The 288,358-nt window shown below is 38.3% G+C and overlaps 1 protein-coding gene across 1 annotated transcript; it reads right to left on the bottom strand.

Annotated features, from left to right (window-relative positions):
* Positions 1 to 47,356: 47,356 nt before the first annotated feature.
* Positions 47,357 to 254,749, bottom strand: syt6.L (synaptotagmin 6 L homeolog). The gene is made up of 7 exons (XM_041581894.1): positions 254,663 to 254,749; positions 122,479 to 122,830; positions 112,462 to 113,020; positions 60,478 to 60,598; positions 54,501 to 54,672; positions 53,040 to 53,190; positions 47,357 to 49,452 (listed from the first exon to the last, which is right to left on the bottom strand). Exons 1-7 carry the CDS (start codon positions 254,667 to 254,669, stop codon positions 49,381 to 49,383), a joined length of 1,434 nt encoding a protein of 477 aa, XP_041437828.1. The 5' UTR covers positions 254,670 to 254,749; the 3' UTR covers positions 47,357 to 49,380.
* Positions 254,750 to 288,358: the final 33,609 nt, after the last annotated feature.

Here is a 288,358-nt window from a genome sequence, read left to right as displayed (position 1 = left end):
CTAATTGCCCATTGCTATTTCAAATTTGTACAGTTTTACATTCTGAACCACATTCTAAGACCAGCTTAATCAAGCCCAGTTTAGGCCAGTCCTGTACAATTCTACTTCATGGGTTAGTCTGCTCTAAGGCTACAGCTGGTGCTCTAGGGTGCCAGACAGACGTAAGTTTTGCTGATAAATATTGTTTTTCCTACAGACGCTCATATGCTGTATTTGGCCCACCCATTTGCTCATATCTTGCTTGTTCACTGTCAGTAAAGAGTCCTATACCGTAGCTGTTTCTTTTTGGTGCACATTGCCAGAACATTTCTATTTAGTGTAAGTATGTTTTGCATTCTTTTGTATTTTAAATATGTTATCTGACCCTGTTAATATTATATATTATCACATATTTATACAAGTTAGTACAGGTATATCAGAAAACCAGTGATGGGCAAATTTGTCCCGTTTAGTTTTGCTGAAAAAAATTGTCCAGCGAAGTTTGCGAACCGGCAAAAAATGCCCACGTCAATTTGTGTCAATTTTGACACGTTAAAGTGGTTGGGCATCCGAATAACTGACTAGCAACAGTTTTGATTGACTATTCTGACACGCAACTAATTTTTTTTGACACTGACGAATTTTCGTCCCAGTTCCGGAAATGTACTTGCCGGCGGCAAAACGCGGAAATTCACAGCAAGTTCGCACCTGGCAAATTTATTCGCCCTCACTACAGAAAACCTGTTATCCAGAAGGCTCTGAATTACGGGAAGGCCATCTGCCATAGACTCCGTTTTCATCAAATAATTCAAATTTTAAAAAATGATTTCCTTTTTCTCTGTAATAAAACAGTAGCTTGTACTTGATCTGAACTAAGATATAATAAATCCATACTGGAGGCAAAACAATCCCATTGGGTTGAATTAATGTTTAAATAATTTTTTAGTTAACATAAAATCCAAATAATGGAAAGACCCCTGGGTCCCAACCAAGCATTATTGGTAACTGGTCCCATACCTGAATCAACTTTTATAAAGATCATAATTTTATACATTATACTAAAGCTTCTAAAGCAAATACACAATTTTTGTTTTGTGTGCAGCTCATCCTTTTCCAATGTATATTAAGCTCTTTTGTTATTTGTGTTACTGCCTATACTTTTCAGACAGACCTTTGTTATATTAAAATACAACAAAAATTTACTGGTACTTCAAACATGTGTACAGAGGGTTCAGAACTTGGATAGGAAATTTTAGATTTGAATAATTCAGGTAGATTCAATGAGTGACCCTTCAGGGACTTGGCTGGAATTACTTGACACAAAGTTCGTGGAAGGGACACACTGAACCTGTGTTAGTATCAAATACGGGAACAGGATGGATTTCAGTGTTGTGAAATAAATGAGACGTGCATAGACTAGTCATGGAAAATAGCCAGTTGATACCATGTAGAAAGGGGATAATTAACTAAAAAGTCACAGAGTCTAAAGTGCGATCAGTCATAGTGAAAATGACTCTATAAAAGCCAAAGTGCTATTAGTAGGGGCAGTAAGAGAAGGAGAGGAAAATTCCACATTCTGATCTCATCTTCATTTTTAATGCACTCACCTTGTGCCTCATTGCTTTTCTGCAGTCGTTATCTTTGGTTTTTATCTTTTATCTTTTCCTGTGCTTCAACTCTCACCCCTTCTTTTTCTCACATCATCACTACAGCATTTTTCCTTCCTGCTTTCTGTTTATCTTACCCTTCTTGAAAGGGTTTGTTCATCTTTGAGTTAACTTTTGTTATGATTTTTCCTGCTCTGTCTCAGGTAGAACACTGTCTAATGGGTCTGTAGACATATGGGTGGTAGACAGTGTTCACCATTCAGTTTAGGCATGTTCCCCTGTACTATAAAAAGAAGGGGAACCTATATTAGGCATCTTATACAGGGGCATTCCTGCCTGCGTTCCCCTGCAGTGGATCTTTTATTTATTACAAGATTATACTAGATTAAGTTGCTTTAGACCTGTGTTTGGCGCTTGCCTGCTTCTTAGGAACTTTAAGCTCTTTGGACTCCACTCAGTTGAGCAGCAAGGTTGGTTCTTGAGGCAAGAATGTCTCAACTATAGAAAAATAAACTTGCTTTAGGATTAGCTAGGATTGTGGGATACATGGAAATCGAATAGGATAGGGTTTGGTCAGAGAAACCAGAAGGGTTGGAGAAAAAGAAATAGGAGAAAGCATTCCCATTAAATTCAGTGTTTTACTAGAACTGTGGTTCTAGTTAATTCCCAACCAATGGCAACATGTTGCTCACCAACCCCTTGGATATTGCTCCCAGTGGCCTCAAGCAGGTGCTTATTTTTGAATTCCTGTCTTGGAGGCAGGTTTTGGTTGCATACAACCCAGGGTTACTTCCACATCGACCCGCCCTCTAGGCTGACAGCCAACAAAGGGGCTACCAAATAGCAAATCACAGCCCTTATTTGGCACCCCCAGGATGTTTGTGTTGCTCCTCAACTCTTTTTACTTTTAATGTGGCTCATGGGTAAAAAAGGGTTAGGGACCCCTGTACTAGAACATTGAGTCTACATGTCAATTATTTCCAAGTGGAAGCTATACAGGAAAATTCACTTAAAGCCTACCATTTACTGCTGGACTTTTTTGAATTAGTACCAATGCATAGATTTTAACAATGAAGGATTAAGGCAGGGGGCCCTGGCCAGGTTAGAAAGGAGAATTTTTTTTTTCAGGATAGGAGTGAGAGGAAAGATAATGGGAGGAGGAGGGGTTACAGGGAGTTGTAACTCATCTTCCATGGCAGACAGCAACATCCAACCCTTTAGCCCTTATTTTAGGGGGGGGGGGTCATCATAGCTGAAGTGTGAAGTCGGGAGGGGATATTTGCCAGGTGGGAAAGTACTTGTATTCTCCTGCTTAGTGGAGTGCATTTCAGTATCTCCTTGGGTAGTGGTTCCAAGAGGTAGCTGTGCAGAGTGAGACTTACTTGCTCTTACATGCCCACTGAATCACTGATGTGCCTAGTAGCTGGCATGCTGGGTGAACCATCCACTCCTGTGAAATATTTTGTTTGGCAAGCATTCCTGGAGGGCTGATTACCAATTCATATACCTTACTGTAGTTCAATATTATTGTGTAAATAAAAGCTATGACCTTTACACCAATCCTGGCCTCTGTGTATGTTTCTGGATTTGCAAGGTGTTGCAGGGAATGATGGAAGAAAGGAATTCCTTGATGCTGCCCTAGGTGATACATTTTACAATAGCCACAACATTTGCTACACAAAGAAGCTGCAATTCTGTGAATAAGTAATACAATGTGTGCACAAACTTAGCATATATAATACTGGAACCTTGCAAAGTATACATATAACATTAGCTAACATATTTTTTCCAAAATGCAAAACATAATAGCATTTCTGCACAAGGTAAATTACAGTCATACTGAGAAACAAGAGCTGCATTGCTTTCATTTTACGGATGTAGCACTCAATGCTGTATTGGTGAGTGGTCCTTGCCCTTCTGTTTGTTGCCACATCTCCTTCAGAGAAAATGGAGCACTATGAATTTAGTGGAATCACTGGTAGAAGTGTTTGTAGGGCAGTCAGAAACAGTATCGATAAAACTCTGCAGGTGGCACTGTTGTATATTGTTTGTGCTTTAGCACATCACTGTGCCCAAACTCTAGTTAATTGAAATCCCTGCTGTTTCGTTTATTTTGGAAGCAGTCTAAATAATGTCTGCCAGGGCTAGTGTTCCAGGAAAAAATACCCAAGCTAGCTCAGTAACATTACCACAATTTACTTCCAAATCTAAATTTGGTCATTTATTTCATCACTTCAGTCACTACCTATTCACTATTAAGCATGCAAACAAGCAAAAAATCTGTGAGTTTTCACCTTGGCTAGAAATGTTTTTACGCTTGCCTATTGCATCTCACTATACCACATATGCCATATATGCCATGTATGCAGGACACCAATTCAAGATTCTCAGCTTATTTATTATAGGGAAAACAAACTCACAGTGGAACAGGTCTACTCATTTTGTATATGCAACATAGCTTATCTGAGAACATGCCTATGCAGATTAGCTTATATCTACCTTACTCGTAATTAATATGCCCTATAAAATCACCATACCTTCACCTGACACAATCACTGCCAGTACCCAATGCCCTACTCCTACCTGTTGCTCTTACGAACCACAGCCCTACCAAACAATTCATCACTAGGCTCCAATTCAATTAAAGTATTCAAGTAAATGAGAGAAATGCTCCCCAAGTCATTCTGTTGTTTCATAAGGCTTTATTTAATTTTATGATGATCTATATTGTGTTTTATATCTGTGGTGTGGAGTACATTGTCTCTGTTGCACATATTTTGGTTACCCCATGGAAAGGTTAAATTACACATTTAACAGTGATTTTAAGATTCCTGTATCAATGTGGCTAGGGTTTTCCAATATAATTTGATACTATACAGCATTGTCACTACACAGCTAATTCAATAATCCCATAGGTATTAGAAATTGAGTTGCTCTTGACAACGCTTTGTGTACCTCAACACTCCTGTGAGCCTCCCCTTTCAATATCGGGAAGGATAATGCTACAAACCAAATGGTTCAATTAAAGGTAAGACTAAGGTCAATGTAATAGCCACACCAAATGAATAGCAATATTCAGTCCTTCATTGGCAACCCTGATTTCCCACTAGACCTTTTACATGAATTCCCACAATCGGGGTCCTTGCATAAGTTAAACATAGTATATTATGCCTAGGAAGATTGTATGGCTGGGTTATCTACTCGGAACATGATCTTTATTGTAGATTTACTGAAAGTAAAATATATCACCTCCTTATCTAAAGAGGGATTTGTCCCTTCTCTTAAATGGAAGAATATTATAAAGGATCCAATTTCTGAACTTCTTAGTTATTATTATTTAGCATCCAGTTAAACCCACCACCGAAGGCCAAGTGTTCTCGAAATAGAGGTAGGCAACCTGCTGGGTCATCTGCGCCAAAAGGAAACGGGGAAATAACCCACCCCCAGCCGACCCAAGTCTGCTTCTTTTCCTGGCTGGGAACTGTATGCGCTGATTACGGCGCAACCCCCACTTTTGATCGGGTCTGCCGGGAGTTGAGTACACAGTATGGTACGTGATATGTTTTGGCAGGGGGGGATGTTTGTGGCATTCACAGCTTTGGCCTCAGACAACCCAGTCCAACACTGACAACCTGTCACATCTTTAGACAGTTATAACCTTAATTTACCTTGAGTTTCTATAGACCTTCTAGAACCACTTACCATATATAACCCATGGGCCCATGCCAAGGACAGCAGCTTTAGGGGGTGGCGCACAGGTGCCTGTATGGTAAATATTAAACATCCCCAGCCTGTTGCCAGATACTAAATTCCACCTTCTTTCCAGCAATCGGCGCATGTGCAGAAGAGACGGGCACTGGGAGCACAGATGGACTTGATTGAATAATGGTTCAACATTTCAGCCAATGACAATGAATCCAACACAATTGTCATGTATAGCAAAGCATCTTGCAATAATTCTTAGACAGAGACATTCAGTCAGAGCAACACTGCAAAGAGACAGAGAGCTAAAGAGCACTTGCTTTCCTTGACGGGATTAGTATTTCCCTATTCCCAAACCATTCCTTCTATTTTTATACTTAGATCACAGCACAGACGTGCAAGGCTTGCTCTTTTATAGGCAGTTATGAGACTGTGCACATATAATCTCAGTTATTACAGTAACCATGGTTAATATCTGCTTTTTAGCCAAGCACAGGCATGAAAACCCAGTACTTAAGATCATCCCTATACTGTTATTTCTGTTATAGTGGGAAAACTTGTTACTGGCATAAGCCTTTCATTTTCCCATCACTCCGACAGTAGGATTGCCAGAGCTTTGCTATCGGTTCTTAACAACATGCTTCACTCATCCTAGAAGCGATTGCCGAGTCAAGTAAAGGGATTGGTTCCAGCTGGAATTAAGGAAGCAGCTCGTGCTTTTTGGGCTGACAGGAAATCTTGCTCAAATGATTTATCGCCATAACAGTATATACTGTATCTACCGACCTGAATACTGAATACTGCACGTACAAAATGGGGGTTATTTATCAAAAATCTAATTTGTGAGGTTTTTCTAACTCGAATAAACTCACAATTTAAACAAGCTCAAACGTTAGCTTATTTCTGAAAAAATCCAAATGTAAAAATTCAAGTTTTTAGAGAAGACAAAACTCTACCTTTAACAAATAACCCCCATTATGTATTTTGAAAAATGTAAGGGCTCATTTATTACTATAGCTCTAAGGGCTGTAAACGTGTGCCCCTTATAGCTGTTACAACAAACATTGTGTCTCTTTCCACTGCAAGAGCAGACTGAGAACACAGCACTCAGCTGGTTTTAAAGTGCCAGCAACCCCTTTATACAAGCATAAATTTATACCAGCAAAAAATAATTTTTTTTATTATTACTATTATTTTTTCTCACTAAAAATGCATTAAAGTCCATGGGCATTTTTTCTCAAGTTTGTTCTGGCACCAAATGCATTGAAAGTAACAGAAGTTTTTTTTTCTCACTCCAAATGCAATGGGCAATTTGTTCTCAAATTGTTCTCATTCCAAATGGGCAATGGGCTTTTTTTTATCTCTCCAAACGCATTGTAGTGAAGGGAGCTTTTCTTTACACTTTTGTAGGGAAAAGTTTTTCGCAGTCTCATGAAAAAATTAGTCAAATGCAAAGCACTGAATTTTTCTTAGAATTCATGCCTGGCGAAAATATCTGGTCATCTCTCTAACTGAAGTTGAAGCTAAACTGATAATGTTGTCTGAACACCCATTCACTACTATGCACAGCGGTAGGAACTTCAAATAGGAAGTCAATCCAGGGGAAAGGGCCCAGTTACATGCCCTGTACAGCTTAGGCACATCTTACACACCATTTAGTCCTAAACCAGTTGAAATAGTGGAATGGCAGTGCAATAAATCTATTATTATTTACAGAATAAACTGGTATTACTGTCTTGTTAAAGGGATACTGTCATGGGAAAACATGTTGTTTTCAAAACGCATCAGTTAATAGTGCTACTCCAGCAGAATTCTGCAGTGAAATCCATTTCTCAAAAGAGCAACAAGATTTTTTTATATTCAATTTTGAAATCTGACATGGGGCTAGACATTTTGTCAATTTCCCAGCTGCCCCAAGTCATGTGACTTGTGCATGCACTTTAGGAGAGAAATGCTTTCTGGCAAGCTGCTGTTTTTTCTTCTCATTGTAACTGAATGTGTCTCAGTGAGACATGGGTTTTTACTATTGAGTGTTGTTCTTAGATCTACCAGGCAGCTGTTATCTTGTGTTAGGGAGCTGCTATCTGGTTACCTTCCCATTGTTCTTTTGTTTGGCTGCTGGGGGGAAAGGGAGGGGGGTGATATCACTCCAACTTGCAGTACAGCAGTAAAGAGTGATTGAAGTTTATCAGAGCACAAGTCACATGACTTGGGGCAGCTGGGAAATTGACAATATGTCTAGCCCCATGTCAGCTTTCAAAATTGAATATAAAAAAATCTGTTTGCTCTTTTGAGAAATGGATTTCAGTGCAGAATTCTGCTGGAACAGCACTATTAACTAATAATTAATTTTTTTTTCCCATGACAGTATCCCTTTAAGTACCCGGCTCCAGAGCATGAGAGTAGAAGGTGCATTTTCAAGTTGAGAAAGTGCAGTATGGCAAAAAAAAAACAGAGTTTTGAGAATTGTTTTGTTTTTTGCATTCCTGTTGTACCTTGTAAATGAACCGTTAGATTCCTTTAGTTCACTGGGGACATGAGGTATGCAGTGCTCAATCACAATATCTGCTGAGAGTTTAGGGAGAGTTTACAGTGCAGGAAATTAGTTTCTTCCTAAATGGAAACTTATTCTTCGTCGCTTTGCACTTTATGGATTTACATGAATAAATCCGAAATGTTTTTGTCTTTAAAATCTCACAGGTTGAGTTTTAAGCCGGTATTAATGACTGCATAATCATTGGTTTTAAAATCAAAAATATCAATTATTATAACTGATTGCACTAAAACAGTCTTTAGGTGTTAGCTATTCTAATATTTAAAGATACAGAGGTCCGGGACATTGCATAGGACATGGGTCCCCAACCTTTTTTACTTGTGAGTAGGGATGCACCAAATCCAGGATTTGGTTCGGTATTCGGCCAGGATTTGGCCTTTTTCAGCAGGATTCGGATTCGGCTGAATGCTTCTGCCCGGCCGAACTGCATCCGAATCCTAATTTGCATATGCAAAATTAGGGGCAGGGAGGGAAATCACGTGACTTTTTGTTACAAAACAAGGAAGTGAAAATGTTTTCCCCTTTCCACCCCTAATTTGCATATGCAAATTAGGATTCTGATTCGGTTCGGTATTCGGCCTAATCTTTCGCAAATCTTTCGGGGTTTGGCCGAATCCAAAATAGTGGATTCGGTGCATCCATACTTGTGAGCCACATTTAAATGTTAAAAGACTTGGAGTGAAACACAAGCATGAAAAAGTCTATTGGGATGTCAAATATGAGCTGTGATTGACTATTCAGTAGCCTCTATATGGACTGACAGCCTACAGGAGACTCTGTTTGGGAGTACATCTGGTTTTTATGCAACTAAAATTTGCCTCCAAGCCGGGAATTCGAAAATAAGCCCCTGCTTTGAGGCCACTGGGAACAACATCCAAGGGGTTGGTGAGCAACATTTTGATCGCAAGCTACTGATTGGGGACCACTGGCATAGGAAGTGATCCAAGGAAGAATCCAGTGGCATACAAACACACATACATTAAAGAATACAGGTATGGGATCCATTATCCAGAAACCCATTATCCAGCAAGCTCTAAATTACAGAAATGCCACCTCCTATAAACTCCATTATAAGCAAATAATTCTTTTTTTTTTTTATTAACAATTTTTAAGATTTTACAACAACTCCCATCAAGCAGGAGATATTATTCAGTAAGAAAGAGGAGAGGAAAGGAAGGAAGGAGAAAGGGGGGGGGAAGGAGAATGTGGAGAACCGGCATGTTCCGCTGTAGTAGCAATCCACAATAAGCATTTGGATAACCCATAATACCAACAGGAAGCGCGTAAATGTATGCATGAGCAAGCACGTGGCCATATGCAATTACACATATGCATAGATTTACACTCATGTGTACATACAGTGATTTGTAGGAGGAATCAAATGATATAAAAGATTTGCCAATAGAATACGTATTAGGATATCCGTAACCCAAACCAAGCTCTATGACTGTCATTGCCCAAGAGAGAGGTAGAAATATGTACGTTCATATAGTTGAATCCGCTCAAATTCAGCTTTTATCTCCGCATATGTGGGTAAAGAGGGCTGTTTCCAGTTCCTTGCTATTAAGGTTCTGCCGGCTAGTAACAGCCGAGTAAGAGTTCTCCTGGTTTGTTTATCTCTTTGTTCAGGATCATATCCTAACAGTGCTAGTGCTGGGTTAATGTGAGGGTCAGCAAAGTCGTTTATTATTAGGTTCACTGCTTCCCAGTACTGTGTCGCAATTGAGCAGGACCACCATATATGTAACATAGAGCCCGACTCTTCCAGGCACCGCCAGCAAAGATCGGGTGTGCTTGGAAAAGCTTTATGAATTTTATCTGCGGTCATGTACCACCTGTACATTATTTTTACGGTCAGCTCATGATGGATTAGTGCTCGTGAGTATTTGGCCGTGTTTTGAAACAACCGGTTCCATAGATCTGCCGGTAGAGGTAATTGCAAGTCTTTTTCCCAGTGCACTAATGCCGGTGGAGTTTTCACCAACCCATGCTGTAGTAGTAGGTTGTAGATAGTTTTGGTTCCTTTCTTTTTCCCTATTGGGGTCCAGCATTTAACTTCAAATCGAGTTGGTTGGTGTAGTTCATTCCAATGCTTTGTAAGTAGGAAATGTCTTATCCTTATATATGTATATAGCTGTGCACTCGGGAGACTGTATTCAAGTCCTAGGTTGGAGAAGGTTTTCAGTCCATCTTGATCATAGAGGTCACTTATCTTAGTTATGTCCCGTGTCCGCCATTGGTTCAGACACAAGTCTGGAATAATCTCTTCCAAGATGTCAAGTGGCAGGAGCGGGGTCGGGGGATTGGTGAGATTGTGGTTTTGTTTCGTAGTGTACCATAACCATAAAGTTGCTTGTATCGGTAGAGGCAAACTGTCCCTAATGGTGCGGTGATGTTTGTCCATAGACCATATATGTGCTATGGTTGAGTGTCCCAGGTGGGATTTGTAAATCCAATTTTCCATGTCTACCCATTTCTTGGAACCTAAGGGTAGATGCCAATCAGATAATTGGTCTAGGATGGTGGCTTTGTAATAACGTTGTAAGTTAGGGCATGCAAGCCCTGCGTTTTGTTTAGTTGCGTACATAATGTCCTGCGATATTCTTGGTTTCTTTTTGTTCCAAATGAAGGTTGATAAGAGTCTCTGGAGCTGTTGAAAAAAGGAGTTGTGTAACGGAATGGGTAGAGCCCGAAATTTGTACAAAATTTTTGGTACAATTAGCATTTTCACAGCGTTGATTCGTCCTAGCCAGGATACATATAAGGTCTTCCACTTCTGTAGGGTGGTATTAGTATCCTTCAGAATTTGACCATAGTTGTATTGGTAAAGGTATGTTGGGTTCGCTGTCATTTTGGTGCCCAAGTAGCCAATCGCATTCACTTGCCAGTCTAGGTCATAGTCCCGCTTTAGCCTGAGAATGTCCGTATCTGGCATATGTATTGGTAGCGCTTGTGTCTTAGTGATGTTCAATTTATAATGCGAGAGTTGACCAAATTGCCCAATTAAATCAAACAGTTCCTGTAAAGCAATTGCAGGGTTAGTTATTGTTAATGCAATATCATCTGCGAACAGTAATATCTTATGTTCTTGGGAGCCTATCGTAATACCACGGATTCCCTGTCGCTGCCTTATGGCCTGGGCTAGTGGCTCTATGCTTAGAATATAAATAATAGTATAAGCAAATAATTCTTAATTTTTAAAAATCATTCCACTTTTCTCAGGTCTGGACTGGGAGTCAAAACAGGCCCTGGCATTTCAAGTACACAGATAAGCCACAATAGTGCAAGCTATAACACTATCTTTATTCTGCAGAATGCTTTAACATACCTTAGTAAGCAGCTCTGGAAGCTCTCTCTATTTGTTTAGGATAGCAGCTGCCATATTAGCTTGTGACATCACTTCCTGTCTGAGTCTCTCGCTGCTTGCTCATAGCCCTGGGCTCAGATTACAGCAGGAAGGAGGGGGCAGGACCGCCACCAGAAATCGCAGGGCCCCATACGACAAAATTTCCTGGGCCCCCTGGGCTGCACCCACCGCAAGCCCCACCTACAGGTCCGCCCCCACCCCACAGGTCTGCCCCCACCACACAGTAAATAAACAAAAAAAAAAATATTGGTGGCTAGGGTTCCCACATGTTAATAAAAAATAAAAATATATTAGTGGTCAGGGCCCCCCCCATAAAAAAATTTGTGGCTAGGGCCCCCCATTAAAAAATATTGGTGGCTAGGACCCCAAATGAGAAAAAAAAATTGGTGGCCAGGGCCCCCTCCCCCACATTATGAGAAAATTGGTGGCCAGGGCCCCTTAAACGTCCATGCCTTCCCGAAGTCAGCAGCTCTCAAAAAGATGGGGGGCCCGGCTAATCAAGTTAGTGTGGCGTGGCCAGCCCCCCCTTACCCTCGGGCCCCCTACAACTCTCCCCCTGTCCCTCCCTGATGGCTGCCCTGGTAGGGGGGAAAGGGAGGGGGAGAAGCAAACTGAGCATGCTCAAGCCCTAGCCCTGGAGGTTTAAGCTGAAAGCAGGAAGTCTGATACCAAAGCCCATGTGTACACAATAGAAAGAAAGAAATGCAGTGTTTCTTTTGACAGAGGACTCAGAGCAGCATTACTTTGAGGGTTTACTGGTGTATTTTTATAGTCCTTTCTGATAAAGATTATTTAATTTAAGCCTTTCCTTCTCCTTTAAAAGAAGAGTTCACCTTTAAATTCAAAGATGTACTGTACCTTGTAGCTACTGGAAATCTAGGTAAAGGTAAGGTAAAGCCTTACAGAAGGTTTACAGTTTTTATACATCATGACTTTTGGGGTTATTTGTATCTCTAGGATGCTTTTTTCAAAAATGCAGTCTTTTATTCTAGGGTCAGTGACCCCAGCAGTTATGAAAAAAATTATGTGAGGTTAGATGTTCTATTGAATTTTGTTATGTATTTGTTTAGCCCCTCTTCCATTCTGAAAATGCAGACATATAATTACCAAATGTAATAGCTGTAAAACATAGAAGTAATAATTTTCAGAAATTACAAAAAAGAATAATAATAATCAAGGCCAATTACAAATGATTAACTATATATCTAATATATATTTACCAAAACTTAAAATTTATTAAATATCACATTAAAATGGTACAGAATTACAAATCATATCAAGATGGGTTCATAAGGGCAAATCAGTTCACACAAATCATAGGCCAATTTGACTACACATTGGTATTCAAACTGGCCAATGTAGACCCTGATTTGACCTTTAAAAACCTGAACAGTCAGGTGAATGCTGATGACCATTTACACAACCAATATGATAAATGATGCAGTGGATTTCCCTGATCAGAATCGTTTGGACTTGTACAAAAGAGCAGATTTGGTCATACAGAGCATTTACAGTTGCAAGCTACAGAATAAGAATGCAAAGTCATATATATAGTAACTAATGATGACCAACTGAAACTCTGCTTAGAATAGTTCATAAATAACATACAAAAAGTTAATACAAAGGTGAATATCCCCTTTAAATGGGTTGTAAACTCAGAAATAACATTTTGCAGAAGGAAAGCCAATTTAATTCTAAGCAACAAAAAAAAGACATTAAATATACGTTGTCAATAATTTTAAAAGTTTTTGTAATTTCTATTAAAAGCTGTTTGTCTTTTGATGTACTGCAACTTGCACTGCTAGTTCTGACTACATGGACCATTAAAACAGCTTTGACAGCAAGCAGCTCCCCTGCAGCCAAGACTTCACATTGCAAAATGAAACAATTGTGATTTCTTCAGGTCTATTAATCCCACATCATGCTGTGTAACATTGGAATTTCAGTTTTTGGGCAACATTTTTTTCAGTGGCACATGAAGTCAGAGCTAGTAGGGGATAGATGTACTGCTTTCAGTAGCAATTACAGTTACTTTGCAATAATTGAAAATAAGTCTTAGTTGCCGAGAAGTACATTTATTTTAATTATTCTACATTTTAGATTGGGGTTATGCCCCATTACGTCAAAAGTTACAATATGGTGCATTACTTGCTGTCATAGCAGTGGACATGCTCAGTAAAGCTGCTGCTGTACAATGCAAGAGATTAATGAAGCCAATTGCCTGTAAGCAGCCTTACTAAGTTGCTTCTGGAAAAAAAAACTGACTGGAAAATGAAAGTAGTTCATTTTTAAACATTTTTTAAAAAATGTAAAAAAACAAGAAGCAAATTGAACGAGAAATTGTACTTCTTATACCAAAGCAGCCAGACACCAGGGAACAGCTTGGGTTAATTATACCAAGGAACTTTACTGAGCCTTCTAAATTTATTTTCATAATTTGATGGATGTGTTTTATGCAAAATCAGCAGAGTTTCCTGATCACAATCCCCCAGCACTTTTAAATTAAAAAAAAACAGGTTACGCTGTTATTATAGGTTTTGATCTGATATGAAATGCTTGATATACAACCATCTGATCTGACTCCCTAACATTTCTGTAATCCCAGAGTTCAGTTGCTTGCTAATAGAAAATTCCTTTCGGCGCCTTATATTACATACTATTTTCCTCTGTAATTGCTTTGAACCCTAAGGGTACTACAATTAAAAAAAAAAAATCCAGATTTATGCAGTAAAATTATACATGTACCATATTAGCCCAAAGTGGAAAGTTGAAGAATTAACGTGCACAAGTGCCTGTAAAGCCCAAGGGAAAATATTGCTTACCAGCATGAAAATATCCTTGCATAGAAATAAGATTAATGCTTTTAGGTTCTCCTTAACTATTTACAATTCAAATAATATCTGAAAATGTGCATTTGTGGTTTCTGTATACTGTGCAGTTCTCATATCCCATAGGGCAGGAGTTTAGAACCCAGGACTGGTTCACTCATGCAGTAAAGGATGTGTCCCCTTGATCCAATTTACTTTTTAACTGTAAAATAAATTTTTTGGATAAACAATTAAATCTAAACCCAATTTCAGAATATTGTATTTGTACAGGTAGTATAGGATCTGTTATACAGAATGTTTGGGACCTGTACTTGTACTTAGGATTACTATACCTTAACCTTAAGGATATGTAATAAAAGGCTTTAGGATAGCTTTAAGAAGGGGTTGGATGGCTTTTTAGCATCCGCCTGGATCAACTCGTCATTTTGGAGTCTGGCAGGAATTTTTCCCCCTTTGAGGCTTCAGATGCAGTTTTTTCCCCCTTCCTCTGGATCAACTAGCAGTTAGGCAGGTTATATATATATATATATATATATATATAGACTTAAAAGGTTGAACTTGATGGACGTGTGTCTTTTTTCAACCAAAGTTTGCCATGGGGCAGTAACTCATAGCAACCAATCAGCAGGTAGCATTTACTGGTCACCGGTTTACATTCAAACATCTTATTGGTTTCTATGGTCAAATGTTGTGTCTTATATTACATATGGAGCAGGGCCGGGCCGCACATGCGCCCAAGGCAAGCCGGCGGACGAATCGTCGGCTTAGCCCGAGTGCGCATGCGCAAGGTGGCTCTCAGGTATGCATGCGCAAATAAGGCGGTGGTTTTTACTTCTTTTGCGCTTCTGCTCATGCGCGAATTGGCGTGAACGTGCACATGCGAATTGCCGAGAAAATGCACAGGAGCGCAAGAGGACGTAAAAACCACAGAGAGTCGGGCACCGGACTGGGGGTAGGCGACAGAGGAGGTACGTGCCTGGCGCCCCCCCAGCTTTGCGCCCTAGGCACGTGCCTACTCTGCCTACCTCTTGGCCCTGTCCTGATATGGAGGTATGTCTGCTAAAAATCCATTAAACATTAAATAAACCCAATAGTATGGTTTTATCTGGCATCACAAATGTAAGCAATACAGGCCATAAAAACAAACATGGGTACGGTTATTATAAATTAAATGGTAAGAATACATACTTTTAGTAGTAGTGCTATTAGTTTCAGAACACAGTTGGAATAAAGTCCCTGTCCCAAAAAGCTTACACTCTAGGAACAGAAGACAGACAGAAACAGAGTGCAGTGGGAAACCAATGCATAAGTCAGGCACATGTTGCTGTAGAGGAAGACTAGCGAAAGGCTTCTTCTACAGAGTGATTATTATGGAGTTTTCAAAATAATATTGTGGAGCTTCCTGATGTAGGTTGCTAGCGCTTTCTAGAGGAGTAGTGCAATCAGTTAGAAAGGTTTTATGCATAATTGAGCTTTGCGGTGAATTGGATGGTCAACTGATTGTCCCAAACTGGGTGTAGGGGCAGGTAGGCACACAGCATGGGGAAATGAGGGCAGATTCATAGAGTGTGGCAGCAAAATGCTGGGCAAGTGCAAAAAGAGAATTTTATACCTGTTGCGCAACTTGACTGAGAGCCAGGAGAGAGTTGTAGGTAGATATGCAAGTGAGGTGATACATTACAGGTAGCAGCAGTATGGATGGATTGAAGTGGGTGGAGATAAGTTTCTGGGAGACCAGTTAGTAATTTGATGCAGTAGTCTATTCTTCAAAGATCAATGTTTTAGCTGTAGAGGAAGGAAGGGGCATTTTTTTGTGATGTTCCTGAGTAGCAGCATGTCCTGGTCAGAGATCCAATGCAGGCTGAAAAAGGGTGGCGTTTAAATTGACACCTAAACATCTTTGTTGTTGCCTGGGTTTCGGCAGAAATATGAGAAGTTCAGTTTTGGACATATTCAATTTTAAGTGTTGAACTACAATTTTGACAGTATTAAGAGCATGCCACTGGCTTTTGCATCTGCCCTGCCAAGCCAAGCTTGTAGCATTCCATAAGAAAAGATCCTGGAGACAGTAGATTAAGTGCTTATATTAGCGTGGAAATTAACTATTGTTTTGTTAAAACAATCACTGCCCGTCTGCTTCACCATAATTTTAAAACCAATGGACATCATGGGCTCTTTAGCCACTGCAACAACAAACCAGACCAGGAGCCGTAGAGGCACTGCAAAATAAGTGATTGGGCATGGGAAATCTAACTGACAAGCTTACAGTATTTTATCAGCATAAGAGTAAGCGTATGGAAACCAGGATGCGCAGCATAGTGCCACTGTGATTCACATGCATTATAATGGGTGTAATGTTGTATCCACGCTGTTGCAGCCTTGTTCTCTTTGCATGTGAGCCATGTTTTTTGCTACACATGCTTCATAGTTGCACAGCACAGAGTGTAGGTAATTTATCGCCATGTACAAGTGCCAGAGGCAAGTGGTCATTAAAAAATATGAAATGTGCCAATATCTATGCACTCACTGAGAACAGTTAGATCAGTGCAATTCCATTCCATCAGGGTACAACATGACATGCTCAATGCACTACATTAGGGAACCACCCAGGTAAAGAAATACAAACATCCAAATTATTACAGGCAAGTTAAAGAAACAGAAGGCGCTGTATTATAAATATATTAGTTAAAACCATGGCAAGTGTGATGATGCCACAAAGGCTTTTAGTAAGTCGGTTTGTGATCCTCATGTGATATCCATGGACTTTTGGGTTTGTATGTAATGCATCACACAAGGATTATGAGCAGCAGCTTGGCAAGTTTTATTTGTTTTATTGGTTTTCTGTTTGTTTTTTTACTGATAATTGTACTTCCATTCTGTTGTGTAATGGGATATTATAATTAGAGTGGTTTGTGTCTTTTCAGCTATTGCTGTCCTAGAAGGTCTTTAAAATACAAGGATTGTGCCTTTCTATACTAAACTGAAGGTCTGATCTCTTGTTAGAGCAGTAAGAGTTAATTAACGATTCATACATATGTCTTAAGTCTTCTTGATTTGTTTTCTCAGCTATTAATGAATAATGATTGACTCCTGCTGACTATATTTGCTATTCATTAACTCATGTATGCACTAGGTAATGAGTTTCAGTACTCTTGTGGGCAAGTCATTTCGATCACTAAAGAAATGTGCTCCCATTGTATTCTTGGTTCACCGATGACCCCTTTTCCCTTAGAGATGGGGGTAAACTGCCAAACAGGTGTCCTAAAGAATGTGTGACCTCAGTAGTCACCCGTGGGACCTATTATCCTATTATTATAGTAACAAGGCTAAACATATTTTTAGCTCTATTTGTAGCTCTATATTCACCATCGGCACCATTTTATGTTCAACTTGCACAGTGATTTTGAATATCTAATGTGTCTGTCATTTAATTATGTTGCTCCCTACTGTACAGCACAGTATCATATCTTTAAATGGTTGATTTACCTTTGAGTTAACTTTTAGTAATGGCCAATTCAGTTGGCCTTCATAATTAATTTTTTTATAGTTTTTGATTTTTTTTTGTCTTTTTCTTCTGCCTCTTTCCAGCTTTCAAATGGGGGTCACTGACCCTATCTAAAAACAAATGCTTTGTATGACTACAGTTTTATTGTTATTGCTTTTTATTACTCATCTTTCTATTCAGGCCTCTCCTATTCATATTCCTGTCTCCTGTATTCAAATCAATGCATATCTGCTAGGGAAATTTGGACCCTAGCTATCAGATTACTGAAACAGCAAATTGGAGAGCTGTTGAATAAAAGCGAAATAATGCAAAGACCACATATAATAAAAAATGAAGACCAATTGCAAATTTTCTCAGAATATGACTCTCTACATCATACTAAGGGGGTTATTTACTATACTCCAAATGCAAAATTTCCTAAATTTTTTTTTTTTTTTATAAAATCAGACTTTAAAACAATCACACATTTTTCTGAATTTATTAATCCCAGAGAATGGAAAAGTCAGAATCAGAAAAGCCAGCATGTCAGACCTGTCACAAGTCAATGGGAGAAGTCTCAATGATTTTTTGATGTGTGCTGGGTTTCGTGCAATACCCCAAAGTTTTTGGAGTTTTCGAGCAAAAAGCATAAGAAATTTGAGTTTTCGGTTAAGAAACCTGAAAAAATCTTGAAAATCAGATTTTCTCCTACAAAGAAAATTTTCGAGAATATTTAATAATAAATAAGCGTAAAAAACACAATCAGATTTGCTCGAAGTTTGTAGCAGAAAACATTGAGATAAATTCGGACTTAAATAACCCCCTAAAAGTTGATTTTAAGGTGAACAACCCCTTTAAGAAGGGAAAGGCATTAAGGCAACCCAGAGAAACATACTTTACTTCCTATGTATAAAATCTTTTACATGTCCACGTGAGTGGTTTAACATGAGATCCTCTATAAAGGCAATTTGCATTACAGTATTTATGTTCCTTTAAGCCTTTCCCTTCAGCACCGTTTATCATTCAGAGCATTACCAGAGCTGTGAAGTGTGCATTCGATTCTGATCGTCTTAATGTCCCGGGTGCTTAATTATATGGAATTAAGGCTCAGATCCATGGCAACCAGGACATAAAAATGCAATCTCTCCATAGACCTGCATCAAAATCATTAATTCATTGGTTTTTCGTGTTCCTGAAATATTTTAATTGTAATGTAAGCTCAATAAAACTGCAGAATGAAAACATATGAAATGTTTTTATAAGGTTACCCATAACCCCAGTGGCAAGGAATATGTTAGTAAGGCATTGAGTCTAAGAAAGACCATCAACAACTTGCCCTTATAAATTTCTAATAAAAATAGATGAGACCTTTTTCAAGCATTAAGAGTGGGAGTTTTGTTGCATATTTAGTGCACTCTAATGCTGCTTTACAGTGTTGCTTGAAAGGATTTGCATAAACTTGCATTTAGATTTTCAGGTCTTATTTTACTGCATGGCATTTTCTCACCAGGCCTTGTCTTTTATTTGCATTACTGGTTGTTCTTTGTTAAAAAATGTAAAATGCAAAGACTGCATAGATATTATGTGAGCACACCACTGTGGGACTTTTTTTTATTAATGATTGCTATATAACTGAGTCAGATTGGCTTAATACCAGAGCCCCTAACTGAGGTTCAAATAAAGCAACCAACCACCTGCAAGTTGAGCAATGAAAGCAAACCTTTGGTTGGCTGCCATGGGTTATTGCCTAGGTGCAAATTTGTCCAGTGTTTATAAAAATACTAAAAATGTTGAGGTGGACGTAACTGCAGATTGGCTATTTCATAGCAGCGGAGTAACTATAGAGAAAGTTGTAGACACACGGTCTTGGGGAGGCCTAGAGAACAGGGGGACCAGGACTGTTGGGTTGGCTTCATCTATAGCTTTAAATCCCCCCTACCCTCCTTGGGCGAGGGAGGTGGTTGCAATCAGGAGCAGCAATGCATGCTATGCCCCACTGAAGATTGTTTTTGGTGGGGGGTCCTTGCGTGTCATTGTTACGCCGCTGGTTGATAGGCTAGTTTTTTTGCTGAAATTGTGGGTATTTTTACTGCACTTCATAGAGTGTTAAACAGCCAGGGCTATGGCAGCTGAATGCTTTCCAAGGCGTTAAGCATATAGTGACAAAGAAAGTATGTAAAAATTGTCATAAAGCATGGCACTCTGAGGTCTTGTTTTCAGTGCAAGAAGTTTCACATTAATTCTGAATGACTTTGTGTTTATGAACCTCATTAAATTAAAAAAAAATCGACATGACTCCATCCTAACATTTTTGATCAGTTTTTCACAAAAATGCTTAAAGTAGATAATGAGAATTTAGTTATACTAATGATTAAAAAAAACACCCATAAAGTTTCTTCATTTATTTATAGATAAAAATGATCCAAAGCCACATATACATGGGTGTGACAAAAGTATGTGAAACTCCAGGATTCTCAGTTGATTTGAAGGGGAAATTAGAGTAATCTGTTTCAATTATAATAACCAGGAGGCGGTGTTTGAGGCCCTCCTTTATTTAAAGAATGTAAATCTATCTATAGGCCCCCATACACGGGCAGATAAAAGCTGCCAACACACCTAGTCGGCAGCTTATTGGCCCGTGTGTGGGGTTATCCGACAGGCGTCCCCAATCGATACACGGCCAAAAGTCAGCCAGATGCCGATCAGGCATGGTAAAAAAAACCCGTTGGAACATGGCCGCATCAACGAACAGATGCGGCAGCGATCCGACGGAATTTTTTACCGCCCGTATTTCCTCCATTCTGATCCGATCGATGGGCCCTAGGGGCATATCGGGGAGAGATCCACTCATTTGGCAACATCATCAAACGAGCATCTCCCTGTGTATGGCCACCTCATAACTATGAATATCTGATCAGGCTGAACACTGGTTTCTCGGTGTGTGTTATAGCTCGAGAAAAGTAGATTTCTGACCAGGCTGGAAAGGGTTACACAAGAGTTTGGACTCCACCAGTCCACTGCCATCAGATTGTGTACAAATGGAGGCAATTCAACACCACTGTTACCCTACCCAGGAATTCGTCAACCAACAAAGATCACATCAAGAGCAAGACATGTAATACTCCAGGTAGATCTCAAAGAACCCCAGGTTAACATCTAATGAACTAAAGGCCTCTTTTGCATTGGTGAAGATCAGTGTTTATGAGTCCACCATCAGGAGATCATTGAATAACAACAGTGTGCATGGCAGGGTTACAAAAAGAAAGCCAGGTATATGGCATCTCGATTTGCCATAGGTAGTGATGGGCGAAAAATAAAATATTTGGATTTGCAGCGAATTTTGTGGAAATTCCCTGCGAAAAATTCTCTGCGACAGAACAATATGTCCCACAATCAAAATTGCTGTGCGCATAAAAATTGTCACGTGTCAAAATTATTCAGGCGCCCATTGACTTTAATGTATTGACTTGTAATGTAAATAGACGCGCATATAAAAATTGTCGCTTGCGTCAATACCGCAAAATTGCCGCGTGTCCAAATTATTTTGATGTCCATTGACTTCAATGCGTTTCGCTGTTTCATGAATTTTCTGACGAAACGAAATTCAGTGATGGGCGACAGATTCGCCATCACTAGCCATAGGTGTTTCATGACCAGTACACACTTAATCATGAGCCCATGATTAAGTGCCTACTGGGCACGAAACATGTAGGGCCAGTGGAGATGCCTAGATGCCTCTTTGTGCCTGCTTGTGGACAGATGAGACCAAAAAAGAAATTTTTGAGCTTGAAAGAAGAGATGTGTAGAAAAGGTGTATGCTGCATTCCAGTGTAAGAACCATATTCAATCTGTAAAGCATAGTGGTGGCATTATCATAATTGTGGCAATTGTGTTCCCTCTGGACCAGGATGGCTTGCTCTCCTCACCCCCCCATCCCTCACACTCGCACAGAGTATCTAGAACCTCAGGACTACAGGCAGACTGATACCCTATGACCACCATTGCACCCTCTTCAGCTTACCCCTAGTTCTGATGCTGGTCCTGTGAACTGGGGTTTTGTCAATGACAAAAACAAAAAGAGCCCATGAGTAAGTGCCCCAACAGACATGAAACATGTTAGGCCACTATCTACTATGTCCTAATAAATATTTGTGTACTTTTAACTATCTTTGACTGATTTTTGGAAGGACTCACAACTATTGTTGTTTTTTTCATGGCTGTCACTATTCAGACTTACTATATCTGTCATTGTAGCAAGAAGGTTACATGTAGCACATTATGCAAGAAGTAAGCTAATTATCACAAACTACATCCAATTGTTCGAGTTATAAAAGAATAGAATGCAAGGCTCAATACACACACCACTAAATAAGGTTATTAAACACAATGAAAAATAATGTGAAGCTAGTTTGCCTGTAAGTCATAATATACATTATATGTCTGGAAGATAAATAACACTACATGGACGCATTAAGCTTGGCTGCTATTTGTCTTTATCTTTCTGTCTCTTATACAATAAACTAAACTGCTTAGATGTGATTTCGCCTGGGGACCTTCGTGCACATTTCAGCAGAAAAATGTATTTCATTTCCATTGCGCTGTGTGTCTGTGTTGGGGCACAGCTAAATCAAAGCAGATTAATATTTTTAGTAAGGCAAGTACCAAAACAGTTGAGCTGTGCCAAAATAATTGTTTTTATGCAAGATTAAGCATCTCGACCTTTGAAATACCATGCCCATAGATTGGGAGAGGAAATGCTGGGCCATTCCATTTACCTACCTCTTATATGGTGGTGAGGGCTACAGTGATTACAGCATCTAAGCTTAAAAGCCCAACAGATTGGAAAAACTATTTCACCCTATTCCAGTGTCTCAGCTTTCAGGGTGGTATATGCAGGGCCGCCATTAGAAATCGAAGGGCCCCATACAACATTTTCGGGGCCCCCCCGCCCACCCTAGCACCCAAGCCCCGCTCCAGACCCCACCCACTCCACATCACAGTTAAAAGACCACACAGACATCAGCGCTAAAAAAGTAACCCCCCCACACATAAGTTATAAAAAGCTATTGATGGTCAGGGCCCCCTTATAAGTTAAAAAAAAAAAACATTGGCGCTAGGGCCCCCAATAAAAGTTTTTTTTAAAAAAAGCATTGGTTTCAGGGCCCCCCTTACAAGTAAAAAAAATTGGGGCCCCAAAAAAATATTTTTTAACAAAATATTGGTGCCAGGGCCCCCCTTACAAGTTAAAAAAATTGAGGCCCGCCAAATTTTTTTTTTTAGAAAAAACAGTGGCGCCATGGCCCCCCTTTTCAAGTTAAAAAAAAAAATTGGGGCCCCAAAAAACATTTTTAAAAAGAACATTGGTGGCAGGGGCCTATAGAATTAACAAAGAGCAGACAGTAGCAACCCCACACTATCGGATTCTTTTATTATAAAATTAATTTAAAATTATGCAGTACCCTTAAGGTTCATCAATCAGTGAAAAGTGCTTTGTGCTTAGTGTAATCGATTCAATACTAGCTTCGCAACCAATTCATTTATCCATAAAACCATCAATTAATTTATGAATTAATTTAATCAATTTATAGTTCATTAATTAAAGTGCTTGTGCTTAAATATACAATCAATTAACTATGAATTCATTTTAGATCATCATCAATTAAGGTGCCAGTGCTACTAAATATAACATTTTAAAAAAAGATTTTTTTAAAAAAATAGCTTTTAACCGATTGCCAGCAATTCATGAAATAAAAGAGATTGAAAAGGAAAATAGAGTAGAGGTGGAGCTGTCCCAATTCTGCCTTGATAAAGCAAACGCGAAAGTCTGCAAAACTCCTGCTCTTTTCTATTTCAACTAATTATTTTTTTTGGTTGCTAAGCTAGTATTGAATCGATTGCACTAAGCACAAAGCACTTTTCACTGACTGATGAACCTTAAGGGTACTGTATAATTTTAAATTAATTTTAGAATAAAAGAATCCGATAGTGTGGGGTTACTACTGTCTGCTCTTTGTTAATTGTCACTTAGTAACACAAATCTGATCAAGTAATTGCAAGTTATAATAAACTGTGGGTATAAACCTTTTTATCTTGAGGGGCCTATTGAATATTAAAATAATATATTGGTGGCCAGGGGATTAAAAAAAACTTCAACTCCTTTTGTGACTTTGGTTCTTTTCGCAGCTTCAGTACTTCAGCTTCGGTTATTTTCATGACTTCCGGTCTTTTCGCCGCTTCAGGAGTTAGGCTTCGGGTCTTTTCGTGGTTTCGGGTCTTTTCACCGCTTCGAAAGTTGGCGGAAAATGGCCGCAAATCTTCAGCTCTCGGAAGGGGGGCCCTTTCAAAAGTGCAGCACTGCCGGGACACTTGTCCCCCCTTCGCTAGCGAAAGAGACGCTAGCGGTCATTTGCACTCTATCGCCAGGCGAATTTTTGCTCTGGCGAATGGACGTTACTCCGCAAATTCACTAAGATGCGGCTTTTACTGAACCTTACCTCTTTCGCCAGACTTGCCTTCGCTAGCTTAGACCAGGCGAAGTGCATTGGAGTGCCTAGATCTTTCTCAGTCTTCTGTTACTTACATCATATTTTTAGTGGAAAAAGTTTCTAAGTCCCAAAAAAACGCTGGGGTAACCAGGTTCCCCTATACATTTTCTAACATATGGAACATTAACTATACAGTGGGCTCATGTGTAGGGCATTATAACAACTCTATTTTCTTTATTAAGGTTCCCTGGACTTGTGTAATGTAATGTATTTGCTGCAACATATACGTCCATTCAACTTTATAATTCGCCGTATGCAAATTAGCCTGAGCCAAGACCTCTAACGAAGTCGCGCTAGGCATAATTGAATGCTAATGCATCTTCGTTTTGATTGCCAAAGTAACGCTAGTGAAAATTCGCCAGCGTTCCGCGCTTTGGACACAACTTCGCATTTTAGTAAATTAGCGTTGTCTGAGCGAATTTTCGCCTGGCGAAGCCGTCACTGGTGAATTTTCACAGCTTAGTAAATTGAACCCATAGGCTGTGCAAAATAAAAAATGTTTCTAATATAGTTAGTTAGCCAAAAATTTCATGTATAGAGGCTGGAGTGACTGGATATGTAACAGAACAGAACAATACTTCCTGCTTTTTAGCTCTCTAACTCTGAGTTAGTCAGCGACTTGAAGGGGGGCAACATGGGACATAACTGTTCAGTGCAATTGATCCTCAGCATTCAGCTCAGATAGTGTGTTTGGGGGGGTGTTTCCTGGCAGTTTTGTACTTTGCCAGGGGTGTCGGGTGTTCATAAAAAAGGGAGCCTATTGTTCAATTTCTTTGAATCCCATTCGCTGGAGGAAGTGGTTGGTGCTGGAGAGCCTGAGCCTGGTTTCTCGGGTCCAATTTACCATAGCAACTATGCACTTATTTAAATTCGAGATGGGAATATGAATAGGAGAGGGACTGAATGGAAAGATGAATAATACATGTAGCAATAACAATACCTGTGTAGCCTTAAAGGGCATTTGTTTTTTAGAAGGGGTCAGTGATCCCCTTTTCAAAGCTGGAAAGTGTAAGAGGGCAAACAATTTAACAACAATAAAAAAGACAAAATGAAGACCAATTGAAAAGTTGCATAGAATCGGACATTCTATAACACACTAAAAGTTAACTTAAAGGTGACAAAGGGATACTGTCATGGGAAAACATGTTTTTTTCAAAACACATTAGTTAATAGTGCTGTTCCAGCAGAATTCTGCACTCAAATCCATTTTTCAAAAGGGCAAACAGATTTTTTTATATTCAGTTTAGAATCTGACATGGGGCTTGTTATGTTTTGGGTAGCCGAGGATGAGTAGAGTATAACAGTGTTTTTTTAGCAAAGACTCATGCAGCCGTTACACAGCAGTAAGCTTTCACTTTCACTTTTAAGCTACCAGGAAGTATGCACAGTATAAGTATGAGCACAGTGACATCTACAGGCCATTTGCATGAACACCACAGGGCTAGACATATTGACAGTTTCCCAGCTGCCCCCAGTCATGTGACTTGTGCTCTGATAAACTTCAGTCACTCTTAACTGCTGTACTGCAAGTTGGAGTGATATCACCCCCTCCCTCCAGCCCCTCCCAGCAGCCTAACAACAGAACAATGGGAAGGTAACCGATAGCAGCTCCCTAACACAAGATAACTGCTCCCTGGTAGATCTAAGAACAGCACTTAATAGTAAAAGCCAAGTCCCACTGAGACTGATTCATTAAGAGGCAGATTTATTAAAGGTCGAAGTGAATTTTTGAATTAAAAACTTTGAATTTCAAAGTAATTTTTGGGTACTTCGACCATCGAATAGGCCAAATTCGACTTCGATTCAAATTAAAATACTTCAAATATTCGACCATTTGAAAATCTAAGTACTGTCTCTTTAAAAAAACTTCGACACTTCGCCACCTTAAACCTGCTGAATTGCTGGGGTAACAGAACTCTGCTGCAAATCTTCCTTTATTCGGAGTATATCACAACCACTACATGTTTCGGGCAGACATGCCCTTTGACAACAGTTTTTAACAGTTTTTAGAAGTCAACGTTTTTTTTTGAAAATCGTTTGATCGATCAATTAAATAGTTTGAATCGTTTGATTTGAATGATTTCTACTTTTCGATTGAACGATTGTAATTTGATCGCAAACAGCTAAATTTAAACAAAAAAAACTTTGACTATCGAATTTTTTCATTCGATGGTTGAATTTCAAAGTTTAAGCGCTTTGAAATTCAACCCTTGATAAATCTGGAAGAAATAGCCTGCCAGAAAGTAGTTCCATCCTAAAGTGCAGGCACAAGTCACATGACAGGGGGCAGCTGGGAAACTGACAATATGTCTAGCCCATGTCAGATTTCAAAATTGAATATAAAAAAATCTGTTTGCTCTTTTAATAAAATGGATTTCAGTGCAGAAGCACTATTAACTGATGTGTTTTGAAAAAAAAACATGTTTTCCCATGACAGTATTCCTTTAAGAATAAGATATACAAAGGTGCCTGGGGTCTCCCCTTTTCTCCGACTCCCAAATCTCACTCTCCCTTGAGTACAGCAAATAGCAAAATATTTTAATAGGTTGGAGTCAGCACTTAAAAGCTCAGGGAAACAAGTAATAGCAAAAAGAATGATATAATGTAGTAATTTAGAAAATTTAGAGAAAGGAGAGGAAAGACTGCAATGTAACTTGATTAGTTCAAATTATTTACTATACTAATTATTTATAGTGTAGTAATTTGGCCTAACAGACCCAAACTTTATATATCCACCAGGTGTATTTTTTCATTGTATCAGGCTGTCAACTGCATAGTCACACCAACCTAAACCACCATGTGTATCAGTTCTGATGGGTACTCACAGACAATTAGCATTAATCAGCGTACATCAATTAATCCCAGTATCTGTGGTTTAAAACAATGGAGCATGGAATAGTGTAAAACCTTTATTACAGTAAAAACGTAACTAACAGTTCACTTACGATTGTGATGTTTCTATAGGCATGTAAAGTCTTCCTTTTGGTAATCCGCCCAATTGTTCAGTAAATTCTGTGGTTGGGGATCTGACTATGGCCAGCGTTGTCCTACTCCAACACGTGTTACCTTCCAGGCACCTGCAGACTGTGAGCAGATTCTTCCTCTCCTGAACTACCCCTTTAAGTGAGTACTTCCTCTGGGTTGTAACTAATACTTTGCCTATACCAAATATCATAACTGTTGAAATACTGTGGTTGATTAAATGTGTTCTGCATCATTTCTGAACTAACATCAAAGACATTGTGTAAGTTCCAGCAAATGAATCCACAAACAACCACTGGCACCCAAGTTATTGAGAGATCAGTTCTGCGTCTGTGAAGTCCGGGTGATTAACCCTTCCTCCACCGAGAGAGAGTCCCATGTAACACATGCTCTACCAGCAGTTGCAGCAAGTTGTGTTCAGACCAAGTCCCAGGTTCATGTCTGAAGGTAAAGAATAGGGGTTATGTTATGAATTTACCCTTAAACTGGCCACAGATGCATAGATCCGATCGTACGAATCAACGTACGATCGGACTTCCCCATCTCCCGACCTGCCACTAACCATTCCGATCAAATAAAGTACAAAAGAACATATCAGCCGATGTTCTGCCCCTGACAGCAATCGTACGAAAGTTATGCAAAAGTGTAGGATAGGAAGGAGCTGATGATCCGCAGACTTTGCTGCAAAATTCCTTTATTACCACAACATGTTTCGGATCATCATGGATCCTTTTTCAAGTGACGAAAGCTATGTCCGACCAAAGCTGGTGACATACTCCCTCTGAAAATCCTCCGATCGGCAATAAATGCAGAAATATTACCCGCATCCGACAGAAATCTTTTAACCTGTCCGATCGACCAAGCGACCGATCTCCGCCAGACAAAAAATGTCGGGACTCTCCACACATGGTCTGAAAATCGTACGAATCCTCGATTCGTACAATCAGATCTTTGCGTCCATGGCCAGTTTAAGACCAAATCTAATGGTGCACTGGTTATTTCATCACTGGAACTTCCTTCCGCTCACACACAGTGCAAATGAAATGGCATACCTTAGCATTTCTGCACCACAATCCATGCTGTGTGTGCACTGACAAGCAAACCCCTTGAGCGCCATTAGCTTTAAAACTACATATACATATGCACATATTCAAAGGCAAATCTATATGTTTTTTCTGCAAAATTCCCATATGATTTCAGCAACTTGCTCACATTCTACCAATTTGGATGTTCTTGTGTTTTGGCTTCCGTTTTGCCAAATCGGTTTTTATCAACGTAATTTCCACAGTATTTGTATTAGAATGCCATCCATTCTGGTGCATGGCTTCATGCCTGCAGTAATTCCACGGTTCACTTGTGCCAAATCTTCTCATAACAGGTTCTCAGGCAACCACTGTTTTTTTAGGAACACATATGGGGAGCAAGTACTTTACCACAAAATGCACATTTACTTTTTCGTTAATTTTACTTGCACTTGCAATTGAAGGTCAACGAGGCTTCCAAAAAGAGACATGGCAGAATCCACACCCGTTGGCCTCATGCACACTGTAGACTTTTATCAGATTTTAGCCTCTGTAAAGGTGTCCATATGTAAGGAGGTGAAATAAGGATTTATTTTATGTGTAAATAGTTTGGGCACTTATCCAAGTGAAATGGACCCCTTGACTTGCTTAATAAGTCCAGATGTTTGAGCAATTTGGTCTAAATTGCCCAGACTGCCTGACCCTATTTTGGCATTTACAGTATGTCTGGCTCTATTCTTTGCATGTTGGACACTAGCAGTTTGGTGAAACATTTCAGTGGGAATCTGATAAGAATCTGATGGTTTCATGCAAACTTTATGTATATATCATGGCACTTATTTTATGTTTCCTTTTGCAGTTTTTTTCATAAAAATCATTGAGTTGGAGGAAATGTTACCTCTAGGCTGTGTACTGGTGCACCTACACACAAATGTTGATGCCCGTGCACACAACAAAATTTTTAATTTATTCTGACCTGCACACAAGTTTAAAATGTGGACAAAAAATATTTTTTTTTTTGCGCACACAACCGAGAAGGATTTAGAGAGAACATTGGTTAGAAGCCTTAAGATGTTTACAAAAACATTTTTGTAAGTGTTACAGATAGGAATCTATGAGACACAAACCATTGAATTTATTATCCTGTAAAGTTGGTCAACATCTCTATTGTACAGACAGATTAAGCTGCTGCTTTACCATATTTGTTATATAAAGTATACAGTATGTGTCCTTTTTATACAGTGCTGTGGCATATGCTTGAACTTTTTTCTTCTTCTTATAATTAATAATGCTCTTCCACAATGACATTTAATGATATCCTGAAATGGACACTGTCATTTTGAAACACCAAGTACAGAATTGCTCAGAGCCGAGATTGTTTTTTTACATTTTTTAAACTTTCTAAACATTTTATCCGATATTTTTTGCAACAGTAAATCATAGCCCTTCCTCCCATGTGTTTTTGTTTAAAGCAGACTTAGATAGAAACACAGTCCCGCTATTATCGAGAACATTGAGATTATATGGTTTGAACAACAAGGTATAATTTAATGTTCTGATGTTAAAACAAGAAAAATAAGAATCCTCTATTCAATTTCACGTCTTTGCAGAAGAAAAAATAGGAAATATTTTGAGAGCAGTGAAGCAAGTATGTGGATGAAAAACAATGGAAACCTACAGGATTCTGGTCATGACACAAGTGTTGTATTCTGATCTGGCAGAGAAGCCCCCAAACCTGACCATGCAGGCTGTCATTTGTTTCAATGGAAGTTGCTGATACATAATATGTTTAAAATGTGCCTCTCAGAAACATCTTACCATCATACTATACATCATATTACAGATTAAACCAATACAATTTCAGGTTTGGAAGTACTTTTTCAATTGTGATCTATGAATTTATGTATCTGCTTTTAATATGTTTATAATATACTTTTGATGTTGGTCAAGACATTATTGTCTGTGAAGGGTTATATAATCAGCTCTCGTTACATAATTCCGATCTAGTCCTACCCCTTCCCACCATTGCCACCAGATTCTTAAATACTCTCACTCCTTCCCCCATATACCTTATGAATTAATTAAGGGAGTTTATGATTTCATGTGGTCTTGTGAGGTCCTAGATTTCTTAATGATGCCTGCAGCATGTATTGCTATTTCATAGAGCAAATGCATTGTATAGAGAAGTGTCTGTTGAGTCAGGAGAGACTAGATGGAAGAGACCCTTGATCCATAATGGTAGGTAGGACCACTAACACAGTACAGCCTTGTACATTAATATCAGCTATCCAAAAGTACTGTGAAAGGTGGAAGGTACTTTTCAAACGTTACTTATTCTTATACTTGTTTTCTGTCGGCCTGATCCATTCCAATTGCATTGTTTTAGCTCCAATGTAAAACCATGATTAAACATGTAACCCATGAAATCCCATGTGTGTTATCTTTTCAACACATGATGAGAAGATACGGGATGCCTGAAAAATATATGATTTCCCTTGGATTGATATTAGGACTCACTGATTATGTTTCATTTATCTTCATCCCCTTCTTAATTTAAAAGATGAAGGATTTCAATTGCTGCATTAGCAAAAGAAATGAAAGCAGAATATAATTATTCAAAGGAAATACATGGTAATAGTTTAGAGGAATTTAGAAAGTAAAAGAAGCAATTCCTCTGGCAGATTTTGTTATATAAGAAGCTGTCAGGACAGTCTCTGCGAAGAAATGGTTTAGAGTAATCCAGAGTTGCCTGCTAGTCCAGACCTCCTAACCCTTATTAAAGTTGCTAGAAAAGTAAAGTGCATGACATTAAAGGGAACCTGTTACTCTAAGAAATAATTTCAAATTATTTTCAATTGTGTCAGTTTAGCAAAATTAACTTCACTTACACTATATCAAATTATTGAAATCTTGTTGTCTTCAGTCTTGAAATTCACAATCACAGCAAGCAGGCAGGCGCCATTTTGTAACAACTGTTATTAAAGCAAGCTCTTGTTTATGCATCAGAACCCGGGACCTGATGCGCATCCACTGGCTACACAATTATAGACAGTGAATAGGGAGGGGAAATGTGGGGAGGGCAGTGACATCTAGGAAGTCCAAGTGAACGTGAAAGTAATTGCCTGCTCTGCTTGCTATTCCTGTGGCATAGAGACAGGGCAACAGCTGCGATTTATACCTTTTTAACAGGTATGGATATTTTTATAAAAAAAAATTATATTGGTTTCATGTTTAATTTGAAAAGTACTTTTATTATACAGATTTTTATGTCTGGGTGTCGGGTCCCTTTTAAAGGAGATGACATTGAAATAATACTCCCTTGAAGGGGATCTAAATGTTATATGGTTTCTAAATTTCTCTTGTTCCTAAAGCAAATGCACATTTCACCATGCTGTTCAGTGGAGCTCTTCATATGAAGACAAATAAAACAAATACAATTAGTTATGATTGAAAAAGTCAGTTATGTTGCAAAAACTGAGCTCGCATAGAAGAATATTCCCAAGCACAATAGAATTCAGCTACCGGAAAATAGACAATTTAATGCTACCTCTTGGGAAAACCTTCAGAACATATTGGTATTTAAAAGAAAAAGATTATTAGGAATACATTCTGGTGAGATAATCCACATTAATCATCATATATTCTTCTTCTTCCTGGTAATTAACATGTGTATTTTTAGTTAACAGTTGCTTTTGTAGAACAGTATCTAATGACATTCCCAGCCTAATGATGAAACGTGCCTAATGTGGCAATGGAGTCCCAAGGAGAGTGTTTACATGATGCCATGACACCCCAGCATTTAGCACTGCATGTAACCAAGGTATCTGCTGACCCTAGGACCCAACATGACATTCACTTACATTCTATATAGCAGACTCCTTTCTCCAGATAATAAATTGACTTCATTAACATTCCAGGAAAAAAGCTGACATCTTGCATAGCCCATTGTTACATCCAAATGGCAGGCAATTCATTTGTTGCCACTTTCACGTTAATATGAATCATATTCAACAAAACAAAACTATTTCATTGTAATTGATTCTAGAAACCCCAGTTATAAGATTTATGTGTGAACATTGTTGGTTTCCTTTGTTTATGCATAACATTTTGTATAAGGAATTCATCTATAAAAGTGGTTATTTAGATATTCTAGATTCTAATGATAGGCAGATGATTACAAAATTCATGTATAATTCTGAAGAGCTTTCTTCTCATACCCCTTGATGTTCCTTAATTTCCTTATGTCTTTACTGTTTTCCTTCTTACTGTATGTTTAAGAGAGAGAGGAAAATATTTATTCTGAGAAATTGTTCATTGTTCATCTATATTTTCATCTCTTTAGTTTTATTTTTGTTATGTTCCATAAAACACTGCAATGCAAAATAAACATATTGACATAATATAAATAGACATATTGTCAATTTCCCAGCTGCCCCAAGTCATGTGACTTGTGCTCTGATAAACTTCAATCACTCTTTACTGCTGTACTGCAAGTTGGAGTGATATCACCCCCCTCCCTCCCCCCCCCAGCACCCAAACAACAGAACAATGGGAAGGTAACCATATAACAGCTCCCTAAAACAAGATAACAGCTGCCTGGTAGATCTAAGAACAACACTCAATAGTAAAAACCCATGTCCCACTGAGACACATTCAGTTATATTGAGAAGGAAAAACAGCAACCTGCCAGAAAGCATTTCTCTCCTAAAGTGCAGGCACAAGTCACATGACCAGGGGCAGCTGGGAAATTGACAAAATATCTAGCCCCATGTCAGATTTCAAAATTGAATATAAAAAAATCTATTTGCTCTTTTGAGAAATGGATTTCAGTGCAGAATTCTGCTGGAGTAGCACTATTAACTGATGTGTTTTGAAAAAAACATGTTTTCTGATGACAGGATCCCTTTAAGAAAGCCAATAGAGTTGTTTTAGTGCCCTACACATGAGCCCACTGTAAAATAATGTTCTGTATGTTAGAAAACCGGTTACACAAAAAACTGATGCATTTAAAAAAAAAACATGTTTTCCGATGACAGGATCCCTTTAAACAGCTGCTTCCATTTACATAGGTAGCAATCTCTGAAAATCTATGATGAATACGCAGTTTTTTTACACAATGATGCCTGGTGACACTAGGATGATCACATTTCTACTTAAACTGCATTTACCCTTAATGTAGTACAGGTATGGGATCCGTTATCCGGAAACCCGTTATCCAGAAAGCTCTGAATTATGGAAAGGTTGTCTCCCATAGACTCCATTTTATCCAAATAATCCAGATTTTAAAAAATGATCTCCCTTTTCTTTGTAATAATAAAACAATACATTGTACTTAATCCAAACTAAGATATAATTAATCCTTATTGGAAGCAAAACCAGCCTATTAAGTTTTTCAATGTTTGCATGATTTTCCAGTAGACTAAGGTACAGAGATCCAAATTATGGGAAAACCTAAGTCCCAGGGCATTCTGTACCTTAGAGCAGTCTGGTCAAGTTTGGCTTTCTAGATCTCTTCTCTAGAGAAACTATCAGTGGATGGTCTGCAAGGAAACTAAATGCCATGGTGGTATCTCCTCCATGTTTTAAACCATGGCAAGTCACCTTCTGAGTTCTTCTTACTAGTACTGCTTGGGCTATTCTTCAGACAACTGTATTGCATCACGGCCTGCGATGCTCTCTGATGAGTTCTTTCCAAGTGAGTTGATAGGAGACAGAATACCTATTGCTCTATTGTAAGGGCTAGTGATGGGCGGATTTATTCGCCAGGCATTGCTTTGCATTGAATTTCCACACTTTGCTGACTGCAAATGTTTTCGCAAAACTGCTGCAAAACTGACTTTAATGCATTTGGACAAAAAATCGTGCGAATAAAAATTGTGGCTCGCGTCAAAATTGTCGCATGTCAAAATTATTTTGTCATCCACTAGATGTAGAACATAGCTGGTGGGATTTGCTTCCATTTAGCCGCATTCAATGAATGGGAAGCAACCCATGCAATGTAGCAGCTATTCCATAACTGCCACAATAGCTGTGATAAATTGCTGCATGTGCCATAACACTTAGGGATATGGAAGACTTTTAAAAATGTTTGCTTTGATGAAATATTGATTTGGTTTTCAGTGCTCTTGTTTTTATCTGCTACTAGATTTTTTGTAATCTATTGTGCATGTGTGACTGAAATACTAATAACACATAGGCTTATATTCTACAGGGACCTTGGTAGCTTCTACTTGCAACTGACTAGAAAAAAATGTTTTGATACATAAACTCAAGCATTCCAAATATCACTCGAAATATCACTCAAAACGAGCTTTCAGGACTATCATGTAGAGTAGACATTCTAGCTACTTTATATCGCACTCTAAATAGCACTCTAATAGTCATTGCACGGGGTCCAACTCCAATCTGTGACCCATTTAATCACAGCAAGTGCAATAATGTGCCTCACCAGGAGTACAGCTACATGGGACTGACATTTTGAAGAAACTTTCAGACTGATACTTTTGTTTACCTGAGCCTGGCTCACTGCTTCATTTAACTCATATTAATAAACCATCTGTACAGGTCAGTCAATTACCGACGACAAAAAGAGACAATCTGTTCATACAAGCTCTGTTGCACCAGAAATTACTTGGAAAGCCAATGGTGCTCAGGGGCACAAAAACAAAAAGACTGAATTTAAGAATGCAAAAAAATCGAAAGATAAGATAGTCAGGGAAATAGGATGCAAATGAGAAATGCATTGAGTGCTGAGCTGAATTTTATAAGGAATGTATCTGTAGATTTATCTGGAATATGTGAAGCTTTTTTGTAGTACAGGTATGGAACCTGTTATACAGATTTCCGGATGACTGATCTCTCCATAATTTTGATCTTCATGCCTTAAGTCTACAAGACTACTCTTGTAAACAATAGATAAACCCAATAGGCTGGTTTTGCTTCCAATAAGGATTGATTATGTCTTAGTTTGGATCAAGTACAAGTTACAGTTTTATTATTAAAAAGAAAAAAGTAATTATTTTAAAAATGTGGGTTATTTGGATAAAATAGAGTCTATAGGACTCTGAGCTTTCTGTATAATGTGTATCTGGATAATGGATCACATACCTGTAGTACTATACATCTAAATATAAATCCATAGCACTGAACAATGCTTTGCAGGTAAATGCATCTTCTTCCTAGCTGTGTAAGCTTATAAGGCAAGGAGCTTATAGTAGCTTGTCCACTTTACATTAGCATCACTGGGAGAAAAAGGCTTGAGTTAGAATGAGAGAAAGGATACCTCTGGAAGTTTTGATATCCCTATCTTAGGCACAGATATGCTCACTACTTGTATCTACCTCTACCATTGCTGCACCCTTTGGGAAATGAGATGTTGCTGAACAAAGAACAATATAGTTTCACTCAGTGGTCCACAACCAGTGATTCATAAACAACATGTTGCTCACCAATTGCTTTGATGTTGGGCCAAGTGGCCTCAACGCAGGGCTTTATTTTTGAATTCCTGGTTTGGGGGCAAATTTTTGTTGCATAGTTTTGCTGCAAGTACAGGCTTAATGCTAAACAGAGCCTCCTGTAAGCTGCCAGTCCACATAGGGGATAACAAATGGCCAATCACAAAACTTATTTTGCACCCCCTGGAACTTTTTGCATGCTTGTGTTGCTTGGCTCATGGGTAAGAACGGTTGGGGATCCTTGGTGTACCCTGTTCATGCTCTTAGTAGACCTATTATACACCTGTATCACAAGCACTGGGTAAATATAATTTTCTCTGCAGGTAATTTGTTCTATCACTGATTCCTCTTTGCTTTAATCCTTTTCCTTTTTTTACCTGCACATTCCCATATAATTTTTATTTGTCACCTTGTAGACTATTTACTCCACATATTAACCAGGTTTTACTGTTATAAGCAATTAGTCATATCAATCTAAGAATAAAAAATCCTTGCCTTCCCGGATTGTGTAATTTAATTAGCTCGATTCATTTGCACTTTATGGAATTTCTAGCTAAACAAACATCAAAATATCCCTTGAAGGGACTGTATTACTGAACCAAAAAATGAAATGCTATCTCCTGAATAAATTGCTTGCATTTAATAAAACTGGTATCTTCTCAGTAAAAAAATGTGTTGGAATGGATTTAGTGCTATTTAATGAGCACCCTTTCCTAAACTGCTATGAAAATGAACATTAAGTAGTCAATGCAATAACATTTCCCTATTACCGGTATTATGGCTGATTGTACTCCTTCTTTGCAAATGTTTTTAGTTTAAAGCTCTTTTGTGTGTCCAGTTCTGCCACTGAAATATTCAGCCCTGACAGTTATTCTAAACATTTGTATTCAAAATTTGGGCACAACGTTGTTGTAGAATAATGTTATTTCCAGTCACCTTAGGACTTCCTACCTTGCAGCTTTTTAGTCCTGTAATGTCATTCCTGATCCTTTCATTAAGGAACTCTACCTGAACCTTTTCAAATTGAAACTCATATCCTACTGGACCGGTAGACACATTCATCTTCAAATTTATGACCTAGCACCCTAATCATTGTACACTTACTAAGCTCTATGGGCCTCTCATCAGCTAGCACTTAAATGTAATTGTATATTCCTATATGCAGGTATAGAATGTATTACTTTCAAACCTGTTATCTAGAAACCCAATATTTCTCATTTCCCATAGAATCCTGTTTAAACAAACAATTATTTGATAATATAATTATTTGATATTATTAATATAATTTCCAGATATATCATATACAATTTACAAAGATCCTCTCACATCTGTAACTGCTTTGGTACCCTTGAACTTTGCTGAACAATGTGTCTTCAGCATTACCTATGCCTGTATTGTCTAAAATAATAATCAGTAACTCGCGAAAAAGGTATTATAGAGGAGGGAAACATCTAGTTAGCACCAAATCTGATTAGATTAAGATAATGTAACTGTAGGTTTATAAGATTCAAGTACTTAAATGTAAATGTGTAAATTATTATTGGATTAATTCCCATTGGGACTGAAATCTGAAAATTATAAATGTGCTTGGATTATTTGGTTTATTATTGACCTCCAAGTCCATTACCAAGAATATCGCAGAATGCATAGGAGACATCACTTATTATCAAGAATTAAGATTAATGTATGTCCATGTTATTGTAATACATTTTCCTTTATTTCCTTTATTTTAAGGTATCTACAAATCTGAATGGTAGGCAGATTTAGTGGCACCCTGTCCCCTTTCCTGCACAAGAGAAGGACAAAATGTTTACAGACTAATAGCTTTCTGCTGGGAAAGCAACCTTTACTCTCCAATGTAGCAGTTATGGTTCTTCAGTTGATTGTTAAAAAGTCTCTCCATTTCTTGAGCATATGCTGAATTAAATATTTACTAGACACAAGCCTCATCTATCTCTAGTGTCCAAAGGGAGAGGACACTAAAATACTAGTTGGTGGTGTATGTTAGTAGAAATAGTAGAAATCAACAGAAAATTTTAATGAATATTTTAATGAATAATATTCTAGGTTAGATTAGGTTTAATGCAATTTTTCATTTTAATGATCTAATTTAAACTTGTGCAGCATCAGCTGAAGGGGAGATATTTTGTATTTTGTTAAATTGGTTTTGCAGTAAATTGAATATAAAGCATAAAGACAAAAACAGGGTCAGACTATGTGTTAAGAAGCCATTTCCTTTAACTGCCTGTTCTTACTGGAGCTATTCCTCTGTAACTGCTAATCCCCAATGACTAAGTAGAATGCTAATTATATTAACCTCTCTCAGAGTGGAAAGGGAAGACGGTTGGGCATTATGGAAAAAGAATCAAGAAGGAAGGATGAAAGGAGAGCAATACGGTGAAAGAGAAGCGAATGGAAGAGAAAATTGAAATAATTGCCACAGATGCCTGAAAAAAGATACAAGTTCAAAGTTATATTGATCCAAACAAGGGTAAAAGAGAATCTAATGAGACTTTAGCCAATTGAGACTCATGTAGGGGTGGTTGGGAACAAATTCCTTCCTAATGCTAACATGGACACTTTCAGTATCTAATAGTGGATGTTATTAACCTTTATAATCAGTCAGTACCACAGCTACAGCATAGGCAAGAAATAGCTAAGCTAAACAAGTCTTCACTTTCTGCCCTTATACAGTAATAATAGTGTAATAGTGCCACTTATACTTTGCAGGAATAACTCTACACAAATGTTGTGTGAAGTGCAGAGCTTAATACTTCCAAATGATTAATAAATAAGCTGACAGAACCTGTCCACATAATCGTGTGTCACGCGGCCCATTAGATAGCTGTGCACACATTTACATACCTAGGTATTAGCTCTAATATAAATGGAATAATTTCCAGTGGGTAACTTTTTAAAAAGTCATAGAAATGTCTAAATATTTTGTATGAACTGCCTCTTTTTAGTTTAAATGAATGAATGCTCGGAACATCAGGTTTTCTAGATAAGTGATTTCCGTAATTTGGATCTTCATACCTTATTAAAAATAATTTAAATATGAAACTTTTTTATTATTGTAGAGGAAAGAGGACCTCATTTTTTTTAAAAATGTGCATTATTTGATTATAATGGCACTATATGGGAAATGGCTTTCCCGTAATTCAGAGCTTTCTGGATAACAGGTTTCCGGATAGTGGATCCTATATCTGTAGTACTACTACTATTAATAATAATAATAATAATCTTTTTAATGAAACAATATTCTTGCAAATGCATTACTTTATGAGATTAGCAGCCATTCAAAGGACTAACCGGTTATTAATTTGTTTTTATGGATATTGAATTCTGACTTCTGCCAGTCATTTTGTGCAAAGTGAAAATTCATAAATATAAATTATTGTCATGAGAAGATAGTATGTGAAAGGGAAAGACTGAGTTAAAAGTTAAATGGGAAATTAAAAAGAATTAGAGCTAAAACAGGGAGTTATGACCAGGGTCAGAACTAGGGGTGAGCAGAAGAGGCAGCTAGTGTTGCATGGAGGATCAAATAAAATCTGACCCACAAAATCTGATGAAAAATGCTCATTTAGTTCTACTCTAAACTGGTCAGTCTCACAGAAGCTCTGAAAGAGAAAAAGACAGAATACAAGATCTGTGAACTATACACATAGAAGTCAATAAGGCTGTACATATTGCTGCCTGATAAGAGGTCTGTAATTTCATGATGCTGGATGCTATTTTTGTTTTTTCGTGTGTTTATGGAAGAGAACTGCCTTTGTTTTTTCAACTGTTGCTGCCAGCTGAAATAAAAGCCAGTTTCCTTTGAGCCAATTCCTTTGTGCGAACCTGCCACTTGTAAAAAATCTACTTATTAATCTGCAGAGGGGCCCTTAATTGTTAGAGGAGCAAAAACATAGGGTTTTTTTCTGCAAAACAGATTAAGCAGCTAGATTGACAGATCCAACAACAGGATCAGCAGATCCAACTAATCAGGCAGTTGCAACCTCTGCTAATGAAATTGATACATTCTGATTATCCATAACATTTAAAAGAGTAGCCATGGCCACAAATTGGTGATCTTTATTGCACTGATTCTGATTGGTGAAGCTTTTAGAAGTTTCTACATCTAAGTCCGCTATACTGGACTGGTTTGACCTGACGCCAGAGGATTTACGATTTAGTTTTGGCCAGACTGTATGACAAAGTGGTAATAAATGGGAACAAAATATTGTACCTAAAAATATATATATATATTTTTTAATGCATAATGACCTATTATACAGAATGTACAAGAATAGTGGTCAATCTGCCAGTTAACCAGCCAGATACGTGCAAAACCTGCCCCTTTAATACATTTGCCTTTAATAGTTTTTTCCTTTGAGAAAGTTGGCATGGATCTTGTTGGAACCTTTTGCAAAAAGGTAACAGGTTCATCTTAGTGGCTGTTTACTACACCACTCATTGCTCACAGGCATTTTCTTTAAGAACATCCACTGTTAAACAAGTTGCTATCAGTGTCATAACTACCGAGGGTGCAAAGGGTCCAACTGCACCAGGGTCCCTGGCCTCTGCACCCCCGATGGGGCCCGCATCCCTGGAGGGGAAGTACATTTTGGAAAAAAGTTTTAGTGTAAAGTGTGGGCAAGTGCTTACTGCCAGATCAGGCATGTGATGTCATCAGCAGCAGCCACTCTGTAAAAAGTGCAGAGCTTCGGAAACAGAGTCAGTGCAGGGAGCAAGCGGGAACCAGCAGTCCGCATCTAGAAAGGGATGGATGATCGTAACAGCCCCAAGAAGTAATGTGCTCTGCACTGTTTTACTATCCGCTTATGAAATGTGAGGAGGGGTCGTGGGAGTGTGAGTGAGCTGCCTTTTAAGAGTAAGAAGACATTTGTTCTCAACTTAAATAAACGCATGAGCTGACATGTTAAGTTCTGAAGAAGGTGGGGGTGGCAGAAGCTCTCTTGATCAGTTCTAAAGGCCTCTCACACTCTATAAAATGTATATGCCTCAGCTAAACATTCAGGTTGTGAGAGCTGCCTGTGCTGTACTTCAGTTGTTATTATGATCTGCTCAAAATGTATTTTTATAATTATTAGCTGCCGTCAATTTTGTAATGGACACTGTTTTTTAACCTGTGGTCTTTAATATTTAGTTAGGGCCCCATAGTTCAAATTTCTGTGGTGGGCCCTGGTGCTGTTTGTCACTGCTTATTGTCATGCCTGCGGATAATGTGTTATATATCCCTTTCTGATTAAACAGGCATGTCTGGGGTTAATGAAGTGCCCATCTATAACTGCAGTAAAATGCTTTTATCTTAAACTAGCATTGCAGTCCTATGGTTCATAATTGCAAATCTTCAACAGGAGTAACTTCAGCATTAGGTCAGTCCCAGGCAGCAGCAAAAAGCAAAAAAAGGAGTTGACATTACAGTGGCAGTGTAAAGAGCAAAATGTATTTAGGCAGCTAAACTAAACCGACCCACCAGTAACTTGTATTTATACAGTATGGTTATAATGTTATGTCATTTCATATAATTTGGCAATTTATGCTAGAGCCACTGATGTTTGGGGAAGGGTGCACTGTGTGCCTAAAATCATGGATACTGACTACCAATTGGTAGCAAGTTAGAAAATACAGGGTTATGGAAGCTCATAGTACAACTTGATTCAGGGACTAGTCCCATTGCATCTTGGAGTCAGGAAGGATTTTTTCCCACTCTGAGGCAAATTGCAGAGGCTTCAGATGGTTTTTTTTTTGCCTTCCTCTGGATCAACTGGCAGTTAGGCAGGCTTTAAATAGACATAAAGGCTTGAACTTAATGGACGTGTCTTTTAGAATCCAATGGGAGAAATAAAAATGACGTGTGTCAAAAGAAATTTGTTGTGCATCAAAAAAATGTTCTAATGCATTTTGGCGAATTTTCAGCTTTCCGCAATTTTTCGGAGAAGTGAAACGGTTCAGATTTGCCCATCACTAGACTGGTATAGCTCCATAATCCTGGCCCTTAAGACCCTTGCTTCAATTATGTTATCTGTAGACCTACATAAGGCCAGTGCAGTTTCTAAGTTTTATGCCTACCCAATGCCTCATGTAGATGACTATTGGACTACTTGGCTGTGACAGCTTATATATTAACCTTACACTTAATGAAGGGCTATTGGTCTAAAAGTCTAAACCCCAAACTGCCTTTGAAGCTCCCTATGGTTTATTCCAATTTATCATGATGCAATCTGACAAGGTAATTTGGATCATATAAGGGAACCCTAACATTACTTAAAATAAGTCAGCCGTAGAGCAAATCCCAAGAAGTGCGCATAGGGTAAAACGTAGGCAAAGTACTTGGGATACGCAGTAGACAATGGACAGGTAAAACCTGTAGCAGACAAAGTAGTGGCTCTCAAACAGAGCCCACTTCCAAAAACAAATTCAGCGGTAAGATATTTTTGGGGGTTTGTGGCTACTGCCCCCACTTTATTCCCCATTACTCTACAATCACTTCCTCCCTCACTGACCTGGCAAAGAAAAGTGCCCAAACAAAGGTAGTCTGGTTACTCTTGTCTGTCAAGCTCACCTACTTTAAAAAGTCCAAGTTTCACAAAAACCTTTGTCCTTCGAACAGAAGGTTCAGAGGTTGGCCAAGGGGGTTAACATCTGAATGGGGTTGAGCATCCAATACTTTTCCTTAGTAGGAAACTATTCCCCAGAAAAGAACTACTGTGTAATATTCTAATATGCCTTAATAAAGAAAGATCCAGCACCATTGAAGTTTTAAGGTTCTACCTAGCAGGGGTACAGGGGTAAAATGGTTACACTTCATGAAGGACACAAGCCAAACGCTGATGAGGTGGTATATGGCTCTCCAACCATTTTCCTTTAGGGCCAATATGGCTGTCCATATTGCTGCCTAAGAGTTATGTAAATCCTCAGTTTTTTCTTGCATTGTCATGCAGCTGAAAGCTATTTTTGAACTCTTTATGGAAGAAAACATTATTTTTTTTACATTTCTGCTGGCTGAAATAAAAGCCATTTTTCTTTTAGACACTTTGACTGTTCTGATAGTTAGGGGCATATTTATACATTTTCAAGGTCAAATGGAAAAAACAGGAGCACCAAAACAAATTTAAAAAAATGACAAAACGCATGTGAGTATTTTACTCAAAGGTCAGCTTAAGAAAGCAAAATATTCCTGCACTTGTTTTTCCTCAGAAAAAAGGGGAGAACCACCTAGTTCCATTCATTTTAATGAGGCTAATAAAACTTACATTTTTCAATTCACTGGAATCTTTTCTATAATAAATGGCAACTATTTGAGGGTCTTAAGCATATTTGCATTTTTTTCCATGTTTTTTCTCGATTTATGAAAAAAAACACAAATTCATTTTTGACGAATCAGCTCTTTTTGATGAACCAGCTCCTTACTCTGTGGGAACCTGTCACAGTATAAAATAAAATAAAATAGGGAATCAGGCAAGGAACAGAGATGGTAGATAGCAAAGAGGCAACATATGGAAGATAGGCCTACAGTAGAATTTCTTTACTTCCCACTCCTCATAAAAACCCCAGTTTGCAGAACCCCAAAAACAGTGGGTCCAAGAGGAATTACTACTCTAACTGTGAATATAATTAGTGAGAAAAACATAAAGAGACACATTTGCTTTCGGACTTCATTTTTTGCTTTTTACCATCTTCTTTATTGAACTGAGCTCTTGTAAATACTTGAAGTGGCTTATTTTTTCACTATTAGCCTGTAAATAGTTGCCATCTCCAAGGGGACTGTATGAGAACACTAGGAAAAAGGGATAAACAGATAATAATCTTACATTTATTTGTCATTAAAACATATTATTTTTGTATAATTAAATGATGACATAAGAAACAATATTTTTTAAAATGCTTCCTTGAGCAAAGAAACCAAGATAATATTGTTTCTAAAAAGACTCTTTTACATTTTGTCCTATACAAAACTTTTATTCTGATAATTTCAGAAACATTACTTCGCAAAATACCAGTCTAACACATTTGACACACTACAATGAACCATGTATATTGTGCTTCTCTTGCCATCTTCTCCTGTACACCAATAATAAACACACTAATACAGAAATAGGTGTAGAAACATTAGATATAAACATCACGATTATTGGCCACAATACCACTGCTGAACGTGTTTTATCCCTTGTAGTTCGACTGAATGTTTTATGAAAGATAAAGGTGCCCATTCAAGGCCAGATACTGGCTATTGATTTGGCTTTACATGACTGATAATCCTGTGTTTGGGACCAAAGTGATCACCTTCGTAATCAGTGTGAATGGTGCTTGTTCAGATATCAGTCAGGCTAGGTGGAAAATTCTGTTGATCAAGGATCTGGATGTGGTTCCTGCATGACTCTATTTTAAAGTTCTATAATCTGATTTATGGTAGGAGGGCCTAATGTTTTGAACAGAGCAATTTGTCTCAACCCTTATAGGATAAATATCTGCTAGCTTGATGACCTGGAAAACACTTATAAAGTTGGATATTTGAACCAAAATGCATAGATGTACAAGATGGCACTGTTTATTTCTACCATAGTTATAGTGTAAATTATTCAGTAGAAATTGGTTAGTGAGGAAAACAAAGCTAGCAACATAGCCCCATTTGCTATGAGGGTTAAATGTGCATTCCTGTACTTATCACCATCTTGTTTTTCAGCATGATAGAGAAGGTTTGCAGCACCATTTTTTCAAAAAAAATGTAACATCTAATGTCCAATCATTTTCCAAGTTAGCAAAAGAAAGACACTACTAATCGAGTTCACAATTGGATTTCTTGACTCCTTGGATGAATTGTTCATAAATTATTTTTTGAAAGTGCAACCCATTCAACAACACATTTAGCTTCTTCACTACCTCAAATCGGAGACCTTTGATTTGCTTCTTAAAAGTCAACAATCCATCAGAAATATTACAATTTTAAAATAAAAAAAGAATTGGCTATGAAAAGTGCAGGTATAATGATGACGTCATTTTATAGGTGGTACTGACTTCTATACGGAGAGCATTTCGTTCATAGAAAAGTTGAATTTTCATAATATTATATGCAATATTGATACAGACCTTTTTGACAAGGTCAAAAAGAAAACAAATTACACATTGTTATTTTGAGATTGTTATGTTGGAGCATACCAATGCATGTTAACAAAGCCATAAATTGGTATGTAGGAACATAAGAAACCCATAATATCTATAGGAACCTTAGGGAAAACCAAGCTACGCAAATCTAGCTACGCAAATCTAGCTACGCAAATCTATCCAATCCATTATCTAACAACTGTACTGTGCAGCAAGACATATTAATGCCCTTGAAGGTCATACAATGGATTTTCCTACTACTCTTACAGACTCAAAGGTTATGTGTCAGAGACCTCATTGGGGAAAACAGATGAGCTAACAGTATAATGTGAGGCTCAGTTTGAATGTTTCCTTACAGCCTGCCCTAAAGCCTCTCTGTACAAGTTACTTTTAGCAACATATTTTTATAAAAGCAGGGAATGAATAGATGGATGGGTGGTAATTATGAACGGAACAGGCAGCCCTACATAATGCTATTTTATAAACTGAGAAATTCAGTGAATCATACAAGGAAAAAAATGTCCTAGAAGCATTTACATGGAAATGTCTACTTTGTCCACAGTTTTGAAAATGTAATACCATTTAAAGAATGTGTCATATTTCTATTTGAAAATAAATCTAGCTTTTTTGACAAGGCTTTTCTGAAAACTATAGACTAAGGGGGTTATTTACTAAAATCTGAATTTATCTCATATTTTATTAAAAAAACACAACCAAACATCCATACCCGATGTTAGCTTAATTATTAATAAAAGAAAACTTGATTTAATTGGATTGTGGAGAAATCGTGCGAAAAATGTTTTTGGGCTTTTTCCCTGAATTGGTCTAATTTTTTGAGTTTTTTTTAGAGTTTTTCGAAAACCCAGAAAGAGATGGATTTCCAGGCTTAACCCAGCTCAGACCACAAAAACTTGAAATTGAGATACTCTAGGTGCCTCTCCCATTGACTTATACAGGACCTTGACAGGTCTGAGATGGTGAATTTTCAGATTCTGGCTTTTTGCAGCATTGGGGTATAATAAATCTCACTAAATTGTAGTTTTTTTCCCCATAAAAAAATAGAGTTTTTGCCCCAAAAGCCCAGCCAAATATATTTGAGGTTTAGTAAATAACCCCCTAGGTGTTTTTTGCTAACACAACAGGTATTACATGCACAGGATAGAAATAGGTAGATTTTTAGAACAAATATGGGACCTGTTATCCAGAATGCTCTGGACCTGGAACTTTGCAGATCAGGGGTCCTTCAGTAAATTGGATCTTCATACCTTACGTCTAGTAAAACATAATTTAAACATTAAATAAACCCAATAGGCTTGGTTTGCATCCAATAGGGATTAATTATATCTTAGTTGGGATCAAGTACAATGCACTGTTTCATAATTGTACAGAAAAAGGAAATCATTTTAAAAAATGTAATTATTTGGATAAAATGGATATGGGAGACAGCCTTCCCACAATTTGGAGCTTTCTGCATAATGGGTTTCTGGATAATGGATCCTATACTTGTATTACTCATCCTTTAAGGCTAATGACACATGTTGCATTTTCTCTGCTTGTGCTCATGTTTGCCGTCTCAGCCCAACAGCTGCATGTACATCGCAGTCTGCACCGAGTGGTTTTGGATATTGGCAGAGAAAATACATTTTATGATATATGTTATGATGGTACTGACCTATGTTGTCATTTATGAGAAAAAAACTTAAATATATTGTATATTGTTATTCAGTTGACCATGTAAAATGTATTGTTTATGGTGCAGCTCCATTGACACAAATAGTTTAATAAAAAAATAGATATTAATGCATTAAAAATCAGTCCTCAAATTAGACTGGAAAAATGGATTCCACATACTCATAGGACAAAAAGAATATTATGTGCGATATATATATATATATATATATATATATATATATATATATATATATATATATATATATATATATATATATATATACTATATATATATATACACACAAGAGCCATGGATATCCTGTAAATTATTTCCTTATAACAGAAAATAATAACTTACAAACTCATTACAAAGCTCTTCACTCATCTGCACCTCTGACACCACGGTCAAAACTTCTGCAAATATTGCCCAAATCTCTTACTTTCACAAGCAGAGCTAAGAAGCTTATCCATGCCCTCATCCTCATATACCACCTAGACTACTGCAACTTGCTACTACTTTGACTTCTTTACTCTGTCCCTCTCCACTACTTTCCTTAAAGGAGAAATATCAAGAAAATGTGTTGTATGCTTCATCATACTGAAATAAGAAACTCTCTAAATATAATAAATTAAATGTTCTGCATCGTTTCTGAAATAATCAAGTTTATCTTTACTATCCCTCTCTCAGCATCTGTTTCTTTTCATTCAGTCTTTTCATGCAGCAGTTGGGTGTCAGATAATCATTGACAGTTAGATCCAATATATTCTATAGGTGGGGCTTACTTTCCTAGCAGATGAATTAGAGCTCACTCAAATAACTGATTCCAGTACAAACAAAATCTAACAGAATAACTGCTTTTTGAACAAATCTTGCATGTAAAGAGACAGGATTTCGGGCGATTTTAATAGAATGAGTTTTAATACATCTTCTGTGCAAAAGCAGTCGCTCTATATAAGATATATTGGATCTAACTGTCAATGAATGTCTGACACCCAACTCCTGCATGAAGAGAGAATGAAGAGAAACAGATGCTGAGAAAAGGGATAATAAATGCTAAACTTGATTATTTCAGAAATGGTACAACATTTTTAATTGATTATATTTAGAAAACTTCCTATTGGAGTATGCTGAAGCTTTCATTTTGCGATAGTTCTCCTTTAATATCCTTATCTTTTAGGAAAAGAGTAACTTAGAAACTCTTTTAACTCATAACTTACAAAACCCTTCTTGATTGCACTTACATCTTCTATCTCCATACATTCCTGGCCAACTTCCCCATTCCCACTGCCTTCTTTCTGCTACTAACATTTGGAAAGCCATTGCTTGAATTTCTGCTTGAATGGAAAGAATTTTTACTCAGTCTCTTCAAAATAAACTATCTATTGGAGCCATTGTACAGCAACAAACAAATGCCCCAAAAGTAAAGAAGTAATCTAGTTTGGGTAGAAAGTGGTCAAATGCATTACCAACTGAAAGTTGACCATTAAATATTTTTTGGGATTGGAATCAACCTAAAAAAATATAATTCTGGGAAGCAGGGTGGTAAAAAGCAACATATTATTTAAAAAGGTCATAATCTTTACAGTAATGACAGTAATGACTACATTTATCTTTGAAATACTACCACCATCCAAAGCATAAATGTGTACTAAGGGGCCTCACAACAAAGGAATTTTTATTTTGTCTTAAATTCTAATAGAACCCTAGACCAATTAGGGATATTTGGTAAATGTTTTTTGTTAACTCAGAACTTTAGCAAGATGGTCTTTTATGTAAGCATTGCTTTGTTATGATGTAACAGGTACCCTAACCAAATGTTGGGCCACATTTAAACCAAAACATCCTAAAGCCACATTGCAAGGCAGTGAGAATGCAGTCCAATTCACCTAGTCTTAAACGTATCAATATATACTTTTCTTCTGGTTTTTATCTTGAATATGCCTTCATTTTTTAATTATTAAACTTAATTTACAGAGATTACACCACCTTTACAGTTTCTGTTCCATTGGAGTTTACAGTCCCTATCATGTTATACAGTATGATCAGTTTTGTTAGAAACCAGTATCTTTTTCGGGGATAAATGTGAGTGGAAGCCAAAACAAGCATTGGAGCATGGGTAGAATAAACTCCTTGCAGACAATAATAGACTGCTTTATTAATGGGCAGTGATTTTGTTTTTTTTAATCTATTGTGTTACACCTGTATCATATATAACTATGAATGGATCTGTCCTATTTTTTGAATGAATGGTTCTTATAAGACTGAATGACCAGCTCACATACTTTTTACAAGCACATGGCAGTGATAACATGCAGCGTCATCCTGACACTAGAACATCACATCTTTTCTCACTGTGTCTTTTAAACTTCCTGAGTACTGTTTAGGGATCCACAAAGTGTAGCGGATCGGCCTCATATAGATCATAATGAAAATATTGCATTTCCATGCACCAAAGGAATATCTGTATGGAAATCCCACACAGTAATATAAAAGTTGTACAAGTACATATAAGCATGTCAGAGCCAAACAGCTCTCAACAGCAATTAATGGCAATAAACAATGCCTATAATGTAAAAGCACGTGTGTCATTTTTGAGGTTTCTTTTTTTTTCCATAATTCTTACACAACATAATATCAAAGACAACACAACATGATACATACAAGTCCAAAAATGTAGTACAGCATAGAAATTCATACAGGGTCTTTGTGAGCACTGACCTTTAGAAAACTCATATTAGTGGTGCCGACAACTACCAGTTGGTGTACTTGTTCTGTAGGTGAAAACACTTTCATGTACATTCATTGTCCACAAAACAGCAATTTTTTTTACATATTTTTTTTTTCTCCAGTTTTCAAATCTCAACCAGGGAAACACCACCAAATTACAATATAATATTTCAGGAGACAATAGATGAAGACACAAACCAAACCACTGATATATTTTCTGTTTATGTCTTCGTTTCGTAACTTTTATGTGATTTGTTCCTTTTTATGATTTGCTGTTCTGAAGGCAAAACCACTTCTGCAGTCGTCCTTAACAGACTAGTTTGTAGATAAACTTGGGTGAAGTTCAAGGAGTTGGTGGTGGTTTTGGTGAAGGGCAGGAACCTTGGCTGTCAAAACTTGCTGCATGAGCTTGCCACTAGAACAAAAGTTGAACATAGTTAAAAATAATATTCAAGAACTCTGACAGTTCTAAAACATTAATGCAAATTATAGTAATTTATTACTACTAGGCATTTCCATGCAATTCTGTATCTGTAATTTATAAAAAAAAGGTTTTACACCTATTAAAAAAATTCAGTTTTTTCCCTAAAGACTCAAATTTCATAAAGTTAAGAAGAAAGCAAAGTTAAGATATATTTTATAGTGATACTGTCACGAATCCGCACCCAGAATCTAGAACCAATGCTAAGCTCCCTGGTCTCAGCTCTTGCTTCTGCCTTTAACAGCTGCCTTTCACCTCGGGAGGAGCCCTCGGCTAATCTGATGCCAGGTCTTATTAAGAGAGGAGCCAAACGAAGGTTCTAGATGAGCAGAGGGGCACGATCGTTAAGCAAAGTCTTTGGGCAGAAGGTCACAGTACAAGGATTTAGACGAAAATGTAGTCAAACAGGCCGGGTCAGTTCAGGCAGAATTCAAGCGGAGTCAGACAGGCAAAGGTCAAAACCAGGAGTTCAATCAGAAGAGTCAAACAGGCACAGGTTGTATTACAGAAGTCAGAATAGTCAATCAGGCAGGGGTCAAACAGGAATCAGATAACTGTAATATACAGGAATAGCACCAGGAACTCACTAGGATGAACCAATAACGGGCAATGAATTCACCAACACGCCAGCGTCAATACGCGTATAAGAAAAGAAGATGCCTTTTCCCATAAACTCCATGTTAATCAAATAATTCACATTTTTACAAATCATTTCCTTTTTCTCTATAATTATAAAAGTGCATTGTACTTGATCCTAACTAAAATGAAATGAATCCTTTTTGGAGGCAAAAAAAATTGCAATGTTTAAAGGATTTTTTCTTAATTATGGAAAGATTCCTTATCTGGAAAATACCAGGTTCTGGATGACAGGTCCCATACCCATCTTACCAACTTGTAAAGGTTACGATTTCAGTAAATGGAAAGCAGCCTATGATAGTTCTAAGTATTATGATGTCACCTAATTTTGTAATGGTGAATAAAACATCAAAGCCAAAAAACGTAAACAAGAACGCCAGCTAATACAATCACCAAAATGAGATCACATTACTGTATCTACTGTTATATAAACATAAATTACACCTACTTCATATAATAAATATAATTGACAATTCTAATCAATATACTATCTTAAATATACATAAAAATGCTCTTAAATCAATTGCCTAAATTAAAATAACAATTATTTAACGAAATTAAACAATACTAAAAAAAAAGAATCAAACAGCAGGAACTATTTCTTGTTCACAAAAATGTTTTGAATTATATAGTCCTAGCAGATCATATGTTAAGTCTTCAGTTCCAATGGGTGGGAGAATGATGTAGAAATGTAACATTAATTAAAAAACATAGACAAAGAAGCAGATTTATTGAAGGTCAAGGTGAATTTTCAAATGAAAAAAATTCGAATTTCGGGCTAGTTTTTGTGTACTTCGACTAGGGAATAGTCCAAATTTGATTTTATTTTGAAAAAAATTAAAAAATTAGAATATCGAAATGTATCATGTACTGTCTCTTTAAAAATTCGACTTCGACCATTCTTCATTTAAAACCAGCCAAATTGCTGTTTTAGTCTATGGAGGACCTCCTAGAACCTATTTGGAGTCAATTGGTGGACTTTGAAAAATGTAGTTTTTTTTGGGAAAAACTTTGAATCGAATTTGATCGCATGTGTTATTCCTTCGATTCAAATTCGGCCGAATACGGACCTATTCGATCGAAAATGGATCTATTTGACAAAAAAAAACTTAGACTAAGGGGCACATTTACTAAGGGTCGAATTTCGAAGTGGTAAAACTTTGAAATTCGGCCATCGAATTGTAGAAATTCTATAGTCTGAGTTTCTTTGAGTGACTTTAGCTGTTTTTGATTGAACACAGAATCTTTTGAAATCGATCGATCGAACGATTTTCTAAAAAAAACTTTGACTTCTAAAAACTTAGCCAAATACTGGCTATAGGTTCTTGAAGGTCCCCATAGGCTAACATAGCAATTCGGCAGGTTTAAGGTGGCAAAGTGTCGAAGTTTTTTAAAGAGACAGTACTTCGATTTTCAAATGGTCGAATATTCAAAGTTTTTTCAATTCAAATCTAATTTTGGCCTATTAGATGGTTGAAGTATCCAAAAATTCAACATTTTTGAATTCGAAAATTCACTTCTAATTCACTTCGACCCTTAGTAAATGTACCCCTTAATTTCGGTTGTTATTTTTAAATTCGTTTTTCGACCTTTTTTCAATTCGAAATTCGACCCTTGATAAATATGCCCCAAAGTCTATGCTTTTGTACAGGTACAAATAGGTTATCTTCCTTTCACAAAGTGTTGTCTTGTGATAGCACATCCAACTGTATATTCCAAAATCTGACCACCCTACAGCTCATCCATGGGGAGATCTTTACTTTGTCTAACACTGTAAGCAGACTTGTACATATAAAAGGACATTAGCAACCCCAAGATAGGGATTAGGGTTCACATTCCTACTTTTGGCTCAATAACAGTTTGTTTAAATTTATGCTACAGCCCGAAACTTTTTGTTCTGTATCTAGGAAGACAGGAAAAATTACCACTAGGTGTAGTTATTAATGAATGAACTTAAAATATTTTTATTTAGCGGCCTTCTGTTTTTAGCTGAAATCTGGGATAAAGGTGATTCTTCTGAGCAAGAATAAAAATATTTTGTAAGCTGAGTTTATGCACCTAATTGCCAAAAGGTCTCATGTACAACTAGGTCACATGGTGAGCCTGTGTAAATATTTTCTGTTCCCATCATTTAGTATAAAGTCTTTTTGTAAGGGTATAGAAAGGTTGTAGTCTTCAGAGATGAAAGAGGAACGCCCTAGTGAATAAAAATGTTCTATAACTGGCTCTCTTTGATGCACAGGACCACCAAGTCTTTAAAAGCCTGAAGTAAATCTTGGACAGACCCATCCTTAATACACTTGGAAAGACCTTGCTAGAAGGTTGTGAATAACATGTCATTGGTTCAGTGAATCTTTGTTGCCAAGGTGTAAACGGAGGAAGAGAAAATACCCTCATACTCTTTCTGCCAGGGGGCAGCAGCCCAGTCCAGAGCCTCATTTGTGGGAAGAGTGATAAAATAGGCAAACTGGGATCTTTCAAAAAAGAACTATGGTGGTTGAAGCTGAAACTGGATTAAGCATTGAAAAGGCCAAAAGAAACCTGCGTAACATGAATGAGTTAAGAGGAGCACATAGACATGGACCTGCTGGCAATCTCTCAAGTTGGTGGTGCATACGTAGAGGTGCCAGACAGTTGACAAAATAAACACTCCTGACAGAGAGCCGCCAGTGTACAGAAAGGATAAACCTAACATGCTGTCTTTTCTCCCAAAATATTTACTAATCACGTATCATCTATTTCATCATCTGCATTTTGTACTTAATGCACCTCTTGAAACCTCTTCCTTGCAACTGATGTTAAAATATCCCATTTGTTTGCACTGAATGAATTATGTACGCCAGAGCTTTGCTGTACAAATTAAAAATAAAAATGAAGACACGAACCTCTTTGAAAGACTTTTTCATTTCCACTAAAGGATGCCAGTGTGTTATAGGTTTTCGTGGATATGCCAGCATTTCATTCCAGTGGTCTCTTCCAAGTCCTTCTGTGCTATTACCCACTCGGCACACACCGATTATCTCATTGTGTCCAACGCTGAGTGAAAGTTGGAAGAAAAACAGTTTGACATTTTATGAGATTTTTTTTTGTTGCCATCCATAAACAAAGTGATAATAGAAGTTTAACCTTTTGTAGAAAAGGGTGGCCTCAGTCCAGTTCCTTTGAGTTGTTGGAATATTTGGGCTATTTTGTCTACGTTACTGTATATAACCTTTCTTCATGTCTTTTTATTGACCTTCACAATGCACAATGTTACACACTGCTTTACAGATATAATTCATCATTCACTTCAGTCCCTTTGCCAATGGAGTTTGGATTCACACAACACATAAACATATACCAGGGTCAATATCATCAAAGTCTGCACCCACGCCTACCAACTGACTGCTGCTACTCGAGGCAATCAAGAAATACATGCAATTTCTTGCCTTATCATTTGTATTCATTGTTTCGGAGCTTCTTTTCAAATTGTAAATTATTACAATTAACCCCCATATACAATAAAAGGCACTAAGTTTGACCAGGAGCAGTAATCCATAGCAACCGATAATATGTTTTCAGCAAGTGCTACCTGCTGATTGGTTGCTATGAATTATTTCTTATGGGCAAACTTTGTGCTTTTATTATATAACCTCATAAAACAAACACGTCATTCCAGGTTAAGGGTTCCCTTAATACACCACAGTTGTATTAGTTTGGCATTAACATGGATAGAGAAACTTCATGAAGAAAATATTTAAATAACTAAGCAGGAGGCATTATAAATGTACTATCAAATAAATGGTTCTGTAACGGTCTTATCTACAAAGCCAATCATTCCAAAGATGTTTACTGGAACTAAATCTGGCCATAGACGCAAAGGTCCGATCGTACGAATCCTCGAACGATCGGACTTCCCCATCTCCTGACCAGCCACTAACCATTCAGATTAAATAAAGTAGAAAAGAACAGATCAGCCGATGTTCTGCCCCTGACAGCAATCATACGAAAGTTATGTCCGACAAACTCCAGTCTCCCACTGAAAGTCGTACGATCGGCAGAGATATTATCGGTAGGCGACAGAAATTTTCTGACCTGTCCGATCGACCAAACGACCGATCTCCGTGGGACTAAAAATGTCGGGACTCTCTACACACAGTCCGAAAATCTTCGATTCGGATCTTTGCGTCTGTGGCCAGTTCAAGGAACACCCCAAATTATATTTTACAACAGCTTCAAGATCAAGTCCCCTTTTAAGTCTGATCCACATCAAATCCCACACCCTTTCGAATAATTCCCTCTCCCTTTAAAGCCAGCAATTTGTAACTGTTTTGCAAAACTCATGGAAGGTGTAAATGTTTACATACCGATCATAATCCATTACTGAAATAAGTAGGCTAACTTGGTCCATGTTTTCAGGAGGAATATCAAAGATTATAGCCTCATTGTAAGTAGGGTTCAGAGTGTTTTTCTTAATGGTGGTTTTCTTCTTTTTTAGCCTCCTTCCATCACATAAAAGGGACACTTTTACATATGGATCTGTAAAGAGCAAAACAAATGTTCTCAGAAAACAGTTAGATGTCAGTTGATAATTATGAATTCTATACTTCCATAAGTAAGGGTTACCAGATCACTTAAAAAATTCAGGGACACAGCTAAAACATCCAGTTAGAAGAACACACTTATTGCAGTGAAATTTAAATGCAACCAGTGCAGCCATACAACTTACATAGCTATATATATATATATATATATATATATATATATATATATATATATATATATATATATATATATATATATATATATACACAATAAAAGTGTTCTACCCTACGTACCCTACCATAAGTACCACTAAGAAACATGAGTTGCTAAAGAGGATCTATTTAACAAATAAACCCACAATAATTTTATGTCTAATTATTAACATTTATAGAAACATTCAGGGGCACATTTACCTAGGGTCGAATATCGAGGGTTAATTAACCCTCGATATTTGACTGCCGAAGGTAAATCCTTCGACTTCGAATATCGAAGTCGAAGGATTTACCGCAATTCGTTCAATTGAATGGATTTTAATCCATCGATCGAGCGATTTTTCTTCGACCAAAACAAGCTTACAAAGCCTTCCCCATAGGCTAACATTGAGGTTCGGTAGGTTTTAGATGGTGAAGTAGGGGGTCGAAGTTTTTTTTAAAGAGACAGTACTTTGATTATTGAATGGTCGAATAGTCGAGCGATTTTTAGTTCGAATCGTTCGATTCTAAGTCGTAGTCGAAGGTCGAAGTAGCCAATTCGATGGTAGAAGTAGCCAAAAAAATCATTCGAAATTCAAACTTTTTTTTATTCTATTCCTTCACTCGAACTAAGTTAATGTTCCCCTCAGTGAATCTAGACTTCAAAATAATCCATTTGGCAAAACCAGTACTTGTTATGTATAATTATACTACTTATCATTATATCACATGTAATATCAGTAAAATTGTGTGAGCACCTGATTATTCAGGGCCTTGTCAAACCCACTGGCCGAGTCATGATATGAGCCCTTCTCTAGCTTCTTGATGGATATGTGTAGGGAAAGATTAACCTACGTGGCTCTTATTGGCACACTTTTTATTGAAGGGGGATGAACCTTGACCCTGTATTCCAGGAGTTGCCGGGTAAGGACAAAGTTTAAATGTCAGTTTTTTGGGGTGAATATTTCAGTAGGGGATCTGCAGAACACCATCCTCTTCCCTAAGTTCCACGATAAGTTGTCAAAGGTTGAGAATCCACAGAAAATGAGGATGGTCACTGAAAACCAATCCATTATCCCTAATCTTAATAAACAAGGGCAGGGTAGGTAAACCATATATGTTAGTACTTTACATGTTATCCTTCAGTTTACATATCCAAAGAGAATATAGATTTAAAAGCATAATTTTATTCTGATTGAAAAGCTGTGTTTTCTTCAATTAACAGGGAAATTATCAGTGAAAGCAAAAAAGATTATAAGGTCACTTTAAAAGAAAAAAAAAACCTCTTGATAATGCTTCAACAATGTAAAACTCCGAAGTCACATCAGAATAATGCATTTCAGCAAAGCGCAAGGAAGATGGAGAGGAGACAAAGGATGTATTAAATTAATAACTGTATTAATTATATTCTACCAATATAAATCAATGCTAAATCAATCTAGCAAAAAAACAAAATTCGAATTTTGCAAATTCGGGTGAATGGGATTGACCCACAAACTCGAATTCAAATTAAATTTGATTTGAGTTTTTTTCAGATTTTTCGGATTTTCAGGAAAGCTGCAAACAACTACAAATTGATCCCAGGACGTCCCCCATAGGCTAAAATGGCAGTTTGGCAGGTTTAAGATGGCGAATAGTCGAATTCGAACTCTTAAAGGGACAGTAGATGATACATTTTGAAATTCGAATTTTTATTTCAAAATTCGAAATTGAATTTTCCCTTTGACCCTTGAAAAATCTGCCCCTTACAGTGGATTTAAAAGAACTGTACTGTAGAAAACATAACATGCCCTGTCTTTCCAAAAGGCTATTACAGGAATAGCATCTGGTATCCAGAAACACATTATCCAGCATTGCGGGAAGGCCATGTCCAATAGGCTCCATTTTGACCGAATAATAAAACAGTACCTTATATTTAATCCCAAGATATAATTATCCTTATTGGAGGCAAATCAGTTTTATTTGTCTTATTTAAAGTTTAAAGCATTTTTAAGTATGATCTAAATTATGGAAAGTTCCCTTATCCAGGAAAACCCCAGGTGTCATAATGGAATAACAATATGGGTCCCATTCCTCTACTGACACCCATTAGCTTGGGTGGGTAACAATATTATATTTTGTACTTTAACAAGACATTTGAAGTCATGTTGTTTAGGTTTACCCATGGCCATATTATTGCTGGTCTCAAACAAATCCATGCAAGTGTACTGGCTGTACTAACAAGAACTACCTTAATTTCATACTGCCCAGAGATCTCTGTTAAAAAGGGTAGAAATACTAAGCTGGAAAGGCAGGGTTATTTATCTAATTGGCAAAAAGCGGTCAACATGTCAGTTCCTCCACATATAATAACTTCTAATGCATGGCAACTGTTATGTATAATTAATAGCTATGCCGTCTGTCAGAAGCTGCACCGCATTTATGATGCACTTTGTGACCAATTACAGTTCATTATCCTATTAGCAATACCTTTCTGGCAGCAGCCTAACTCATTTCTTAAAAGAATGTTTTTAACCTTCAATGTTTATTGTGAATGGGTAATATTAAGGTATTATCAAGATATATGATTAAAGATAGAACCATTTTGTTATATAAGATTTTTAAGGAAAAACAGAATACAAGGGCTAATTATTATTTCATTGTAAATTAGGAGTTTCATAATCCCCATTATAAAAGGGATACAGCACAAATTGGCTGGTTAAAAACTAACTACATGTACTTAGTATATATTTTTCACCCAATTCTTTTGTAAAGATGTAGATCATGTGCAAAAGCCTACTGGGGGAATAATGAAAAGTGCAAAAACTGATGCAAAATGAAGTTCACGTTTTTTTTGCACTTTCTATCTTGCTGAGTTAATGATATAATGCATAGGAATTATAAGTAGCTTTTCTTTCAAATTATGAAATTTATAAAGAGGTCAGAACTGATGCTTGATAAATTTAAGAGAAATGCCACTAGAAGCCAATGTATTTAAAGGGTATAACCATATGATGTACTCTTTGGTGCACATTTATCAAATAGACCTGCAACTTTTCCTGTAATTTTGCTCTGATTTATAAGTTGAATGAACTTGTCACAATGCTCTAAGTTGTTCAGACAAATAATGAAATACAGGTATGGGACCTGTTATACAGAGTGCTCTGGACACGGCGTTTCCTGATAAGTAATTTGGATCTTCATACTTTAAGTAAATCATTCAAACATTAAATAAACCCAATAGGCTGCTTTTGTTTCCAGTAAGGATTAATTATATCTTAGTTGGGATCAAATACAAGGTACGTTTTATTATTAAATAGAAAAATGAAATATTTTTTTAAAATTTGCATTACCTGGATAAAATTTAGTCTATTGGACACGGCCATCCTGTAATTCTGAGTTTTCTGGATATCAGATTTCCAGATAACGAATCCCATACTTATAGTTTTTGAATCACATTTTACCATCAATTCTCATTTTTCTTGAATGGTGAAGAAATACTTCAGGACACCTTCTATGGATCTCGACAGGTGGTGGAATTTTAATTTATAAAATTTTTATGATGTGTGAATTTGTGGTCTCTTTTTTTTTTGCCAAGGTCTAATGTGATTGGTAGCAAAATAATGACCCCAATTACTGATGTTGTGAATATAAACGAAACTTAGAATCTATATTTAAAAAGTCCAGATTCTGGGCATATTTTCATTTTATTAGTAGCTTTTAGTTAGTTAAATAAAATTTTGTATCCAAATGCTCTAGCCTTGCTGGATTTGTTTGCATGTCTGCTCTGATTTAGGTTAGGCTTACAGTGCAATGTTAATGCTCTTTTTCCCTTAGGATGAATAAAGCAAGTGTATTTCCAGCAAGGGGTGAGGTTTGCAGAAATGGAATTTTATTACTGCGGATTCCTCTTGGGGATGAGGCATTGGCTTGCACTTGTCAAGATGACTGTACTACAACTCAGCTGTTGACTGTAAATTACACTGGCTAGGTTCTTAGCTTTTTTCCCCCAGTAGATCATGGTCTAAGTAACAGATTGTTCCAGAGCGTTATTTCTCTATAGTCAGCAGAGCGACATGGCGCTAGAAGGACAGCTTCATTTTAGATCTTTAATATATATTAAAATAATTCAAGCCGTTGCCAGTGACTCAAAATCCTAAAGGGAAACTGCAGATACACTTCTATATGATTTTATTTTTGTTCGTTTTTTTAATGTTTATTTTTCTATAGTTCTGGATGAACCTTATATTTCTTATTTAAATACGTACTGGGCCCGTATCCATTCATGTGATAGACTTTAATAAAGAGTGCCATAAAAATGCTGTATAGCAAAATTAAAAAATTGCATTTCATGGCAACTAAAGCATTTGATGAATCTCTTTTCTTGAAATTTGTTCTGATAATCACTTTTTTCCCCTATAAAACTCAGAAGCATTTTCCTCCATCCAGGCACCTATTATTGGAGTTTATTCCTCTGCTGGTATATACATGTATGGAACCTGTTATCCAGGATGCTCAAGACCTCGGATGTTCCAGACAATGGATCCTTTCATAATGTGGATCTTCATACCTTAATATACTAGAAAATCATGGAAACATTAAATAAACCAAATAGGCTGTTTTTTCTTCCAGTAAGGATTCATTATATCTTAGTATTAATTATATCTTAGCATTAGTTTGAAGTACAAGGTATTATAGAGGAAAAAAAAATCATGTAAAAAATTTGGATTATTTGGATAAAATGGAGTCTATGGGAGATGGCCTTTCCATAATTCAGAGATTTCTGGATAACAGGTTTCCGGATAATGGATCCCATACCTGTATATTATATTTACGTGTGTCTGCGCGCAAATGTTACAAAACACTCTCATGTAAGAGAAATGTTTATAAAACATAAAATGGCTTTTAAAAAATATGTCTTTGCCTGTGTTGCCTAAGTGATAGATATATTTAAAATAAAAGAAAGTCTGCGGGAGTCTTGATAGATTTATAGTCAGAATTAGGAGAGACTTATTTTCTCCTGGACAACTCAACTTTTATCAGGTGAATGAGTTATTAGTCTATCCATCCATCAAATACTGTGTGTTTGCTGTTTTTATGAATATATTGTGTGCTATGAAATATCTCTCAGAAAGGTACTTTAGAACAAAATATTGCAGATCTCGAACTAGATTTTGTCGTAGTATGTTGAGTAGATGAAAAAACTGCGTTTCTAGCAATATTAATTTTAAGGCTTTAGTTCTTTCATGGTGTCAACTATATACAGCGACTTGTGCATTCAAAGAAATAATGTATTTAATTTAAAATATCTTAAAGAAAAGTGTTCATTTAAAGAATTTGTGTATTTCATTTAAAATATCTTGATATTAGAAGTAATCCATGACCTAAATAACAGCATGTGGCCATATGCATTTATATGGTCATAGATCTTCTTGGTGACTTTTAGTATCGTTCTTTTTTAACAATAAAGGTTAAATTATTCCCCATACAGTAGACTTGTTCTATATAGAAATGATGATACAATATAAAAATTCAAATATTTAAACTTATTTGTGTTTTTTTTTTTTGCTGGAAAATTATCACCTGTCTAAATTTCAACCCCAAAAAATTAATAATACTTTATACATACCTGAGTAACCAGTGATGTCCATTGCTTTAAGATTCCTACATTTAATTACTGTTAAGGTCAGTCTTCCAGCAGTGGGCAGGTAACAGAGAGAGAACATGATTTCTCCAAGGTCCACACTCTCCTTAAAATTTAAGAAGAAATCTTGTTAATACTACGGTTAATGGTACAAAAGCATTCACGTATAGGGCTGGTGACTGGTGAAAGCAACTGACCAATCGAATCAACAAAAAGGATAAGTATTTTTTATTAACTGTTATTTTGGATAGAAGTTTGTATAGTTAACTACTTTGGTGTGCACTGGGATTCACTTTGAGGGGTTTAACTTGATGGACTTTGGTCTTTTTTCAACCCAACTGGAATAAATGGTAATCATAATGGTAAATAGAGAGGCAGGATGGTACATATTGAATATTTTAATGATGGTGCCAGCTGCTAGTCAGTCCACAGACTATATCAGTATGGATGAGAATTTCCAATTTATGGTGAAATTCAAATTTTTGTGAATTTTTCATGAAAAAAATTCTTTTTTTCATGAATCTGTGATAGAATTTTGGTACGTGTTCACTGGAAAAAAGTGTGTCTTTTCTCCATATACATTGACTCCAATGCATATGGAGAGAGAAAAAAAAAACACCTATTGACTCCAATACATTTCGCATGATAAAAAATGCAGCATAAAAACACCTATGGACTCCAATACATTTGGCAAAATGTTAGCATTTCACACATTCTTCGGTGAAACAGGGAAGTTTTGCTCATCACCACAAATTTGTGGAAAAATTGAAAGACATCAGATGATTTTTCTTATGTCTTTCTTTAGCAGAGTAACATCAGAAGAGTTCTCAGTTCTTCTGACATGTTCTCTCTACTGTATCATGGTCTGAAATCTGACCAGCAGGTGGTGCTGTTGGACAATTCATTAAAATTTGCAGTTTAAAAAAGCTTCATACCTTGAAAATTTAAAAAATTATGTAAATTCCAAAAGTGCTTAGAAGAGCATTCTGAGTAGTTTTACATTCCTTTTGAAGAATAACATTTCATTTAAAGCAAAGCACAAGACAAAAAGTTATAATTCTGTCTACTGATGAATTTGAATGCAGAATTATTTTGACAATGAATGGGCAAGTGAAAGAACATACAATTTAATAGGATTACTTCATTCAATTCACAAAATCATGTGAAATGTTTTATTGAGTTCACTACAAATTTAGTTGCAATAAATATAATGTGAACTCCCTACTGTTCCACTGCCTACTGCATATTTTTTAACAGATTTGGGGTGACTTTTACTTTTCCTGAGCATGGTTGTATTAACATGACCCTTTAGTGCTTTTTCCAGCATCCCTAACACTCCCCCTTTCCGCATGTTTTTTTTTAATGTTTTTTATTGATGCTGTAAAACAAACATTATAATAAAATTGGTATTTATCAATTTACGATCGTCTTTACAGCAAATTGGTTGATTACAAAACAGTGAAGGGAAGTTACAAATTTCAAACACACATCAATACATTTTGTGCAGATGGCAAAGATAGTTTAGTAGACAATTCCATATATTACAGATCCCAACCTTTCATATGTAAAAGACTGAAACCTGTGAAGACACTTGCTATAAAGATACTGGAGGATTTTTCACTAGTAACCTTGTTTTGTAGTAAGGAGTGTATTGGAAGCAACGTAAGATTGATTGTCGCTTATTGTTGTCAAGTGCATCAATAATACAATAAAGCATTTTGCATGTTTTTCTTTCTGTAGTGAGACTTCCAGCCATTCCATGTAAAACAAATGAAATAACTTGCTTTTAAAAATCTTCAATGAGGGAGGTTGTTTCTTGATCCATATTTGTAGGATTGGTTTGCGGGCAACTGCTGATATGATAAATAGCAGTTTTTCTCCACGTGAATCTGGTGTTTGCTAGGGTGAAGATACTATGGGTTACTGATTCTACCTGGTACTTTGGAACCAGGGATAGTCTACTTTCCTTTACCATATCACACTTATTTCAGATGGACATTCTTTTAATATACCATCTGTATTGTAGTAATCCCAACCTGTATAGTAGGTACTACTCAGCAAAGTAAGCTACACTAAATTGATTGTCATTTGTAAGTGCCAACTTGGAAGCAGTACTTTTGTAGTGTATAAACTGTGATGCCCATGGCCTATTCACATTAATCACATTCAATTGCCTTTAACATGATTAATGTTTTTCCTAATACATTTTTATCAGAACAGTTTTTAAACATTATCTTAGAATGTAGATTATTCAATTAGCTTGGAGAGCTGCTGCATTGGCAACCTCTGGAGGGGATCCTTTAGAGAATGAAGTGTCTACGTCGAGTGCGTTTTTGCTACTTCGACTTTAAAGGCAGAACGCAGATGTCCAAAGTGTGCAGAGCCTGGAGTGAGCTTAAGAGCCTATTTTCTTGGCTCATCTGGTAAAATATAAGCATTATCATGAAATGTAAGAGCCTGGAGTATCAATTATATATTTCTCAACAGGCTAAATGTAGTCTAATCCTAAATTTGCATTCAACCAATTAGTGAAATCAAACTACATTTCAAAAAGGGCTGATAAGGGAGAAAAACAGATATTTTGCCAAAAATACTCTGAATTATGTGGCCTTTTAGCTGCACTTTTCTGTGCTTTATTTGTTTTCACTTTGTCTTCCAATAGTTGTATTTTGTTATAAGTGCACACACACACACATGCATTTACATGTATCTAATATTACTAGAAGCATGAGAACAAGGTATGTAAAACAGGGTCAGAAAAGGGCAAACAAATGGAAAAGCCCCATGCAAGATAATGGGCTCCCCTTTTTTCATTCAGTCATCAGAAAACCCAATAATAACCCAACTTTGGTAGCAATGCACTGCCCCACTGTACTGGCTGGGCTGCAGAGACAGTCTGTTGTCACTATGAGGAGTCAAGTGTTGGGGGGGTAGAGCCCCAAGTGATTGTGCACTAACTAGAGATTGGAGCACTCAGGAGTAGGTTTGTGAGAACCTATAGGAGATGTAGTAAGACATGCTTGGGGGAAGATTGTGTACTCTATGCTGGACACTACAGAGAAGCTTTATTGGGAGAGGGGATCCTCCTCAATGACTAATGGCACTCTGCTAGTGCATTTCCACCTGACAGTTACACTGGAAGCTTCTGGAGAGGGAATGCTGTGTGAAGAGGATGTGTGAGGATCCTCTACAGAGGTGTTAATGTACTGATGAGTTTGGCTTCCAGTGCTCCGGTCTGTCAATCTGTCATCCCTGTGAGGAGATGTTGAATAAAGTCTGCCTTGGTTCATTGCACCACAATGTGAAATGTCTGCTTCTTGCAGCAACGGCCTATCTAATATCCTTTCTTGTGAAAAGAGTTTACCAACCATGGGTAGCCCTGATACAAGTTGTTTATTAACAAACGTCTTAAAAAAGTTAACAAGTACAACCATCCAAAACTTACTGTGAACTTTTTGTATACCAAACATTAAACTTAGCAAACCTATTCTAATGTATCCTCCCGGAGGACTGACCCATAGCCCAAAGCCTGGTTTCTGCCTTTTTTTCTCAAGTACCCATCTGGGGCTGACCACCTTTATCAGGACCCCAGGCCTACCCAGTTACCCACTCACCTTTCCAACTACCCATTTCAGTTGCCTTAGGGCTCAGAGTCAAACTACTCCCCAACTGCAACTAACCAGTCCCACTATAACTGGGGGTAGGATGGGACATTGATACCACTGCTGATCCACCTACCTGCAGCCCGGACCTGCTATCCCTAGAGCCTCCCCTTTTTCCTAAGCCCAGAAATGCCACTAACAAATATCAACCACCAAAGTGGGGCAGGCCCTCCTAGCCTTGTCAGTCCCTGCTTCCATATGTTCCTATAGGTCATTAGGCCCCAGCATAAAGGTCTGTACAGTGAACTAAAAACATAGACATGCAACACAATAAAATTGTATTGTTTTGCTTTTTATTTTTGATAGATGGTTTTTGAAAGTGAAAAGAAGTCGGCGAGCACTCCACGTCCACCCAGAAGTTTAAAACGAAGAATTTTATTTCAACAGGTCAAATATACTCCTGAAGCTTTTCGTATCCACGATACGTAGTCATAGGCGTATCGTTGGATACGAAATGTGTCAGGACTATGTTTGCTTTTAACCTGTTAAAATAAAATTCCTCGTTTTAAACTTCTGGGTGGACGCAGAGTGCTCGCCGACTTCTTTTCAATTGCAAATTACCTCAAGCTACGGGCACGGGGCGATGCACCTGGGCCACCCTCTTCATCTGGTGAGTGCGATCTCCCCCGCTTATTACCCTCATTATTGTCAGAAGGAGTAGCTGACCCAAGAGCGGGACCCGGGGTATACACATACCTGGGTCACTGTATCTACCGGGTGAGCATGCAAAGCCTTATTACACTTTAGCGGTAACCCTTTGACGGCCGCTTAACATTCGTTTTGGACGCACTGAACTAAGCAAAACTTTTCTGAATTTTTTTTATACCATTTCACTTTTATAAATAGGCCCTGTAAAACTGTCTTTAAGGCAGATTGTGCTCTGTACTGTACATGAAACCAGTAAGAAAGGTGAATATCCATTAGTTGACTATATACAGGGCAAACAATTTAAAGGGGTTGTTCACCTTTAAATTAACTTTTAGTATGAGGTAGAGGGTGATATTCTGAGACAATTTACAATTGGTTTTCATTTGTAAATATTTGCATTTTAAGAGTTATTTAGCTTTTTATTTAGCAGCTCTCCAGTTTGCAATTTCAGCAACCGGGTTGCTACAGACCAAATTACCCGAGCAATCATTCATTGATATCAATAAGAGACTGGAATGTGAAACTGGAATATGAATAGGAAAGGCCTGAATAGAAAGATGAGTAATAAAAAGTAGCAATAACAAATTTGTAGCCTTACAGAACATTTGTTAAGATAAGCTGTAAAAAGTCATACGAAGAAGGCAAATAATTCAAAAACTATAAAGATGAAAAAAAATCAAGGCCGATTGAAAAGTTGCTTAGCATTGGTCGTTCTATAACATACTAAAAGTTAATTTAAAGGTGAACCATCCCTTTTAAGAGAGGCACTGTGTTGGCAATTGTGCCTTGTGAAGCAAATGCATTGACATTTCCAGTGGTGAATACAAATCTTATTATTATTATCTTTATACTTGCACAGCAGTACTGTTTGTCAGTGGAATTTTTCAGACATTAGAAATCCTTGCCATAAGGGTTATAGAACATGGGGTGTGTTATATGCCACTGTTTCAGGCTAAAAATGTCAGTAGTCACCTCTTCCCAGAGTAGTCTATGCCATAGCCACTGCTTAAGGCACAGGTAACAGTGACAGTAATTTAGGTGCCCCGATCATCAAGCCAAGCACCAAAAAGAACAATTTTATTCACTTTCTCTGTCCTGCCAGCATCTAAAGGAAATAGGATTACAGCTCAAGTATCACATTTTATAAGGATAATCCACCTTTGGTTCAACAGTCACTCCTCACAGCATGCACTGCAAGTAGAAAAATGTGTCTGAATTAGGAAAGATACATTTGTTGTGAACTGCTTTATTTGAGTTACTATTATCAATACTGATAAAGTGTCTAGGTAGTGACATACAATGAGGGAACTCAAGCAGCAGATATTTACAGTATAATATACTGCCACATGTAATACTGATATTTATTATACCTGAAAACTTTGAATGGATTTATATCTTTTACAAGACCCTGTTTGTGCTACAACCTTTTGATTCTTATTCTTTCCCAAAAAAAGCATTTTCAAGAGTTTTATATACAGGACATAATTATTAATACCATGGTAAATAGTAATATAGTAACAAGTTAGGTTGAAAAAAGACACACTTGCATCAAGTTCAACCTTTTAAGTCTATATATAATCTGCCTAACTTCCATAGGAAGGCAAAAAACCTTTTTGAAAAATTCCTTCCTGACTCCAAGGGGCAAATTCACTAAAGGGCAAATTTTCGCCAGCAAAGGCCCCGCCACACTTCATGCCACTTCGACAGGTGCAAACTAGCTACCACTACACTAATTCACTTAAATAAGAAGTTGCGTCTAGGCAGCCAAATGCTGGCGACATTTTCGATAACGTTAATTCTTCAGCGCGAACATTTCTGGCTATCGAAATTTCGTTAGTACTCTTAGGTCAATTTGAATAGGGTAGGTATATATCGGTCGTATAGACGTCTTTATTAGAGATGTTGGTGCAAATGTTTGAAGCGCCCACTTATTATTACAAATGTCCAAGGAAGCAAAATAAAGACAAACGAGATCCTCTAATACCCTAGACATGAGCCCCTCAAATGGTTGGGAAAAAAATGTTAACACAAAAATCTTTAATAGTTAGTAGTTTTGAAGGAAATCCTGCTTTAAAATATGAAAAAATGCCAACTTTTTTTTAGAACTTTTATGACTCCAGCATACAGGATATGATGTCACTGACATAAGATTGAGGAGGATTTAGCTTCATCTTATTAGTTTGCCAGGTCTAAGGTGGTGAAAGAAACTCTGGTGAAACGGTAAAATTCGCACTTAAGTGAATTTGAGGAGTAGCGATCACGTGCCTGGCAATAGGGCGCGAAACTGCAATATCGACGGTCTCTTTCACTTGTGAACTGTCTACACCTGGTAGTAAAATCAACCTTTAGTAAATCTGCCCCCAAGATGGCAATCGGACCAGTCCTTGGATAAACTTGTACTAAGAGCTATCTTCCATAACCCTGTATTCCCCTCACTTGCTAAATAGCCATCCAACCCCTTCCCAAAGCTATCTAATGTATCAACCAGTATGACTGAAATACATGTAGTAATAAGTACATGTATTAACAATAAAGGACAATAAAAAGATTTCTACACCAGGAACCAGCGGTAAAGGGATCAGGTCATGAGGATTAGACTGGATTGGATCATTAATCAAATGCATCTCTGTGTTGATTTCATAATAGAAGAACAATAAAATATGAAGATTTCTAGCACAAACTTGGCATAGATTGGACATAAGTGCCTGTGCAACATTATTTCAGGCCTTTTAGGATATGTACAGTATATTAGTCTGTGCCACACTGAAACTGTCAGATCAAGCTACTTGCTCTATTACATATGTCTTCATTATCGAACTGTGCATATAAATTACTTCTAAGGAAGCACAAACATTAATCCTTAAAGGATATCGTTCTCTAAAATCTTTAAAGGAGCATTAAATATATTATTTTTAAGGTAAACAGCTGACTTTTGAAAAGCCTCTTCTGTATTTAAGCACGTGAGGTCTATAATCCTTCACAGACTCAAAAGAAACTAGGAATAGGAAGTTAAACTAAAACATGCTTTTCCTATAATATACAACTAATGCCCAGCAGCAGGACAACTTGAAAAGAAGAATATCATTTTGTTAAAGTCATGCACTGCTTCTACAGGGGAAACAAATGGTAAGGATCGAATTCATTATTCTTGTCTCTGTCCTTTGTTCCCGTCCTAAGTTTTTGCCACATTTTTTTTTTTTTTGAACAATGATTTTGAAAATTTGGAATTTGTTAAATCTAGGCTTTTGGAGGACATAATTTTTGCCACTTTTAAAGTGTTTTGTGAAATATTTTTAGCTACATATCCAGGAATTATTTTTTTGGCAATGATCTTGAAAATTTGGAATTTGTCAAATCTATGTTTTTAGAGCACGTGTGTGCATTCTATTAATACTACACTGTCTGCATTTGGCAGTACGGTATTCTTGAGGGGCAGGTGGGGGGGGGTTCTTGTAGGTATACCTCTTTTTGCCCATACCCTACATGATATTACCCATCACAGCACAGGCTGCAAAAGAGCCCTGCAGGCAGTACTTTGAACCTGAGTAGAAAGAACCGACGCACACCCTTCACCAGATCAGCCCGGTGCACAATCCCAAAGGATCCGGCAGCCTCCCTTATGTTAGAGCACAGAGAAGGATCAGCACACAGACATTCAATTGCAGTGTTACCTGCTCGTTTATTGTGCGGACTGCGACGTTTCGGGGTCACGCCCCTTTGTCAAGCGCTCGTTTATTGTGCGGACTGCAACATTTCAGTCCGCACAATAAACGAGCAGGTAACACTGCAATTGAATGTCTGTGTGCCGATCCTTCTCTGTGCTCTAGTACTTTGAACCTGCCATTACTGCATTTTGTACTAAGCATTGGATTAAGTGTAGGGCACTTCCTGACTCCGAAAGCACCTGCTTTTTAAATGCGCACTATGGACGGTTTTGCACCCCATAATGCTATAACATTTGCGCTCAGGGTCATAGTAATCACCTTACTATGGGGCAAACATATACAGTAAAGGCATGCTCACATTGTACATAGAAATGTGCCTTCACATTAAAAACTCTAACTATTATTACACACTGGTACCCAAACAGTCTACAGCCCATAAAACATTGTTTCATCCTGATAGTTGGTTCTGACACCAAATTAAACAAAAGTAGTTCACCACTAAGCGCTGTAATCTAACAAAGTGACATGTCAGAGTTTCTGAAACAGTTTTTCATTTGATTCCAGTTCCTGCCTGACCTTGATAAGTGACTGTTACAGCTCATTTGTCAATCTCCCAACACCTTCAGCATATTTCTGTCTGAGTTTTTTATTCGTTTCTTTTTGGGTTTTTTTGTAACTTTTAAAGTGGACCTGTCACCCAGACACAAAAATCTGTATTATAAAAGTCCTTTTCAAATTAAACATGAAATCCAATTTCTATTTTTTATTTAAGCATTCATAGCTGTTGTAAGATCATTTAAAAATCTCAGCTGTCAATCAAATATTGTCTGCCCCTCCTCTATGCCCGTGGCATAGAGGCGGGGCAGACAATCACTTTCACTTTCCATTCAGCACTTCCTAGAGGTCACTGCTCTCCACACATTCCCCCTGTTCTCTTTACCATATAACTGTGTGGCCAGGGCATGGAGATGGACATCAGGTCCCCCATTCTGGTGCACAAACAAGATTCTGAGATGATACAAGGCTTGTCTTAATAACAGCGTCCACAAAATGGCTGCTGCCTGCTTGCTATAATTTTGAAATCCCAGACTGAAGGAAACAAGATTCAAATAATTTATATAGCGTAATTAAAGTTCATTTTCCTTGACTAATCTGATAAAATAGGATTTTGAATCATTTTTTTGGGTGACGGGTCCCCTTTAACTGCAGATGTCAGAATAAATCCTCCATGCAATATAGTGCACTGATAATGTGCCTTATGTTGGAGAGTCAGAAACATACGAGTAACATATGGTCAAACATTTCTTAATGCATCTGCTGCATACACCGTGCTGCACACCATTTATTTATTGGCTGAATCATTTACAATCTCCCTTTTAATACATTTTTTTCCAAATGTGTTCTATTGCTGTATTATTTTAGCTACCCTTTATGGAAAGCAAACTAAATAATAAATGCAGATTTGTCCTTTCATCTGGTTATATTTTCTAGTGCTTCTGAACAGGTTGCAACCCCCGTGTATATTGCACAAGATTCCAAATGTGAACATACTAACCTGAGAGCACAACACGTCATATAGCATTATTGTGTATTTATTGCAGGAATGTCATGCACTTTATGTTTCAGCCCAAATAGCCTTCCTCATGTTTATTCACCTGAGGAAGGTTATTGGGCAAAGCTGATATTCTATGGAAGTAAATGAAGATAAAGAGATTTATATTAGTACAATGGTGGACCCTAAAGTCAAATAAGTGACTATTTTTTCCATTTGAATCAAGACCCCTAACAGCAGTCATGGGTATGGTTCCCAAGTGTAGGCACCCCTCCTTGAAAGGAAGCTCAGCAGTTGTGGAAGCACTTGGTTTTATTTTTGGCTTCATGGTCAGTAGACTGAAAGGTTGGGAGGTGGGAGGGAAGAATCAAAGACATTACCAAAATAACAACACCTGCTCCACTGATCTATAGGTAGTAGTTGGAAGTCATTTATTAATTTTTACTGTATTTATTACCCCCTGCTGAGCTCTAAATACAGTGCAGGCCCTGTCTTATACAGAACATTCCTGCCCGATACAACTAAGACTAAAGAACGAATCAGCAAGACATTTTAATTTTAATATGAATACAGAATTTTTTTTTCCTGTGAATAACAGGCTCATGACTTATACTAGTCCTTGCTTTCACTCAAGTGATGTATAACTTTGTCTCCCATAGACTCCATTTTATCCAAATAATACAATATTATAAAAAGTATTTCCTTTTTCTCTGTAATAATAAAACAATACCTTGTACAGGTAAGGGACCTGTTATCCAGAATGCTTGGGGACCTGGAGTTTTCCAGATATTGGATCTTTCCGTAATTTACTAGAAAATCATGTTTAATTAAATTAAATAAACCCAATAAGATGGTTTTGCTTCCACTAAGGAGTCATTATATCCTTAGTTAGGATCAAGTACAAGGTACTGTTTTATTATTACAGAGAAAAGGGAAATCATCCAAGGAAATCATCAATCCAATCCAAAAATTGGATTATTTGGATAAAATGGAGTCTATGGGTGATGACCATTTGTAATTCTGAGCTTTCTGGATAACGGGTTTCCGGATAATGGTTCCCATACCTGTACTTGATACACACTAAAATATGATTTTTCCTCATTGGAAGCAAAACCAGCCTATTGGATTTATTTAATGTTTAAATAATTTTCTAGTAATCTAAAGGTATGAAGATCAAAATTATAGAAAGATCAATTATCCAGAAAACCGCAGTACTCTGGATAACAGGTCCCATACCTGTACTGCTCCTAATCATGGCTTTATATCCCTCAAATCAAATCTTAGAATTTAACCTTGTAATTCTAATTGGTTCAGTGTTTAGTATTAACTGGCACAATCAATGGTTGCATTTTTCTTTGTTTTAGTATACAGGCCTGGCTAACCTGCAAATGGAATGTGGGGCTCACAAAAGGGACAATGTTTTAAAGAGGTCACATTACAATAACATTTTAGTTTCCCATAGGCATTGATAATCTAAGATGATTTGCATTTTGAGTTACATTTTTTATTATTATTTTTATTATTTAAAATATTCCCTTGTTGCCATGCAACTTATTTTGATTTGCAGCTTCCCAGCTATATGGCAGCTCACTGACCTTAGCAAGCTGGTCTGAATATACTCTCAAAGTTCCTTAGATTACTAAAATATGCCAAAAACAATAACAAATTACTTTTACTCCATCAATAACAACAGATAAGTGATAGACTGTACCTGCTTTATAAATATACATTCTTATCACTAATGATGCCCACAATTGAAATAAACATTACTTAATTAAATTAACTAAGCTTATGGTCAAATGGCACAATTATAGCTTTTGGTAGGACTTCAACTGGTAGTGCTATTTTACTACTGTACTGAACTATAATACAACTCTAGCTCCAGTGTTTCAGCATAACTTTACTGCTTTTCACACACCTGCAAAGAATGTATCTTTACTTGGCAAAAAACTCAGAGCATGCTAATATCAAATATTTTCCACATTGTTATACCTTATTAAAAACCTAAGCACAAATGATAGAACACTGTAATAAACATGGAGAATGGAGCAGTCTAGCACTACATAGTGAGCCTGCTTCCATGTTGGGTGCACATTTAGGGGCCGATTCACAAAGGGTCGAATATCGAGGGTTAATTAACCCTCGACATTCGACTGGGAATTCGACTTTTGACTTTGCTTTAACATTTTTCCACATTGATGCATAATAACACATGGACATGGGCAAAAGGTTCATTACATCATAATTAAATTGTTGCAACTATCTGTGAAGAATAGAACCCATTACAAAAGTGCTCTTGCATTCAATTGCTACTAGAATTGTTTGCCAATTCTACTTTGATGCATGAGAACCAAGAGCTACAGTGTGTTGGCTTGACTATTTGGTTTTATCATGGCCAGACATGCAGTAACTATCTTGAAGTTGGGTAAGAGTGATGAGAGTGCCTGAGCTGTGACTGGGCAATGTTTTTTGGGGTTAGGTGTGCTGTGACAGTGTGACTGGAGGGGGGGGGGCGCCAAATGAAGCACTTGCCTAGGGTGCCAAAATAGCTTGGCCCATCCCTGTAAACACTCCAACAATTTCTACATCCCCCTAACCACAGTTTCCCAGCCTGAAATGGATATTGCATAAACAAAGATGCCTGTTTTCTAGCAGTCAGCTATACAAAACTCATGCTTTTATTGCTATTGTGCCAGGGAAGATTTGCTGAATCAGATGAAACAGTGCCAACTGGCAGCCTTTCCTCCAAGCCAGACCACATACTCTTGTACTGAAATATAAAGTGGGATAGAAAGGCAGACTGAGTATAATTCTTTGTAATTAAAGCTTACAGTTCAATAATTCTTATCTTCAGGGAAATGTCTTTCGTAGTGACATTAACTCAAACTGACAAAATGTCAGTAGAATCCCAGGGAGCAGTGGGAAGTTGTTGGGGTTAAACCTCTGACAGTCGTAGAGAACAGGCTGGCTTTACAGAATTTCTATCTATATATCTAATGAGCAGCCATGCCTATATCACTGTACATATCCTATTTATAAGTAAACTTTGATATTTTCATGGACACTTAAGAAAACACATTAGCATATTTGTATGTTTTAATGATTCATTTTGTATGTTTGTAATAATACATTTAAAAGAGAATATTAATTGGACATTTGTATAGTACTTCACAAAATGTCAGTGAATCATTTATATGAAAAAGTGGGGGAGTTTATGCAATATTAGAGAGGCAAATCCTCTGGATATTGTGAATTTAAATTACTTGATTCTTTTACAGGGCCATACATTGTAGTCATTGTAATTTAATAAGTAAGCACCGGGACTTGGCTAATATTGAGCTGTATTCTCTATTTTTAGATGAGTGATTTATGTTATATATAATATAACATGTTCTTGAATAGCAATGGAGAGTAGTAAGAGATGGAGTTCTGCAGCTGGAGTACCATAGATCTGAGATCCCTCCTTATGTTTTTAAGGACAATAAACATTACTCCAATCTATCGGCAATACTCTGAGTTAAGTACTGTCGAGAAAAAAGACAAATTATTTTATGTTTTATATCGAACCAGTGGCATTCTCTGTAAATGTTAGCAAAATGGCTCTGTATGTTTTCATCAAGGCATTCATCTCTGTGGAATGCAATGAAATTATAGATTCATTGATTCTATTCTTGTACATTTGGACAGATGTCGGTGCACTGAATCAATCATTATCAAATAGGTAAAGAGCTTTATCAGCAATTCACGCTTGCAAATAAGCTTACATGCAGCTGAGACTTGATCCAATATTTATACTTTATAATTATGTTCTCAGCAAACAATATTATGGAAATAGGGTGAGCAGTATCTCTGATGGGATTTCATACGTATCTGGATTAGAGGAGGAAAAAATCTGACGCTATACTGCTTGCATTAAGATTTGGAAATGTAGGATAGTTGGTTCAATTTAGAAGATGTATTATATCATTCTGAATATTGTTGTGCAGCAATAAACATCCCCGGAACACCTAAGGGTCTTTGTAACCGCCATAGTATCTTGTAGAAGGTGTATGTGCCAAACCAGCATTGTGGACTTGTACTGTAACTGTATACTAAACATAAACATGAACTTACTACACCAGAAGCCTATAAAACAAATTATTTATGCTTTCAATGTTTGTAACCATCTTGTAACTGTGTTAAACATCTGTGTAAGACCAAGACTATGCACATACTCTGGGCTGTTGTTGGGAGGCTAAGCTTAGGGATGGTCCTAAATGATCAAAACAGCCCAAGTCAAATAATTTCTGCCATAGAAGCTGATACAGCAAGACTTATAATCAGAATATGCAGACTGCACTGGGCCCTGTGTTGTCAAGTAATCTAATGTGGATTTTATAGTTTTTGTATTGTTTAATACATACTATACTTTCTTCAACTCTGCAGAACCAATAGCTGCAGCAAAATAATCCTTCAATGAGAATCCCATTTTATCTGTTTAAATCTGGCTCCATGATCTTTGTCCCTACCACTGGAGTTGGAAACATTAAAGGGGAGGTAAAGGCAAAAATAAAATCCAATATGAATCTCCACACAGTTGTCGACTGGTCTACAGGGAAACAAACAAAGCTGCCTGAGTTCTGCATGGCTGGGAAGTAAGGTGGGGGTTGCCCCCTGCTGTTCGTAAGTATGATCGTTTCCCTGCTGAGCAGCTAGGTAACGTCTGAAGTTTTATATCTACAGCAGTCAGAGCAAGTAAAACAAAGTGGGAATATCACTGCATACAATTGGGTTTCTTATAAAAACAGTACACATTTTTTAATTAGTATAGTATATTAGAGATATGTTACTTTTTCATTAAAGAAAGTAAAAATGGGATTTTATTTTTTTAACTTCAGTTTTTTATGCAGTTTTTACTAAAATGTTTCTCAGATGCCTCATTTTTTACTTCTAGCCCAAACCTGGATCCACTAGTAAAAGTACTAGTCAAGCAGATACATATTTAAACGGTTGGATATCGCTTAGCTCAAATGCATTTAATATAAAGCAATTTTGAATGCTAACGTAGCCTTAAAGCATTTGTGAGTAGCAACTAAATTTTTTTTATAAATATATATAAATAATGTAGGGATGTGTAAAATAGCCACCCCAAGTATTTTGTGCAGGCAGTCCCTCAATGTTATGGACACCTATTTGGGTCCTAAAATACAGTTGGGAGGGGTACTGTTTGCTCTTTCTGCTCTGAAGCCATGTTTTCAGTGTCCATTTTGTGCTGGCTCTAGCCTGAGCTAACAGGCTGAGTCTGAGTGGAACCTGATTGTTTTAGGATTAGTCAGGATAGGCTACTCACCATTATAGGTCACTCTAGGAGTGACAGATAGACAGGTTATTTAGCTGAGCAGCACAAGGCTCCGACGAGGGATTAAGATCCCGGGTACTAATAGCCCAGAAGTAGGGACTAAGTGTATAGGAACAGGGTAGATAGATTCCCCTCAGGTTCCACTTAGGGAAAGGCTGAAAGCTGGTTGTACCTTTATTGCTGCTGAGCACTTCCTCTTGCCTGTGGGGATTAATATTGACCAAAAGGTGCTGTGAGTATTGCTCACAGTATTAAACCCTGAATCCAGTTACAGTTGCACTACACCCTGCCTCCACACCGTTGCGAGGGCTCACTCCCTAAGATTACAGGTCTCATCCGGGGCACATTTATTGGGAGTGGAGCTCAATAGTGGTGTACAATACACACAATTTACTATAGCGCTACAATATATATATTGCTCACCCATTATTCACAGTGACCTGGGTGTATATACTCCTGTCCTGCGCTAATGGGTTCGCAAACTTTATCACTTTAGTTACAGATCAGGGAAAAAAGTTCAGAGTGAGAGATGGATTACATTAATTCCTGTGCCTGTCCTGTCATTCCTGCCACTGTTGAGCAGGACAGGACATTATCATTTCTGACAGTTGCATAACTACCAGACAGCAGACATAGTGACCGTGGGTGGTATGTGGTAAAAAACGGAAGACTACTGCACCAATATAAATTGTCTTTGCTTTTATTATAAATTAATATTCAATTTCCATGTAAGGAAAATTATATGTTAGTACAACTGGAGTATATTTATTCATCCATTTACACTGGAAATCTGTTTTGTAGTAATCTTTAGTTCAGAAGAATAGCTCTGCCTCCATGTAATGAGTTGATTAAGGCAATAGGGTGTGTTTCTTTTCCACTTTGCCAACTTAATGCCACTTTATCAATGGAAAGTAAAAAGCAGAACCCAAATTGCGGTTCCTCCTTGGCACAGCATTTCTTTTGTGAGAGTAAATTACTTTTGATTGAATCCAAGTCAAGCGTCAGACTCCTTATTTTTCCGTATCACTTTGATTGTGGGGATGGAATCAAACAGAGAAAATGAAATAACTCTTTCCAGCAGAATATATGAAAACATTTTTGTAAAATCTATAATTACGATCTATTTGATAAACATAGAAAAATATACCTGCATTTCGGAAAATTAAAGTGCAAATTAAGGCAAACTAGGCAATAATGTGGATCATGGAGGAGTAACTTCAAGGTTCTATAGTAGGTTTCAGCACAATATTAATGGGAAAACAAAATAAGGATGCACTAAATCCAGGATTTGGCCAAAATTCCAAGACTCTTTCCACCTGATTTCCCTAATTTACACATGTAAAATTAGGGTTTGGATTCGGTTTGGTATTCTGGCAAAATCCTAAAATAGTGAATTCAGTGCATCCCAAAATGACTTGAATAAGAAGCAATAAACTTTTGTATATAAAAATGAATATGAGTATAAATTGCATTCTGGCTGTAAGCGTTACTTCTTTGCATAACTGCATTTCCAGCTTTAACCCTTTAACTGCCAAGCACGTAGCTACTACGTGCTGGGAGGAAAATGCTCTGACTGCCAAGCACGTAGTACCTACGTGCTCAGCAGTAAAGGGTATCCTCGCTGCACCAGTGGCGCTTGCCGTCGTGCAGCCAGTCCTTTCTGTCCCAACCCCCTAGGCAATGAGCCAAGAGGGCTGCCACGCGGGTCCTGCGACGCAATCGTCACAGGACCCGACTTTGCACCTGCTCCGTCGCAAAAGTTATATATACCTTCCAAAAGTATATGGTTTTCAGGGGTCACTATAACATTTTGTAGCTTTTATCCCATATGAAACTGGTAATGTTTATAAATTAGTGTAAATGTATGCCATCAAATAAGTATGCACAAGGTAGATTTTGGGGTCTTTACGTGCCATGTACTTAGATAAACATATGTACATTTGGGCTTCAAACTGTTCAGTAGATCCCAGGCATTCATATTTAGGATGTTTTATCTTGGTAAGTAATAGTATGTGGAAGATAAGACGCTGCAGGGTGGAAGTTTTGGGGTGATTTTTGGAAAAGTTACCAAAATCACCAGGTTTAGGAAATGTTTGCAGCTTGACACTTTGGAGTTGAAATACATGCATACCCAATATGGATTCAGGGGAATAAATGGTTTTCTGGGGTGAACATACTTTTTCTATCTTTGCCCCTCAAAAAATGCTGTAAATGTGTTGATTTTGCAGTTCCTGAAATGACCATATGGGGTGTGTCTTCATTTTGGAGCCCCTATACTTAGGTAAACCTATATATATTGGACATAAAACTGTTCAGTGGACCCTGGTTGTTCATATTTGGGGTGTTTTATCATGGTAACTAATATTATGTGTGAGAAAAGATGCTGTAAGTTGGAAGCGTTAAGATGATTTTCGGAAAAGTCACTAAAAGCACCAAATTTAGGATTGTGGCTTGGTGCTTTGGAGTAGAAAGACATGCATACCCAATTTGGATTCTGGGGAATGTGTACATTCTGAATATATATATGGTTTTCTGGGGTGAACGTACTTGTTTCTACCTGCCTGTCTTTTTTGCTTTTTTTTCATTTTGTGCCCCTGATGAAGACCGATACATGTTCGAAACGCGTAGGGCAAAAGATTGGATTATGTAACTTTTTTTTAATAATAAAACAGTTTTCATATACAGCGTATGTTGTCCAAGTTTTTCCTTTTTTGAGACCTGTTGAACCTATGATATAATTTTAAAATGTAGTTTAAAAAAAGAAAACCATGTATATAGTTTATATGCTAATATGGTAATTAAAAATATAGAGAATTGCCAAGTCAACATGGTGACATATACAGTATTTTTATAGAAAATGCAAAAGTCATTATTATAGATGTAACTGAATATTGTTTTATGAGAAAATTTCAACCTCCACTCATTAACGATGGTTCGTATTAATCTGATCATTGATGGCATGGTGGCAACTTCTTACAGCTCCAATGAGCATAGAGTTCACATTACCAGGTTGTGTTAATGCCACGGATAATTACCGGCCCTATAAACCTATCATAACTTAATTCTATCTAGTGCCTTCCTGCAAGCAAGCGAGTGACATTCTCTTTATGGCCTCAATGTAGCAGATATCTATCACTTTGCCACTAATCGTATTTTTTTTTTTTTTAACTCAGGTGAGATTTTTATTTGGTATAAGCAATTACACACACAGGCATAACAAACCTTACATTAGCATACATAATTGACAGGTTATAAGAAACAACCGTGATAAGGCAACATCAGAAAAAAACAAGTTATCCACGTCACAGAACATCCTGTAAACCTGTCAGTTTATACATTCTCCAGTATCCACAGCTGCCATACTTTCAAATACTGATCAGAGGTATTGTTACGCTTAGCAATCAATTGTTCTACATTACACATGTTTTGGACCGATTTTTCCCAGTCAGCATAGAGAGGGGGAAGTGGAGATTTCCATACCTGGGCAATGAGTCTGCGCGCTTGAAATAGAATTTTATGAAGTATTTTTTTTGCTGGGCGAGTCAACTGAGTAGGTGGGTCCATACCTAAGATATACCACTTGGGGTCAAGCGGGATCTCAAAACCCAGGATGGTGGTAATACGTTTTTGTATCCCAACCCAGTACTCCTGTAAAATAGGGCATGACCAGAACGTGTGCAGTAAGGTTCCCTCCTCAGCATTACACCTAATACAGATATCCGGAATATCCGGGTTGACCTTGTGCAGCCGAGAACGTGTATAGTATGCTCTGTGTATCAAGTACAGTTGTAAAATTCTGTACTTATATATGGGAGAAATAGATAAAGGGGTTAACAACACCTGGGCCCACTGTTCATCAGTAATATAGTCAATGGAGTGCTCCCAGCGCGCCCTTGCCTTGATAGGGATTCTCCGCAATACCAAAGTTTGTAATTCTTTGTAAAAGTGGGTGATGGAATGACGGGAATTTTCTGAGATCAATTGTTCCATTATGGAGGAGGTACCAAATTGTAGATGTTTAGATTTAGTCAGTCTATAAAGCGCAGCCCTTACTTTGTGGTATACTAGCCATTGAGATTTGGGCAATGAGTAGGTTTGTCGTAACTCAGTAAAGGAGACCATGCCATTGTCGGTCCAAACCTGGCCTACACACCAAATCCCTGCCTGGATCCATTCCTTTGGCTTGGAGAGTTTGTCTAGGGGGGTCAGTTTACTGTTATACCATAAGGGGGTTTGCAGTTCTAGTACCGCAGGATGGGCCAGTTGGAGAGACCGTTGCAGACAGAGTTTCTGGGATTCCACCAGGAAGCAGTCGCTCATCAACTGTTTAGTCTTATAAAGGTTCAGGGCCAGAATGGCATAGAAAGGAGGGAGATCAGACTTTAACAAACACTGCCATAGCTGAAACAAGGCGTCATCCGGCTGAGCCCCTTTCAGAGTGCGGATTTGTGCGAGTTGGGCCGCCAAGTAGTACAGGTGCATGTCAGGGAGGGCCATGCCCCCATCAGTTTTAGGTCTCTGCAGCGTTTTGATAGCTAGTCTACATCTGTTGTTTCCCCAGATAAATTGCCGAAAGAGAGTCTCTAAGTGGGCAAAAAAGGGGGTTTGGATCTTAATAGGCGCATGCCACAGTACATAAAGAAGCTTTGGGGCGATCACCATCTTTATAAGTTGGATTCGCCTGGTTGGACCCAAAGGGAGAAGTTCCCATGCCTGAAATTTAGTTTGAACCCAGTGGAGTAAAGGTGCGACATTAAGAGCATAATAGGAAGATACAGGGGTAGCAACCTGAATGCCCAAGTACATAAATTTATCAACCAAATGCAGTTTTGCACAATCCGGGTTCAGGGGACCAATTATGGGATCTATTGGAAAAAGTGTGGATTTGGAGGGGTTAATTTTAAGGCCCGAAATACGACCAAAGGCTGCAGTTAATGTCAGAAGTTCTGTCAGTGAAGTGTGTGTGTCCCCTAAATACACTAAAGTGTCGTCAGCATACATTTGCACTTTTTCCTCTCTGTTTGCCAGGCGTAGGCCAGTAATGCGTGGATTTTGTTTAATTGCTAAAGCCAAGGGCTCGATGGCCATGGCAAACAATAAGGGAGACAGAGGGCACCCCTGGCGTGTACCCCTAGCTAAGGTAAATTTCTCAGTTTGTGAAGCATTGAGTTTTAGGGATGCCACCGGGGTCTTATAGAGAAGTTGAACTAGGGAAGTGAAATGAGGGCCAACCCCAAATGCTTTAAGGACACGCCATAGGTACGCCCATTCCACTGTATCAAAAGCTTTAGCTATATCTAAAGCAGCCACAGCTCTTTGCCCCTTATTACAGTGGTCCACAGACAAATTAAGCATCAGCCTTCTAATATTGTGCGCGGTGGTTTTGTGAGGGATAAAACCGGTTTGGTCCTCAGTAATAATGTGGGAGATGACATTGTTAAGTCTCCTGGCAAGCACCTTCGCTAGAATTTTTACATCCGATGTCAGTAGCGATATGGGCCTATAAGCCTCCGGGGAGGTTAAATCTTTGCCGGGTTTGGGTAGAAGTACAATAGTAGCCTCATACATGGAGGCGGGGAGGCTTTGGGTTAAGACGGAGTTATTAAAGGATTCTAACAGTTTTGGGGCTAATAACGGGGCATGCTTTTTGTAGAACTCTATCGGAATGCCGTCCGAGCCGGCAGCTTTACCTACAGGGAAAGAGTCAATTGCCTCCTGGATTTCTATTAATGACAAAGGCTGATCTAAAAACTGCTGAAATTCCTCAGAAAGGGTAGGAAACCTCAAACCATCTAAAAATTGGTCCAGCGCTTCATCCCCACTCTCCAATTTAGAACTATAAAGATCTGTGTAAAAGGTCGTCATGATATGATTAATTTCAGTGGGATCCGTGGTTATTACCGAGTCAGCGCGTTGGAGTTTGGCAATTGTGGGGGGGGTAGTCTGGGTTCTGCTGAGTAGGGCCAACATCCTGCCCGCCCGCTCACCCTGTTCCAAGATACGGGCTTTGGCAAACAAGTGTTTGTATTGGGATTTTTCCCACATTGCTTTTGCATAGTTGCCCTGGGCCAACTTCAATTGAGCTACCAAACTTGGGGAGGGGTCCTCCAAGAGAGCGCTTTCCAAGCGTTTGACTTCACCCTCCAATGCTAGTTGGGTTTGTCTGGATTGTTTCTTACATAAGGAAATTTCTTTGTTCAGGTACCCCCGAAGGTAAGCTTTAAATGAGTCCCACACTATGTTAATGTCAGCAGAGCCTTGATTTAACTGGAAAAATTCTTGCATAGTGGCTGCATGTTCCTTATCATTATCAAGGATCGTTAGCCACAGAGGATGTAAAGACCAACGAGGTCTAAGTTGGGTACTGGGTAGAGTAAGATGCATCTCCAGGGGAGCATGGTCAGTAATACCCCTGGGAAGGTACTCCACTATTTGTACGTCGGCAAGGGCCATGTCATTGACAAACGCTAGATCTATCCTGGAGAGCACTGAATGGGACAACGAGAAGCAGGAGTACTGTCTAAGGCCAGGGTGGAGAAATCTCCAGGCTTCGACAAGGCCCACATTGCTAGTAAGCGAGGCAAGGTTGGATTGGGAATCTGTAATGTCACTAGGACGAGTACGCAACCTATCCAGGGCCGGGTCCAACAAGGAGTTGAAATCCCCAGCAGCAACCACCTTGGCATGGGGGAATTGAGCTACGAATTGAGTAAGTTGGGAAATACATGCAGAGTCATACGGTGGAGGAATGTAGAGATTAGCAATCACAAATTCTTTATGATGGATATTTGCATGTACAAAGAGAAATCTGCCCCTAGGGTCAGATTTGAGTGATAAGAGTTGGAAGGGTACCTGTTTGGAAATCAGGGTAGCTACTCCAGAGGAGAAAGAACTATATGTAGCATGATAATGCCATCCAACCCAGGGCTTTTTAAGTCCCAAAATTCTCCTACCCTCCAAATGGGTCTCCTGCAGAAGTATGATATCTGCCCTCCTCTGTTTTACGTAGTTAAGCACTAACCTACGCTTAATAGGGTTATTAAGGCCACGGACATTCCAGCTTAACAATTTGAGAGTCATGGGGGATTCCAAACCCATTGTGGAAGCATGTGCATTGGATCAGTCGACATAATGAAAAATAAACACCTGAGTTGAACAATTAAAGCATCAAACCAAATAAACATTCCCAACCCACACCCACCCCTTCTACTTTGGTGCCCAACTTTAAGTAGAAATGAACCCATAACAGATAACAATAGCTTTAAGAGGGTGGTAGCACTGCTACTCGTCAGAGCTACGAGAAGCTCGCACTAATGAGGCACTTCGCGATAACCGTGCTCCGTCCCTTAACATGTAATGCAAAAATAGCAGATTCTTTACAGGCGGTAGGCATAGAAAATAGCAATTTAGACAAGGTAACATAAGTCCCGAGCAATAAGAAGTTCTTACCCACATGACCGGGGCAGGTGCCAGAGCACAGCTGCGCCTGCTGAGCACAACAAAAAGAAAAACAGCAAGGAACAGTAGGATGGTCAACCTGTTGAGGGGAAAAAAAAAAAAAAAAAAAAAAAACCCCCCCCCCTCTCCCCAACCCCCCCCGTCCTCCCGAAGTAGAATTGGGACAATGCAAAATCAGGAAACCGAACACAGTCCCGGGGCATCATACGTATATCAAGCCATAAAAGGAAAAGCCGACAGGGCAAAAGTCCATGAGGCAATGCAGAGACCGGAGTGTGCAACAGGATATAATAATCCAAAGCGTACCTCTCACTAGGCACATAGAAGTAATCCAATATCCAATGACAGATAGCAAATATTAAAGCTGGCGGTTTTGGCCTACCAACAATGTGGGAAAATCGGTATCAGCTGTAGAAGGATGTTGATCAGCAACAGGGCTGGTGGGAGGGGGAAAAGGGGAGAAAAAAAAACAAAAAAACAAAAAAACAAAAAAAAAACCCCAATCATACGAATTCCAGGAGAGTGCTGTTCCAGAAGATAAACTGACATCAGGAGCAGAAATCAAATAGACAGAATGGGAAGTTGAAGTGAAGACTTCTATTACTGTCGTGGTTGCGGTTGATCTTGGCCCTCCTCATTCCTAGGGCTAGGTTTACAGTCCAGCCAGTCTCCCAGATCTTTGGGTGAAGTAAAGAAGTGAGTGGAGCCATCCGAGATCACTCTCATCCTAGCAGGATATAGCATTGCATATTGTATATTTTTCTGCCGCATGCGTCTCTTGCAGTCGAGGAACTGGGCCCTTTGCTTTTGCACTTCAGCCGAGAAGTCAGCATAGATAGAAATTGTGCTGTCCTGGAAAGTAATCGACCCCTTCAGCCTAGCCAACTTCAACAAACCATCACGGTCACGGGCATTCAAAAGTCGGGCAATAAGTGGCCTAGCCGGAGCTCCAGGGGGACCACGTCTAGTGGGAACTCTATGAGCTCTTTCAATCGTAAAGGCCTGAGAGAGGGATTGCGGCCCAAAGGTGGCACGCAACCATTCTTCCAGAAAAAGTTCAGGGGCCTCACCCTCCACATTTTCAGGAAAACCTACAAACCGTAGATTGTTCCTGCGGATCCTATTCTCTAAATCATCAGCTTTTTGTTGAGCTAACAGCAGGGATTTCTGTAACTCTTGGACATTACCTTGTAAGGGCAGACAGGAGTCCTCTAGTGTACTGATCCGCTGTTCGGCCGCCATCGCTCTCTCACGCATCTTCTGCATATCATGCCGTATAATAGAGAGGTCGACTTTAATCTCGTCCGTTTTGGCACTAATGAGAGAGGCACAAGTGTCTCTAGTCGAGCGGATTTCCTCCAGAACATCTCTCAGTGACGGCTCAACCAGCTCCTGAGAGTTCTGATCCGACGCGGCAGACGGAGAGCTAGGCCCCGAAGAGGAAGCGCCATTTTGATGGTCACGGCCTTCCCGGGCAAACTTCCCCAGCTTCGCGGCGGCTTCCGACGCCCTTTTCTGTGCCCGATTCTGCCCCATTAAATGGCGTGGTGGAAGGGGATCCCCAATTTGATCCACTATGTTGGGTATTGAAAGGTCTACCGACCTGTATCAGGATAATTACGCCGTCAAGGGACGGAGCTCACCAGACACGCGACTGCTCACATCGAGTAGGTAACCACGCCCCCCGCCACTAATCGTATTTAGATAGATTGGTCAGGAACATCAAGGCTTTATAAAAATTGATTCACATTTGGTCATTGACTGTGTTAAGCTGATCATTCAAAACATAGCCAAAAGACACATTAGGGAACAATTTATAATGAGCTTTACCTTGTTTCATCACATCTAAACATTTTTTAATAGGGATGTAATCAGATACTGTACAGAAATCAAAGTGGTGGTGATAGCAGTACAGTGGCTCAGTGGTTGGCAATGCTGCCCTGCAGTGCTGGGAACCTATACATTATTCTAACAAGAACATTGTACATATAAAGTTTATGTGTTCTCCCCATGTTTCCTGGGTTTCCTCCCTTAATACAGAATCAGGCAGGCTAACTGTCCCCTGATTAAACTAACCATAGTAGGACTACTTTACTAGGAACCTTTAATTGGAAGCTCCACCAATGCCAATTGAATACTCAATTGGCAAAATGCTGCTCATACGTATCTTTTCATTTCAAGATGTGTCCCACTCCAAAAGACAGACCTTCTTTTTGTTTCAACTCCATCTTTCATTATATCAGTATTGTTAGTGTTGAGGCAATGGGTTTTTGAAGGTAATGGGGAAAAAAGCACAGCAAACCCCAAGGGTGAATTTTAGTGGTATTAGAGTTTTTTGAAACCACTATTAAACTCTATTTCTCTAAAACCCAAAATGCCATCAAAAGATCTGAATTGAAAAAGTATGAAAGAAAAAAAACTATCCAAAAAAAAGCAGCAGATACATGTTCCAGTATCAGAGAATATAGACTAGGGCAGGGGTGTCCAAACTTTTTGCAACGAGGGCCAGATTTGGTGAGGTGAAAATGTGTGGGGGCCGACAATTTAGCCAGACATTCTTTGAACCATTAACACCATTTAACTCATTTAAACCATAGTGAATGTTCAAAGGAGAAAAAAGAATGACCCACAAATTGCACCACCCCATTTATAATTCAGTGAGTCCCATGATAAGAGGTAAAACTTAACCTTTATTTGTTTTAATTAAAATAGACCAGAGGTGAAAAATCACGAACGTTTAAAATTACGAAAAGGAGGAGCGCATCATTAGCTGCATTCAGTAGTAAACTCCCAATATTTAGAAGATAGAACGTATTCAACCAAAAAAGGTCATATGAATCATATCATTAATGGGATAAACTACAAAAAGTTCTAGTGGCAAAAGGCAACAGTGGTGGTGCTCAATTCCACAAAGGGTTAATACACTAGTAAGTGCCAAGATAATTCCTCCAACCAAAATGGACTGTGGGCAATGTTGCTATCAGTCCCAAACATTAGCCGAAAACCCCTTTAGTGTGACAGAAAATATAGAGAACAGAGGTCTGTCTGGGAGGGTTAATTGATCGGCGTTCCCAAAGTGCAACCACTAAAGTGCCATTAAACTACCCACTCTTGGTGCACCCCCAGTAATCCTGGCGGGTCCGTATTAAGGCAAGTTACGACGCACAGAACTTTGGTTGCAGCTAATGCACTACCTGCCTGATCGAGCTAAAATTATTGAGAGGCGCCTGACGCGCGTTTCGCTCGCTCGGCGAGCTTTGTCAAAGGCAATCCATAGCAGTAATATTTGGCCACATTAGTGAAATGATCTGTAAATTTGATAAAGGGCTGCAATTGGCCCGCGGGACGCACTTTGGACATGCCTGGACTAGGGAATATAGAAAGCTCTTAAAGACAAACTGGGAACACTCTTTGAGGCTAAAAGTACATACAGGCAGACTGTGGGAATATATAAATCTCTTTGAAGTAGAAACAATCACCAAGGAATTGCAAGAATCTTAAAAATATCAGTCAGTGACAATGTAGGATTTTGGAGATAATGTTTGAAATGCTGCTGGGAATACAAAACAGAGATAATGAGAATAAATAAGCCTTTTAGAGGCAATGTAGGAACACATACTGGGAATAGATTTTCAGGAACCCACTGATATGTTTCAAGCTCATATGATGAAATTTATTTGTCTGTGACTAGAACAGGATATTCCTTCTCCAGCCTCCTCTCCTTGTGCTGCTCTAATGCTTTGCCCAGTATTTTGTTCCAATACTGCCTCCTTACTATTATTTACATAGGATCTACAGATTCTGAAGTGCTTTACTAAATATGTTTGGTTATTTACACAGTATCAAAGACACCGGTTCAATTTAATCAGAATACACTTAGCCTACAATTATATTTTTGGACTTTTGGAGTTAAACTCACAACAACTCAAGGATTACAGAGGCACTAAGGGAGCTGTGAGATTCAAAGCTGCCCCTTACCAAAACTACAATCTCACATTCACTGCAGGTCTTCCTTGGGTTCCCTTTGATAACCAGTTAGCCAACCTGATGCAGGCCATGCGTAACTGATAGTCTGTACAATGGTCCCTATCTGCCAGAGAGCTAGCAAGCCAGGGAAAAGAAGGATCCATGTGAAAAATTAATACACAAGGTATGGAAGACCTTCTCTTGAACAGTTTTTGATGTGACTCCTTCATAACAGGTAGACATAGGCACAACCTTTTCTCCTCACCTCTCCCTAACAAAGACTGTTGTCCCTTCCTATATCACTGCCAGAATGGCCACTGTATTTCCTTTTCGTTTTATTCACTCTTCAGTACCAACAACTTTCACAGTTCAGTTTAGAAAGCACTGTTCAGTTTAGGAACTGTAACACCTTTTCAAAAGTCCATGTCTATAAAGTTATTATAATCCATACCAACCATTTATGGTGTATCCATCAACAAAGAGGGGTGGAAAAACACATTACTATTAGTATTTTCGTGGGGCCTGTAACCATCATCATCATCTTACCTTCCCTGGCCCCTCTTGCACGCTTTTGCTGTACAACTTCCGGTCTGCCTTTCCATCAAGTTCGATTGCATAATACATTTAGTGGTTTAGTGCACTGATTATTACATTACCTAAAGGTGTATACATGCACATGCAAGCCCCTTCAGTTAATTTTTTGGATAGCCGTAAAACTGTCAAGCACATTTAATATTCCCTCTCCTGACCGGAAGTTTGCAAGCGATGTGCTTCACTCCCATCCGATTTTATCTAGCAGATCAGACAGACATAAATTAAGTAGAGGCTGCTGCCCCAACCCTTCCATGACCCTAAATACAGTTAAGATGTCAAAAAAGAGAGTTACTAGATAGGCTTATGCTTGAAATCTTTACTGAAATTGCTGCAGGAATTAACTTCCTGTTTTAACAAGAATGCGCACAGAGACGGCTGTGTAGTGGATGTCGCCTGATCGCCTTGCCCTATAGAACTAGAAGACGTCTTTAAAGGGTATTTGCTTAAAAAACTGTTAAAATAAGGAAATTGTAGTAAGGTAACCCTATTAATAAAAGTGCTTAGAAGGGATTTCCTTAATAAAAATTCTTAGTGTTCCTTTAACTATTTAACAATTCACATTTTGCCTCCTTAGTCACGGGCAGGGAAGGGACCATCAGTTTCGAAAATGTTTTACAAAGTGACTTGATTTAGTAAGAAGACAAAGAGCAGGTCCAACTAGGGTTGCCACCCGGCCAGTATTTTACCGGCCTAGCCGGTAAAACACCTGGCAAGGCCCCGGGGCCAGTATTTAACAAATTTACCTGCAATGTAGCTGCCGGTAAATTTGTAATACCCTTAAAAAGTCCCCTCGGCCCACCCCCAATCCCCTGTAAACTTAGCTTTTGTCATCAGTTTGGAAATCTCTGCACCATGGCCCACCCCCTTTTACAAATTGCAGTATAATCACGGCTCCGCACACACTTCATAATCAGCAGGTTATTTATTGTTATTTTCACCACACATCAACGTTTCGGGGGGTTTTCACCACCCTTCATCAGGATAAAACACCCAAGTAACACAAACCCTTATAAGTGCAATGCTCCTCCTTCTATTCCCATGATGCAACTTCTGGTTAACCCTTTATATGGGTTAAAACTTTATACATTTCTATTAGTGATATTTACTCTTTTCCATCCTTATTCTCATATATCATCAGTGTTATACAATAATTTAAATCGCACACATAAATGTTAAGTTATATAAATAGTATAAAACGTTTATAAAAAATATGAAAGTGCATTAGTGCCCATTACTCACTATCGGTGACCACATTAATTTTCTCTAACCACCACCCATTTTGATAGTCCTCACATGGATATTTCTCATCTAAAACAAAAAATGGAAAAGACACAAGAATCTTAAACTTTTATAATTAAAAGCATATTAAAAGCATTGTGCGTTATCTTATAAAAAGCATGTCAAGCTGAAATTCTCATTTAGACCTCCCGGAGTTAATGTCTTAAGTTGCCAAATCCAGAAGGCCTCTCGCCTCAATAAAAAAATTTTTACATCATTTTCTACATCTTTCCTCACTACCTCCAGTACCTGCCATCTCAATTGAGCAACATTGTGTCTCATCTCGAAGAAATGTTTCGCCAATAATGTTTCTTTTTTATATTTCTCCTTTCCTTTCTTCCTATCAGTGTCAGTATTCCCTTCCTTTTCTTCTGGTTTGAAATTCCTTATTACACTCTTATGTTCGTTCAATCTCGTTCTCACCGCCCTGGAGGTCTGACCTACATAACATAACCCACAAGGGCATTTTAGCAGGTATATAACACGCTCCGAGATGCAGGTTGCGCAATGCTTTAATTTTATATCATGCCCTTGGCTCGGATGCTTGCAAATTTCTCCTTTGATGATCCCATTACAGTGGCCACAATTATAGCATGGGAAAGTTCCCACCCTGTTATATACTAGTTTTTGTATTGGTTTCCTTCTAAAATCCGTTTTTACTAGTCCATCTGCTATAGTCTTTCCTCTTCACCCCCTTTTACGTCATAGCCCCACCCCTTTGACATCACACCGCCCCTTTTTGTTCCCGTCCCCCACCAGCCGGTAAAAAATATAGCAAAAGGTGGCAATCCTAGGTCCAACCCCCACGCCCATTTAGTCCAATATAAAAGAGACTGTGCTTTCTTATGCTTTGGAAGACATCCCAATTCACAACCAGGTACAGCACATAATGTACTTCTTTGTGCTTAATTCGAAATTAGGGACTGATTCACAATATACGGAGCAGAAAGTGAAGAATCATTTGTGAAGTATAACATGTAATTCAAATACATATAGAATTGATATGTATATGCTCAATGAGAATGAAAGTAAAATGTATAGCTCCATATAGCAGTCTGCTACCCAATTGATTGTGCCACCTCAAATGCATCTGGTTGAAGCAGTATATCTATTTGTTAAATTTTACATCCACATTATAATTGAAAAGCTGAGAAGCATTTAAAACTACTGAGCTGCTTTTAGTATTAGTATTATAGGATATCAGTATTATAGGATAAATAAACCTTTAAAATAAGGGAATGTAAAATTGGTGAGCATATTATTCTATGAACTTTTGTACTTTACGTTCATTATTCTAAAAACCAATTAGTCAGGGAAGTTTTCAGGGGAAAGAAGACTCAGATTTTCCTTTCCTAACCAAAAGAACATCAGCCCTTTTTCTTTTTTCTAACAACTTCCTTGACTTCTTGGCAGTGTCGGACTGGTCCACAAGCATACCAGGAAAACTTCCGGTGGGCCAAGGTGTCAGTGGGCCCTCCTGCTTCTACACATTTGGCCTATTTCATGGTCATTACCAATTTCTATGAGAACAAAGAGGATAAATAGATGGATTAATAGATTATAATATGAGGAAGAGGAAGAATAATGGTACTGATAGTGGGCCCCTGGTCTAAGGTCTTTGGGTGGGCCCCTGGTGTCCCAGTCCGACACTGCTTCTTGGTGGTCAGAATGTTTGGAAAATGATTGACATATTCATTTCCCTTATCTAGCTATATTACTTACTCCTGTTACACCAGGCTGTTACTTGGGGTAAGATAAAGTACATGGCAATGGCGGTTGTCTCACAGAAAACAGTGGAACCTAATTCTAGACAGGTCATAGTAGCAACTACCAGAATACCCATGGGGAATGAGCCAGGAACTGGGAACGAGGAGTGTGTTAGGAATTGTCGTTTGCTGGGTTGCCTGTGAGGAAGGGTGGAGACACAAGGAGGAAAAGGAAGTGAAAGGGGTCTTCTCTTTTACTTTAAGCAGCTCCCACCCAAGCGGTGTAGGGTGGTGGCATTAAAGTAGAGTCACAGCCCTGGGGGGATGCCAGTGATAGTGGTATGAAGTGTATGGCATAGCAGGGGTTAGACCTGGGGCCAAAGTGATTGAATGGGTCCAATGGAAGGGGTGTGGGTTACGGAGGAAATACGAAAAGCGGGCCCTTCATCCTGGTTACTATAGTTTGCAGTCTTCAGAGGCTATCAGAATTTACAAGAAAGTTAATTGATACATTAAATAAATGTGCTTGTTTACCTTATCCTACTGGTTTTGGTATATGTCAGTCATTATTTATGTACATTTGTTAATAAATAAGCAGCAGCCTTTTTCACCCAAAATATCATATGTGATATGGTATGTTATCTTGAGGAGAAGAGCTTGGTGTTGTTGGAAGGAGACCTGTCAGATTGATGTTGCTCCTGTGATGTGCCATAAGGTCAGGGGTAGCAAAAATGCAGAATCTGACCCATTTCACTTCTCCATCTTCACTTTGCCTAAATGCATTGAAATTTTTTTCAGCCATTGGAAACCATGGGCATCGTTTTCATGATATTATGATATTTATTTGCACATCTCTTAGTCACTCACAGGTCGCAACCAGTGTTATCTACAACCGCTAAGTTCTTTCTGCTATGTGCACAATTTGGCACAGTCTAAAGAACCCCATAGACACAAAGATTTCTCTTGCCGAACTACCAATTTTAGCGACGTCCAACCAATCCTTCGAAATTATCGTGCGGTTAGTGGGATTCGAACGATCGAACATCTTACGATTTTTCGGCCGACATCTGTCAGGAAATTGATAGTCCAGGTCCCAGTGCAATCTATCTATGTTTGCAGGGCCAAGCAGGCAGCTACCCTTTGTTTTCCTGGCAAATTGATCTTTTTAGTTGATGGATACTAATGAGCGAATTTATTCACCAGGCACGAATTTGCGGCAAATTCCCGCCGCGAAAATTCGCCGGCATCAAAAAAAATGGACGCTTTTGGCGAAGCGAAACGCCACAAATTCGTCCATCACTATTGATGGACAATCCGTTCCAAGATAATCGTCGTCTCACGATGATGATGGGATATTTTAAAAATCTCAACATCTATGGCCAGCTTAACTTAACCTGAACCATCTCTTTACTGCTCATATCTACTTTAGAAGTTACAGGTATAAGTATTCGGATAAACGTTGTAAATTCTGTGCTTCTGGCTAACTGAAAATGCATTGATTTTTCTTGACACTTTCCATTACCATCTCTTCCTCTTGTCCAGCCGTTGCTTTAATTGTTTGCGGTGTAGTGTCATTCGCAGCAATACCGCTCTCAGCTTTTTTTCCCATTGTTTTCCAATAATGGATTAAATCATGTCTTTTGCAAAGACAGAATGAAAAATGTTCTGTATTATGTGAGAATTTCCCATCACATAGTTTTATATAACACTCTGGAAGATTTTCATGCCATTATTGTTTCCCTGTTGTCTGGAAGGAGCTTCAGGGGAAAGAAAGGAGCTTCCCTTAAGTTAAAAAATCAATGTGTTCATAATAGCAAAGCAGTGAAGTTTCCACTATAGATGAAAAGGTTTCACGCTACTTCAAACTGTTGCTTCAGCTGTTAGATTAAAGGGGAAGTTAACATTTAAAACTTACAACATACTTTTGCATGTTGTTAATGGACCTAATTTAAATAATTTAGAGGCACATTTATCAAGGGTTGAATTTTGAATTCATGTGAGTTTTTTTAAACTCCCCTAAACTCACATAAATTTGACTAGTCGAAAATGTATTAATAAAATCGAATTTGTTAAACTCAAACTAATTTAAACGACTCAAAAAACCCTCAAATCTAATTCGATTCGAATTATAAAAATTTGAAAAAACCTTGAATGTCAGGAACGCTACAAACATCAACAAATTGATCCCTGGACCTCTCCCATTGACTTATATATTAATCAGGCAGATTTTAAGTAGCAAATAGTCGAATTTGAGTTCTTAAAGGGCCAAAGTTTGATAAATCTTGAAATTCCAATTAAAACTCAAATTGATTTTGGATAATTCTCAATTTGAATTTGAGAGTTTTGACAAATAAAATTTGAAAATTCGAATTTTCACTTCGATCCTTAATAAATCTGCCCTTGCCTTACTGTAAAAGTTATCTACCAATAACAGATTGACAGACTTCACAGTTATACTTGTATTACAATTATTATCCGTCAATACATATATATGTGCTTTTGGGTCACATGTAACAGGTGCCCACAAGGGTCCTGCTTTCCCTGTTGTGTGAAAGCCACTTTACACAGTAAGAGTAACCCGGTTTATCCACACAAACCTCACTGCTATACACTAACCCCTATATGTAATAAAAGGCACTAAGCTTTCCCAGGTGCAATAACCCATAATGACCAATAAGATGTTTGCCTGTAAACATGTGACCGGTAAACCTGCTGATTGGCTCCAATGGGTTACTGCACCTGAGCAAACTTGATACCTTTTACTAGAGAACCTCATAAATTCCTAAGTGTGACATCACCAATCAGTATTGGGCTGGCGGGACACTGGTAAAAAAGCCAGTGGGCCGCATGGTCCCTGCTGACCCAGGCATGTTCCCTCCCCAGGCTGTGCTCTGGACACCCCAGACCAACACTGTCACCACTAGACTCTTTGAGGTGGAAATTTGCCAAAATGATACTTGGCAGAGACATCGCAATTTACTAAAAGTTAAATAACACACTTCACTTGCAAAAAAACTCAATGCTGGAGAAGCTTTGCACCATTTTGCCAGGCAAAATTTTCACTTAGACGAACAATCGTTTATCCGCATATCTATCAAAGTATGAAAGTTTCTATTCGTTACCATTTTGGCCAAAGTCTATTTATAAATAAGATGATGCCATATCTTCAACATTATTATGTCATTGACATCATATCATATATTCCAAAAAAGTCAAACTTTTTAATCTTTTTTAAAGGCTTATTTACACTTTTTTTCAACATTTGAAGCTCATGCTACATTTTTTAGGGTGGGATCATAGCCTAGGACAATAGAGGATCCCTGTCTTCCTTTTGCTTCCTTGGTCATTTAATAAACAATGTAACAAGTGGCCACTTCCAGCAATTTTACCAACATCACTAATAAATAAATACATATGACCTTTATATACCCACTGAATTAAAATTGACGTAAGCGTAAGTTAATCAACTAAGTTTTGCTAGGAAGAAAGTAGGGCTAGAGAAAATTTGTTGTGAAACGATTGCACCAAAAAATCAACGCCAGCGTTCTCTTGCCAAGAAGTAGTTTTGAAAAAGTCTGGAGGAGACTTCTGAAGCGAAGATTTGCACATAGACCAAATAGGCTCTTTTTCAGTACAATTAAATCTCTTTAAACATCTCTTTTCCTATCTTAAATATGATCTAAGCCTTAGGACTTCCCACCAACTTTTTACAGATAAGCCCTAACAAAGGCACAACTTTAAGGCTAGGGCCACATTGGGCCGGAATCAGCCTGCTAAAATTCACAGGTAGATTACAGCATTATACTTCTTTTGCATCTGGAACCTTTGTGTTGGCTCTAGAGCTAATTTGGTGGAGGAATGCAAAACTTCGCATTTTGTGGCAAAATCCCCCAAAAGAAAAGGGAGGATACTGCTCATGGTAGGGGCTAAAATTGGCCTACATATTTCAGCAGGCTGATTTCAGGCACCATGTGGCCCTAGCCTAAGGGATGTGGCCTCCTACTTACCATAGTAGCAAACACGTACAATTAACTATTTATAAATTACATTTCACCTGCTTTCATCCTCTGATTGATCTTCTATTCCATCATCAAACTACTACTTGGCTGAAACTGTGACCATTGCAGTTTAGATGTCAGAGGAGAGCTACAGAACAAAATATGAAAATAAGTAAAGAGTAACAAACTGAAGACCAATTCCAAATTCTCTGCATCACCTTTAAAAGTGATCAACTACCCATTTAATGATTTTATCTTCCGCAGCCAGACATTCATTGGAGATGCAATTTAACAGCGCTGGAGGGTCAATTAACAGTATGAAAGACCTTCGTTTGGCAACTGCTATAAAATGTAATGTTCATTTAATCTGAGAGGGGTGAAAATATGTTCTTTAGATCTAAATAAGCATTGCATTCTTTGATTTGGACCTTCAGAAGACTAAGGGTAATGAGTTTATTTGTAAGATTAAAGATTAAAATGAAATAAATCAGCAAAAGTTCAATTGAGTCTGAGAACATACAGTATGCAGATTCCTTTTTCTTGCCAGTCTGAAAGAATACAGCAAGGTCAAGACAGTTTTCTCATTTTGCAGGGAAAGAATAACGTCAGGATTTACTTATATAAACCAGAGCAAGTAAAAAAGAATGGAATCTAGTTAGTGTCGGACTGGGATTCCCACCAGAAAAACCTTAGGGCCCACTTTCCAAACTACTATACCTCCTCTCCTCACTCAACCTCTTTATTCTCCTAGTCTCTTTTCTCTACATACTGTGGTGTTTATACAAATGGCCTGTAGATGTCACTGTGCCCAGACTTATACTGTGCATACTTCCTGACAGCTTAAAAGTGAAAGTTACTGTTGTGTAATGGCTGCATGAGAGCCTGCTAATAAAGCACTGTTATACTCTACTCATTCTCGGCTACCCAAAACATAACACATACTATACTCTATTCTTAAAGTATTATTAACCCTCTTTGATCCCATAAGAAATAGGAAATGACCATGAAATTGGCCAAATGGCTAGAAGCAAGAGGCCCACTGACACCTGGGCCCACCGGGAGTTTTCCTGGTATCCCTGTGGGCCAGTCCGACACTAAATCTAGTAAACCTACAGCCTAGCTTTACTGCTAACATCATATTACTCAGCATATACATAAAGGCTACAGTTTTGTTTTGCAGTAACACTGGAATGATCATCAGACACTGATACCTAGAACTGTTGGAAAATAAGCTGCAAATTCATCTTAGGGTTCTTATATTAAAATGTACACACTGGTAAGGCCAGTTATATTTTGTAAAATGCAATAGTTCAATGAGCTACACAATGAATGATGTGAGCAATTGCTCTGTATACCGTCTGTTCTAAGACAGGCAAGTGACTATATCTAGTCACTTACCTGCTACCCTGGCTGTCACTATTCTTCTTCAAAAAACACACCAGCTGTCCCGTCATCTTTTTTTTATTCTCCCAGGTATCCTTTTCCCCAACTCTATACGGCCGCATGAGCATTATAGAAAAGTGTCAGTACAGCACTCATCTGTGCTCATCCTGGATGGATGCCTAGAAGTCTGAAGAGACTGGTTCAGGTCTCAGCAAACAGTACCCCGCTGTGGTGGGGTTTTTATTCCTAGAAGCATTCTGTCATGATTTTTATGGTGTTGTTTTTATTCTAAATTAAACTATTTATATTACAAATAATTCACTCTTACCATATAAAATGTTATTTATGAACAAATATATCTTTCTAGCTGTAATATTGGTCATTGTGCCTGATTCTGTGTCATTGTGCCTGATTCTGTGTTTTCAGAAAGAGCCAGCACTTCAAAATAGTACTGCTTTCAGATAAGCTATTGTTCTCCTACTCAATGTAACTGAAAGAGTCATATCTTGGGTTAGCTGGACTTGGATATTTACTATTATATGCTGTTCTTATATCTACCAATGGGTGGGGCATGGGTGCATTTTTAGCAATGCAGGTGTGAGAGAGCTGTTATCTGGTTACCTTCCCATTGTTCTGCTGAAGGGCTGCTGGGGTGTAAAGGTACTTGCAGTGCAGCAGTAAAGAGTGACTGAAGTTTATCAGAGCAAGTCACATGACTGAGGGCACCTGTGAAACTAACAACATGTCCTATGTCAGATTTCAAAATTAAATATAAAAAAATCTGTTTGCTTTTTAGAAAAACATATTTCAGCACAGAATCCTGTTGGAGAAGCACTGTTAACTGATGGATTTTGAAAAAAATTGTTTCCCTATGACATAATACTGTTAAGAATAGGAGCACAACCTCGGAGTGGAAGGTAAATGACTTACTTTGGACTAGTTGCCCACTTTTGTTTTCTTTTATTGTGACCAGTGGCAGAACTACTGGGGGAACAGGGGGTGCAATTGGGCCACGACCCGCACCCCCTCTGGGCACCCGGCAGCTTGCGCACCACTGTTTTCAATAGGAAGATCGCGTACGGAGGGGGGCAGGGGGGCCCAGCTGCATGTCCCACACCAGGGCCCGCCCCCTCTAGTTACGTTACTGATTGTGACAATGCCCCATTCCTCTGGTGTGTAGACATAATAAAGAACATGTCACACTCTATTACCTTCTTCTTGTCTCCATATACTGTATTAGGTTATTGCTGACTTCAAACAGTTATAACATGATATGTTGATTCAATATAATACAACTTCTTGTTCCATCTAAAATTAGTTATTATGTTATTCACTAGGTGAATGTTAAGGATCCGAAAACATCTCTTTCAGTAATATGTTCAAATAGAATCTGTTTTAAACCTAAGTCCCATCCTCTGTACCCTTAATACTCTGATTCATGCTTTTCTAATCCATGTCACTTCTTGATGCAGTTGTGTCAGCAGAGCCAAACTTACTAATGTAGGGATCCTGAGGCGTAAGTTCCTCTTTTCGTTTGGAGCCTCATGGTGTATACAGGGTTTCCTGATTGGGGCAGCATGGCTGATTCCAAAAGCAGCCACAAGGTGTCGCTGCTGTGCTATATAAAAGGAGATTGCCATATGCTCACAGCCATTACTGCTGGAGGATTCCTACTTTCACTTTCATGTAGGAGGTGGACAGAACTCATGCAAAGATGTAAGGGGCTGAAAGAGAGTTTGATAGCCCTGTGGGCTGATGCAGGGTACTCCAAAAGCCTGGAAAGCTCAACCATGCCGGTTTGGAGTTTTGCTGGACATCTTTTGTGCTCGCGCTATGAATAGTGCTGGAAGCTGTAGTTCTGCTTTGGATTTAGCAACAGTGTGCTCGCGCTATAGACAGTGCCATGAATGGGGGATCAAGCAAGCTGCATGTGCTTCATGGAATGGATTCATCGCTGTGGATGCCTGCTCCAGGTCTGGATGAGCCTACCCATCTGTGTGAATCCCCAGGGTAAGGTGTGCCATGGTGAGGGTAGAAAAAGAGACGATCCAGGATGGTTTCTGTTTATGACACAGACTGTTGATGCATGCCACGAGGGAAAAGGGACTGAGACTCTTTGTCTGTCAAATGAGTTGCAGGACTTTGCCTGGCATGGAGGGCCAGGAAATGGACTGCCATAGGTTCCCATGGGAGTGGGTTATATTTGATGTGATGTAAATGTGTTTTAATTCCCCTTTAAATTACACTTTCCTTATATAAAGCTGTGGTTTTTATATAATAATAAAGTGTGCGTTTCATGTTATTCCTAATGGGGCTATCCTCAGGTGTATTCCTGGATCACATTAGGTGGAGGCACTGCCAGAGAAGAAGAATTCCCAGAACCCTTTCACGTAGCAAAGGGGACTCGGTAATAATGTACAACCTTGGCACCAGGGGGGTGGCCAAAAATGGGTAAAACTTACATACAACAATTGATATATTTTAGATTGAGTTTGCATTTTTGATGTGGTGAGGTTAGTTTGCTACTGAATTAGCTTTAAGCAGTAGCAGAGATAAAAATATAAAATACAAGCATCATTAATTCTTAATCAACTGTACTATCTGTAGAACAGTGAGACTGGGAGAATGCTGTGGGATTTTGCACTGGCTTTGGTATAGCAAGACACATGAAACACTTGTTTTAAATGGGTATTTTAAGCAGTGTTCAGTCATAGCTCAGTGAACAATTCTGTTAGATACAGAGCAAGCACTTACTTTAGCTGAAAGATTGTAGCATCTATAACAGCCCTGCCAATAAAATGAACCTGCAGTGGTTTATGATGGAGACTATGGACCAAAGTATATATTTTGGACTTGTTGAAAAAAACATACATTTTACATAAGAACAAATGCCACTAACCCAAACAGAAAGCAAGTATCTTTACCTACTTGGGTAAGTAAGGACTTCCTTCATGTTTACCTGTATGACTGAATGCTTGATTTCATTTTCATAAAAACTTTTTGACTGTTTAACTTACATTAAGTTGCATCTGCTGCAATTGCATCAAAGAGGCAATGGCAATAATGTGAACATGCATGGAGTGTGTTTGGATTAATGTTATGTTAAAGGAGAAGGAAAATTTAACATTAAATAAGCTTTATCAGAAAGGTCTATATAAATACACCTTTAAACCCTCAAAATAAACAAAACACAGCATTTCATTCCTTCTATTGTGTACACATGGGTTTCTGTATCAGCTTAAACCTCCAGGTCAGAAGGTGGAGACTCAGGCAGAAGGTGGAGACTCAGGCAGGAAGTGATGTCACACCAAGTCAATATGGCAGCTGCTATCCTAAACAAACAGAGAGCTTCTAGAGCTGTTTACTCCGGTATGGCAAAGCATTCTTCAGAATAAATATAGTGTTATAGCTTGAATTATTGTGGCTAATCTATTGACAATAAACTGCTTCATTAGCTTTCCTTCTCCTTTAAGGAATACTGGCAATTCGGCATTTCTCTGCACTGAATAGCCAGAAAAAGATACAAAGTTTCTAACTTAATTGGCTTTTTTGAAGAGAGTCCAGAACAGCCACCAGGCACAACTAAGATACTTTTGTAAAGATTTTGAGATAATTCTCTTGGGAAAAGTTAGACTCACAGCTTAAAGGGCAATTCACCTTCATTAGCAAAACTGTAATAACTGAAAAAAACCACGGAAATATGTTCAAACTTTCATCACCTGCCAAATTTTGTAAAATAAACATGGTAATTAGGGGGTGTGTCACAAAAATGGGTGTGGCAAAAAAATTTGACCCTCTACATGCAGCAACTTTTTTTTCCCATCTTTTTATTTCCAAAATGTTGGGAGGTATGATGTGTGTGTGTGTATATACACATAGGCGCCTAATGGTGCCTTTGGAAGAGACCATACTAAATAAAGAGAAAAGCTTGTATGGTCTGTCTCCCCCCAAAGGTAACACTTTCTTTTTTTCACTTAGGATAGGACTGACGCATGGACACTGCCTTGACGGGGCGCGTCAGCTTATGCATGCTTTGTACAAACTAAAAGTGTCTTTTTTTAAGAAAGTTAGAGTTCAGTTGTGTAAGAATATTTTTTCAGGGGGTTATATATTGAGAGTGCTGGGGCTACCTTGTTTAGTATGTAAATTAAGCCTTGCCCACGTGCACCCAATAAGAAAGGTGAGGAGCTGCATTTTAGCTTGTTTCGTTTTAAAAATGTGGGCCGAAAAGTTGGACACGTGAGTGATGATTCAATAAAATTCACTTTGATTGAGCTACTTGGAGTGCGGGTCCATACTGAAGATTATATATATATATATATATAAGTCAATTGTGGTGAGCGCACTCCTACCGGATTTCTTGAATGATGGGTGCGTTGGTCAAGTTTTTGCATATGTAGTAATAAATGGACCCGCACTCCAAATGTTCTTAGTGAAGAAAAGTGATGTATTTTATTCACAATGCATATCCAACGTTTCGGTCCACGCTGGGAGAAAGGTCCCAGCGTGGACCGAAACGTTGGATATGCATTGTGAATAAAATACATCACTTTTCTTCACTAAGAACATTGGAGTGCGGGTCCATTTATTACTATATATATATATATATAGTTTACTAGCAAAAAAAACGCATCAACCAGGACTTAGTATGAAAAATCAGATATCAAAATCTATTATCAACGTTTCGGCTCCATAGCTTGAGCCGTCTTCAGGAAACAAAGAGTTGTGTACAAACAAGCATATTTAAATCCCCCTGAGCCCGCCAAAAAGTGAGAGTGACATGTGTGTTCATGGCAACCCCCATAGTGACGTAAAAAGGTGCTTTTTTTACCCCTTAGACAATAATCTATTATCAACCGTAGCTAGCTCTATACAGAGCAGAGTATGTGAACCGGAGTGAATAAAGAAGTTAAAAGAGCTTTGGTTTGAAATGTTGCTGCTATATGTGTATTTTGTGATGGGGATGGTAAATATCTATGCAAGTGCTGTCTGGCTGATCAATTTTTTTTTATGAGGAGGAACGTTTGGAGCTTCTAAGGGACTTGCGTCGTGCACCAAAATATTACAAAAACAAAACAAATATCAGAGCTCTGTACAAGTGGAAATAGATATATAGATATATATATATTTATAACCATAAAGGGAAAGTTTCGCTCACCACTAAATTTAAATCAATAGGCTGGGGTGCAATGAGGCTGTTGATAAAAGGCCACATGGCCTGAAACGTTGCTGTGATGCCCACAAAAGCATTAATAAAGGCTTTTTAACCACAAGAAGAGTTGTTGGTGCTGTTCAAAAAGTTTCTGCTACACAGTATTGCCAATGGAAAGTGGCCATTGCAAAATGTGCACCATTTCTACATAAAAGTGAGAATCGATGTGCTGACTACTCCTCCATTGCTGCAATGAGGCTGTTAGCACAAAATGTATAAAGACAAATACAAGAGGTCCTCTGCACTCAACCCATTATCAATATTTTTGGGGAATGTAATATTGGTAGCTAACACAAAAATTGTTCGCAATTCATTCATTCGAAATGCAAATACATTTTCGCACAGTGAACAATTTTGCCTTTGCAAACACTTTGTCCCTCACGCAACAGTAGGATAGGGATTGTGAATTTCTTTAGTTTGTGATAGTGTGCAGTGTATGTAATTAAACTTGTTAATGAAAAAGTTGTTATATTTACTCCAAAAGTTTACACCACCTTAAAGCAGGTGTTAAAGGTTCACAATGTGCAATTAAGATTTGCAATGCAATAAAGCCCAGTGAAGAATATTACATTGCAAATTACATTCAAATTTTTATTCGCAAGTTTGTTTTATTGCAATTCTCCCTTTGTGCTTTAAGCCACTCAGACATGCCCTCTCCTTTAAACAAAACAGGTCTTTTTTCATATATTGCAATATATTCAAGCTGTCCAACTACGTCAACATCATCCCTGGTCTGGCCAGTCTTACACTTACTTTCATCTTATTTATTAAAATTAAAAACCATTTGGGTGTTTTAACCTTGAAAACAAGTGAGTTGCAGGTATAACTTACTCCATCTGTAAAATGTATAATGAAGCAATGGAATTCTTAATGAATCAGATGAAAGTGAGTGTAGGACTGGCCAGACCAGGGATGACTTTGATGTAGTTGGTCAACTTGAAAATAAAAACAAATAAAGCTTGTGTTTCTCTGTGTGCAGCTTTTGCCATGTAACAGTGTGATATGCCTTTTCCAAAGCATAGAAACCACAATCTTTCAAGCAGACTATTGAATTAAGTGAACAACAAAGACTATATTATGGCCATTCCCTATTTCTATGGGAGAAGAAAAAGAAGAAATGGATAGATGGTATGTAGAAAGAAGTGATTAAGGAAATAATGTAGGAAAAATTGTTTGGAGAGTGGGCCTGTGGTCAAAGGTTTTCTGGTGGGCCCCTGCACCCCAATCCAATACTGGCTACATTAAGCATACTATTCCTAGATTAAACTGAAGATTTCTTTGAATACAATGTTATGTATGGCAACTAATGTCTATGTTGTTATTAGCAAAGCAATACATATAATTTTGAAAATGCATAAGAATGTTGTATTCACATTTTGCTAGAAAATGGAAGATAAACTCTGTTTGTTAAAATATATTTCCACTTTAAACTTGATGAACCCCATCAGTTACTTGCACTCTCCATCTGAAGACATGAAATGTTTCTGCTCAAGCTTTTCAGCTTCTCAAGCTTTTTTTGTGCTCTATTAAAATCTGGACCTAAAATTCTGCCTTGCATCTTGTTATAGACTTTCACTGTATTAGAGTAGTAATTATAATTTGTCTTTCTCAAACTGATTAAAACACTGCAGACTTTTTCCAAACTTAATTGGTATTTCTGTCTCCTCTTCAGTTATTGCATCAGATAAATGGATTTCATAACCATAATACCCATCTGATCTTTTGATTCAGTCTGACAAATAATTGAGTTCAAATTGTCATCAATAGGCTTTTTCTCCATCATTTTCTTAAATCCACTTAGATAGTGTCGTAAAAGGTTTCTTGTGCTCATGAGTCAAGTCAAAGTCACACACAATAATTGAGTCCTTTGATGAATATATATATATATATATATATATATATATATATATATATAACCAACAAAAAAGTCAAGACAACTTTGTGCAAATAAAAAAGTTCTTTACCAACAGGTAACAGCAAACATGCAACATTTCGAAGCTCCCGCTTCTTTCTCAAGCATTAATGATTGCTATGACATCACAACCTCTTTTAAAGCATAGGTAGTACACACCTCTCATCATTATGCAAATCAGTACCCTTGTGTTACAGATCAATTCACTTTAGTAAGTTAAACAGCATTTTAGATACATCAAAGCATACATCGTCTCATAAAGATTAGTTACAGGTTAAAAAACCTAACCAAATTACATCGACATGTGAAATCCTAAATAATCTGCAAGGAATGCAGGGTTGTGTGTCCATATAACTATGTCCCAATCCCTTAACTCTCTAAATTCCGTCATAACTGACCAAAAAGTACATACTAGGTGAAAGCATATAGGTCGTACTCTTTATTCAATCCCCTCGGGTGCATAGTCTGTAACGTATGTATCCAAAATGTTTCTCTTTTCTGGAGTTGTAAATGTCTGTTGCCCCCCCCGACGTGGGGGGGCAACAGACTCTATGACAAGAAACCTGAGGGATGCAGCTGAATGTCGGGCCATCTTAAAGTGTGCAGGTACAGGTAACTTCACCACCTCCTTCCTAATCGTGGACTTATGCTGGCTAATTCTATCACGTATTGGTTGTATCGTCTCTCCAATATATGCCAACCCACATGGGCACTTGAGCATGTAAACCACATACTCAGTGTTGCATGTGTAGTGGCCTTGTATGGAAAACTTTTTCCCTGAATGTGGGTGGGTAAACGTGTCCTTGCGTATAACGCTTGAACACTGACTGCACCTACCACAATTGTGCATACCATTCCTCAGGGGTGCCAGAACTCTCTGTGGATCGTTATGTGTGGTGCCCAAATCTGCCTTCACTAATCTATCCCTCAAACTCCGAGGGCGCTTATAGGAAAGGAGTGGAGGTACCTGAAACTCCGGGACCTCGGGATATGCTTTCCTAAGTAAGGGCCAGTGTTTATGTATAATGAGATGAAACTTCCGTGCATATGGATGGTATGTATGCACGAAAGGTATACGGGCCTGTTGTTTGGGTTTCTGTGCCTTGCTCTGTATAGTAGAGACCCGATCCAATGCATTAACCCTTTCCACTTCGTATGCAAGCATCTCCTTAGGGTATCCTCTCTGAATAAATTTAGAAGACATCTCATCCAATCGTAAAGTAAGTTTATCCTCCTCTGTAACTATTCGCTTAACTCGTAAGAGCTGTGACCTAGGAAGAGAGGAAATATTAGCCCTCGGGTGTGCACTGTCATAACGCAACAAATTGTTGCGATCAGTGGATTTAACATGTAGATCCGTAAATAGCGAGTTTCCTTTCCGATAGACCCTTGCGTCAAGAAACGTGACACTCTCCTCACTATATTCTAGTGTAAATTTTATACTGGGAATACATTCATCCAAATATGTTTTAAATTGCAAAAGGGACCCAACGTCGCCCCTCCACACCACCAACAGATCATCTATGTAGCGCCACCATTGTACACAATGTGTGTTAAAGAGTAAATGTGGATACACATGTTCCGTCTCAAAGCGATTCATGAAAATGTTGGCATAAGTAGGGGCGACGTTGGATCCCATAGCTGTCCCTTGTAGTTGGAGGAAAAATGTGTCCTGAAATAGGAAATAGTTATTATGTAAAATCAATGTCAGGAGTTCCATAAAGAAACTCACCTGTGTTGGATTGTATTCCGAATGTTCAAGTGTACTATATACAGCATTAATTCCCAGGGCATGGGGTATTGCCGTATACAGACTACATACATCAAATGCTGCTTGGTAATCCGTTCCAAATCCCGGCTTCGTGCCTCCGGATGTGCAGTATGTAGGAATTCTCTTGAGCCCCTAGCCAAAGTGGCTATACTTGCTGCCTCCACTTCCGTATAGGCAAAGGTATCCGCCTGGGTGCTCGGTATAGGGATGGGTTGGGACATGGGTAAACGCTTCAACACTCAAAAAATATATTATACTTCCGTACAAAATGGAGTGGAGCTCACCCTTAGTCCATGACTACAGTTTGTGGACAAATTATATAACCAACAAAAAAGTCAAGACAACTACTGGCAGCGTTTGATGTATGTAGTCTGTATACGGCAATACCCCATGCCCTGGGAATTAATGCTGTATATAGTACACTTGAACATTCGGAATACAATCCAACACAGGTGAGTTTCTTTATGGAACTCCTGACATTGATTTTACATAATAACTATTTCCTATTTCAGGACACATTTTTCCTCCAACTACAAGGGACAGCTATGGGATCCAACGTCGCCCCTACTTATGCCAACATTTTCATGAATCGCTTTGAGACGGAACATGTGTATCCACATTTACTCTTTAACACACATTGTGTACAATGGTGGCGCTACATAGATGATCTGTTGGTGGTGTGGAGGGGCGACGTTGGGTCCCTTTTGCAATTTAAAACATATTTGGATGAATGTATTCCCAGTATAAAATTTACACTAGAATATAGTGAGGAGAGTGTCACGTTTCTTGACGCAAGGGTCTATCGGAAAGGAAACTCGCTATTTACGGATCTACATGTTAAATCCACTGATCGCAACAATTTGTTGCGTTATGACAGTGCACACCGAGGGCTAATATTTCCTCTATTCCTAGGTCACAGCTCTTACGAGTTAAGCGAATAGTTACAGAGGAGGATAAACTTACTTTACGATTGGATGAGATGTCTTCTAAATTCATTCAGAGAGGATACCCTAAGGAGATGCTTGCACACGAAGTGGAAAGGGTTAATGCATTGGATCGGGTCTCTACTATACAGAGCAAGGCACAGAAACCCAAACAACAGGCCCGTATACCTTTCGTGCATACATACCATCCATATGCACGGAAGTTTCATCGCATTATACATAAACACTGGCCCTTACTTAGGAAAGCATATCCCGAGGTCCCTGAGTTTCAGGTACCTCCACTCCTTTCCTATAAGCGCCCTCGGAGTTTGAGGGATAGATTAGTGAAGGCAGATTTGGGCACCACACATAACGATCCACAGAGAGTTCTGGCACCCCTGAGGAATGGTATGCACAATTGTGGTAGGTGCAGTCAGTGTTCAAGCGTTATACGCAAGGACACGTTTACCCACCCACATTCAGGGAAAAAGTTTTCCATACAAGGCCACTACACATGCAACACTGAGTATGTGGTTTACATGCTCAAGTGCCCATGTGGGTTGGCATATATTGGAGAGACGATACAACCAATACGTGATAGAATTAGCCAGCATAAGTCCACGATTAGGAAGGAGGTGGTGAAGTTACCTGTACCTGCACACTTTAAGATGGCCCGACATTCAGCTGCATCCCTCAGGTTTCTTGTCATAGAGTCTGTTGCCCCCCCACGTCGGGGGGGGCAACAGACATTTACAACTCCAGAAAAGAGAAACATTTTGGATACATACGTTACAGACTATGCACCCGAGGGGATTGAATAAAGAGTACGACCTATATGCTTTCACCTAGTATGTACTTTTTGGTCAGTTATGACGGAATTTAGAGAGTTAAGGGATTGGGACATAGTTATATGGACACACAACCCTGCATTCCTTGCAGATTATTTAGGATTTCACATGTCGATTGAATTTGGTTAGGTTTTTTAACCTGTAACTAATCTTTATGAGACGATGTATGCTTTGATGTATCTAAAATGCTGTTTAACTTACTAAAGTGAATTGATCTGTAACACAAGGGTACTGATTTGCATAATGATGAGAGGTGTGTACTACCTATGCTTTAAAAGAGGTTGTGATGTCATAGCAATCATTAATGCTTGAGAAAGAAGCGGGAGCTTCGAAACGTTGCATGTTTGCTGTTACCTGTTGGTAAAGAACTTTTTTATTTGCACAAAGTTGTCTTGACTTTTTTGTTGGTTATATAATTTGTGGACTAAGTCATGGACTAAGGGTGAGCTCCACTCCATTTTGTACGGATATATATATTTATATATATATATATATATATATATATATATATATATATATATATATATATATATATATATATATATATATATATATATTTATATGTGAGTGTGCGAGTTTGCAAGTTTCACATCTATAAAACATCCCTTAGAATTCTAATCAATTCAAAGAGCACAAGAGTTGGACATATACCATCTATTTCTGTTTTACATATGTTTACACAAGCCAAATGTAATTATAGATAAATTGAAAAGTCTCGGGAAAATATTATCTCTCAGTTAATAGAATATAAACTTCACTTCTTATTAATCATCAGCACCATAAGATAGTGAGCTAGAATTATTAACCCCTCCATATAAGAACTATACACATTTGAACTATCTCTAAATTACATAGTAAACCAATTCTGGCATTCTAAGGGAGATGTTGGGTTGAAAAGGCAAAAACTGTGCCTAATTTTGATTCAAATCATGGTACTGTATTAATAAACCTTTTATGCATACCTATTTGTTATTTTTAATCACCAGCACATAAGGGAACTGATGGCTAAAAAATGGACTTAAAACATAAATCAATCACACTCAGCAAACAGACCACCTACTGGTATTATGGATAACTGATTTGCTACTGCTATAATGAGTGCAAAACACAAAAAAGCTTGAGGTCAGCAAAAAAAAAAATCTCATAAACCAGAGAAAAAGAAATTCTATTTATTTGTACACTATACTTCTGCTCCGATCTTTGCAGGATGCTGACGATGTTAAAAAATATGCTTTACAGGGGTTACAGCAATCAAGGCAGCCCAGCTCTGAGCATGCTGAGATACCAGGAGATTATGTGACTAACCAGGATCACAAGAATTTGTCTCAACCATATCAAGCTGTTTTTTTTTAGCCTAGCAATAGATCAAAAACACTAGATCAAGTCTTATTGTTTATTTGAATACAACAGAGATAGATTTTTATATTGTAAACAGAAGCCAAGTTTATGCATCTTTTGTTGCATGTTTATTAAAATGACGGCAAATTCCATGATGTCCTTGAAACATTTTTAGAACAGTGTATTTTTATGCTTCAGTGCTTCGATTTGAAGAATTTGAATTGTAATAATGTACCTCAACATAAAAAAGGGCAATTTTAGGCCACAGAGTGATTAGCTTTTTCCATACCTAGTTACACCCAGACACACCCCAATCTTTCGCAAAACCCCAACCACCTCCAAGTAGGCCCTGACCTTTAAAATCCTCCCTTCCATCACTTGGATTGCCTTAACACTACATATTAAATTGGCAACCTTAAACCATTGCTAGTTTTATCAGGGATACTATCAATTTTTTGTTAACTTTCTATGGGGGTTATTTAAAAAAAGGAGCAAAGTTTGGCACAGGTCTAATCACGTAGAGCAACCATGACAAAGCAAATTGAAACTTTCCCTCTACACTTAAGTGTAACGAGGCGTGACTGTTCCTGAGAAATACTGAAAGTTTAATACTGTTCCTGAGTCATTTTTCAGTTATACTCTGATATAACAGATAGCATTAGACATGTCTGTAGTAAAACACTTGTTATAAAGGATTTAGATGGAGCCTAAACAGCAGGCCAAAATTTGTGGGAAGGCCACAAAGGCCCCAACCTAGGACGGCAACATTTCAGGGGCAGCATGGTGCCCAGCCGCATTTGAATGGGTTTCCGAGCACTGGAGTCATTCAGAGGATTTGCTAGCTCCTTAAGTCTCCTGCACGTCAATCCCAGTGCTCCAGACTCAATGAGATAGGACTTGCATGGATGGGAACTTGGAGGGAGTGTGACAAGTGGTGCCAGCCTAGGGGTACCCATTTTGTAAATCCAGGCCTGCTAAACAGAGCATGGTGGTACAATTAACTATAATAGTAATCAGTTTTATGCTAAATAAAAATACTAATAAAGTATGTTGGGATGAATTCTGATCTAACATGGCCAAAAACAATTTAGAAATATGGGGCCCTCTTCACAACAAGCAGGCAGGTGCCATTTTGTGGACACTGTTATGAAAGCAAGCTTTGAATCATGCCAACATCTCATTTATCAGAATGGGGCACCTGTGCCCATGCACAGGCTACTCAATATGATGGTGAGGGGGAGGGAAATGTGGGGAGTGCAATGACATCTAGGAAGTGCAGAATGGAAATTGAAAGTAACTGCCTACCCCACCTCTTGTCTTGCTATCTCTAGTACTAAAGTGCACTGAGCTAAAAAAGCAGTTGATAGTAGATTACTGCATATCCAGGAAAATGATTTGATTGCTGCTCTTTTTAAAGCTCCTTGACATTGATTATAGTGTCAGTCTGAAAATATCTTCTACATAACAGCAACAAAAATGTTTTATTCTGTACAAGCCTTCCCTCTGGAGTACTCGTCCTGATGCATTCTCTTCCTGTTGTCAAACTAATACCTTTGACATTTTCTGTTGTGCTGTAATCCCATGTTGCTCAAGTCTTGTGGCTGTAAATTTAGGTGACTGTTTGTTGACCTGTAGGATATATCTTTGAGTTGTGGCTGCTTTTCTATATCATGGGTTAGGAGGGTCACCTTTCCAATTCCTCACCTAAATTGTTATTATTTTTCTTTGTTTATATGGACATATTCCCCAGCACTTTACACAGAGAAAATATATTGTTTACAACATAAAATCTGAGTCCCCAATTACATTCATACTATTGTGTCAATTGTATCAGGGGCCAACAGTATGGGGCGGTTTTTCAACATTCAAATTTGAATTTTAGACTGATTCACATTTTTTTGTACTGAAACTGGGATGTTTGGTATTTATTAAGCACATAAAAGTCAAATGTAAAACATCGCCATCTAAAAGCTTGCGAGTCCATGTAGAAATAGGAGTTGCTTAGGTGAAATTTAAGCCATTTTTTTCAATTCAATTTTTACTCAACATTATTGTAATGACCCAGAGTTGGTTCTCTATCCCACATGAGACATTTGTGCCTATTTATCATGCGGTGTAAAATTAGTTTTTATGATTATAAGAAGCTCCAGGTTTCCAGCACATGCTCTATTTGCATATCAAAGACTGGGAACATAGGTTCTAACAAACTTGCCATTAGTCCCAAATGATTGCCTATTCTACAACAAGCTGTTGATTCATTGCAAATATCTGCTTTGGAAAATCTGCTATTATCACCTAAAGAGTTCTGAAGAACCCAGTCAAAGTTTTCAATAAATTTCAGAAAGGTTTTATTAAAATTTGAGAGTTTTACTTTGGAAACATGAGTGAATCGGGGCTTTTGAAAAAATAATTTGTGAAAAAATGCCCATAAAAAGGGTAGCTGAAGAGTTTCATTTTCCAACAAAATTATTTTTTTTCTTGCAGAAAAGTGAAACACAAGCAGTTTTCCTATAACAACACAACAGATCTCAGAAGACTCAGGCATAGTTGTTTTTTTCTATATCTCTTTTATACTCTTATATAAAGACACTACATCCAGGGAATACCTTATGAATGACTGCAAGGGAGTCCAAGCCCTCTCTATGACTGGAAACAGTTTTAGTATGGCACCTTGAACACATATTTTTTGTTTTATCCAATTATATACTCAACATTTTTCTACACATGTTTTCTAAGTTATCAGGTTGGGGAAGGGTCGGCCAGATTCACACTAAAGCTAGTTAAAAGTAAATCAATCTTTTTTATTGTTTACTTATTTTTAGCTCTAGTGCAGGGGTCCCCAACCTTTTTTACCCATGAGTAGTGATGGGTGAATTTATTCACCAGGCGTGAATTAGAGGTGAATTTGCCTGTTTTGCCACTGGCGAATACATTTGCAAAATAGATGCTGAAAATTCTGCGGTGTCACGATTTCGAGGCTGGCGTAAAACTTTTTTTGTCGTCGTCGATGGTTCCGACACCAGCGCCAATTTAGATGCCGGTATTGATAACTGGACACCCATTGACTTTAATGGGCCCGGGCTTCAACTTTGACAATGACGCCCATTTTGACACCGGCGAATTGTCGCCGGCGTCAAAATCTGCATTTTTTTCCACAGGGAATTTGAGAAATTCAAGGTGAATCGTGACAAATTCGCCCATCACTACCCGTGAGAAACATTCAATTTAAAAAGAGTTGGGGAGCAACACAAGCACGGAAAATGTTCCTGGGTGGTGCCAATAAGGGCTGTGATTGGCTATTGGTATCCCCTATGTGGACTGACAGCCTACAGAAGACTCTGTTTGGCAGTACATCTGGTTTTTAAACAACCAAAACTTGCCTCCAAGCCTGGAATTCAAAAATAAGCACCTGATTTAAGGTCACTGAGAGTGACATCCAAGGGGTTGGAGAGCAACATGTTGCTCAAGAGCTACTGGTTGGGGATCACTGCTCTAGTGTGCTTTACAGCTCATTTACAGAACTTGTGCTTAGCATTTTAATGGTTCTCTGAAGGTAGCAGTGTTATCCTCCCAGAAATATCACCCTCATAATATTGAATCTTATTCTGCATACTGTATTTCAGATGCTGATATACTAGTCAGAAGAATTTCACATTCCAGAATCACATTTGTATATTGAATATTTTGGTCAGCAGGACATACTGTATTATCCTCTCTGTATAGGGTAATATATCATTAATGTAAGGGCAAAAGGCCTATTAGCTACATGAGATATCACATATCACATCCAGACAATAAAGGCAGTAAATGAGGAAAGAGCGCACACCCTTTTTAAAGACAACATGGTGCAGGTACAGAACGTACAGTATAAAACCCATACCTTTATTGTTACTAAGAATTTTAGCATTGTCTCATCCAGATGTATTCTGAAAACCATTTTGTAATACCAGAGTATACTGGTGTAATACCAGGACATACACAGAGCACTAGCTCCTAGTACTTCAGCATTTCTAGGGCAGTGGTAGAAAAAAAAAGTTTGCTCTTTATAATACTGTGGATAATGTAGGCATCCTGACTTGCCTAACTGCTAAAGTTATGAGGGGTAATTTACCTAGACTCCAGAAGGAAGCACACTTGGTGCCAGATAGAAAATCCAGTGCTTCTAAATGATATAGAAGTTTAGAAGTTGGAAATGATATAGAAGTTTAGAAGTTGGGGGGAAGGGTCATGCTCGCGAGCCTCCTCTGCCTGCCCCTCACAGGCACATTGTATTCATGGGGGGGGCACAGGTGTATGCACTCCTTTTTGGAGCAGAGAGACCTATAACAATTTATTCGCATGTTAAACAAAAATTGCCTACAAACAGGGGAGATTAAACTTGCTTGTCAGGCATACACATGTAGCACAGAAGTGAGCTTTTGGTACGGTAGTGACTCCTTCATTCAATCTTATTCATATAGTACAGCTGTTAGACAGCATGGATATTAGTAAACATTTAAACTGATGATGCATTCATCATTAAAACAAGCTCTTCCAGCTAGGAACAAATTGCAGTGAGAATGATGGTTCTGAAGCAATAGAATATATATATATATTTGGTGAAAGTATTACCTAAACTTATATGTAACACATATTTTTGTCACTAAATAAGAAGAGTTAGCTCATTTCAGTCAAGTAAAATGTTCTCCAAAATAACAGTTAGAAAAAGGCTTCTTACCGTTGTTGCATACTGAATATCCTTCCAGATGGACGATTCCCTTGAAAGGTCCGACTCTTCAAAAAGGTTTTCTAAAATAACTTCTCCTATCATGTCATGCCTTGTAAACCTATCAAAGTCAAAGACACTGAGGTGGAGTTTTCTGTTGGGCAGATCATCATATGGGACAGGGAAATTAAATGATTCATCAAATGTTGGGTTAAGTGTCTTTCTGTGAACTCTAGTTTGGAATTTCCTTTTCCGATCAGGCAAAAGATAAATCTTGACATAAGGATCAGAACTTCCACAAAAGTCCTTGGCCGGAAGATCAAAGGCTTTAAGTATTCGAACTATCAAAGTCTCATTTTCATAATCATACTTTAGGGTGAAATTGATTTTACCACAGGTCTTGGCATCATCCTTCTTTATGTCTTCAGAGTCTACTGATTTTTGTTTGTACAGCTCAGGTTTAATCCTCCCTATGCTGGTTGGCTGCTCTGTTACTTCAAAGGTTTCCGTTCCAAAATCAACACTGCATACCTGCATTTGACGGTTTAAATGCCTTTTGAAGGAGATATGTCTGAAAGAATATGAATATAAACATAATTAGGCCATAGGTATTTTAGTTGGCTATGGAATTACTTCTTTTTGATTTGGAACAGGGAGTTGAGAGATAATTGAATGCTATAAAATTCCTGTTTGTGGAAAAATTATATAAAATTATATAACTAAATATGTTTGTAGCTAGGAGTAGAATGAATCCATTTAAACTGTCTCAGACCCAGAGCCCTTATTTGTATATAGTGTGGCATATTATGCAGTACTTGGCTTGCTTTTATATCATTTACTAGCAGAGCTTGCAATTTAACATCTATACATATTATGGTCAGCGTTATCAGGAATCATTGTTGTGTTGTGGAGCACCATGGTCCTAGAGGAACGTTGTTTCGCTTCACTGTGTACTGTACAAACGTATATGGATGAAATGAGAATAAACATACTCTTGACTCTTATTTAAGCTGCCTTTATATTGTTGCAGTGAAGGGGGAAACTGGGACACCCAGAGGAAACCCGTGGAGGCATAAGTTGAATCTAGATGCACCCCAAAGATGCAAGGCAACAATGCTAACTGCTGCACCACTGTGCTTAAATGATATCTTAAACTGAGATGCAAGGTGACATCAGTTATCATCAATTGTAAAGGCAAAATAGGAGGAGGACATTCATTATTTAGAAGCAAGTGTGTCCTCTCTATTAATACACTTGAACTAACATATAGTCATTTTAGATGTACTCTCTTATAAAGACAGGAAGGAGGAAATGATGGGTGCACGTACTGTATAGACCACATAAACTGAAAATATCAGGATGCCCTATACGTTGATAAATAATGAGCACAAATACCAGTCCATCAATCATATCTATCCCTTTAGGTCAAGTCCATCAAGCATATCTATCCCATTTGGTCAAACCTGACCTCAGTGGTCAATAGGCACCTTTGTATTTAAACGGTCCTAATAAACATGCTATTTTGTGGTTGTTGATGGACAGAAGACTTACAGATGACATTTTAAATGGCAATCCTTTCATTTGTTATGTGGTAATGTCACAGATAATGAGGTAGATGTATGAATACAGGTATGGGACCTGTCATCCAAAATGCTTGGGATCTGGGGTTTTCCAGATAAGGGTCCTTTCCATAATTTGCATCTGCATGCTATAGGTCTTCTAAAAAATACTGTATTTCAAATCATTAAATAAACCCAACATTTTTGTTTTGCCTCCAATAAGGATTAATCAAATCTTAGTTTGGATCAAGTACAATGTAATATTATAACAGAAAAAAGGAAATTATTTTGAAAAAAATGGAATTATTTGTTTAAGATAGAGTCTATAGGAGCTGGCCTTCCTGTAATTTGGAGATTTCCAGATAAAAGGTTTCCGGATAATGGATCCCATACCTGGGAAAGAAAGTTAGTAAGATAGATATAGATAAATAGACCTTGTTTTGTAACCTACTATTGCCTAGGAACAGCAAAATAAAAGTATGCCAAATTCCCAGGACACAATTTTCAAAAAATTCAACTTATTTAGTTCTTCATATGTTCTTTAATGGGGTGGTTCACCTTAAAGTTAACTTTTAGTATGTTATAGAATGACCAATTCTAAGCAACTTTTCAATTTGCCTTTTCTTCTTTCTAACGTTCAAAAGAGGGTCACTGGCCCCATCTAAAACAAATGCCCTTTAAAGTTACAAATATATTGTTATTGCTACTTACTATTATTGCTATAACTCATCATTATATTTAGGCCCTCTCCTATTCATATTCCAGTCTTTTATTCAAAGTAATGCATGGTTGCTAAGGTAATTTAGACCCTAGCAACAGCAAACTGGAGAGCAGATGAATAGAAAGTTTAATAGCGCAAAAAACACAAATAATAAAAAATGAAAATCAATTGCAAATCGTCTCAAAATATCATTCTCTGCATCATACTAAAAGTGAACCCCTTTAAAAATACAAAATATTCCATTCAGCATTCCTTTGACACATGCTCCTATATCAAAAAAAAGCATCCACTGTGTAACAGTGCTTTACAGTACACGGTAAGAGGCACTGCACCAAGTTACAGGATTAATTGATATTCTAAGCACAGTAAATGGAAAACACAAAATAAGCTAAAAAAACATGTTGCCTTGTAGGCAATTTATATCAAACATAAATAATGCAAAATAAAAAGAACAATTTCTCCCAGTCTTCTTATTGGTTACATAATAACAGAATGCTGAGCCTTGCTGTCAGTTTCTATTTTCTTAGCTAAAACATTAGAGAAAGAACAAGCGAGCAGCACATGCAGAACAAACTGATAGCACAAGTACCAGATCCTATAAGGGATCGGATTGAAGCCTTCTGTAAAAAATCATGCAGCAGTTTGTATATATATTCTAACAAAGTAAAGATACCTTAAAGCTACATTTGTACTGACTTAGTAAGGAGGTAATGCTGCAAAACTATACAACCAGACCAGAGTCCTCCAGCTTTGTCGATATAATTGACAGCTCTCTGCTGCATCTTTGTGGAAAATTTGTCTACCTCTAGTGATGAGTGCATGTTTTCGCTAGACATGGATTAGAGAATTCAACATTTCACATTTCCATCTGCAAATTGTTTTGCGAAACTGTGACGAAAATTTGATGTGAAAAAATTCTCTGCAACACAAAAAGTTGCTGAGACAAAAAAGTTGCAGCAAAAAAAGCACCCATTGGGGCAAATTCACTAAGCAGCGAAAATGCGATAGCCGCACTTCACCAGGCGAAGTTTCGCCAGGGCGCTGCTAATTCATTAAAATCCGAAGTTGCGCTCAGGGAGGCAAACGGTAGCGAAGTTATGCTAGCGATGCCTAATTTGCATACGGCGCCAAGTTAAAGTACAATGGACGTATATGTAGCAGCAAATACATTAAACTACACAAGGCTGGGAAAGCTTCATTAAATAAAATAGAGTTGATATTTTGCCCTATACATGTGCCCACTGTATAGTATCGGTGCCATATGTTAGGAAATATAGGGGGGAAGGAGCGTGCCCCTAAAAAAAATTTAGGATCTTTTTCAGCCTATCACCCTTAAAAAAGCAAAAGACGCCAGCGTTTTTTGGGACTTAGAAAAAAGATCAACTTTTTTTGAAGCAATCCCTATCTACTCTATTGCACTTGTGAAGGTGGTGAAGGCAAGTCTGGCGCAAAAGAGGTAATGTTCAGTAAAATGCGCAAGTTAGTGAATTAGCGTAGTTACGTCCTTTTGCCATAGCGCAACTTCACCTGCCGAAAGGGTGCGAAGTAGCGCTAGAGTAGGTCCACTTCGCTAGCGAATTTACGCCAGCGACCGTTAGTAAATCCGCAAAGTTACGAAATGACGTCACGCTGGTGAATTTACGCTAGCGTTAGGCGCTTCGCGCTTTCGTGAATTTGCCCCATTGACTTTAAGGCATTTGGACAAAAAGTCTCCAAGACAAAAAGGTCTGCACAAGAAAAAATGCCCATTGACTTTAATGCATATTTGGATTCAGAATTGTAGCAGTTTTGTTACATAGTTACATAGTTAAATTGGGTTGAAAAAAGACAAAGTCCATCAAGTTCAACCCCTTCAAATGAAAACCCAACATCCATACACACACCCCTCTCTACTTTTAATTAAATTCTATATACCCATACCTATACTAACTATAGAGTTTAGTATCACAATAGCCTTTGATATTATGTCTGTCCAAGAAATCATCCAAGCCATTCTTAAAGGCATTAACTGAATCAGCCATCACAACATCACCCGGCAGTGCATTCCACAACCTCACTGTCCTGACTGTGAAGAACGTTGCTTCAAATGAAAGTTCTTTTCTTTTAATCTAAAGGGGTGGCCTCTGGTATGGTGATGTTGCATATTAGACCATGATCAAAAATCATTGTTCTTTTTTTTCTGCAACTTTTTGGGATTTTTAGCGTCAGACCTGGCAGTTTTATAAATCAGCCCCCTAATGTTTGATGATTTTTTAGTAGACTAATTACAAAAAAACCCAGGTCCTGAGCATACTGGATAACAGGATCCATACCTGTATTAGACATTCCCTCACATGTTGGCCAGCTTTTTAGGACCATGACCTTGAGGTTTTGGGCGAACATAAACTTGGTTGATCCCATTATAACATTGCCTATGACATTAACATTTTTGCAGTTAATGTCAGTTTTGCAGTTGTTGCATTGCTAATAAATGTTCGGGGGTAAGCCCACATTAACTCTTTTGTTAAGTATAATTGAGATTCAATTAAGGCTATGGCACATGGGGTGAGTTTGATTCTTTTACAATCCGACAACTAAGCTTTAAGTTGAGTGTGCAGCAAAACACTGAGATTCATCCTTTGTGTTCAGATTTGGATCTTCATAGATTTCCATGGTAAAAACTGCTTGGAAATTCAATTCAGTGAGGATTTCTGAGAGGTCATTTCTCATCTCTTAAGAGCAATCACCATGGTACCAAGACTATGAAGAGGCAAATTCAAACCATTTCGGTTGATGTGCTATAGCTCTTATGGGGGAATGTAATTCAACGTCGCGAGCGTTATTTAAAATGGGAATGTTTGAGATTGTTTAGCACTGCTCACAATGTAAAGAATATAACATTGTGCATTTTCGCAAAGCAAAGGAGTTCCGTTAAATTTTTTGTCACTAAGAAGACCTATATTAAATGAATGGAGATATACAATATTTAGTAATGACATGGGTAACTGCACTGTTTGAGCTATAGGTATCTCTCATGTATCAATAATATTATTAAACCTTCAAATGAAATGAAAGGCTCTCAGTTTGCCCAGGTGCAGCAACGCATATCAACCAATAAGATGTTTCTTTTAATCAGATATCTAGTAAGGGCTACTTGCTGCTTGGTTAGCATAAGGGGCTAGACCCTTTAACAAACTTTGAACCTTTGTTTTTATAAACCAATTGAGATTGAAAAATCTTTGAACAAAAATTCATACATTCAAACTCTTCTAAATGTTGGAAAATTTATGGATGAGTAATTCCACCCAGAATTTACAGCTTTGAAATGACATTTAAATATTTTCCATTGATTTGTGTTACAAATAAGGCCATTAGATGGCAGTGCAACACACAGACATTCAGATGAAATCCATGAATGGGATAAAAGATACATATCGTTCATAAAATGCAGCATGTAGCAAGATCAGTAAGATTTAAGAAGAGCAAATGTAATACTGCAACAGATAATGTGTATTGAATGTGTATTGAAAATCCTCCACCGTAAGGTTCACTGACACTGTGTGATAGGCTGAAATATATTGCAAGGTACATTCTGACTTTACCTCCCACAATAGTAACAATAGTCTAGGTTGCAGGTTATATTTTAAGTTCTATGGGGAAATCATAGGCAAAAACCAATTTTGGATGTGCCGCTTAGTCAAAGGGAAAGTAACATCAGCCTTTGCATTACTACAAGGTTTTTAGGTTTGTTGCCAAGGGAATGTTCTTTGCCATTATTAAAAGTTTCAAGATATTCAATAAAAAATCCTAAAAAACTATTCACCCATTTACACACTGCAACATCAATAGCAGCTCATTTGGGCTATGGGGCAAATTCACTAAAGTGCGAAGCGCCTAACGCTAGCGCAAATTCGCCAGCGTGACGTCATTTTGTTACTTCGTCGATTTACTAATAGGTGCTGGCATAAATTCGCTATCGAAGTGGACCTATTTTAGCGCTACATCGCACCCTTACGCCAGGCGAAGTTGCGATATGACGAAGGGACATAACTACGCTAATTCACTAACTTGCGCATTTTACTGAACGTTACCTCTTGCGCCAGACTTGCCTTCGCCACCTCAGACCAGACGAAGTGCAATAGAGTAGATAGGGATTGCTTCGAAAAAAAATTAAAATTTTTTCGAAGTCCCAAAAAACACTGGTGTCTTTTCCTTTTTTAAGGGTGATAGGCTGAAAAAGATCGTAAATTTTTTTGGGGGTACCCTCCTTCCCCGCTACATTTCCTAACATATGGCACCTAAACTACACACTGGGCACATGTATAGGGCAATATAACAACTCTATTTTATCTTATGAAGCTTTCCCAGGCTTGTGTAGTGTAATGTATTTGTTGCTACATATAGGTCCATTGTACTTTAACTTAGCGCCATATGCAAATTAGGCATCGCTAGCGTAACTTTGCTTTGCTTGACGAATTAACACTAGCGCAACTTCGCTACCTTTCGCCTCCCTGAGCGCAACTTTGGTTGTTAGTGAATAAGCGGCGCACTGGCGAAACTTCGCCTGACGAAGTGCTGCGAAGTGTGGCGTGTTAGCGCAACTCCGTAGGTTAGAGAATTTGCCCCTATATGTCTAAGTGTGTTTAATACCGGTATGGGACCCAGAATGCTCAGGACCTGGGGTTTTCTAGATAACAGGTCTTTCTGTAATTTGGATCTTCTTACCTTACCTTAAGTCTGCTAAAAAATTATGTAAACATTTAATAAACCAAATAGGCTGGTTTTGCCTCTAATAAGGATTAATTATACCTTAGTTTGAATCAAGTACAAAACACTGCTTTATTATTGATATTATTATAGAGAACATTTTTTAAAATGATTTGAATTAAATGTACTCTATGGGAGCCGGTCTTCACATAATAAGCAGCTTTATGGATAACAGGTTTCTGGATAACCTGTATTCAGTCAACCCTCTGTCTAGCAAGTTTTGAAATTATGCAATGCAATCAGAACAATGTTTGTGTATTGTGGAACAGTCAAGCAAGCCCTGCAGCAGTAGCCCTCTGTGTATGTAAAATAAGAGCTTACCATGGCTCTTTTTCCCTGTTAAAGCAAACGTAAGACATGTTGTAAGTGAATTGCAGGAGACATTAAATTACAATGCTCAAGAAAATACAAATATCTTGTGTGAAAAGCTTGGAGCCATGAATATGTCGCTTTCATTTGGTCATATAATTACATTCCCACATGGAATCACCTGAGAAAATTGACGGTCCGTAATGCTATGTGACAGCTCCCACCATTCTATTAGTACAACATTCTCCCTGCAACACAACTAAAATAATGTGATGACCATGATGCTGGCAGATCACAAAGGAGCTGGGACAGATAGTAGGCAGGAATGGTCTCTCCAAATAGGAGCTATGAGATGTAATTTTTTCAGAAAAAGGTGGAAATAATATGTAAAGGAAAAGGAATGTTTTACTTTATTGGTTCTGTTTTGGGCCTTTTTATATCAGCTGTGTATTTTATGCCTTTTTTGGCTTTGCTTTCATTAGAAGTACATTGTAATTTACTGTTTTGTATATTGTATAATACCCATATTATACTGTATGGTTTAAAACCATATTGATAGGTTGATGATGAACTGGACTAGTGCTACTGCTTGAGGCCACTAAGAATATTATAGGGAATTAGTGCAAAACCATTGCACTTATCACTGTAAGAGATCAAGCACAGAGCCTGTGTCTGTGTGCTGTAAGCTGTTACCTAGCAACCAGCTGTTCAGTGATCTCAGTGCAGCAGGAAGTGACACAGCAGCTAGTGAGGAAGAGGAAGCCGCAGATGCTGGCAGAAGAGAAAAGCCTGGCAGAGAGAACCACATGGTGGAGAGAGAGAGAGAGAGAGAGAGAGAGAGAGAGAGAGAGAGAGAGAGAGAGAGAGAGAGAGAGAGAGAGAGAGAGAGAGACTAGAGAGCTGAGAGGCTGGCACAGGGAAGCCAGATACTGTGCCTGGAGGGACAGAAAGCATCCAAAGGGGCTGGTAGTCACACTGTATATCTGAATGTGCTGGAAGGGCCTAATGAGAACTCTGCAAAGCATCCAAAGAGGATTTGGAGTGACTATCCTTTTTAAAGGGACAGTACCCTAAAGAAGCACTTGAAGATAAAGAGACTGTTTGTGAAAGGACATTAAAGGGCTTTGCCTTCGTTAGTTAGGTAGTTAGTCAGAACATGCATGTTAGTTAGTGAGGCCCTATTCCCACCTGGTTAGGAGTGTTATTTGTACTAGTTGGCCATTTATTTTAGATAAAGAGTTGTTCAGTTTAACAATACTGTGCATTATTACTCTGTTCTTAGTGGGACCACTCGTAGGTGCATTCCCAGATCCCACTAGGTGGAGGCACTGCACTAGCAAGTACCAGGTACCCAGTCTCTCCTAATACCTCAATACCTGAGTGGCTCGGGTTTGTTCCGTGCCATCAGGTAAGCGCCACACGTGGAGTGTAACACCGACAAAGGGGTGTTGAAAGGGTTACAATATTATGCTTACTTTTATTAACTTGTCTTCTTTATTAAAGGAGTTGTTCACCTTTAAATTAACAGTAAGATGTAGAAAGTGATAATCAGACAAATTGCAACTGGTTTTAATTTTTTATCACTTTTGTTTTTTGAGTTATTAAGCCTTTTATTCAGCAGCTCTTTAGTTTGCAGCTTCTGCAATCTGTTGCTAGGATCCAAATTACCCTAGCAACCATGTATTGATTTGAATGAGAGACCGAAATATGAATAACAGAGGGGCTGAATAGAAAGATGAGTAATAAAAAGTAGCAATGACTATAAAGGGGTTATTTAGTAAACTAGATTTTTTTTCTGAAAAAAAATGAAGGCCAAATAAAAAGCTGCTTAGAATTAGCCATTTTATAAAATACTAAAATTTTGCATAAAGGTGAATCACCCCTTTCTCTCCACCTCAAACATATATTGGCATGGTGATTAATAAAAATATAACTGATTCTAATGTTACAGTCTAGTCCTAATAAACAAATGTGTGGACTAAATAAGATTAGGATAGTACTACCAATTTTTTTTGTGGGGTTGGAGGGTGATGCTGGGTCCTACCAATGTAATCTTTGCCCTGGGCCAACCTGTGTATTTAAATGCTGTTGTTGTAAATGGAATTGATTGCTGTAAGCAAGGAAAACCATTTTGGGTTTTTCTTGCATTTTTTTTATTTCATTTTTAAAGTGGGTTTATACTGATTGCTTATTTTTCTACCATAGAGCAAAATAAACCACTTTCTTATATACATTCAATATTTTATAGTGGCAGCCAATAGAAAGTGAACAGATATCTAGTATAGGTAAATCTAAAACTACTTCTATCAGAGCAGCTTCTTCAGTTCAGTTGATCCGTTATCCCAAAATCCGATTTCCAGAAAGCTTTGAAGCACAGGAAGGCCATCTCCCATAGACTCCATTTTTTCGAAATAATTAAAACTTTCAAAAATGATTTTGTGTTTTGCTTAATAAAACTGTACCTTGAACTTGATCCAAACTTAGATATAACAAATCCGTATTGGAGACAAAAAATCCTATTTTATTTTATTGTATTTTAGAAGATGTAATGTAGGAAAGATCCATTATCCAGAAAATGGAACCTGAGCATTCTGGATAAAAGGTCCCATACCCGTACTTTAGCCACAGTTTTAGTTTCAGTTAACCTCATCTGAAAAATAACATTGTCTTTTGTATAAATAAAACAAATCTCACCTGGTGGAGGATGCAGGCTCAGTTGTTTGCCTCTGTATCCTTGTCCGGCGCATGAGATGTTCTTTCATGGACATCTGGACCTCAGCTGGTATATCTGGAGATGTATGACTAATTTTAACCGCTGCTTCCAGAAATCCCAAGTTGCTTGCATCTTTCAGCTTGTCCGCCATGGCTTCTTTATCACAGTTGATTCCAGTTACAGAAGAGGCGTTCTGCGTTGCAGCGGGGTTAGAAGGCACTGCCTTGTTTCTCCAGGGCACCCACCACAGCTTCCAAAAGAGAAAGAGAAAAACTGCCACCAGGGCCAGCCCACACACAATAACTATCACTGCAAGGAGGCTGACGGACAGGTCTACAGAAAAGCAGGAAGTCACATTGACAGAAAAGAGATGGGGAAAGACATGGGACAACATCAGGCACAATAGAGAGAGACAGAGGAAAAGGGGGAGAAAAGAATGGCTGTGAGAAAAGAGTCAAGGTTTGAAGAAAAAAAAAGATGACAAGCCTAGCATTTTAATGTTTATCTGAGTGCATTGCCTCAAAACCATAGGGAAAAAGAAAAATTTGTTAAAGCAAAGTCTCTCATGATTATGGTATGAGTATGAAATATTTGGGGGCAACGGCTGCTTCTCTTTATGGAATTAAAAATAAAGGCATCATTAAAAAAAGGCAATTTTGGAGCAATTTTGTTCAATTTTAAAATAATTAATTGCAAATTTAATAAAATTTTTTACATTTTATCTATAATTCTGTCATATATATTTGTACCTTCTAACGGTTAAAGTTATCAGTATAGCAGCTCCCAATTGGATTCACAGTATAATTACAATGTTTTGTGCACACAATTAATTATGCCATACTGTTCATAAAAATGAAATACCATCTGTTTAAATACAATTTCCAGCTATACAGTAGTACCTGTAAAATAATTTTAGAATTAAAATCTATATACCTGCTGAGAGTATACAGTATTAAAGTAAAGACATACTCCCCTTTTTGACATGACCTGATTTAGCTGGGTTTGTGTATAATGATAGGCGAATTTGGGGCATTTTGCTTCGCCAAATTCGCAAAACGCCGCCAGCATCTTGTTTTTTCACCGGAGAAAATGTCCATTTTTTTTACGCTGGCGAATTTTGGAGCCGGTTTCGCACTTGGCAAATAAATTCGCCCATCACTACTTATGTAGAAAAGATACATAAACACTGTCTGTGCAGTTATGGTATCTGTTATCCAGAAACCCATTATCCAAACAACTCCAAATTACTGGTAGGCCGACTCCCATAGACGCCATTTCATTCTAGTAATCCAAATTACCAATGATTTCCTTTTTCCGCCCTCTCAAACCTGCTGAGGTCATGTAGAAGTTAATAGGTTATGCACTCTCAAAAGAATTTTTCAAATATAGTCTCAGGTGGTATAAAATAAATATTTTACTGTTTAAAAAATTTGGCAATATATTATTACTTTGTATATCATTGCTGTATAAACGTAACTTTTGTTAACACAATTGTATATTGCCAAATTGTTTTAAACAGTAAAAGATTTTTTTGATACCACCTGAGACTATATTTGAAAAATTATTTTGAGAGTACATAACCTATTGTATGGTAAATTGATTGTATGGTCGCTCTGTGTAGGTGTGACCTTGTTTTTTTGCACCTCCAGTGCATATTTTTGCCAAATATCTGATTGTATGGTGTGCCCTCCGTTCATCCACATTTCCATGTAGAAGTTAATGTCAGATGTCCTTTTACAGTTCTAAGATATTGTGATCCGATAACCCGAAAAACTCGAGCGATTTGGGTATCAAATCCAAAAAATTCATAAGCTCGATTTTATAAAGTTGCACCAAATTTTTCCAGTTATATTATTAATAAATAAGTTCAACTCGTTGATGGGAGCTTGGTTTGATAAAAAGATTACATAAATTCAAGTTTATAACAATGGAGAGAAAAGAAAAAGGATCCCTCTTTCTTTTTTTTCTCTCCATTGTTATAGTCCGAAGCCATACTGATTTAATCAGACCTCGTCTTCTATTGAGGGGATAAATCATAATAAAGGGTATCATGTAATTATCCAAATAAATTCAAATAACCCCTAAATCTGTGTGGTGGAGAGCCTGTGTGTTTAGTAGGGTCTATTTCTCAATAATAGTTACGTATTAGTTCAGTGTGTCTTATTTTAAGTCTGTTTGAACTAATAAATGTAGTTTTGGGGAGATCCTTAATAATTTGTCAGTTCACAAAATGTTCACTTCCACCTAAATGTGTTATAGACTTATTAGATTTAATTATACCTACGAGCAATAGTAGACAGAATTCCCTGTTTGTTTTATGGAACTACAAAAGGAACACAGTGCCTTAAATGTGCTTAATACAATGTAATAACTGAAACTAATAGGGTTAATATATAAATATGTCATCCTGATAGCAACATGGGCAGTCTTATTCATGGCTTCTCATTTAGCAGCCATTTTGCAATCTGCAGAAAGGAATAGCATAAAATCTCAAGTCTCCCAGATTCGTAGAACACAGCTGACCCTGACTTGACCTATTGCAATGAAACAAAAGTACCCTGGGGCATGTTGTGAGTACAGCAGTGAACTGTGAGATATAGTATAATGTTCTCTATATTATGCCTATTCTTTTCTTTAGCTGCCAGAGACTATCAAACAAATGAACTTCAGGACCAATAAAAGTATAATACTAATCTTACTACTGGTAAATTAACCTTTTTTTAATATGAGACTAACCTTTTTTAATTATTTCATCTGTCTCTTGAGTTCCTCTACCCTTCAAAACCATATTTTGTTAAAATCACTGTGTAAGAGCTGAGATCATATACCGGAGATGACCTTCAGAGCTCATCTTCTAAATCTGCATAATTTGAAAACTTTCAAGGAAGCACAGCTTTTATAGAATCCTATCATCTACAAATTAGCATTTGGAAGAAAAGTTGTATGGTATAACAAGTTAACAATCCAATTTCAGTTATGGATTACAGACTGCTCACATGAGACTCCTTTGTCCTCACTGAACAATAATCTGAATACACTCAAACCCTGAAATGCCGACAGATAGTGTCTTCCTTTGTTCTCTTTACCATGTTTTTTTTCATTATAATGTGTCCACGGACTCAATGAAGAATTTAAAACTATGGAAAGGCTCGCGTTTACTATAGCAGTTTATGTCCAGATTTCTGTTAATATTTTGTCATTTGCACTTATTTCCCCCCTGAAAGCTACACACAATTTGTATCCACTGCTTCAGTTTTTAGCACTTCATATTAACTCATGGTGATTCATAGAAGAAAGCCCCTTCTCATCATCTGCGCTAATGATGTGTCACATATATTACAAGGCTATTGCTTTGACTGAGATATCATTTTGTTGCCTACTGAAATCCTCCATGACTCATACAATTATAAATAAATATAGCATGCCTCAAGGCAAAGAAGAAGGTTATTAGGAAAAGTGAAAGGTGCTAAGAAAAAGGACCAACCACGGTTTACCACAGAAAACAGCCTTACTTTGGCAAGAGGCAGAAACTTTGGGCAATTGCATGCTCTCAGGCCATTATTTTCTACAATAATTTACAATGCTTTAAGCTGATGGTACATGGGATGCTTTTGAGCTGGCTGAAATGACCTTGTAATTTTCCTTATAACTTCCCATCAACTTTGAATCAGGAAATGCCCAAAAATTACAGCATCTGTCCTTTTTTTGAGTTTTAAGGCTGAAAAGAGCCAGAACTGGTGCTTTCAGGAATAGTATTGGACTCCTGTCCATCAGAGAACATTGCAACTTGCCCCAATGCAAGGCGGTAGTATAGATGGTTGCAAGCTGTTGTGTATGGCATTTTTAAAAGTAATGTTATAGAATTACCAGTTCTAAGCAACTTTTATATTGGTCTTCATTATTTATTATCCATAGTTTTTTTAACAGTTTGCCTTCTTCTTCTTCTTTTGACTCTTTCTAAATTTTAAATAGGGGTCATTGCCCCCCATCTAAAAACAAATGCTCTGTAAGTCTACATTTATTTTTATTGCTACTTTTTATTACTCACCTTTCTATTTGAGCACTCTCCTATTCATATTCCAGTATCTTATTTAAATCAATGCATGGGTGCTAGGGTAATGTGGACCCTAGCAACCAGATTGCTGAAAGTGCAAACTGCAGAGCTGCTGAATACAAAAGCTAATTAACTCAAAAACTACAAATAAAAACCAATTGCAAATTGTCTCAACATCATAATTACTACAAATTACTCTTGACTCTCAAGTTAACTCAAAGGTGAACAACTCCTTTAAGGGTACAAGTCTGCACCTTTTTTTGGCGTTGCTTCACATTAATCTTAAAATGAACCCTATTTTTCACCATTTACATGCTGTAGATTGTAGAATCTACAGCTTTAACACTGAATTACCAGCTTGTAAATACTGTATGTTCTATGTCCCCAGATAGATGTCCCCAGGGAACTTGTGGCAAAATTATGGAAAAGGCATGTTTTCTATGACAGGGTACACTGGTTTATATTGAACTAGAAATTCAGTGAAAATATGTTGTATGGTTTATAGGCAACATTAAAGATGAGTGTTAACGTCTTATTCCGTTGTGCTCCTCTCAGCTACTGAATGAAGAGCTTCCTTGCTGTTGTTTCCACTATAAAGATTTCATCGTAACAGTTCCTGGTTTCCATTAATTATTGATGTACCATAATACACCCCTTGTTTGTAACATGCTTTCTACTCCCACTGACAGAGAAGGCGTAAAATTCGCATGTTCTATTCCTTTTGCTTAAAGGAAAAGTAAAAAAATTAAGTGTTTTAAAGTAATGAAAATATAATATACTGTTGCCCTGTACTGGTATAAGTGATGTGTTTGCTTCAGAAACACTGCTGTAGTTTATATAAACATGCTGCTGAGTAGAGAGGGGGGCAGCGATTTCGTTTTGCTTAGGCAAAAAAGCTGCATAAACAATGTCTGAAGTTCCATATCGAAATGGAAGGAAACCATGATAGTCTGCTTGTGTTGCAGGTAGGGATGCACCAAATCCACTATTTTGGATTTGGGCGAATACCTGAATGCTATGCAAAAGATTTGGCTGAATACCGAACTTGAATCCTAGTTTGCATATGCAAATTAGGGGTGGGAAGGGGAAAACATTTTTACTTGCTTGTTTTGTGACAAAAAGTCACGAAATTTCCCTCCCCACCTCTAATTTGCATATGCAAATTAGGATTCAGTTCGGCTGGGCAGAACGATTTGACCGAATCCTGCTGAAAAAGGCTGAATCCTGGCCGAATCCCGATCCGAATCCTGGATTCTTTGCATCCCTAGCTCCCTCCCCTCATCCTTTAATCCAACCCCTCCCTCAACTTGTTCCATTGTAACGTGAAGGATTCCATAGAACCTGTGCCCCAGACACTATGGAGAGCAGAGAACACTGTGAGGGAGGTGTCTTAATGACTGTAAGCAAAAAGGGGGCAAATGATGCATGTGAGTCACAGAATATTATGGTTTCCTTTCAGTCTGAGGAATTATACTTGTCTGTGTGAACTCTGGTTGGGCATTTCTTTTAAAAAACAGCCCTATGCAGCAAAAAGCCCAGAATATTTTGAGATTTATTAAAGCCAGAATCCGAAAATCTGCCATCTCAGACCTGCCGAGGCTATGTATAAATCAATGGCAGAGGTCCCTATCCTATCTTAAATTTTCTGTGGTCTGCGCTGGAATTAGCCCAAAAATCTAAACACTGAGCGTTTTGGAAAAAAAAAAAAACATGAAAAATCTTACGATTTGGGGTTTCGCTCTAGTTTTTTACCTGAACGGATTAAATCAAGCTTTTTAAATAATAAATAAGGTCAAATATGGTAATGACCCTCCCCAAGTGTGAAGTTCCAAATTATGGAAAAGATCCCTTATCTGGAAAGCCCCAGGTCCCGAGCATTCTGGATAACAGGTCCCATACCTGTATTTCTTTCCGCATATTGTTTCTGCACCTTCTTTACATAAAGCCAACGAAATGATCTTGCTTTTCTCTCCTGCTTCTTCTGTCTATCCCTAGTTTCAGCCCTGGTGAAATGTAATTGTCTATATGTATTAATACACTCTATATTAAGGTATTCCTGTGAAAATTTTTGGGGAAGCATGAATGAAGTAAATTAAACAATTAACCTCTTTTTGCAGCTTGTTTATATTTAGATCATATTTTGGGGTGGGGATTAGAGATGGGGAAATGTAATCTGAATTCCAACTTGCTTTAAATTTGTTTGATATTTTGCCAACTACAGACCAGTTGCGCGTCGTTAAAAAAATGTTTGACATGAATTTGGTTTGGCCATGTTGAATCATGTTGAAAAAGGCACAATCTTGGCAGAATCACGAACCGAATATTTATGTAAAGATAATATAGTACCCGTCCTATGACACCCACAATACACATGGTTTGGTGCTAAATAAATAAATAAAAATAAATACATTATTTGATAACTACAGTAATCATTTAATACAATGTGCCTAACCTACAATTTAGGACACTTATGTGATGCCATATGCATATTTATCACTAGGTTCCATTCAAAATGTTCTAGTTATTGATACAAAATCTACAGTACAACTTTGGACAGTGATAGTTATGGCTTTTCCCTTTCAAAAGCCTGCTAATCCCACTGGCTTTGTTAGTGAAACACATCTGTTGCTGTCCTTTTTATATGAATTAGGTCATGTTTGGGAACGCATTCAGCTTGTGCAATCCATTCTTTTTTTTTTAGCCTGCTAGGTCTAGTCGCTTGTAAGGTCTGTGATAATAAAAAATATTGCCCTTTTACTATGAGATGAAACCATGCTCTTTGAGGGGCTAGAGATGTTAAGTTTGACAGATCAAGCCACATGTCAGCTCTTGTACTAAACAAAAGGTTCACTTTAAAACGTAAATATACATTTATTCCAAGTCACAAAACGGAAAGATTCATGGGGAGTGGGTATAAAAGTGGAGTCAAGTGATGCAAACTAATAATATATATATATACTCTGCTATTATTATAAGGCGCTGTGAGGTGTTGACACTTCAGAAATATTTCTTAATAATTTATGATAAAAGCCATTAAAGATGGTTTGCCGAAAGCAGCTTCAATCTGAACCCCGTCTACTGTGTGATATTCTTGCATCCCTTGCCAATCCCTGCACATTAGCCATGATATCAGCATCGAACAGTAAACATATTCCCAAGGGATTGGATGTTATTAAAATGCAGCCAAGAGAACCTAGAAATTGGAACAACTGGAGTGCATTAGAATGCAGCTCGCTAAACAGAAGGAACACTTAGATAAATCTGGTTATTTACTGACTGTAACCTCTGCGCATTCAATAAGAGTGGGGAGCATGAGGTTACTTTGAAAGCTTTCCCTCAGCAAGACAAACATCCCACCACTTCTCTTTGTATTAGCTGTGGACATGCAATGCAATGAAAAAGCATAAATTCATTGCAGAGAGAGATACAATTTAAGGGTCATTTTGAAAGACTCATTTTATCCTTGCAAGACTGCACAGAAGGAGAAGAAGGGGCATCTGCCCTTTAAGTCACACGATGTTCCTTGCCTTCCCACCACTTAATCCCTGTGAATGGTGGAAGACATCTGTATTATTAAAACAGGAAATCCAGCGATGTTGAGCAGAAATTCAATCAAAAAGAAAAGGCCAGCTAAGCACTATTGAGGGAAATCTGTGGATCACTATATTAATCCTTCCCTAATGTCGCTCACTTAGCATTTTAATTTGCAATACGTTATATCCCTTCTGACTGCCTCCCTGCCCGCCATATATAAAATTGTTTATTGAATAATGGCTCTACCAATCATCTTAAACAGATTAAGCAGGTCAGGAAGTAGCTTTGCTGATGAGACAATAAGAAGTTTAAGTGGATTTGTACCATTGCACAGAATTGATAACCATGTAACATGTAGGGGCAGGTTTATCAAGGGTCGAATTTAAATTTGAAAAACGTCAAAATTCGAATTCAAAAAGACCAACTGAAATTAAGTCGAAGTTTTTTTTTTGGCCGAATAGGTAATTTTTTGATTGAATAGGTTAGTTTTCTATCGAATTAGAATTGTACGAATCGAAGTAATAGCGAATTTGAATGGTACGATTCAAATTGTTACCCCAAAAAAACCTTTGATTTTCCACAGTCCACCAATTGACTTCAAGTAGGTTCTAGGAGGTCCCCCATAGGCTAAAACAGCAATTCAGCAGGTTTTAGATGGCGAAGTTGATTTTTTAGAGTACATGATCATTTTTGAAATTCAAATTTTCTATTTTTTTTCAAATTCAAATCAAATTTGGACTTTTACCTAGTGCAAGTACACAAAAATTAGCTTGATTTTCACATTTTATTCATTTGAGTTTTCACTTCAACCTTTTAATAAATCTGCCCTGTACTGTATACAGGTTATAGGCCCCAACACAGTTCCTATAGTTCTATCTTTGTAGAATATCTGTGCAAAGACTTTATCAGCCAAGTGTTGCTTTCAAGCAAAGCGCTCCAAGTGCCATCCCGCCGGGGATTTTGATTCTAGCCGGCAAGAAGCAGTTCAGGGAGATTAGTCGCCCAAAGAAGAGGCGATTTATCGCTGCGACTAAATCTCCACGAATTTGAGCGTGTGCCTCTGCCCTAAACCACAGTGATGGATTATGCATAAACAGGTTATAATGACTTCAAGTGTTTTATGATAACCCTCTGTACAGATTGTGAGAAAACAGATAGGGTTGTGCATTTTGTCCTCTTGCTAAGGGCTTAAAACATAATAGGTGTTCTATGGGGGTAGTTAGGGAAGCTTGTGACCTGAAAGGATGACAACAGGTTTTCTATGGGAGTTTTTAGGAAAGCTGAAAAGAATGCCAATGGGTGTTTTTATTGGAATAGTTAGGGAGGCTTGTGGCCCGAAAGGATGACAACAGGTGTTCTATAGGACTTGTTATGGAAGCTTGTGGCCCATAAGAATGACAATAGTTATGAGAAAATATTACTAGAAAGTGGCGTTTCTTTCCAAATAAGACTATGGCAAAACAAAGTATTGTGTTATAGGGCATAATGAAAAGACAAATAATTTAAATGCTGAGATCCTGTGTTAAGGTAATTACTATATTGTATATTGTAGTTAGTAGACAATGCTGTCTGATTATCCCTTGCAAATGGTTTATAGATTGTCTTTTGATTTTTACTGTATCTGTTTTTCTATAATTATTTGCTCACCTGCTGAAATTGACATGACAGAGGCAATACAAAAAAAATAAAAAAGGTGAAAAGCAAATCAAAAATTTGCATTTGGTGATGCTCCCAAAAAAATAGGTAAAGGAAGGAGAGAAATAAACAGATAGAGCTTGTGTCTGTGTTATTAATGGAAACTGGTCAGACAACATTCCGTTTTAAAAGCTCATTATTAAACCTACTGTCTCATCATGTCAATTGTGTTTGATGACCAAGTAGAAGACCAGAAGATGACCAAAAATTGAATTACAGGTGCAACAGAATGCACCACTGAGAATGTCGCTTACCAGCACTATGCCACTCTAATTGCTGTTATCTTACATACAAACATTATTGTGTCATTTTATCTTTAGGGTATTACACTGGAATCAAACATCAGAAGGGAGTAAATACTGCTGTTTGGTTGTTCTGTGATAGGCAATGTACTGAATTCTTAAATGGGATGTTGCTCAACAATAGCAACATCAGGGTTATTTTCTTAAAGCAGCATTATGCAATATAACTTTTTTCCTACCCTCCAGCCAGCAGCTCCACCTGATCTGGGAAAATATGGCTCTGTGCTCTTTGTTCCTGCAATTGGAGCTGGAAGCATTAAATGCATATTTTCTAGCACAGATGTAACAAGCACTGTATCTACTCTTATGTCTGATTAAAATATAACATATATGTCTGTAATCTGTTTGCTAGATAAAAACATTATTACTGATAAAAAAGCAAAATTTTCATTGGTTTCAGCCACCTATTGTAGAAAGCTTATTGGGGTTGTGGGGCAGTCGCATGAAGGGTTTATGCCCCCTTTATTGAGGCTGCTGGAGAAATTTTTTTTATAATGTAATATTTTATTATGGATATGAAAACATGCTTTAACCCATTATAATATATTATTATTAGAAGTAGTCCAGTAGATAAGTAAAGTGTTTAGATCCCCTTCGGCTAATGTCAAATGAGGTGTTTTTCATATTTGATTTTTCAATCAGCTTATTTGTGTCCATAACAATGCATCATGTGCAATTTGTGCTGTTGTGGAAGTGATGGTTGCAGTTTAGCAGGTTCCCACAATTACTGAAACATGGAGACTGTACCCAAAAATTACACTTTGCCCCATTTCCTCCATTCATAAAGGAGGCACAGAGTGTTTAAACTGCCATTATGGGCAGCATCAATTTGACTATATGACTTTATGTACATGAATAACCAGTAAATGAACATTAACATCTGTGTAGGGCCAATGTAAACACTACCGCCAACATTTAATAATTACTTCCTGTAACTTCTTATAGCTGCCCCTTTCCCTTTCCATCACTTTGGCCCCCAGGCCTGACCGCTGCTATAACCTGCACTTCATATGCCTATCACCGGTTCTCCCCAACCAGGGAAGCCCTTCCCACTGTGACTCTACTATGATACCATACCCTAATTCACTACCCCTTGTTAAAGGGAAGGTGGGAGTTGTTCTTGGTAAAAGGAAATGTCCCTTTGTTTCCTTCTTTATTTAACCCCTTGTGTCTCCACCCCTTCTAACAGGCTGAACAAACTACACTCCCCATAATTCCTAAACAAATCTGGAACTAGGAAATGACAGGGTAATGGCAGGGTAAGGACGTAACCCTGCCATTACCCTGTCATTTCCTAGTTCCTTGGTCACTCCTCCTGGGAATTCTAGAAAGTCACCATGATGATTAATGACTTAGAAATTTTGTAGCTTGCCTCCCATTAATTAATCACTAGGAATCATTTATGTATAAGAGCACAGTTTGCAAAGTGACAAAAAAAAGCTGCAATTGGCCACTTTTTGTACTTTGAACACTGCGTTCAGCTGTTAACAAATTGCAACCAGCCCTTTGAATAGAATGCTATCTTGGAAGGTCATATTCAAAACTATACCCCCCAAACAATGTAGGTCTCTATTAAAAGATATTGCATAAAACAGCTCATGTGCAGGCCTGGATTTGTGGAGAGGCCACCAAGGCCCAGCTACTCTTGCAGATACAAGCGACTTCACAGCTGGGTCAAGTTGTTGCTATGGGTGACTTCAATTATCCAGACATTGACTGGGGTAATGGGGTTGCTAAGAAAGAAAAAGCTAGTAGGTTTGTAAATATGCTGAATGACAACTTTTTATTCCAGCTCATTCAAGAACCTACTAGGAATAACTCTCTTTTGGACCTTGTAATAACTAATAATACTGAACTCATTTCTAACATTTGTGTGGGTGAGCATTTAGGGAATAGTGATCAAAACATGGTCTCCTTTGAGATTCTGTTGCAGAAGCAATTCTATAAGGGAGTAACTAAAACACTAAGGGGCAAATTCACTAAGATCCGAAGTTGCGCAGGCGATAGCTTTGCCGCACTTCGCCAGGCGTAGTTTCGCCAATGCTATGCAAATTCACTAAAATGTGAAGTTGCGCTCAGGGAGGCGAACGGTAGCGAAGTTGCGCTAGCGTTAATTCGTCAAGCAAAGCGAAGTTACGCTAGCGATGCCTAATTTGCATACGGTGCCAAGTTAACGTACAATGGACGTATATGTAGCACCAAATACATTACACTACACAAGCTGGGAAAGCTTCATAAAATAAAATAGAGTTGTTATTTTTCCCTATACATGTGCCCACTGTATAGTTTAGGTGCCATATGTTAGAAACTTTTTTTGAAGCCAGCCCTATCTACTCTATTGCACTTCGCCTGGTCTCAGTTGGCGAAGGCAAGTCTGGCGCAAGAGTTAACGTTCATGAAAATCCGCAAGTTAGTGAATTAGTGTAGTTACGTCCCTTCGCCATACCGCAACTTCACCTGGCGTAAGGGTGCGAAGTAGCGCTAGAGTAGGTCCACTTCGCTAGCGAATTTACGCCAGTGCCTGTTAGTAAATCGGCGAAGTAACGAAATGATGTCACGCTGGCGAATTTGCGCTAGCGTTAGCCACTTCATGCTTTAGTGAATTTGCCCCTAAATTTCAGACGTGCAAACTTTGACAGTATAAGGGCATCTCTGCAACATATTAAGTGGGAAATGCTTTTCACAGGGTTAAACACAGAACAAAAATGGGAAGTCTTTAAAATGCTGTTTAATAAATATACTCGTCAGTATATTCCACTTGTAAGCAAGGAACGTCGTTGCAAAGCAAAAACCTTTTTGGTTCAATAGAAGCGTTGGTGTTGAGGTGGGTAAGAAAAGACATGCTTTTAAGGCTTTCAAGTTAGCTGGGACAGCCGAATCATTTATAAGGTACAAGGAGGCCACTAAATCATGCAAAGAAGCTATAAGGCAAGCTAAAATTGCTATAGAAAAGGATATTGCAGCAAGCAGTAAAAAAAAATATTTTTTAAATATGTTAATAGTAAAAAAATGAAGCAGGAAGGGGTGGGACCCTTACTATAACAGGGGGGTCAGCTAGTTGATGAAAACAAAATAAAAGCACAGATTCTGAACTCATATTTTTCATCTGTCTACACAAATGAGGAACCAGTAAGTGAAGGTTTCCTTCTTAATAGTCCCAATTCTAGTAATACAACTAATGATGCTTGGTTCATACATGAAGAAATTCAAAAGAGACTAGAACATGTTAATATTAACAAAGGTCCGGGGCCAGATTGTATTCATCCCAGGGTAATTAGCAAGCTTAGCTCTGTGATTGCCAAACCTCTTTACTTAATTTTTCAGGATTCATTGAGATCTGGCATAGTGGCCGAGAGACTGGCGAATTGCTAATGTGGTGCCTCTATTCAAAAAAGGATCCCGTTCTCAGCCTCAAAACTATAGGCCAGTTAGTCTGACGTCAGTGGTAGGAAAGCTTTTCGAAGGGTTAATAAAGGGTAAGATACTGGACTTCATAGCAAATCATAATACTATATGAGTTTGTGCCAGCATGGTTTTATGCGTAATAGATCTTGCCAGACTAACTTAATTTCTTTTTATGAGAAGGTAAGTAGAGACCTCGATTCTGGGATGGCAGTGGATGTGATTTACTTAGACTTTGCTAAAGCATTTGATACAGTGCCACACAAAAGGTTACTGGTTAAATTAAGTAATGTTGGCCTGAAACATAATATTTGTACCTGGATAGAGAACTGGCTAAAAGATAGACTACAAAGAGTGGTGGTAAATGGAACATTTTCTAATTGGACCAGTGTTGTTAGTGGAGTACCGCAGGGCTCTGTACTAGGTCCCTTGCTTTTCAACTTGTTTATTAATGACCTGGAGGTGGGTATTGAAAGTACTGTTTCTATTTTTGCAGATGATACTAAATTGTGCAGAACTATAGGTTCTATGCAGGATGCTGCCACTTTGCAGAGTGATTTGTCTAAATTGGAAAACTGGGCAGCAAACTGGAAAATGAGGTTCAATGTTGATAAATGCAAGGTTATGCACTTTGGCAAAAATAATATAAATGCAAGTTATACACTAAATGGCAGTGTGTTGGGAGTTTCCTTAAATGAGAAGGATCTAGGGGTCTTTGTAGATAACACGTGTCTACTTCTGGGCAGTGTCATTCTGTGGCTACTAAAGCAAATAAAGTTCTGTCTTGCATAAAAAAGGGCATTAACTCAAGGGATGAACACATAATTATGCCTCTTTATAGGTCCCTGGTAAGGCCTCATCTGGAGTATGCATTGCAGTTTTGGACTCCAGTCTTTAAGAGGGATATAAATGAGCTGGAGAGAGTGCAGAGACGTGCACCTAAATTGGTTAGAGGGATGGAAGACTTAAATTATGAGGGTAGACTATCAAGTTTGGGGTTGTTTTCTCTGGAAAAAAAGGCGCTTGCGACGGGACATGATTACACTTTACAAGTACATTAGAGGACATTATAGACAAACAGCAGGGGACCTTTTTACCCATAAAGTGGATCACCGTACCAGAGGCCACCCCTTTAGACTAGAAGAAAAGAAATTTCATTTGAAGCAACGTAGGGGGTTCTTCACAGTCAGGACAGTGAGGTTGTGGAATGCACTGCCGGGTGATGTTGTGATGGCTGATTCACTTAATGCCTTTAAGAATGGCTTGGATGATTTTTTGGACAGACATAATATCAAAGGCTATTGTGATACTAAGCTCTATAGTTAGTATAGGTATGGGTATATAGAATTTAATTAAAAGTAGGCAGGGGTGTGTGTATGGATGCTGGGTTTTCATTTGGAGGGGTTGAACTTGATGGACTTTGTCTTTTTTCAACCCAATTTAACTATGTAACTATGTAAGTTCCGGGCCTATGGTGGCAGGATTTTAGGGGGAGGCATGCTGCCCAACCACACTCACATTGGTTCAGAAACACTGGGGATGTGCAGGAGATACAATAGTTTTTTAAATTTCCTGTGCGCCAATCCCCATTCTTGGTCTCGATGAAAAATTGAGCAAAGAAAAGAGAGGGGACGGGGGGGGGGCAACGAACAACAGCGGATCTAGGGGTGCCTGATATGGGGTGCTTCAACAAAAGAAGCCTGTAAAATCAAATAGTAATAGCTCTAAATATATTTTAGCGAATTTGCAAATTACATTTTAATTGATTACTTTACCACCAAGAAAATTAGTAGTATGTATTGTTGAAAGCAAAAACACTTAACACTGAGTTAAATTAAGCTTGTACATTCTCTTTCTGTTTTCTACAAATGCAATCTGCTAAATCAAGCTTATTTAGGACAGTAAACATGTAAATATCTGTCTTCCCCACAAGTCAGCTCTGATCTATCATTGTTGTGAGCAGTGATAACCTAAAGGTAAATAACTATTTTGGTATGGCTTAAAGGCATCTCTCTTTCTAGACTATAAGTAACTTAGGGAGTGTGCTTGTTAAAGTACACAATAGGATAGTATTGGCCAGCCAGTGTGAGGCAATGGTGGACTGTAAACCAAGCTCAGGCTGAAAAGAAAGCTAGGAAAAATTATTATTAATAGACATACAAGTATGGGATCCATTATTTGCATACCCGTTATCCAGATTGGATTTATTTAAAGTTTACATTAATTTTTAGTATATCTAAAATATGACGATCCAAATTACGGAAATCCCAGGTCCCGAGTATTCTGTATCCCATGCCTGTAATAATAATTCAGTGCAACATATGGCATTATATTGATGGTGCTGATAAAGACACCAGAGATTGACGGCAGTTCTTGACCCATGTTAACTGCTGTTTTTATTGATAATCTCTACATGGCTTCTTAATTTATTAATTGGGATGGGAAGTGACAATTCCTATATGTTTTCACAGAGAAATCATGGGCTGATCACAGCAGCCCATGTATCCCAGCGACTGTAAGCAGAAGAAAGCCATACAATAATTGTAAGATTTGTGCTGAGATTGCTCTGATGTGACAGGAGTTTAATAAAAGCAACTAGTTCATGAGAGTAAAACTGATATGTAAAGAGAAGGAAGAGAATGGGAAATAATATTAATGGGACTGTGTGTTCCAGAACAAAAACAGGGGAGATAGTTTTTAATAAAGTGATAAGCAAATCTTTTCATTTTATCTATATCCTTAATTTATATAGAGCTAGCACATTTACGGGGATCATTCATCATTCTTTTTCCCAAAGGAAGTAAAAACTTACAGTCCCTATCACATTCACACAACATACTAGGATTAGTTTCTGTAGAGACAGTCTTTCAGGGGCCCCTAACACAAATGAATGAGTACTATAAGTCATTTTTCAGTAAGTAAAATGGGTACACAATATCTTATATGCTCCACAAAACCTTCAAAGCTGCCTCGAATGACTGGCATCATGCTGGATTACCATAAATTATTCTTGATCCTTGGAATTTGCTGAAATCTTTATGTATATAGTACAATCATGATGACCATGGACCTGCAACAAATTTTATTCAACAGTCTTGGTCATGTTGGAGAAGGGGGGAATCAGGCATCTGGGATATTAATTTTGCTTCACTATTATGAGTATTTCCAAATGTCACCATATGCCAGTTATGAACCGTAGCAACTTATCACACACTGTCAGCATTCTCTAGTATGGGTCTTTGTTGACTATTATTTCTGTTTTCACTTTTATACATTGTAGAAGGGAGGTAGAAATAAATATAGATAGAAATATTTATATGTAAAATAGCATGAGTGCGGTGACTTAAGCTTCTCTGCACATAAAGACCAAATCCACGGAGTACCTTTGCAATGGCACAATTCCTTCCTCTTATGCATTATTTATATAGTCTGGGCATATTATGCAAGGTTCTATGGAGAAGTCACATCACCTCTGTTTCCAGTGAGAGTAAATAAGCGGACCCAGAGGAGGCTCCTGCCGACAGACTCCATGCAAACAAAGCCCTAACTGAAATGCGTCTGCTCTGTAAAGCAGCAATGTTAATCACTCAGCATATTTTAAGTCAATCTTTCCTTATTATCAGCCCTAATATCACCTGCGCTTATTGCAGGCTGTGATTTCAAACAACTGTGGCATCCAACAGTCAGTAGTGCAAACAGACCCTTGGGGATCTTGTTGTTTACATATTTGGCAATGCGCTGCATAGGGAAGGTGACTGCGGCAATGTCACACAAATAAACTAGTTCTCTCCCTTAGCACAGGTTTAAATGATAGATAGGGATAATGCCAAGGTAACAAGCCTCAAAAATATAAGGAAGTTTCTTTTTCATTTTAACAGAATACCACCTATGCATTGAATATGTTCCCTCTTTGCTGTATGATCTATTGAGAGAGTTTGATGGATCACCCCTGTAGTAAGCACAATGCTGGATAATTCTGAGCTGCATTGACTGGTACATTCTGTTGTCTGCTTAAATGTCACCCACTACACCTGCAACTTTATAACACGATTTATGTATTTAGATTACTGATAAATCAAACTAGCAGAGCGGGGCTCATACCAATTTGTTACCTTATGTTACCCAGATTTTAACGGCAGTAAATAAAAACACAAAGAATTTGCAGCAGATGGCAAGGAAATGAAGATAATGCAATGAGTTTAAATCAAACAGGACACACAATATCCAGTACCAGAGACCTATATCCCATTCAGCCGCACTGATTAACAAAGAAGTTACCATGTTGCACATCTGCTCTTCAATATCATTTAGAAGAGAATAGAGACAATCTATTGCCTTAACCTCTTGTTGTCAGAGGAGGTAAAATAGATGCAGGAGCTGTCTAAGATTATAGGTTGGCAAGTGGTGAGAAAACATAGAGGGAATGAAGTTCCATGTGTAGTGCTCAGTAGCCATCAAGATAATATACACTAATGACCTACACTGCGGTTATACTTGCGGGTAAATATATATATATATATATATATATATATATATATATATATATACAATATCAAAACAGGGGGGTTGTGGGAGCATTCTAAAGGCTTTAAAGTATATATATAAGTATAATAAATGCTATTGCATATGTACCCAAATAGGGGTTATTTTGTTACAAAGTTATGATCATAAAATTGATAAGCCACCATACCACGTCAAGGTAAACCCCAAATGGCGGTCCCTAACTTGTTTTATTTTTTATGTGCATTTTAGCATTACCTGTTATCAATGTCCATTGAACGCTGTTTTTTCACTGAGGGCTAAATCCTCCCCAGCCAGCAATCAGGCTTTTAAAGGAGAGATATTAAAGCCTTTAGAGTGCTCCCACAACCCCCCTGTTTTGATATTATATATATATATATATATATATATATATATATATATATATATATATATATATATATATATATAGCTATTTAATCTAGCAGTTCAGAATAAGGATACATACTGTAACAATGCCACTTGGTAACTTGGAAAAACACATACAACTCATGTATTTGAATCGGCTGTCTGAAATCAAAATCATAGGCTTGGCATCCCTTATCCAGAAACCTGTTATATAGAAAGCTCAGAATTACAGAAAGGCCATCACCCATAGATTTCAAGCAAATAATTCAATTTTTTAAAGGATTTCCCTTTTCCCTGTAATAATAAAACAGTACTTTGTTCTAAGCTGTATTAATTCATATTGCTGTTAAAACAATCCTTATTTAAAGGAACAGTAACCAAAAAATGAAAGTGTTTTAAAGTAATGGAAATATCATGTGGTCTTGCCCTGCACTGGTAAAACTGATCTGTTTGCTTCAGAAACAGTTCATATAAACAAGCTGCGGAGTAGCAATGGCGGAAATTGAAAAAAGGCTACATGGCAGAGGTTAAATAGTGGATAACAGATAACATTGCGTTCTACAGAGCTTATCTGCTATCTGCTGTGTAACCTGAGCCTTTGAATGGCTGCCTACATTGCTACACAGCAGCTTATTTATATAAACAATAGTAGCGTTTCTAAAGCAAACACAGAAGTTTTACTAGTGCAGGGCAACACTGCATTATATTTTTATTATTTTAAAACAATTTCAATTTTCATTTTTTTAATGTTCCTGGTCCTTTAATGTTTAAATGTTTTTTTTGCAGGCCTTAGGTATAGCAATCCGAATTACAGAAACTTCAGAATACAGGCATTCTGGATAAAAGATTCTATATCTGTATAGCCTTTCTAAACTCAGTTTTTTTAGCTTTAGTTCTCCTTCAAGTGTAAATACATTTAGGGCATTTTCATGTCCTGATGTTACTGGCTCTTTAATTGCTGCTCTTGTTCCTATTATGCAATAGCACTGCCTTTATTTTAGAGCAGAGGGTGAGGAGATTTTTTTTTGTCTCTTTCACTATGATGACCACAGTGATGATCTGCCCTGTTTACCGTTCTGGAGACACTGATGTGACAACAATGATTAATTGTTATCTAGAGCACAATCTTCAACCTATGTAATTACTTCTGGAATAAATACAAGAAGGGGTCAAGTACTTCTGTGTACAGGCACAAGAGGAAAACACAGCTGGGGGGCCACAAGGGAAAAGATTAAACTACTGCTAAACAGAGTTTGAGAGATGATACATACTCCCTGGATAGAGAAGTTATCTACTGAAAAGCTGTACTCTTTATATGTGCATCAGTTAATTGCTAACAACAACACCCACATGCAGCGTGCCGTTTGGAAGCAATATAATTAATCCAGATTTTGGAAGAAATAAAAAAAGAGTGCTATTTAATGAAATTTAAGCTAAAACATTCTTAAACAAATAATTGCCATATTATTCAAACTTGGCTGCTTTTATTCTTTACTAAAGTCTCATGTCCAAACGGTGTATACACCAAGCCCCATGGCACACAGGGCATATTTATGTAAATGTCTATTTAAGTCCATTCAAGTAAATGTCAGGGGCCAGGATTTGCGGCCACTTCTGGTGCTTCTCCACCAGCTGAAAAACACTGAAGACTATACCCTCTGTGCCATGGGTAACATCGCACCACACAATAATTCTTCTCTGCTTCAATTTTAGGCCATAATTAGCTAACAGCTGCAAGTTACATGCCCCAAACATCTGTTATCAGGGACAAAAACTGTCTATGAGCACAGTTGGATTCAAGTCGGTTAGTGGAATGAGGAGTGACAGCTCTAGCCTAATTGCTGCCACTCTGCTGGATTTAGGGGTACAGAAGCTCAGGCATTCAGCATGTGAACCTGAGCTGTCACAGAGTTTTCTACTCACTTACTGAAAGCTGGTAACAAAGAAACCCCACTCTGATCACTGTCTCTTATACAAAATGTGATTTGGTGAAGACAAGGTGACCTATTGAATTTTGGTGACCAAAATGGTGATATTGTAATAATTCTGCCCATATTTAGTGACCTATAACAACTAATTAGATGTTTGTTTTCACACTGCTGATCAGTAATGCTACCTGCTGGTTAATTGTTAAGGGTTACTACACCAGGGCCCGACTGGGCCGACGGGACACCGGCAAAAAACCTGGTGGGCCACTGGCTCTTGCGGGCCCCGCCGGCCCAGATCGGCACCCAGATCAGTGATTTGCAGGCTTCTTGCTGCGACCAGCGGTGCAGCAGGGGGACTGGAGTGGGGTCCTGGACAGCAGGCCCGGTGGACCCCGTGCCCACCAGTCCGACCCTGTACTACACAATTTATTACATTGCCTCTTTAGCTCTTAATATTGGCAGTTGAAATAATGCATTATTCACCCTGGTCACTCCAGTTACACCAAATCACATTTACAATCTCCCCAAATTCTTTCCCATTTCTGATAAATCCTACAATGCTGTACTGTCGTGTGAACAGTTGCCTGGTTGTACGTTTATAAATTTCAGTAGACTGTCACAAATGATTTGCTAATATAATTTGTATTGTTGTTGGCTTGCAGGGATATTTGCCAAAGGTGGCTCTTAAATTATATTGTCATTAAAGCTGCAGTATATGTGGAGATCAATAAATACATGAATCCCAATGCCAAGCCAAGCGAAATATTCAGACTGAGCCTAGCAAATTTTAGAGGCAGAGCACAATCAAATATAAAGGATCTTTTATTAGTATTTAGCTTTCATCATCCAGAAAATAGCAACATAGTCGAGCTTAAACAACAGTGCTTTACTTAATGTTATCTTCTATGGATTTTTAATCTCTAGTTCTGGAGCTAGTTTTTCAGATTTCTTTAACAAACTCATATGCATGTGAGGTCAAATTTTTCCAAACACAGTTCTCTCCTCTGTGTGAGTCACACCTAATTAATCCGCACCTATGGCAAGACATTGCTCATGTTTCAGGTCTGTGTCTGCTCTGTCAAATTTATGAACCACAAATCACAATCACATAACTAAGCTGCATCCATGGACCCATCATTCATCATGATATAACTATAAAAGCAAATAATACTTGATATACTGTACAAGGTACTGTATAAAACTTCTTATAGAACTTCTTTTCTTGGCTTACCATAAATAAATAGGGTTAGAAGGCCAACAGATTCTAAGAGAATTGACTCAGGCTGCTTTTGTCTGATGTACCATTTCAAAGTATATTTGTGACAGCTGTCCATGAAAGGGTAGAAGGCCCAGCAGATCCCAAGAGAACTGGCTCAAGCTGATGTAACATTTCAAATTATGTTTGTGATGGCCATCTCCGTCAGAGACCATACATTTCTAGAAGCCCATTTCTTTCTAGTTACATCACTGATCCACTAGAAAAAAATGCAAAATACATGAACAGGGCTAAATACAGTAAACTGTCCCACCATGGGGGGGGGGGGGCAGGGGTCCAATCAGGGGCCCTCGTGGCAGAGGAAGGCCTGAGACATGTAAAGGTTTGATTCATGGGCAGCAAAGGGAGTAGGGTTTGCTGGAGACTGAACAGGGTTTGGGCAGATCATAAGTACATTCTGCATAATGGGGCAAAGCTAGATGGATTAGGGGAGTAGCTTTGCAGGGAACTTGGCCAAGAGTCTCAGGTGAGTGGTGGACTAATATGCAGGGCCTCCTGATGAGGAGGGCCAAGATAACTAAATAGTATGGGGCCCCATAATTTCTGATGTCCGCGACCACTTGAATTTCAGGTTGCCAATTACACTTCAATGGCCCAGTGATACTGTAGGTACACATCATCTACAATAAATTTTAAAATAAAACTCTGCTGGAGAATGTCAGTGTAAAATTAAGTCATTTTGCTACTGGAAGGATGCTCATGCAGCATTACTCCGGCTTTTTACTCTTCCTTTTCAGATTATCCTTTCCCATTACATTGATGTGTGTGTGACTGGGCAATTTAATATCTAGGCTTTTCTTGGGAAAAGTCCAGCCAAACAACACAAGGGGATAGGCACTAGCTACAATAAAAATGGGAAAACTAGTTTATTGATCACCCTATCTGGCCTGCGGTTGTGTTTGTTTTAACCAGCAGAAAGAGGACAAACTATATAGTGATTCAAATGACCAACCAGTAGTTTGACTCTCATTTCAGTGCAATTTAGCCATCTACACATGCCTTTTTGGCACAGCATTCAGCTGCTAGGCCCTTAGCCCCAAAAATCAGCCTGTGTTCTACCCCTTAGCACAGGAAAGTATATGAATAAATGCTATGGTCTTCCAATCCAAAACATTACACAAATAATGTCTAACTGTGCATTTGGTTCAGATTGTGTGCTGTAGCTCAGTTGAGGTTTTGTAGGTCATGACTCAATCAGTGTACTTAAATAAACAATGTTAAGTTCATTAAAGAAAATCAATCTTTTAGTGATTTTTTTTAACCTCTCATGAGATTGATTACATCGTATTGATGTAGAGAAACGGCTGAAATGTTGATTTTCTTTCATAAACTCTTTTAATTGTTTAGAATTATGAGAACAAGTGCTATTACCGAGTCAGCAATGCTTAAATTGTCACTGGCTCTGGAAACTCTTACTTTGTTTTTAATAGTTCTGTTTCTATATTTAATTATGATAGTGAGACCTGACAATGAGAGCTTATTACAAATATAATTTTAAATATTGCATTGACAAAAATGTTCAGACAGAGAATTTGACTGTAATATCTATTGTACTGTACAAATCAGTGAAAACAGCAGCACTCCGGTAATATTTGTAATATTACTGGAGTGCTGCTGTCTTCAATGGTTTGTACTATTTTACCTTGGCAGAGAGTACAGCTTGCACTGGGGCTGCAAAGAGACGTTTCCTAAATTGTTTGCCACATTTATATGATTATGCTGCTTTGGGATCATGTAAAGAATAAAGTTTCCTAAGTAGGCAGACACACAATCATGTTCTATACCATCAGACATTCTATTAGGAAGCAGAGTCCTTGGATTGGATCACTGGCCATGCATTTGACCCCTGGGGAAGGATCCTTAAACCAAGTTAGTTTCTTGTAGCTAACAAGCAATGCACTAGGGACTGATGCTTAGGTACTGAAATCTCAGTATACGCTATAGAGAGGAACTGAAGTTCCATTGGATTGCCGACAGCAAAAAGTTGTGCTGATAAAGCAGCCGTTGATAAAGCAGCTTGTTGGATTCCCCGCTCTATTGACTAGCTAGGATGTTTATGAAATGCACCCTCAGTGGCTAAAAGTGTAGGGCAAGCACTCAGGGAGAGACCAAGTATAGGGCAAACAGCACTTCATTCACTGCTGCTCACTGCTAGGAAGCTGACAGCTATGGGTGACTCTTTTGTGTCCCTTGATAGCAAACATTTCGGGGTTCCCAACTAGTCTACAAATGCAACTCCAAGCTGATTGCTGGTTCATGCTAAGGCCGACTAATTATATTTTTTGTAGATATGACTGTATCCACAATTATTATTTTCATTATCCCAATTTATATGAGACTTGAGCATATTCTGCACTGATTTATAATGGTTATACATACTGTACACACCAGTCCCTATCACATTAACACACAATATGGACAATTTTACCAGGAACCAGATAACCTGCCTGTATTTTTTATGTGAGATCAAAAATGAAAAAGAGCTTGTCAAGTTCTACATTCCTACAATGACTTTTGACTAAACACAGACATATACCGTATGCATTAACACAGGTACTTGCACACAGCAATACAAGGAGACAGTAAACATTAATTCCGAATGGGTGTTTTCTCGCTTATTATCATAAATTAGATTGTGACAGTACACGATGTACCAAGTACAATTCCTACTGCATTACTTTGCAACATCAAAAAAACACCAACATCTTCAAGCAGATCTTTAAAAGGGGCCGTGGATTGGCCATTAATATCTTGATTTAATTTAATTTACACATCTTATTATATTCCTCCATGGGTAGCCTGTTGTTTAATAATTGTATTTAAATATGCTTTAACTAGTATTCCTACTAAACGCTAAATAACTTTTTTTATTATTCTGCTCTAATAGCATATAACCCCACGCATCTAAGTATTTTGATTTGTTTAATAACAGGTTTGTGCATTTCATGCAAGTAAGAGCTACAGCTGGGCACAGAAGACTGCGTGACTGCACATAATGTCTCAAAGCTATGGCCACCAAGTGACCTATGTGTCAGCAGCCAGCTTGGAATAGGAAAGCAGGACTGAGCTTCATTTGCGTGCAAGTTGCCTGGATAAGTCTGTGGCCACAAGATCCAGTCACATAAAGATCAAAAGGTGAAAAGGACAAAGCCCATTATAGGAGCAGGAAGAATATTGTATTTGCACAAGGAAGCAGGCAGCTAACTAATCTGTGGAGACAGATGGTACACGGACTGAAGACAAAATGCAAAAAGTCAAGTGAGGTTTGAAGGAAAGATTTCTATTCGGCTGGAAACCACTAAGTCTAAAACTGTTGCTGCTGTTTGTTCCCAGGGAAAGAATGAATCTACCTCAGTCTGATCATTACATACAAGTGGTAATTACATCAGCGTTGGTAATTTCTTGGTGTCCTTACATGACTTGGTAAAGTAGATTGTCGTGGGGCTTTAAGCTCCCTGTCTGCCATCATTAACAATTTTATATTAGGAGTGTGCACTTAACTGTTATTTAGACACATCCACATTTCATTGTTCCAGTTGTGGCTGAACTACAACTGAAGAGTATCCCTATAGCTTTGTATCAATGAGAAATGAAAAGTATTTCATTTCAACAACAGCAGCATGGAAGCTGCAGATTGGATGTTCCTGATGAATACAATGAACATTTGAAACAAACTATTAAACTCTGTGTGTGTCACGGTTGTGCTTTTTACTTCTTCATCTTAAAGGACAAGGAAACCCTTCTCGGCAAGTTTATAGCAGTACCCCCTGTAACTTTTTTTCGTTTAAAAATGTCTTATTTGGGCTGCAGTCACATCTCATTAGTTCAACTTAGACAGCTCCATTACATCATTTTACATTCTGTGACATCATAAAGATGTCTGCTGCAAATCTACAGCGCATGTGCAAACGTTTAAGCACCTCCTGATCAGTGTCCATCTTCCTACTCGCATCTGCTTCTGCTCACATCTCCATAGTAACCACAATCCAAAGGGAGGGTGGGAATCCTAAGGGTCCAACTGTGTCTGCACTGAAGTTTATGAAGAGAAATGCGCACTCTGAATCGCGAGTACTGCACATGTGCCAATTTCTTTCTGGAACTATTGCGCATGCGCTGGGTCTTGGAGCAGGAGAGATGCAATATGGGCATTTTTTGTACAACTCTGTAGAGCACACTAAAGGTATGTCTGTAGGGTGACTTAATATATTTGATTGACTTTCCTTGTCCTTTAAAGTGCTCTTCTGATGCTGGAAGAATAGGGTAAGTGCCTTTTCTGCCCTTCTCTATAACTGACAATGCAATAAAGATGTCTGTTTGAATGCTTAGTAAGGGACATGTGCCAGAGGGCTAATAGAAATAATACCTTTGGTTCAGCAATGATGGCTGATTTCTCCAGAAATCACAGTACCAATTAGAAAAAAACAGACTCGGCATGACGGTGGGATGCACTTCTGCAAAAATTCTGCACCAACGATACGAAGTTATAGTCAATCATTATAGATGAAAAATTCCCAAGCTGAACTAAACTAGTTTACCTGTCGCACAAATACCTGGGTTAATGTTAACAGTGACCGATTAACCTTCTTGTAAACCCACTCTTACATAGGTGAGGTGCAGAGTACAGCATTCCATGGGGTGCAAGTGCTTGTTAAGTAAGCACTTAGAGGCATGCCCCTACACTCTAGCTATAAGTAAATGACCATAAAATCTAAGTAATTACTACTGGTACATAGGATATATGTTCCCCAATGGATGAACTGCTCCTTTCTGTGCAAGCTACAAGTTTGTCTTGATCACTCTCTCCACAGTTTCCTGAGCTCTTCAACTGATATTTATAGTCAGAGATTGGCAGGTCCCCCATTTTTTAACTTTTTAGTAAAATTGGCTGGATCAGTCTCAATTCCATTGTGCTTAACTATTATTTTACTTAATGGAAATGGAGTGTGCCTCTTTTTTATGATTTAGCAGAGATATTCTGTAGGATTAAATGGAAAACTTCCATTGGTGTGCAGCACCCACACCTTTAATGGTGCATTGGTTTTAGAGACCACTTCCCCTATATAATCTACAACAGGGGACAATTAGCCAATAAGTCCAATGCTTGGTCACAAGATATTTTTTCCTAGAATGCAACCAAACAGGTAGGTGCTAGCCTATGGAAAATATGACCAGAGGTAAGTTGAAAGGACCACCATATGGGTTCTTCATTGACATGGTATGGTTTCTTATAAAAATCGTAAACTTCTATGGGGCCAGGGGTTGTGCATTGATCTACTCCCTTTTTTGTATTTTTTACTTACACTTCCATTGTGCTTTATTTGCAGTATATCTTACTTAGCCTTGGAATGCTCCCACAGCCTATTTTGTAGAGATAAACTGGGTCACTGCAGGGGACACTGTAGAGCCAGTTAAGGGCAGCCACTTATAAGCAGCATAGAAATGAGCAGATTTACTCCTGGCATTACATTTTTCTTATAGCAGTACAATTTAGCCAAGTGATTTCTTCTTTTAGGCAGAAAAGAAATGATACTGGAAGATTTATAAGATTTATAAGATATTCAGAATGTTTATATCGCCTTTAAATTCCATTTTAATTCCCCAGATGTTTAGGGTCACAGTTATGTTAGTATCTTATAGCAGGGGTGCACAATCTCTATGGTAACTTGAATACTGCTGAATTAAAGGCATCTCTGTTTGTATATGCAAGGGGTGAGAGTGATTCTAGACCTTACAATGTAAAGTTGTGTGAGAATAAAAATACAATGCAGTAGATGTTCTCTGTATCTGGAGGGGGAATGTAGTATTGGGAGAGTTCTACTGAAAAACAATTCCTTTCCAAAAAATTGAACAATCAAAACAGCAGAACATATGCATGCAACACACCAGTTCACATTTTATTCACTAATGCAAATAATTCTTTACTACATGTGCTTCTTGTGTGGAATAACTAAACCTCCAGCAGTTGTTGGGAGGGTCACAGCTTGAACATTGACTGATTTATACCATTCATTCTCCCCAGTTGGGACCCTAAGAACATTGCTTTGTTGACAGTCAACCCAAACACAGTGTGATAAAATCATTCTGAACTAGAAGAAGCGTTAAATGAATGACAATATTAGTAAATGCAGATGTGCTCTAATGATTTTATGTGTGCCATTTAAGACCTCCCTGCTTCATTAGAACCCCTCTTTGAAAATGACATGATTTCCCTATATAATCTCTTTGTACCTACCTTGAGTGCTTGTCTGAAGAACTGTGATCACAATTTCAAGCAACCAGCATCAAAGCTAAGATGTAATGAAGGCCCCTGGGTCCCTTCCATTACTACTGTGTAACTAATTAAGACTCAGGAGTACCTTATAATGCTAGATAAATGGGTAGGGGTAGGATCTTTGTTTAGCAACATTAATGCAGTGTTTCTGGGTCTTTACATACTGTAGGGTTTTAATGAAATGTTTTATTAAGAAACTGCAGGCTGTTTATTATAGAACGCCTGCATTCATTAGAAGATGTTGGGCTTCTTCTGGCATCCTGAAACTAAGCCAACTGGAGTGAAGAGCTGGATATCAACACATTTCTTCTGACTTGTAGCCCTGAAGTGTACAAAAGGCAATTACTGTGTTTTATGTGGACTAATTGTTTACAGTTGCTGATACCTGTGGGTAGCTGAAATCTCCTTATATCAGCACAATATTTATGGAGAGATCCAATGAAGAAGAGAAATAACACAGAGTTCAAAATTAATTTTTGCTCACTGCTGGGACCTGGTACTACCTTTCTGCCCAAGCATGTCATAGAAAATGATGAACTGAAACACAGACCACGTTCATAGGAATGCTGTGATGCAAATACTACACTAGAAATAATGGGGCAGATTTACCAAAGGGTGGAGTGCTAACGCTAGCGTCAATTCGCCAGCGTAACCGCTCGCAGGGACATCGGCAATTTACTAACGGGCACAGATGCCAATTCGCACTCCATCGCCAGGCGCTCTGGCGAATGAATGTTACTCCACAAATTCACTAAATTGCGGATTTTACTGAACGTTACCTCTTTCGCCAGAGTTGCCTTCGCCACCTCAGACCAGGCGAAGTGCTTTAAAGTAGCTAAATCTTCCTCAATCTTCTGTCACATTATATTCTGTGAGCCGAAAATGCATCATAGTCCAAAAAACGCTGGCGTCTTTTCCTTTTTTCAGTCTTCACAAGGCCTAATTTGAACTTTTTTTGGGTAACTGGTTTTCCCCATACATTTGCAAACATATTGGACATTCATTTTACAGTGGGCACATGTGTAGGGCGTTAGAACAACTCTATTGTCTTTATTAAGCTTCCCTGGACATATGTTTTAAAAAGTGTAATTTGTAAGTATATGCACCAACATTTAACATAAAGACCTCCATACAACTTTAAATTTCCCGCCCTATGCAAATTGACCAGATCGCAAGATCCCTAGCAAAGTTTTGCTAGGCAGAAATGAACGCTAGCGTATCTTCACTATCAAATGCTCGCATTGCCGAAGTTACGCTAGCTTTTAAGTTGCCAGCGTTGGGCGCCCACGGCATTTTAGTAAATTTGTGTAGTCTGAACTAATTTTCGTCTGGCAATGTGTTGTGCTGGGTGTGAAGTGGACATTGGCGAATTTTCGCTGGTTAGTAAATCTGCCCCTATGAATCAGTATAAGCACAGAACAGAGCTAGTGGGCACGTGCTTACAAAATACTGAAAATAAGCCACTTACACCACTGTTGTATTTGAATTTGCAAATACTATGCTATAAATTGATAATCATGTTTAATTAAACATGTATAGTAATAAATGCAACAATTAGAACTGCAATTCTTCTTTTCAGTTGACACAATTATTTATCAAAGAGTGAAGTTAGAGATTGCCACAGTCTGCTAGAGGGAAATACTGCCTCTCTCCATTAATTTTTATGCGATTTCTAAAAGCGTATTTATCAAAGGGTTACAGTGAAAGTTCACCACTTGATAAACACACCTTTAAAAATCCCATAAAAATGAATGGAGGGAGGCGTTATTTCACGCTAGCAGACTGTGGCGATCTCTTACTTCACTCTATGATAAATATACCCATATTATGGAGATAGCTGCCCAGTCCCATGGTGGATCTTTAGCCTAGTGAAATATAGGGCTTTTTATTGTGGCTGTAGTAGCTAGGGCTTTAGGCTTTTCTGATAAAGAAAAAGGCCACCCAAAAACCCTATGATGCACTCAATTAATTGAAGACCCTTATTCCAAATTAACCCAAATAGGCGGGAGCTTACCTAAGGGCAATGAATAATATCTTATCAAGAAAAAGAAGAAACCCCTATATGCAAGGAGCTTCACCTGGACAAGGTACAATAAATACCAAAATGCCTTTATTTAATCCCAGTAGAAAAAATATCAATACTATGCACACATTAAAATAAGCAACACCCCAGGCACATAAACATGATGTTTATGGTTTTTGAGTATCTGGGTACCTATTGGATATGACCAAGATTGCACATAAATGGCATATCCAATTCTAAAAATGGCTATAAATTATGTATCGCAATTGCCCCATATAAATACCCAAACATAGAAGCAGTATACCACATCAAGTGGTCAAGGAGAAAGTAATCTATCCAACCAGAAAAAAACATCATTCCCACACCTAACGGCATATGTATCAATTGGTCAGACAGAACATTTACCCGGTTATTCGCAAACACACAATGGTAAAAATTCATTTAAAGTCCATGACTCAGTTTAGATTTAAGTCTACTTAAAAACATTCAAACATTAAGGGGCAGATTTATCAAGGGTCAAACTTCGAAATTCGACCATCGAATTGAAAAACTTTGAATTAGAATATCGAATTCGAAGTTTTTTCACCAAATTGGGCAATCGTACGATCAAATAAAAATCGTTCAATCGAACGATTAAATCGTTCGAATCGAACGATTCGAACAATGTTAGAGTACAATCGAAGGACTTTTATTCAATGTGTAAAGACTTCAAAAAAGTTTGTAGAAGGTCCCCATAGGCTAACATGGCACTTCGGCAGGTTTAATTTGGCGAAGAATTGAAGTCGAAGTTTTTTTAAAGAGACAGTACTTTGATTATCGAATGGTCGAATATTCAAACGATTTTTACTTCGAATCGAAGTCGAAGTAAATTAGAAGTCGTAGTATCCTATTCGATGGTCGAAATATCCAAAAAATTACTTTGAATTTTCGAATTTTTTTACTTCGAAAATTCCCTCGAATTCACTTTGACCCTTGATAAATCTGCCCCCGAACCTGTCTGTCTTATTTTGCCTCCAATCATGATTAATTAAATCTTAGTTTGGATCAGTTAAAAGGCACTGTTTTATTATTATTATTAAATTATATGATTACAATGGAGTCTATGGGAGATGGCATTCCTGTAATTCAGAGCTTTCTGGATAACTGATTTCTGGAAAATGGAGCGTATAACTTTACATTTTTTTTGCAGAGTGTAGTACCTTTAATTATATATCTGTAAACAAACACTCTACTATCTCATCACATTACATTAGAGTTTATTGTGTTCCTTTAATTTTAAAAAAAACTTTTTTGTAGCTGGTATTGTATATAATTTAAAACCTGAAATAAATAAATAATTGCTTACAATCTACATGCTTTATTTAATATGCCTCTGCATTAACTTTCTCATTATCTGTCTTTTCCCCAGTGATTTTTCTAATTTACAGATCTATATAGTGTCACTAAATTGCCTGGGCCATATTGAAATCCAGCGTTCATTATATGCTGCTCTAAAGTGAAGACCAACATGCTCGAGTGCACAAAAATGATGAGAGAAAAAGCACAGCACATAAAATCCATTGCTCTCTGATCTTCTGTTTTATTCTGCTTATTGAATTATCAGTTATTTGGTTGCTACTGACAAGTCTTTATGAAGAATGTGCAGACGGGATGCAATGTTGTTGGTTTCAGTTCTTGAAATCTCAAAATTACAACCGCAATAAATAGAAACTTTTTGTTTCCTCCAACAAAATAAGAAGCCACATGGTACTGTACCTTTGTAAGGTTTATAAAAGATGCAACACCCTCTAATTTAAGGAATTATCCATTGCCACATTCAGTCCTTTTTTTAATAACTTTTTTCAAATTTTAACTTTTTTAAATAACATTCAAAACTTTAATACATTTAAATGAAAAATTCAGTTAGTCGTTCCTAAGCTAAAACGTTCGCTTTTTTTTTTCATTTGCGGCTGTATAACTGTTGTAGGGGTTTCCCTTTGTTTTTACAAACTTTTTCTTTGGTCGGGGATGTTAAACTTCTGATATCAATTTAGCATATACCAAAGAAGGGTCTTTCTGATATTACTCAGGGTTTGGCCTAATATAATTAAGGGTATATAATTGGCCAATCGGCAAACAAAGGAGAGTTGGGAGCACTCACCGGCCCACGATGTATTTCAGCTGTGCTGCACGTGGAAGTACGCCCCCGAAGCGTTGTCTCAAGCAGCAAATTATATCATAGTCACGGAGCATCAAGCAGGTTAAAACATCCGTTTATTGAAAAATGATTAAAAATGTGACAATAGAGCATAGAGAGCCCATCGGCTCTATGGCTTTGACGCGTTTCGTGGACAAACCACTTCCTCAAAAAAAAAAATATATAATTGGCCAATAACTGCCAATATACTGCTGTTAACAAGACAATACAATGTCCAGAGACATTAACTTTAAGAAGCAACTAAAAAAGGCAAATCATTTCTTTCTTTTGGAAACAATAGGGATCATCACAAATGCAAGTTTAGTATGCATTGTGCAATTTGGGTCACACTTTGCTATTTTTATTGCCCACAATCAGGGCCAACACTAGGGGTAGGCAGAAGAGGCAGGCACATGCCTAGGGTGCAAAGCTCTGGGGGCACCAAGCCCATACTTTCTTCTCCCGAGCCTGTAGTGAGACTGTGCACATCTGTGTGTACAGGCAAGCGTCCGTTTGCACATGAGCACTCTCCCTCACGTGTACGTGTGCGTCAGGGGGTAGGAAGTGAGACTGAATGGCTGGGTTGCCTAGATCTGCAGATGCATATGTTTTCCCAATAATTCATAACTGCAGGGGCAAAGGGGGGTTGCTTTTTAGGCAATTGTAGTGAACCCACGATTGTGCCTGATGTATCAAAACACATGTATGTATGACACTATTGCAGGGGCAAAGGGGGTTTCTTTGGAGGCAATTGTAGAGAACCCATAACTGTGTTTGATGCATCACATGCATGCATGCATGATGCAATTGTTGTGAAATTGGCATTACACCAAATTACATCTGTACATTATAGTTTAGGCTGCAGTGGGAACCCTGGAATTGCCACCAGTCTATAAGTCAAATGAAGTGAATTACAGATCCGCACACACTATATCTTCAAGCAGATGGGGATTGACCCCAGTTTATTGTGCAACCACAAAGATCAACGTTTCGGGGGGGTTACCCACCCTTCATCAGGATCCTGATGAAGGGTGGGTAACCCCCCCGAAACGTTGATCTTTGTGGTTGCACAATAAACTGGGGTCAATCCCCATCTGCTTGAAGATATAGTGTGTGCGGATCCGTAATTCACTTCATTTGACTACAGGGACCTGGCCGGGTTCACGGAGACCCAGCACCACTGGAAGCAGAGGAGTAGATACACAGGAGTGCGGTGGTGAGAATTTTTCTACACCAGTCTATAAGCACACTTGTGTTTGATTTGGAACAGGACATGGGATGGACGCACTGGCACTATAGTTTAACTATTGGGAAGTGGAAGTTTTTTGGACTAATTAACCTTTAATGAATGAATGGTGTCAATTTATGCAATGTCTGTGTCTATTTATGCATGGTGCAGTTGAGATTGTAAATGAGACCTAATGTTTTTTCTTTCAGTCTCCTCTGCAAAACAAAGTATTACAAAGAAAAAGCACATCTATGTTAGAATAACATGAGGTGCTTGTATCCAGTGACTGCCTTAGGTAGCAACCCTATTTTGTCAACAATTTGAAGTTCACTGGTGGCTCAGACTATTGATACAATGTTAGACAAGGCAGCTGATAAACAGACCCGTCTTTGCTGGGGAAATTTTGAAACAAAGTTTAAAAAGTAACAACCAGGAGTTAAGTCAATACTGTTTTCAATAGCAATTATTTTTACAAACAACTTTAAACGCACTGAACATTTTTAATAAATGTATATTGGAAAGTTTCTTCGAATTATGTATTATTTTATTAACTTAACGTTATTTTGGGGATGACTTGCCCTTTAAATTTAAAGTAAGAGGACACATTATTACTCATAATACTCTAAATAAGTCACAACACATGTGACCTCACAATTATAAAAGATGATATTGCTAAGCATCATTTAAAACTTTTTTTATAGGTGAGTTTAGACATTTGCTTATAATGTAATAAATTGTATAACGTTACCCTTGCTCTGGTCTCTTGGGCATCTATTATAGGTATGGGATCCACAATCCTGAAAGTTCCGAATTACAGGAAGGCCATCTTCCATAGACTTCATAATAAGCAAATGTTTAACATTTTTAAAAATCATTTCCTTTTGCTGTTTAATAATAAAACAGTGCCTTGTAATCGATCCAAACTAAGATATAATTAATCCTTATTCGAGTCAAAGTAAACCTATTGGTTTAATCAATGTTTCATTTATTTTTTTACTAGACATAAGGTATTGAGATTCCAATTACAGAAAGAACACTTATCAGGGAAACCCCAGGTCCTGAGCATTCCAGATAAAAGGGTCCCCATACCTGTATCTGAAATGTCTGAGGCCTGAGGGTCCTATGACTTCTCGGATTCCAGAAATTAAATAGCTGTATGTACTTTGTGATCTGAAATCTGATATTTCCAGCAGATAAAGGAAAGATTTTTCCATTTTCTGTTGCCATTTCTTGATACTACCTTCTACAAAAAAAAAAAGACATGCTGATACAAATGTCTGTCATTAGAGCCCATTCTGTACAGGGTAACTTTTTAGCAAATTAAATTGTAAAGGACAAAAATGAATGTGATTAGGGATTTAATCAAAAATAATATAGCCCCGCAAAATGCATGCAATATAAATGTCTGAGGCACCAGAGGAGCCCTAATCATCACTCCCCTCTAAATTTGATTGCAGTTACTCCTAAATTCATTGTTAATTAGTAACTACTGTACCTTATAAAGATTTTCTAGATATTTTGGCAGCCAACGACCTGCATACCTTTGTATTTGTAATGCCCTGCTGGTAAATCTGTATTTAGCATGCGGAATTGCAAAACAAACATCTTAATTCCTGCGGTGCTAATCCCTGTGCTCATTTTAAGTGCAGAAACACAGATGCTTGTCATCCGTCTCTGAATATATATATGAGTCTCATTGATTTCAGCCAAAGAAGTCATACAGACCTTAATTTGATTTCCTTGCTTCAACAAACGGACGCAGAATTAAAAGTGAATAATTGATTGGTTTCTGTTTCCATGAAAGGGAATAAATATTGCTTGCTACATTGATTGGTGCTTATAGTCAGCAAAGGAGTAAGATTCTTTTCGTGTCAAACAAATACTAATGCATAGGCTGTAAAATGAGACAGTGGAGGACACTAGTGCATAAATATTGCATAGTTGCTATCCCTTAATCTCCTTATGCCAAGTGCTGCTTCTGTAAATTCTGTAGACGCCAGAAGAATTTATTTAATCCTTATTTTTACTTTAGTATTCTGAAATTGTATTTATAACATTCTAAGACTTGGTTCCATAAAATCTGTTGCACTGACAGGAGATCTGCATATCTGATGAGATGAACTACAGTATACATATATAGATATACATAGTTATTTTAAGTGTTATACAGCATCAATTGATATTTTATGTTTATTTTCAACAAAAAGTCTATAGGAACCCAAATTAGTCTATACTGGGGCAGTTAGCCACATATTGGTTTGAAATTTGCCACGAGAGAAATTTGAATTACCATCTTTTGCTATTGCCAACCCAGACAGACTTATCTTATCAGTCTGAATTATGGGAAGGCCATCTCCCACAGACTCCATTTTAAGCAAATAATTCCCATTTTTAAAATCATTTCCTTTTTCTCTCTAATAATAAACCAGTACATTGTATTTGACAGTAACTAAGCTGCATGAGTTCAAATTGCTGGAAAACAATCCTATTGGATCAGAATTAGTGATGGGCGAATGTTTTCAACAGGCATGAATTTGCGGAGAATTTCTTCATTTCGCCACCTGCGAATTGTTACGCGAAACTGCTGCAAAAATTTGCTGAAAAAATTTCGTGCATCAAAAAAGTTGCAGTGTAAAGATTGACGCACGTCAAAATAATTTTGATGCCCATTTACTTTGTCGCATTTGGACAAAAAAGTTGCACGAGTAATAATTGTAGTGCGCATAAAAATCGTTGCACATCAAAATAATTTTGATGCCCAATGACGGATTTGCCCATCACTAATCAGAATTATTGAAAAACCAGAAAACCCGTGATTCCAAGCATTCCAGATTATAGATTGCATATTTTAATATGTGCGTACAGGGCCGGAACTAGGGGTAGGCAGAAGAGGCAGCTGCGTAGGGCGCAACAATTGGGGGGTGCTGGGCAGCTGCCTCACCTGGCATTGAACGTGAGCGAACGCTGATCAGCATCACTGCGCATTGCGTGAACCACGTTACCACGCATGCGTGAATGCCCTGCATGCGTGGAAGTGTGCCGCGTCACCGCGTCACCACGTATGCGCGAGAGCGAGATGGGGAAGGTGGGGATCGGTTGGCCCGGCTAGGATGCCTAGGGCGCTCAGCTGGACTGGCCCGACTCTGTGTGTGTATACTATTAATGAGGACAGAGGACCTCTGAAAGAATATGGTACTACAAAGGTGAACTAACATTTAAAAGTCTGAAACACTGATTTTGTTTTGTGTTTTATGTACATTAACAATGTACTGCAGTGAGTAGTAGGAAGATTATCAGACAGGCCAAATATGCTTAGGCTGATAATGTTGCGTGCTCAGGAAGGGTGACTGCCCTACGATAATGCCCTGCGTAATGTTAACAATATGCCCAGAGCCATTTCCAACTCTGATTGCCAACTCTATGCCAACGACTTCAAAACTATACCTTGTATTTAACTCTAACTAAGACAGAATTGATCATTATTGGAGGCTACTATTGTTTATTTAATGTTTAAATTATTTTTTTAGCAGACTTAAGGTATGTTGATCCAAATTATAGAAAGATCCCTTATCCGGATAACCCCAGGGCCCCAATCACTCTGGATAACAGGTCCCATACCTGTACTTACCACCTTGTAATACTGTATATGCTGTATACATACATGAATGGTCTTTGACCAGTGGAAAATTAATGAAGGAATCTCATTACTTCTGCGCATTATTTTTTTAAATAAGATTGGGCCTTTGGCTACCTAAGCTTGTGTTGACTTATTCGACCAGCATACAGGTATGAAACTGATTCCTATATGATTTATTCACTTGATGAGATAAAGCTAGTGAAGTGTTTCATCAATTAATTGAATGTCTCAATAAAAATGCAAATGAACAGGGATTCACCAAATCCCCTTTTTTCAGATTTTGCTGAATCCTGAATCCTTTGTGAACGATTTGGCCGAATACTAAACCGAATCGGAACCCTAATTTGCATATGTAAATTAGGAAATGAGGGGAAAAGAGAACTGCGTGAGCAGCACACAGCTAAAAATGTTTTGACGGAAAGGTATGTAATTTTTTTTGGATTCGGATCGGTTCAGCCAGGCCGAATCCTGCTGAAAAAGGTAGAATCTAACCAAATCCTGGGTTCAGTTCATCCCTACAAATAAAAGTACACAACTAGGGGGTTATTTATCAAAGTCCGAATTTATCTCAATATTTTCTTCTACAAACTCCAATCAAATCCGTTCGGGTTTTTTATTTATTATTACATTTTCCCAAAAATTTGCTTTGAGGGAAAAACATCAGATTTTCAAGATTTTTTCGAATTTTCTATCTGAAAACTCAGATTTTTGCTGAAAACTTCGGGGTATGCAAATAACCCATTGATTTATATGCAACCTCAACAGGTCTGAGATGCCGGATTTTCAGATTCAGACTTTTCCATCCTCTGGGTTTAATAAATTCTGAAAAATTTGTGACAAATTTTTCGCGAGTTTTGCATTTGGAGTTTAGTAAATAACCTCCTTAGTGTAGACAAAACTTTGCATTCTTGAACTTAATATTATTTGCGATATCAAGGAATTTTTTATATCAGTAATACACATTTTTATATACACACACATGCACATTTATTAGAAAATGTTTGTCTATGAAAGGACGGTTGGGCCCTGAGAAAAGGGCACCTTTGCCCATTTATTAAAGTGACCCTGCTGCAATTTGGGACCTATCATATGTCTAACGAAATAAATTAATACAAAAGGTATCGTTCATATGACTAAAATAGAACATTGTCTAAATAACAAAAATATTAGGAAAGACTTCAAGACTTAAGGTGGCCATACACGGAGAGATCCGCTCGTTTGGCGACCTTGAGGTGGGCAATATCGGGCTGATCCGATCGTGGGCCCTAGGGCCCAACGATCGGATCCTAACAAATGGTAACGGCCGGTCGGATCGCGGGACCGCATCAACGAACAGATGCGGCCACGATCCGATGGTATTTTTAGTCCCATCCGATCTCGATCGGGGAAGCCCGTTGGGGGGCCCCATACACGGGCCAATAAACTGCAGACTCAGTCTGTCGGCAGCTTTTATCGGCCCGTGTATGGCCACCTTTAGAAGCTTCAAAGAGGGACAGGCCACTGCTAATATAAAGGGAAACTTTCAAAAATATCAGCAGAGCTCAGAAAAGAAACAGAAAACAGAGATCAGAGTTCACTTTAGAATGTCAATCTTATTTACTTAAGTAAATGTGCAGCAAAGCAGAGACTGATCACTGCTAAGAAGTTGAGACAGTTATAGAGCTATATATTTACAGTACACACAGTTGCTACAGACGTGTTCTGATGGTTGGTTGGTGTGGCCCCACAGGAGTTGAAAGATGGGTTTCCAAAACATAGAATTAGCAATCTTTCACTTCAAATGTCAGTGTGTCAGATCAACTTAAAGTATCCCTCTTGAATAACTCTTGTTATTATCATTATAAAGTTTTAGTCCAAAGACACTAATTTGTCTTAAGGAAATGGCACATGGTGTGATTTCAGGTGTTTGCTGCTCGAGTGTTTAATAGCTTTGTGGGCAGTTGTCAAATGTCCTGAATCTCTTGCTTTCAAAGGCAATGGCCTGATCCCACAGGTGCACTTGCAGATTGGAAATGCTGATTTCCTCATCTTTCTTGCAGGGTCCAAACAATTGCTATCAAAATCAACAAGGAGCAATTCAGAGCATGTTGTCACTTCTATAAGGAGCTATTAAACCCTTGTGTGGAAATACATCCAGAATCACTGCTTCTGCCATCGCCCTTGTAAGGTGTAATGTTAATGCCAATGGTATGCTAGATGCGGTCATTCATTCATTGAAATCAAATTATTGTTTACTTGTAGTAATGAATAATAAAATCTTGTAATATAACACCACTAACATAGATATAGGTGGAGGTCTCAGCCTAGTGATTTTATATTTGTTTTGATAGCACTAAAGTAAGTTCAGCAGCATATTTTCAATAAGATGAGCGCCAGACCAAGTCTAGTGATGGGCGAATCTGCTGCGTTTCGCTTCACTGAAAATTTTTCGAATTCCTGGAGAAATTAGCGAAACGGTGAAAACTTAGCAAAATTGGTTTGCCACATGCTTCGATTCTGTCGTGCATCAGTTTTTTTTGCCACATGTCGTTTTTTGATGCCCGCATTGTTTTTTTACGTGTCATATTTTTGGACGCACTGCGAAATTGATCAAATTTTAACCGTGGTTTCGCAAACAAATTTGCCTGTGGTGAAACTACCAAACTTGCTGCAAATTCAACAGTGGCCCATCACTAGTGGCATCTAAATTGTCCCAACACATGGCACCTACCTTCAGATTCTCAAGAAAGAGAGTTTCTGTTTATCTGCTGAGAAATTCACTTCTAAAGTGGCAGAGATTTCTCAGCACATTCGGACTCACCATGCCAGACAGTAACACAAGCACAAAGTCTATCAAAGTCCCAAACACATGCCTTCTAAAATCTGTTGGAATTAATAAGAATGAGAAAACTGGGCCTGATGTTGATTTGCTTTTTTCTTTCTTTCTAAATTAGAACTCCAGCCATTAACACTTCTAGGAAACTGCTTGACCGTTTTCTTTAATTGTCACAAAACATAGGTCTGTATTCTCCAGCTGTTGCCAATTAAGCGGTGACTGTCCATGCGAAGTGTCACACGCCAGCGGATATTGTAGTTATCCTTAGGCTGAGTGATGCCTCCTCTGACTGAATAAACCCACTGCCCAAGGGAGCCATTCAATTATATTTTATTTGCATCCTAAAGCCCAGCCAATGCCATTACGTTGACCCAGACTTAGGGAATTCTGTGGAGGTTAAAAAATAAGTTCAGTTTATTTTGCTATTATTCATTTTAATCAGTGGGGAAGTGGATTATTTCTGTTGTACCTAAATGATTTTAAAGAGTTGGTGACATATTGAAGCCACCATGGCAAAACCACTGCATTTAAAAACAGTTGTAGTTATAACCATTTCTCTCCTAGACACAGAGCTATCTTGCAATAAACAGGCAACATAAAAGGACAGCTACGGTAAAGAATCTGTTATCCAGAAACCTATTATCCAGAAAGATCCAAATTACAGGAAAGCCATCTACCATAAACTCCATGTTAATCAAGTAATTAAAAAAATATATCTCTGTAATACTAAATCTGTGCCTTGAACTTGATCCAATCTAGGATATACTTAATCCTTACTGAAAGCAAAACAAGCCTATTGGGTTTATTTAAGGTTTTAATGTTTTTTCTAAGCAGACTTAAGGTATGAAGATCTAAATTACAATAAAACCCTTATCCAGAAAACCCCAAGTTCTGAACATTCTCTATAATGGCTCCCATACCTGTACTGGATATTTTGCTGATGTTACCAGTGCTCGAACAGCACATAAATCCCAGCATTGTTTGCATAGCAGAGCTAGTGTTATGCTTGCCCAATATCAAACAATAAGAAGTTGAAAAGAAAATGACCAAAAATACACGTGAATACAATGTGTTGTATTGTATCTGCAACAGAATTCATTTTGGGTTTTTTTTATTAAGGATCGCGTTGTGTTTTCCACAAAATTAAAGTTTTCGAGTTCAATTTTTTTTTTGGTCAAAACTCATATTAAAGGTTTTCAAAATAAAAAAGTTTTTTTGAAGAAAATTAGAATTTTACGAGATTTATTATACCCCTACAAAATTGAGTCAATGGGGCAACATTACTAAAGGGCGAAGTGGCTAACGGTAGCGTAAATTCGCTAGCGAAGTGGACCTACTTTAGCGCTACATCGCACCCTTACGCCAGGTGAAGTTGCACTATGGCGAAGGGACGTTAATACGCTAATTCACTAACTTGCGCATTCTACTGAACGTTACCTCTTGCACCAGACTTGCCTTCGCCACCTCAGACCAAGCGAAGTGCAATACAGTAGATAGGGCTTGCTTCAGTCCCAAAAAACGCTGACGTCTTTTACTTTTTTAAGGGTGATAGGCTGAAAAAGATCGTAAATGTTTTTGGGGGTACCCTCCTTCCCCCCTACATTTCCTAACATATGGCACCTAAACTATACAGTGGCCACATGTATAGGGCAAAATAACAACTTTATTTTATTTTATGAAGCTTTCCCAGCCTTGTGTAGTGTAATGTATTTGATGCTACATATACGTCCATTGTACTTTAACTTGGCGCCGTATGCAAATTAGGCATCTCTAGCGTAACTTCGCTTGACGAATTAATGCTAGCGCAACTTCACTACCTTTCGCTTCCCTGAGCGCAACTTTGGATTTAAGTGAATTAGCGGCGCCCTGGGGAAGTGCGGCGCTTAGTAAATTTGCCCCAATGACTTTAAACCATTTGAGGATATTAATAGCCTGCATGATGTTTGAGTTTTTTTTACCTAAAAATCGATTAATTCAAGTTTTCAGGTTTTTCAACTTGAACTCACAGAATAAAATATTTTCCATTCAAGTTTTTTCTTAAACAGGTAAACATTCAAATTGTCAGTTCATTCGAATTAATTTGAGCTATAAAAACCTCTAACATTAGACCTTTGATAAATAACCCTCCCTCCCTACTTTCATATATGGCTTCCAACTATCAGTGTAATCTATTCCTTAACTCATACCTAGTTCCTTCTGTTTGCATCACATTGGCTTTGCCCCCACAACAATGATGGATGACTTGACTGCCTTCAACAGATAATGGAACATAGTATGATGATAATGGTCCTTCCCGTTCATCTTAACAGATAATGCTGGGGTGAAACCCTAATGAGCATTGGTTGGGTCAGAGAGGTCAGGGATCAATGCATACTATCAGACACCATAGTAACCTAGTGTCAGCTAGTTTGAAACGTGACTATTGCAGATAGGACCATCGAGATCAAAGCATACTGTAATTAAATGGTTCCCTGAACTATATGAAAAAATAAAATTGTTTAATCATGGATTTTGCAGATACCTTGTCTAATTTGTCTTGTAGACATCAACAGTGATACCAATTGCATTGGGAATACTGACAAGAAGAACTTGCAACTCTCTTATCAACCATATACTTAACAGCTTTTTACTATTTTCATAACTAACTGCTAATAATTGTATTTGAACAGTCGTAACTTCACAACAAGTAAAGACCCATCATGGTCCATATTTAAGTTCTAAGAAACAGGCTCTGTGTGGGTGCAGAACTCAATTTACCTTTAACTAAGGAGGCCTCTAGGGTCGCAATGACCTTTCCAATTATACATACTCTTGCTTTTATGGATTTGTAAGATCTTTAGTTTTTAGAAAGATATTAACCCTATACAATGCTATAAAAAACTTACAAAATGTATGTACAAAAATGTAGAATGATCCTTCTTACCAAAAAAAACAACAATTGCAATTATGTTAATGGACTTAAGGTTTATGACATCCATTGTAAAATATATCTCAGAATAGCTATATTATAATATTTAAGTACAAACCTGCAGGCTTAATTCTTTTATACAGCTAATGGACAGTGATGAGCAAAACGCATTGATGTCAATGGGTGTTTTTTCTTGTTCCAAATGCATTTTTTCTTATGGCGACTTTTTTTGTCCTTATGCATTAAAGTCAGTTGGCGTTTTTTCTTATGGTGACTTTTTTGTCTTGCTGCATTAACATGAATGGGTTTTTATTTTCTTATGGGTGTTTTTTCGCAACAAATTTTCCCGAGGCAAATTTTTGCAGCGGTTCCGTGGAAAAAATTGCACATGGAGAAATCCAGAATTTTGCCGCAAATTCATGGCTGGCGAATAAATTCGCTCATCACTACTAATGGAAAAACCAAAGTAAATTCTAATATCTTTATATTATATGGAAGAATGTAATTTATTTCTTTTAATATTTTTCTAATAAGCTTTAATGATGAATGTGACAAACATGTTGCCACTAAGAATTTTACATATTTTTAGGGGCTTTTGCACAGGATACAAGCACACACACAACCCTATACAGTATATTAGCATAACCATAGATATAGGCCCTAAGACAAAATCTTTTTTCACCTAATGTAATGTGTGTCTTACTTTCCCCCTTAATTCGGTTCTATGGTCTCTAGTCTCTACAACTTTCTCTTTCTTGTTATGTTTTTCCTGTATCTTTCTGCTTTTTAACTTTTTATGGTTCTTCTATCATTGCCTCTATTTAAAAATGTTCTTTTTTATTTACCTCTGACTTCTCATTACTTTTCCATCCATTGTTACTTGTGTTGGAAAGTGGCTTAGTGCTGTTGCTAAGAAGCTTTCTGTTGGTTAGTGGATTACTGGTCCCTGGAATTATATGAGTTGAGGTTGTTGAATGCAGAAACATAATTGAAAGAGCTGAGGCAGTATTGTACAAAGGTGAGGACAATGACTATAGGCTTTAATAGGAAGTATGTGTGCATTTGGTTAGATGTCAGGATGCAGAATAGAAAGCATTTAATCTTTCTCTAAATGGCAATCTTAACAAAATCTAATTATGAAAAAAAAACATTAATACTGGAATTTCAAAGATTTTGTATTTTCAAATACAAAGTCATGCAGGTTAGAAGGTTGTGCTTTCTCTATTCTTCATTGCTTTAATGAGTTCCTGTCAGTAAAACTGAACTATTTCTGGTACTTTAGTTGTTTACGGAAAATATAAAGTCTCATGTATGTGGACCATGTATTGTTGAAGGTCTATCACTGCGGAACAATGAAAATGTTAGATTACATGTAGGTACATACAGTATATGCTTAAATTCTTTATGTTTTGCTTATTTTAAAATAAATTTAAAAGTACATTCCCAGGATATTGAATGAAACAACACATTTATTAGAGCAGATACATATGATAATTTATCATATAATTTATATATAAGTTCAATAGATTTCTGCTATATGGGGTTAGAGCTCTGTGGGATCACATAGCTTTAACAACACTCCAATGCCAATTGCAAAGAGAATAACAATTCAAACATTTCCATGTTGGAACTTAATTTGGCAGGTAACAAAATAGTTTGGCAAAAGTAATGATCGTTTTGTAAGCCCCATTATGTATGTTTTTTTTTTTACTATCTTATTCATAATAATTTTTTCAGTGATTATTATTTCAGCAATTATTATCTGGTGAAATTAAGCCAGTCCTAGTCATAACATATAGATTATAACTATACTTATTTATTTAATATGTTTATCTGTAGAGCTAGAACACCAATATCATAAATAGCTATGCCCACCCCCTATAAATATTCTTATCACACTGTCAAAACTGCAGAAATACAGTAACAGGGATAGATAGATATATATATATATATATATATATATATATATATATATATATATATATATATATATATATATATATATATATATATATATATATATATAGAATCCGTAGAAAAAGGTGCACACCAGGATTTTTCAATCAAACTTCAAATTTATTAAATAATTTTAAAACAGGAACCGGCCAACGTTTCGGTCATTCTCTAAGACCTTTATCAAGACCCTGTTCACATTAAAATAACAGTGCTTAAATACCTAAAAACATGACACTCACCACTTTGTGCACGCCCACATGGTCATGTGACTATGGAAACACCTGCACCAAGAGAGCAGAGAGACAAATAAACATTGTGGCAAATGTGTACACAACACTTAGACATATGCAGAAAACTGAAACATATTAGGATATGGTGTTTGTAACATTGAAACCAGGCATTTAACGTTGCTCTAGAAAGCATAAATAAGAGCAATGCTCATTTAGGCCCAAAGGGGCTACAGTATTAAGTTTAAGTATCCAAAATGCTTCACGTTGGAGTAACACCTTGGATCTGTCCCCCCCACGTTTCAGAGGCGGGATGTGATCAATAGCTATATACTTGAAGGTAGGTAATCTATGGTTCATTTCTAAGAAATGTTTGGCGACAGGTTTATTGGTTACACCGTCCCTAAACGCTGTGCTGATGGCAGATCGATGTCCATCCATCCGCAATCTCAGTGTCTGATCTGTTTTCCCCACATACGCCAGGCCGCAAGGACAGGTAATTAAATAAACCACATGCGTGGTAATACAGGTAATGTGATGTCTAATAGCTAGACGTTTACCTGTTTGTGGATGGAGAAAAGATGTGCCTGGAGACATGAACCTACATGAAGTGCAGCACGGGCAGCAAAAACAGCCCAACTTCAATTCGCCTAGCCAGCTGCTGGGGTTATTGGTGTAACAATCAGTTGGATCCCCCTTAACAAGCAGATCTCTGAGGTTCGTGCCTCTCTTATAGCACATCATTGGCGGACCAGATGTCACCTTACATAAATCGGAGTCTGCCTCAATGATTTTCCAAAGGTCCCTCACTCCACCATTAATTCTATTGGTGCTTGCCAAAAAGAGAGAGACAGATCTAGACCTACATGGTCTCTTTCTTTCAGATTACTACAGGGCCAAACGAATACCACGTGGTTTTCGTATTCACAACGTACCCACCATCGGGAGAACGAACCCCGACTTCTGTCGAAAGTGGATCGGGGTTTTAAACCGCTGCTCATTCGACCTCATGATATTGGTCGTTGAGGAGGTGTCAGGGGAACTAACGAAGGTGCGGAAGTCTTTGGCGGAGTTTGAAGCTACACACGCTAATGAGCTCAAGAACGGAAGTGACAGGGAACTCCTGACCCGCACGGAAGCTAAGGTGGAAGCGTACAAACAAGATTTGCTAAAGTTCAAGCGAGAAAAACTGCGCAGAGTAAACGAGGATTACACTAACCATCGCGTGTACCGCTGGCTGAGCGGTGATCGCCAGCCATTTCAACACAACGTCCGGTTCAGGAGAACACCACGATACAAGCTGAACAAACCCCTAAACTCGGTGGACACCAGTTCGGGTGATTCAGAGGGAGATGAGTCCGCACTTCCGGGAGCCCAGCCGACAACAACACCGTTTGAGGCAAAACCATTAATTCTATTGGTGCTTGCAATAAAGGTGGTAGTAAAGACCAATTTCGGTTCTTTTTTCTTGGCCTTACTTGCATCTCTTATCCTGTTCTGTGCTATCACTAAGGCATCATTTAATACCTTATCTGGATAGCCACGGTCCTTAAAGCGGACCCACATGTCTCGCAGCTGTTTTTGAGTTTGTTGTTCTGAAGAGTTATTGCGTATTACTCGGCAAAATTGTGAAATTGGGAGGGATCGCTTCATATTAGGTGGATGGCAACTACCATAATGGAGTAAAACGTTTTTGTCGGTAGGTTTTCTAAAGAGGGTATAGGATAGGCCCTGGTCATTCAAAGACAACTCAATGTCCAGGAAATGTATTTTTTGTAAATTAATCTCGTAAGTAAATCTAACTGGACTGTCTAGTGAGTTTAAGTCATTGACCATGCCCGTAAATTCATCCAAGGTGCCCGTCCAGAGAATAATCATATCATCGATGTAGCGATGAAAAAACAGCATTTTGTCACCAAACCGAGGGATAATCACTTTCTGCTCGTATAGGTGCATAAATAGATTGGCGTATGAGGGCGCCATGGCTGCCCCCATCGCCGTGCCTGCCACCTGCAAATAAAAGCTGCTTTCAAATCGAAAGTAATTTAACGTTAAAGCCAACTCAAGTAGTTCTAAAACAAAAGAGATAGGGGGGCCTGTATAGGAATCAAATTCCTCTAACGCCTTCCTAACTGCAGCTATCCCATCCTCATGTGGTATTATGGTATACAAACTAACCACGTCCATACTTGCAAGTAATATTGTAGTGTCAGGGGGGATAGATAACTCACGGATACAGTTAAGTAAATGTGGAGTGTCGCGCAGATATGTAGGCGTATCACGTACTATTGGCTGGAGTATTTTGTCAAGATATATCCCTATTGGATGAAGAAGGGAATCACGGCCAGATACGATAGGGCGGCCCGGAGGTCTAGTCAGGCTCTTATGTACTTTTGGCAAAGTGTATAGAATAGGGCACTTAGGGAGATCCTGCTTCAAGAAATCAAATAAAGTTTTATCAATCACATTACAATCAAATGCAGTATTAATTAGGTTATCAACCTTTCGTTTAAATATCATTACAGGATCACCAGTAAGCTGTTTATAAATGCACCCATCTGATAACTGACACAGTATTTCATCCCTGTAGTCCTGATAGTTCATGATAACTATCCCCCCACCTTTGTCCGCTGGGCGGATCACAATGTTATTGTCCATCCTGAGGGATTTGATGGCAGCACGTTCAGCCTTAGAAAGATTGTCGTGAGGGGAACCATTATCTACCCCAGAAGCCCCCACTTTCTCAATGCCCTGTTTGAACAACCTTATTGTGGGGTTAATCATTGGCGGTGTGAAGAGACTTTTTAACTTCAAAGGTTGTGTGGCCATATCCGTTTGAATAGTATTCTTAAAGTGGTCCTTAAGACATAGAGTACGGCAAAATTTGAAACAGTCTATTTCCCAGTTAAATACATAAAATTTACGAGTAGGAACGAAAGACAAACCTTTTTGTAGTAGCTTAAGTTCTGGTGCTGTCAAGGAGTGTTGCGATAAATTGAAGATTGGGACATCTAATCCCTGTTGCGGCTTCTGCCCCTTCTTTCCCCTCCTCGTGGGGTATTTGTGCGTCCGCGGCCTGTAGGCGGCCGATCCTTGATGTGCTGAGGTTTCTCTAAAAAAAGGGGGGCCACTGGGCGCTCCATTGCCTCAAACGGTGTTGTTGTCGGCTGGGCTCCCGGAAGTGCGGACTCATCTCCCTCTGAATCACCCGAACTGGTGTCCACCGAGTTTAGGGGTTTGTTCAGCTTGTATCGTGGTGTTCTCCTGAACCGGACGTTGTGTTGAAATGGCTGGCGATCACCGCTCAGCCAGCGGTACACGCGATGGTTAGTGTAATCCTCGTTTACTCTGCGCAGTTTTTCTCGCTTGAACTTTAGCAAATCTTGTTTGTACGCTTCCACCTTAGCTTCCGTGCGGGTCAGGAGTTCCCTGTCACTTCCGTTCTTGAGCTCATTAGCGTGTGTAGCTTCAAACTCCGCCAAAGACTTCCGCACCTTCGTTAGTTCCCCTGACACCTCCTCAACGACCAATATCATGAGGTCGAATGAGCAGCGGTTTAAAACCCCGATCCACTTTCGACAGAAGTCGGGGTTCGTTCTCCCGATGGTGGGTACGTTGTGAATACGAAAACCACGTGGTATTCGTTTGGCCCTGTAGTAATCTGAAAGAAAGAGACCATGTAGGTCTAGATCTGTCTCTCTCTTTTTGGCAAGCACCAATAGAATTAATGGTGGAGTGAGGGACCTTTGGAAAATCATTGAGGCAGACTCCGATTTATGTAAGGTGACATCTGGTCCGCCAATGATGTGCTATAAGAGAGGCACGAACCTCAGAGATCTGCTTGTTAAGGGGGATCCAACTGATTGTTACACCAATAACCCCAGCAGCTGGCTAGGCGAATTGAAGTTGGGCTGTTTTCGCTGCCCGTGCTGCACTTCATGTAGGTTCATGTCTCCAGGCACATCTTTTCTCCATCCACAAACAGGTAAACGTCTAGCTATTAGACATCACATTACCTGTATTACCACGCATGTGGTTTATTTAATTACCTGTCCTTGCGGCCTGGCGTATGTGGGGAAAACAGATCAGACACTGAGATTGCGGATGGATGGACATCGATCTGCCATCAGCACATCGTTTAGGGATGGTGTAACCAATAAACCTGTCGCCAAACATTTCTTAGAAATGAACCATAGATTACCTACCTTCAAGTATATAGCTATTGATCACATCCCGCCTCTGAAACGTGGGGGGGACAGATCCAAGGTGTTACTCCAACGTGAAGCATTTTGGATACTTAAACTTAATACTGTAGCCCCTTTGGGCCTAAATGAGCATTGCTCTTATTTATGCTTTCTAGAGCAACGTTAAATGCCTGGTTTCAATGTTACAAACACCATATCCTAATATGTTTCAGTTTTCTGCATATGTCTAAGTGTTGTGTACACATTTGCCACAATGTTTATTTGTCTCTCTGCTCTCTTGGTGCAGGTGTTTCCATAGTCACATGACCATGTGGGCGTGCACAAAGTGGTGAGTGTCATGTTTTTAGGTATTTAAGCACTGTTATTTTAATGTGAACAGGGTCTTGATAAAGGTCTTAGAGAATGACCGAAACGTTGGCCGGTTCCTGTTTTAAAATTATTTAATAAATTTGAAGTTTTATTGAAAAATCCTGATGTGCACCTTTTTCTACGGATTCTAGATCATGCAGCTTTTCTAGGGTAGCACCCAGGTATGTGATTTCTATTTTTGAAACTCCATTGGATGGTGTGCGTTAGAACTTTGAATCTATATATATATATATATATATATATATATATATATATATATATATATATATATATATATATAATGAAGTAAAAATACTCATTCGCCTTGGAAACTGATGAAAAACCATTACTTTAAAAAATTAATTAGTGAACTCTTGACTCTGTAATATGTCCACCACATGTGAAATAAAAATACTCAACTTCTGGCACGTCGCATTTTGACTTCATGTGAAATGCAAGAACAAAAGCATTAGCTCGATAGGAGGCATTTCAGCAATTTATATATCTTAAGGTCTCTTATTTTAGCAGAAAATTATAGCCATATCTATGTATGGGTCATTTTGTTTACCTGAACATTTATCAAACATAACTACTAGTTTACTATACTACTTTTTGCTTGTGATTTTTTTTATATTATACTGTATGTATTGCTTACATTTTTAGATCAACAATAATCTCATTGGATTAATGTAGCCTTATTTACTAATAGCACCAATATAATTCTTTTGTCAGTGTATAGTTTGAGGGGCCTATTTACTCATATTAATAAAAAAAAAATTCTTAAAACAAAGTCGACATAACTCCCTTCCACAAATGTAACTAATTTATCAATAATTTTTCTTAAAATTTGTAGGGAAAAAACACTGCGACAAAATAGAGCATCAATTCGTATATTACGATTGGCGCTTTAAAAACTCGATTTTATCAAATTGTTGCTGCAATGACTCGATTATCCAGCACAGATCACGATGTCAAGAAACGACTTCAGGGACATCTGCCATTGATTTCAACATCAGGATTGAGATGGAGTATTTTTGGATTCAACTGGTTTTTAGCAGCTTTGGGGTATAATAACTCTTTTTTTTTTTATTTGTCCCCCTAAAAAACTTGACCAGAAAAAATCGAGGTTTAAAGCAATATTGACACGTTCCTATAAAAATCATAGGAAGGTGTCAGTATAAAGTAAATTCTGCACAAGGCATCGTTTGCTCAAAGCCCACCCGCAAAGCCCCCCCCAGCCCCTGCAAACCTGTGTGCTTCCTACTTGCTCACACAGCTAACTGATCTTCGAGGTTGCTTCAGTGACGCTGGGCTTGGGGCGGAGCTATCCTTCCATAGGCTGAATTCCTGTTTTCATTTGTAACAGCCTATGGAAGATTGGGCCGCCCCCAGCTCAGAAGGACGTTTAGCTGTGTCGGAGGGTCGGGTGAATACAGGTTTGCAATGGCTAGGGATGGCTTTGCGGGGGGGTTTGAGCGAAACGATTCCTTGTGCAGCATTTACTTTATACTGACATGTTCCTATGATTTTTATAGGAACATGTCAGTATCACTTTAATAAATGGGCCCCTTGGTGTAGGGTCTACAGTATAGTCCACAACATCAAATATGTTTGATTCTATGGTACAACAAGTAAAGCCATAGGGTCATAGAAGGTAAAGTGTTGCACATAATGAGTTGGCAAGACAACGGTAGCAAAATAGAGCTTATTGGGATCTAATTTTAGACATTTTAGTTCAGATTTTTAGATCAAAACAAATCGCAGTGCAAACAGTGCAATATTTATATGGATGAAGTTGGAGAACTGGATGGATTAAGTTGTCTGCAGGATCACAAAGGCAGAGGACTAATAGTTGGCCTCTCTTAGGGTAAGGACACACTGGACGATTTGTCGCCAACGTTTTAAAAAAGTAAATCGTGGCAACAAGACGATCGTCTTTTTTGAACAGACGATTCACAGCGACTATTGGCACAGAGCGATTTGTATCCCATTACTCTGTGCGGTACGTGATCCACCCAAACTGGAAACGGTTTGTGCTTCCCGCTGTAACCTGGCGTCTTTACGTGCTTGCGTTCTTGCGTCATTGCGTTCGCATTGTAATTTGAATACAATTGCTGCTACTTATCTGTATGTGTGTGCGTGTCTAGGAGATTTCAGTGCTTTTCTAAGTACATGCTATTTCTGATAAATCGCTCGGAAAAGGGTCTCAGTGCGTTTTGGAGCTACAGGCGATTCACAAACGCGCTGTGGGCACAGGAGCTGGCGTCTTTCATTTGTTTTTGTTCAGAGACAAAACGAGCGATATGTCGCCGCGATTTGCTTTTTAAAAACGTTGGCGACAAATCGTCCAGTGTGTCTCTACCCTTAGAGTAGCAGCTACAAAATAGTCAATAATGATCATTTGCTTTGATAAGATACTTCTATAGTGAGAATAGCAGAGGCAATTCTCAGTATTGTTTATGGCTGGGTATTTTGTAGCCACAAAAATAGCTTTGGAAGCCGTGAAAAGTAGTTTCTACTAGTAACTCTGTGTGTCTTCACTCTTTGAGTGCACTATGTTCCCTGAAGTGGTAAATGATGGCAAAAGAGGGAAAGGAGAAAGAACACAGCTGGATAAACTGAAGCTTCAAGACAAAGAACAGGATTGGGAGAGATTGAGGAGAGAAGCAGAGGGAATTGTGTTGGTTGAATTAAGGAGGGAGATATTATGATTATGACTGAGATGTAGGGTGAGAGACAGAAGGGTTGTGAGTAAACTTCAGCAGGGTGGGGAAAAGACACAGAATTAAGCTGGGGCAGACAGTGAAGGAGAGGTAATAGTTGTTGATGGGTTCAGGCAGAGAAAAAGAGGAGTGTATTGGCTGAACTAAGGAAGAGAAGGAAAGAGCAGAATTAGGGCGATAAATAACAGATTGAAATTGTGACTTATATGGCTTAAGGAGGGAGAGCTATGAGAGTGCCACAGGGTTTTTTCTCCATGGACTGTGATAAATGTTGGACGTAAAGATCATTCTAGGAGTTGAACGCCCTCCTGGTTTAAGCGCCTCGATTTGGCTTTAATTTAGATAAATAGCCCTTCAGTTCTCATTCTTCTGATCCATATGGACTTGCCAAATTCCTGTCTCATTTGTTAAAATATGGCACATGAAGCTTGATTTTGAAACAGGATCAACAAAGAGAATTGTAGTCCAAATAAAATGGCAACATAAGCTTCAGTTAGGAAAGTACACCATGTCTCTGGTTTGATGTTAAGGACAGCTATATTTTGTTGATGAATCATTAATTGTTTGCTGGATTTAGAAAGGTACAGGTCGAAAAACAATTAGAAGGATACGGTATTCATGCTCCTCAGACATGATCTCACTCTATGTGCTACTATAATGAGACATGTATAACAAGCTGTTTCCAGCTTCACTGTCTGTTTCACAGATGAATGTTGAGGACACTTAAGTCATCATGATTATTCAAGTATGACAAACACAAAAACTGACAAAAATAACCTTATTCAAGTTCTAAAAAGCTGAAGGGGGAGTTAACACAACACCAGTTACAGTTTAAAAATGAATAATAGTTGTTTATTTATTTTTTATTTTGAAGAATAATTGTTATCTGCAAAGAACTGGGGATTTCTAATCAATATACCAACCACTGTGGTTTCAAAAAGGTTCAATCCTTAATGAAAATATGAATTTTTCTAATCTTTTTAAATAAAAAATATTCCTGTACCAGGGGCTTCTTCTCTTGTACAATTCTCAGTTGTGCTAAGGCATCGGGACGTATAGATCTCTTGTAAAATTTCCAGGCATCGGGGATACATTGATTTCTGAAAAGTTATAAGCACTGGTTAAAGGAGAACCAACCCCTTAAAGGGATACGGTCATGGGAAAAAACATTTTTTTCAAAATGAATCGGTTAATAGTGCTGCTCCAGCAGAATTTTGCGCTGAAATCCATTTCTCAAAAGAGCAAACAGATTTTTTTATATTCAATTTTAAAATCTGACATCAAGTCATGTGACTTGTGCTCTGATAAACTTCAATCACTCTTTACTGCTGTACTGCAAGTTGGAGTGATATCACCCCCTCCCTTTCCCCCCCCCCAGCAGCCAAACAAAAGAACAATGGGAAGGTAACCAGATAACAGCTCCCTAACACAAGATAACAGCTGCTTGGTAGATCTAAGAACAACACTCAATAGTAAAAGCCCATGTCCCACTAAGACACATTCAGTTACATTGAGAAGGAAAAACTGCAGCCTGCCAGAAAGCATTTCTCTCCTAAAGTGCAGGCACAAGTCACATGGCATGGGGCAGCTGGGAAATTGACAAAATGTCTAGCCCCATGTCAGTTTTCAAAATTGAATATAAAAAAATCTGTTTGCTCTTTTGAGAAATGGATTTCAGTGCAGAATTCTGCTGGAGTAGCACTATTAACTGATGCGTTTTGAAAAAAACATGTTTTCCGATGACAGGATCCCTTTAATTATATAAACTCATAACTCCCTACCCTACATAGACCCTTCTCTCTGCTCCCCCCCAGCCTAGGTGTTAGCCCCAGTAAATGCCCCTACCTCTTTACTTACCCCTCAGTGCAGATTCTGTGCAGCGGAGTTCACAGGCACCATCTTCTTCTTCTCTTCAGTAATCTTCGGGAAGAGAGCGGCGTATCGGCGCATGCGCAGTTGGAGCATCTTCGGTAATCTTCAGGTCTTCTTCCGGTGCTTCAGCAATTTCTGTCACTTTCGGCACATGCACAGTTGTCGCAAACCAGAAAATTGCTCGTACTGCGCATGCGCCAATACGCCGATCTCTTCCCAAAGATTACCGAATGAAAAGAATATGGCGCCCGTGAACTCCGCTGCACAGAGTCTGCACCGAGGGGTTAATAAAGAGGTAGGGGCATTTACCGGGGGTAACACCTACGCGTTGGGGGGGGCAGGGAGGGGGGGTCTATGTAGGGTAGGGAGGGTAGGGTTTTTTAGAATTAAGGGTTTAGTTCTCCTTTTTAAAAAAAGGGTTTTCTGCAAGGAATGATGATGCTATTATCCTGCAGGGTTGTATACTATTAAAGGGTTGGTTCACCTTGAAGTTAATTTTCAGCATGTTATAGAGTAGCCAACTCTAAGCAACTTTACAATTGGTTTTCATTATTTATTTTCTACAGTTTTTTAATTATCTGCCTTCTTCTTCTGACCTTTTCCAGCTTTCAAATTGGGGTCACAGACTTTTAATTCTTCTTTTTTCTATTTGTGCCCTATCCTATTCATATTCCAGTCACTTATTCAAATTGATGCATGGTTGCTAGGGTAATTTTAACCCTAGCAACTGGATTGCTGAAACTGCAAACTGGAGAGCTGCTGAATAAAAAGCTAAATAACTAAAATATACAAAGAATAAAAAATGAAAACCAGTTGCAAATTTTCCCAGAATATCACTCTCTACATCATATTAAAAGTTGGAAAAAAAAGTTGAGCAACCCCTTTAAAGTGTGTGTGTGTGTTGGGGGCATGTGAGAAGCTGGACGGGGACCATCTCTAAAAAGAAAGAACCTAAGAAAGGCCATAGGGAATGGAAGTAAGCTTTAATATATATTCTAAAAAAAAGGTTATGAGCAAGGCCAGACAGGAAAAAGAGTGATAAGAATGAAGAAGTAGAGAAGACAAAGGGAGGCTGAAATTATAGATGGCAAAGACAGAACACACATATAATCTAGAAAAGGACAACTGTCCCAGCTTCTGACAAAGCGCTCTTTTAAATTTCATTATTAATACTGTATCTTTTTAATACTTAATACTATTTTAGCTGGAAAGGCAATTGATCAAGGCATAAGAAGTGAAGAATAAAAAAATAAAACAGATTAGGGGTGAACAGAATGCTAAGGGCACACTAGGCGATAGCGCCGCGACTTTTAATCCGCAATCGCTGGGGAAACTTTGGCGCTGGCGTCTATGGGGAATCGCGACAAATCGCCAGTGTAAAAACACACGCGGCGATCTTTTTTCTATTGTCGCTCGAAATCGCCTAGCGAGGCGATTTCGAGCGACAATAGAAAAAAGATCGCCGCGTGTGTTTTTACGCTCGCCATTCCCCATAGACGCCAGCGCAAAAGTTTCCACAGCGATTGCGGATTAAAAGTCGCCGCGAGTCAAATCGCGGCGCTATCGCCTAGTGTGCCCTTAGCCTAAAAATTGCTGAATCGTCCCTTTTATCTCTTGTCAAAACACACATGGAGTGTGACAAATTGGAAATGGAAAACCTATCACCATTGTTTACTTTCCAAACACAGAGGCACAAAATCTAGACCCTATGAAAGGATTGAGTTTATGTGATGAATTATATGTGCAGGTCAGTAGAGAAAAAGCAGGTAGAGAATAAGGAGCACTCATTAAACAATATCAGTCAGTGGAAGATGAAGGTTACAGTGCCTTGTAGCACAGGTCAATAATAATCAGGAATTATTTTCTGGTCTGCTAATTGCATAGCCTTGTGTTTATTCTATTCAGTGATGTACCCTATATTCTCACTTGTCAACATTGGAAAATGTTTCAAAACAAAGGTTGAGAATGTACTGAGAATATGGGGATTAACCCTTTAAGTGCCACAGAACGTAGAATCTACGTTCTGTGGAAAAGTAACTTGAAATGCCACAGAACGTAGATTCTACGTTCTGCAGCACTTCCGGGTTGTGGAGCGGAGGAGCGGCTGTTAGAGCCGCTCGCTCCGTTCCGCTTCGATCCCCTGCCCCTAGGCAACGAGCAGAGCAGGGGATCGAGTGGCCCCTGGGGCGCGATCGCCCAGGGGCCCAAAAGCAGCAGCAGGCACGTGTTACTTACGTGTCCTGCTGCTGCAGCCTGCACTGCGCCGTTGATCTCCGCCCCCACAGCACAGGAACACGAGGATCGTCGCAGATGTCTTCCTGGGACCCCTCCACATCGTGTGCAACAGTCTTCAGCGACTTTTTCAGGTTAGTGCAACAATTACACACACAAACACACCAACACACACTTATTACAGTAATACACACTTAGATTCACACTTACACACACTTACACATACATTTTTGGGGATTGGGGGGGTCACTTACACTCACTGCACTTACACACATGTGCACACGCACACACGCGCACATAACATGTAATTTACCATTTGTATACACGCACACGCACATACATGGCATTGTGGCTTTTTTTTTTTTTTTCTTATCGCATCGTCTCTTTTTTTGGCTGAAAAAAATGTTTTATTGCCATTACGAATAGCGTATTCGCTAACCGTACTGTGCAATATCTTTTGTATGTTATTTCGGTGATTATATTGCAATTTTGGGTATTTTGGTGCATTTTTAGCCATTTTATTGAATTTTTAGCCATTTTATTGCATTTTCAGCTCTGCATATGTTGTGTTCACTTGTTTCTAGCCGTATAACCTGTTTGGCCCAGCTAAAATATTCAAACTGTGATTCTGATGGCCGATAACACTATTCTGGAAAAAAAACATTGATTTTTGTGGTTTTATTGGATTTTTTTTCATTTCACTCTTTACTGCCTTATTTTGTTTTGCCTTGTAAATTTTATCTACTATATATCCATTTGGGGGTCTCTGTGCGCCACATAGTTTGGTATATCTATGCATATTGGGCATCAAAGTGTTCCGTAGACCCCTGGCGTTCATATTTAGGATGTTTTATGCTGATACGTTACGAAATGTGGGGCATATAATGGGGTAAAATTCAAGCTTTGTGACGATTTTCAGAAATTTGATAAAAACCGTTATGTTCAGCATTGCTTTGCAGTTTGGCAGTTTGTAGTAGAAACACTTATTTACCCATATTGGATTCGTCAGAATGTGTACTTTCTGAAAATATATGGTTTTCTGGGGTCTCTGTACTGTTAGGGGGGTCTAATGTCGCATAATACACACACCGGGTGCTTATATTGCAGCAGCCAGAGCGTCAGCTGTGAAAATGTATATACACTATTGTCATTTGGTGGTCTCTGTGCGCCACATAGTTTGGTATATCTATGCATATTGAGCATCAAAGTGTTCAGTAGACCCCTGGCGTTCATATTTAGGATGTTTTATGCTGATACGTTACGAAATGTGGGGCATATAATGGGGTAAAATTCAAGCTTTCTGACGATTTTCAGAAATTTGATAAAAAACCGTTATGTTCAGCATTGCTTTGCAGTTTGGCAGTTTGTAGTAGAAACACTTATTTACCCATATTGGATTCGTCAGAATGTGTACTTTCTGAAAATATATGGTTTTCTGGGGTCTCTGTACTGTTAGGGGGGTCTAATGTTGCATAATACACACACCAGGCGCTTATATTGCAGCAGCCAGCGCGTCAGCTGTGAAAATGTATATACACTATTGTCATTTGGTGGTCTCTGTGCGCTACATAGTTTGGTATATCTATGCATATTGAGCATCAAAGTGTTCAGTAGACCTCTGGCGTTCATATTTAGGATGTTTTATGCTGATACGTTACAAAACGTGGAGCATATAATGGGGTAAAATTCAAGCTTTGTGACGATTTTCAGAAATTTGATAAAAACCGTTATGTTCAGCATTGCTTTGCAGTTTGGCAGTTTGTAGTAGAAACACTTATTTACCCATATTGGATTCGTCAGAATGTGTAATTTCTGAAAATATATGGTTTTCTGGGGTCTCTGTACTGTTAGGGGGGTCTAATATCGCATAATACACACACCAGGTGCTTATATTGCAGCAGCCAGCGCGTCAGCCGTGAAAATGTATATACACTATTGTCATTTGGGGGTCTCTGTGCGCCACATAGTTTGGTATATCTATGCATATTGGGCATCAAAGTGTTCAGTAGACCCCTGGCGTTCATATTTAGGATGTTTTATGCTGATACGTTACGAAACGTGGAGCATATAATGGGGTAAAATTCAAGCTTTGTGACGATTTTCAGAAATCTGATAAAAACCGTTATGTTCAGCATTGCTTTGCAGTTTGGCAGTTTGTAGTAGAAACACTTATTTACCCATATTGGATTCGTCAGAATGTGTACTTTCTGAAAATATCTGGTTTTCTGGGGTCTCTGTACTGTTAGGGGGGTCTAATGTCGCATAATACACACACCAGGTGCTTATATTGCAGCAGCCAGCGCGTCAGCCGTGAAAATGTATATACACTATTGTCATTTGGGGGTCTCTGTGCGCCACATAGTTTGGTATATCTATGCATATTGGGCATCAAAGTGTTCAGTAGACCCCTGGCGTTCATATTTAGGATGTTTTATGCTGATACGTTACGAAACGTGGAGCATATAATGGGGTAAAATTCAAGCTTTGTGACGATTTTCAGAAATTTGATAAAAACCGTTATGTTCAGCATTGCTTTGCAGTTTGGCAGTTTGCAGTAGAAACACTTATTTACCCATATTGGATTCGTCAGAATGTGTACTTTCTGAAAATATATGGTTTTCTGGGGTCTCTGTACTGTTAGGGGGGTCTAATGTCGCATAATACACACACCAGGTGCTTATATTGCAGCAGCCAGCGCGTCAGCCGTGAAAATGTATATACACTATTGTCATTTGGGGGTCTCTGTGCGCCACATAGTTTGGTATATCTATGCATATTGGGCATCAAAGTGTTCAGTAGACCCCTGGCGTTCATATTTAGGATGTTTTATGCTGATACGTTACGAAACGTGGAGCATATAATGGGGTAAAATTCAAGCTTTGTGATGATTTTCAGAAATTTGATAAAAACCGTTATGTTCAGCATTGCTTTGCAGTTTGGCAGTTTGTAGTAGAAACACTTATTTACCCATATTGGATTCGTCAGAATGTGTACTTTCTGAAAATATATGGTTTTCTGGGGTCTCTGTACTGTTAGGGGGGTCTAATGTCGCATAATACACACACCAGGTGCTTATATTGCAGCAGCCAGCGCGTCAGCCGTGAAAATGTATATACAGTATTGTCATTTGGGGGTCTCTGTGCGCCACATAGTTTGGTATATCTATGCATATTGGGCATCAAAGTGTTCAGTAGACCGCTGGCGTTCATATTTAGGATGTTTTATGCTGATAAGTTACGAAATGTGGGGCATATAATGGGGTAAAATTCAAGCTTTGTGACGATTTTCAGAAATTTGATAAAAAACGTTATGTTCAGCATTGCTTTGCAGTTTGGCAGTTTGTAGTAGAAACACTTATTTACCCATATTGGATTCGTCAGAATGTGTACTTTCTGAAAATATATGGTTTTCTGGGGTCTCTGTACTGTTAGGTGGTCTAATGTCGCATAATACACACACCGGGTGGTTATATTGCAGCAGCCAGCGCGTCAGCCGTGAAAATGTCTATACATATTGTCATTTGGGGGTCTCTGTGCGCCACATAGTTTGGTATATCTATGCACATTGGGCATCAAACTATTTAGTAGACCCCTATGTTATATTTAGGATGCTTTATGCTGGTAATGATACATGGACAATACGTTGCTGGAAAGTTGAAGCTTTGAGGCAATTTTCAGATATTTCACCAAAACCGCCAAATTTGGCAAAGCCTTGCGACTCAGTAGTTTGGAGCAGAAAGGCATGGGTACCCATTTTAGATTCTGTAGAATGTGTACTTTCCAAAAATGTATGGGTTTGGGGGGTAAACATATATTTCTGTGTTTTTACCCCACAAAAATGCAGACAATGTGCTGATTTTTCATTAGCTGACGTTACCCACAGGACAATTTGTATGTGCTAACTTCATTTTGGGGCCTCTAAATGCCATATACTTTGGTAAACCTATGCACAGTGGGCACCAAACTGTTTGGAGGACCCCTGGCAATCACAATTTGGGTGCTTTTTTGTGATACGTAATGATACATGGGTGATATGATGCTGGATAGTTGAAGCATTGAGGCAATTTTCAGATATTTCACCAAAACCGACAACTTTGGGAAAGCCTTGCGACTCAGTAGTTTGGAGCAATAAGGCATGGGTACCCATTTTAGATTCTGTAGAATGTGTACTTTCCAAAAATGTATGGGTTTGGGGGGTAAACATATATTTCTGTGTTTTTACCCCACAAAAAATGCAGTTAATGTGTTGATCTTTCATTAGCTGAAGTTACCCACAGGACTATTTGTATGCACTAACTTCATTTTGAGGCCTCTAAATGCCAGATACTTTGGTAAACCTATGAACAATGGCCACCAAACTGTTCGGAGGAACCCTGGCAATCATATTTAGGGTGCTTTTTCTTGGTGCATAACGATACATGGGTGATATGGTGCTGAGAAGTTGAAGCTTTGAGGCAATTTTCAGATATTTCACCAAAACCGACAATTGTGGGAAAGCCTTGCGACTCAGTAGTTTGGAGCAGAAAGGCATGGGTACCCATTTTAGATTCGGTAGAATGTGTACTTTCCAAAACTATATGGGTTTTGGGGGGCAAACATATATTTCTGTGTTTTTACCCCGCAAAAATGCAGTCAATGTGTTGATTTTTCATTAGCTGAAGTTACCCACAGAACTGTTTGTATGCGCTAACTTCATTTTGGGGCCTCTAAATGCCAGATACTTTGGTAAACTTATGAACAATGGCCACCAAAATGTTCAGAGGAACCCTGGCAATCATATTTAGGGTGCTTTTTCTTAGTACGTAATGATACATGGGTGATATGGTGCTGGGAAGTTGAAGCTTTGAGGCAATTTTCAGATATTTCACCAAAACCGACAACTTTGGGAAAGCCTTGCGACTCAGTAGTTTGGAGCAGAAAGGCATGGGGACCCATTTTAGATTCGGTAGAATGTGTACTTTCCAAAAATATATGGGTTTTGGGGGTAAACATATATTTCTGTGTTTTTACCCCACAAAAATGCAGTCAATGTGTTGATTTTTCATTAGCTGAAGTTACCCACGGGACTGTTTGTATGCGCTAACTTCATTTTGGGGCCTCTAAATGCCAGATACTTTGGTAAACCTATGAACAATGGCCACCAAACTGTTTGGAGGAACCCTGGCAATCATATTTAGGGTGCTTTTTCTTGGTGCGTAACGATACATGGGTGATATGGTGCTGAGAAGTTGAAGCTTTGAGGCAATTTTCAGATATTTCACCAAAACCGACAATTGTGGGAAAGCCTTGCGACTCAGTAGTTTGGAGCAGAAAGGCATGGGTACCCATTTTAGATTCGGTAGAATGTGTACTTTCCAAAAATATATGGGCTTTGGGGGTAAACATATATTTCTGTGTTTTTACCCCACAAAAATGCAGTCAATGTGTTGATTTTTCATTAGCTGAAGTTACCCACGGGACTGTTTGTATGCGCTAACTTCATTTTGGGGCCTCTAAATGCCAGATACTTTGGTAAACCTATGAACAATGGCCACCAAACTGTTTGGAGGAACCCTGGCAATCATATTTAGGGTGCTTTTTCTTGGTGCGTAACGATACATGGGTGATATGGTGCTGAGAAGTTGAAGTTTTGAGGCAATTTTCAGATATTTCACCAAAACCGACAATTGTGGGAAAGCCTTGCGACTCAGTAGTTTGGAGCAGAAAGGCATGGGTACCCATTTTAGATTCGGTAGAATGTGTACTTTCCAAAAATATATGGGTTTTGGGGGTAAACATATATTTCTGTGTTTTTACCCCACAAAAATGCAGTCAATGTGTTGATTTTTCATTAGCTGAAGTTACCCACGGGACTGTTTGTATGCGCTAACTTCATTTTGGGGCCTCTAAATGCCAGATACTTTGGTAAACCTATGAACAATGGCCACCAAACTGTTTGGAGGAACCCTGGCAATCATATTTAGGGTGCTTTTTCTTGGTGTGTAACGATACATGGGTGATATGGTGCTGAGAAGTTGAAGGTTTGAGGCAATTTTCACATATTTCACCAAAACTGACAATTGTGGGAAAGCCTTGCGACTCAGTAGTTTGGAGCAGAAAGGCATGGGTACCCATTTTAGATTCAGTAGAATGTGTACTTTCCAAAAATATATGGGTTTTGGGGGTAAACATATATTTCTGTGTTTTTACCCCACAAAAATGCAGTCAATGTGTTTGATTTTTCATTAGCTGAAGTTACCCACGGGACTGTTTGTATGCGCTAACTTCATTTTGGGGCCTCTAAATGCCAGATACTTTGGTAAACCTATGAACAATGGCCACCAAAATGTTCAGAGGAACCCTGGCAATCATATTTAGGGTGCATTTTCTTAGTACATAATGATACATGGGTGATATGGTGCTGGGAAGTTGAAGGTTTGAGGCAATTTTCACATATTTCACCAAAACCGACAATTTTGGGAAAGCCTTGCGACTCAGTAGTTTGGAGCAGAAAGGCATGGGTACCCATTTTAGATTCTGTAGAATGTGTACTTTCCAAAAATATATGGGTTTGGGGGGTAAACATATATTTCTGTGTTTTTACCCCACAAAAAATGCAGTCAATGTGTTGATTTCTCAGTAGCTGAAGTAAAGTCCTGATCAATTTGGATGTGCTAACTTCATATTGGTGTCTCTAAATGCCAGATACTTTGGTAAACCTATGCATAATGGGTGTCAAACTGTTCAGTGGACCCCTGGCAATCATATTTCAGGTGCTTTTTCTTGGTACCTAATATAGTTTGGGATATGCGGAGCAGCAAAATAAAACCTTTGCAATGATTTTTCAGAATTTTGAAAAACCGCTATGTTCAGACAAGCTTTTATGTTTGGTAGTTGGGATTAGAGAGACATAGTTACCCATTTTGTAATCGGCAGAATGTGTACTTTTCAAAAATGTATGGTTTTCTGGGGTAAACCTACGGTTTCAGGAGTTTTTGCCTTGGAATCTAAAGCATGCCGTTTTCTGCCTTAGTGCTTTCAAAATTCGGCAATATACTGCCGGGAGTTTTTGAGGTACAGAAGTCCTAAATCTCCCTAAAACTATACATATCTGGTATTGGCACGTTCGAGAGACATAAGGCTTTCCAAATCAGTTGGATTTTCATCCGTAAAATGAAATATTTTTCTGGTATAAATTGATATACGATGAAAAATGGTAATTTTTCATTTTTTTTTGGTATTTAGCACTATAAATTTTTTTGCACAGGTGGAAATACATGAAAACTCAGGCAGATTTAGAAAGCTCAGTTTCTACCGAAAAAAACAATGTATAGTTTTCCTAGGTAAACTATAGGTTTCCCCTCAGAAAATGCCCCTAAAGTGAGAGAGCACAAAATGTTTCAAAAACGGCTGGCATTTCGCGTAACCAAAATGTGAAATTCTGCTGGCACTTAAAGGGTTAATGGAAATGGAATTTCATTAAATACTTATTGCACCCTTTGTGTATTTTCTATGTTTAACGTAACATCATTATATTGCATAGGAAGGACATCTCCAAGTAATACTATTGTTCTTCATTTTTTGTAGTCCCACAGCATTTTACATCCCCAAACCTCCACCATATTTTTATTTTGCTCAAGATCGTTTACCATAACATGTGTCCGTATTTCACTGAACACAAAAGGGGGCTCTAATTCACTTTGCACAAGCAATAATGCAGAGAGAATACATAGCTACAACATACATGGCATTTAATACATCTAAAACAATGGACAGTTGTGCATCATTATTGGCTACAAACAGTGTACACATTTACCATCTTGATGCCTTAGGAAACCTTTTTAGCTTTGATTAACATTTTAGGAGGATTACACTCCCTAAGATAGCATTAGCTACGTTCACTAATATAATTGCGATGTTATTATTTCTACTGCTTTAATATTCTTATCCCTTATAAATGATATCTATCTTCATTACATTGTCTGCTAATGGTAATCAATAAAAAAGGTCAATATAACTAATAACATTATACTAATTGGCCCTTTTTAAGTACGCCTGTCAAACGGATAAAAAACTATTTGACATATTCTCTTTAACCTAAACAAAATGTCTTTGAATTTAAGTACAGGTATGGGATCCATTATCCTGCCTGAAACCCATTTTCCAGAATCTACAAAATATGGGAAAACCATCTCCCATAGACTCAAATAATTTGAATTTTTGAAAATGATTTCCTTATTCTCTCTAATAGTAAAACGGTACCTTGTACTTGATGGTAACTAAGATATTATTTATCCTTATGGAAGGCAAAACAATCTTATTGGGTTTAATTGATATTTAAGTAATTTTTTAATAGACTTAAGGTATGGATATCCAAATTATGGAAAGATCCCTTATCCTGAAAACCCCAAATCCCGAGCATTCTGAATAACAGGTCCTATACCTATACCATAAATAAATGGCATTCAGCTCAACGAAGCTCAATATTTGCACACATATAGCTGCAATCCACTTGTGTTCATAAAATTACCTTTATAGTGATGTGTATATATATATATATATATATATATATATATATATATATATATATATATATATATATATATATATATATATATATATTGTGGTATGGTGACAAAAAGGTCCCCAGTTTCCTGGGGAAAAGTGATTGATGGTATGTATGTTGGGCCACGGATTCTCAGCTATTGTTACTGAGGTGAGACCAGTAGTGCTCTTAGCAGAGAAACACTATGTCTCTCTGCAAGGTTTTTGTAATTGTTGATCCGGGACTGGTCTTACTGGGAACCAGCAAGAGTAGGGTGGGGCGGATTCCCAAATCCGTAGGCCAGGTTTTCAAGAGGCCCTAGGCCTATTTAGTACACCTGATGCTGAGCAGCAGTGCTGAATGTGTGTGAGACAAACTGCTGGTATTGCTCAGCTTCAGGAGAGAAAGCAAAGCATTTATTTTTGTGTTAGCCAGGAGGCTGGATATTTCTGTTAAACTGCTCTTTTTTAGTTACCTTCCCCCTGCGTGGGGAAACTTCTGCAGCCGCTGGAAAATAAACGCGGGCAGGAAGCCCTTAAACTGATCCTGGTGTGTGAAGTCGCCTCTTTTGCAGCCTACCAGCGAGTGAACCCCCACAATATATATATATATATATATATATATATATATATATATATATATATATATACATACATGGCTAAACTCTCAGCTCAGGTTTGTGCCATTAGTGAAATCTAGCATGAAATTTCACCACTGCCTAAAACCAGTTACCATGTGAAAACATTTAAAATCTGAAAAGCACGTTATTAAATGAATAGGCACACTAAACATTTTGCCTGTATAACTGATGTCTGCCATATTTTCACAAGTGCCCCTTTGTCACTAGCTTCTATATTGCTAGTTAGTTATAAATATAAATTACTTGTATTCCATCTAAAAGGTTTTAGATGGCCATGAACCCTTCATAAAAAAAAGACAGGGCTAAAAATAATTTGTAGTACCTTATGCTAATGCAGGCTCCGACTCGTGACCTGTTGAGAGTACAAAGAGCATAGAAGGCTGTTATGTTTTCCATAGATCTCTCAGCTTGGAGGGTTTAGCTACCTTCATAGATTCTACCTTAATTAGCACTGCTCAAGGTTGCTTCCATGGAGCACTGAAAGTGTTCACAAAGTATACTTATTTCTCATTATCTGTCATTATCTCTCTGCATCTCTATTTATACTTTAATAAAAAGGGTCAATTTTTCTGTTTTGGTCATGAGTGTAAATAGGGTTAAAACAAGCATTGTCTAGTTTACATATGAAATGAATAATTGTTTGCCAAGGCCACATAGAGGTCTTTATTTGTTCTTTGGTATGTTATCAGTAATTCCTAGTTTGGGTGCTGGAAAATAAGTCAATTATTTGATTCTCAAGTCAAAGGTACCTACTGACCTACTCATATATTTAACTTTGAAAACCAATCATCATTGTTCAGGATAGTTTCCTCCAGAATGCTGCTACCTTCAGATTTAAGCAGTCAGTTGTTTATTTATGTAACTGACAGGCCCGATATCAATTGGACAGGCTTGTAAATCCTGCCCTGGGGCCAAGATGATTAATAACATGTATTTATATAGCGCCAACATATTTTGCTGTGCTGTAAGATCAGATTGTACAAAAGGGAATATCAAGGCACATCAGATGAGGACCAAAACAACGCACAACCCAATTAGATTTTCAAACCTACCCAATTGATATCTGATTTTCAGCCAGATATCAGCCTGCTCTGGCAAAATCAGGCTAAGATCCACCCTTCTGGTGACCTCATTAAACCAGCAGATCTACACCTTGGCTGTTAACCTTAAGGTACTTTCCCTAGAAGCTGACGTAAATGCGAAACCCCTAAAACACTAAAAGACGACAAGAAGGCAGCAATCAGCAACATCACCAAAGTCCATAAAATTGGACCCCTCCAAATGAGCCCCAGTGCACATCTAGGAGTATATTTATCAAAGAGTGAAGTTAATAGTGAAGTTCTGCCACTAGAGTGAAATTCCGCCACTTTCCATTCATTTTTTTGGGATTTTTAAAGGCGTATTTATCAAAGGGTGAACTTTCACTTTCACCCATTGATAAATATGCCTTTCAAAATCCCATAGAAATGAATTGTGAGCTGCAGAATGTCACTCTAGTGGCGGAACTTCACTCTTTGATAAATTTACCCCATAAAGTTTAAATTGCATGCAGAATATTGATCCCTTTACAATCTCTCTTTGATGGTGTTGTTTGCAGTCAAACAAATAATCTATACAGGTTTCCCACAAATTATCATCCAGTGTATGCTCACACATTACTAGGTGAGTGTTCACAACACCCCAGAGGTAGTATTGCCTGCTTTTGGTGCACAATCACTACTGAGACACTTGACAAAGGGAGCTGCCCGAAACATGTTGTATACCTCTATCCCCAATAAAGAAATAAATAAAGTCCAGTTGCTGCCTTGGATTTGTCCCACACCTCCACATATTTCTACAGATTGACCAAATTGGGATATCACGCACAGGATACCCCTAAAAGAGATTAGGTGAGCTTCACTTGTACTCTTAATTGCACTACTGAGAGTGAATCTCACAGGGGTCCAACACTCCAAGGATCTTTCTATCCCTGAGCCTGACCACTGGAATCCCTAACCTGACGGCCTTGTCACTGCAAGGGTACTAACAATCGTGTTCTCCTCATTGGAGCCTCTGGCTGCTCTCTAAATAACTCCTAATCCTGTCTCCTAGACTGACTATAACCGATCTGCCCTTACTTTACTTAATCTGGAACCTTCCTTTGTTCTAGGGCCTATGCAGCACCACTGTGCTTTTACTAGCAAGTTTGCATTCCAAGAGACTGAGCACATGGGATCTTCCCCTTTTATAAAATTGAACAATTACATCATGATCTACTGGCCAGTCACTGAACTGCCAGCAGAATACTTTCACACAGGAAAAGGAAACAGCTTCCCTTCTATAACTGAGGACCCAATCTATCTGATTTAGTTATGCCCAGAGGACCAAAGGACCTAAAAGTTTACAACACCTCTACCCTTTTACACTTTATACCAAACTATCTATACCCTCACATATATAAACTGTATATACCAATATCTAGACTCTTGAATATGATGATTGTTCAAAAAATCATCCAAGCCTCTTAAAGGCTCTACTATCATAACATCACCCAGAAGGACATTCCACAACTTTTGTGCCCTGACATTGAAGAATCACCTACGCTGCTTCAAATGAAAGTGGCATAGCCCTTCAAACACACAATATAATGACATTATCCTATGTTACAACATGGTACAGCAATGATGCGTTATGATTTCATCACCATTTTGAAATTTGTTATAGAAAAAGGCAGTTCAATAAATAAGACATAACTTTTACTGAAATCTTTACCAGTTACTTAATGGGGAAAATGAGCACAATTTGGCACATGTACCTAAATGAGTCCTAAAGTCTCTGAAAGAAAATAGTTGCTGGTAACCTATATTAACTAATCAGTAAATCTTACCGACTGTTTGCTATGGTTTATTAGGCCTACTTTGCAACTGCATTATACCCTTCCTTTTACATTCAGCAGTATGTAGTTAGATTTAGTAGTTAGTTTATAAGGCTCCTGCTGCCCTAATAAGATGCACTCTGCAAAGTATGTAGTGGAGAAAATAAAAGTTTCTCTGACTTATTCTGCTTACCCTTGTTATTGTGAACAGTTTGATGTAAGTATGCGTTGCTTTTAATGCATATATCTGGATACAAAAAGCATTTTTGTTTTCCTTCAAATGTATGTACAGTATTGTTTATCCTGAACAATAAATGAAAACAAGTGAAACATATTAGGGACATTCTATGTGCAGGAAATGTCTTTGATTTCAAGCCTTTCATTAAACTCATTCATTGCTTTGATTGATCAGCTGCTTTGTTATAGATGCCAGTTTAATCACATAGATCTGAGGTGGCCCTTAGGAGCCTGTGGAAATGAGATGAACCACATTTTTCTTTCATGTTCATATATATTATAATGGGAATCTGTTAATAGGATAACAAATCAGGCACCTGAAAATCAACTTTGGAAAAACAATTCATCATACAACTTCATTATATGATACAAATAGGCTCCAGATGAGCATTACGTTTCCGTAATATTGGCTTCATGTTTTTAAATACTGTTTTAGTCATTTGTTTTGATTGGTCTGGAGAGGTCATTTTGTTAGTTTGGACAATTTTATCAACATTCAGCAGAGCTAATACCATTTCCCAGGACCCAACCTATAGGGGCAGCATCAGCCTTTTATCTGCAATAACTGTTGAATAAAGTATATCCCAGAAATTACAGAAGAGCTTTATTATGCAACCATTTTGTATATATTCATCTTCAAGTTTTACCTTTACTGGAACACCATTGTGTCCATTCTAGAACTTTGGCTAAATTATGTGCTTATTGATGCAGGGGAACTTTGAAACTACAGTCACACAGAAGGTGGAAATACTTCCAGGTTTCCCACAGTGGGTTGCATGAATAGGTGCAGTAGGCCTGTGCCAAAAGAACCACACAATAATGTAGAGCACCAGATGTTTGATGGAACTTGCATTCATTTGTGAAGAATTGCCCGCAACTCCCCATGTGGTCACAATTATGCTGGCTTAAAAACATGGCGTTTTGTATCATATACTGAACCCTGCACTTGCAGTCATAAATTACCTTTGTTACCCTATTTAGGAAGAAAGGTGCAGTCACATTAGCAAAGAGCAGATGTCCCCAACCTTTTTCTACCCGTGAGCCACATTCAATTGTAAAAAGAGTTAGGGAGCAACACAACCATGAAAAAGTCTATGGGGGTGCTAAATAAGGACTGTGATTAATTATTTGGCAGCCCCTATGTAAACCGGCAGTCGAAATGAGGCTCTTTTTGGAAGTACACCTGGTTTTTATGCAACCAAAACTTGCCTCCAAGCCAGGAATTCAAAAATACAGCCCCTGCTTTGAGGCCACTGGGAGCAACATCCAAATGGTTGGTGAGCAACATGTTACTCACGAGCAAATGGTTGGGGATCACTGGCCAAGAGTATAAAACACTGCTAAGGACAAGTGGTTGAAATATAATTCCTAACTGAGGGTTGGCAAGGATCACAACACACCTACCAGAATAAGCTGGTTGCATAGTGAGTGAACATTTTAGCCAAAGTGTATTTAGGTTGCATAGGGTTTCTTGCTGTGAAAAGTGGCACTGTAGCCTAATGCTCTGGAAATGCTCTGGAAATTCAGGAACCCTAAACCACTTGAGGTGAAAGGCAAACTTTATTTGACACAAGCTCTGTAGATTCTGAACTCACAAAGAGTCAGAACCCCAAATAAAGGAATCACAGAGTTCTATAGAAAGGGAGTTACCTGTGGGAGAGATATCGCTATACAGCACAGAAAAACAAAGAACTACTCTTAAAGCCAAACAGGTGGCTCTGCCCACAAGGCCATGGTACTAGTAACCAAGGCTAGCTTGAGAACAGAATCCATCCAAGTCTCATGGGGGAATCTGCATATACAGAATTGTATCCTCTTTCAGCCCTATGCCAATAAAAATGAGGGCATATTTTAGCAGGCCTTTAGTTGCCTTTGCTGGGCTCACTTCTACCCTTGATGATGATGAGTATGCTTGTTTTGTATTCCATCAAGGTTTGAATAACCCATAACTGAACACTGTCATTTGAATCCTCTTTAACAGTCTCTTTATTCCCAAGTCTTACTCATATCAATGAGTTAATATCTCCCACAATTCAGCATCTGCCATATGTTGCTGTGTGTGCAATTTTCACAAAACCAAACTAATCCAAGATTCATTAAAATTACAGTACAACGATTAACGCATTACAATGGTATAAGTGTCTCTTTTATGTTGCTGCGCAAGATGTATCAATAGAGGTCTGATAAGTAGTCAGCTAGGCTTAGAAGTGCAGTGATCTGCTTTTCTATATATAGTCAAATTGATAGCACAAGGCATGCAATTTCACTCTGCTGTTGACAAGAAGTTATTAAAGCCATTCATTTTGTGGCATCAGGACGTCCAGGTTTTGCCAGCATTAGAGTCTTGATGTAGTCAGCCATTGTTCTTTATGAGCATAAAGCATTTTTGGGCAAACTTCTACATATGCAAACTTACTGTTGAATTTGGGAGGATCCCACAAAGAATAGAAACTTGTATATCTTTGCTTGTTGCTGGCCATATATGCAAAGATCCGATCATTCGAATCCTTGAACAATTGGACTTCCCCATCTGCCGGCCTGCCACTAACCATTCAGATCAAATAAAGTAGAAAAGAACAGATCAGCCGATGTTCTGCCCCTGACAGCAATCGTACGAAAGTTATGTCCGACAAAACAGTCTCCCACTGAAAATCATACGATCGTCAATACATGCAGAGATATTATCGGCAGCCGATCGACCAAACGACCGATCTCCGCCGGACGAAAAATGTCGGGACTCTCCACACATGGCCGAAAATCGTACGAATCCTCGATTCGTACGATCGGATCTTTGCGTCTATGGCCAACTTTAGGGGTTAATGTCAGAAAAGGTGCAAAGTTTGATACAGATCTAGTCTCTTATAGCAGCCAATCATTAAGTAGCACTTACTAGTCACCTGTTTAAAAAGCAAACGCATTTGTTACTCCTGGACAAACATTACCCCTTTACGGATTACTGTAAAGGTATCACACCTGTTATCCAGAATGTTATGTTATCTTTCCATAATCTGAACCTTCGTACCTTAGGTCTACTAGAAAATCATGTAAATATTAAATAAACCCAATAGGTTGTTTTTGCTTCCATTAAGGATTAATGATATCTTAATTTGGTTCAAGTACAAGGTACTGTTTTATTATTACAGAGAAAAAGGAAATAATTTATTAAAGTTTGGATTATTTGGATAAATGAGTCCATAGAAGACTGCCTTTACATAATCAAAAACATTAATTCTTACAAAGTAGTCCTTTATTCTGCAGTTTAATCCACCACATGTGCTGTCATGGAATTAGTTTCATGCTGTACATGACGTGTACAGTATTATCATTGGTTAAAATGTAATCTATTGCATGCAATCATGCTTTAAATAGTAATATTTTCTCACATTATTCTCTTTTTCATTTTCATTCAGTCTTAAGCATTTTTCATCCATTTGCTTAACTCAATCAAGAGTTTTTTTATGCTGCAGTAAAAAAAATATTTCCTTTAATTTAAGCTACTTAAAATGCAGAGCTTTGCTTTACATTGTTATTTGCCCATTTTACAACACTACGGTTGTTGTATGTTATATATTCAGAAGCCAAAAGAAGTGAATCTCTGCATATGTTTAAATGTATGAGCTTGAGGATGAGGTGTTCTAATAAAACAGATTTATAGCCACCAAATAATATTTTCTCCTGCCTATAGATCTTGGCCAACTAGCAGGAAAACAAGGGAAGGAGTCTTGACTTGGTAAGGTGCAGGGGTGGTGGCTGGAAACAGCAGCCTCCCGCACACAGACAGACACAGTATCTGTCAGGACTGGAGGAGTATCGCCCTTCTGTGCCATTAGTCTTAATAATTTTTGGTGTCCTAAAATGAACGCATTTGTGGATTGACATAAACACATTTAAAATTAAAACAGTTATGTATATAAGGTTTTCCCTTCATTTTTTAACATGATGCATATCAATCCAAAATAGCTTATCATTCTCATAAATGTATCTCCCAGAGCTTCGGGAGATACATTTATATCTTGAGGCTCAGTGGGGAAAATGAGGCACTCAGCTCATGGAACAGGAACATTGACTGCACTGGGAAAACTGACACAGTCGCATTAGAATATGGGCGATCACAAGCTGCCTGCCAGTGGCAGATAATATTGCTATTACACGCTTGTGATTGCATTTTCTGCAGTGTTCAGTACATACCACGCTGTTCTTTAAAGATTAACCAGGGTTCTTCTATGAATTATCTGCTAACTTAACAAAACTGGCAACATGTTTCCTAATCAAAACACTTAGATTTTTGCATGGTCACCAGGTCACTGTCCAATTGCTCATTCTCTGTGTTAATTATATGAATGTGTATAGTTATGGGGCTTCGCAAATAGCTGCTCATTTCGATGGTTAAGTTTTACTCCCTTAATGCCAGGGGCTTGAATACCCCGCAGAAACGTAATTTGGCCCTAAATGAGGCTTACAAGGCTCAAGCAGATGTAATATTTTATCAGGAAACTCACTTTAAACGGTCCAATCATCCTAATTTTTGCAATAGGAAATACCCACACAATTTTCATGCGTACTCCACTTCAAAAACCAAAGGAGTCTCTATACTATTGAGTTCCAGACTGGCCTTCCAGAAACTTCAGCTATTTGCGGACCCCCTGGGTAGATATCTTATGCTTATTTGCTCTTTAAACAATCAGATTTACACTCTTATTAACCTATATGCTCCCAATGACAACCAGTTACAGTTTCTTTCAAAAACCCTCACAAGCCTGTTAGAGCACAAGACAGGGCGATGTATTGTGGCGGGGGACATTAACACTGTACTAGACCCCACCCAAGATACCTTTAAACCGTTTACGCGAGTTACTACACCCCAGCTCAGGTTAGCTGCTAAGGTACGGGGATTGTTTCACAACTTGGCACTAGTTGACGTGTGGAGGGCTCAGCACCCATTGGATAAGGAGTACACATACTATTCCCCCAGGCATGCCATGTCCTCAAGAATTGATGTTATGTTTACGGATCGACAGACTTCGACACTGATCACCAAAGCCTGGATAGGCATCCAGTCCTGGTCTGATCACACGCCAATTGGCATCCATCTTGATGCTTCTAGGCACAAATCCCACTTAACGCCCTGGAGACTTAATGATGCTTTATTGCAAGATCCAGATACACGTCAACAAGTAGAATCGAAAATTAGGGAGTATTTCCAATTCAACCAGTCAGCGGAAATTAACCCTCAATCGTTATGGTTAGCCCACAAAGCCACCCTCAGGGGAGATCTCATTGCGATATCGGCAAGGTTACGTAAACAAAGGGATATTAAGAGACTTGACTTGGAACAGAAAATACAGTCAGCGACTATTGCATACCATTCCAACCCTACCAATGCATTATACTCCGAAATCCAAACCCATAAAAGAGAACTTAGTGGATTACTAATGTATAAAACTGAGTATAGATTGAAATTACTTAAGCAATTTTATTATACCAACAGTAACAAAGCGACCAAACTCCTGGCTACCCAACTTAAAGTTAGACAAGCCCAGTCCAGAATAGGCCATATAATGGACCATAATGTTAAAATCACTGACCCCAAAGGTATAGCCGACCACTTTGCACGCTATTATACCTCCCTTTATAACTTGTCCACGAATTCGGCAGAAGTACAACCATCACGGGATTTCATAGATAGTTATTTGAACTCTTGTAATTTGCCACAGCCCTCGCTAGATCAGAAGGAGGAACTTAATGCCCCTATTTCCATATCGGAAGTTCTCCACGCGATTAAGATACTGAAAATGGGAAAGGCGCCGGGGCCGGACGGCTTTACGAACGCTTACTATAGGGCATACAAAGATTTACTCGCCCCTCATTTACTGACGCTTTTTCGGCATATTATTGACACGGGACAAATTAACCCTGAATTCTTGCAGGCGCACATTTCAACAATACCTAAACCTGGCAAGTCGCCGGATTTCTGCCAAAATTATAGGCCTATATCGTTGCTTAACTCCGACTTAAAACTTTATTCTAAGATACTAGCGTTACGTCTTAACAACATCCTACCTTCCCTCATTAATACAGATCAGGTAGGTTTCATACAGGGACGTCAGGCAGCAGATAATACCAGGAAAATTCATAATTTGTTATACATTATCAAGCAAAATTCCATACCATCAGTCCTGTTGTCTTTGGATGCGGAGAAGGCGTTTGACAGGATTCATTGGGGATATATGGAAGCCGCCTTGTGTAAGTTCAACTTAGGCCCTACATTTCTTAAAGCAATTTCAATGTTGTATACCTCCCCTACTGCTAGAGTTTGCGCATCTGGAATCCTGTCTGACGCCTTCCCCATCAGCAATGGCACTAGGCAGGGGTGCCCCATCTCCCCGTTGATTTTTGCTCTCCTTGTAGAACCCTTAGCGTGTAAAATTCGGCTGAATCAAGACATTTCTGGCATCCCCACTAACATAGGCCCTCAAGTGATAAGCCTTTTCGCTGATGACATCATTTTGTCGCTGTCCAACTCGCACGTAGCTATCCCTAATTTACTGAAGGAATTGGATGCCTTTTACAATGCATCTTGGTACAAAATTAACTCGAGCAAAACTCAGGCGCTGGCACTTAACATCTCTAACCGACTATTGACATGCCTACATGGTAACTTTCTCTTTGACTGGAAACCTAACTCTCTTACATATTTGGGTATAAAACTCCCCAAGGACCCTGATCACCTTTTCAAGTTGAATTTTGTCCCTTTACAGCAAACCTTACTGGCTGATTATCAAAGATGGAAAACCCTTTATACGTCTTGGATGGGTAGGATTATAGCTACTAAAATGAATGTTTTACCCAGAATACTGTACTATTTTAGAACTATTCAAATTCAGCTCCCTAGGAAGTACCTAACGTCTCTACAGTCGCAATAGGCCTTGTTTGTGTGGGGGGGTAGGAGACCCCGGGTCTCGGCCAAAGTCTTACACCAACCCTCGAGTAACAGAGGGGTGGGTTTACCCAATCTACTGCAATACTACAGGGCTTCTCTTTTAGAGACTGCAGTGAGAATGCATAGTCCCCCTAATTATAAACGATGGCTAGATATTGAGAATGGTACCCTTACTAATTTCACCGTTTCCCAATTGTTATGGTTGCCAGCTAAGCACAGACCTAGGACCTTACACATGTTACCCTCCACCCAGTTCATTATTCTTCAGTGGGACTCCCTGCACAAACACTGGGACCTGGGGAAATTCCCTTCCCCGAATATGCCTTTGCTTAATGTTAAAATTTTAGTACAGGATCTAGATTTGCATGCTTGGGTTCAAAAGGGTATACAGACAGTTTCGGATTTGTACCTGATAAATGTCTACCGCCGATTTACAGAACTTCAGAACAAATACCAACTGTGTCAGAAAGATTATTACACATATCTCAGACACAGACTCAGACACATTTTCTGAGCAAAGCCTTACCATCGTATAGAACCTTACGTCAGAGGTCCAGGGTTGAATATTTGTGTAAAGTGGGAGGTTTGGCTAAGGGAGTTCTCTCTGACTGCTATAAATTTCTGCTTACTCTGCCACCAGACCACAAACATCCCCATATTATTAAATGGGAACAAGAACTTAATGTAGAGTTTACACCTGATCGTTGGCAAGCAATTCAGCTAACCCTCGTTGGTGCTACTAAGTGTACCAACCATATTGAAGCTTATAAAAAACTGCTTTATCGGTGGCACCTCACGCCAGTAAAGCTGAACAAAATGTCGGGGACGTACTCCCCTTTGTGTTGGAGGGGCTGTGGGCATCAGGGGACGTTGGTGCACTTGTGGTGGTCCTGTCCTTTGGTAGTTGACCTATGGACCGCTGTTTTCGCTCTGATAAATGTTGATTTACAACTGGGGGTCCCACACACACCGGATGCTGCCTTATTGTTGAACCTGCCTGATGAGGTCACTAGATTCCAGAAGAAGTTCTTGTTCCATATTTTTAATGCTACAACGCTTTTGATTGCTAAGAACTGGAAAACTGCTGGTCTGCTGGACTTTCAACAAGTTTTGGTGGCAGTTGATCACAGGGCTAGTATGGAGTTGATGGCAGCCAAGAACGATCACACTTACGTAAAGTTCGATAAAATATGGTCTGCCTGGCAGACTTTTCGACACCCGGCCCCATAGGCTACCTCATGACTCTGGGGGGTTGTGTAACTCTGAGTTGATTTGATCTTGCTATGTGATTGACGGACATACCTGGTGACCTGGTTGCTCTACATCAGTGATCCCCAACCAGTAGCTCGTGAGCAACATGTTGCTCTCCAACCCCTTGGATGTTGCTCTCAGGGTCCTCAAAGCAGGTTCTTATTTTTGAATTCCAAGCTTCAAAGCAAGTTTTAATTGCATAAAAACTAAGTATAATGTCACATAGAGCCTCTTGTAGGCTGCCAGTCCACATAGGGGTTACCAAATAGCCAATCACAGCCCTTATTTGGCACCCCAAGGGACTTTTTCATGCTTGTGTTGCTCCCAACTCTTTTTACATTTGAATGTGGCTCATGGGTAATAAAAGGTTGGGGACTCCTGCTCTACATGATCTAGTTGACCTAGTTAATGGTTGTACTGTATTCTCAGGTATTAATTGTACATGTGATGCTGCTGTATCTTCTGACATTTTGTGCTGTGCCGATATGGCTGTAATGTACGATATATGCCTTTATTTTGTATGGAGATTTACCGTGAAAAATAAAGAGAAGTTTCAAAAAACACTTAGATTTTTGTCTAGCAAAAAATGTTCATTCAAATCAAAAGATAAATATATGTGCAGATACTGTTGGGTGTTCATGATTATAAAGATGAACAGAACAAAGAGTTCCATGACCTGTATAAAAACACTCAGCCTTTGGCCTGGTGTTTTTATATGGTCATGAAACTACTCTGTAACTTATAATAATATCCTTATATTTTACAATATAAGTTTATGTATTCACTATATAAACGGTGCTTAGTTCTGTCATCGGTTATAAGTAAGTACCCCCTATGGCAAAATATGAGGATATTAGAAGTCACTGAGTAACTCCTCGGTAACTTATGATATCCTTATATTTTACAATAGGGGTTACTTTATTCATTATATATACTATATATACTCACTATAATAACACATCACTGCCATGTAGGCTACATTGAGCAACTAGAAGGGTTTTTTTTCCTTTTGTTAACAAGAAAATATTGGAAGTGTTTGAGAAGCATGAAAGAAAGAAAAGCTTGTTTTCCTGCGTAATCTGTAAAGCAACCTGTATTAAATAGAATTAGCCCCAGGCAAGAAAAAGCACACAAATGGACGAGCATGGTCCTTTCAGCTGCATATAAAGTAAGTAAATTGATTATTCTGTGTTTATGAGCATTGATCCGTATAATGTAAGTGCTTCATCTATACATGCACACAGGCACAGGCTACCATTACCAACCGATGAAGAATCAAGATGCACTTTATCTAAAACATAGAATTTGCAATCACTTGCTAATAAAGGTAAGACACATAAAATTAGCCCATGTATCATCCTGTCTTGCCTTATTGCAGGCAATAATGAGAAACATGATTTCAGAAAGATAACCCAGCACAATATCCAATGCTAAAAAAGGCACCATGGTTGAATGAATGGTGATAAATCTATACAAACAGAAAAGCATGAAAGTCGACTTGGAAAATAAATAATTTTATTGCTCCACAAGCAACATTGTCCGAAGCTGTGATACTGACCTCATTGTTATCTAAATATAGAGTAGGGGGGCAAAAACCATGATGGGGGAAATGTCATGATCTGAAATATTATTTTCTGTAGCAAGAACACTGTTTGGCAATGTGTGCCTCTAGATTAGAACATGGGAGAGGCTGGAACCAGTGAGAAAAAAATATAACATGATAAATACTTGGCAGTTACAATGAAAAAAGTTGCATGCAAATGTTATGAGTGGATAAGAAAGAGATAGATAAAATACAAGCAGCACAGTAGTGCAGTGCTTAGAACGTCTAACTAGCACAACTGGGGTCCTAGGTTTCATTTCAGTGAGGGCTTGAGTTTATTCCTACTTTTAAAAGCATTCAAGCATGTTAATTGGATTCTGATAAAGCTCACCATAGTGATAGAAGGCACTGTGTAAGATTGATGATATATAAACGTTATAAAGCTCTGTGAAATATGTTGGTGCTTTATAAATAAGGAATAATAATGATGTCAGTTATTTATTAGCTCCATCAAGTATTCGCCCTGTGATATGATAAATTGGTTCCATCCCATAATATTTATAGCAGTGACAATTGCTGTTAGGTACAGTTCGGAATCGAAATCTGGACTTTGTTTTGCACTAATCCACGGAACCACTGGGATTTTTTTTGAGCTGGTATGGGTCAGTCATTTGGTGGTTTTGTTTCCTCAACCTGCTGCACTCTCAACTCCGCCAACCTCATTAACCTCTAGTGTACCCAATTAATTTAGGGGTTTTAGAAGCTTGCTCCCACCAACTCCCAGGGCTCATTCATTGACACTCCTAAGCCAGATCCAGCCTGCTGTTTGTTGTTCCTGCTTGTCCCCCACCTGGTTCTGTTTTTGCTCCTACCTTGATTCCTGTTCCTTGCCTTGTTCCTGTGCCCTTTTTCCTGATCCTTGCCTGTTTACAACTGACCTCCTGGTACTGACCTCTGCCTGTTTTCTGGTCTATCCTCTGTCTTCAGCCTGCCCCTGACCTCAGCCTGCCTATCGGACGTCCCTTGTTTGCTGCCTGTCCAGACCTTCAGCCTGTTTAACGGACTCTCCTAGCTAGCCGCCTGCCTGGTAAAAGGACTTGTGTATTTTGTTACCTTGCATTGAACCTGCTACATTGTTTTCTGCTTCAATAATAAATCATCTTTCTTCATAATATGTCATCTCTTATCATCAAGCGCCATTCCTATATTATCATCAAGCCCCGTTGCTATTATTGTTTTCTGATTTAATAATAAATCATCTTTCTTCGTAATATGTCATCTGCTTATCATCAAGCCCATAGGCTCCTACCTGCCAGTCAATCACCTGTGGCCGAACCTGACAATTGCTGTCTCCTTCCCTACAACAATGAACATTGCTTCAATCTAAATATAGCTCATATCACTTGCTTACGGTCAGAAGAAGTTGAAGTTGTACTACAGGACTACAGATGGATGCCTGGGAGTTATAAAAGCTGAAGCCACCATCACATTGGATTTGGTTTACCGAGGCACTCGGGGATTGTCCAAATCCTGCCAAAAAATTTAGCATTTGGGTAAATCCCAAACTGAATCCCTTTTTATTATTATTATTCTACTCAGATTTTTCCTTCCATTATCTCTTCCTCCTACCCTTGCCATTCCTTAGTACTTTGGTCAGTCTGATGACACCTTACAAGGCATTAGATGTCATTGGGCACACAGTCCGATGAACTGCAGCTCAATAGCAGTTTGAATAGGTTTGTTCAAATCTTCCACAGAGATATATTCTGAAACAAAGTCAGCATAGATGAAACCACATAATAAATATGAGCAAATGGGGACACTTTATAATGATGTTTTCCTAGTCTTGATTAAATTTGTATTATGGAAGAAACTTCAGGATACAAATATTATATTGAATGTAAATACAGAAGAGACTGTATTTTTAAATAAAATTTAAAAATCAGTCCAATGAGCTGACCTTCTATTGGGACCATTCTGTTATAATCTTCCATTCCATTAAACTTTAAACATAACTTCGAGATTACTATTGGGATACACCGCTCTTTCTCAAAAATATGTGCTAGATGAATTGGATAAAACGACCCCCCAAAAATTTACCAAATAAGTAATCGATGTTTCCATATGTTTATATGGGCAGTGAAACGGTAATGTAATGTAGATGTTAGATTTAAATACATGTATCAGGCAGTTTTCAAACACTTTCAGCTGCAGTGTCCCTACAAAAAAAACAATAAACCAAAAAATAAATGAAGGAAGGTAGTTTGTGGCTATGGGAATATACATGATGTGACCAGAATAAAGCTGCAGCTGTTAAGCAATAATTGAAAAGCTCTAAGAATGATGGGGTATTAAATGTCAGCGCTGAATTGTTAAAAGCATCAATAACATTTTAATCTAGATAAAAGGTACACCACATTTCAACACATAATTAGAAACAGGTTGCATGTCATTTTTAATTTAACTAAATGAACTGAGATAATGTGTCTTTAAAGATTTTTAAATCAGTAGTATTAAAAATCAGTAGTATTTAAAAATACAGAAAGAACATGTAAACAAGAATGCTTACATCAATTTAATTCTGTTGATTAAATGCTATACATTACCCAGAAAGACTAATGGACCTAAAGTACCATCTTGTACAACTCTCTGATCAATAGCCTCAAAGCTGGAAATAACTATGGACAAAGCAAACATTAATGTAGATAAAGAGTTTTGGGGGGAAGCAATTTTTTAGAAAATAACATTTTTAAACTTTTACATAAATAATTGCTATAAAAATAAACTAAAACATGTAAAAGAGTACCCGGTTAGTCACAAAAAAATCTTCTTAAATCAACACACAAAAAGTACCATAGTTGTCTTAAAGGGGTTGTTCACCTTTAAGTTAACCTTTGGTATGACATAGAGAGTGATATGCTAAGACAATTTGCAATTGGTTTTAATTTTTTTCATTATTTGTGCTTTTGAGTTATTTAGCTTTTTATTCAGTGCTTCTCCAGTTTACAATTGCAGTAATCTAGTTGTTAGGGTCTAATTTACCCAACCATGCATTGATTTGAATAAGAGACGGGATTATGAGTAGGAGAGGCCTGAATGAGAGATGAGTAATAAGACGTAGCAATAACAATACATTTGTAGCCTCACAGTGCAATTGTTTTTTAGACAGGGTCAGTGACCCCCGACAGAAGAAAAAGACAAATAATTAAGAAAACTATTATAAAAAACAATGAAGACCAATTAAAAGATGCTTTGAATTGACCATGCTATAATATTCTAAAAGTATTTAAGTAAGTATCGATAGTAAATTTTGTGTTGTCTTACATTATCTGATTATATACTAAAACACCCAACCCTACTGCTAGTCCTATAATTTTGTGTTTTCACTGTGTAGCCAGTGCATAGGCATGGGCATTAGGTGGCAGATTCTAACAAGATTCTGAGATGATGAAAAGTTTGCCTTAAAGGAGAACTAAAGTGTAACTAAATAGTAGGTTAGAAATGCTGTACATTATGTTTTTGGCAACCACGGCCCTTTAGCACGGAAGATCTGTGCCTCCAAAGATGCCCCAGTAGCTCCCCATCTTCTATTCTGCTGATTCATTGCACAGGGTCGAATTTCGAGGGGTTAAATCCCTCGAAATTCGACTGGGGAATAGAATCGAATAGGCAATTGAGGCGAATTTATGCGCTGGCGAATAGTCGAATTGGCGAATATTCACCAGGCGAATAGGCGCTCGATCGAATATTCGCTCTAATGATTTTCATTCGATCGAATGCCTTTTTATTCGATCAAAAACTTGGAAAACAAGCCTATGGGACTTTCCCATAGGCTTTTAAAGCAATTCGGTAGGTTTTAGGTGGCAAAGTAGGCAGTCAAAGTATTTTTAAAAGAGACAGTACTTCGACTATCGAATGGCGAATAGTCGCAGCGTTTTTGCGCTCGATCTATTCGAATCATTCTACTCAGGCGAATTTACACCAATTCGATAGTCGAGGAGCACAAAAAACTACTCGAAATTCAAAGTTTTTTTACATCGAATCCTTCACTCGAAGTTAGTGAATCGGCCCCTTACTGATCTTAGGGACCGACTTAAATATACAGTACACATAGTATATAAATGTCACAATATAATGCTGATTAATAATCATTACAGACAATTACTACACGGCAGAACAGAAACCAGTGCAACTAGCATCAGAATTTAATAATCAGCCCTGTAGCATCATCTTATATTACAGACAAACCTCATTTTCTGCTTGATAATTTGCGACGACACCTAAGCTTAGCTTCTCAACAGCTGCTCAGAACCCACTGAGCATGTGAGTTTTGCAGACACTTTCCAAGATGGTGACCCCCTGTGACAAGTTTGAAGTCCTGGATAATAGTGTAACTTAGTTTATATGACAAAATAGAAAAGAATTTGGAATTATTTTTTAGGGTGACAGGTCCCCTTTTAAGTTACATTATTTTACAGTTATTTACAGAATACACAGCACAAAATATGCTATCTGATTCAGTGTAGCTTTGTAACATTAACTCCACTGTAACATGCCTATATTTAACATTTGACATCAAATAGATGGACAATAAAATCCAACAAATCCTCCTAACCAATCAAAAAATGGTTAGCGGATAAGATTTAAACATTGGAAAAAGTGAATAGAGAGCGTGGAAGTGTCAGGAGTCTTTTTACTAAAGCTAGCTTGAGATATTGGGTTTTTTATATTTAGTATAACAGCTCAGTTTATAAAATACTGGTAATTTATACTGACAAGCACAGATGGTAAGTACATGGTACATGGTTGCCAGGATTCTCTATGGCACTGGCTGTGGTAGATTGGGCTTCTGGCACTTCAAACATCTGGCGGCTTCACTTCCATTGATGTACAGCAACAATAACCCAACAACATGTAGCCTCAATAAATCAAAGAGGCATATATTTGCTCCAGTTGAGCAGCAGAACATGCAGTTGTATCTATAAATATACTCTGAGTATCAGCCATTGTGTGAGAAGACAGTTAAAAGAGAATGAGGCACACGACAGACAATAACACACTTCAAAGCTTTCGGCACACTAAAGCAAGAAATGATATTGCAGTAAATGCTAGAAAACCAAAAGCTAACCTTCTGTCACTGAAGGCATTGTAAAACTACAATTACCAACCTTTTCCACCAGCAGAGTACATTCAAACTTCAAGCATTTACTAGGTCATATACAATTACAAAACAGTGCTAGTTTCTTAGGCAAAAGTGAATCCAAGCACTGCCAACAAAGGGGTAAATTTACTAAGCGGCGAAAATTCGCCAGCGGCGGCTTTGCACCCATCGCAACACTTCGCCAGACGAAAATTTGCTGGGATAACGCTAATTTACTGGATTGCAAAGTTTTGTCCTGGCCAACGGATGCTGGTGAATTTTAGCAAATTTTCACGTTACTTCGGCAATGCGAGCAAATCAAAGCAAAGATGCGCTAGCGTTCAATCCTGCCTAGCTCAGGCTAATTTGCATACACCGGGAAAAACAGCAGCCTGCCAGAAAAGCATTTCTCTCCTAAAGTGCAGGCACAAGTCACATGACTGGGGGCAGCTGGGAAATTGACAAAATGTCTAGCCCCATGTCAGATTTCAAAATTGAATATAAAAAAATCTGTTTGCTCTTTTGAGAAATGGATTTCAGTACAGAATTCTGCTGGAGTAGCACTATTAACTGATGTGTTTTGAAAAAAACATGTTTTCCGATGACAGGATCCCTTTAAGAAAGTCAATAGAGTTGTTTTAGTGCCCTACACATGAGCCCACTGTAAAATAATGTTCCGTATGTTAGAAAACCGGTTACACAAAAAAAGAAAATTTTTACAGCCTATCACCCTGAAAAAAGGAAAAGACGCCAGCGTTTTTGGAACTTAGAAGTTTTTCCACTCACAAAATATTATGTAAATAACTGAAGATTGATGAAGTCCTATGCATTCCATTGACTTCACCTGGTCTGAGCTGGCGAAGGCAAGTTTGGCGAAAGAGGTAACGTTCAGTAAAATCCTAATTTTAGTGAATTGGCGGGGTGACATCCATTTTCCAGAGCAATAGGTCAACTGGCGATAGAGTGCGAATCACCAATAGGGTCTATCTCCTTCACTAGCAAAGTGATGCCTGCGCCCGTTCGGCGAAATCCCTGTGGGCGGTAATGCTGACAAATTGTCGCCAGCGTTTGCAACTTCGCCCTTTAGTAATATCTTTCACTCTTTCTATAATTTTCAGGACTAGTGTGACTGTTCACCTACACACAGGATTCAAAAATGGCGCCAAAACCATGCCAGTGACATCACAAAAAGTGGGTGTGGTTAAAGTACTGAGTGCATCAGTGATAGTGTCATGGAACTGAGCCAATCGTGTGCATTGTATCAGTCGTAGTGTCATAGGAGTGCACCTGTCACGTATAGGTGAATACTACATTGACTCCCAATGCTAATTAAACACCCAGTATCAATTTACGTGATTGTTGTGACAGGGAAAAACATACCCTGTGAGTGAAATAAATAATAACAATCAAAGGATCTCCCTACGACCTTATAGTAAGATCAGGAAGTATCCTCCTCACTTACACACACACATATATATATATATATATATATATATATATATATATATATATATATATATATATATATATATATATATATATATATATATATATATATATTGTGGTGAGGTCACCACTAGGATACCTTAGAAAATAAACTGTCGAAAAGAGACTGCAGTCTCATGAGTTGTGATTGTGGCTGCTGTACCCCAGAAAGCTGATTCCAGCTACCTAATCCCTGACCACACTTAAAGGGAATACTTGTGAAAAATGTTATTTTATTTGAAATGCAAATGCAAACAACAACAATGGTATTCCTGTGATAACAGTAATATAAGTACTCCCATTGAATGCAGTACTATATCATATTGTATATCATATTGTATATCATATTGTATATCATATTGTATATCCTATACTGTGATGCATTGCAATAAAAGCTAATTGCTTCTAGTGTATTTTAGAAAATAAAGGATATTGGGAGCACTCAGGGATATAACAAGTGAATTTATAGAATTTTTCGCAAAATCCCCTACATCTACCTACGCATTTTGGTTCTCCTTGAAACATCATCAGGATATATATTTATATATATTCACTTGACCCCCCCGCCCAGGAAATATGTGTTTAAAGCTAGTACCTGAAAATACCACGCAACTTTTGGCAAATCTTGCTAATTACATTAGTGCTACTGAAAATTGTGTTTTAGCATTTAGCCTGCAAAGGGCAATATATTTCATACCATTGGTGCTTATCTACTTCCTGCCAGTCACAGAAAGGAGGCGATATCAGTCACCCTTATCTAAATGACTAATGTTTTCTACAGTGCAGCCAGAGGAGATAAGGTAAGGAAAAGGATGCAGTTATCAAGTACAGTAATTTCCTTTCTTTATTAACCTCATCCAACATTGTATAGACCTTAAACAGTTTTCAGGTACACGGGTAATCTAGTTTTTAGAAAATGATTGGATAGGTTGGATATGGGTCTTCTGATTTTATTAGCTTTTCTTATTTCCTGCTCTGTTGTTGTCAAATAAATCCTCAATGTGAGAAAATTAGGCAGTTTCTGGTGATAATCACAGGTTTTGTTTACTTGTTAGTGGCCTCAAGTGCAATAGCACTAAAATGTAAAAATGTGTTGCATTATGGAAACTACTTTATTTGGCTATGGAATTGCCTGTTTTTTGAATAGTGCATAAACATATGCATGGGCACAGGGGAAACCTACCAGGTTTTATCTGATCTCAGGCTTGACCTGCTAGTTATTTCCAAATCTAGAATATACTACTAAGAATAAGGGAGTCTGTACTACTAAGAATAAGGGAGTCTGTAAAGGATTGTAAAGGATTGTCTCACTAAGAAGTAATCAATGTTGACATTGCTTCCATTCATCTCTAAACATTATGTCAAAAATGTATGATTTATAATATATTCAAATTCTTTAATTTCACCCATGTCACCCACATTTTTATTTTACATCCTACCCTTGGTTAAATGTTATGGCTAGGTAGTATAAGGGTAGCTTGGTTGAGCTCTTCAGTGAGAGTCAGGTGTAAGATATGTAGATGAGCAGTGGAGCTCCAACGAGGAGAGAGAGAAGGGTGTTATGGCGCCAAGGTAGAGATACCAAAAAAAAGGGAATAGGACAGATAAGGCCTAGTATATCTACACAAGGCAGACCCCGTACTAAAAATCTGTTAATGGTTACGGCATCCATGACTAAAGGAGGAGGTAGGGAAGGTACAGTCTAGAACTTGGAATTCTGAGTTCTGGTTATAATCTATTGGGAAGATTGTGCATGGCAAGTAACACTGTGAAGCAATACCAGTAACTAATAAAGAGTTCTTGAGTTCATCCGTGAGTCATGTGAAACTTCTAAGTGTTTACTACAATCCCCAGTGTGTGATGGAGGTGGGAGTAAGATTCAGCTACGAGATACAGGGAGCAACTAGAGACCATGTTTGTCTGTATGAATCCTATGGTCACTGCCCCGCTTAATGATTGTGTGGTGAGTACAACTTTTTGGTAGGATCACACCAAAGCACTAGACAGAACTAATTTGTAGCTGCTAGTAATTATTGCTGCTGGTTAATATTGCAGTCACAAAGCTTTGTATTGTCTAAGAACTAATAAGAGTGCTGTTTGACACCAGGACAATAGCGCAAACCTTAATTACTATAGAAAAGAACGCACAAGTTGGACAAATAATTCTACTCTAGATCTATATTGGTATAAAATGGTGTTTTTTTTCAGCTTTTTCTGTTTTTGAAGTCACATCACATCACTGTTTCACTTTTATTGGCATCAAATAAAAAATAAAAAAAGTTCAATGTACACATCCGTTTAATCATCCATTCTCTAGGCCGCTGCCATCCCTAAACAACCATAAATGGATGCTGAAATTCAAATCTGGACACTTGAAACAAAACAAAATAATTAATAGGTGGTCTTAGACTTCTGCATGCTAGGTCAATATTTATTATTCAGGATTTAAAATGAGCAAACTTGCCATGCATTTTGTGGGCTTTTGAAGTAGCTGTTTTGCTATCAAAACTTACATCCCTTGATTTTGGAAGTTGCCAACATGTGTCATTCGTTCCAGTCATGACCTATTTACAGGTAGGTCCAGAAAATGAAAATCAATGATGATTTTAGCTTCAGTTCTGGCAGTTCATACAGTGGAACTGTAGTTTCTAAAATAAATACACCTTACAAATACTGCATGTGAACTTCACATATGTAGTCCCCCAAGTTGTCAGTGTTGAATACTATGTAGGGATTGCGGGATAGTCTTGATTAGTCAAAATGTAGTTGCTGTTACAACTCCTATGTTTTAGATTTTTGCAATTTCAGCAATCTGGTTGCTAGGGTCCAAATTACCCAACAACAATGCATTGCTTTGAATAAGAGACTAGAATATGAATAGGAGAGGGTTTGAATAGAAAGATGAGTAATAAAAGTAGCAATCACAAAACATTTGTAGAATTAAGCTGGCCATACATATGAAGATTCACTCATTTGGCGGATCTCTTCCTGATATGCCGACCTTGAGGTGTGTAATAGTGGGCTGATCCGATTATGGGCCCTAGGGCCCAACAATCAGATGTTAACGAGGAGAAAACAGGCGGTCAGATCGAGTACCGAATCAGCGTACCAATGCGGTCCTCAATCTGACGGGATTGTTAAACCTGACCGATTGACATCTGGCCGACTTTCTGACCACTTCGCCACACTCCATGCCACTTTGCCAGGTGCAAATTCGTTACCACTAAAATCCAAAGTTGCGTCTCAGCAGCCAACCGCTGGAGATTTTTTTTTTACTGTACATACATAATTAGTGATGGGCGAATTTGGGCGAAAAATTCATTAAACGGAGCCGGCGTTTCGTTTTTGATGCCGGCGTCCGTTTTTGACACTGGCGTCCGTTTTTTTGGACACCGGGTGCACATTTGCCAGCATTAAAAAACGGACGCCGGCGTCCAATTTTTTGGACGCCGGCAAATTTTCACTGCGGTTTCGTGAATCGTGGGAATTCGCCCTGAATTCGCGCCTGGCGAATAAATTTGCCCATCACTACACATAATTAAACTAGTTGCAAAATATAAAGAAATATGTTTTTTTTTCTTTATCAATGGTTCAGAACCAGTTACTGGGAGTGTACATTTTTACTGTTACTGAAAATATTATTTTTCTACCAGGCAGGCATAGCACCCTAAAAACCCTTTCCTCCACACACCAATGAACATCATTCCTCCTTGTTATGAGGAAGAATGCTATGGCAACCCTATATAGCCCACTCACTATATTACATTAAAAATAAAGTCTGAATGACAGAAATGCAGAATCCCCCTTCTGACATCTTGGTTTGTTCTAGCCTTTGTGGAACGATCATCCTCAGTAAATGGCAAGCCTTATACAGAGATAAAGAACTACCGCTATTAATCTTACAAATCTTGCAAATACTCATCTCCTTGTGTGAGCATAAAAGAGGCAACATATCTCTAATTAGAGACTAGAGTTGAAAACCCAGCCTGTCAGGAGAATAGTTATTGGGTGCAATTTAAAACAAAGAAAACAATTCCTCTTATAATGATACAGCTGCTAGGTGAAATGATAAACCTATAATCTGCCATCATGTTAAGGAAGAAGTTGCAGCCATATATATATTTGAATGTTCTCTTTTGCGGCACTATAATTGTGTTTGGACCGTGGGTACAAAGCAGTGGAAGACTGTGGCTCAGGCACAAAGCATAGGCATTAGTAAGGCAATTGAAACATCTTTGGAAGACTTAAAGGTAACTGTCAGATTAAGAGGTTGAATATTCAAAAGAGGATAATTTGAAACTACTTTTGCTTAAAATGATGAGGCGAATCTGCATGCGAAATGGGAACCTGAGATCGTAATTCTCCAGAGCTAAAGAATTCCTTTGTCTGCCAAGGATTACTATCAAGTTGAAAGATCCTTTCAAATATCTTGCTTTAAAAATGAATTTATGTGGTTAGTCCTGTTGCTAGATAATCCCCCAGTAAATCTTCATGGACCTAGAGGGTTATCCTCTTGATATGCCCTATTTGTACAACTCTCATCTCTCCCAACCCTGACATAACTGTGCTACTGTTTACACAACCATAGGTGTACCCCTCTCCATGCACACACTAATAAACAAGAGCTAAAATAAGAATATTGTAGTTATAGACGATAACATCTTATTTCTTCAGCAAAATGTATGCCTGGAAGTCTTAACATAATAATTGCTTCAAGCTACCACTTGCTGGAAAACAATTTGTGTCACTTTTACAATTTGTGTCTGTATGAATTCGATTTAGTAATGACAACATGCAATTGGTATATTTACTAGACTTTGAGCCTGCCACCTCCTTTCCAATGCATCCCTCCAGGTGACAAATATGAGGACAGTGCTATGATAACGAATGCTCAGCATGTAGGTTGAAAAAGGATTTAAGGATTATAGGTATCATAGCAAGTTGGAACAACTTAACAGAGAGATCATTTGGAATTAAATTTACCTTAGACAGGAGGACATTGTGCTTCCTTATCTCTATCTCAGCCTATATCAGTGTGTAATGAAATGGCATGTTGGCTAGAATAATATTTTCACAGGTTTGCTTAAAAATATTTCTTAATTGAATTACAAAATGAAAAAACATTCTCAACTGCCTGTCAGAAAAGCATACTAATATTTACTAGTTGTATTATATGGAAACATTTCCTTTAAAACTTACTTGAATTATCACAATATAGAAAAATAAACATCTGCATGTGGCTGAAATCATATCTTGTATGTTTACAATCATCAGAGTTATGGCAATGCTTATTTTGTATAGTGTTAACCATTTAAAAGTGCACAAAATACCATCAATTTCTATTCTATGTGCATACTAATATCCTGTTCTAGTGACATAATTAAAAGCTCTTACAGCCACAGGAACAGAGTTTAAGACCTGGTTAGAACCCCCTACTCTTTCCCTCACCACCATTTCCCCCTGATCCCAAGCTATGCACCTCCATGTTTTTTTCTTTTTTATTCTATTTTAAAATGGTGATTAAAACATGGTTGTAAATCATCGCAGATTAACTGGCCCCTGCATTGTTTACACCTCAAATTCAGACTGTAATCCCCTGTATTGTTCACACATGTAATGCCCCCTGTATTTTTCACACTTGTAACCTCTCTATTGTTCACACCCTACTGCTCACACCTAAATTCCAGACTGAAACTGCCCACATTGTTCACCTGTTCACACTCATACAAACTGCTGAAGGGGAACCAGCATTATGTCGCTGTATGTAGCACATTTTAAAGTGGTCCTGATAGGTTTCCCTGTCTCCTGCTCTGTTCTACCTTCTCTATGCTCCCTGTGTGTGCCATACAGTGCCTGCCCTATGCTCCCTGTGTGTGCCATACTCTGCCTACCCCATGCTCCTTGGGTGTGACATACTTTGCCTGCACTACTCTGCCTGTGGAAAATAAGCCTGGTATTTGTTCTGCGGGTTTGTTAGCATTTAAAAAATATTGTTAGGGGCCCCTTAGGTGTTTAATCATGTGCTCGGGGGTAGGTGGTGTGTTATCCAGAGGGGAGGATGAGGCATATGGATTTAAGGGAATGTCTTAATATGACTTACATTTTCCCATTTGAGTGATATCCCTGCAGTGAGCTCCAACTATTTGGTTTTTGGTGTGCTACCACAATTAATGTGGACATGGTCTTAAAAGTTCTTGTGATAAAATGGGTGTGGTTTTAAGTGGGCATGGTTTTAAAACAGGGTGTGGCTAATGCTGGCTTTCATTATCGGCCCTTCACCATGTAGGCCAGAAAAATTTCGGCCCTCTGTACCACAGAAGTTGGACAGCACTGTGGTAGGTAATTTACAGATGCTAACGAGAGGCTAATAAGTTTAGTGATTCACAATGGTTGGGCCAACTTTTTACTAAGCGACCAAAAATAGGAACTTTTTATTAATGATGGTTGGGGAAACTTTTTATTAATGGTCTACAACTGCACTAGTGTGCCAAGGGGTTGGGGTCATTTAGAAATGCAGCAGCAAGTAGGGTTGCGCTAAAATGGACGCATATATCATACTTGACACTGCTCATTTCAGTTACTTGAGTCAAAACATGCTCATTGCACTTCCACATGATTGCACATTGGGTTTCTCCTGGCTGTTCTGCTGTATCTTGCACAAGTGCACCCATCTACTAGTAGAATACAGGAGCTACCATTAACCTGAATGTGGCAGTAATTCCATTGTTACATTCAACAGGCACAGCAGACTAAAAGAATCACATCAAAATATATATGTAAAATTGAAAGCTGGAAGTGATGCAATCTTTCAACTTGCATCTGACATATAACCACATGCACTAACAACTGCATTCATTGTTTCAGAGAATTGTGGCCACACACGAGATTAAAGCTTCAGCAGTTGCAGTTTCATAGGAAGCTGATTGTGATTGGTTAACCTGTGTACATGCTTAACTTCAGCGCTGCGTAATATGTTGGCAGTATAAAAATACATGTTAATAATAATAACAATAATAATGTTAATAATAAAAGTAGACAGTGACACAGCAGACAAATGTATAAGGAATATCACATCATCAAAACACAAAAATTAAAACAAAAACAAATAATAATAATTCAAATATTCTGTTTTGCTTTAGTGCCTCTATAACTCCATATGTTTAACTGTGAATTTTATAATGCTAAATAATATGCAAAGTGTTTTCTAAATGGGTCTTTTCTCTCGCTCCATCTCTTATCCAGCCATACTCATTCTGGGAACTGCTAAAAGTCTACTGTTTGTAAACATAGTTGTACCTGATGTCATTCATGAAAAACATTGTTTCATTATTCAGGAGTATGATGTCACACTTATAAATAATAAACAGGAATCCAGCGTTTAGACAGCTGCTGGTTTTTCATTACCTGTCAGGGCAGAAATAAAATCAAAAGAAGGGCTAAAAATAATCTTTGGAAGGGCAGGGAGAAAACAGCGAGTAACCGGAAGGCATTCTGAATAGAATGGAGATGAAACAGCCCAACCCGCTGCTGGCATTTGTTATTGCTCTCGCATTCAGGGCAGGCGATTGTACACGTCTCCTATTCACAGATGCACTATAATAATCTGTTCTACAGCTCTACACTTTTCTTTAACCACCCTTGGCCCCTGACAAACCACTGTGGCTAACAAAATCAACTTTTTATTCAGAAAAAATGATTTGGGGCTGATAATTTAACCCATTATCAACCATGCACCATATATTTATGACATGTGGTAGTCCATCTTGGGAAACCAAGTAACTGCACAGAGCTAAACTCTTATTTGCTTTGTGCACAATCCCTTGCAATTGGAAATTGTTGGAATGTTATACAATCAGTTCATGCAAGCATCTACATTTGAAGTGCAGGGAAAGGATATATAAATGGGTCACAAATTCAAAAATACAATTTTCACTATTAAGTATGTGTTTCCACTGTGTGTTTGTACTGTCTAGTACACCATATATTTTATGCACAGATTCAAGGTACCTGCCATGATTGTTTAGGGCATTTTGCACCAAGGTCAGTTACAGTGTAAAACTAAAAAAGACAAAGTTGGGCATGGCTGAGAGTAAATAGGTACGGTTGAAGCAACTGTGGTCATGGCAAAATCTCCTGGAAATTCTATTAGGGAATCTGACATCTCTGTGTTTTTTCTATGTAGGCTAAACATTCTCAATGTAGGGAAGAATCTGTTGGGAGTTCACTTTAGCCCACTTTGTTTGCTGTGACCATAATGCAACAGTGAGCTCTAATCCATTCTGAAACGAAGTCATTTTATGTGCATTATAACATCTTGAAGACATTGATTTTGTAACATCTGTACCACATTTAGTTTCAATAATAAATTGTGATTGGGCAAGGGCCCATTCAAATGATAAAATCTTGTATAACTCATGGTCTGCCACCAGTTATTAGCTGGTACAGGTATAGGACCTGTTTTCCAGAATGCTCGGAAGCTGAGCTTCTCTGGATAAGGGCTCTTTCTCTGATATATTAAAGGTTGAATTCAAGTGGTATTTAAGGTTTTTATAAACCACGATTAAACTTTTAACTATTTCTCAAAAATCATGAATGCCATGGAAGTTCTTAAAACAAAGAAATCTATAAGGCACCAATAAATTGTTCCAAATACTAATGCCATGAGCAACATTAAAGCTGCCGATATCGGTCGTTTGGATCAATTTGACAGCTTATCTGCCCATGTATGGGGGCTTCTGACGGGTCTTCCCGATCGATATCTGGCCACGATATCGATCGGGAAGGTTTGATTTTTACCCGACCGACCCGTAGAAGCCCCTTGGTGTATCGTAATCTGATCGTTCGACCATACATCCGAACGTTCGGATTACCCCCGATATAGCCAAATCGGGGAAAGATCTGCTCGTTTGGCAATTTCGGCAAACGAGCGGATCTTTGAGTCTATGGCCAGCTTTAGTCCCATCTCACATATAGCTTTATTTACATTACTCTGAGAGACTGGCATCCTCCGATGCCCACTAAATAAATAAATGTAGTTTTCTGTTTGTTCTGCAGCAATTCATTGTCATGCATTTTTTGGTAAGAAAATCAGTACCTTTATTCAGTCAAATTGGTCCAATGCCTTGGAATTTGTTGAGTCTGAAGGAATTTCTATGGATAATGTATGTATCAAAAAGAGGGAAAACAGTGGAAAGAACACTTTTACATTTGGATAAAAAAATGATAAGAAAAAGTCTCCAAACGGAACTGAATTTTTCCATGTACATTAGGACTTTAATGTATTTATGAGTTCATGCATAGATTTTATAAATAGATATCTATAATTTATAATTAATTATTATTATAATATTATAATAAATATAATATATATATATCATAATATTATAATAAATATATTATTATATATATATATTTATTTAATTTATAATCTATTTATAAATAGATTTTATAAATAAAATCAGTTAATATAAATGAAAATGCTAGAATTTCCTTTAGTAATGATGCAGCAATTGTGTGTCAAACTTCTTCCCATCCACTAGACCAGTTGTAACGGTAGTTCCAGACAATCATGGGTTAAACTAAGCACATTATACTATTAAAGGAAAGAAGACATATTTTCATGAATAATGCATGTCTGCCATTTCTGAAGTACATACATTTATGCTGCTTTGTATAGTAAAGTGACCCAAATAACATGTACATCAGCAGGGGGCTATCTTAATGGTTGTTCCGTTTTTTCTACTTTTTTGGTATAGATTGAGTTAAACCATCAAGAGAAAAAAGAGGGTAAACTCACAAGTTTTTTTGTTATATTTCATTATTTTATTAAAAAATATTTTTTTAATAAAAAAGCAAACATTAAATTTTTTTTAAAATACAGTTTATTGGATGTAGAAAAAACCTTTAAAATTACACAAATTAGGATTTTTATAAATAGGCCTTTCCAAGCTCCATCGGAGAGAAATACTCATGCAAGTTCATAATTGGTTCCTAGTGATATGAATGAAGAAACAACACAGATCTGGGTGCAGGTATGGGATCCGTTATCCGGAAAGCTCCAAATAAGGAAAGGCCAGCTCCCATAGACTCCATTTTATCCAAATAACCCACATTTTTTAAAATAATTTCCTTTTTCTCTGTAATAATAAAACAGTACCTTGTACTTGATCCAGACTAAGATATAATTAATCCTTAGTGAAAGCAACACCAGCCTATTGGATTTATTTAATGTTTACATGATTTTCTAGTAGACTTGAGGTATGAAGATCCAAATTACAGAAATATCCCAGGTCTCAAGCATTCTGGATAACAGGTCCCATACCTGTATACATATTAAAATCAAAACCAGACCAACCAGGTACCAATGCTTGATTTTCAAAACATATTTTTACCTCATTAGGTGTCTCCTCTTTTTTAAGTTTTGTGACTTTTTCATGATTATTTTTGCATGCATGATGCTGACTGTATTTTAATCTTTAATCATACAGCATTCTAATTGCCTGCCATAGGCCTATTGGATGTGACATGCTTTTAAAAGAGCAACGTTGTTCTTGCATGACTTTTCGCAAAAGTACTGTTTTCTGTTAATCTAAAATTTTAACCATGAACTAACCATCTACCTGTCAGATACAGAAGCTGAGCAGTGTATTCAAAATGTATGCTTTGTGACAAGTGACAAGTACTAATCAGAAACAACAGTTGTCTTTAATTAATATAAATTGGAGAAAAGTTCCATATAAGCTATACAACCATTATTTGAGCTCAAATGGCTTATTATATGCCAAACTGTCAAAGCACCCACACATGAATGGATCTGATCATACAAGTGCAGTTATTGGCTAACCTAGAACATGAGGGGCCCATCCTTTCTTATATTACTTTGAACGAGCAGTCCCTGTTTGTGTAGCTTTTTCAATTCATAAAGGTATGTTTCTATTGCTACTGTTCTTATGACAATAAAGCCAAATGTACTGAATTCTAGAGCTTGCTTTGATATATGAAGCAGACTCAAATGTTGTACACAGTAGTACTTCTGGGATTCTTTCTGTCAATCTTTGTATAAAGCCAAACCAACTTTATTAGAGTTGGTGGAAGGTTAATAAAAGTATACCATCTCTTATCTAGAAACCCGATATACAGAAAGCTCTGAATTACTGGGACGGACATCTCCTAGACCCATAGAGTCCAATTTAGGCAAATAATTCTATTTTTGTCCTACTTCTCTATAATAAATAAACTGTGTACTTGATGGTAATTAAGTTGGGTAAATCTGTACTTGTGGCAGTACAATTCTATTGGGTTTATTCAATGTTTAAATAATTTTTAATAGGCTTAAAGGAGAATTCAACCTGTAACATAAAAAATCCTACCCCCCCCCTACGTAGAACCCCCTCCCTCCTCCCCCCAGCAAAGCTGCCCCCCAGGCCAATGCCCCTAACTTTTTACTTAACCTCGGCCCAGATTCTGTCCTCGGGAGTTCACGAAAGCCATCTTCTTATCTTCGTTAAACTTCGGAAGCAGAACGCCATTTTCGCCGCATGCGCAGTTGGAATAAAATATTCCAGTCCAGAACAACTGCGTATGCGCCGAAAGTCACGAAAATTTTCGTACATTTTTCATGACTTTCAGCGCATGCGCAGTTGTTCGGAATCGGAATATTACTCCAACTGCGCATGTACCGAAACTCCACGCTGCTTCCGAAGTTTAAAGGAGAATTCAACCCCTCCCCTGTGTTGCCCCCCTGTGTTGTTTATATTTGAAAGACATAAAAATACCATATCCTTCTGATAACCTTAAAAATACATAGTAATTAGAACCAGAAATTTTTAAAAATATTTAATCCACATTCTACACAGAATTCTATATAGAATGATGCACAGAAGGTAGGAATTCCATCACATTACAGCTAAAAATTTAATATGCTCCTTTGTTTATTTCTTTTTCTTAATGTTTTAATGAATTTGCTAGATGTGGGTGTAAGAATAATGATTTGCATATTTACTAATGATGCTGATTTGTGTAAGGCAATTGCCACAGAACAGATCATAATTTATTTTTCAACAGAAACAAATGAGAGAGTGGGAAGACCAGTGTCAGATATAGTGTGGGATAATACATTTGTTAACAAAACAGGATTGAACCTGATTGTTTTTATTGTAAAATGGAATTAGGTAGAGCAGAGCAAGTGCATTGATATAAATTTAAAAATGAAGAGGATTTATAAAGTGGAAACATATCTGCAATATTTTTAGCAGCTGTACAGCTGATTTAATCCAAATCAACCTTACCTCCTACATCCTCTATGCCCATTGCTCTGAAAATGAGTATGTGCAGTACGCAAGAAAAAACTGTCAATCAAAGAAGGAATTGTTGTATTGGTCCAATTCAGTTAAGGCATAAAGACAAAACAAGAGAGTTTATAACATGCTGTTGCCCAAGTGCCCTCTTTGTGTTGCTGAAATAACAATCTGGTATTTCTAGACATGCCTGCTCTGTGTTCAGCTCTATATAAAAACGAGGCATATACAGAGAGATGGCAAGTATATGAAGCTTGCATATCTCTATTTACCTACTTACACTGAAATAAAAAATAAGAGACAAGAAAATGCTGAGGCACTGCTGCCAGCAATTTGTATTTCACCTAATAAATGTCATCACCATTAGATCACTCTGGTTCATGAAGCAATTTGCTTTTGGGGTCTGCTTCTTTTTCCTGGACTTCCCCACTCATCAAAATCCAGCTGTCCAAACTCATAACGTCTACTGTTGTTTTTTTATTTAGAATTCTCTTCAAGACAATAAACAAAAAATGGAAAGATGTTGTCAAAACCACTTTGCCCTCCAACAATGTATTCTCTACTGCTTGTTGTTATTTGTTAATTGTCATGGGAGGAATGGCCATTAGAAACCTAGTTGTGAGCTGAAATAAAGTGAAATTGGGAATGTTGCATTCAAATAAACTTGGTCCAAGAAATTAACATAGAAGTAAAAGCTTCCAAAAATACTTAGTGAGTCTGTTACAATCTATAAGAAGAATTGAATTTGAAATGTGTGTGTTTGCACTGTTGCTTACAGTAGATATACTTTAGCCTCTGGTGCTCCTGGCTACATTAGGCAGATCCAATGTGCCAGAAAACAAAGCATTTGGTGGCTGCTTTGTCATCACTGCAGCAGGAGCCAAATGGAAATGAGTGCATTATGAAATGAGGAGCCTAAGTTGCCTGATGCAGCTGGGGCACCTGAGGCTATAACTAAGTACCAGTAGGGAAACAAAACAATACTATATTGCAAACTTGTACTTTTAAAGGATTCTAAGGAAATCTGTTAAAGGGGTTGTTCACCTCTGATTTTTGAGTTATTAAGCTTTTTATTCGGCAGCTCTCCAGTTTGCAGTTTCAGCTGTCTGGTTGCTACGGTCTAAATTACCCTAGTAAACCATGCATTGCTTTGAATTAGAGACTGGAGTATGAATAGGAGAAGGTCTGAATAGAAAAATGAGTAATAAAAAGTCGCAATAACAATAAATTTGTAGCCTTACAGAGCATTTGTTTACAAGATGAGGTCAGTGACCCCCCCCCATTTGAAAGCTGGAAAGGGTAAGAAAAGAAAGGCGAATAAAAAAGAAACTATAACTATAAAAAAAGAAAAAATTAAGACCAATTGAAAAGTTACTTAGAATTGGCCATTCTATAACATACTAAAAGTTAACTCAAAGGTGAACCTCCCCTTTAACGTTTCAGGAAGCCTTTGGTTCCCCTACAAAAGCCCAGTTAAAGGCCTCCTCACTTAAATTGATTAGGGTTGGACGAATTTGACCCGTTTTGTTTCGCCAAAAATTTGCCGCCGTATTGCCGACGCCCATTAAAGTCTATGGGCATCAAAGAAATTTTGTCGCACGGCGCCATACAAATCTATGGGCGGCATTTTTTCAGCGAAACAAGGCGAAAAAATTCGGCCATCCCTGAAAATTATTTTAAATGATTCTACTTTCCAGGTCCTACAGAAAGCCTTACATTATCATACTGATAAGGATGAAATGACTGGCAGGAGAATTCCAATATGTGGTACACTAAGGGGCCCATTTATTAAACCTAAAATTTTTCTGCTCGGGAAAACTCAAATTTTTAGAGATTTAATATACCCCAGAGCTTCTAAAAATCCGAATCCAAAAATACAGCTAAAACCTGTCGATGTCATATAGAAGTCAATGGCAGATGTCCCTGAAGATGTTTCTTGACATTGTGATCTGCGCCGGTTTTCGTCTGCTAAGCTGATAAAGACGAGTTTTTGCAGCAACAATTTGATAAAAACAAGTTTTCAAGCAGCAATCATATGATTCAAATTGACACAAATTAGTTGTGATGTTTTTTCACACTGACTTTTTCAAGAAGAATTATTGATAAATGAGTTAACTTCGTGGATGGCAGTTAGGTCGATTTTCTTTTAACAAATGAGATAAACTCGAGTTTTAGTAAATACCCCCCTAAGGGTTAAGATGTTCAAAGTCAAAGTCCAGGCAAAAGGGTCAGGGTGGCAGAAAATCAGCATAAAGACCCAAGCACACCCAGGAACTCATTATAGTAAAACCTATATTCGGGCATTGAACTCAGGTCATTGGAGTCTATTTATTATTAATTTTGTTGCCAAGTGCAGCGTAATAATGTCACATGTCTATGCAATGATGTCACCACACCATGTACCACATGATAGCTACTGGTGCCGAAGAGGAGAGAAACGTCATTGGGCGCTCCTAGTTTGGATCTGATTTAACCTAAAGAGTATTCAGTTAAAATGGAAATTAGCCGTCTTTCTAAGAATTCCATTTGCTTTGTCTGTATTTTGCAATGCTGTTGCAATATTATACTGCAACATTACAGCTGCTTTATGACTCTCTCCCTACTTATATAGAAGGTTTTGTTCTGCCCCAGTATGTACAAGGCCACGGCCAGAAACATATTTTCACTTCCTTCCCCAAAAACAATTTGCAGGGTAAATAGAAAACAAATATGTATGATTTTCCACATACAATGATTTATGCAAATACCAGAGAGGAAGGAATGAAGAAAAGTTGACTAAAACCAGACATTAACTTATACTACAGATTCCAAATCATTACTGATATATGCTTGGTTCCACGTATGGCAAGCAACAAGTAATTTCTGATATTACAGCAATTGAGAGAATTTTCTTTATTTCACTCAACTTTATTGTTTCAAACTAAACTGAACAGTTGATTAGATTTTTTTTTTCTTAACTGAACCATAATTGAGCATTCAATAATTTGCAGAAAACAGGCAGCCTCCTGCAGTCAGATTAATGTGAATTATATGCAGGGAAGGACTGTTTTTATTGCAGAAAAGCAGTTTTGTAAGCAGTGAGAAAGTACTTTGTATCAGACATCAGCTCCGTAGCGTTATTAAAGGAAAGTTTAACATGTACAATCTTAGATATATGATTTAGGAGAATGTATTACTATTTCAAAAGAGCAAATTTTAAGAATTAAGCTTTAGAGTCCAGATTCTACCTGCATAGTTTTTCATGTAAAATGTAAAAAGAAAAAGTCACATTAGTAGATTGACCAAATAGGTTACATAGTTACATATAGATGCCTATTTATTACAATTAAAATTTGTGTAGTTTTAGAGGTTTTTTCAACCACAACTAAACTCACATTTTAAAAAACTGCCAATGTCGGAATATAAAAATCACCAATGAATACAAACACAGAATGAATATGAATAAGAATACAAAAGCCTCAAAATTCCCATTCTTACCAAACGTTTTGTTTGTTTACAAAAAAGCTTCCATAAATTCTGAAACCCCATAGTAATTAAATATTTTAACATTTGCTAAGGAAAGCTCCCATTGATTCATATGTTGCTTATCAAGAGAATACACTATACGTGTTAACAAAAGGGTAGAGGAACACTTCCAGTATAAAGCCAACTTGCCTGGGCGCAGGTGACATTAAAAATTGTCCATAAAAACAGAGCACTGCACTCAACGGGATTTTTGTTGTCTTTGTATTTGCTCATGGCCATCTGTGATCTTTCTACTCACCGTATCAAAGGTACCAATATCTAAAACTTACAATCCTATATTCATATCCAGAATCTGTTAGGGCAAACATTATACATTTTCATTATATTTCAAACCACGTAAAAACATGACCATGTCTTAAGAGGATGCATAAGAATTCGTTGAACTGCCTCTGGCGTTTCAAGGAAAAGCAACCAGACAAGGGGAAATATTTTATTAATGTCACCCTGTGCCATTTATGACTATTAATGATTTCACATTCAACATGATCTGTGGAAGAATAATAACTGGATTCTCATAGAAACTAAATAGTAGAGTAGTTCACCCAGGAATGTATACACTCAGGAACTCTGGATCACTTGTTGCAGTTGAGTTTTTTAAAATTAGAATTACAGTTTTATCATCGTTATAGTAGAGGATGTCAACTGAATCTGTATTTAAAGAGGACCCGTCACCCCAAAAAAATATTCAAAATCCTATTTTATCACATTATTCAAGCAAAATAAACTTTAATTGCACTATATCATTTATTTGAATCTTGTTTCCTTCAGTCTGGAAATACATAAATATAGAAAGCAGGCAGGAGCCATTTTGTGCACACTGTTATTAGGGCAAGCCTTGCATCATCTCAGAATCTTGTTTGTGCACCAGAATGGGGGACCTGATGTCCATCCCCATGCCCTGGCTACACAATTAAATGGTGAAGAGAAAGGGGGATGTGGGGAGAGCAGTGACATCTAGTAAGTGCTGAATGGAAAGTGAAAGTAACTGCCTGCCCTACAATGGTTGGAAAGTGGAACAAATTAGGAGCACTATTAGAGAGGATTCAGGTATGTCTTTCCGTGGACCAAATATTAGGTTTTCTCTTTTCTTGTTCTTTAAGGAATGTTTTTACAATATGATTCAAAATATTTGCTACAGGCAGATAAAGTGAATAATCTAGCTGGTGCATTTTATTGCTAGTATGCCTGTCACGTGATGATCTGCCATGTTTGGAGCCCAAAACAAAAAAGATTTATGAAGAGCAATCTTCATGTACAACATGCTGTAAAAAAGTGATGAGCATTATCTACCCTATGCCTTGTGCTTAAAAAAATCAATTTCAAGCTTCAAGCTATCTTGTCAGCCATATGGTAACACACTTTTGTTCTCACCCATGAACCATATCTATGAAAGCAATAACAGCAAAAATGGTAATGTTGCGAGTCTCTAGCATTGTCACAGGAACTGCACATTAAGAGGATTACACTATAGTTGAGGACAATAAACAAAGAAGAAGAGTGCTTCAGGGTGGAAGGAAAAGAGATACCCCTTCAATGAGAAGTGAAAATATTCAGTTGTACAGGAACAAATGAGACACATATAACAGTTTCCTTTATTTAGCTCTGAAAAAATATTCCCAATGAATTTCTTTTGATGTGGATTTGTATGCACACACATAGAGAGACTGTGGGTTTGTTATAAAGCATCTGGTGCCTCTTAATTTGGTCTTTAAAAGAGCCAGTGGAAAAACCATTGACTAGCGTTATATAAACCCAAGGGCTACAGCTTTTCAAAATAAATACTACTGAACCTATAGCACTGAAACATGCCAACACATTTTTAATATCATTGTTACTAACGCCTTCCATTTGAATAAATGTAGTGTAGAAGTGCCAAAATCCTTTGTGTTATATATCTGTGCTGTAAAAATAACAGAACTACTATTACTGAGCAAGTGGTAAGTGGGTCATTGATGAAATCGACTCCATGGGACCACAACAGCTGAAGACTTTTTATTTAAATATATATGTCTGCCTGAAGTAAAGATACACTCTTATTAAAAATATATTATAGAGTCTATTATCTGTAATGACAGGGACATGGAGTTTTCCAGATACGGGGTCTTTCTGTAATATGCATGAATATACCTTAAGCCTGATAAAAATAACTTAAACATGCAGCTTAGTTGCCATCAAGTAAAAGGTACTGTTTTATTACTACAAAAAAAAAGGAAAATATTTAAAAAAAACAAGAATTCTTTTCTTAAAATGAACTCTATGAGAGCTAGGCTTCCTGTAATTCAGAGAAGTAGTAGTAACAGTAGTACAGGTAAGAAACCTGTTACCCAGAATGCTGGGGACCTAGGGTTTTCCAGGTAACAGATCTTTCTATAATTTAGATCTTCATACCTGTTCTATTTAAACATGAAATATACCCAATATGATCTTTATCTCTCCAATAAGGATTAATTATATCTTAGTTTGGATCATGTACAAGGTACTCTTTTATTATTACAGAGAAAAGGGAAATGATTTTTAGAAATTTGAATTATTTGGATAAAATGGAATCTATGGGAGATGGTCTTCCGCTAATTAAGAGCTTTCTGCATAACAGGTTTCCAGATAATGGAAATGGTTCAAATTGATTAACTTAAATTTAAAAACTATAATAGCCACTTTCTTATAAAAAAAAAAAATGCAATCAGCCATCAACCTCTTTCAAAGGAGCTGCACATTCAAGCTATTTGAGCTAAAGCTGGACACAGAGGTTTTGCTATAATAGTACAAAATGAGTTTTAGTATGATCTTTTTAATGTGTAAGTTGGCCCATACGATCCTGACCAACACTATGGAAGGTTGGTTTGCTGACAGAGCAGGTTTGAAGATGTAATATGTTAATGCACCATTTTGGCTAGAGTATTGTGTAGAACAAAAAGAAAATCGGCCATACTGTTCATGATCGGCCTATGTATGGACTCATTATACTAACATTTTTGGGGCCATGTTTCTTCATGGCCCAAATGTCCCACATATTAATCGGAATTCCCTGATGTCAATCATTATCATACAGATCACCTGTGAAGGTATTTAATATATATTATTGAGACTTTATAGTGCAGTTTCCTTAAAATAATGTCTTAATTAAATACTGTAAATTAAAAACTAAAATTAGCATTGTAACAAGAAAGAAATATATGTGTATGCCTATGTCCATTTAATGTGAATAAGCCACTGAGACATTTATTAGATAAAATAACCAGACACTGCAGCACGTAGTTGATTCCTCTACATCTGGTAACATTGTGCTGATAACAGATTACTAGACAACTCTACATATTATCTGGTAACACAGGGCCCTGTATTGATTGTACAAAAAGGTAATTTAGCTTAAACAAAGATAGCAGGTCAAAGCAACCGAAATACATTTACTGTATGTTACAAGGGTAGTAAACCAAGATAGAGGAAATCATTGCAGAAATCAAAAAAACAGGAGGTTATAAGAGAGCAATAGATTTAATTTCACTTTTCACAGGAGAACGTTAGTAAGGAAATGTAGGTTAAAAGATTATTTGCCAAAGATCAAAAAATCCAATTATTATTAATACAGTCAGAACAACCTGCAGGCATTTTAGTTTTGTTCACAGCAAAGTGAACTATAAAGCAGGTTGAATATGACAAAATATGAGCTGAGAATCACTTAAATAGCTATTTGAATGACGTTTTATGTTAATAAATAAATTAGTGAAAATCAATGTTCATGTCCACACTGTAAACACTGATACCAGAGAACTACTGTACAATGCATCCCATGTTTTCAAGGAAGATGGTGTGCAACAGCATAAGGCAAATAAATTCTAGTAAATAGGAGTGTTAATGCCATTTCTTTCCTGGACCAGGACCCACCCACACTGTAACCTTTGTAAGGGCAAGAACCTCCCAGCTATATACATTTGGAATTTAAAGTAATACTGACCAAGACATTCTTATGATCATAGGAATATGTCAATATGCTTCCCCCCAACTAAATGGAATTTAAAGTAATACTGACCAAGACATTCTTATGATCATAGGAATATGTCAATATGCTTCCCCCCAACTAAATTCCCTTTAAAGAGAACTAAATCCTAACTAAAGAAGTAGGCTAGAGATGGTACATTTTGTTTTGGGATTCTGTACCAGCCCAAGGCAACCACGACCCTTTAGCAGTAAAGATCTGTGTCTCTAAAGATGTCCCAGTATCTTCCCATCTTCTTTTCTGCTGATTCACTGCACATGCTCTGTTGTCACTTACTGAGCTTAGGGACCCACTCACAATATACAGTACACATAGGGGCACATTTACTATGGGTAGAATATCGAGGGTTAATTAACCTTCAATATTCGACCATCGAAGTTAAATCCTTCGACTTTGAATATCGAAGTCAAAGGAGTTACCGCAATTCGTTCGATCGAAGGATAAATCGTTCGACCATCGATCAAGCTATTTTTCTTCGATCAGAAATTGCTAGGAAAACCTATGGGGACCTTTAGGTTGAAGTCCTGGATCATTGCTGCTATTGACAAGCTGAAACTTTAGGCTGGTGCAATAAGTTCACTACATAAAATATGGCATTTTAGCCATATTAATTTTTAGGGTTTAGTTCTCCTAGCCCCCACTCTCAACAAAAATCCTTCTATACTGCTTACATTTGTACTCAATCATATCAAGGCATGATGATGCCCCCAGTCCAGGGTCACTAGCAAAAATATCTCTCCCTGTCAGCCATATCATAGTGTCCCGAGTCAATACATCAATAGAAATAAAAATCTAGGCGATAGTCATCTTGTTAATGTTTAAAATGCTGCTCCAGGCCCTGAATAAGAACAATAACAATACCAAAAAAATCACACATAAAAATATTGATTAGTTGCATAAAAAAATAGAAAAGACAAAATAAAAAATAATACCATACTAGGCGACAGAGGTGTCCTGGAGCTCCAAAGTCCCTAAGCTCCTCACACTTCTACTCCTGACCAACTAGTACTGGCACATTCCTATCAATCACAGGGACTTGTCTTTGCTTGATTTGATTTACAGTATTAAACTGCAACTTTTTCAGGTCAGGCTTTTTGAGGCCAAAAATCCAAAAAAGTTATGGAGAAAAAAAGGTGTGACTTTTCTAGGATTTATTATGCCACATAACTGCAACAAATCCAAAAACACCCCAGCTAAAACCTGTTGCAGTCATGCAGAAATGTCATGGTTGGCACCCTAAATCCAGAACCTATGTTAAGCACCCTGTTCACGGCTCTTGTTTCTGTCTTTAACAGCCGCCTTTCACCTCGGGAGGCGCCCTCGGCAAATTGGATGCCGCCAGGTCTTAATAAGAGAGGTGCCAAGCTAAGGGTTCTGGACGAGCAAAGGGGCACAACGGTAAAGCAAAGTCTTTTGGACAGAAGGTCTCAGTGCAAGGAATAAACAGAAGGCGCAGTCAAATCAGGCTGGGTCGGGGCAGGCAGAGTACAAGCGGAGTCAGACAGGCAAGGGTTAAACCAGGAGATCAATCAGAAGGGATGCGGATATAGAAGAGTCAGTTACCAGGCAGGGTCAGGATTGCAGAAGTCAGGATCGTCAAAACAGGCAGGAGTCACAACAGGTATCAGATATCGGACAAATTACAGGCTCAGAAGCACCAGGAACTCACTAAAAATTATCCTATAATGGGCAATCAAAAAATACAAAATGTCTCTTTAAATACCTTTGAATATCGCGCCATTGAGCCTATAAATATAGAAGAGGAGCAGAAGAAGAGGAGCAGCATCTGTGCTGGTTTTTGTTCGATAATCCAGAAAAGTTGAGGTTATCAGGCGACAATTCGAAAAAGTTGCATGATTCGAATTGTCTCATGATTTTGTTCAGACTTTTCCTGCACAGACTTTTTCCGACCAGAATTTTTGACAGATTAAGGCAATTCATCAATGGGAGTTAGGTCGAATTTGAAATTTGGTGTTTTAGTAAATACCCCCCTTAATTTATATCAAAGGAGAACTAATGCCTTAAAAAAGAATATGGCTTGAAATGCTGCGTTACAGTAATGGTACAGCACCTTCAAAGTCTGCACCTTCATCTTCAGATACTGTGAGACCATCTTTTACGCATTTGTGACACTTCACAAGTTCAGTGTGCGCTGGTTTGCTGTTGAGAAACTAAAGGTTGGGGGTTATTGTAAATCATTAAAACATTGCCAGAAAGTGAGGTTCCAACTGTCACAGAAGTGGAATTAGTACAAAACACTATGGGGCAAATTCACTAAGATTCGTAGTTGCGCCAGGCGTAACTTCGCCGCACTTCGCCACACTTCGCCAGGCGTAGTTTCGCCAGCGCTTCGCAAATTCACTAAAATCCGAAGTTGCGCTCAGGGGTAGCGTAAGGTTGCGAAGTTGCGCTAGCGTTGATTCGCTAAGTAAAGCGAAGTTACGCTAGCGAAGGCTAATTTGCATACGGCGCGAAATTCTAATTTCAATGGAGGAATATGTATCAGCACTACAAAGGGCTAGAAAACCTTCAAAACATCAAATAAAATTTTTATTTTGCCCTACACATGTGCCCACTGTCTAGGTAAGTTGCCATGAGTCAGGAAATGTAGGGGGGAAGGAGGGGAGCCCCAAAAATTTTTTTGATATTTTTCAGCCTATCACCCATAATGTAGAAAACACGCCAGCGTTTTTTGGGACTTAGAAAAAATTTTGACTTTTTTTGATACAATCCCTATCTACTCTATTGTGCTTCGCCAGGTCTGAGGTGGCGAAGGAAGTCTAGCGTAAAAGGTAGCGTTCAGTACACTGTGCGTGTTAGTGAATTTGCGTAGTTACGTCGCTAGCGAAACTTCGCCAGGCGTAAGGGTGCGAAGTAACACTAGCGAAACTACGCCAGCGTTCGTTAGTGAATTTGCGCAGTAGCGAAAATGACAAATGCTAGCGAAGTAACGCTAGCGTTCGGTGCTTAGTGAATTTGCCCCTATGTGACTTGCTGGCACTATATAAATAAATGACAATTTTGCTGCAGGGTTGATTATGAACCAGTTCTGATGCACTGGTTTGTATGCTGCCATGAAACATTATTCTGACTTTATTACTAATTAGTATATTGTGAGTGGGCCTCTAACCTCAGATAGTAGGAGCCACTCAGGGTATGGGCTGTAAATCTGCAGAAAATAAGATAGGGTGCTACTGGGGGCATCTTCAGAGTAGAATTTTCGGCCTTATTTTTTGTTTTTTGTTTTCCTTTTAAGAAATGTGCATTTCTACATTCAAAGGCAGTGAAATAATAATGCATATACATGAAGAACATGAAGATTTCTGTTTATTTTTATTAGTTCAAGTTTCTGAAATAGGAGAACAAGAATAGGTGTCTCATGATTGGCTATATCTATTTATCTTTGCACCTGCCAGCAGGCTAGCTGGCAAACATTTTGAATGATGAAAATATTCAACCACTTTGCAATAGAGAGTTGAGTGCTAGGCCAATCAAGTTCATTAAGTTAATTAAAAACTGAAAGGGGGCCTCTTAATTTGCCACAGCACAAGTGAACGTTATGTTTAAGCCATTCTTTGATAATGGCAAATTTAAATACTGCCTTCTGTCCGTCTGTTTGCATGTTTTAATGCGTGCAGATCTTGTTATCTTATTTTTTCTCTTTCTTTCTGTTTTAATTACCTACATGAAAGCCAGCAGGGAGCAATGTACTGGCGTTTGTCAACACTATGTCCTGTGGCACAAAAAATGTAGAGGCTAAAGATCACAAATACTAGGAATGAACGGAAGCATAGCGTGAGAATAATGAAGACCAGCTGTCATCCTTTGGCATATACGTATTTAAAGGAATACTTATTCAGTTAATAGGTAATGCTTCATCATCCATTTAATAACCCTTCCACCGATAACATAGTAAGTTAAGAGAGCTGGGCAATTTAATTCTACATTCAGTTAAAGTCTACTGCAATGTGAAATTCCAAAGTGGTGCAGCCTCACCATGCAAAGGGTTTAGATAATAAAGAGTGTTCAAACTAGGGTTTTTACCTGTCCGGTTTTGACCTGGACAGCCCAGTTTTTTGTTGCGTCAAAACTGCCTGAAAGATAGTCAGGGTCAGCGGCTCCTGGAGAGATATGAAGGAGTACTAACAAAGTCCAAATATGAGGTATCCAAGGGGTTAACAAGCTCATAGTCAAATGCAGTCAACAAGGTCAGTCCAGGCAGAAGAGGTTAGTATTCAAGAAGCAAAACCAAGATCAGGATCAGGAATCAGTATCAGGTAGGAAAGGCACCCAGGAACACACAAGAAGTAGAACCTATTTTCAGCAAGTAACCTGGGTGTCTTTTTAAATTCAAATTTGGCTCCAAATGCAGATGTGACGATGTCATGTGCTGACGCGCTGACATCACAGAGCTGCGCAGCAGGTGTGGGATCCCTGAGTGTCGCCATCTTGTCCACAGCCCCGAAGTGGACGGGAGAGCCGATGGGCACTCCTCACACCAGTTTTCCAAATTACGAAGACCACGCAAGATTTCCTATGATTGATACGGAGTTAGACCAATCGCCACGCCATGGCCCTACCCCTGATGTCATGACGTGCCCCCTGCAGCGTCACAAACCCATAGCACCACGGCCCATCCCCTTCCCGGATTCAACTGCGCCAAAAGGTGACAACTCTAGTCCAAACCTGCACATGAAGTAATTCAGGAGGGGTCCCTAATATGTTTATTTATTCTCCCAGGCCACCAGGAATAGAGATAGAGAGGGGTTAAAATATTTCCCAAGTGCAATCATCACCATTTTTCAGAGCAGATGAGCAACAAATTGTAAAGGCAACTGATTATTTTCAGTCACTTTTCTTTTGTGTGAGCACAACTATCTACACTTGAACTTGTTAGAAGTTATAATTAAGATTTCCTACATTAAACCAAAAAACGCCTCAATATCATTGGTTCTTGGGAAGAGAGACATACAGAATGCATCTTTTCAATAAACCCATAGTTGGTTAGTATAGTGTCATTTTAACATAATTACAAGACATATTTTCCCATGGGAAAAATCCAGAATATAATACAGAAAAACTGACATGAGTTTTCCACTCTTCCTTGCAAGTGAATGCAAGTGTTATTTGGTTTACTACATTTGTTAAAAAAAAATCATCTACAGGGATGGGACCTGTTATCTAGAATGCTTCGGGCTGGCAGATAACATCTTTCCATAATTTGGATCTCCATACCTTATGTCTACTAGAAAAGCATGTAAATATTAATTAAATCCAATAGGCTGGTTTTGTTTCCAATAAGGATTAATTATATCTTAGTTGGGATTAAGTACAAGGTACTGTTTTGTTTTTACAGAGAATAAGGAAATAATATTTAAAAAATTGGATTATTTGGATAAAATGGAGTCTATGGGAGATTACTTTTCTGTAATGTGGAGCTTTCTGGATAACAGGTTTCCAGATAATGGATCTTATACCTCTATAGGATCAAAATATTACCTTTTCCCTTTTCTACTTCGCCACTAAGCTCATTGTTCATCTATTCTGTTTCTTACTGTATGTGGCTGATATTGATATGTAGGAAATGGAGTTTCAAGTTAGGAGAAAGAAAGCAGTTAAAGTGCAGGCCCCTGACACAACGGATGGCACAGAAGGTAATAATTTGAAATGAAAGAAAATTCATTATGTGCTGCCATATTAATCATGCCTCTGAGAAATGAAACTCCATCCCTCCTATTACTTTTAAAAATTGGTTTTAAAAAATGCCGTGTTGGGTCAATATTAATCTGGACTAGCTTCAGCCACAATAAAGATACTCTGAAGCAATTCACCTGCTTCTTAAAAGTTAAGCACAAATTATTTAATATGTAATACTAATTAAAAAAAATTAATTTTTATAATTATAATAAATGTAATACTAATAAAAGTTGTATAAAATAACATTGGGAGTATGAATACTTTCAGTATGAGTGAAAGCAATAAAGCAAGCGGACGATGAAGATGCCTGCTTTATATTCCAGCATTAGATCATAAGTGACAGCATGTAAAGCAGAAGATTATTTGCAATATTGATTAGGAGAGATAAGACTTAACAGCCTTTAATAAAATAATAATATATAGTCAATAATAATAACACAGTCCCATACAAATCAACGTGTTTTAGCACAGACACAAAATATGCACTGAAAAATGAATAAAGTTAAATAATTAATGTGACATTAGCACTAAAATCTGACATGGAAATAGCTACACTGCGACATGCCCATAAATACAGATGCCCATAATTCTTCTTACAAAGACTCTTGCTTAACCGGTTTTGATAGACTGTCATTTATCCTCTTGCTTTCCTGATATATAGGCGTATAGTAGTAATAGTAAGTCATAGTAAGAGGAATAAGAGAAAATTGTTATTGGGCCCCTTGTTATTGCATGAAAGAACCACATTGAGCACTTTCAATTTATGTGTTTCGGTGTGGTTTGCCTCGATTCAGAAATACAGGTATGGGACCTTCCCTATTGGGCAGAATGCTCGGTTTTCCGAGTAATGGATCTTTCTGTATTTAGGATCTTTAGGCCTTAAGTCTACTAAAAAATAATGAAAAAATGTTAATTAAACCCAATAGGCTGTTTTTTTTCTTCCAAGAAGGATTAATTATATTGTAGTTTGGATCAAGTGCAAGGTACTATTTTATTGTTACAGAGAAAAAGGAATAATTGCTAAAAATCTGGATTATATGGATAGATCAAAGAAAATGACAAAAGCTTTATCCTGTGTTGTCCTTAAAAGATGAGCATCCACAGTGTTTCTACTGTCTTCCATACAGATATGCAGGTTTGGCATCCTTTTCCTCCCTCAATGCATTTTGCTGTGTAACAGATACAGATAATAATGTGACCCTAATTTCATTACAAAGAGACAATGTACAAACATCATTGCCATTGCTCACTTACTAATAAAATTCAAAAATCATTTACTGCCCCCACACACATACTTGTTAAATCCATTCTCATCACCAGTCATTATTATTATTATTATTACTACACCAACGCAACTGCAGAATATCAGGATAATTCAAACTCATAAATTCACATGGCATGTTAACATTCATTCTAATGCTGTCCTTCACTGAGAGATGACCCTTATATACGAGTTATATGACCAAGTAAATATTATTCCAAATAGCATCTGTACTGGGGAGAGAGATATTGACCAAATAATTTGAAAAAAAAAAACTGGTGAGGTCACTATCAGGATACCTGGGAAAGTTCAGGACAGAGTTTACATATCTCCCAGGTTCAAAACAGACTGTTAGTCCAGCCCGGGTGTTTAAGGTCTACCTGAGGCATCTCATGTGGATAATTAAAAATGCAGCTCAAGGCAGAAGGGAAAGCTCCAGTCTTGGAATCACACCAGGATTGCGACTTTGTTTTCTCCATATGCTCTGTTTTGGGTGGACAGTGGGACAGTGGTAGGCCTACTCTTGGTAGGCCTACTCTTGGTTAGTTAGGAAAGCTGACCTGTGTTAATTAGAAGCTCATTCAGTGGCAAGGATATTTATTTTGAACTGTTGCCTGGCTGCGGTATCTACTGCCTGACGCAATGTGGAAGTGAAAAGTGCATGTGGATGCGCTGTATTAAGTGCCGCGGTACGTGGTGATGTCAATCTGCAAGTGCTGACCTGGCACGTTTGTGTTGAAGAGAGTCAGGCGGTATGGCCGGATTTTTCTTACTGGGCTGAGCTGGCTGTCGAAGTTGGAGAACAGAGTGAGCAGAGCACACTGAGCAGTGACTGAGGTACAGGTCTGGGGCAATATTTTTGCTGCTGCTCTGGCACAGACTTGGGGGGCAATGGCTGGTGGCACAGGTACAAACTTGGAGGCAATGCTGGTGGCACAAGTACAGACTTAGGGGGCAATGCTGGTGGCACAAGTACAGACTTGGGGGGCAATGCTTGTGGTACAGGTACAGACTTGGGAGGCAATGCTAGTGGCACAGGTACAGACTTGGGGGGCAATGCTGGTGGCACAGGTACAGACTTGGGAGGCAATGCTAGTGGCACAGGTACAGACTTGGGGGGCAATGCTTGTGGTACAGGTACAGACTTGGGGGGCAATGCTTGTGGTACAGGTACAGACTTGGGGGGGAGGCAATGCTAGTGACACAGGTACAGACTTGGGGGAGGGCAATGCTGGTGGTACGGGTACAGACTTGGGAGGCAATGCTAGTGGCACAGGTACAGACTTGGGGGGCAATGCTTGTGGTACAGGTACAGACTTGGGGGGGGCAATGCTGGTGGCACAGGTACAGACTTGGGGGAGGGCAATGCTGGTGGCACAGGTACAGACTTGGGGGGCAATGCTGGTGGTACAGGTACAGACTTGGGGGGGCAATGCTGGTGGCATAGGTACAGACTTGGGGGGCACTGATTGAAGCCCTTGTCTAGGGTGCCAAACTACCTTGGTCCGGCCCTGGGTCCCAGCTACTTAACCCCTGACAATACTTACTTTAAAACCTTTTGATCCCACTTTTGCATCCAATATACCTATATTAAAAGCGATGTAAAAATAATTTATTTATTTAGTGTCAGAACCAGCATATCTGATAAGGAATGGTGACGCTATGGAGTGTGTTTACAATTAATTTATACTATAGCAGGATACATAAAATGCTATTTATTATTACTGCAGTCTGTACAATTTGTATTATGCTAAAATACTCCCTTTCCACAAAGCAGCTTTCTAGCTTCCCTCTGTAACTGTATGAAAAACGGTGCTTCTATGCAGTTATTAATAATAAAAAGTCAGTAAATGTCATATGTTTTCCCTCACCATGGAAGAACCAGACGGCAGGTGAAGCCCAGGTTACCTATCACTGTGTCAGACCCTATATTATAGCATTATAAAAAAAACATAATTGGACTTATTTATGGCCGCAAACACAGTTACTGAGGTACAGTTGTTAAATGAACTGATCATTAATTATAGACATTTGTGTCCAAAGTTGCTCCATGCACATATGCATAGTTATGTTCAGTCCATCCCACCTCCTGTTCTAAATGATACGAAAGTGCGCTTATTGACACTACTGAACTATACAGCCACCTTGATGGAAATTACACAATGCCAACAAAAACTTTTTAGCACAAATGCATCCAATTTGTGTACAAGCACAATTTTGACCTGTTTACCAATATTTATTGAAACTGTATATGAATGAAGGCCTATGGGGCCTTTATACCCCCTGGGTCCCCCTACAGCCACAGGGTCTTCTTCCTCTGTAGTTACACCCCTGAGCACAGAGCAGGTAATAGCATTTAGGCTGCACCCCCAGGCAGCAGCACCAGCCTCTGAAATGCCGTAAGTGATCTTCAGCAACTGTGGCCTGTTAATCCTCATAATTATCCTTTTTTTTCAATTATTTTTATTGCACCCTCATAATTATCAATTAAAATTGAGCTTTACTCTATACAGTTATCTGCAAAGTATATTTCACATTTATTTTATGAGGTTATTTGCATAACTGTAAAGTATTTTTCTTCTTTAATACATGTACAACTGAATTTTCCTAAAGTGAACTTTACTTTAAGCTCTGTACATCAGTAATCATTTTTCGCTGTCCTGCTGTTATGTGCAATATTAAATAAATGATGTCTGAATCTAGGAGCCTTTCCAGGCAGATCATTACTAAGAGTGTTTTGCTTAGTGTGACATTTATAATTCAAAGAGCTGTTTAGAGACCAATGATAATTGTCAGCACAGAATATGTATATTTGCTGCTAAACTGCTTCCTGACTGATGAATACAAAATATCTCCATCTGAAATAGAGTAGGAGAGTAAGAAGCAATTAAAGATAGTTCTGCATTAGTTTGCAATTCTTTACAACTGGTTCATAGCCAGAGTTACGGTATCTGCTATTTAAATAGAATGGAAACCTACAAATAATTAGTCTCTGCCCTGGTGTTTCGGACTTTTGAAATAGAAGCAAGTTAACTAGCAGACTTGTTAAGAAGCACGCAAAACTGCTACATTGTTTCAAGAGACAGAAGCAATAATGTTCAAAGCTACTGAAAAATACTTTAAACCCACTAAAATGTAATAAATGTATACTGGATATTTGTTCAGAATTCCATTTTTTTCAGTTAGGCAAATTGTTACCTTTAGGATTACCCTTATTTAACAGAAAATGTCTGTGTTATGCCTAAAATAAAGATATATTCAGAGCTGCCACTTACATACAGCTGGGTTAATGAAGCAATTAACATCTCGTCAAGCTCATTCCACGCTCTTCAGCTTCTTGATATATCACAATGGACAAGTCATATAGTTGTCATTATCGGTTTGCAGTAAGTAAACCCTTATAACAGGAGGAGCCAAAGAGGACATATTTTCTGCAGAATACTTTGAATTAAGATGGCCATAGGTGTGCTGATTTACCTTCATATCGGATGAATGATCGTTCGGTGCAATCTCCCGACCTGCCACTAACCATTCAGATCAAATAAAGAATTAAAAGAACAGATCAGACGATGTTCTGCCCCTGACAGCAATCGTACGAAAGTCATGTCCGACAAAAGCTAGTGACAGTCTCCCACTGATATCGTCAGATCGGCAATACATGCAGAGATAGGCTCATTTATCAACACTGGGCAAATTTGCCCATGGGCAGTTACCTATAGAAACCAATCAGTGATTAGCTTTTTGAAACCAGCTTCAAGCAGAACAATGAATGCAGCAATTTGATTGGTTACCATGGGTTACTGCCCATGGGCAAATTTGCCCAGTGTTGATAAATGACCCCCATCTGTAGCCGACAGAAATTTTCTAACCTGTCTGAACGACCGATTGCCATGACACGAAAAATATTGGGACACTCCACACACGGCCCGAAAATCGTTGGAAACGATTGTACGATCAAATGGTTGCGTCTACTGGCCTCGCTTAAAGCGATACTGACTTATTCCTATAAAAATCATAGGAACGTGTCTGTATAAAGTAAATGCTGCACCCGTAATCGTTCTCAGTTAAAGCCCCCCGCGAACCTGTGTGTTGCCAAACCGCTTCCGGGTTGCTTCATTGACGCTGGGCTGAGGGCGAAGCAATCCTTCCATAAGATGAAGTCCTGTATTCGTAATCAGCTTATGGAAGGATCGAGCCACCCCCAGCTCAGCATCACTGAAACGACTCAGAAGGTCTTTTAGCAGTGTCGGAGGGCCGAGTGAATGCAGGTTTGCAGGGGCTGGGGAGGCTTTGCCGGGGGTTTTGAGGGGAATGATTACGGATTCAGCATTTACTTGATACCGACGCGGTCCTATGATTTTTATAGGAACGTGTCAGTAATAAATAATCCCTGACACCTTTATTGATCTCCTGGGCTGGTTTGCTAAAAACCAGTTCCCTTATAATTATACATTCTACTACAGATATATAAGCATTAGGTACTTTCAGTCAGAAATAAGGGGCTATTTAGTAAAGTCAGATAATGGAGGTTTATCCCTATCTGCTTAATGTCACTACAAATATACTAAATATTATCTGCACAATTTATTTATAATTGTTCAAAATCCAAAGTATTTGAACATTTGACTCTACTATCAGTACCATAGAATTCTAACCCAACTTTGTGAAAATGATTTTAGTGAGAATGATTTTAGTGGAATGTTTTAAAGGAGAACTAAACCCTACAAATGAATATGGCTAACAATGCCACATTTTATTGCAGCTTAAAGTTTCAGCTTCTGAATAGCAGCAATGATCCGGGATTTCAAACCTGTTACAGGGGGTCAGCATCTTGGAAAGTGTCTGTGACACTCACATTCTCAGTGGACTCTGAGCAGCTGTTGAGAAGCTAAGTTTAGGGGTTGTCGCAAAGGGGTTGTCAAGCACAAAATGAGGTTGGTCTGTAAAATAAGCTGATGCTACAGGACTGATTATTAAATTCTGATGCTAGTTGTACTGGTTTCTGTGCTGCCATGTAGTAATTATCTGTATTAATTACTAATCAGCCTTTTATTATGACATTTATATTCTATGGGTACTGTATATTGTGTGTCAGTCCCTAAGCTCAGTAAGTGACAGCAGCACAGAGCATGTGCAGTGAATCAGCAGAAAAGAAGACGGGGAGCTACTGGGGCATTTTTGGAGACAAAGATCTTTACTGCTAAAGGGCTGTGGGTGCCTTGGGTTTGTACACCATCACAAAACAAAATGTACAACATTTCTAGCTTACTTCTTTAGTTAGGCTTTTTAACATAATCTCCCCATAGGATATAATGCAAAAGAAGCTTTAAAAGGACCAACTGTTTTAAGGGAAAAAACATAAATCGTGGGAGAAAATAACATTGGTCTTTAGTGGATGAAAACAATCTTTCCAAATCTATTTTTTTTTTAATAAGTAGGCAAAGTTGTACACACATTTCCAGGTTTGGTTAAGAAGGCATTCTAGTGCCTCAAAAGTTTGAATTATCACATGGATGGGTGGATGTTGGTGTTTGCAAGCTATTATCTCCTGGCTGAAACTACACTGGATGGTTCATCTTTAAGCTAATTTTCAGTGTATTATTTTTATTGGGATTTATTGTTTATTTTTTTATTGTTTACCCTCTCTAGCTTTGAAATGAGGGTTACTGACTCCATCTAAAAAAAAATGCTCTGCAAGACTACAAATTGTTATTGTTACTTTTTATCACTCATCTTTCTATTCATGTCCTCTCCTATTCATATTCCAGTCTCTTATACAAATCATTGCATGGTTGCTATGGTAATTTGGACCCTAGCAACCAGATTGCTGAAACTGCAAACTGTAGAGCTTCTGAATAAAATGCTAAATAATAATAACTATATATCACTCTCTACATCATGCAAAAAGTTAATTTAAAGATTAACAACCCCTTTAAAACTGAATAGGAGGCAGATTTGTGCATCTGCCAATGGAATTATAAAATGCTGGGACAACAAAATGCTCTAAATGGCCATTGCAGGGAGGTTGCACTTTTTTTGCTTTGAAGTTGACAATAGACAAATATATAATTATAAGCTGTAGTCACCGATACATATTAGCATAATAAGCAGGGAAATGTGCAAACGGTTTTTGCTTAATGAGCTGTCAGAGCAATTTCAGCAGCCACGTTTACTTAATAATTGGCGTAAGGACTAAATAAATATATATAAATATATATATATATATATATATATATATATATATATATTCTTATATATATTCTTTTTTAGTATCTCACTGAAATAGACACTAGTTTGTGGTTATGATTTCTGTTTCAGTCTGAAGCTACATTCATATTACAGACTTTGACCCGTTTCCTTGTGTATGTTTCCAGTCCAGAATCCAAAATTTATCTGTCTGAAATCAGAGAGCATTTTCGAGAAGCAACTCAAATAGATCAGAAAACAAATAATTTGGAAAGTGTTTTAGGTTAGACCGCTTCTAGGAGCCCACCCCACAGTAGTGAATATAATAAAAGTAAAGTAATGGGAATACTCATTGGGGAGCAAGGATTTGGTCAAGTGATAGTGCTCAGTGCTCCTACTGAACAGGGTTGAACACTATCAACCCACAGGGCAGAGTGGTGTTTGACTGCTCAGAGCAGTCCATCTCTGTATATGGAATTTAAGAAGGCAGGGGTAAGCTTTTATTGGAAATGCATTCTGCCTATTCTTTTCATTTTATAGTTTTTGTTTTCTTGGACTAAGCAGTGCAGGACACTGACATTGAATCCACTTTTTTATGTTGCATTTGATCCCATCTCTTTGGCTCTTCGGAAAAATGGTGGCTTAATTAAATAATGCTGCCGGCTATAATCTTATCCTGTAGGGTTGGGAGGAAGGGTAAAACACAACCATGATCATTATACTTTGTAAAACTAGTTGATAACAACATGGCATAACTGTAACTTATCATGGAAAAATTAAATATATATATATACACAGATAATATGCTAAACCTTTAACAAATACTATAGCTAACTGAAAGAAAAAGTCTATAGTTTTATTTTTGCCTTTGACAGCTAGTAGAAATGTGATTGCTAATGAGACTTATTCAATACCCTTCAAATAACTCATACCGGATTTACTTGGCAGCTTTTATTTCAGTAAATTATTAGAACATAATTGTAAATGGTTGAGTAATATCTTAATAGGAATATGGACAATCAAAGTGTCACTCTATTATGTATTTCATAAAGATACTGATGTTGCCACTAACATTTTATTGGTGACATCTATGTTAGCAATTCTGCTCTGTTTTCCCCCTCGGCGGGGAAGCCCCCTGCGCCAATCTTCTCTGCTGCAGACGCCGGTTCCTTAGGGCGTGCGAGGCGCGCTTCTTAATGTTTTAAAGGCGCTGGCGTGATGACCCCAGGGCACAATGGCGTGAAATTTGAAATGTTTAAAAGGCTCATTTGGGCTACAGGACTTTGCCCATTATAGAAGTTTGTTCCTGGTGCTTCTGAGTGTTGTGCTTTCTGTATTCTGATTCCTGTTGTGACCCCTGCCTGGCTTTTTGACGATTCTGACATCTGTATCCTGACCCCTGCCTGATATCCGACTTCGCTTACTCTATATCCCTACTGATTGATCTCCTGGTTTGACCCTTGCCTGCCTGACTCCGTTTTGTATTCTGCCTGCCCCGACCCGGTCTGGTCTAACTACGATTCTGCCTACGCCTTGTACCATGACCCTCTGCCCAAGAGACTCTGCTTTACAGTTGTACCCCTTTGCTTGTTCAGAACCCGTCGCTTTGCACCTCTCTTTATAAGACCTGGCAGCATCCAATTAGCCGAGGGCTCCTCCCGAGGTGAAAGGCGGCTGTTAAAGGCGGAAGCAAGAGCGAGAACAGGGTGCTTAGCATTAGTTCTGAATTTAGGGTGCCAACCGTGACATACTGTCATGCATGGGGAAACAGACTATTGCTGAGTATCCTGAATGCTAGGTGTTCTTGAAAATAAGAAAAAATTAATGTCACACAAATTTAGTTTTGTAAAAGGTTACTGCAAAGCACAGTGATATACATATCGGTAAAACCCAATTAGACATATGCATTTCTACCTAAAAGATAACTATTTGGGCATTCAAACATCTTCTGAAAAACTCGATTCGAGTTTTATCTCCGAAAAAAACTTGAATGTCAGGTTTTAGGTGGCGAATAGTCGAATTTGAGTTCTTTAAGGGCCAGTGTATGATAAATTTCGAAAATCAAATTTGAATTTTTAAAAAAACTTGAATCGAATTTTAATAATCCCCTAGTCAAATTTGACAGTTTTGGCCATAAAAAAACTAAAAAATTTCAATTCGATTTTTCACTTCGACCCTTGATAAATCTGTCCATAAGGGTTAGTTCTATCCAAGTGCAAAATTAGAGCTCACTACAGACAAATTCTGCCACTCTCTGTTAATTCCTATAACTCTAACTTTCACCCATTGATAAATGCACCTCAAAAATCCCATAGAAATTTATATAATGTGGTGGAATTTTACTATGGTGAGCTCTAATCTCACATTTTCTGTCATAAAACCTTTGCATCACTCTGACCTTAGATTAATTAACTATTAATTTGTTAATTAAATCATGGAGCAATTAAGTTAACACAGCTAAAGAATCGCCTTTTGTGCAATAGCCATTGTATAGCAAGGCCTAGCCACCCATCCATGAAAATATAAAGCCCTGTGATTCTTGCAGCTACTTGTATAATATATAAACTGCCTTTGTGCCTGGCCTTATAAAATTTAGCTTTGTGTTATGGCTGTTTATGCGCTGTGCAACCTCACTACTAGATGTAACTTGTCATCTGATTTGTATCTGCTATTCCAGGCAAGATATGCAATAAGTAATATCTTTTCCAGTTACATGGAAAACATCACAACAATGTTATAATCCTTTAAAAGTCTTTATTTATTTCTTCCACAGGCTACAAGTCATTCTATGTTGTTAGTATGGAAGAGTGATGGTCTGTGCATGTTTGTGCTGTAAAAGCCTAAACTCTGGTTATTTTTCATACTGTCTAGTGGTGGAACAGAGATTATCCACTTATGAAACATGAATGACTACAGTGTACAGAATAACATTACAGAATAGCCCTAGTCCACTGTGGGGCCATGAAGACTGATCATGCTTCTAGATACTAGGAAACTGGAACCTTCATATTCTGTTATATCTGCTCTATTGCAAGCAATGTGGATCTGTACACTTGTGTCAGTATATTCAGCTCTACAAGGGCATTGTCCTACAGAACCCACACTTATAGCACTAGAGCACTAATGGGTGCAACAATGGGTGCTTTGTCCCTGAGAGTTGCACTCTACTCCTACTAAATGGAGTGCAGGGGCCTACTGCCATTCTCCAACAGCAGAACAAAGTGTACAAAGTGCAAAAAAAGGCAGATTGTGGCCTTTTTTTTATTTATTTTTTTTGCACTTTGCAAACTGAATTCTGCAACATAAATGACCTATACAGACTATTCTGTAGCCAAACTATTTGCAACTGGAAATCTACTTCACATTCAGAGAGTTTTATGTTAAACGTTTGTGCAATTCTGTAGCTGCAATTCAAACAAGTTGCACCATTTGGAGAAAATTAATGGAATATAAACTAGAAAACGACTCAATCTAGCAAGTCTTCATCGCTTAGTGTAAGCACCAGCCATCACTATCCCCCAATGAGAATAATGAAAACTGAGAAATGACTTTGTAAAGTAGTGATGTAAAATGCAGGAATAAATGTATTGCAAAGGAACCATTCATCCCATCCATATCCATCTTGTTGCAAGAAAACGCAGACGACAAGACGGATGCGCCGAATATAACAGAAGTGATAGAAAAATGGCAGGTATAAGCTACATGTATCCAACATGACTGTCAGATATGAACGCAGCACACTGCATCTTCATCCGACAGTCGACATCCCATTATATTATGACTTGTCACCTGCGTTTTGTTGCACATGAATTGTTTGTGGAGTTCAGCCCTAAAAGTAAAAACATGTTTACAATTACAAAACAAACTACAGATATCACTTTGGGGCAGACTTCTGAAAAGTTGAGACATCTCTCTTGTATGGGTCTTGACTACAAACTTAGAGGTATATTTATCAAAGAGGAAAGTTAGAGAACGCCACAGTACACTAGCATGAACTACTGCATCTCTACATTCATTTCTATGGGATTTTTAAAGGTGTATTTATCAAAGGGTGAAAGTGAAAGTTCACCATTTGATAAAAATAATCCTTAATATCTCCAAAAAATGTTGTCAAGAGTTTTATTTTTTGATAGCACCTTTTGGTCAAAAGCTCACCAGAGTTCGGAAGTGCTGAGATCAAGTCTATCCAATGGTGCACACAGGCATTTCTTTTATTAAAGGATTCTATTAGTGCGCCAGTGAGTAGTGAATGTAATAAAACTTCTTACTGAAAAAGTTGTTGTGTTTGCTCCAAAAGATTACAACGCCTTCAAGCACTTCTTTAAAAGTGGGCAATGCACAATTAATGCGCAGTTTATGGAAGAGTATTACATTGCAAATGCGAGTTTTTATTCTTATTACTAGGAGTAGTATTACTAGGACACAATAAGCCAGATTCACTTGGGTTCCATTTTGTTTTTCCCCATTCCAGTGTTTCTTTACGGGACAAAATGAACTGTCCTTGGGTAAATAACCTACATTTTGCAGGAATTCATTCTTCATACTAGTACATGCACACTAAAAAATGTATCTATGTTACTCTATTGCACATTCACAAGTCTAATGGGGTAAATTACAACTGGGAAGAAGTACAGAGTACTAAGTGGCTTTAGAGTGTTTCCCTTGGTGCTCATTCAGAACTTCCTTCCCATCCTGGTTGCAGTTTACACCAGATAACAAAAATCTGGCATCAGGGTACACAGGCAAGCTATGTCTTACTACTGGCCAAAGAATACAATGCTGCACAGTCAATGTTGTATTTGAGGCAGCTGCATATCACTGGGGATGGCTAACATATTGGCATCCCCAGTAAATCCAACATTCCTTGGTAATAAAACACCCAAAACAAAAAAATAATTTGATTAATATGACAAACTCGCAGTATTAGCAGAATGTCTAAGAAATAATAAAGAACATTAAAAAGACAAACCTAAATGTCATTCTCAGCAAAATAAAAGCGAACCCTTTCTTAACCTCACTATTAATATGGATGACAGGTATAGTCCTTCTGCACTGTGCTAGTCTTGTGTCAGATTTTCTATGCAGAGAGACAGCATGTCCCTTTCTCTCTTCTGATCCCTGTGTGCAGAGCAGTAATGAAATCTATGAATGTAATTGAGAGCTGGTCTTCTCGGAGAAAGGGTTTTGATATCTGCTCAGACACAGATGCCTTCATTACGTGCTATTGTCTGTGTATATTGTAACCAGGATACTTATCCTGCAAAGTTTCCTAGGCACCAAATAAAGTGAATTATATTCTCATTAATGATGCGACAAGTGAGGTTTGCATTTAACAGTGGTGCAGAGAATGTACAATGTCAAATATATCTGTTATCAGTTGCAGAATTCAATAGCTATTAACAAATAACATAACGGTACAATTTGGAAATTGTATTTTTACAAGGCAGGGGTATTTGTAAGAGGCTCAGGTGCTTGGTATTGTAGATCACAATTGGTAAAGGAATATACTGTGACTAATTGTCCTACAGATTTAAAGGACAAGTTAGAGCAAATAGGAAGGGTGTATAGAACATTTTCCATTAACACAGCACTGCCTACATGTGGCAGCACTTTCTTAATGAGGGGCAGCATCTTCTGGCCATTCTAAAGTGCAAGCTAGAGAGCTTAATGAACTCAAGTTGCCTTAAATTTACGCAGTTTCCCAAAAACATTTGCAGGCAGCAAAATGTGGAAATTTGCCGCAAATGTACTATGTTGCTCGCAATTCAATTAAAGGAATTGTAAAACTATTCACCAGGTGTCTCAGGCCTACTGTTTGAAAGAAGCAAATGTTCATTTAAGACGACTTCATTAAGGCAAAACATAAAAAAAGTTTACATCCATAAAATGATGAATGATTTAACTGACTGCATTCCTTGGGCTTGGAAATAGCATGACTGTAATTCATACATTGAATTTGTGTGCGTGAACTTGTTAGCATAAGAATCCCTTAGACAGCGCTTTGGTAACAAATCTTGTTCTCCTTTTATTATTTTTATTTGAAGTCACATATAAAAGGCTTAACTTCTGCAAAGAAGAAACCCAGATTAATGAATTTAAGCAAAACTGTGGGGTGAATTAAACTACTATTTTTAAACAAGGTCCTATACATGCCTATTAATGGCAACAGTTAGGTCCCACCTATCATAATTATTTCCAGGGTTGCTGGTGCCTGCAAAAATGGTACATTGCCTTCTCCAGAAATGGGCATTTTCGAGCTTTGCAGAAATAGCTACTCCCATGTAAGCAGGCTAGTAAACTTTACTGAAATATATCTACTGATCATAAATGTGCATGTTCAACTCTGTATCAGAGACAAGGCAACTGCTGTTGCACACATGTTATAAGCAGCTACCCCTCAGGGGCTCTGGACCAATAAATGCTAAAGCATCATTTATAATAATAAAAAAGCATCAAAATAATAAAATCCATCATCTGAACAATATCACTAAACCACAAATGTTACCTGGAGAAGAATTTCTTGGAAACCTTTTGGAGAAAATGCATGTCACTCTATATAAACTTTTTTTCTTGAATTCATACTGACCCATTAAACATAGTAATTCTAATTTCATATGATTAAAATTTAGGCAGAATATATTTAAGAATAAGGTTTAACATTTTTCAGCCTCAGCTACTATGTACTTGCCATACACCCACATTTCTGCTGATCGCTGTCTGTGGGTGCTGGGAGCTACTCATCAACAGCAGGTTAGGGGCTGTAGAGAGGACAAGCGTTGCACAACAACATATAATAATAATGATCTCCACTAAAGTACTAAGATCTAGTGATCTCTAATTAGCTGTTGCCAATGGACAAAATCTCTGCATGCCGTCATTTTTAACATACCAGTATATCGTAGGTGCTGCATAAGCCAACACTATACATATCAGGTTCACTGTTGCTACACAAAGTATTCTTAAGCCACTGTCTTTAAATTTCCTTGCATACATATTTCTAGAAAAATAAAAATTCCAACTCTGCAGCCTTCTTTTCAAAGGGTGTGTGCACCGCACCATAAGAACAACTATCTTTTTTATATATCTGATTTAATATCTCATTAAAGTTCGCAGTTGTAACATGTAATAAAGGTTTTTAGCACTTCTATTAAAATGTAATGCCAAATATATGTTTGGCATTTTAGAACACCCATTTGCAAGTCATATGCCACCAAAATGTCTTCACAAAAATGTAATATATACTAAACAAATCACGTCATGATATGTGAAGCCTCAGGCTGCTGTTCATACGCTAGATCTACTGATGCAGAGCTTAAATCTCCGATAGTCTTGAAAAGAAAAATAAGAAGCAATAAGCAGCACTGGCACCAGCTTAATTTCTTTTGATTTACAAAGGACCCATTCACTCCATTCGGATTTCTACACAAGACTCACCATACACTATATGTTTTCTTGTCTTCTTGCCTTTTATATCCTTAGCTTGTTAGGAACACAATTATACAAGACAGCACTGTACTGTATTTTCCTGTTTCTATGGAGTTTAGCAGTGCCTTGGCTATCCATGAGGAAGTGCAGCTGCAGTGTTAGATACCGACATGTGTGTCAAAATCTCCTATTATTTAATCTCCAACAGTTTGACATTCTAATAGATCACAGTAAGGTGATGGCTGAAATATCACTACATTTTTCATTTCCCTTTAGTTAGTTCATACACCGACAAGGGAGCATTTATCAATTAACTTAATACTACTGCAAAAACTAAGAAATCAAGAATATATACAGACTAAAAATATGATGTGGGACAGTTTAATGGAGGGCTGTGTGTTTTTCCTGTGTTGCACATACACAATGCTTTCAAAATATTAATTTTCAACATAAGCTCAATGAATAACGCTTGTGCTTTACATATTTTTTACCTATTGTTTTATTTAGGAAATAGCTACAGTTTTTGGTATTTATGGCATCAAACAAGAAAATGAGACCACTTTCACTTTAGCATTTCTTGGTCCTGCAGAGCAGATAAAAAGCTAATAAATCTAATAACCTATCCACAGAGAAGCCACGATAATGAGCTCAAATGCTGGAGCTTAGAGAAGGGAGGGGTACGTTTGTTGCATGGAGCACAAATTGACCTGTTTATAAAGGAAGAGGAATTTCAGAGAAAACAAATCAATTAGTGCTTTACAAAGGCAAAAAAACAGGAAAAACTTGGATTTTTTAAATTAAATATAGGCAGAAAGCATTTTTAACACAAGTGTTAACACATTTAAGTGTTTTATGGTATATACTATAACTCTTAAACACTCCCTGCTCCTTGTAGTCTGTCATTCGATTTTCATGTTTGCTAGACTACTTTGCTTTCATCAATGTGGTTTAACTAATGTTCATTCAACTAGGTTGTTATTCAGTTAACAACATATGCCGCCCAATCTTGTCTACCTCTGGATCGGCTTGCTATTATTACTACCCAAACAAGCATCTGCCTTGACTCATCATAGTGATTATGAAATGCTTGTACCCCTATATTGGCTTGCTATAATGACTAATCAGATGAAGGTATATTGACCTTGACTCACCATAATGATTATCCAAACACTTTGATCTCTGTATTGGCTTGCTATAATGACTAATCAGATGTACATACATTTGCCTTGATGCATCATAGTTATTACCCAAACTGTACCCCTGTATTGGCTTACAATGATTAACACCCAAACAAGCATCTGCCTTAACTCATTATAGTGATTGTGCAAACAGTTCTACCTCTGTATTGGCTTGCTACAATGACTAATTTGATGAACATACATCTGCCTTTGCACATCATAGTGATTATCCAAACTCCTGTACCCCAGTTCTGGCTTGCTACAGTATAATGACTAATCATATAAAGGTTCATCTGCCTTGACTCATCATAGTGATTATCCAAATGATTGTACCTTTCTATTGCTCACAACCATAACTAATAATAGCATAGAGGAAGTATGACAAAATGAATGTGACAAAATGAGACAGAATTAGCGGTGGGCAAATTTGAGAAACACATTGACGTCAATGGGTGTCAAAATTATTTTGAAGCAAGTTAATTTTGACGCCCGTGACAATTTTTATACGTGTGCCTATTTTGTCCATAAAATCAATGGCCACGACCAAATTTTTTGACGTGGCAGATTTTTCGCTGGTGAATTTTCACTTCAGTTTTGCAAATTATTTATTATTATTTGCCGGCAGTAAAACACGGCAAATTTGCTCCTGGTTGCTCCTGATTCGCCCCTTAACTAGATTATAGTAAAATATTGGCATATATCTCAACAACCGAGAGCTTACCAAGTTTGTGTCATCAGTTCACCAGTTTGTTACAATTTATCTCACTCAGAATGTGCTGCATAACCTGCAGTATTTGACTACTTCACCACAGACTATATTACCACCTACAAATCCTTCATAAATTTATCTATAGTCAATAGAGCCCAACTTTTTACAACTGGTATCAATGTCTGCTATTCTTTATTGATCTGTAGTGTTCAATATTCAAAGCTTCATACAGTCAAATACAAGAGGTCCTATACACTCAACCCATTATCAATATATTAAGCTACTAAAGCTACTAAGCTACTAAATGCTTTACCCTTTAAACAAAACAGGGTAAAATAACTTTCTTTTGTTTGTTCATGATTCAAAGTTTGTCATATGTACAGAGTACAGAATACACAGTATAATGAAATTCTTACTTGAATGCCCTCTTTACAGACTAGACAATTAACAATCAGTGTAACATTACAATAATATAAAATCACAATTAAGTAATTTTTTACTCTAGATATATACAATAAGTTACAAAAAGGTCTGTCTTGTTCTAAATACAGTAAAGTTATTTGTCCTATCTACTGTAGCTAACATGTACTATTATCAAAATGTACTACATGTACTATTATCAAAATTACCATAACTCTATTGGTGCATTAGGTTAACCCTATTCCCCTATTGGTGCATTAGGTTAACACATTGATGTGAGTAAGTGCCATTGATAAAGCAAGAGAATGACACAGAGGACAATGAGAGGGCTTGTTTTAAGGACAGAATAAATATATGTAAGGGAAATTTAAGCCTGGGGTTATTTTACTACCCCTGTAATTCTATCAGTCTAACAGTTTAACATATATGTAATATTTCAGTGAAAGCATGCGTGCCTTATTTTCACTCATTTATAATGCTAAAGTAAATCCAACCTACATAGTAATCTAATCACTTGTCATAATTAGATATATCCTATTAGATATTAAAAATAAACTACTGAAATAGTTCTACTCGTACAGATAACAAGTCCTGTTTTTCTGAGGGTCAGATTTCCACAAAGTTTGCCTTCAGGAATCAAGGAACCTATTTTTATCCAACAAACATGTAATTCAACTAGTTAATGTTGTTTGGAACTGCCTTGAAGCCAGTGGTTGCTATAGTATGTTACATTTAACACATATAATCATATATTAAAAGAATTCTGCTTAAAAGAGAAGGAAAGGCTAAAATTAAGTAAGCTTTATCAGAAAGCTCTATATAAATACAGCAGTAAACCCTCAAAGTAATGCTGCTCGCAGTCCTCTGTCAAAAGATACACAGCATTTCATTCATTTTATTGTGTACACATGGGCTTCTGTATCAGACTTCCTGTTTTCAGTTTAAACCTCCAGGGCTTGGGCTTGAGCATGCTCAGTTTGCTCCTCTCTCCCTATCCCCCTCCCTTTTCCCTCCTCCCTGCTGTAATCTGAGCCCAGAGCTTTCAGTGAGAATGTAGAGACTCGGGCAGGAAGGGGTCACACCAAGCCAATATGGCAACTGCTACAGAGAGAGCTTCTAGAGCTGTTTACTCAGGTATGGTAAAGCATTCTGCAGAATAAATATAGTGTTATAACTTGCACTATTGTGGCTAATCTATTGGCAATAAACTGCTTTGTTAGCTTTCCTTTCCCTTTAACATTTAGTTTTGCCTAAAGGTCAGATATCCACTAACCGTTTATAATAAAAGCCAAACTGTGTGTGCAGTTGTGTTTCTGATTTTGTACTCCTTTCACTGCTTTCATTATTTGTATTTGACTTATATTAACAACTATCTTGACTCTCTTATCCATACTAACAGATTTCTCTCTGTTCTCATATGCATTAATATCCCAATAGGGCACATCCTTTTAGGGGCATATAGCAGGGAAAGCATACGTTAAGTAGCTGGTAGATAGTTATATTGGAATAAATGTATATTATCTATCTTACCCAAGGCCTGGGAAGCTTGTCTTGACATTATGAATATTTTAAAAGAAAAGTAATTTGCAATTCAGCTGTGAAATATTATTCCACATCAATGTAGAGGCGATGAGATGCAATGCTGAATTCAAACATCCGCTAATTTGGCAGTGCTGCCCTATGGCCACTTATATGAGATAAGTTAGAGCAACCGCCTCAATTCAGACACAAAAAAGAAGCATAATATTTGTGATGTGAATGCTCATTGAAATGAAGTGCCCAGCATTATATGCCCGAGTCTCTACCTTCTCACTCAAAGCTCTGGGCTCAGATTACAGCAGGGAAGAGGGAAAAGGAAGGGGGATAGGGAGAGAGGAGCACACTGAGCATACTCAAGCCCAAGCCCTGGAGGTTTAAGCTGAAAACAGGAAGTCTGATATATAAGCCCATGTGTACACAAAAAACGAATCTTTTGATGTGTATCTGTGTATCTGTGTATCTTTTGACAGAGGACTGAGAGCAGCATTACTTTGAGGGTTTACTGCTGTATTTATATAGAGCTTTCTGATAAAGCTTACTTAATTTTAGCCTTTCCTTCTCCTTTAAGCAGAATTCTTCAAATATATGATTATATGTGTTAAATGTAACATACTGTAACAACCACTGGCTTCAAGACAATTCCAAACAACATTAACTAGTTGAATTACGTGTTGGTTGGATAAAAGTAGGTTCCTTGATTCCTGAAGGCAAACTTTGTGGAAATCTGACCCTCAGAAAAAACAGGACTTGTTCTTTGTGACCAGCTACGAGTAGAACTATTTCAGTAGTTTATTTCTAAAATGCATATTTACGTGATTTTTGATTTTGGAAATTTGGTTCTTAAAGTTGCCAGGGACAGCTTTTTGCCACCCCTGGTAACTGGCGGTTCACGGCCATCTGAGACACGGTTCTTACCTTGTCTCACGCCAGGAGCGCCCCTAAGAGCAGATACAGCAAGAATCAAATAGTTGTGTATCTACTTGGATCTGCTGTTTTTCTGCATGTGGATATTCAGCCTTAAATGACATTTGCTTTAAAGGGTGGTTCATCTTTAAGTTAATTTTTAGTATCTTATAGATATATATCATTACTACTTATTATTACTCATATCCAAAAAAACCCAGGTCCCAAGCACTCAAGATAGCAGGTCCCAGACCTGTATTAAGGAGGTATAAGGCAAAGAGGAAGTCTTAACACCTTGAAAAGTAAAAATGTAACTCTAGTTCATTAAAAAAACACAGAAAACTACCAAAACAACAGAAGAATTTTTAGCTCCCCCCCAGTATAATAAACATTAGATTAAAAAACAACGTTCTGTAAAAATTCATGTACATTAGTGATGGGAGAATTTCTCCCATTTAGCGAAACACCCGCGTCAATTTTGACGCTGGCGCTAAAGTCCGAATAGTGTTGATGCGCGATGGTTTTGATGCGAGTAACTTTTCCCTCATGCGTCCAAAATGTTTAATCAGTTTCAATGAATATCAGTAGAGTAATATGAGGAATGAGATCTATAATCCAGAAGCAATGGAAAAACACCTTATCCATAACATCTCAGGTCCTAAACAATCTGGATAATAGATCCCATGTATCCCATGTGGGAAAACGTTTACCAAAGAATAATAAATGATGCAATTTTTGAGGCACCCAATGAACATTTTGCACAGGGTTCCAAATGAGCTTATAAAGACTGGAAATAGAAGCCTCTGAAGAGATGTAATATTCCAAAAATTCTAAAAATATTTAGCCCAGCACATACTGTTGGTATCAGCTTTACAATGGATTCATCCAATACTGAATCAAGAAGGTTGTCATCCACTGTGTATCACAAAATACACATAGTACAATTGAGCAGGCAGGGAAACACTCTACAGAGGGAGAGGGGGCTGTAGCAGAAATCAACTCATCCATTTACTTCCACTGCACGCTCATTCATCCAGAAAAGTCAGTCATATTTCAAAGGCAGACTCCAGCAGACTGGCAGATACAAGATTCTCTGAATGGGCAGCAATCTTCTCTGTGTTATAATGTTATCTCAGCAAAGGACTTATATACTAAGAGAAGGTGCTGTGCAAAGCGCAAAACTCATTCCATTAAAATGGTATTCACAAGGTACTTCCGTCTATACATTCTTGCACCAATTTACGGTGGAGTCTGCTTTGCCGAAAAAGATTTTCAGTGCAAATGACACCGGGTGCACCAACGCAAGTGTTACACCTACACAGGCAAATGACTTACACAAAATGGGTCACACAGTAATGCCATTTTCATCATCATGAACTTAGCTTTAGGTCTAGTAACCTTTAGCAACTAGCCAGCAAATTTAAATATAGAAAAAATCCAACAATTTCTATTGGGGTGAACTCACCGAGTCATATAGGGGCCCAGATGCACAAGCCCCAAACCTTCAGCTTCCATAAAAGACAACTACTCTATAGTTGCATAGGCTGGAACACAGCCTTACACCTTTTGTGCTAAAAGGTGGCACTTAATCATAGGCCTACATTAAATGCAAGTTTTGGCACAAAATTTGGATTTTTGTTTTGGATGGTCAGGTTTGTGCCAACTAGCCAGCAGATAGAAAATGCAAGTCAAAAAACCAAAAGCGAATAACTTCTGACAGGGTGCTATAGCTTCTTAGATCTAAAAACAAAACGTGCACTTGATACTAAATTAGGGGTTCCAGGATTAGGGGGGTGCAAGGGGGAGGGCTGAATCCTGGAATTTACACCAAGCAGATTCACAAATGTTGCTGTAGTACATTTTGCGCAACCTACACAGTAATCTGTCGCATGGTACAGAGCCCAATCATTGCCCCAGATGTAAGTGCTCTGTGCTTGGGCACTGAGGGATGCAGTTTTGGGCCTCCTCTTATTCTTGCATTATCTTATAAATAATGTATATAAACGGAACTTTAATACACCCCATCCACCAGATTAAGCTGGTGCTGAGTGCATAACAGGCTTCCAAAACCCAAACATAAGTGCTTATTTCTCAACACAATGCGGTACATTTATTTACATAACCAAAGAACGTAGGACTTTTTTTTTTCCTGAATAAACAAATAAAGCTGCTACTGTTTAGAACACTAATGACATTTAATTGCAGAGAAATACAAGCAGTAACGAGGATCCAAAGGCAACTGCACATATTTAGTGATTATACAAAAGAAAGCAAACATGCCAGCTCATAATTTATAAATGATGTACTGTATATTGCATAAAGCTACTTGGTTATACAGCACATAACTTTGGTTTAGAAAACAATCATTGAAAAAGGGCTAAGTTACTTTCTGCTCAGGTAGATTGGGTAGGTTTTCTGTGTATATTTTCAGTGCCTGTTGTAATTTTGTTTTGGCAGTCAAACTTTTGCAGAATTACAAGTCCCAGACCCCCCGCCGCCAGCTTTACATGAAACAGTGAGAATGTCAGAGGCAGCTTTTGCCTACCCTGCTCTGCTGCACGAGAATAATTCCCTAATCTTTCTACTGAGCAACAAGGTTGCTTTCAGGCCAGGGATGAATCTATCACAGGTGAAAAATCAATGCAAAAGTTTCCATCCTACTTCCGAATAAACATGTCTAGAAACACATGAACGATCTGCCAATTGGTTTGGTCACTTACCCTCCATAGGGACACTGAGTCATATTTCCATTGCCAGCGTAATGAAACAAGGAAAGCTTTTCAAGCCAGTAACAAAAGCAACTGAGGGAGTTAAATCTGCTACAGTAAGCTTAAATAAAGCAGAACACGTGGCCTCACAGTTTAGTGCCTGCATCCACAGGCAGATGTTCCTATTAAGTCATTGTTATGGTACTCCGCAACTCACTTAGAGCACTTCAGGCTAACCCCACGCATGCTGTCTCCACAAGCCTTTAACTGTACTGTATACGCACGGCTGAAGTCACTTTCGTCTGCACATGACTTCATGTACAGAGTAACCAATGATTGCTAATAGAATAATGATTCATTAAAGATAAAACCAATGTTAGTCTATGGTGTAATTCACACTAGAATGCACATACAAAAATATATTTGGGTGTCTGACATCCGCTGTTTGTAGAGACACCTACTTGCTGTATACAAAATGGCCAGAATCCTGTGAGGGGTGTAATCCACCTGAGCAGGGGGCAAAGTGAAGAAAGCAGGTGCTAGTTGTAATCTTTTTTTTAACACTTTGCAACCGGTCCTGGTGTCAGTGTCTGTGGAAACTGCAATGGTACAGAGTGCAGCAAGACTTGTTGAATGATCTCTAAGGGCCAAAATGTTTATGCTCCTTAGTGTTGTAGCATTGCAATCAGGGTCTTCATATATGGTCCCTCAAGTTTTGATCTTAAAATGTCCCTTTTTCAATTAGTACCCTATAGGCTGATCCTCACCTATTGGGTTTTGGAGCTTCGCAACTTAGAAACTTTGATCTGGAAACTCTTCGGGTTTGGGCCCCCACTCCCTCATATAACCAAGCCTCACACTTTTATAACTGATCCCCTCTTCCCCAAAACATGTAAACGTTATAACGACAATGCTGAAACCATCCTCTATTTTGCATGAGTGCACTACAGCATTGGAGGACCCACCAGGGGTTCCCACGCCCCCCCCCCCAGGACCCCAGCTTCAACCCTACATGAGCACCCCTTCACTCCTTGTAGCCACAATCAGGCTGGGGGGAGGTCAGTAAGCAGGCCTGTTATGGGTCTGGGTCAGCAGAGGGCCAAGGCTCACCTGGTTTTTTCCCAGTGTCCCACCAGCCCAATCTGGTGCTCTAGATTTAATTGTTGGCTTCAGGTAGCACTTGAGGCATAGCCAGATTGTTTTGTATACAAATACAGAAGATGTCGATATTTTGGAGGTGATTTCTAGGAGGCTTTTTGCCATAACCTCACTCAATGGGGTATATTTATCAAAGAGTAAAGTTAGAGGTCACCACAGTCCTCTAGAGGGAAATTCCGCCACTCTTCATTCATTTCTATGGGATTAATTTTTCAATAGGTGAAAGTGAAATACTTTCAAAATTCCATAGGAATGAATGGAGAGTGGCGGAATTTCACTATGGAGAACTGTGATGTCCTCTAATTTAACTCTTTGATAAATATACCCCAGTGACTGCTCTCTACACTTCGCCCCGGCCCAGTATCGGAGATTCACAAACTATCCAGAAGGACTGGCAGCTCTGGAAAGAAAAAGGCCTTTTCACTCCAAATTTGCTTTTATATGGTACCTACTGTATTCTTATTACAGTACATTTTGGGCCAGATTCTATTTCATGAGAAAACGTTACTTTATGATTTATCACAACTTGAGCGAGATTCAAGGAGAAAAAACGTTTCTCCATATTCAGTTGCAGTTTTTTCTCATAGACTTTGTGATAAACGGTGAGATATTGTTCTTATAGAATTGCACCTGGTTCTATGGGAAAAATCTGGAATTTAATTAGGAAGCTTTTCTCATCAAATTAAATATGGCCCTCTATTTAGTGTCCAATAACACATGCTAAAGCCACATCTAAAAATACTAAAATATGCCAAAGTGTAGAAGAAATCAAGACTGGTGTGATTGAAAGGACTTTTAGTAAACATCTAAAATCAACATATTTAATTGCATATTCAACAACGCATTTGACAAGAGTCTGTTCCCAAATGCCCATGAGATGTGTATATACTTTTACACTGCATAACTGTGGATGTATAATTACACTTGCAAATTGTATTTTTCTGTGTATAATAATGGAAAACTCAGATCATTTATCATTTATAGAATGGTATGTGCATGTTTAAATTTAATTAAGTTCGCAGCTGGCTACTGAGCAATTGATATATAGACATTCCATTTTAATACTTGCTAAAACCCTTCTATGATTACATGATATAAAATACAATAGATAGTAGGGGCACATGTGTTGGTCTCTGTAATGAAAGAGCATGCACCCTGGACTCATCCACTCAGTAAAAAAGGATACTTTTTGTGGTGTTTATACAAATGGCCTGTAGATGTCACTGTGCCTAGACTTATACTGTGCATACTTCCTGACAGCTTAAAAGTGAAAGTTACTGTTGTGTAATTCCTGCAGGAGAGTCTGCTAATAAAGCACTGTTATACTCTACTCATCCTCGGCTACCCAAAACATAACAAATTGACGACCAGATGGCTCTTCTACCTCTGCAGCAGCCTGCACCTTTTCTTCCAAACCCTGGTGAGCCTACCATACCTTTACTGCTTGGATCAGTATGTTTGAAAATTACATTATTGCTGCTGACCAAGGGGAGATTTCTGCTGCTAGAAAGCGTGTTTTACTTATTCACTGCCTGGGAGCAGAGGGACAGCGTATATTCTATACATTACCATTACCTCATGATACTTATGAAACTGCTCTTACTGCTATAAAGAACTTTTTCGTGCCAAAAGTAAATGTGGTTGCTGAAAGATATAAATTCCGCCAACGTGGAAAACGTAATTGCCAATCTGCAGAACAATTTGTAGCAGCTTTGAGAGACCTGGTTGTTACCTGTGACTTTGGGAATCTAACAGATGAAATGCTAAGAGACTAAATTGTGGAAAAAACAAACTCATCTTTCATTAGAGAGAGACTGCTCCTAGAGCAGAATTTAACCCTTGCAAAGGCTATTACAGTCACTAGCCAAATTGAAATAGCAGTGGCAGATGCTAAAACTCTCAGTCAGGGAACTGCTGGGAATGTACAGATTGTGAATTCAGCACTGTCGCCTAATAATGCACAGTCACAGGCAAAATACAGTGCTAAGGAAAGGGATTCACTTACACTGCAAAACCATACAGCAAATACAAATAGAAAATACTGCTTTTGCTGTGGTTCAACACAACACACTGCAAATCATGTTACTTGTCCTGCAAAAGCTAAACGGTGCCGCAAATGCACAAAAGTAGGACATTTTGCTAAGATCTGCCGTAGTTCTGCTAAAGATGTTCATGAAGTCACTACTACAAATGTCACAGTATTAAGTGTGGTTAAACCTGGTACATTTATTCCAGACAAGTTTATATGCACTGTCAGTGTCAGTACTGCTTCTGCTGACAAGGGACACTCCATTAACCTGATGCTTGATACAGGTTCAGCTGTTTCTATACTACTAAAGGATATTTTCTTGAAATACTTTGCAAAAGATCCTGCCCTGAATCTGGTCAGTTCCATGTGCTTGGTTGCTTGCCAGTGACTGTACAATTTGAATCAAATACTGCAAAATGTGACTTTTATATTGTGAATAAGGAAACTGCTATACTTGGAGTGTTTGTTGCATTAAACCTACAATTAGTTGATGGTCTCATTACTACAGCACCAGTGCCTGCCACACAGCCAGTGTCTAAAATTTCACCACAAACAACACTTCACTGGGCTGTGCAAAGAACTTTGTATACAAGAGACCAGATGTAAAACCAGTACCATTTCCTGATTCAGCATGGGAAAAACATGCTATTGATATTGTCGGTCCTTTTACATATGCTCCTGTAGATTGTAGATTTGCTATAACCTCGATAGACCATTACAGTAAATGGCCTGAAATTGCATTTGTTTCTCATGTAACATCAGCTACAGTAATAACATTTCTGTCTACAGTCTTCAGCAGAGAAGGTAATCCAAAGGAGTTAATATCAGACAACGGACCACAGTTTGTCTCATATGAGTTTGAATCCTTTCTGAGAGAGAAGAATATTGTGCATAGGAAATCTTCAGTGTATTACCCACAAGCAAATAGAGAAATCGAGTGATTCAACAGAAGTCTGAAAGAAGCACTACAGAAGCAAATCTTACTGGGAGATCTTGGAAAGTATTTACAACAGAGTTCCTGCATAACTACAGAGCAATGAGCCATGCAACAACCCAATCATCTCCAGCTGAATTATTACATTGCAGACAAATGTGCACTAAGTTACATGTTGCAGGCATCAAACTTCCACAAAATACTGTGCCTACAAAATCATCTACTGCTGACATTGTGAAACGTCAACAAGCCAAATGCAAGGCTTATACTGACATAAAACCTGGTGCCAGAGAAGTACACTTTCAGCCTGGATCTTTAGTCAGAATTAAGAAACCAGGAATACTGAAACAAGGACAATCTAAATTTACTACACCACTTGAAGTGAGGACCATACTCATATGAACTGTCTGATGGACGCATATGGAATGCAAGTCGTCTTGCTCCTGTTAGATATGACTTTGGAGAAGCTCCATTTGATGAAGGACATTTTCCTACTCCTGATGTCAACTGCAATAGGCCTGAAGAAAGTGAACCTATAAGGTGTACTGAGAGAATCAGAAAACTACCTGCATGGACCAAGGACTATGTGATGTGAAGGATGCATAATATTGCTTTAATATGTATACTGTTTTATTATTGCTGTTTATTACATTTGTCCAAATGCTTTCCTACTATAGGGGGAATATGTGGTGTTTATACAAATGGCCTGCAGATGTCACTGTGCCCAGACTTATACTGTGCATACTTCCTGACAACTTAAAAGTGAAAGTTACTGTTGTGTAATGCCTACATGAGAGCCTGCTAATAAAGTACAGTTATACTCTACTCATCCTCAGCTACCCAAAACATAACACTTTTGTTGGTGGATGGTGGTGGACAGGGTCTTCGGCATGGGGATGACACCCTATTTATATAACTACAGTGACTGCTAGAGCCGAGCCAACCAGAGACACTAGAGGTTGGGTTGCTGCCTAATTTTGCTTACTGAACTGTGCAAGTGTCAAAAATTTGAGCTCATTAGAACCAAAAAGGCTATCTGGTCCTAGGCATAAAATACCAGGAATTTCAGAAGTGTGCCATCAACTACAGTAATGATTTATGCAGTCATATTTTGCCATATATGTTCACTGTCAAAACGTCAGCAGCTGATGTGATGCAGTTCACATCTGCTGGATTATCTAGGTGTACATTTTAGAATCCTTATATTTGCAAAGAGACTGAATTTGGTATTCAGGCCGATTTAATGTCATGTATACTGAACAAACAATAATGCATACATAGGCAGATGGGCAGAATCTATTAGGCAATGTTGCCCACGGCTATACATGCCTAAACTGTAGCTGTCTGATCTAATTTATCAACATATTAATATGGGCGCAGAGGCCTCGAATTTTTGATTTGAACTGAAATTCTTGGATAAGCTGTGTATATGGATCAAACTGTGCTGCTTCTATCATTTTACTCCCAAAGATTCATTGATTTACATTAGAAGACATCAGTATTTATTTAATTCCTATGGAAACTCTCTCCTGACTCTCTCTTGGCTATTAATACAGCTTGAGCAGACTCATTTATCACAAATGTAATGTTAATCTTATTTGAACTTTACATTTTCATGTATTAATAATGAAGCACATCTCCATTGCAAATCCTTGTAGCAGGCAATGCTGTACTAGTTTTCGTTTCCAAAGGATGGAGTAAGACATGGAGTGTGCATCATAAATAAAAACATTAGTGAGAGCTTGGGATAAGTAGCTGGATGAGATGGTGACCAGACATAGTAGGGCAGATTAGGGGCTAATGGGTTTAAATATGCCTTTGCATTAGAAGAATTGGTGTATTTAAGTAGGGGGAAGTATAACAAGACAGCAAATCCTGGAGGCAATGTAAGGAAAAGGCAAAGGTCGAGGTTCAAGCTGCATCCCATCTACAGCTGGGAAATAACATGACATAACATTGGGCAAAGCAACATATATGGAAAGGAGTCATTTGTGGGGCCAGCATGGTGAATTTTATCTTAGCTATGTACTGTTATCATAGGTCAACTCACACATACCCTTTAAGAGTCACTCTGATGTCCCTTAACTCAAGCTGTCACCTGCAATAACAACCTTGTGTCAGTAATTTGCACCCACAGTAAAGCATGCACTGCCATTGAAAAGCATTCAAACACACAAACTCTCAAAGACAGCCATAGTCTGGGTGAAGCAGGAAGCACTGTTGGGGGCACGGTCCATATATAGTTAAGGTGCGACAAAAATGCACCGAGTGTAAAAACTCCAGATTGGCATTTAGGTTTGAAAACATTATATTTAGTGCATAGTAACAGACTTCTAAATCATACTGGATTTTTTTAGAAGTCATCTGAATTTATATTCCACCAACAGTGGCAGAACAAGGGCATAGTCTGGGCCTAACAGTGTTGTCAGGGTGTGTCATAAGCAAGGCCCAAAATCACCCAGATTTGGCTCTTTGGCAGTTGATGTTTCTGTGCTTCACAAAAACTGAGGCCCTTTGATGCCCTGCCTAGTTGTGTCCATGGTCTAATTCAATACAGGAAGCATGTAATGTAGGTAAGAGCTGTTACCTTCATGTTGCTCTTGTCATATACTTCTACATTTCTGTTTGACTTATGTACTAATAACAGTGAATATTTGCACAAATACAGCAAACCATAGCAAGCAGTGATCAGACTAATGCAGTTTGAAAAGCAAATGTCTCATACATGCCACTGCTCATGGATTAGGATGGAAACTCCTGATTCTTGGATCATTCCTCGCTTCCCACTTATTCCTTTTCAGCTTCCACCGGGCCAACTCACTGGCAGCAGGGAAATAAATAGAAATAAGGCTCTTGGATGCATAACAGCCCAAATAGAATTCTGAGCCTCAGGCCAGCAGAACCACTCTGATTTATGAGCTGCTGCTGTCAAATAGAGAACTTCTGTGAAACAGCCTCCTCTGCCAGCTGCAAGTACTTTTATCTACTGTATTGTATTCCATCAGCCAAAAAAAAGATTGGTATAAGGTAAGGGTTCAGAGTTTTTTCCTCAGGCATATTCAACCCCATTGCAACCTAATGTTACAGAATAGTTAGTGTCCATTGTAAATTACATAAAAGATAGTGATGGGCAAATCTGCGCGACAATTTTTATGCTCATCTTGTAGTCAGGAAGGAAGTTTTCCCCCTGTGAGGCAAATTGGAGAGGTTTCAGATGGGTATTTTGCTTCCTCTGTTAGGCAGGTTACATATAGTTAGGCAGGTTACATATAGACATACATGGATGAACTTGATGGACTTGTGTCTTTTTTTAACCTAACTTACTATGTTACAATGTAACTAGTGATGGGCGAATTCGCCCATCACTAAGGGGCACATTTACTTAGCTCGAGTGAAGGATTAGAATGAAAAATACTTTGAATTTCGAAGTATTTTTTTGGCTACTTCGACCATAGAATTGGCTACTTCGACCTTCGGTTACAACTTCGAATCGAACGATTCAAATTAAAAATCGTTCGACTATTCGACCATTCGATAGTCGAAGTACTGTCTCTTTAAAATAAACTTCGACCACCTACTTCGCCACCTAAAACCTACCGAGCACCAATGTTAGCCTACGGGGACATTCCCCATAGACTTTCAAAGTAATTTCTGATCGAAGGAAAATCGTTCGATCGATGGATTTAATCGTTCGATCGAACCATTTTTCCTTTGATCGTTCGATTGAACAAAATGCAGTAAATCCTTCGACTTCAATATGTGTGTTAGCGTCTAAGCTATGTAGCCATATTAACATTACATGTACATAATAGGAATAAAACCAGGGCATTTGCTTTTTCTAAAGTGGTATGTCTGTTTATCATACAGCTCTACAATGGGAACAATATGGCTAAAGCTGGTTATGCATATTTTTAGATTAATATACAGTAAGCATTTTAAACAATGGCAAAGGAGTTCAGTATTAATAATGTTGCATGCAAAGTACACTTCAACAAACAAAAAACAGAAAGTGCTTTGTACAGCCAGTGAGTGATCTAGTGTTTCCCTCTAGTGTCAGTTTAAAGGCTCCTGCAGATTCACACAGGAGTTTGCAAAAGGGATTTCTTTTAATATATAACTCTAATTAACAAATTTGTGGGACCCTTGTGTAAACATCTAGGACCACATAACTGTGTTATTGACTGTCCTGACCAGACTTGTGCCCCTCCAGTATAATAACTGAGCTCCTGAAATTCTTTATTGTTGTTCGGCAGGCTCCAGAAACTCTCCCTCATAGTCCTATACAGGGTTACACCATGCAATGTGACTGCGGAGAAGTGTGGGACTGGAATGAAAGGGGGTCAGAAGAAAACATTAGACCATAGATCTATGCAAATTATTTATGCTGCTCCGCTTTTATTTTTCTATTCTTTTTTCTTTACATAATCTATCTTTCCATCTATTTATCTCATTTGTTCCCATACAGAAATAAGAAATGATAATGAAATAAGCCAAATGGTCAGGGGCGGGAGGGCCACTGTCACACACCAAGAATTATTTAGGAACACCCCAGAAATGAAATCAATGACATCACTTCCCAGAAGAAATGGAAAATTACTTTATAGGAAATGGTGACATGACAAGTTCAGCCAAAGAATTTACACTTGAAAAGATCCTATGTACATCATCTCCATTTCTTGTGAGACAAATATGCCAATCCTAAAATTATATCTAAAGTTACTGCCATAAATCAAAATCCTTTTCTTTCCAAAAAGAAAGGAGAAGTCATAAGTCACATGAACTACACATCCCTATGCAAGCATAAAAATTCTTTATAACTTTCAAAGAAATAAATATATTTTCCAGTATTTCTTGTTTACAGAACAATATGATATAAGGCTTATGGCCACAATCTAAATGCTGTGTATGCCATTGTCCTAAAAGTCAGGCATTAGAGGTACATGTAACACAAACATTGGCCCTGCATTGACTGAAACAAATTCTGTTGCTTTGTTTTATAGGGTTTTACCATAGGGTTATTGTAGTGTTTATCCACAGATGTTATGGAATACTAGTAATTGTTCATTTGCTTAAGAATAATGTATGTAAGTGATAAGTAGTGGTTGGTGAAACTGCCTTGTTTTGATTTACCAAAAAACGTCCAAAACTGAAGAAAAAACACCAAACATTATTTTTTTTATTGAGCTAAATAAATTGGAATCAATGGGCATTTTTTTACACCCCAAACACTTGGGTTTTTCTTCACTTGTACGCCCGCGCCGATCTTCCTCGCTGGCGCCTGATGCCTAGGGCGTGCGTGGCTCACCTCTTCCTTAATTATAGGCGCAGGTGCACTGGCGTGATGACGCCGGCGCACAATGCCGTGAAATTTAAATGTACTTAAAGGTACATTTTCATTTCCACACTGCCCGTTATAGGACTTGTTTCCTGGTGCTGTTAGCTGTTGCTATTCTGTTCTGAACCTGATTCTGATTACCTGTTTTGACCTCTGCCTGGCTTTTGACGATTCTACATTCTGTATCCTGACCTATTGCCTGATTACCGATTCTGCTTAACCCTCTGATTGGCTTCCTGATTTTGACCCTTACCTGCCTGACTTTGTTTGTACTCTGCCTGCCCTGACCCGGCCTGATCTGACTACGGTTCTGTCTTACCCCTTGTTCCGCGACCTTCTGCCCAAAGACTTTGCATACTGTTGTGCCCCGTTGCTTGGTCAGAACCCTTCGCCTTGCACCTCTCGTTTTAAGACCTGGCGGCATCTGAGTAGATGAGGACTCCTCCCGAGGCCAAAGGCGGCTGCTACAGGCAGAAGCACGAGCTGAGACCAGGGTGCTTGGCATCGGTTCTGACTTTAGGGTGCCAACCATTACAGGGATCTGTTATCTGGAAACCATACAGAAAGCTCTGAAGTACAGGAAGTAGGGATGTAGCGAACCGCCGATAATGTGTTCGCGAACACCGGCAAAAAATGCGAACAGTTCGCGAACTTCGAACATCCGAAAATCGTTCGATTCGAACGATCGAAGGATTTTAATCGTTCGATCGAACGATTTTCGTTCGAATCGAACGATCGAAGCCATTCGATCGAATGATTTCATTCAATCCAATGGCTTCGATCGTTCGATTCGAACGAAAATCCTTCGATTTTAGCGATCGAATGGTCGAATGGTCGAACGATTTTGACGCGAACGCCTATTGGCGAACGTCGCGCGACGTTCGCGAACTTGCGGCGGACGCGAACAGCCGATGTTCGCGCGAACAAGTTCGCCGGCGAACAGTCCGCGACATCCCTAACAGGAAGTTCATCTCCTATAGACTCCATTTTAATCAAATAGTTCTAATTTCTAAAAATGATTTCCATTTTCTATAAAACAGTACCTTGTACTTGATCCAAACTAAGATACAATTAATCTTTATTGGACACAAACGAATCCTATTGAGTTTAATTAATGTTTAAATGCTTTTTTAGTAGACTTTAAGGTATGGAGATCAAAATCACGGAAATACCCCTTATCCGGAAACCCCCAGGTCCCGGGCATTCTAAATAACAGGTTCCATGCCTGTATTATACATATATTGTTTGCTCGTTTACTCACTCTTCATAGTCTGTGGATTAACAGTTTTAAATGGTTTACACATGTAACATTAGAGGTGACGTTTAAGAATATATATAATGTATTTAGATGTCAAATACACAAGTGCGCAGTCCGAGACCTAAGTCTGGCAGAAAAGCCCATAGTGTGATCAAAGAAAATCATTGCCCAGTGCAACATCTCAAGAACTAGGGTATATGGTGAATTGAAATGTTAAAATCTAGATTACAATATCCTACACCAGTGGCTCTCCTTCTTTTGCTCCAGTTTGCCAACAGCTAGTGAGCCACAAGTTTGATATTTTCATTCCCCAATGTGGGCCAGCAATATATTGCAGGAAATCATGTCAGACCTTCTAGTAATACAATTGCAGATAAGGCAGTCAATGGCATGGCTTAACATGCCAGAAATACAACTACCAGATCAAAATACCATTATAAGTAATGGGCTCTGTATATTACACTAACTTCACACCTTACAGTAACACCACCCTGAGCCTTGCATTAACCCAGCCATGCCAATACTAGTACAGGTATATATAATCAAATGATCAAAATTTCAAAAAAGAATTCTGTAATAATAATACAGTAGCTTGTACTTGATCCAAACTAAGATATAATTATTTTTTATTGGAAGCAAAACCAGCCTATTGGGTTTATTTCATGTTTACGTGATTTTCTAGTAGATTTAAGGTATAAAGATCCAAATTATGGAAAAACGGGTCCCGAGCATTCTGGATTATAGGTCCCATACCTGTACTCTACTAAATGGGCTCTGTGCACTGCATTAACATTAAGCAATACATGAATGTAATACCATTATAGAATATCAGATATGTGCCTTCTAGTAACCCTATATATACCAGCTGATGCCACGTTTAATTAAAAAAAATTAAAAAATACACTGCCCTATTGTCAAGTCTGCATGAACTGGAACACCACTTACACCAGGTAAATCTTGTGTAAATCTTGTGTATTCTTCCACCTTCCCCCACCCACAGACTGTTTTCAGGACTTTGCCTTTGCTTGCTATTGCTTTCCATTAATAATAGGTGGATCATACTTCCCCTTTTCTATTTGTACCATTCTCCATCTCCAGTTATCCCAACTTTCTTCTCTATCCTGTTTCCATTGTCTCCTTTTTTCCTTTCCTTTTATGTTTCTTCTTCTTCCATTTTAGTATTTTTGGTCAGTTTACTAGTACAGGTATGGGATCCATTATCCGGGAACCCATTATCAAGAAATCTCCAAATTACGCAAAGGCCTTCTCCCATAGACTCCATTTTATCCAAATAATTCAAATATTTAAGAATTATTTCCTTTTTCCTCTGTAGTAATAAAACAGTACCTTGTACTTGATCCAAACTAAGATATAATTAATATTCATTGAAAGCAAAACAATCCTAGTGAGTTTATTTAATGTTTACAAAGTTTTCAAGTAGACTTAAGGTATGAGGATCCATATTATGGAAAGATTCCTTACCTGGAAAACACCAGGTCCCGAGCATTCTGGATAACAGGCCCTATACCTGTACCTCAATCCAATCCAATTCAGCCATTCACTCTTGCTTTTTACTTCTCTCATTTCCATTCTTTCATCATTTTCCCATTTCCCAAGTGCAATTCTTTCCTTCTTTCCCTTTTTACAAATGTCACACTGAGCTTCTACCTTTCTCCTACCCAAGTCAAACATTAACTATCCCCCTCTTTTGAATGGGTACACTTATGGGGTGGGGAAGTAATCCCATGAGCCAATCAGAAGTTGCCTGGCTGCAGCTCATTGTGAGACTGGCCTGTGCTTGCTCAAGATTGTGTGATGCAAACCACAACTGTGTGTCACATGATAAAATGGTGTTTCTTGGCACGTTTCTGCAAGAACATCATGTGTGAAGCACTGTGTGAGTACAGTATTTATGAAGCTCTGCAAGCATGGGTAAATTATCGTTTGTGTAAGAATGATCATACATGAAGGACTGTGTCTGCGTATGTTTGTAGGTTTAAATGTAATTAAAATGAAGAAAAATGGAACACATTGAAGCAAATGTTTCTGTATTTTGGGAAAAAAGTGAGTGTTTCAAGCTATTCATTTCCAGTTCATTATCATTTTCAACTTGAACAAAATAAAGCCTTTAATCTCGCTCTGCATAATGTGAAGCAGCGAAGAAGCTGCACATGTGAAAAGTGTCTCTTCAAACACAATCTGAAATAACTTGGTCTGCAATTTCATTTGAATCAGGGCTGTCATAAGTTCCAAAGCCACAGGCCAACCAAGGGTTGGTTACACGCGCAAGTGCTATTGCACTAAAATGGGCACATATGTTGTGCTTATTGATGACATTCATTAAAGCGCCAATGCTCCCACCCAGTTCCTGATAATTAGTGCGCCAACTCAGGAACCTTGGCTCTACCACAACTCTGAACGTTGAAGTAGTTTCAGGGTTCCCACAGCCAGTTGGTTCAATAGATGCCCCAGACTAACCCCAAAAGAATCACATGCTAATTGTGTTTTTAACGTCACATACCGGCAATGATTTAATACCCACAAGGGTAGCACGATTGTGAAAACATACACATGCAGTTATGTAAATTATGAGGCATTGGGGGCAATTGCAGAAAGCACAGATTTTTACTTTGCCACAGTTACACTGTAAATCCTGCTATTTATAGTGTTACCCACAATTCTTGTGTCCAGGTTTAATTCCTGTATTCTCCTGTGAAGAACTGCTGTTACCTATTTTGTCAGCAGATACTTTTAATGAGATTTAGCTGAGATTAAGTTGGGGTTGATGCATTCAGTGTTAAGTCTTGAAATTTTGCAGTAGAATTAGCATGGTTTTCCATGAGTGATGTGACTATAATACAGAAACACAAGCACTACTTAAAACCTGCTAGCAAGAGTGATCATTTCCTAATGCCCCTGACACAAGTGCTAGTGCACAACGGGGGGCAAAATCACATATGAGCAGGGCCTAAACTAGGGGTAGGCAGCAGAGGCACATGCCCAGGGCGTAAAGGCAGAGGGGCGCCAGTACCTCTTCTGACGCCTTCCCCTAGTTCGGACCATTTTTTCCGGAAGCGGTTGCAGTGGTTCATACGAGTGCGCGCTCTTCGGGGCATGTGCACTCGCACTTTCTCGGCATGTGTGCTGTTTACCGTATGCGCACTGGCACAGCCTCGTCAATCTTCCGCGCATGCGCAATATCGCTCTCGCTGCTTGCGCACTTCTGCGCATGCACGAGCGGTGGGGGCGACGTAGTTGGCCGGGTTGCCTAGGGCACCCAGCAGACTTGGCCCGGCACTGCATACGAGTCGCCCCCAAATTACTCCTCATGAGTACAATGCTGATAAAAGCAAAGTTTGTGCAGAAAGCATAGGTCTGAACTGTACCTCTTGGGTCAATTGAAGGCAATGGCAAAACTACAGAGGAAGCAGACTCTGCAGCCGCAGGGGGCCCAGGGAACCTGGATCACCATGTCTGATTCCTCTATAGTTAGAACCCTGCTGCCTAGCTGCTCTCTTACCTTCCACAAGACACAAGAGGGTGGGAGAGGGGGACCCATTTGGACGGGTAGAGCTAGGTAGTGATGGGCAAATGTATTCACCAGGCGCGAGTTCGCGGCAAATTCCCGCGATTCACCGCTGGCGAATAAATTCGCCAAACCGCAGTGAAAATTCCCCGGCATACGTTTTTTTTTACGCTATCGCATTTTCACCGGCGAATGTGCATCCAAAAAACGAGACGCCGGCGCTTTTTCGCAAATTTTTCAAATTCGCCCATCACTAGAGGTCTGGAAAAGAAAAAGTCTAAATGATGGTCTGGTAAAATTCTGTAACTCATAGACAATTTTTATTTGCAGACAAACACAGATTACAGATTGTGTTTACAGATTTTCCCCTTTAATAATAATAAGACAGTACTTTGTACTTGGTGGTCTATAAATCCATGCTGATGGCAAAACAATACCAGTAGGTTTTTGAGCCCTGTGTCCGCCAACAATGTAGAATCTATGTCACAGGCACAAAACAATGGATTTCCAGGATCAATGAAAGTCTACGGAGTTACATGGGAATTGCTGGGCCACACTGTCATGCAAAAGGTTAACATTTAAATATATTAGTAGGATTAAAGGACAAGGAAAGCCTCCTTCACTGGGAGATGCCAATAGATTGTTGAAGCACCACCATTTTTATTAATATTCCCAAATATTACAAAAATGGAAAGGGTCATTTAATAAGATCAGGGGCTGAAATGCAAGAGCATAAGGAGACATTAAAATCCAGTTCAGTCTGTTTTCCCTGCTGCTCCCTAACTTGCATGTGACCATTAAGGGGCTGGAGGGGGGTCATCTACATGCACCCCCCCCCACCAAACAATCATGAATACAGTGCTGTGAAATGCAGGCAGCATTATTCATGGGGGAGGGAGGCAGGACCCTGGGCTGTCAAAAAAAGACCTGCAGCAATTGACTTATCCGGGAAGGCAAAATGTAAAAATCCAAGGATTTTACTCTATTCTATTTCAGAAGACAGATGCCTAGGAAAGGTACGTTAAAATGATGGCTTTCATTGTGTTTAAGGCATTTCAGAAAGGCCCCTTAGAATAAAACAGGATCTGGATTATTGATCCTCCACTAATAGGTATACACTTACAGGGGTTTTCCAGAAAGGATTGATTACAAATGTTACATATGGTGCCACAAGTCTAATTTTACCCTATGAACTATACTTTTGGGGTAAAGTCCATACCCATGCTTGAATTAGGGGAGTGCGCATGTAGCACTCAGCACAAAAATTAAAAATGTATAGGCTATGCCAACTACCACAACTAGTGATGAACGCCATGTTTCGCAGCAAAAATTATGCCCATAGAATCCACTGTTAGAAAAAATTGTCGCACGTCATTTACCGTAGACTTCAATGCATTTTGGCGAATTCCCCCATTTTGCGAATTTCGGAAAAGCAAAACGGGTCAGATTCACCCATCACTATTTACCACTTCCATTTAAATCACATTCACTCGAATTCATAGCTATATATTTTTCCTCTTATCTGAACATTCAAACTTGCTTTGTGCATATTTATTGCTCTCATTTCATTTCCCAGTCCCCATACCATAACATTTATGATCTTTGAGTTGTATGAGGGTAGAAAATGTTGAAAAATCTACTTAATAACAGTGCACCTCCCCTACTTCCTGCAGAACATACTACAAGGGGAATTTGTTCAATGCACTGTAACTTGTACAATAACCATGAACACATAAACTAGGAATGCACTGAATCCATGTTTTTGGGATGCAAATTAGGGTCACAAAGACCAAGAGATAAAAAAATAGTTTTACTTGTTTGTGTGACAAAAAGTCACATGCCTTTAAGTTTTTGGATTCAGATTGGTCAGGCATTTGGAGTCCCAATCCTGCTAAGGGCTCCCCTGCGTTGTGCTTTCTTCCATTCAGCCGCAGGGGAGTGCAGGAGTAGACGCACTCAATTATTGTGAAGGGGTCTGTACTCACACAGACGCATGTATGTGCAGGTGAAATGCAACATGCTGCGTCCCAACCTGTGTTTGGCGCTTACATGCGTCTGTGCGAGTACACAGTACTGAGTACAGCCCCTTCACAATAAATGCGTGCGTCTACTTCTGCGCTCCCCTGTGGCTGAACAGAAGAAACCGCAACGCAGGGGACGGCAGGAAAAAATTGCCGTGTGTAAGAGCCCTAAAAATGGCTGAATCCTGGATTTGGTGCATCCCTAACATATGATATATTAGTTAATTACTACTCTGTGACAAGAAAAAAAATTGACTTAGCCCATTAACGCTATAACATTATTGAAGGAAAATCTTTAAAGTTCCTTAACCAGTTTCTCATGCTAAGTACAGTGTATATGACTACATTGTATCCATAATCACAGTATCCAGGGATCCCAAAACAAACCCTTAAAACATTCCAGTATCTCATTATGCCAAATAAATGCATGATGTGCTACCCATGTTATATGGGTTGAAAAATGCCATAATGGGACTTTTGACTGTAACCTAGAGGATTACTTCTGCCTTAAATTGAAAGTGCCCATTAACATTTTTGTGCATACACAGATACATCTATTTCAGCCTTTGGATTTATGCGTTGCCAACAAATGCTATTCAGAATGCAGATGTTTTGCAGACACTGGGGCTTGACACTGGACACATTTGCTCATGGGCAGTAACCCAAAGCAACCAATCAGTTCTTGGCTTTTTTTCAGGCAGCTGCGGGTAGAACAATGAATGCAACAGTTTGATTGGTTGCTGTGGGTAACTGCCCATGGGCAAAATTGCCTTTATTTCTGTTGCTGTGTATGGCAATTTGACATATAACTACCAATCCTCAAGGTAATACTTCTCAAATTGCATGTGCTTATCAAAACAGCACCCCCCCCCCAAAAAAAGAATATATATATATATATATATATATATATATATATATATATATATATCTTTTTTAACCCTATTTGTATGAATAACCTTTAAAGTAACCTTTAAATCTATTGCAAGGCACATTGATGTTGTAAGATGCCGCCAAATACATTAGAGACAAGTATAGGGATTTTATGCATTTACTTTGCACCCAACACCACCCCTATATAAATATGCCTCCCTTCACTGTATTCAAGGGGTCATGTTGCTGATCTTGCAGCAACACCAAGAATAACTTGCAATACTTTTTCACATATAGCCACATATGCCTCATGGGTTAATCCCATTAGGAACATTTCTTTTTTTTCCCTCTACACAACTGAGAGCAAAAGAGATGTTCCGATATCTAAGACTTGTCTGTATTTGCCCTTGCTTTCAGTTGAGACGTCTTGCATCTCAGTAACTTGTTTGTCACTGACCAGACATTCAGGTCTACATCAAGCAACTGTCAGAACAGAGTTTCACACGCCATAAATGTTCTGCTCGTAGTCACAAAGTTAAGTGTGTGACAGTTACAGCTCCAGTATAGAAAATACACTAAGGCACAAGGCAGAAATGATCTATTAGCCTTTGATTTCCTGGCTGATTGCATGTTAACCTCCTTGATTGGCAAAAGCCAACTAGATGCTTTAGGAACAATCCAGATGCGTTAGGTACATTATACATCAGTGCAGGGTGTCTGTTTGAACCAGTGTACTATATATTAACACATTCTTATGTTCTAGAGAAAAATTGAATCTTTTGCTATAATGACCCTGCCCTGTCAAATGAGCAGTCTGTTGCTCTGTCACACTTTGCTGGTTACTGTGGCAGTAAAGGGTATTAGCATGTATATATTTGCCTTTCACTACCAAGCAGCTGAAATATTATCCGTTTTGCAGCATATGTGCTTAGCAACAATCAGCTCTCTGATTTCAATTTTTCAAATAAAGGTTCACGTTTAGCATAAATGGTCAATGTAACGCGTGAGCCTAATGCTAAGTAGGATTTTGTGTATTTTGTGATAGCCATGGGCTATCACAAAACAATATACATGAGCCAAATTTCATGGTGACTATAACCATATGTATATAAAAAAAAGTATGAGGATCGCCTTCCAAGTTTCAATGCATCTATGCTATGATCCCATACCAAGGCATCATTATAAAGGTGCCCATACATTTGCTTGCATTAACTGATGACTTGGCCACAGCAGGCCAACTTGACCGCTTATTGTAAAAACTGTGACTTGCCCAATACATATCAGGCTGGACATCAGCCACTTCTATATTGGGGAGTTTTGAAAAAAGAACATCAGCCTGACAATGATCAAATTCTGTACAGACTGTTGTTAATATGGGATCATTTGCCCACAACGACTTTACCAAAAAAATTGTTCTTTTTTTTTAATATGGTTAAAAAACTTTAGAATAAGGCTTATACGTGACTCATTTTAAGTTTAGACTACTGTTTAGACCAGTGGTCCCCAACCAGTAGCTCGTGAGCAACATGTTGCTCTCCAACCCCTTGGATGTTGCTCCCAGTGGCCTCAAAGCAGGTGATTATTTTTTGAATTCCAGGATAAGAGGCAAGTTTTGGTTGTATAAAAACCAGGTGTACTGCCAAACAGAGCCTCAATGTATGTTGACAATCCACATAGGGGCTACTAAATGACCAATCACAGCACATATTTGGCACCCCAAGAACATTTTTCATGCTAGCGTTGCTCCCCAAATCCTTTTACTTCTGAATGTTGCTCACGGGTTCAAAAGGTTGGGGATCCCTGGTTTAGACCATGAATATTCCAACACGTTACCCTCCAGATGTTTTAGCACTACAACTCTCAGGCTCTCAATTATCAATGGGATGCTAAAACTTGTAGTTTAAAGGGTAAGTTTGGATTTAAAATGAACTTTCAGTAGATTATGGCGTTCAGCTTTTTGTTCTTTTTTGTTTACAGTTTAAATAGCTGACCACTGGAAGAAAAGGAGATGGTCTGCATAGACACATAATTAATGCAACATATTAATAACGATACAAGTTTAGCCTTGGGATTCTTTTTGTTACAGGGGTCAGAATTTATTTAACATTAAACATTAAAACACAGAAGAACAGTAGCAGCAGAATATGACTGTGTACAGTATATTATACTAAAAGTTAATAATAAGGCAAACTGGTCTTTTAGTTAGAACATATACATAGAGGGAGACACTGGTTGCCTATAATGGGTTTAGACAACATAAAACCCATTTGCACTGACCCTGGCTTAGGTATCCATGAAAACGACATCTTTAGAGACCACATAGAATGGCACCTGAACATAAACCTCCAACTGCCTCCAATGTCTGATTCTGGTTGAGTTCTAAATCTGTACCGGCTGATGTTCAGCATGAAAGACCTGTGTTATACTTGCTTAACAAATAAACGCACATTCAATAGTTTATCATTATATATTGATGAAAGTGAATGAACTTGCTCCAAAATTGCCAGATTCCCCCAAAGCCCCAAAATAGAGCCCCAGATATGCTGCTTGATGCCCAGTCTGACCTGTTTCCTTTTTTATTCAGTGTGCACAATCCTCATGCCTTTCTAATGATCTGCTTTTATTATAACACCTTATTACAGCCATACATTCACTGAGCTGTGGGGGGTCTGACTGACTCCAAGGGATAATCACCCCAGTAGTGAGTCACAAGCAGGGTTTGAGGATATTAAATATTGAATTAAATAATTCAGCTCTATATTAACACATAATCATATTTGTATCCCACAGTATGAATAGATATTTAACATATATATAGCACCACTTGATACTGAATAACTGTAGGCATGGGGGGAAGGGATGGGATTTCATTCTGGCACGCAAGGTGTTAAAGCAATTAAAAGCCAATCATTTCGCACGCTGGGATATCGAAAATAATATCGAGTGAGTCGGTTCGTTGGGAGGGTATCACCGGTTCATTAAACACAAATGATTTATGTTTATGATTTGTTTTCAGCATACTGATTGCCCATTTCCCATTAAGAGAGGCGCTAACGCAGCCTGGAGCGCAGTACTCGCGATAGGCTTAGTGATACGCAAGTTATTGTGCTAAACACGAGAAGAAAGGCAGAGGTAGAGTTTTAAACAGCTTTGTGCGCCAGAATCAAGTGCCCAAGTTGTCACTGTAGCAAAATAATAGCCCCCATGGGAAGGCAGCGTAACGCGCCCCTTTACCTGGATCAGTTACGCGCAGGTTGTGGTCCGGCGGCAGCAGCAGCAGAAAGTCCCTGCAAGTTCCCCGCTCCAAGGCAGCCCCCTGCGTCTTGCACAGCTCTTGGATGATGGAAATCGCTTTGTGACACAAGTTTGCATCTTCTCCTATTGCCTTATTCATCTCCCACACTGCATCCTCCTCTCTTAGCGCTGCTCCACTCGTGCCTCTCTATTCAACAGCAGCAGCTGCAGCAGAGACACATGCACTATACAGGCAAATCTACAGTTTATATTTGTTTATATAGATTAAACACACAGTGCTGCTCTGTTCTGTCTTTATCATCCATAGAGAAATCAGAGGGAGTCTGCTGCTCTTATTGCCCGGGATCACATATCTCATTGACTGCCAAGGCGGATCCCTCACAGAGAACCTCCTACTACATTAAATTGTTTGATTCTGGAATGCTTCTTACTTCATGAGACAGCTGAGAAAAAAAAAGCTGTTAACCATGTTATAGAACATCAGCATTAGCATTATTGACTTGGAGCCACAGCTGCATAGCAATACACTTGACTGAGAATTCTATATCTGGGCATCTCTTCTATTGCTGGGCTCAGTCATGTGAAACTGCAGAGAAGCAACTGCAATATTATTGTGCTGTTGGTATTCACATACTGGCTACTTGGCCCACCGCTACACACAGGTTTTTGCTGCCAGTTACCCCTTCTTACAGTAAAGTCCTTTTATCCAGAAAGAGTTAACTACAGAGGAAGCAGACCCTGCGGCTGCAGGGGGGCCCAGGAGGTATAGGGGCCCCATGAGACCCTAATTCATATACAATTTCAATAAATATCGGTAAAACAGGTCAACCTCTACACATTTTGGGAGCCTGAAAAATAATTTGCCATGGGGCCCTGTAATATCTAGTTACTCCACGTTACAGAGGAAACAGACCCTGAAGCTGCAGGGGAACCTAGGAGGTACAGGGGGCCCCATGAGTAGTGATGGACGAATTTCTCCTGTTTCGCTTCGCCGAAGAATTTGTGAATTTCCAGCAAAATTCATGAAACGGCAAAAATTAGCGAAACTCAAAAATTGATGGCCGTGTGAAGTCAATGGGCGTCCGAATAGTGTTGACGCTTGTAAGTGACACAACATGGCTGCTCGCACCAGGAGCTCCCTGCCGGTGCAGGTAGCGTAGCGCTGGTGGGGGGCATTTTTAAAAAAAAAAAAACTATTGTTATACCCAAGCAGAATGCAGGCTCTATTAGCCCGCACCTTTGGTTGGGGATAACATTTTTACCCAGCAGGTGCCCTTTAAGGGGTGTTCCCGAAATGCGTTAGGCGTCGGACATACTCCAGCTACTAATTTTTAATGATGTAACAAACAGTATTTTTTACCTTACGAGGCGGTGTGCCACCTCATTTTTTCTGTTATAGATTACTGCAGTTAAGGAGCCCTGCATGATTTCAGGCACACGTTAGACCCTCCAGGACAACTTGAGAAGGAAGCCGGGGTGAGTCTGAGTCCTGTTTTCGTGAACTAACTGTAAACATTAAATAAACCCAATAGGCTGGTTTTGCTTCCAGTAAGGATTCATTATATCAAATACAAGGGTCTGTTTCATTAATGCAGAGAAAAAGGAAATAGTTCATAAAAATTTGTATTATTTGGATAAAATGGAGTCCAAAGGAGATGGCCTTTTTCACTAATACCTGTATATAGTGGCAAACAGGACAACCTCTGGATGTTTTGGGGGCCCTAAAATGAATTTGCTGTGGGGCACCGTAACATCTAGTTACGCCACTGCTTTTATCTTTAGCTTGGAGCTGGCGCTTCTGCACAGGAAGAGTTAATCAGGAATCAAAGGTTAAGCAGAGAAAAGTAATAGGGACAACAAATTAGCATGCAAATATAGGTACACATTGTACAGATCACATTGCATAAGAGTCTGTAAAGATGGAAGATTATAAAGCGGAATACAATTTATATTTCCACTTTAACACAAGAATACGATATATATTATTGCATATTGATAACGCTGGGTAATGACTTTCTGCAAATTGCATTAAAAACCAGCTACTAAAGACATCACTTGATACTTAACATTTCATGTGTCTTTTCACTCCAGGATTTTATTTTTTTACAACAGAATTCGCCCCAATGACTTCAATGAGTTATGCCAGACCTAGAGTGGTGCAAAAATGTAGGCTAAAGGTCCCCATAGACGCGACGATTCTTCTTGCCGAACGACCGATTTTAGGGAAGCCCGACCAATCCTTCGAAATTATCGTGCGGTTAGTGGTATTCGAACGATCGTACATCTTACGATTTTTCGGCCGACATCTGTCGGGAAATTGATCGGCCAGGTCAAAAAATCTTTGTCGGTCCCAGTGCAATCTATCTATGTTTGCAGGGCCAAGCAGGCAGCTCCCCTTTGTTTTCCTGGTAAATTGGTCTTTTTAGTTGATGGTAGATTCGTACGATCGTTCTGAGAAGATCGTGGTCTCACGATCAGGATCTGATCTTTTAAAAATCTCAACATCTATGGCCAGCTTTAAACAGTTTTACAGAAGACCTGTTACGTATGGAGACTTAGAATGAAAAATCGCCTGCAGGAATGCACTCACGGCTCTTCGATTTCCGAAGTAGCCCAAAGTTTCCTTGAGAGGCAACATTGAGCGACTTCGCAAATTGAAGGGCCGCGAGTGCCATTGCGCTGGCGTTTTCTCATTATAGTATGCGGGAGGCAGGGGGAAGGCAGTTCGAGGAGATTGTCGCCCCGAAGAAGAGGCGATTAGTCGCCGGACGACTAAATCTCCCCGAATCTGCCCTTGTTCCCCTGCCCTTATGGGATTTTTGCAAGCATTCTATATTCCAGATATAATAATATTACTAGAGATGCACCGATCCAGGATCAGCCAGGATTCAGCATTTTTCATCAGGATTCGGCCTGACCAAACCGAATCCGAATCCTTAATCGTCACAAAGCAAAAAATTCAAAATTTTAACCGTGTGATGCACATGGTTCTCATTTACCCTTGTCGACCCTGGTTTGCACATGCAAATTAGTATTTGGATTCAGTTCAATATTCAGCCAAATCTTTTACAAAGAATTCGGGGGTTGGGTCGAATCCCAAAATAGTGGATTTGGTGCATCATTAAACATTTCAGAAATGTATATTCAGGGGTTTCGGTCAGCAATGTCTTAGTTAAAGGGGTTATATTAAAATACATGTAGAATACACATAAATACACAGTGAGCCTAATTTGCACCTGGACAATAACCCATGGCAACTAGTTAAATGTTATCTTTCCTTGTTCTTCCGGAAGCTCGTGACTGGTTGTTGTGGGTTACTGATCATCATTAGTGATGAGTGAATTTTTTCGGCAGGCATGGATTCAAGACGAAATTATGCACTTCGCCATCTGCAAACGTTTTGTTTTGAAAAATTTTCCCGTGACAAAAAAGTCGCCACGGCAAAATTGTCGCAGAGACAAAAAAGATGCCATAAGAAAAAAAACGCCCAATTGACTTTAATGCATTTGGACAAAAAAGTTGCCAAAACAAAAGTCACCAAGACAAAAAAGTCACAGAGACAAAAAATTTGCCACAAGAAAAATGCCCATTGTCTTAATTGCATTTGGAGTGTGAAAAAATTGTCATGCGCATAAAACAATTGACATCAATGCGTTTTTTCGCTGTTTCACTAATTTTTTCGTAGCTTTTTTAATTCGTTGGTAAAGCGAAATGGGACAGATTAGCTCATCACTAATCACCTTGTGCACATTTTGGCTGGTAAATGAGCCTCTGGGCAAATTTGCACCTGGGCAGTAACCCATAGCAACCAATCAGAGCTTTACTTTCATTGCTCTACTTGCAGCTGGCTGAAAAAGCCAATCACTGATTGGTTATTATGGTTTACTGCCCAGGAGCAAATTCGCCCAGTGTTTATAAATGTGCCCAAGTGTCTTTTATTACATAATCCTCTAGAGCAAAGATCTAAGAACAAAGGGTTAAGAACTACAGTATGTGTGTCAGAAACTCTAATATCAGTTCAACTAGTTTCATAATGTGAACAAGCAACTCAATTCTGCCCTTATTACTTCTTAGATACAAGTAAACACAAAAAAGTGGTGTCTTTTCATATAATCCCATGTTAGTTTAAAAATGAGTTTATCAGCAGGCACGTTTCAGGGGCTGCTGTTGCCTGAGGCAGCAGCCCCAATGCCGCCCCTCCTCCTGCTCCGCTCTTCTAACTACCAGCATCGGAGCGGGTGGAGGAGGGTCCGCATCGCTAGTGCAGTGAGCGCTATTGCGCTTGCTGCGCTAGAAGAGCCGAATTTCCGTTTTAAAAAACGGAAATTCGGCTCTTAAAGTTACCAGAGGCGGCTTTTTGCCGCCCCTGGTAACTGGCCGCTCCGTGCCGCCTGAAGCAAGATTCTCACCTTGCCTCATGGCCGGAGCGGCCCTGTTTATCAGTTAAAACATTTTAGCAATTTAAGGCAATTGTTGGGGGATTTAAGAATAATTAAATCTTTGGGGCATAAATTTATAAATTAAGGGGCATTTTTATCATGCTGTGTAAAACATTGGAGACAAACATCAACGGTGATGTTGCCCATAGCGACCAATTGGCAATTTGATTTCAACAATCATCTACAAGTTAGAAAACAAAAGCAAAGATTTGATTGGTTGCTATGGGCAGCATCACAAGTGACGTCTTTCTCCACTGTTTTACACAGCATGATAAAAGGTGGGCCTGGGGGGACTGAATGTAACCACATTTTTAATGATAATTTAAATAAAGAAAATTTTTTACGGAAAAGCAAGCCTTTGGGACAGCTATCTTTTGGATACAAGGAATTTTGATATATGTGTCGCCTGTGAACTGGGGCGAGTGCCTAGGGCTTCACCAAATCTAAATCAGAGGCGGATTCCCAATTTTGATATATAACACAGAGTTAACACAGAGTGGAATTGGGGTAACCGGTCCTACATAAATAGCACATGTTGGCATATAATCATCATTGATAATAAAAAAGGCAGTTTTGTTTTTCAGCCACTTCATTTTAGAAATGACCATCTCTCTTCCCATCATTTACCTGTAAGCAGCTATTAAACTGCTGGAAAAAAAAAAACCTAAAATTGAATCTGACAGGAAGGACCTTTAATCACATTGTGAGCACAGTAGTAACATCCTAAGCAAGTTGCGGCTCAGCTATTAACACAATTATTCCAACCATCATCCATCTTATGCAATTGCCTTTGCTTGTCCTGTCTGGGGATTCAGGTGAGGGTACAATTCTAGGCGAGATTGACTGACACGCAAATGTTTTTGTTATTATGATCCTTCTGATGTGCAGATGTTCTCTGGACCCAGTTCATTGCCTACAGCAAAAAACATCTCAAAAGGCCTTACGCGTTTCGTGCCTTGCCGGCACTTATTCATAGACTTTTGTGCCTTGCACTTGCACCCTGGGATCAAGAATGACCACTTTTATGTACTATTAATGACACATTATTTCTTATGCCCATAGATTTACAAGATCAGTGGTTGAAATGGTGGTTCATGAGCAATGTGGGAGAAATGGAGGGCAATGCAGTTCAAACATACGAGTCAAAAAGCTTCTCTGATGACGCACGATCAACACAAACATTGACTTTCCTTTGCCTGTTCTTCACTTCACTCTAGTGATACGACATGGGTTTTTATTCTGGAGCGTATCATTTTTATGTGTTTGTATTACTTCAAGGCTAGTTCTAATTCATCTTAGAAGTTAAGGCAAAAAAAGATGCAGTAGGGATCACAGCAGGAAGAAGTGGATGTCATCTCTGCCATCAACTCTGCTGAAAGTTTAAACAAGATATGTGGATCTAGAGCTCACAGTGTGAAGGCAGATTGACTGCCTTAAGAGGGGAAATATGAAAAGGTATGTATTTACTTAAAGGGGTTGTTCACTTTTAAGTTAAATTTTAGTATGATGTTCTCTTGAGTGTGCCAAATAAGGAATGCGATTGGCTATTTGGTAGCCCTATGTGCACTGGCAGCCTACAGAAGGCTCTGTTTGACCATAAATCCGTTTTTTTACTAAAACTTGCCTCCAAGCCTGGAAATCAAAAATAAGCACCTCCAACCAAGGGGTTGGAGAGCAACATGTTGCTCACGAGCCACTGGTTGGGGATTACTGATGTAGAGAATGATATTCTGAGACAAATTGCAATTGGTTTTCATTTTTTATTATTTTGGTTTTGAATAATTTTAATTCAGCAGCTCTCTCGTTTGCAGATTCAGATTACCCCAGCAACCATGTATTGTTTTGAATAAGAGATGGACTAGGAGTAGCAGAGGGCCTGAATATAAAGATGAATAATAAAAAATAGCAAAAGCAAGAAATATAGCCTTACAGAGCATTCGCTTTTAGATGGGGGTCAGTGACCCTCATTTGAAAACCCGAAAGAGTCAAAAGAAGGCAAATAATTAAAAAACTAGTCAAGACCAATTGAGTAGTAGCTTAGAACTGGCTATTCTATAACATACTGAAAGTTAACTTAAAGGTGAACCACCCTTTAAAGAGACATATGCTGTCAAATCACTACTGGTGAAATTGAGCTTATTTAGCTGTGGTGGTAGACTCTATTAGACTTATAGAGAGAATCTTGTGATACAGCAAGATCAGCCATCTGAAATATTTAAAGTGCTTTAATCACAGCATGCAAAATCATTTGGTGGCATTTGGTGGCTACATAGGCTCCAAATCCAGGGAGACCAAGGGAATTACCACTCCTACCCCGGAGTGTAAACATCTTCTGCTGTCTATGGGTGGTAACTTAACGCTTATAGTGTAGTCTCTGAGGACAGCACATGCAAGGTTGTATTTATAATGTATTTTAAAGAGCCAAGGATGGAATGAATCATGTTCAGCTTCTCAGAAGCAAATATATTTATAAGTATATTGCATGTTTGCTGTTTTATCTTCCAATTGTGGGAGTAAGATTAACATTGATGATACAATTGATATCAGAGAGGCCTGGCTTAAGCTTTGGAAAAGCTTAAGTGTAATTAAAGAATGTGAATAGCCCTCATATATTTTTTAGTGCTGTTTCTGACCACTAAAATATTTTGCCTTCCCATTCATAATCCATGCACATTTTTCTTCAGTATTACTGGTTTTCAGACTTCCATCAGGATCAGCGCCTGCTTATGGGATATCCTCAGCTCAGGTGCAATTCTGTTGGAATCACTTATCCACTTAATAACATCTTAAGCCTGTGTCAAAGAAAACCTACACTGCTTGGGACTTCCAAAGCAAGAATTGTAGATTGTGTTCATGGGTGATGCTCCGATATGCTTATTCTGCCCCATGTCCGTATGTATAGTGTATTGTGCAAGCCATATGGTTTTATACAGTGCCAGTCCTGTTACAAGTTACATCCAACATTGCTCACTACTGCCTTAAAGCCCCAATCTCTTTTTATAGATAATATAATGCAGTAGACCTTTGTTATTAAGGGTATTGTATAACAGTATCTATAATATTTTATTCTCTTAATTTTTTTGTTCAGTGGCCTATGCATTTTATTATATATATTTTCTGAAGGTGTCTCCATCTTAGGGTTCAAGTAATGCCCCTTTACTGTATCATTATAATGACTTCATAACTACCCTTATCTTTCCCTTTCTAGTAGTGATACTTCAGATCTCTGTTTTCAACATATTTTTTTCCTATTTCATGTTCTACTGATGATTTGTAACATAAAAGGATTAGTTAAACCTGTAATTTAGATTTTGTACTTCCCTACATGTAGCTGTAGTAAGCATTACAGAAGTTGTGATCTTGGAAAGTAAAACTATTTAGTTCAGCAAGTAGCCCTAAACTCCAGCTGAGAATCTTAAATGTTAGGGCCAAATCATATTAACGGAAGGATCTTGCTGGTTCATAATTATGGTACATAACGGTACATAATGGCACCTGTAACCTCATTAAGGGTTTAATTAGCTTTCTAGGCATCTCATTCTTAAAGTTTCAAAAGTATTGTTCAGTGTTTAGGCATGTTGCTTATATTTACTGCTTCCTCAGGCAAATCATCAGAACTTACATAAATTAAACATCTACCTCTATGCACATGTACACACCTAAATTAGGTTTTTACTGTGTCTTCTCCCCTACAATTATTCTTGTAAACTTGGGTAATAAGAAAAATTAACTGTGGCTCATCTAATATAATGTGTGTCCACAAAACCAACACAAAACATGTATTTTAATATTTCTCACTGCCTTATTGCATATACTTATACCAACTTATCTATACAATCACATACATAATCTATATATATACGATTATATATGGCATTAACTGAATCAGCCATCACAACATCACCCCGCAGTGCATTCCACAACCTCACTGTCCTCACTGTAAAGAACCACTTACGTTTCTTCAAATGAAAAGTTCAGTTCCTCTAATTTAAAGGGGCGACCACTGGTGTGTTGATCCTGTTTATGGGAAAAAAGATGCCCCTCTATCTGTCTATAATGCCCTCTAATGTAGAAGAGTTATCTTACCCTCGCAACTGCTTTTCTCCACCCTCATAATTTAAACATTGTGGGTAGACTGTCATGGTTGGGGTTGATATGACTCTTTCTTTCTTCTACAAAGCCACACTGAAAATTCAGTTATGCCTTTGAGACATATATGAGATGTTGTAGAGGTTTTCAATGGTAGCATTTTTGTTGTTGTGTTCGCCATGCCCTACCCATACACTACAGATTACAAGTACAGTAGATTCTGCCTTTTGGTTGCAAGGTGGCTATGGCTCACTTCATCTGGTGAATATTTTCATACATTAGTGTGTCCTTAAATATTTAAATGTTTGTTTTAATGGTAAATGTTGCTAAGCAATTTACTATGTTATCCCCTTATATTTTGCAAGTTGAGACAAACTTAAATTGTATAATGACTTGAATTAAATTGCACCCTATATCTGCAACAAACATAATACAAGGCATATCATTTATTTCTGATTTGTCATTCACTTGGAGTATCCATCATATGGAATAGCTCTGTTTAATATTCCCTCTAAACTGTGCGTTCGTGCATGTGCACACAAATTATAAAGCCAGTGCTCACAACAAATTCTAGCACACACAAAGAAAGTTGTGTGAAAACACATAATTTATTGTAAGCCACCCACCAATCTGCTCATACCTACACACCCACAAAAGAATATTTTTGCACCAGCAGTTTTAAAAGTGTACTGAATTTGTACTTATGCATAACACAATTATATTTAGGCATAAAAGCAACATTGATATTGTATCTTATAAGGATATTGGATGAGAGAGAATAGATCACAAGTATTGTTGTGATGTCTTTGGAGAACATCTGCTGTGAGTGATCGCATGATAAGAACACTAGGCGAATATGTACTGTATCTATGTTTTTACATGCTTCACCTCCTGTATTAAACTGTAACCCTCAGGAAAAAAAATGGACAAAATTGAATTCCCTTTTCACACCTAATGAGTTAAAAATTCCTTCCTTTGCCTGGGGCATGTGTTGTCATGGCAATAGAAGCCAACTGTGTTAACAAAGCATTGATTTGCAGTTAAACATAAAAACATTTATGGCATTTTTGACGTTCTTGAGGATTATGCCTCCAATGGCCTCTTGAAAGAGATTCAATATTGTATGGATAGCATAGGGAGTGGTAGTGATTAAGAAAACCATTGAATTGTATGCCCAAAGTGCATTTACCATGAACAACTCTAACCTATTTCAAGACCTCTTTCTGTTCATCTGCTAGTTAAAGTCTTGCTTTTAATTTGAGAAACTGAAATAAGTGTCAAAGGCATGTCAAACATACCCTTTTAACAGCGGCCTGCCTTCTGCAAGCACATATATATGCTGAAAAAAAGACTACTATTATCTATCTATCTATCTATCTATCTATCTATCTATCATCTATCCATCCATCCATCCATTTATCCATCCATCCATCTATCTAGCTACAGTATCTATCTATCTATCTATCTATCTATCTATCTATCTATCTATCTATCTATCTATCTATCTATCTATCTATCTGTCTATCACTTCACATTCCATGTGAAGTGGCCATTGCTTTGATGTCATATCCATTGCTGACCATACCTGAGAGCATTCCACATAGCACAATCACATGTGCCCTCCTTTGTAATACTCAAGGGAACTCATTTTACAAACATTGGGCTTGTAGCCAGTTTTCTTAGCTTTAGTCCTTCTTGTCCTGCTTTAAAGGGGAACTATCGCAGGTCAGTCTCCAGGCCTCCCCAGCCTGGTTGGAGCTAGTGCTATATTATCAAGAGATTAACATCACCCCTTGGGACAATACATTCTTAAAGGTAATTTCTGAGTGTAAACCATTGAAATGAGAAAGCACTACAGTACAGTGAGCATATTATTACATAGCCATTACTATTTTTTTCTCCTGGCCTCTCTTTCTTTGTTTCTCTCTGCTGAGACACACAATTACACACACACATTATTAGACAGTTCTTTAATCCTAGGTCACAGTCTTTCAGTGATCTTACTATGTTGTGTATAGATGACAGCTGTAATTGGCTAGTTACATTGATCTTTACATCCTTGTGTGGAATTTTATCCAAGCACTCTTGCTTTTGCCAACCTCATAATGATCCCTTGAGATGTTAGATGAGCAAACAAGGTTAATGAGATATTGGTGGTATTCAAGCCATAGATACTGAATAACTAAGCAGTTTCAAAACACCAGACCTCGAACCATTTCACTTACTTCCAGACATATCCTTATTTCTCTGATGATTTTTAAATGGAAATAAAGCAATGATTGTCATTATTTATATGGCATAAGTCCGTAAAATATGAGAAAATACCTTTATTCTTCTACACCAAGGATACCAGAACATTTGAGAAATCAGGGACACTTGTAAAAAAGATCCACCTAGCAAGGCTGTGTGAAATAATTTTAATTTAAATTTTAATCTGCTTCCAATTAGTACATTGTAAATTGACCAGAAGTGTCCTTGATATTTCAACAATATTACACATTTCCAGTGATTTTTGAAGTTATTAGAGGTTAATGAAGCAGGGGGTCTGTCTTTTGCTATTCTCTTGACTGCAGAAACAATTTAGCAGAAATCAGCTTTGCCAAAACTCCAGCTCACACAATGATTTGCATTGTTATTCTCCTTCTTTTCAGGACATGCAAGAATTATGGGCACTGGAGTCTTTAGAAGAGCTGACTAATGATATTGTATTTTAGTGGTACAAGTAGTCAAAACATATGATGGTGGTAATAGTAAGAGACAGGCAGATACTGTCAGTGAGAATTGAAATAATGCATATTGGAAAGTTTCTTAAAGAGGAGTTAACCTTTAGTATGATGTAGACTTTGTAGAGTGATATTCTACATCTACTGAGACAATTTGCAATTGTTTTTAATTTTATATTATTTGCCATTTTAGTTATTTAGCTTTTTATTCAGTTTGCCGTTCCAGCAATCTGGTTGAGAGGATCCAAAATACCCTAGCAACCATGCATTGATTTGAATAAAAGTCAGAAATATGAAGGGAGTGGGCCTGAATAGAAAGATTATGAATAAAAAGTAGAAATACCAATGATCCTATTTTTCAAAATGTGAGTTAAGAGTGAAATAAATAAAAACTCACTGACGTTCTATTCATTTATGGTGAGTAACTTTCATCCATTGATAAATACAATTCTAAAAATGCTATAGGAATGAATAAATCATGGGCATGTTTTTATTTATTAAGCTCTAACTCACATTCTGATAAATCTGCCCTATATGTGAAGCCTTACAGAGCATTTGTTTGTAGATCTGAAAGCTGGAAAAAGTCAGAAGAAAATGGCAAATAATTAAAAAAAACTATACAAAATAAATAATGAAGACCAATTGAATAGTTGCTTAGAACTGGCCATTCTATAACATATGACACTTTAACTTAAAGGTGACCCACTCATTTAAAGAGACATATGCTGGCAAACCACTACTGCTGAAATTAAGCTTATTTAGCCATGGTGGTGATGTTGTGCAATGGCTGGAGAGGGAGGTGGTAGACTCTATTAGAGATGCTTTAATTATAGGGTGCAAAATCATGTGGTAGCTACATAGGCTTCAGATTCAGGGAGGCCAAGGGGATTACCACTCTTAGAGCAGGTCCCTGTAGTGAAAATAAGAAAGATTAAAACCAAGTAAGCTTTATCAGAAAGGTCTATATAAATACACCAGTAAACCCTCAAAATAATGCTGCTTTGAGTCCTCCTGTAATCTAAGCCCAGAGATATGAGTGAGCAGGGAGAGATTCAAGCAGGAAGTTATGTCAACAACTAGCTAATATGGCAGATGCTTTCCTAAACAACCAGATAGAACTTCTAGAGCTATTTACTCAGGTATGGTAAAGCATTCTACAGAATAAATATAGTGTTCTAACTTGCACTATTGCGGCTAATCTATTGGTAATAATGCGCCTCAGAAGATTTCCTTCTTCTTTAAAGGTGAACCAACCCTTTAAAATTATTATTTTTCTTAATTGTACAAAAACAGTTTTCACTATTTGAAACAAAAATTAAAAAACGTCTATGTTCAAAGCACTACCATCTATCTACCAGAACCGAGCAACTTCCAATAGTCCCTAAATTACTGTATGTATCATTCAGGGCAGAATGCAAAGGTACGAATAACATGGAGGTTATTTGTTGTTTTTGTACCTTTCACCATGGTCTTACTTAGTAAATAACCCCTAAAGAGTTGATCTTTTATATTAAGAGTTTAATTTATAGGTGTTTGGATTTAAAGGGACATGCTAGAACCCTGATCTTCAAGCAGAGTAATATGTAATCTGTATTTCATAAATTAAGGTTGCCAAATTGTGTGAAAAATTATTGTGAATGAGGTGCTGGTGGTTCAGAACAGTTATCAGGAAAATAAAAAAATTAACCAAAGAAGCAGGAGAAGCTGGCTGGGTTGGCAGCTGGAAAAGCCCACCATGGGCCAGTGATCTTATTACTGATACCCAATATTTACTCAGATATTGATCAGACAGTTCTCCAAGGTGTCGATACACACGCCAGTACACTGCCAACTTGGTGTGGAGGAGCCACAAATTATTTCAGTTTATGTATGGTCAATTTAATAGAAGACTAAGGGCAGTGATGCTGCTGTCATTGGAGGTAACATTTATGTTGTTTTGAATGTACATCATCTAAAGTTACAAGAATGCATTTTTATAGCAGTGACCCTCCAGGCTCCCTGACAGTAGGCTGAAATAGCACTGAAATGACACTGTTTCCTTGATAACCGCTCTCAGGGGTAATTACTGGGA

Source organism: Xenopus laevis, chromosome 2L, assembly GCF_017654675.1.
Source record: "Xenopus laevis strain J_2021 chromosome 2L, Xenopus_laevis_v10.1, whole genome shotgun sequence".
Classification (NCBI taxonomy): domain Eukaryota; kingdom Metazoa; phylum Chordata; class Amphibia; order Anura; family Pipidae; genus Xenopus; species Xenopus laevis.
Note: the sequence above shows the minus strand (reverse complement) of the source record. Positions and strands in the feature narration are given on the sequence as shown.

Coding starts and splice junctions, on each gene's coding strand:
- syt6.L (XM_041581894.1), bottom strand. Junction 60,599..112,461: donor ATATTCAGTATGCAACAACG/GTAAGAAGCCTT, acceptor TTAAATTTTAAG/GAGAGTGTGGACCTTGGAGA. Junction 53,191..54,500: donor TCAGTAATGGATTATGATCG/GTATGTAAACAT, acceptor ACTTTCACTCAG/CGTTGGACACAATGAGATAA.